The 275045-nt window shown below is 38.6% G+C and overlaps 2 protein-coding genes across 3 annotated transcripts; one reads left to right on the plus strand and one right to left on the minus strand.

Moving 5' to 3' along the window:
• The first annotated feature begins 69669 nt into the window (after positions 1 to 69669).
• On the plus strand, positions 69670 to 228328 carry SEMA3C (semaphorin 3C). Of its 2 annotated transcripts, XM_088134903.1 has the most exons (19): positions 69670 to 70011; positions 76553 to 76694; positions 150972 to 151132; positions 158719 to 158781; positions 166692 to 166811; positions 169876 to 169966; positions 181376 to 181495; positions 183060 to 183202; positions 187445 to 187559; positions 189328 to 189397; positions 191894 to 192038; positions 198012 to 198234; positions 208031 to 208119; positions 213494 to 213535; positions 214764 to 214921; positions 215356 to 215388; positions 217992 to 218059; positions 220453 to 220583; positions 222404 to 228328. In XM_088134903.1, the coding sequence occupies exons 2-19, from the start codon at positions 76592 to 76594 to the stop codon at positions 222815 to 222817; spliced, it is 2289 nt and encodes a 762-aa protein (XP_087991029.1). In that variant the 5' UTR covers positions 69670 to 70011; positions 76553 to 76591; the 3' UTR covers positions 222818 to 228328. The 2 variants fall into 2 exon arrangements, with proteins under 2 accessions (XP_087991029.1, XP_087991030.1); XM_088134904.1 differs by lacking the exon at positions 215356 to 215388 and having other exon boundaries at positions 69672 to 70011.
• A 17990-nt stretch (positions 228329 to 246318) lies between these two features.
• Positions 246319 to 268924, minus strand: LOC103055452 (platelet glycoprotein 4-like). Its single transcript, XM_015888436.3, has 12 exons — positions 268731 to 268924; positions 261825 to 261985; positions 260972 to 261116; positions 260113 to 260289; positions 255529 to 255620; positions 254220 to 254266; positions 253177 to 253246; positions 252333 to 252520; positions 251735 to 251853; positions 250421 to 250494; positions 247495 to 247549; positions 246319 to 246504 (listed from the first exon to the last, which is right to left on the minus strand). The coding sequence occupies exons 1-12, from the start codon at positions 268848 to 268850 to the stop codon at positions 246340 to 246342; spliced, it is 1413 nt and encodes a 470-aa protein (XP_015743922.2). The 5' UTR covers positions 268851 to 268924; the 3' UTR covers positions 246319 to 246339.
• Positions 268925 to 275045: the final 6121 nt, after the last annotated feature.

The following is a 275045-nucleotide window of genomic DNA, read 5'->3' on the forward strand; positions in this document are numbered from 1 at the left end:
GTAGAAGCCTTCAATAATGCAATATGTCATAAACTGAAGTTCTCCAAGAAGAGTAGAAACAATTCCATTGGATCAAGGACATCAAACACTTTGAAAAGGACTTCAGTTAGGACCAACCCAGATTTCAAAATCAGAGAAGCACCTGATGTATGACTTGAGGGCATAAAGATGGTCCTAAGCAATCTGGTTTGACTGACCTTGTGGATTTTAAAGTCCTTGTATAAACACGTGTTCAAGGATTAAGGGAGATTCTATTGAATTCCCACCAGTGTAAGTTTCACACACAAGTGAGTATTGTGATTGCAATAAATTTCAATAACAGTGCGTGGTTACCTGACCCCCACCATGTTAACTATCAGGATATGCAAAACAGTGAAGTCTTACTTCCTTACTTCCTTACTTCCTTATCTTGCATTTCCTCCAGGAGCACAAGCAGTGTACATAACACTCCCTTCTCAAGTTTTTCCCTACAACAAACACAACCCTTGTTGAAGTAGGTTGACTGAGATGAAGTGATAGGCACAAAAATAATCTAGTGATCTTCCTTGGATGAAGGGACTTGAACCTAAGTCTTTCCAGTCCTAGTCTCACATCTTATCCACTAGATGATAGTGACGCTCTACCTTGTGTGCCTTAGGTACTAGAAAGGTGAAATATAAAGTGAAAAGAAAAGAAAAGAACAGGGCGGTCAATCTCAATTCATATACTGCCATGATTTTAAAAGCAAATTCTAAAAGCATGATGGTTTCCATGTCCGCTCAAAAATTGGTTGTCCTGATTTCACTCAGTCATATTGTCAGGTAAATTTGCATAACCTGGAGCTTAAATATGGGTGAGCATTTGTGATGATCTCTATTAGTTTATTTTACAGACAAAATGGCAAATAGATCATGACGTTCAGATAAAACAGGCCATGAAAAAACAAGACTAATGTTTAAAAAAGCTACTTCAACCCTCTCTTCATATCGTAGTATTTTTACAAATACACATATATTTGCTTTCTCTACTTAATAAATTAAACCTATGTTTCATTCTTAAGGTATTTGGCATTCATCTGCTCTTGCGTACTGTGTTTCTTTCTTAATTTTCATTTGTTGTTTGCTTTGTTTTCAATATTATATTATCCTTCTTTTATTGCCCTAGAAAAGGCTATAGTTGGTACGCCAGAATTACAGATGCTTCAAGTGTCTCACTACGCTAGAGACAATCCCTATTTTATTTGCAATCCAGCAACTACTTCATACCATATTGTCATCATCATCATCATCATCATCATCATCATCATCATCATCATAATCTGATTCCAAATTTATCATTTATATTAGTCAGACCCTACCCCATAAAACAGCATAACTAATTATAATATGGCAATATTATACTGAAACATTACTTGCTTCTGTGTTCTTTTCCAATAAGAAATAACAGGCTGTCTTTCATGTAAGAGTAAGGTTGTAATACTAAGCATGCTCATTAAGGAATAGATTCTACCAAACACAGCAGGGCATACTTTTGATACTACTTGCATAGATTGTGTGTTCAGAGACCTTTAAGAGATCCAGAAAGCTGGAGAACTTTACAGACCTGGGCCACCGTAGCTGGCAACACTTGGTTGATTATGGCTGGTCAGAACTGGTTTGTACTTGGATTGGGAACTACCAGGAAAGAGCAGGGCTGTGGGCAAGAGTTCAAAGTAAATCATCTTCTTCTTCTTCTTCTTCTTCTTCTTCTTCTTCTTCTTCTTCTTCTTCTTCTTCTTCTTCTTCTTCTTCTTCTTCTTCTTCTTCTTCTTCTTCTCCTTCTCCTTCTCCTTCTCCTTCTCCTTCTCCTTCTCCTTCTCCTTCTCCTTCTCCTTCTCCTTCTCCTTCTCCTTCTCCTTCTCCTTCTCCTTCTCCTTCTCCTTCCATCCAGAAAAAGGCATGGGCAAATCACTTCTCTACTGTTGGCAAGAAAACAGACCTTTCCATGTAGCCATCAGGAATATAGACCTCTTCATGTAGCCACCAGAAGACAAGCTTTCTTGAGGGAGCCTTTATTCTACCTTTGCAGATCCTTTTATATTTATTTGCTGCAGCAGATAGCAGGTGGCACTGTAACATTATAATATTATTATTTCATTTTTTAAAAATATGTTAAACTCATCAGAGGTCTGGTATTCCTACTGTATCTATATCTAAGGGCCATACAAGTAGAAAAAGACTCTGTATGAGTCTTCCTGTTCTAGTTCACCCCTTCAAGCTTAAATAATAACATCAAAGTAATATAGAATTGGAATTGAATTTCTATATTAACAGAGATGCATCAAAACATTTTCCTTGCTCATTTTCACATCATCCTCTGAAGCAGGGAGCAACAATCTTGTTGTGCTAGCATGTACATGTGTAATCCTGAAAACAGGCCTTGAATATGCTCAACAAAGGGCTATGAAAGGGCTGTTTGCAAAATGGAAGCCATGAAGAGTGAGCCAGACATAAAACACTGGTTTCCAATAGGTAAATTGATACGCTGCTTTTAACCACTGCGTCAAAATGCTATCACTCCAGCTCCCCCCCCTCCCCCCCATTACTGGCCACATGAACCTCCTTCCACACAAAGTTCTGGGGCATTTCTAATCTTTATTTTTATTATATAAGAGTGCCTATGGTGTTTATGGGGGGTAAGGCAATCATATAGGGGATGCAAAAATACAAATGACCATTAGGATGCATTAAAAAAAAAAGATAAGAAACCCCCACAGCTATTTGCTATACTCTGTTGGAAGCTATACAAAAATGTTGAAGATATCTAGAAGTGATTGAAAAATTAAAAATGGAATATTACATAAGTACCAACTTATAGTTTTTATATAGCTATTCCCCATTGTTTCATTTAAATTACAGGATTTATAAATTCACATCCACCTACAAATATTATGCAAATGGGTATCCTCTTTAATAAGGATGGGTTTTCTGTTTTGTTGTCACATAAAAGTAACAGCCTTCTGCCATTTTGTCTGCATTTTGCATTAATCGTCCCCAATTTTTTCCTGTCAAAGTTTCCAATTATTTTTGGGAAGGTGCAAATGAATTCTGTTTATACATTTCTACTCAACAGATAGGAAGCATGCTATGGTGCACCCTAAGTAAAGAATTCTGGGTATTAGAAATACTTCTAACTTAAAAATTTGGAATAAAGAATTTTGTCAAGGAAGGGCTTTGATAAGAAATCTAAAGAGGGTTGAGGAAATATAGCATCTTAGTACTTCCTGCAAATATAATTGGATTGACAAAATCTTCCCTAGAAATATAAAGAGTTTGAAATTCATTCACCTTATCTCCTTCCTTTCAACAATTCAGCTAATCTCTTTTGCTGCCAATCCATTTTCAATCTTATTATCACGGAACTGTGGATAAAGTTTTTATATAAAGATTGAACAAAATCTGGCAGACTTCTCATAACCTCTAATTTCACTGACTGGTGGGGTCTTCCAGAAAAAATGCAGGCAATTAAAGCTGCAGACACGAATGATGCGTAGTTTATATACAACAGCGACATATATTAATACACACAGATTGATTGCAATTAACGTGGTAAAAAGCCCAGCTGATACAAAACAGTTCATTTGTTTAAAAGAAAGGGAGAGACAGAGGGGGGAAAAGGGAAGTAATGAAAGTAAAACAGAACCTTTCATAGGGAAATAGGAAAGGACCACATGTAATCCATAGTTATGTACTAAAAGAGCCAGCAAAATCAACAGCGTATCTAATGGCATAAGGTAATAAGAGTAATTAAGGGGGTTTAATTTTATTCATTTTATTTTGCTTTGTATACAGAAAAAAGACAAAAACAGAAAAAAGGGGGAGTTGGATAAAGAAGACAATATAACATACAGTATATAAAAAACAACTTAGTATTTAAACACAGCTTTAAATCTTGGCCACACAAAAGCAATACTGATTAGTTTTTCCATTACATCAGCAAAGAGCCATTTCACAAGCAGAAAGAGAACACATTGCATCAATCCAGCACTGTAAATCTAAGATGGCGCTGTCTTTCCAATATATAAGAATAATCTTTTTTTGCAATGCTCTATGCTCAAATGAATCCATAGTACTTCATCTAAAGATACATTCAAAATGTTTGGTATATAATGAAAAATCATGTTCACATCTTTCAATCGTATTTCTCTTCCCACAACAAATGGTAGGGCAAGATTTCATCATGTACATGAATCCCCTCCATCATTTTATACGTCCAACATAAGCGCTTTTTAAATGTTCTCTTACATATCCAATAAACGTAAAAAAAAACATTTTCCTGAATCAATCTCATTTTAAGATCAAAAGAAACATTTTTAAGATTCTTTAAGACCATTAACTATTCGTTGGTTAATATGAACTATTCCAACTTTTTCTTCCAGATTTCTTGTAAGTAACTATTATCCATTTTGGCAATGCTCTTTAACTGTGCATAAAAGTACTGTTGGACTTCGAAGAAGTAGGAAAGAAAGACTGCTGTTGCTGTTAAACTGTGGTGTTGGAGAAGACTCCTGAGAATACCATGAATAGCTAAGAAAACCAATAGATCTTCATACAAATCAATTTAGAGTTCTCCCTCAAGGCACAAATGACCAGGTTCAAATTATATCTTGGACACATTATGTGAAGACCCAGCTCCCCTGAGAATTCCATAATGCTGAGAAAAGTGGAAGGAAACAGAAGAAGAGGACGACTGGCAGCTAGGTGGATGAACTCATCTACAGCAGCAATGGGTGCACCATTGGAAGATCTGAAGGCTCAGGTTGGTGAGAGATTGTCCTGAAGAAGTTCTATCTACTGATTATGTGCTAACAAGTCACTTGACTCTTAGTTGCTAAATGTAGCACCAACTTGATAGCACATAAGTGATGTATGAAAAATACTTTAAATAAGAATAATCCAGAACATTTCAGTGCTGGTAGTAATTCAGCACTGAATAATTGGGTGGGGCATGTTGCTTGAGGCCAAATGAGGCAGGAAGTCAGGCTCTGTGAATCAGTCCAAAGGCTCAGTATGGAGAGTAACTCCGGAGATTTATGATTTTTGTATACCACTCAAATCTTTGTAAATTCTGAGCAGTATGCAACAACAGTTAGGACATAAACATAATAAAGAAGAAAAAAACTAAGTGGATGTTCTTCCTTAGGATTGTACCCCCCCCCCCAAATAGAATCCTTTTGGAGCTACACTAATGTTGGGGTCAGATGCATTTCCAGGGGAAGGAGATCCACAGAGAAGGGGGCTATCAATGAAAAGTCTTGATATCTGGCCCACCTGGCCCCATGACATCCGTTCTTCAGATTGGAATATGACTCTACAGGCCTTTCTAGATGTTCAGATTGAAGTAGCAGAATCATTCTTTGTAAGGCTGCCCTTACGTGCCATGCCACTGACAACTAGTGTACCAACCTCACAACAGGAGTGATTCTCTTGTATTCATGCCTCTATGGTTTTGATGATAGAAGTGTCACAGGCTTCCAGTAGAATCCTTTTCACAAGAGTCCTCTATGTAATTCAGAATTCAGTCATGGTATCCATTCTCCAACTTCCAGTATTGCATGAGTTCCTCATCCTGGCCCCTGAGGCTCAATAAACTGTGTATGGATCCTGCAATAGGAACTCATCTCAATGTATGGCTGGGTAAATGTCTGATCCCTGATTGTATCCTAGGTACAAATCTGACTATGTAGGTTTCCTCGCCACTGAGCTCCATGCATTCAGCTCAGGAACATGAGGTATTCAGTACATGCCCTTTTAAACACGTAGTATCCATTTCTATGAGTCATGTAGAAAAAGGCTTTGATATATATAGCACCTCATTGGGTCTGGTATCTCATTCTGGCTCAATTCCTGATCAGTCAAAGAATGGACCAAGTTCTTCTCTATCTACCCATGTCCTTTATATTCTTACCTGATTAGATTGGCAACCTGTTGTTTGCTTGTCATCCTAGTCCTCCATGCTTGATTTCTACTTGCCTCCAAACTCTCAGGTGTGCTCAGAAGAACCATTTACTTTGAAGATATGATTTTGCTTGTTGGACTCTTCAAATTACTTGTATAATTTATGGGCAAGCAATAGTCTTAAAGGAATGATGTATTTTAAAATATGTATCTCATTTGTATCTAGATAATTATAGTATTTTTATCTGGATCATTGGCTTCCCATTCATAAATCTCCTTAACATTTGAAATAGTTACAAGTCATATATCCCATTTGTTGGGACACTTCCATATATCACTATAATCTACAATTTGAAAATGTCAGCCAGTAATAGGAAGTAAAGTAAAATCTCAACCCTACCTACTGTGTTTCTAAAGCAGTTGGATAAAGTACTTTGAAAGTTTTATTTCAGCATGTTAAATATGATACCAGACACCATGGTGTCTGCTAAGAAGCCGCTAAGAAAAGTTACATGCTTCTTTCCCTCCCACTAGAGCTTCTATTGCAAGTCTACCTAAAGGAAGAGACAACTGTTTCCTGAACTATCTCACCATCAGAGGATTTCTCCATGACAAATTAAATAATTGCCCAATTAAGACAGAATCACTGTGGTAGCAAGTTGCTATCTTCTTAGATGTCTTTAGTCCATGATTCAAGATATGGGGAACTGTCAAGAGGCAAACCCCTAAATTACTTCCAACTCAGTACCATAGTATAATCTTTAAAAAGCTAATCAGAGTCATTATTTTGAAACCACTAAGAAATTCTTTCCCATGGATGTTCACTTTAGGGGCCATAATCCTGAAATTTATTTGGCATGGGAATTTGATGGATTAATGCTGAATGGAGATCATTCATACTGGTTTAAGCCATATTCAAATATGCATACTGCTGACATAAAAACTTTCCAAAATATAGGTCTGAACCACAAGATGCATTCATACCCCATATGGAAATGTGGCTTCTAAGGTCTGTGTTCCATAATGTCTGAAACCAGTTCTTAAAATCCCAAAGAGCCAACAATCTAATTGCAACTATATTGAGGTGAAATGGATTCTACTGTGATCAATGGAGCTATATCATTACAAAACCAGAATACCAAGTAAAAAATAGTTTTACTTTTCCATTGTACAATTACCAGCAAAAATTTCAAAAAGCATAAAAATAAGGTATCTCCTCCCATAGAAGGATATTAATAAAAATGCAGATCATTTGCTCTTCATGGACACAGTGGAAGCTATCAAGATGTTTTGAAAAGTAGATTCCAGAATTCTTTGCTTTTGCCCATAATGATTAGAATTAGGAGCTAAAATTCAGAATCCTTACTCTTCTAGACTGCAAACTTTTCCTAGCCTTTTATTTGCAAAGCATTTACTTCATCTGCAAGGGAAGAGATTGTGGGATAAGTAGCTGGTAGGATTAGAAACATAGAATTTACAAAAAGAGTGAAGTGAATTGTTTGATTTCTTTCACCAGTTGAGAAGGGTGGTTCTCCCATTCATTCGACAGGATAAAAGTAAGCACAGAGCTACAGCCAAGATTAATCTTCTTCTGACATCTAAGAATATGAATGTACATCTCTATCAAGATCACTTTTATTTATTTATTTTTCAAACTTTTCCAGCGTTAATACCATTCTGCCCTGTTTTGCAATGGTTTGTAATTTCGTTTGATAGTGTACCTTGCAAATTCCCATATGAACTTTTGTGTAGATTGTTCTTAAGTTATTCATTTTAACTCCAGATTTCTGGATATATGCATTGATTTATATGTGCTGATTTATATGTAAGATTTCTAAAAGGCTACAATTGAGTGACTCTCAACTGTGGATAAAGATCATTATGAAATAGACCATCATAAAATACCTGCAATATAGATAATGTAGCTCTACCATTATTTTAACAAAATTAAAATAATACATTAGAGCAGTATAAACATACTTGGTGTTCCCTCAATAAATCAAATTAAAGCATTCTCTGTAAAAGCTCTGCTTTAATTTGTTTGTGGAATGACAATAATACAGGGATAATCTAGCTTCTCATGGAAAGTTGTTCCATAATACAGGGTCATTGATGAGAAACTGACATGAAACATGAGAATATTCTAACAGAAACATCTCCTCTGACCTTGGAACCAGGTACTCTCAGCTTCCACCTGCATTCTTTAGAATTCTTTTCCTCTTGGGTGCTAGAAGAGCAGTTAAGTTCTGGTCATTCTCTCTAGGATAGGAGGAAAGTTGGGATATGATGAGCACATGACTTTGTATATTTTCTGTTCATTATTCCTGAAGTTGTTAATTTTGTTTATATTGTGGATGGATTTTAAATTTTTTGAAAGGGTTGCTTTTTATTTGATTGTGAACTGGATTGCTAACCACCCAGAGTCTCCAGGTACAGGCAGCATAAAAATGAAATAAAGTAATAAAATACGTTAATATACTTTCTTGCATGTCATTTCCCCTAGTAAACATATTGCGTTATTCATTTCTTGGGGACCTTCACTGCAAAATTTGGAAAAGTAAGGACAATTGAATGACAGATCACATGGCAGTTATGGAAATGCAGACTCAGTGAACTTATATTTAGATTTCTTCTCTCTCAACAAGTAGCTGTTATACTAAAAACATAGGGATACAATCTATGGACCAGTATCTTGTGTGTTCTCCACTGTCTTTGGGGTTTCATATGAGACCCCTTATATCCATCAGACCCTGTCACTGAATTGCAGCAGCATTGACTCCCTATCACACATCTCGTCCTCCTTCCCCATTGCTCTATCATTGGCCTCTCTGCCACATCTCCCCTTTTCCTAAAATCCACAGCTATTCCTTTTCCCCAGTCTGATGTCCCCACTGCCTTTCTCCATCCTCCTTCCAACGTTCTCTGTCTTCTCCCTCTATAGTATGACCCCAACCCTCCCAACATTAGGGCTACCATATCTGCACTAATCCACACCACCACTAAGAGGCAGATATTTGCAGCTCTGATAGGGCAGCCTTACCTGACATACCGTTCAAAAGTTGGTACAGCACTCAGCCCCACGAAAGACCATGTTGTACAAAAGGCACTGTGATTGTAGTAGTGTAGTCATATGCAGTACTCTACTAATGGAACATCTGTCAGAAAATAGGATTTGATTTCAAGGCATCTTCTCTTTGAAGATCTGGCCAGTCCAAGCCTAAGAAGAGCTGCTGGGCAGGTGCTGGCTTGCTCCTTATCTGCAACTGTCTATACCATTTCCCTTAAGGTAAGGTGTTAAAAATATTTAAAATCCATCTTTCACTTCCATATCAAAAATATCATATTTAAATATTTTGTAAAAGCATTGTTACTCTCTTTTTTTTTTGACAGTGATGCACTTCTGGGGAACATGATACACCCTACATATCATTTTCTCAAAGAGATGGTGGCAGTCATTGGGCTTAGGACGGACGGGTAGCTTCTTCTAAGGCCACGACTTGGACAGCCCTTCAATAAGTTTGTAAAAAGAACCAGGCAGGAAAAGAGAAACCACTTTCTCAGGCAGAAAAACTAGAGACAGGGCAGCATAAATTATTAAGGCTGTGCAGAAGATGACCTACTTCACTTCACTGGAATTTTGACTGAAATGTCCCTCTGAAGCTCCAGAAGTTCTATTCATTGGAAGAGAACAGCCACACTGCTTAACTTCAGTTGGTCGGATGGGCTTTTGCACAAGCTCCAATGGCCAAAGTGAGGTTGAATGAGGTGAATCAACTCTGCCTTGATGATTTAATGAAGAGGGGTGTTTCACCTCTCTTTCGAAGCAGAGTGACCAATCTGCTCAGCACCATCTGATACAAGAAACAGATGATAACAATGTTCAGTCTCTTAGAAGAGTTTTTCAGGAGCCAGCCTGTTTCAAAAATCAAAGGCGGTTGCAAAAACATGTAACCGTCCACTGCTTGCACCACTATCCAAAATAGTATCAAAGAAATAAATAAACTAATACCCCCCCGCCAAATTTAATCCTATCACCACCAGTTCTTCCGAGGCAAGTGACTTCATTTCTCTCAAATGTCTCTACAGCCAGTTGTTTGCCTGTGCGAAAGCATTTCATTCCATCTGAATGAACTACATTAAAAAGTCCACTTAACGTATACGGTAATAGTGCTGCAAAGTAGGATTGGCTGTAGCTGGACATTCTTCATTTATTATCACATTTCACTGATTCCCTAAAGATTCTGAAAGTTAGCTTGCAGCTCCATTCTGAACCTCTCAGAGGTATGTTGTAATGATTAGAAAATCTGTTCTAGAAAGTGCATCTAAACAAGGGCAGCTCCTCCTTTTTTCCCCCAAGTGGAATGTTTTATTGCTATATACATCTGGTCTGAGATAATCAAACCTGGAAGTAATTCTTTTATGCCTTATTAACCCAACCCAGTAAATTTAGAATGGGTCTGGCCAAATATTTTTTTAAAAAGGAGCTTTATTTATTGGAGTGGCCCACTGATGAACTATGCTCTTTAGAGGCAAGAGAATTAAGAATCAGACTAAGCTTTGAAATTCAGTAATGAGCCTTAGGCCCAAATGAAACAATCCAGATTTAATTGACACTGAAGATTCTAGACTCAAAGAGGGCACAATGTGATCTGAGTTTGCAGTTCAAGATTTAAAGGCAATCTGGCTGCAAACTTTGGTTATAAATATAAATATGGATATATGGGAGAAAATGTGGGAAACTGGTGTTAAATTTACATTGTTATCATAATTTAAGAGAGAACTTTTATAAAATGAAAGCACCAGGTGAACCTACAAAAGCAAGAGGAGAGCAATATATTTTATGGTGACCTCCAGTACATCTGATGAAATGAGATGCAGCTTATAAAAGGTTATGACTTTTAATAAAATGTGTTAGTCTGAAAAAGTGCTACCACACTCATTCTGATTTTCAGGAGCAAGGTATTCCACAATTTGGGGACTATTACAGAGAAGGATTGACTGTGGGCTCATTTTCCCCAATCTCTCCCAGGGAAAGATGCTAATCAGCTCCTCTCTAAAAGTTTACTTGGATGGGCAGAATCATGTTGCAGAAGGCAGCCCCTAAAATACTTTGAGGTCGAACCATTTAGGGCTTTACAATTGAAAATCAGTATCTCAAATTAGACTCAAAACCCCACAAGTAGCCAAAGCAATGACCACAAAATGGATATGATGTTAACAGTAGCAGGTCTCATCTACTCTAACCCTAGTTTCCATGTCACCTTCAAAAGCAAGCATTACAGTAGCCTAACTCTGAGATGTTGACTGTCCAAGGCCCTTGAATTTAAAACTTTCTGGAAAGGCTGAAATCTAGGATAGCCTTGACCAGACCATCCCAAAAGATGAAAGCCACAGCTCTGATTCATTCCCTTAGTTCAAGCTGCCTTGAAGCACCTGCTGTTCTTTCTTCTGGAATTTTACAGTCAGAAGCAAACTGTTCTGAAGATGCATTCTGTGCTAATGATTTCATGCGAGCTAACAGCTGAGCAACGTGACCTGAAAACCTGCATTTGTTGAGTGCTAAGCAGCATTTTCTCTGGAGGTCCAATAAACTGAGCAGATCCAAGATTTCTCTGGCCTTATCCTTTTCCATGGGCTGAGTGCCAGGAAAGAAACTTGGTCTGCTTCTAGTACATAAGGTTGTACATTGGTCTGATTTCCATCTTCTCCCCGACTCATGTGTACAGTAAGCTCACACAAACTCCCCCTTAAGGCGGGGGGGGGGGGAGAAACCCTTTAAATCTGCCTCCCCCGCCTTCTTGTTAACATTGTATTTTGTTTATGCTTAGTTCAATGGATGGTAATGGCAGGAAACCCATTAGCTTAAGTAAATAATCCCTTTTAATTTGGATATATGCAGACTACACAGGAAGATCATATACTAACAGAGCTGAAACAAGCAGACACATTTTGCAAATGTTCCTGGTCTCCTGAAAAACATTGCCTTCTGTTCTGTGATTTTTCAACCCACTCCCCCCTTTTAAAAAGGGAGGCAATGAAATTATTTACATAGGAGCTGAAGCAGTTCACCACCACCAGGGTGGCTATTCTCTCAACCCTGATTAGATTTGGATCAGGATGAGAAGTTGGTCATGAAACCAGGGTTGTTTATCCTTCAGGAGAGGAAGGAGACTGAGACACAGAATGGAAAGCAGAGTGTGAGTGATGACCTGCCTCAACCACTGATGTCATGTTAGAATGGAAAAAGCTAACTTCTCTTTGGGGTCTTCAGGACTGGTTTGGGAAGACACAGTAGGCATCTTGCACAATAGTAGTGGTGTCCTTCTGCCAGTCTTGTGCTTTCTCAAGCTTTTGTGCGATGATGATGATGACAATGATGATGATGATTTCTATTTATGTAATGCTCTTTCTCTTAAGAGTTCATAACAATGTATACAACTTGACTGTAGAGCACTTTAAAATATCTTCCTCCCTCTCTCTTCCATTTAAGCACACACAGGAATGTTTACACACACACACACACACACACACACACACATACAAATACAGGTTGGAGGAGGTTTCAAATAGGATGGATGGATGGACGGACGGATATACAGACAGGCAGATGGACAGATAGATATCAACCAGGAAAAATAGAATACAGTCAGCAGCAATTCAAGGTGCACTTTACTGTTAGGACAATATTCCTCACAAATGTCGAAGGCCACAGAAATGTGTCTAAAAATCAGTAAGTGGTCATCCACACACTTTCCTCCAGAGGAAATTCCATCTTCATGATGCCTCACTGAAAAGGCCTATCCTGTAGGCCATTCATAGAGGTGAAGTTTCAAGCAGAGTATCTCCAGCCAATGTTGACACGTGGGTCAATGGGGCATTCTTTTCCTTTTGGGCATATGAAAGAGAGAGAGAGAGAGAGAGCAAGAGAGATACTTATGCATGGATTTTGTCCCAAATAATTTAAGGTGACTGAGAAGATCTTAAATTAAAACACGCTCTTCAAACATAAACCTGCTTGAAAGCTGCAAGTCAAATCCCTGGTTTTGGGCAATAATACAAGAGGTAAATGTGTGTCAGCACAGATAAGACTGAACATAAAACAACTTTTCTTAGAAGACCAAAAATAACCCCAGCATGTAGTAGACTTAGATACAATCTCTCTAAATCACTAGCTGTCTCTTTCTTGCTTTCATGTTATCTGTACAATAATAATAAAAAAAGATCCCATGCAATTTTTTTTAATCCATCTCCTTTGATCCTTCATGCTATAAGTAAGAGAGAAAAAAGAACACCTTAAATCAATGAGACATAGCATGATTAACTAGTTAACTATTTATGGTAGTTGTGCTTCCTGATATATAAAACCTCATCATCTTTCATCTTGTCTAGAAAAGCCCGCTGAATCATATCTACTTTAGGTGCATACGCACTTTTGGAATAATTTATTGTTTGCTTTCCATACAGATATGAATGTTTTAGTACATTATGAATATCTACACGCTTAGGAGTATTGTTTAAGCAAAGGATATGGCCTGGTTTTTAAAAAGACCTTTTTCTAATTTTATAAACAAATGTTATATTCATCTATGCAGTTGTTTCTGTCCCTTCTTTCCTGAGGTGACATAATTAATCCTAGAAATCTTCATACAACTTCTGTTCTATCTAGACTGGGAACGTATGTGGACCAGATTTGGAACAAACTGGGATCTTAAGCCAATTTAACATTTCCACTCCCTCTTTTTTTTTTCTTTTTTCTTTTGGTCATCTCTTTTTTGATTGTAAGAATTCTTAAAATTATAACTTTCCCTTTATGGAAACATGGGGTAGAATAGATAAATAAGTTTTTATTAACACTCAAGACAATCTGCAGGGCAGACAAAGGGGGAAGTGACATCACTGGTGTCATGCTGACTCATACATTACTTGTGCCACACTATAGCTGACACTAATGACATTAATTCCTATCATTTGCACAGTGATGTAATGATGCATATGACATCTTTGTGGCTTGTACTAGATGACTATACTAATCTGATGTTCACCAGCTCTGCAGGAGAATGACTTCTGTGATCCTCCCTGATTTCCGGATACTTACTTGTTCCAAACCAGTAACCACAATTTTTTTAATTACAGCATAAAATAAAGTCATTGTTTGTTGAAAATTCCCTGCTTGGTCAAAGGTTGTTTAAGACGTGCAAGAAAAAAGGCTCGTTCGTATTTTAGCTTGATTATTTATTTATTTGCTCAATTGTTCAGGCTTCTGTGCATTCCAGTCAGAAGACTGAGCAACTCGAAAGTCTTAGAGGTAATATTTTGTTTTTCTGTTTTTAATACAGTTCAGCCTGAAAATTAAAGTGATTGATTTTGTTGGGACTTTGCAGTAGAAGACTGAAAAGTAACTTTAGGTCCCTGTTCTGATGACGTACTAAACTGGATCAATGGGAGTGGATTAATGTTTCTTCTTTGAGGTTAGTCCACACCCCCTCCCCAAGCCATATATACTCCAAAGAGACCCAGTTTTCTATAGGATTAAACTAACTTCACCAGGACACCTCTAGGCACTCCATCTCTGTCTCTATGGTTGCTTCATTTTCACTAAGGGGAGGGCCCAACCTTTCCGCAAGCTTGTCCAAACCTGAGCCAACCCTGATCATGTTATTGTGAGAAAACAATTTAAAAGGCAGGAAGTAAAGAGAAGTAATTAGTTACTAGCCTGCTTTACAGGGGGATTTTAAAAATGGCTGCCAAATGAAGGATTGTGTCATTCAAAATTGGAAGGCCAGGTAGCCCCAAATGAATCAGTAAGGACCTTCCATCTGTGGGAAGGCTAACTTTTTAACTATAGAGTCACTCAAACTTTAATCTGCATGGTGCAGATGCTGGAGCAACCAATGCCTGAGGCCACCTGTCCTGGTCTTCCCTGGTCATCCAATCCTTATCTGCTGTTGTATTTCTTCCATACTCTCTTCCTGACCACACTCTGAGTGGATCCCAAGAGTGAGTTCTTGGAATGGAGTTGGAGTAGACGTCTGCTGGACCATGCAGGTTCTCACCATAACCATATTAACCCTCATGCTTTGCTCAGAGGTCCCACTCAGACAGAAGCTTTTGGGCAGACAAGAGTGTAAGAGGAAGGCTGTCTACCTTATCATGCATAAGAGGTAGCAAGTATGATAGGGATAGTTCAGGTTTGGTTTATATGTCATGTTTACTTTATATGCCATTTCTTTCCAGAAATTAATGGTAGTTTATCCAATACTCTCTCTCTTCCCACCTTTCCTTATAACAACCCTGTAGGGTAATTTGGGCCAAGTGTAAGTGTAATTTATCCAAAATCATTCTGTTTGCTTCCCCAGCTCAGGCTGGACTTGAACCTGGGGTTCCTAGCCTTGGTTCGTCACTTCAAATACTGTACCACAGACGGACTGGGATCTAACCTTAGACCCATCCCTCTGAATGTGGCTGAATCAGCCACTTCATCCTGCTTAAACAACATGGCTGGCCTTGGCAAGTCTCTCTACGTACTTGAATGACTGCATTTTGTTTGACATAATCAGATAATCTGAACAATGTTGAACAGCACTTCAGGCCCAAAGGCTATAATCCTAAGTGCATTTGCTTCAAACTCAATCAACAATATAAGTAAATATGCACAGGATTGAAGTGAGTATCGCATTTGGAAGGTTTATGTTACCATACAAAAATCCCAGTTTCTTTTCACTGGTGATGAATAATTCAGATATCTTACTTGTCATTGCATTAGAATGAAATGGACAACTTCACTCCAGTCACCAGTTCAAAATCAACATTAATTTTCAAGAAAATTAAATGATGTCAGCTTGTATTTGTAACATACATGCATGATTTTTTTTTAACCCCTTGACCTCATTTAAAATATATCTAAAATATAATTTATTGACAATTGTTTGCTGTGCAGGAAAGCTAATCTCATTACACAAAGTGTTTATGGACTGCAGCCATATCTTACTATTTCAAAGGCACTGTAAAAGCATTTGCTAAGTGAAATATTGCACAGCCAGCAGTAAAATTAGCCAGATCCAAAAGCAGAATAATTTTATCCACTGTCCACAAAATCTTAAAATTACAAAATAGCCAGTTAATGCTACAGAGAGCAATCCATGGTAGATCATCTTGAATCCCGGATATAGTTAAGCAAAAAATATCAGTAATTCAGGCATTTGAAAAATTATATTCATTTTTTTACTTTTCTGTACAGGTTGAGATTCTGAGCTTAAAGTCATGCTAATTCAATGCATCAATTGTACACCATTGATTATAATTAATATCATTATATTAATTATATGGAAACTAATGGAGTCAGTCCTATGCACACTTACTTGCAGGTAATTAATTCAATCTATAATTGGTAAAAAGGATTTCCTGAGAAGTAAAGAAATTTGGTATTAAAATTACTGGGGGAAATATTAACAATTAACAATCTTAGATGTGCTGATGATCCTACATTGATGACTGGAAGTAAGGAAAACTTAAGGAAATTCTTACTCTTGGTAAAGGAAAGGAGTGCAAAAGTCAATATTAAATTCATATTGCCAGCCCAATGCTACTTTGGAGAAAGGCTCTGACAAATTCAGACAAATATTAAAGCATGGAGTCATTGTTCTGACTACAAAGATGTGATATGATTTTTGAAATAAAGCTATAAGTTTTTATGAAAAAAAAGCATTCTGAAAATTGCATTTAAATGCACATTTTCTCATGCAATCTTTAAGAAAAAAATGCAGAACACACATGATACTGGGCCAGCAATGGACTGACACATCACATCGTATTGCATCTCACCAGTATTTTCATTTCTTTGAAATGGAACCAAGAAATGTACAAGGCTGGCAAAAGGCTATCAGTAATATTAAAAGAGTACAAATTTATAGTGCAGGTAAGCTACATCGTAAGTTTCTACTTCGTGTTCTGCCACATGTCAGAAATCTGTTTGACCTTTTTTTGCATTCTGGAGCTTTTTCAGTCACACCACAACTTTAGCTGAACTGGCTGTAAGAGTTTCATTCATTTAAATTTTGCCCAGCTACACCAGCTGAAGTGGGGAGACAGAGAAGTGGGAACAAATTGTTGTTATTTGTCAGGAAGCAGATGACTGAATAAATCTCAATTTGTCTCCAAACAGATCCTCTTGGAGATTTTTTTCCCCCTTTGATCAGCATACATTTCCCAGGTCCAAACCCTCCCTCTCTTGAGGGTGGAGGGGCTGCAGAAGAAAAGAAAAATCAAATGCAGCCTCCACATATAATAAGAGCCACCTACATTTAGTATGTATCTTCTTAGGCATAAGCTTTGTTAAATTCAATGGGGTGTTCTTTTCAGTAAGTGCCCACAGGAACACAGTCTGAATGACTTAGCCTAGTTGAGATATTTAGCATAGAACATGTTCTAGAACTTGTCACCATCAGAAATGTACTTAGCAATGATGGTGGTAGCCAGGGCCAGACTTTGAACTTTCTCTCCCAGGTCTCCATTCAAGCAGCTGCCTTGCAGGTATTCAGCCCTATATTCCAGTCAGTTTTTTTCAATGTTCTCCTAATTGTTTCTTATGTACTAGATTTGTTTTTCTGTTCTGAAGATTTGGGCTGTTTTCTTTTATTTGGAGAGCCAGTTTGGTGTAGTGGTTAATGTATCAGGCTAGAAACCAGGAGTTCTAGTCCCACCTTAGGCACAAAGCCAACTGGGTGATCTTGGGCCAGTCACTCTTTCTCAGCCTTAGGAAGGAGGCAATGGCAAAAGACTTCCTAAAGGTTGCCAAGAAAACTGCAGAGATTTGTCCAGGCAGTTGCCAGGAGTCAAGACTGACTCAAAGGCACACACACTCACATTTTATTTGATGGAGGGAAAATGTTTTGGAAATTGCATAGGTGAGGTCATGAATATACCTTGGTTAGGAGCAGTCATGGACTAGGTGTTTTCCTTTCCAAACATCTTTGATGTCTTCTGTACTGTTCCAAGCCTTCAACTGCTTGCTTAGATCAGGAAGTATGAACAATGAAGCAACTACTACCACTTTGCCATAGTCAATACACTCTAAAACATGACCAAAAGAAATGTTTAAGTTGCCCAGGAACAAAGTAAATAAAAAATAGATAGACCTCTTTTTCAGGAGAGGGGGCAGAAAGAGAAACATTCAAGAAATCAGAAGATTTTAGAGTAGTATTAGATTTCATCTAGTGTTATTTTTTTCCTGCTTAGATATGGGTTCATGCTATGCAGTACTATGACATAGTTCTCGTATCTTGAAAATGATTGGCTTTTATCATGATGAATGTTGCTTTGGAAGGCTTTTATCAGAAACAACAATAATATTGTCCAAATTTACAGGGCCGTTACAAGAATGGCTGAGATAATATGTATGAAACTCTTTGGGTATATTGCACAACCACTAGGATTAGAAATGATAGATTAAAAATAAAAAATAAAAATAGCCCAGGCATTATTGGACTAAACTTATCTTTCCAGTCCCACATGGAAGTGGGATCAAGTCATCAAAATAGGGTGTTACCCTTTGCTTTCCTTCTGCCATCAGAAAAATAAAATTCTAGAGAGGTTCTGAATAAACTGGCTCTGTTTTAGGAACCTCCGGCCTTCTGTTCAACTTTTTTTTAAAACTCACATAGGATATGGAAAACAGAGGGAGAAAGTGGGAAGGGAACAATCTTTCCCCAATTCTGTAGTTCCCCAAGCCAGTTGTGGAACTGTGCATTCATTGGTTATTTATTTATTGACATATTTATTGTTTTATTTAAAAATATGGTGACTGTCCCTTTGGGTGACCATTAAAGGTTCCTGCTTCCTCATCTGCTACTGGTTCACCATGGTAAGTGTTTATCCCAGGGTAGCATCAGAGTACATGAGTTGTGTCATATGAATATGGCTTCTTTAAATGTTGAAGACACTCTATATGATATGCTGGTGTGGTGAGCTACTTTGGTATAGATATCTGGAACATCAGATTGGTCTCATTTCTGACTAATTTCACTTTCATTTTCATCTCATTCCATTCCAATTCTGAAATAAACTGAAATTTTCTTTTACAATAACAATCCTTTCAAAAAGTTGTTTAGATAATACTTTAAATATGGCCTTTTGGGGGGTTATATTTCCTTTTTTAATAATGTGTATAAACTATCAACAATTGGATAGATAATAGTTAAGTAAATAATGATCCTGATATTAATTCAGTATATGCTGATTGGCAATTTCCTATGAAAACTTGCAAAGACCAATTTTTTAATGAGCTCCCACCCAAAATGGGAATACATTTGTCCCATTCCAAAATAGGAAGTTAGGGAAAATACCTTCATGCAAATACAGGTAGTCAACTTATGACCATTCATTTAATGACCATTTGAAGTTACAACTGAACTGAAAAAAGTTACTTACAACAAGTCCTCACACTTACAATTGTCTCAGCATCCCTGTGGACACATGATCAAAATTTGGGTGCTTGGCAATCAGCATGTCTGTACGATGGTTGCAGCATTCCAAGGTCACATGATCACCATTTGTGACCTTCCCAGGGGGCTTCCAACAAGCAAAGTCAATGAGGGAAGTCAGATTCATTTAACAACCATGTGATTTGTTTAACAACCATGGTAATTCACTTCAAAACCATGACAAAAAAGGTCATAAAATTGTGTGTGACTCACTTAACGATCACATCACTTAGTGATGGGAGTTCCCATCCCAATTGTGGCCATAAGTCAAGGACTACCTGTAAATGTTTCTTCTTACATCATGACATCTGATGTAAGGGAAGCGAGCTATGAACAGGCATGCATGTCTACAAACTGCAAACATACATTGAAGTCTGCTGAAATATTCTTACATGGCCAGGTACATTCATCCTCTATTATTTGAGGAGTTGTCTATCACAATTTTTATCAAGGTTTTAATCACCTGCAAGGAGCCCAACCATATCAAATTATATCAGAGGTTTAATCTATATTAAATAAACACCAAAGTAGCCCAATCTGCTGATGCATATGGAACATGTGTTCTAAATCTCTCTTCTAAGCTTGTTCTATCATTGCTTTATTAATTAATGCATTGACTAATATTTCCAGAGCCAAGAGTCTTGATGTACTGGTGATGTAGTGTATTGATGAGTTTCCAAGTAGGTGGATCAAATCTCATGCTTTCTGTTTTCATAAGCCAGAACAATATATAGACAGAGCCTAATTTAATTACACTGCAGATTGCCATTCTGTTGAAGAAAATCACAAGTAAATTTGTTGCCAAGCTTGAAAATGCATGCCAGAAGAGCTCAAAATCTGTGACAAGATAGTCTATCTGTCCACTTATTATGAGACTAAAAAGGATTCATAAGTGGAGAGGAGAAACTCCAGTCTTTTGAAGCTAAAGGCGGTACTTCAACTTGCTCTTCACTAAATTATTATCTCTTTCAACCTCTGCTGGACTTCTTATGAAATCAATCTCCTGTCATCAAAACATAGATGGGATTCTTCCTGTCCCTTCTAGTTAGTTTTATTAAAACTGTTGACTTTCTATGACATCCCTCACATAACCTTTGTCATATGATTTCAATTCCCTATCAGAGAAACTTAGTTACCATCGTTGGGAGAATGGATACAGTCTGTCTCCAAAATGTTATGTGTCAGCTGGTTTGATCCCTCTAGATATATGCATTTAAGGTGAAAGAGAACACCTGGATTCTCATTGCATGGTACGTCTAGTATTTTTTTATGCCAATTTGACATAAGATCAGGTCTTTTCTCATTCCATAACTAAAGTGCTTGAAGTGTACTTAATTTTGGAGTATTCATGGATGAAACTGTATTCTTTCCAGAGACTCACAAATTAATTTCATTTTCCATCATATTCCACATCTGGAGTTAATGGATTATGGGTATTATATTAGTGGGATCAATGGTGATATGCACTTACACTGACACACTGAATAGTCATCCGTAAGAATGATCATAAATGTCTTAAATAACTGAGTTTTGTTTGAGCCAATGCAGCTTTTTAGCCGTAACCTTTAGTAAAAATTTCTGGAACATATTTGTTCAATTTGATCAGCTAGCCAAACTTTCATCAATTAGCTTTCTGTTTACTAGAAGCAGCAAAAACAGCATAGAACTAATTATCATTGTGGTAAAGACCCAAATAAGAGTCAGGGCATTTTCTATCAATGCTTCTTCTCAGTAACTGCTTACATGATAAGCTCTTTGAGCGGTTTATACAAGTCATTATTTATAGGCATGGGAAATGAGGCAAATGATAAAAGAAGTGTAGTAATGCCACAGTGCAAGCCCCCCCCCCTTTGTACATGCATCACGAAATCACCTCCATGTATTTAAGGAACAGAACTTACATCCAGATATTGTAGCTCTCATTCCACTCTGATAAAACCGTTGGATTTCTTTTTTAATTTAGCTCTGGCCTTGAGACAGATGTGAGAGAGAATTGCTTAGCCCTGGGAAAATAGGAGGTATGAGACATAGATTTAGAACAGCCCACTTTTGACCTTGTTGTCCTTAAAAAGGGGCAGTGAAGATTTTGGGACAGATTTTCATGTCACCAGATGTCCAGGAACTAGAACACCTAGTATGGTCCTTGGTGACCTGGGCGACGACCGATCCAGTATGGGTTTCTGTAAATTATGTCTCACCATATAGTTTATGGGAGAGACACGCTTTGTATGACTCCTCTGATGAGACCTGTTCAGTATGGTTGAACCTCTGGCATAGCTCTCATCCTCCTTGAAGCACAGAAGCCCCACAAGCACGTCAAGATAGTGCCTCACTGGGGGCAAGGTAGTGCCTCACTGTGGGATAACATATAGTCTTAAGAACAATAATAATAACTACAACTACCTAAATTAAAACAGAAAAAGTGAGAAAGAAAGAAAGAAAGAAAGAAAGAAAGAAAGAAAGAAAGAAAGAAAGAAAGAAAGAAAGAAAGAAAGAAAGAAAGAAAAGAAAGAAAGAAAGAAAGAAAGAAAGAAAGAAAGAAAGAAAGAAAGAAAGAAAGAAAGAAAGAAAAAGAGAGAGAGAGAAAGAAAGAGAAAGAAAGAAAGAAAAAAAGAAAAAGAAAAAAAGAAAAAGAAAGAAAGAAAGAAAGAAAGAAAGAAAGAAAGAAAGAAAGAAAGAAAGAAAGAAAGAAAGAAAGAAGGAAAGAAAGAAAGAACATAAAAAGCTAAAAGTGCAGTAAGGAAAATAGAGGAAAATAGAAAAAGTAAGAGCAAGATATAAAGGAAAATATAAAGACATGAAAAAATGAACTTGTGATTTACGGTTTGGATGATTAGACAGGACAGATTATAGAAAGAAGAGAGTCATGAGGTAACTTTAGAGACAGAGGTCAACATATAACTGCGGTGAAGAATATTGGAAGCCACTTCTTTATGGGACAGGTTTTCAAGATTCTGTTACTTTACGCTACAATTCAGTAGCATTTCTGGAATCCCTGCCATGTCTGGTTCTTGACTTGGCCTGCCTTGAAGGACTGACATCAGTCTTGAAAGCATGTGCAAAGCCTTCACTGCTTGCTTTTAAGGACAACAAGGTCAAGGTGGGCTGTTCTGAGTCTCTTTCTCATACTTTCTGCTTTCTCAAGACTGAGCAGACATTTCATCTCTCCCACCTCTTTCTCCAAGCCAGAGCTAAATCCCTTTACAGTTTTAGAGAAAGAGGGGGATGCAGGGTGGGGGGAGGACCTGGGTAAGCAAATGAATTTAGGAATATGTTTGGGTGGAAAGAGTAATGCTTGGGTAGAAGCAAAGAGAGGAAATGAGCAACAAGGTTCAACGCTGTTGAATATACCGACAGGCGCAATCTGGAGCACAGACTAACAGGTTTGACCTCTTCAGTTTCTCCTTTCTCAGTTGGAGGGAGGCCTGGCAGCAACTGTGTGATGAAAAAGCATGAGAAATCAGAGTTAACTCTGCCAAGCAGAGCAATTACGATAGCTCCAACAGTCTCTGCAACAGTTGTGGGGTGACTGTTGATTTTCTGGTCAGAACAGCATTGGTGGGAATAGAAAGATCACATCTGCTTTTTAGCACCTAAGTCTTCTTGGAGAGGCAGTCCCTGGAAGGTCTGTCATATTGAGAAATAAACAAATACACCTGTAGTGTCATTTGGAGCCTTTGGGGTGTCTATATTTGCCAGTTTGGAAGAAGTGAAGATTGCTTACCTTTGTTCTCCACTCAAGAGGTTGGGAAAAGCAGAAATGCAGTAAATTCATAGGTGGTTTAGGATCCTAAAATATTGCTGTCATACAGTCCCCTGTGTGTTTCTCCAACTCAATAGTGATTAATTTCAAAGTTCTGAGGATAACACTATGAGGGAGGCATATCAAATCTGTCACAATCCACTCCTCCCTTTGAAGTTCTGATCTGGGGGTTGGGGTAGGGACAGGATATTGGTGAGCAAAAGAAAACCAAGTACCACACATCATATTAAGCCAGGTTTTCCACACTTGCAGAATATGGTCAGATAGACATTCCCCAGGTGGATACTTTCTAGATATATGGGCTGGAATTCTAAAAATTCCCCAGCCAGAGTGGCCATTGTTGAAAATCTTGGGGGTTGACTTGGACAACCTGAGTGTTTAGATGGGGAAAGTTGAAAAAAATCTCTTAAAGATAGCTAGATTGAAGGGACATAGAAGCCACTGTAATGCCTGAATAAATAAATAAAGAAATAAGTAAGTAACAAAGTAAAGATTCCATAGAGTTCAGTTCAGCTTCTGGTGTTTACTTGGATACATTCATGCCGTTTTCTTTGCCACAGTCTAATAGTGATTTACAGTGGTCTTATTATGAAACATTTGTTTTTGACTTCGCAGTCCAGTCTACAGCCCTTGAGTTGTTGTTGTTTTTTTTATCATCTCCCATCCAAATACTAACTAAGTCTGATCATGCTTAGCTTTGTTGGGATCAGGCAAAGTTGGCTGCCATCTGAGATGAGCTGAAGTACAAAACTTACAGAAATTAAAAATCCAAAGATAATTATACTTCAAACTACTTGATAGGTTAGGAAGTGTGGCTTAGTTCATTTTGGATCAGAATCTGTGAAGATAAATTTCCTGAGATAGACAATAACAATCTCATGCATAAAAAAACATCTCATGGCTACTGGGTCCTTCAAGAAGGAAAATTGCTTGAGTTTTCCTTACAGGATTCTTGTGACCTTGCTCAAGCTATAGGTTACAGCATTAGTTTTAAGACTTTGGACTGGAAGGTATGATAAAATTAAGGAGAGGGAAGCTGTGTGCTTTCAGTTAACTTTACTTGAAACTGTTAGTGCAATGGATTTACGTTGAGAAGCTGTTCCTTGTAATTCATGTTCATGTCAGAATTCCAAGGATGGCAAGATACTAACTTCAGTACATTTTGTTGGCAAATCTTACCTATCTAGCTAGGTAGCAAATCTTACTTGCTTTCTAAAGTACATCATGCCCATTATCATATTATTGTCTACTGCATATTATATAGATAAGAGAGGGAACCTATGACTTTCCAAATATTGCTGAACTAGCAATGCAAGACCACTTCTTTGGCCTGGGGTCTGCTGGGAATTGTAGTTCAGGAAGACCCAAAGGGCCACTGGTATATCACCTGTAGTGCAGCACCACTGGTAGGTGTTTTTTGACCAGGTTTGTTTTGAACAAACAATGCTTTTTGGTCAATGTGTTCTAATTAATTGCAAAAGGAGTCACTTTAGCACCAGATTTTTAATTTGACCAATGTGTCCAATGGTTGCTTCTCTGATTTTCATGCACATCTGTTTCTTTAACTCAGAACTGGACATTCTGTTCTTCTATTGTTATTGTGACCTGACAGTATCCCTGAAGATTGCTCTATGTAACATTAGGTTTAATTTTAATCAAGAATTTGCCCGCCACCTTTTCCCGGAGAGTTCTTTCAAAACAGCTAACAATATAACAAACATAAAGGCCATAACTAATGATCAAAAAATATTTACAGTGAGGAAAAGTAGCTATAAACATAAAGTAAACAACAACAACAACAAAAAACCCAGTAACATTATTTGGTAAATATACACAGCTGCTTCAACTGGAAGAGGGATGGTAATTTCTAAGGAAAGGTAAAGATGGCTTCAGGTTGAGTGTGGATCCAGGCAACTTCATATGCAGGTCCATGTAGGTTTCTTGCCAAAAACACAGAAGTGGTTTACTACTGCCTCCTTATAGGATGTTCTTCTTTTACTTCCCAATCTGTTCTTTTGCCCCAGGACATCCTGGGAGTTCCCCATCCAATATTAACCAGTTCTGAGCCTTGTTTGCTTGTTTGCTTGTTTTAAGATCAGCCAACTAAGACGTGTGAGCAAGTAGTCTCTCCATGTTCTTTCCCATATTTGATAACAGAAAGCATTTCTTCGGATTGCTCCAAGGCCAAGATAAATTCTCTCAGAGTTTGCCAACCATTTGTCAGAGCTGAATTCACCATTAGCAGCAGAGATTGTATAGTCCACAGCTTTTTTCTTCTTCTTTTCCATGCTGTTTTGATGGCCACTGCAAATGTATTGGCAGAAAAGCCTTCAGTTTGCCCATCTTCCATTGCCCTCATCCCTAGGGAACAAGTTTTGGTGGCACCAGCTAGCAAAAAGTTAAAATTTGGGGAATATTCTGCAAAGTGGTGGTCTTTGCAAAATAAATGTCAGAAACTTTCTCAGATAGATTTCTGTGAACATTAGCTCAGTTCTAATTCTTACACTAGCTTAATTTTCTTCAGGGGTCTGTATCCTAAGAAACATTGCACATAACACCTAAAATAAATAATGATCTGCTCAGCACATTCTCAGTTTATTTCCTAAACCATACTTCAGAATAAAACAATATTTTAAATCTAAACCATTGCACTGAAACTGGTAAACAACTAACTCTGCTTGATGTTATATTTCTTGGTGGAGTTATGCCAGAACACACACCAATTTCCTCAATTAGTACATATAAATCAGAGGAAACTCTTTGATCAGGTTAAAAAAAGAGTCTTGCACATTTCTGCAATATATCTTGTTTAATTAAATGAAACCATAGTCTGCCACATTTTGTATGGTTTTATAATCCTTCATTCCCAGCTCACAGCAAGTTTAATTATTTCAGTATTTTTCTTCCGCAACATTCTCAGGGTGTTTTGAAATGATTCTCACAAACAGTGGTTCATTCAGGTTTGTAAGGTCTCCTTAAGCTACTGTACTTTTTCACAGGTGTAAAGGTGACTTCTATTTTAGGGGCATATTGCTATGAAAGCGTAATCACATCTTTCTTTCAATCCTCCAGTTCAGATGTTTCCATCCCACGTTCACTAAACACAGTAGGATTCGTAATCAGACCTTTTCTTCTCCTAATTGTGTCGGAAAAGCTGCTGGACAAGCAGCATGATTGTGTGTGGCAGGAAGCCTAGTTCTACAATTGATCACTTCCCAGGAGTAGGAATAGAAGGGAATAGTAGCTCTCATGGAAGTGTTCATGTATACATAAAAGCTCTCAGTTGCAGGACATCACGCTGTCATCATGGAAACGGTTGTTTCCTTAGAGTAAGTTTCCCCTCTTTAATTATCATAACAATAACTCTACAAGTAGATTGAGCTGAGAGATGGTGACTGACTCACATAGTAAACTCAGTGGCATTATGAAGAGTTGAACCTAGGTTTCTGCTCTTTCTACCTAATCCCTTCACCCCTATGTTGAGCACTGTGTCAATCGTTGTGGCATACCATAGTTCCCTTTGTGCTGAAAGATAAGAAAAAAGGTTTCGATCTTATAACACCTACAGCAATCCTTTAATGAACCCAAATATTGTTCTCATCCTCAAAAACATGGGGAAGGAAGGAAGGAAGGAAGGAAGGAAGGAAGGAAGGAAGGAAGGAAGGAAGGAAGGAAGGAAGGAAGGAAGGAAGGAAGGAAGGGCTTTAAACATATTTTGGCTCAAAGCGTAAGCTCATGACTAAGAAGAGATTTGAACTGAGGATACAACAGCACGTTCCAATGCCAACTCAACCAAAGTTCCACTGCTTTCTCTCCATTGATGTACAACCACTGTCCCCATGATTACATTTGTGCCCCCAAGGCTTTGGGAGCAGCCCCCAGAACCCCTGCCATATTTATTATATTTATTGAGCTCCTTGATGTGTCAGGATACCAGGCAGTGCACAGAAGGGGAAGATTATTAAGTAAATGGGGGAGAAATCAAAGTGTATGAAACTGATTTAACTTGAATTTGTTTCAATTCAAATTATTTTTCTGTCTTCACCATCCATGCCCAAGAAATGGTCCCTAGCACATCAGTAAAAGATGGTCAACCTGCAGCTCCAAAGGGCTCTGGAGGAAGCGGATGGTTTGGATCCATGGGAGTCAGATTTCAGGCTGGGATATGGCACCAAGAAGGCACTGATCATGCTTGTTGATGACCTTTGTTGGACCCAGGACGGGATTAGTGTTTCCACCGTTGCCCTCCTTGATCTCTCAGCAGTTTCTGAAACCAACAATCATAGTATCATTCCGGACCAGTTGAAGGGGCTGGGAGTGGAAGGCACTGTTCTTCAGTGGTTCTCCTTTTTCCTCCAAAGCTAGTTCCAGTCAGTGGGGGTGGGGGGAGAGGTCCTTGCTTTGAGGAGTGCCACAGGGTTCAGTTGTTTCCTGACTTCTATTTAACATCTACATGAAACCCTAGGTCAGATCATCTGTGATTATGGGGCTAAGTATCATCAATAAGTTGATGATACTTAGTTGCACATCTCAGCCTCAGGCTGGCTAAGTGATGTTGGCAGGGTGCTTTCTCAGTGCCTAGAGGTTATGAGTGTCTGAATGCAGAAGAACCAGCTTCAACCCTGTTAAGAGTGGCTTGGATTTTAGGGCCCTCTGAATCTAGGGATTTTCCATCCTTAATTCTGAAGGGGATTGCACACCCCCAGGTAAAGTTGTTGTGCAATCTGACGGTTCTCCTGGACTCACAGTTCCTGTTTAAAGACAGGAAAGATTTGCACAAATAACCTTGTGCACCCATCCTAGAATAAGGAGGCACTGCTTGCATTCACTCACACCTTATTCACCTCCAGATTGGATTATTGCAACACGGTCCAGAAGGGGTTGCCCTTGAAGACCGTTCAGAAGCTTCAAACACATTCTGGTCCAGAATGCAGAAGCCGTGTAACACTGCTGCTATATGAGCTACACTAGTTTCCAGTAGGCTTCTGGGTGCAATTCAAGGTGCTGCCTCTTACCTTTCAGTTTCTACATAGTATGGGACCAGGTTACACGTGGGATTGCCTCTTCCCAGTGGTGTTCACCCATCACATCAGGTCTGGCACAATGGACATGCTTTACATACTGTTGGTGAAACAGTGTCACCTGGTAGAGCTCAAGAGGTGTGCTGTTTCTGTCATGTCATCTGCCTTATGGATCAGCTTCCCACCCAGGATAGAGAGGTTCAATTCTATTGGCCTTTCAAATGAAGACCCAGCTTTCCCCCTTGGAACTGTAGCTGGGATAGTAGTTTTGGGGGCTCTGCTTTGTGAATGTGATTAGTGGTTTTGGGAAGGACTGATATCAATCTCAAGTTTCTCTCTGTCGATCTTATACTAAACAAAATCAAGGCAGGGTTGTTTTGTTTTGTTTCTTCTCACATTTGCTTCAGTCTCTAGAGTGTGTAATTGCTTCTAGAAGTGTCTCCTTAACGGCTTATTCATAGCCTGCCCAAGTTCAGATCTAAATTCCTTTACAGGGGAAACAGACTGATAGGCACGAGAATGATTGGGCCTCACAACAGTAATCAACACCTAAACAGTAAGTCTCATACAATTCATTAGATTTGCATTTCACTAGGACTGTACAGGAAATGGGAAATGTGTTTTATTTTAATCCAGAACAAATGCATTACATCCTGGAAGTTCTGCCAAACCATTCCAGATGGGCCACAGTTCAGCTCAAACAAACCCCAAAGTTTGTTGTTCTGGGCTTTAGCCAAAATAAAACCCATAAGGAAGCTGAAATTATTTTATAGGGTGGGTAGAGTGAGACTGGTGGGTGTCATTCCCACTCTCCCCTCCTCTTTGCAGCAGTTCCTAGCACATCTCAATGCCTTGCTTGTCCCCATCTTCCCAAAAGCTTTGCTTCTTGCCCTTCCCTGCCTCCCTCATCCACCACCAGCCTATCATATCCCAAACAGCCTGTCTGCTGTTATCATATCCCAAACAGACTGATCTCCTACCATCAACTCTTAACAGCCAGCCACTCCCCCCCAAAAGCTCTTCTTCCAGAACAACTATGTCTCAATCTGTATCCAAAACAAAACAGCCAATTTTCCTTCTCATCTGAACCAAACCCAACCTTGGACATGAACCATCGGAAACTAGCAGTTTCATGCCTCAAATGGTTTGTGCACCAATGGTTTTGCATATCCATACACTTTAGCAAGCCTACATGGGAGTGGATTTCTTCTTTGGATTTCTCCCCTTGTCATGGTCTGCTGGAAATAGTTGCCTGGTCTCATGTTAACATGTAGTTTGCACAGTCTCCTGAGAGAAGAAGGTCATTGTAACATGGGCCTGGGAAAGTGAAATGATTATAGGCTGAATTAATTAAAGCATTTTCTCAAGGAGCATAATAGTTGTGTCTCTTTCTTTTTGCTGTCTTTAATATCTTTGCCTTTTATAAATTGCTAGTTTTGATGTATTCCTGGTAGAAATAGAGTGTTTATCAACTTTTTATCAGACTGAACACCTTTGCTTTCTAGGCATATTATTCTATCAGTGCATAAGTTTGCGACAAACACTAGACCAGTGTTTTTCAGACTTGGCAACTTTAAGATGTGTGGACTTCAACTCCCAGAATTCCCCAGCTGGTTGCCAAGTCTGAAAAACACTGCACTAGACTGACACTATTTCAGTTCCTCTTATTTATTCTTTCTGAAAGAAAAGCCTGTCCCCCAGCATGACCTTCCAGTTGTGATTTATGAACATTTTAAACAATCTGTTTAAATTTTGCTATGAATGGTTTCATTGACTGCTTTTTGGAATACGATCAGGGCATTTCACATGGTACAGGATGGAGAAATGACAATAGATTCTCTGTGTCTCGTATTGGTATGATGTAAAGACTCCAAAACTCTACAGCCTATTTCTTTTGTACTGTTGGAAACCAGCTGGGGTAGTTAACATGATACACTTCTGATACAATAATTAAAAGTCTATTATTTGGGGGCGGGGGAAGCAAGGACAGAACAGTGTGTCTTTTCTCTGGCTTCTTGTGAAACAAACACAGGTTTGGGGGAAATGTCTTTGTGCTGGGCTGTAGGAAAGAAACACTTCTGGGTAATAAAATACCGATTAAACATTACTGTTAAGTTGTAACAAAACTAGCAGTGTGGAAATGGTTCTGCCCCATCCACCTCTATAAAGTTATTACATTTCAGATTCAAATTGTTTTCAGGCTACTAAGGAATTTAAATGAGCATCTGCAAGGTTGTACTGAAATAAAAGAGAATGGAGAGTTTCAAGCATCGACATTCAGATGGAGAGATTTATTACCTGTCTGACCTTGGCAACAGAGGGCAGAGACTGAACTTTCATTACTAATTAAAACATTTGTACCTCCACTTAGTAGCCTAAATCACAATCACCTTTTTAGTTTTACTGCTGTTGTTGTTTAGATATCCATCAAGAGTTCGATGATTAGAAATAATACTGGATATTAGAAAGAAAATGAAAGTTATGTTGTAAACTTAGAGTAAGAGTTTAGTGTAAATTGATACTGATATCTGTTGTGAGGAAAATCAAAAGTCATTCTTTTTTGTACTTTTTCTTTCCCTTCCTTCCTTCCTTCCTTCCTTCCTTCCTTCCTTCCTTCCTTCCTTCCTTCCTTCCCTTTTGATTTTGTTTCTTTTCTTTTTCATTCTTTCTTTCCTTTCCCATTCTTTATCTTCAATATTAGTTTTTGTAAGTTTTTATTGTTCTTATATTAAAATCTAATAAAGTTATTTTTTAAAAAAAGAGTTTGGCTGAACAGGGTTTGAGTATTTTTTAAATGTTGTCTTTGGACCACAGATTCAAAAAGCAAATTGGTTAATTGCTAATTGATGTCACTTTCACATTACATTTACATTCATCCTGTCCTTTTTCTGCAGGGTGCCATGAATTACTTCTTTAAAAAATCTGTACAATTAAAGTTAAAAAAAAAAAGTTGCTTTTTTAAAAAAAAAAATTTAAACACATACTGCTAACTGAGAATTGAATTGAGGATTATATCAGAAATCAAAAGGACAAAAACTGATGAATAGTTCTAAATTCTAAGCCCTGCTTTATTCTGTCTTTGTAACAATGTAGTTTCTTAACTTCTAAATCTTAGCTTTTGGCTTTCTATCAGTTTGTTCAAAAATTCACGCACATTTTAGGGTGCATTTTCACTAACCACCATATTTATACACAGTTTTACCTAATGGATCTGTTTTGTGAGCAACTTTCTTTAACATATGCATTTGATCACATTTTGAATGGAAAAATGGCCTCACCAAATTCAGAGGTGTGAATGATAAAACACAATGAAGCTTCACATTCATTCCAAGGCTCAAAATTAAACAGAACCACCAACAAGGATTATAGATTCATCCTCTGCACAGATCCAGGAATGGCTTTTCCCTCCTTCTGTCCTTGCTTTGAAAAGTAGGCTGAGGTTTCGGCCCATAAAAAGATGTGATTTGTTTCTCAGCAAAGTGTTTATTGGAAACAAAAAAGCTAAATGGTTAAGCCCAAAGTGGGCATCTATTGATCAGTTGTTCACAGAGAACAATATTTGGTTTGGATTCAGGAGGCTAATAAAGTCAATGGGAGCTGAAATCAATACACTAAGTCTGAAACTGATCTCTTGAGTATTGGGGAATGCTTTCTGGCTGGAGAGAAAGTGATGGCATTGCTTAAAGAGGCACCATTTTCTTGCATGACCTCTCTGTTGTACATTTACCTTTCCTCTCCTTGAAGGCTTGATTGCCTTCCCTTTCAGCCTCCTCTTTCCTCACTGTGACTCTCTGATATTGATCTGTTTTATCACCAAGCCAGCAGGAAAGGCCAGGTGTCAAATTCAAATAACTAATCTTGGAATTATGTTGGGAAATCTCTGTAGTATTTCCCCCTTTTTCTTTTTTAAACCTCTTGTTACAGCACAGGAGAGTGGAGGGTAATTTCTAAAATGAAACTTTATATATTTATCTGAAGTTTTTTTTCTTGCATTGAAGCTTTGGCTTTCTTAGCCTATATGTATAAGTATAGGTCAAATGAAGCAACATTGTCCAAACCCACATAGTACTGGCAGAATAAACCTCAGAATGCTGGTTCTGGAACCAGCAGATAGTAAGACACAAGGGTAAGCTATGAAGACGCATCTCCTGTTCCAAATTAACAACACACATTGTAACTTACACTTGTGTTGCGGGTTCTTAAAAGTTCTTTGTGACAAGGCTGGGGATACATCTATGCCTAGAGGTGTCTGCAAGGTACGGTAAAAAAAAAAAAAAAAAAAAAAAGTCAAGATGATCACCATGATGATGTGATCAAAGTCCCACCCATTTTTATCTGCATTGCATTAAAGATGGGTGGAGCTTCAATCACATCATTGTGGCCGCCATCTTGCCTTTTTTTAACCATAACCTGCAGACACCCCTGTCTGCAAGTGAGGAAAGAGAGGAGAAAAAAAACCCCCCAAAGTTCTGAACTGATACCTTAACTCTGATTTACAAATGACTGAAGGAGAGGGATGCAGTTATGCCAGGACAGGGTAACAAGCTGATGAAACATTTCAGAAATATTCACTAAACAGTTTAAGGGTGAAAACAGCTGTCAAAGCAGGCAATTGGGAGGCTTGAAATATAGGTTAAAACAATGTTTCTCCCTCCACCCATGCTGGCTGGGGAATTCTGGAAGTTGAAGTCCACACAACTTAAAGGTGAAATACACTGGGTTAGAAAGAGAGAAAAACATAGAATTTAGAGCTATGTTTCTATAGAGGAGGAAATCTGTACCTGAATGTAGGGAAAATAGAAAAGACAGAGGGGGTTTAAAGTGTTCTCCTCCTGAATCTGCATAGAAAATGGTGATATAGGACTCAGTAGGATGATGTTTGGTGTGTGGAAGGGATGTTTCTGCCTAGCGGTGTCAGAGAAAGAAGAAAAGCAGAAGCAACAGAGACCCAGAGAGAGAGAGACCACATTTTATGCAGCAATGGGATTTATTTCCTTGTTTCACAACCATCTTCTGCATGTCTAGTTTCTTTTGGATTTGCTAGGGTTTTCTTGGCCACACCTGTGGATTCCTGTGCTATTGGCCAAACAGTTTTACAGAAAAGTCACCATATGGTATCATTCCTCATTTACCAAATAGTATAAGTCACTCCTTCCTGGGTATGAATAGAGGTTTTCTTTTTGAATAGATTCTTCCTGGTGGAATTCTCCTTGGTGGAAATAGACTTTGTTTTGTCTTTGGCTTTAATTCATGAGCTGTCTCCTTTGAATGGGTGCACTCTAACTTACATGACTTGTGGTCTGCTTAGTAGTGGAGCCTATGAGCAACTCTCCTTTTCCCCAAATGCCTAAGGCTGTCTGAATGTTCTTTTTGAAAGGACATTCTTCTTTGACCTGAGTTTCCAAATACATACATCTACGTATGTGTGCACATCAGGAATTGTTGATACAAGAATAACAAATCCATAAATTGAACTGAACCCTGAATTGGATTTGGTAAACCCATGCTTTGCTTAATCTTGAGCAAGTGAATTCACAAAGACACATATTTTCATACCAAATTTATACTACTGTCAGAAGGAAGGCCCATTAATTCTGGTCCACTTCAAAGCTTGGGGCCAACAATGGATACGGTGCTGCAAAGGATTCCTTGTTAGGCTTAGAAATGCCCAAGTTGCCAGCTTTGTAAGCAGTGCATCTCCTTATCCCAATTTATAACATATATTCAAAGATCTGGAATTCCCATGTAGGTTTCAGACCCATCCATTTCCCTGATGGAAATCTGGAAATGGATAGCAGGTTTCCCCTACTACCTCCAAACACAACTTTCTACCATCTCTGCTGAGCCTATTTTATATGTCTTTCATTAATTGTATTGAAGGAAAGTTCCTTTAAACATGATTTTCTACAGGCGTGTTTACTCAGAAGCCTTATCAGAATAGGTTACATTTTATTTGTTTGCTTGTTTTTTTGGGTGACTTTACTGATTTTCTTCCATTGCATTGCACTTACTGCAATAACTTTGAAATAGGAAATCCAGATATTTCCTTTGAGATCTCTGAATATGGTTTAACAGATGGAAAACTTGGCTATAGAAGTCCTACATTCCCCTTCCGCTATAGTTGAACTCTATAGCTTTTGATATATATATAAGTACGTGTGTGTGTGTGTGTGTGTGTATGTATGTATGTATGTGTATATATATATATATATATGAAATTGCTTTTGAGATGCCTAGTTCAGGTCCTCAATTCTTTGTCTATAAAATAATTGCTTCCACAGACTTCCAGCCACAGTGAGCAATTTAAGCCATTGAGGAGACTTCAGTAGGGTTCTTGGTCACAACAGAATGCTCACTACTCTTGGAGAAGAGTTCATTATTTGGAAGGGGAGAATAAAATAAGACTGCTCATTGTAGATATATGTTTCAGATCCCATCAGGTTATAAAAGCAGAGCCTTAGAAATTCCAGTCATTTGGGATGGGATGTTTAATTTGAGTTACCATTATTATTATGCTATTTACTTCCCTATCTTGCATTTCATTGGATTAGCAGACCCAGAAAACTCACATCATAATGTTGCCGGGTCATATGGCAAAATCTTCCTGCCTTTCTATTGTTCTTTGTTCACTTTCTTTTAACTGTGCCAGCCTCATTGTACTAGGCTGATCGCTTGCTTGTTAATACTGAATAGGACGGTGAAAAATGCAAGCGACATACTTAAGCTCATTGATCCTAGTCCTTTAAGCTGGCAAATCTGAGGGTAAAACTAAGGTTGTGATAACTTGTGCATTTGAACAAGCAGCTTACAACCTTTATCAGAGGCATTATGACCACCACCCTCATGTGTTGGAAGTCCATGTGCCTGCAAATATGACAAAGGGATACCCATAGAATGACAGGCAGTTTACTGTGGCCTCCACAACCAAGGTTCACTGGAACCTTTACCTGATTTTCCCAGTTGCACCTGAAGGAAACAGGAAGCGAATAAGCAACAGCAATTATAGCAAAAAAGGAAAAGAAGTCCAACGTGGTACCTTGTCTACATCCTTTGAAAACCCAGAATTGTCAATGATGGGAGAGAATGGGGGAGGGGTGAGGATCATATTATTCATTTTGTTACCAAATTATTCTGGTAACACTTATCGGTACATTAGGTATTTTTCAATTTTGCTAGCTGATGTTCGAGGAAGGAGAATTCGTCCCCTTCCCCTTCCCCTTTCCCTCCTGCTCCTCCTTCTTCCTGCTTCTGTGTTTAGGTATCAAAGTACAAATAACTACAGATTGAGATTTTTAAAAAGAAAAAATGAAAACAATGATGTATTAAAATATTAGAGCTGGAAGGAGTTGTTAAATCAAAGTGTGCTTCCTCAAATAATTGTGATTTTTGGGCTTTTACTGTAGAGAATCCATTTTTCAGTGACAGTGCGACATTTGTTTGGAAAAGCAAAATTATACTGTTATACATCTCAAACTGTGTGATTTTAGTCCAATGTCTGAATTATGTCAGTACTTGGAAAGGTTCAAAATTAAAATTAAAGCTCATAGGCGTCCAACGTGCATCATTTTTTTTTTCTAACATGGTTTTATCCTTTGCCCAGTTAGGTGTTGGGATCTAGACAACCTTGGCTGATCTAAAAAACTAAATAGTGATAGTCTTGGTTAATTCTTGGGTAGAAGACTCTCTTGGAAGTCTAGTGCTGCAGACTAGATTGAAAACCTGTAGAAAAAACAAAGCGAGTAACAAACCACTTCTGTAATGCTAGCAAGAAAACTGCATGGAATCATTTATGCTTGTCATTAGGACTCCTGGTCAACATGAAGTTGACTTGACTTCTTTAGTCCTGTGAAAATCATGAGCTCAGTAACTATTAATTTAGGGAAGAATAGGAGCAGTTTTGAACAGATTTTCCATTTTCAAAGGATTTTTTTTTTCCTTTAAAAAGAGGAGTGTAAGTAACATGAGTATTGCATAACTCATGTTATGCAATAAAATGAATTTTAAAACCATATGTCTCTTTATATAGTGGCAAGAATTATTTCAACTGGTTCATGAAGTGTTATAATTGCATGGATATGATTCTTGAGCTATATAATATACTGGAGATGGCTGAATTCAAACTTTGCAAACTGATCAACAGTTCCTGGACTAAGGTATGAATTGGAATCTGTACTGCAGTCATATGCTGTACATGTCTACCCACAGGAGTTATGCAGTTCAATGGGTTTATGGGATTGAAGATATTGTGTATAAAATTAGCCTTCCTCACTGGAATTTCCCAAATTGTTTCATGCAGCCCTTAGCCCAAAGACCGTAGCAAGCTATGCTTTATACATTTGTATTTTGAAATGCATCCTAAGACAGTGTATTTGCATTATGTCCTCAATTCTATGGTTTCAAGGAGACTTGACTGTTGATATTTTCACCAAATTTAAGCCATGTTGGTCTCCTGCAGAACTTGGAAATGCCTTGTGACAACACTTCAGCTGTCTCTGATGCTTTCATTCAGGACTGGAGAATTTGTGGATCTCTAGATATGGATGAATTACACTTCCAGCATCGCTAGATAATGTAGCCAGCACTGAAGGATGCTAAAGGATAAAGCTCAGCAATGTTTGGGAAGGGAAGGAACAGTGTTTTCAATGTTGCTTTAATTACTGTTCAGTAAAAGATGACTTATATGAACAACCAGCTGCATTGTTGAATTGCTCTTATCTTTTCGATGTTTGTTTTGTTGTTCTTACAAAGTCTGGCAAGAAATCTCTCTTTAGGAACTAAAAGTTGCACTTAGGAGGTAGCAGGAAAGACTCAAGGACAAGAGATATAAAAAGCTCTAGTTATGAAGATCCTCTACAGCAAAAAATCAAGGAATCATGATCTGTATTTGTAATAGAGGGTTTCAATTTGTGTCTTTTTCCTGCTGTTATATGGTAACAGACTTCTTGCAACTCCTTTATCAGCCTTAAATGTAAGGGGTACCTGTAGCATATTTCCATAGCAGGTGTTTCTAGTCTCAAGCTCTTGGCTTCTGATCTTGCTGGCTTCAGCCATCATGCAGCCTTCCTGTCACTTATATGCATTATTTGCTGAAATCAGAGTAAATTATATCCATAATATTCCCCTTGTCCACTAAAGTAATTATTTTGTTAACAAAGGGGGCAAATTTTGCTTCACATGACCTATTTTTGAAAAAGCCATGCTAACTCTTAGTAGTTGGATATTGTCTTCAAGACATCCTTTCAGTTAGGCTCACTGGTTGATAATTATTTGGATCGGCTTGCAGGCTACTGGTTCTACTTTTTTCACAAACAGTACATTTCATCTCATTTTAGGCAAGACTGTAAATAATCTGCTGCTATGGATAATTGGTGGATTTTATCTTTACTGAGTGATCTTGTGGTCAGTTTTCTATAGCAAATTCATAGTGGACTATTTCATGGAAATTCAGAAGTTCCATCCCAATTTAATGACTGAGATACTGCTCAGAAATAAATTTGTGTTCATTTTTTAAAGTTTGGCTACCATATGAACTGTTGCTCACTATAGAATAATTAATGCGTGAAAGGGTACAGAACCTCAGTTTCCTCAAAGGTCAGTTGAGGAGGACAGACCATAACTAGGATAATGATTTTTATTTATCACAGACTATGACAACATCTAATACAGTCATGTACTTAAAATGTATGGGAAGATGAAGGAAGAACTATTTGAAGTAGAGAGAAAACGACTATGGAATCAATCTCTTTTAACCTAATTCCATCTTTAAGATTTGTCATCTTATCTAACTACAGTATGGTTCGTATTAAGCATTAGCTTAATATGAGTTGCTTACAGTGAAATTTTAGAAATAGACTTGGCAGTAGCATAGTCTTTGGGTTATATAGCAGCTAAATAGGGAACATAGTTTTGAAGAGGAGACATCAGTCACAATGAACAGGATCCCCCTGTCCTCAATCTAATGGATTGTGAATCCCATTGCACAGCTAGGAAACAACAAATCAAAACCGGAGTATCAGTGTCCACCAGATGTAGTTTAGCTTTTACTAATCTCAACCAACTCAGTGGACCAAAGTAATGGAAGCAATAACACTTACCGTTATAAGTCTGTATGGTAGATGGATGCACAGTTACAAATCTATTTATTTAGACAACATCTACGTAAGGTCATAGTATTTAAAGGAAATGACTTAATATTATTATGTTATGATATACTACATTTCCTGCCCACTCCAATAGCAGTCACTGACGTGATCTGAGACAGGGAAATATAGGTTGTTGCAACATCACAACAGGATTTGCAATAATAAGTACAAAGAAAGAAGAGGAAGCTAGGCACACAGCTGTTGTTGCCCATAGCAACCAATTTGTAGTTCAGATTCAGAGAGCTTTTATTCAGTAAAGGGCCAAGCAGACTGTTGGGACCAAATGAATAAAGTTGGGTATGTCTTTTTTCTAGGATATCTGTGTCTTAGATATCTAAACTACCTTTTCAAACTAGGTTTTTTTCTCATAATTCTTTGGAAGGCATGAGATGAAATGAACTTTCGCGATGATGAAAGGGTTGCCCAAAGGGCAAATAAACTGGGCACAAGTATTATCAGATGTTTTGTGATGTTTATTATCAGCAACACACAATGAATGTGTCTGTGTACCTCTGCTTGCTCTACCTGTCTTACAAAATTGGAGTTTTAGAAACCAATCAACACATCCCTAATACATATAACATTCAGAAGCTTTAAAAGCTTCTCTCTGTATTTTTTTCACCTGGATGTTTCTATTTCTGATTTTATTTTTTAAAAGTACTAATAATGACCCAATTTTGTGTCCTCATTGCCTGAATTTTAAATAACAAATTAATTTCAAACTTTTTAATAAATGTATATACTCATCATGCTCTTCCTTTTGGGGGCAAGCTATGTTATGCAAGGGTTAAAAAAGGAGTAGAAAATAGTGACTCAAACAAAGTCAAGATATTGGATAAGAGAAGGAAATATAATTCAATCTAGTTCATACCAAAATCAGCCTTTCTAGCCTTGCAAACAATCCTTGTTTTCACCCCGTCCATACACTGACTCATAAATAGCTCTTTGCTCTTTAAACTTCCCACCTAGCTCTTTTTGAGGATCTCATTAACTTTCTTAATATTCTTCCTCTTGACTTTTGTAACATGATACTATTACCAGATTATGAAATCCTACTTTTATACGCATCTGCAACTTACATGACATGAATTCATACTTTCTGACCTACATTTTAGCCTTTTCTCTAATGAAACCTACCCGTTCCCTTCCTTGCACGTATTCATCAACTCCACTCCGTGAGATCAGACTATCTTCATTCAGATCTATTACACCCTTCCCTTTTTTTCTTAGTTACACAAGCTTGTCTTTCATTTGTTTCATCAAGTAACTCATACTCTTTACTTCTTTACATTTCAAGTTAAACTGTTCCATATACGTATATGGTAGTCCTTCAGGTTCAAAGAAGAGACACTGTTGTGCAGTTCATATGTGGACATGGAGGTGGCTCTGTAGTCCCAGTCTGGAAGCACAGAGTCTAGCACAATGGGGGCATTGGAATTCAATTGTTATAGTAACTGTGGGTGTTATTCTGTGATGCTGCTCACAGTTTTCTATCAGTTTTTGGCAGCACCTGTCTTGAAAGCCGGTGGAAGCTTCATAGCACAGGGCTCACCAACAGGTTATGTCAGCAGCCACAGCTTCTAGTTCTCTTGGCTGGATGTCACAGTAGCATAGAGTTTCTTTCACAGCGTCTTTGTATGCTTGTGTGGTTGACCTCTACCCAGACTCCAGTATACTACAGAGCAACTGGCAAGGCATATGGTGGTCATCCATTCTGATGACGTGTCCCACCCACCACATCTGGGCTCTGATAATTAGGGACTCAATATTGGTGGACTCTGCATGATCCAAAACCTCCAGGTTGGAGACATGGACTTCATGGTCATTATTGGATGAGCCTATAGATGTTTACCTCTGCTGACCATCACCACTTTGTTTAATCAAGGCTTTCACATAGCACTTTTTAGTGATTAGGGAAGATGCAGACTAATTACTAAATTAATCATACTTGTGCTAAGTGCAGCATTACTTCTAATGCCAGTTTGGCCACTATGTCACAAGTGCACCCAGTGCCCAGTTTTCCCTGAGCATGCTCATACTATTCTGTGCCAGCTAGGATCCATAATCTAGAGACTACTTTGCAAGCCAGCATGTTATCATCTACATCCTATCAGTTAAGAAATACTGTATATCAGTGTCCTGACACAGGACACCAGTTCAATGTCAGAATTTACTCTTCCATGCCATTAAACGGACAGTTTCCAAATCTTAGTATTTTTGTGGCAGAAAAATAGTATTGCAACTTTTGTTGCTTTTAAAGTAAATTTTAAAGTTGCTTTTAATATATTTTTTTTAAAAAATAGAAGATAATGGAGATTGGAACCTCAAAATATGCGCATGGTCTGGTAATGGGGGTGAGTCTTTTCAATGGTTGTATTGAATGGGATATATGGTTGCATTCACCTGCTGACTGTGGTTATGTTTTGATTCACCTTATCTTTTAATGGTAGCTTTTATTATGGCTGTATGTTTGTTGAGTTTATTTACATTTTTATTGTGTTTTATTGCTGTTGTTTTTAATTGTTGTGAGTTGCCCAGAGTCACATATGTGAGAAGGGCAGCTATACAAATCTAATAAATAAACAAATAGTCCTTTCATATGTTTTTTTGCCCACCACATACAGCATTTCTAAAAACTCCCTTCAGTTGTCAAAACCCTCCCTTTCCAAAATTCTTTTCCGTATTAAATAATTAATTACATTGTTTCAGCAATTTTCAGGAAAACCTTTTAGTAATTAAATGCATGTGATCATAACTAGTTAACCACTCTAGTGCCACTGGGGACTCATACATATTTTTTACAGCCTTTGACTTGAAAACAGATTTTTAATATTTTTAATGTTGTTCTGAATCTATAACCAAAGCATTAATGAAGCAGATTCTCATCAAGATGTAATGTTGCCTGTGTGACACAATTTTCTCTGAAGGGTTAAAAAGAGTTTGATTGTCCATGCCTCCCTCCACAGAAAATGCAGTACAAATTGATTTTCTACCCCTCATTTTTGTTATGACTTCTCTGGTTGAACACTGAATAAAGCGTGAAATTGTCTTTCTCCTTAAAAGGCCAGTTTTATATCTCATGTACTGTTGCTGTCTTTTGGATCATCTTTTAGTATTCTCAGCATCACGTAAGTCACTTTAATGCAACTTGGGGGTTGAAAATGCTTAGTTTTACATTGACTCTAGTTATTCACAAGCTGTACTTACAGAACCCTGTTGTCAGATCAGAAGGACTCATTTAATGTTTCTTGAATTAAAACATTGAGATGAATTCAAGTCTTGCATTATTTTGAGAAATCAAATGTCAAAAAGGCACATTGAACAAATTCAAATTTATTCCAAATAAATCCCATTTTACTGTCCAGGGCAATCCTCCAGGCCATAATTTTTAATAGGTTATGTTTTAAACAATACATTAAAAAAATCTGGATTTGTTTTCATTTCCACATTTCATAAGATACAGAGCTTTTGAGAGTGAGGAAGAGCACTCGGGGGCACCTTTTCTGACTAACAAATGCATGCATGGTTACACTAATATAAGATTTAAATGAAGCAGGAGGAAGGAAGGAGATGACAGTTGTACAGATTGCAGGTTACAGGTAAGACAGATTGCTAGTACCTTATTCATGTATTTAGATTTATATGGTTGCCCTTCTCGCCACAGTGATTCTGGGTGGTGAACAAAGTGTAAATGAAAACCACATATTAACCCTAAAATGTACAATGCTAACATATAATTCAAAACAAACTGGGAGCTGGGAGTGAAAAGCAGTATAATACAATATTAACCCACCTGAGCTTAGCAACTTTGCAACTCCCACGCCTGGGCAAACATTTCAATGATTTCTGGAAGGCCAGCAGTATTGGGGCTAATCTGATCTCAGTGGTAAGGTGTTCCAGAGGGCAGGTGCTGTGACAGAAAAGGCACACTTCCTTGGTCCTGCAAGATGACATTCTTTAATGGATGGAATCCCAAGCATGACTATCCTACCAGACTTGATAGGTTGGGTAAAGAGCCCTGGAGAGAGGTGGAAGTTCAGTTATAACGTGCTAAAAATCCATTGCTTTCTTGAGACCTTTTGAGATAGCCTGAAACCTTTTGATGTATATGAATTCAACCATTTCTCGCTCAGTTGTATTGTTAAAAGCCTCTTCCCCCCCTCCCTAAATGTTACTCTTTGAACATCTTCAACGGAGTGTCCTGGAAGCATGAAATGCTGTGATATTATTTTGTCTTTGGTTTGAGTCCTGGGGTCAAACTTGTGCCCAGTAATTCTTGGGTGAAAAAGTCTGTGCAATGTTTAAATTCTACATCATTTGAGCCACCCCATGTATCTGATGAAGTGAGCTGTAGCTCACAAAAGCTTATTTTATTTATTTATTTATTTATTTATTTATTTATTTATTTATTTATATTTCACATTTAGATACCGCCCATCTCACGAAAAAGTGACTCTGGGCGGTTCACAATAAAACAACAATAAATATTAATTAAAATACAATAAAAACAATATAAAATACAGTAAAAATATCCTTTTCAGTCCCACCAAGCTAAAATAAAAATATGTATTTTCCTGATTTACCAGTTCCTGGATGATTGCTTACCTTCTGTTGGATTAGAAAAGTACTACCAGAGTCCTGATCTTTGGTTATATCATGCAAAGTCTTGTGTCCTTTATTTGATCTCTGACTAAGGTCACTGAAGTCCTCACCAGCTCTTGGATGATAAACAAAAACTCCCAATATGAAAGGTAATGAATATTTCCAAGCCCTCCAAATTTCCTCTTTGTCTCAAACATTTTCCAGCTGGAAAATCTGGAACGGATGTATTCTGACACTTCTTTGACCAGAACATAATAATTGATCCAGTCTTACAAGTATTTTTTTTTAATCCAAATTGGCAGCCATGCCGTGAAATAATGTCATAAATGCTTCTTTAGAATGTATGAATGAGAACATTGGATACTTTAAATGAAACCAGACAATTTCTTAAATAAAGTTGGGTCCTGCCACTTTGACACACAAACATGTACATACACCTCCACTCCCATCTCTCTCTCTCTCTCACACACACACACACACACACATAGACAATTTAAGGTTATTATTCCATTATTCCATGCCCACTTAAGAATGAATCCCATATATTGACTTGGACATGATTCCGGTGTTCTCTGTTGCTTCGATTGTATTTGAATTCTATTGACGTATCTACAATAGCCCCTGTGTCCCCCCCTCCCCCAAGCTAGCAATTGCTCATGGAGGAACTTGTTATTGCTTGTTATGTCTGAGATCATCCAGGCAGTTTTTGCTTCTTGCTTTTGGTTAACATTTCAGTCAACCCAATTTATTTTGTATTTATCATAGATATAATTATAATAAGCTCCAGACCTCTGAATTGGCAGCAGTTTTCTAAACAACACAAACAAAAGACAACACGCTCATGGGCTGTGCAGTGAGTCTGCCATTATTTAAAGCTGGCTGCTCTTTTAAAGTGTTGTGGGTTTCTCTTTAAAATTAAGGCACTCAGAAAATACTTTTTAGCAAGCGTGGTGTGCCTCACTCAAGGCAATCTTCATTTCTTATTAGGTGACCTTAAATACTTTTAAAGCATCTTTCTGCTCCATGCACAGATCATCCAATGAAACTGACTAGAACATTTTTTAGAAGACCTATGTCTGAAACACCAACACAGAAGCAATTGAAAAAAAACAAAAAACAAGCAGAGTCAATGTTGCAACATTTGGATGAGAACTTTGATACTTGGAGGATGACCATGATCAGATCAGGTTTAATGTACTCATGTTACTTATGACTTATTTATTTAAATTCAGAAGCTGCCCAACTCTAATCATTCTGGGAGGCTTACATTTTAAAAGGAAGGATGACAAAATAGAGAAAAGAAACTATGCATGTCCCAAAAAAATATACACAACACACCAAAAAAATAACCAGCAGGGACTCAACAACTACCATGCTCCAGGGTCTGGGAAGACAGGTTTTCAAGGGCCTTCAGAATATCATCAGGGTGGGAGCCATATGGATCTCTGGGGGGAAGTTATTCCAGACAGCAGGAACCATGGCACAAAAAGACTAAATGCCCTCAAAGAAAGATGTTAGCCCAACCTCTTTTGAGGACATCACCATGTTCTCTGTAGCCTTCAGAAGTATGTGCAGGTGTTTGCCTGTGTGTGTGTGTGTATGTGCGTGGATGGATGGATGGATGGATGGATGGATGGATGGACAGACACAGTGCAGAACATTGCTGGCCCAGTCTGCTAAATGATTGCTCACCCTGGCATTCAAGGTTTTGAACCACATGAAGTCTACAGAGAACTGGCATTATAGTGATTAGGGTTTTGAACCAGGGCTGAGGAGACCTAGGTTTAAATCTACTCTTTAACCATGGAAGGGCACTGGCCAATTATAAACCGGTTACTCTCACTCAGCCCAACCTGCCTCACAGGGTTGGTGTTTGGAGGACAGAACGTAGGGAGATCTTCAGATAAATGGCCTTGAGTGCCTAGAGAAAGGGAAGGATATAAATCTAACAAATAATAAAATTAATATGGGCATGTTTTTAAAATGTCCACACCTTAGTCCCTTCTCTTATACCCTAGTTGTAAATAAAGGTGATGTTTTGTTTTGCATATAGTGCATGCAATTTAGACGAAATCATTCTGTAAGCATTTTCAGTGATCATTTTGTTTCAGGGTCAGAAACAATATGTACTTGTCCGTCAAATGTATATCTTGCCTTTTCTCCAGTTGTCTCATAGCACCTTTCTTCAGTTTCCATAGCAAACGTTGCCTCAAATCAGGGTTTACTCTAGTTTTGGTCCAGCACTTGAATACCTACAACATATTCTAAAAACAACCAAACTTTATTATGCCCAAAGATCAGCATTAAAAAGACAATGGAAAATGTTTTATAGAAGTATAAAGCTATATTATGAAAGGCATGGAATGATACAATGTGGAGGAAATAAGCATAGAGAACCCATGATAAGCAATCCAGGTCTAAGTAAGAAAAAAATTAAAACATGGTTAACATTTGTATTTTTGCAAAAATTTCCTGTATAAATAAATTAAAAAATAATGCAAAAGACAAGTAAAAATAAACAGTAATACACAAAACAAGTAGGTATAAAAGGAGCAATATGCATTACTATGGCAGCACGTTTGTGATATTTTCCAGTAATATTTTGCAATGATCTTATTATAGTACAATCCATTCATCAGTAAATCAGTGACTATTGATAAATATAAACTATAAGGTAGATTTTTTCCCCTTTTTTTCTTAGTTTGTATTTTTACTTTGTTTGGGGTTGTCTCTTTTCTAATTTTTTAAACTAATTTTTTTAAGTTTAAAGATCGCTTTGTTAATTGTGCATGCATAAAATTTCAGAAAAATAAATCAATCTGCTACTTGTCCCCCTCTCCCCCCCCAAAAAAAAAAAAGTATAAAGGGAGTTGTCAAAGGCAGAAAGAAACAAACACATAACCAAATGAGGAGAAAAACTGTTTGGCTAATTCATGTGGGCACCGGCATCTTCTTAATTTTACTTGCTCCACACAGAATTTTGCCACATTTTAATTTATGGTAGGCATGAGAAAATAGATGCAGAGGACAAAAATCTTCCAGCAAGGTGCAATATAGATGCTGTACATATGGCTCTGTTTGTTCTGTTTTGTTTTGTTCCAAACATAAGAAAAGTATGTAGCTATTACTTAACTTCTCAATCAACCCACCAAAGGATTTCAAGCTGAAAAGGCCAGACTCCAACAGAAACACCCTTGACAGTCACTTGAACTCAAAGAGTTTATGTCTGAGTAGACAGACAGAGTCTAGTTGCATAGCCAAGAGTGTTTTCTATAACTTTTTTTCCTTTGATTTCAGAAGGAAATACGTTTGCAACTGGAGTTACATCACAGTTGCCAAGCTCCTGTCTAAATAAAGAACCAGTTACAATTTGGGAGTCATCGTAGGGATACACAAATATTGTAAACGCAGTTTAGACAAGATTGATTAAAAGCCATGGTACGGATGGCAAGACCTTTTGGCCTGGCTGGAATAGGCTGGCCGTATTGATTCTTTTGCAAATATGCAGGTTTGACAATCATGGCCAGTACCATTAGAAGTTTTGTTCCTCATTGGTGGTTTGGAGGGCCTTTCCAGCATCTGAATCAGCATGTGGGTTGTAGGAGTACGCTGTGTAAAAATGTCAAGAACGCTGGGTGAAAGAAAAGGTTTTGTAATACATTTACAACTGTGACTAACACACTTAAATTCCTCCTTTCTGTGTCTCTTGGCAAGAATGCTTTGGAATTGAATGGAATCCCCGAGTTGGTTGTATTCGTTATACAACAGTTGCAAAAACAGTTGTCTTCATTCTAGCCTTTGATCTTGGCAGGGGGCAGAGAGTGTAAAAGCCTTTCAGATGGGATATTAAAGATGCATAACCCATTTGCTGTGCATGGTTACGAAAGCCTCTTGAATCGCTCTGCCCTGGTGAAGGAAATTTTTAATGTCTTTGGCCCATGCTCCTGACGAAGTACACCTTTCATCTTCTCGCTACAGCTGGTTGCATTTCTCTACACCTCATTTTCGAAACTCGGTCCTAGGAAGTAGTAGTTGCATCTGAGTTGTTTAAAGAGAAATTTAAAATGCATAAGGATGTATTTTAAACATTTGCAAGGGTCTCAAGGGAAGTCAGACACACAGAGAGAACGCCTTCTGATCTAATGCTAAACTAGAGTGCAACGAAGCTCATGGAAGTTTTTTTTTTTAAAGTGACTTTGATTAGGTTAATGTTGATTTTGTACTCGTCATACTCCAGTCCATCTCAGTCTTTGTTTTATATGCCTGGCATTTTGAATCTTGGAACCAGAGGACTAGCAAACCATCACAGCATCTCCACTGGCTGCAGAAATGGAATGGAGATCTCAAATATTCTCCTTATGACTGAGGCACCATCCCCTCATTTGTCAGCATTCCCCACAAACGTGTCTAGTTCTCTTGATTAACTCATTTCTTCCCACAACTCCCAAACCATAAAAGAAGAACATCCTGCTATGGATGTCCCCACCCATTTCAGTACAAAAATATTTTCTGATAAATGAGCAAAAAACAGGGCTTAGCCATAACTTGGTTCTCTTCAGAGATGGATTGGAGACTTCCTATAAAATGTTTTGAACTCTTGGAGGAAAAGTAGGATTAAATCTATCAAATAAATCATCAAATAAACTTGGGCATTTTTCAAAAAGGTCTGTACCTTAGTCACTTCTTTAACCACTGGAATTTTTCTTGTTCTTTTTTCCATACACAATTTCAATCAAATCACACTATGAGCATTTTCAATGATCATTTTATTTCACAATCAGAACAGAAACAATATTAATTTGTCAGATTTACATTATGACTTTCTTCCAGGTTCCCCTTCACTTCTCCCTTCAGTTATCATGGCTGAATCTGGGTCTATCCTAGCCTTGGCCCAACATCTTAATCAATACTCTTTATTCTAAGAAAAACATCAGATACATTTGATGGAGGGAAAAGATGTAGAGATTCCTTAACTTCTAGATCAATACACTGAAGGGTCTCCATCTGAAAAGACTAGAATCCAACAGATGTTCATTTCATGTTCAGCTCTACTGAACTCAAAGAACTTATGTCTATATGGTATAAAAGAGGGAGGCTGCCTTTTGTAGAAACAGTGGCTAATGTTCTGGGAGGGAGGCTACTGGGACAAACTATGTGGTACAGCTAGCTGAAAACAACCTTTAAAGGAGTGTGTTGCTCCCATGATCCTTCAAACAAGGTATTCCTTCAAAGCTGCTTCATGTTAGCAGCGCCTCCCACTTTTAACAAATGAAGCAAAGGTTCAGTACATTCAATAGCTCTTGGAAACATCAGAAAACAATGTCAGGCAAATGTAAGATCTTCCAGCTACCAGCCATCTAGAAGAGTCCTCATAAGTGATGCAAAGAGCCTCTGTCACTGCAAAGCACCTCTAGAAGACAAAACACATTGCCTTGTTTAGGCCTAGCCAGGGTGTCTGATTGTTACGCTTGTTCTTTTCAAAGCAATGGACCTGCAGTGAGTTAGACCAAGTGGAGGTAACTTCTGCATACAACCCCACCATTCTTTTCATGGCTCACAGAACCCTCTCTGACCATACTGCCAAACAGGGCTAAGCAGTATTTCAGATTCAACCTCCAAACTGTGCATGGGAATCCAAACACAGAATCTTCCTGCAAAACTATAAAGCAGCTGCGTTTCCCCCCCTGGATTGCACAGTCACTCTCCCCAGTCCAGAAGAAAATGGTTAATCCCAGCTTCTTTCACATAGAGGACATGACCTGGCCATTGTTGTATTATAACCTCCAAGCTTTGCCCACTCACCTACCCCCCAAAACTTAAACTGAGTCCTTCTATATCCCAAGGAACCCTGGGCTGCAAGGTGGAGCTTGCCAGTAAGAAGATCACAATCAGCAGCATGTACAGTGTGGGACGGAAGGAATCTTTTAACCGGATTCAATTTTTATTTGCCTTTTCTTCCTTTCCATCTCTGTGGCCAACTGAATGAGAACAGCATGATTCGTGGTTCAACGGGACCTCCAGCTTCACAGTTTCAGAAAGATAAACAAGCCCTGAATTAACACTCAACTATTATTTTAGCTTTACAGCCAATTAAGGCTAGCAGAGAGAGGACCTTCTGCACATCTTTGGACTGCCATTGCATTTCACCCAAAATAAAATACAAAGAAAATGTACAGTTATTATAGCAGATGGAGTAGACAGAGCTTAGACAATGTACAAAGGCTGGCTTACATTAAAATCCTCATGTCCTGTGATTCATCACAGCTTTCTGATAAATGTATATCTATTTTGAATCCAACAGATGCAGTGGAGAACTAGAGGACATGTGAAATCAGTACTTTTGTTTTTAGTTTTTTTTCCCCACCTTTATTATTTTTATAAATAACTCAAGGCAGCGAACATACCTAATACTCCTTCCTCCTCTTATTTTCCTCACAACAACAACCCTGTGAGGTGAGTTGGGCTGACAGAGAGGGACTGGCCCAAAGTCACTGGCCTGACTTTACAAGTCCTTGTGACCTGACTCCTTACTAATTAAAAGAAACATGTCCTGAATGCATCTGTTAATAAAAGTCCACACACAAAAATGTGCAGTGAAAATTTAGGAGTGAAAATTCACACAAAGGTTCCTGAAACCTTTTCCCCTGAATCTGGAAACACTGGAAGACAATGACATGAAGAATGTAGAAAATATAGCGATATGATCTATAATGAGTCATGGTTTGTCTGTTTTTACATGAATTGTCATGAGCTGCAACCCTGAAATATATTGGCCTTCTTTTATTTTGGTTGGCTGCACAGTCAGCCAGATGTTTAGACTGGATTTGGCATTTTTATCCACCTAGTGAATCCTTCCCAAGGACAGAGATAAGTAGATGTTGTCTGATGGTGTTGTTGTTGCTGTTATGTTTGGGAGCTTGTGAATTACATGGGTAGAATCAGTTATGATACAAAGTGTCACATCAGAATTGTCATGATAGAGACACCTTGATCTCAAGGTCCTATGTCTCCTTGATGCCTTGAAAGGAGTAAAGTTGAAGGATTCAGTTCCTTTAAATAAGAAAACACCAACATCTTTCAAGGGGAGCAAAATGGGAGCATGCAAGTTCTCACACTGTATTACAACATTATAATATTTTTGTCAGTTCCCACAGCCATAAACAGGGGCTGTTTAGCCATAATGGTTTCCCATGTGCTGAGCTGGCATTGTGCATTAAGACATAATGTGCTGTTTTTGACTTGGAGCATTGTGTGACCCAACTACAGTAGTTGGTAAACCATGGATTCCCGGGCTCAGTGTACTAGTTAGTGTACTAGTTTATTGTGTCTTACTCAACAAGCATGGATAAACAAACCATGGTTTAGCATAAATGGCTAAACCTACCCACAGATTCTGTCCAGCTCTTCTTTTACCCTCCCACAGTTGGAGATATAGTGGTAACCATAAGCAGCTGTGACTGTGAACGTCAGCTACATCTGAATGTATGAATGAACTATGGTTTGCAGAAAGTATAGTTTCCCATATCAGTTGAAATGAGAAATGCTGGTTTTGCAGTAGGGGAATATAACCTTTCCCTAGCTTCCTTGTGTGGACAAGGATTTATGGTTGGTCAGAACAGGCAAACCATAATTCAGACTGTATTTTGATCCATAATGTTTCTGTGTTTCTTCCTGTAGCCTAGATGGCTTATTCATGAAAGCTGAAAAGAAATTTCTGGTTTTAATAACAACATCCCCAGTTGACACAGTTAATTGTTCTTTTGTTGAAGTCCCTTGACATTTGTCACCAATGTCCCAGTTACAGAATGACAGGAGGAAAAATAAAAAAAGCAGTTTTCTGTGATTAATAGTTCAAACTCAAAGTGCCATCCAGTTGAAATCACATTTAACTCCCATTGATTTCAGCCACAAACAATTAGCAGTACTCTACTCGGGTCCTTTTACTGAGGCCAAAGATATATAGAAGAACATAGAATGCATTCAGTTTTGCTACCTGTTTCATAAACATAGTTTAAGCAGCAGTAATAACAGCCAGAAACTTTGATTTATAACAGAGATTGGCAATTGTGGTCCTCCAAATGTTGCCGATGGGAAGTGCCAGCAGCCCAGGCCACTGATGATGGGAATTGTAGTCTAGTTATATATGGAACAGCCCAGGTTCCTATCCTTGATCTGTTGAGATGAAATAAACACCAAGACTCTTAAATGAAAACTGTTCCTTCTTTCTTTCCTTGGATATTTTCATTTCCTTTATGCCTTCTGTTGGTTTTCTTGATAATCAGGAACTCAGTCTATAAAAGAGATCCTACTCACTTAGACATTTATTTTCTAGTAATGAAAGCACAGATGTCTAAAATCTCTTCATCTGAAACAAGAACCAGAATCTCAGCCCTGCCTTGACCCTTCTGGTCTATTTAATCTAGCATCTGTTGTCAGTGCTCCAGCTACCGATGACAGAAAATTACAATTTTCTTTTCTTTTGCAAACATTTGTTACCTCTCACGTCAGGCCAGTTGTTCAAGATCAAGAAGAAATGGGTTTTATGGCATGAGACGTTGAACTCTCTGAAACAAGGATTGGCTAATAGCTGTAGCTCCTTTTGAGGACATGGGGTGGTAGGAAGTGCTTAACAACATTGACTGAGAGAACACAATGAATGGAAATGTAGTAGTTCCTAGCATGGATGCTATAGGAAGTGTGCTGTGACTTTGGTGAAAAAAAAATGGAGAAATTGCACTAAAGGTATAAGACTTAATTCTATCTGCCATCTGCTATATTTAACAATGAATAAGAAGTTAATTTGTACATGTAAACGTAGCATGTTGTGAAGTGTTTTGTGAGTCTGTTTGACCTTGGTTGGGATATTATATTACTACAGAATAATAATAATAATAATAATAATAATAATAATAATAATAATAATAATAATAAAAAAAAGAATAGAAACAATGAGAGGGAGATCCCCTCTTTTTTGTCCTTCATACAGTGAGTGAATCCTATGAATCAAATCTTTATTACAGTCGCAGGCCAGCATAAGGAAAGTGGGGTACAGTCATTAAAAAAGCATAGAGGATACATCAAGAATAAAAATAAAAATATAAATCTACAAAAAAATATAAAAAGCTAGAAAATACAAAAGGTATTTGAATTTAAAACTAACAGTATATATAAATTATAAGAAACTAAAAGGATATAAAGGAAGGGTTAGGGGGATTAGATGGGTGTAGGGGAGCATTAAAGGTTAGTATGTGGAAGACTGTATCTATCAAGTTACAAAGCATTCTAATATGGGGAACTTAATTCATTAAATCTAGTTTATAGCACAGGTCATCATCCAATGAATACAATGAGTGATGTTTCGTTTATGAAATAATAGATCCTCCTTGATCTAATTTGGAAATAATGCTCACATTCATTTTCACCCATGGAATGGGGTTACCCCAACTAACCTGATCTCTGACATTATGGCTGCCACCTTACCCTTGCCCCAGCAATTGTTTTCAATGTGAACATTTGCAGGAAATAAACCTTTAAAGATACAGCACACTTCACAAAGATCCTCACCCAGAATCAAACACAGATTGCTCAAGGACTAGGTTGTCTTCATGATTTTTTTCCCTTGCATTCAAGACAGCATGTGTGAAAACAGCCTCTCTATATAATACCACTTAATGTAAGGAACAGCAATCCACTGGCTCCCCAGTGAAATCTCCCCAATCCAATGTTATGATCCCAGGATCATGTACTTGTCTTCCAACCCCAAATCAGCAATACAAATACAAATACAAAAATACTTTAATGACCAAGTATAAAATATATACAAGGAATTTGTCTTCAGTGACGAACAGCAAGATCAACGGTGCGTTTGGATAGCAATGTTTGGAAGTGTGACTGATTTTCGTAAGGCTAGACTTGAGAAACCTACTTTTGATTCTCTTGGGCTCCTAGCCCCACAGGGGATGGCGTTTTCAGTCTGGTCTGCATCAGAAAGGCTGTGGCTTCATTTCATGCCCTGGGCTGCCCTTGAAGACTGAAAAACCTAGCTTCAGAGACAGAAAGGTGACCCACCCTTGACTGAATGTGTGATCATAGAGATTAAGAGGCAGAGGGTGGCATATGGGTTTGTGGCCAGGCTGGCTGCTGTTGAGCTGGCATGAGCCAGCAGAGAAAAGGGGTGGGTGGGATGGGGAGAAAGGGCTAAGATATAGCCTTGTGCTGTCACAAGGGCAGGTGAACTGCCCTGGCTGCTAGCTGGCCAGGACTGTTGTGGGGCAAATAGACACAGTGTTGAGGACTAAAGACATGCAGGAAACCCACTTCAGTTACTGGGGGAAATGCTGCTGGTTTGAGCTGAAAGAGAGTGAAAACACAGAGAGAGACATTGCCTTGTTTCAGCCTGTGCTGCTTGAAGGCTCTGGAGTAAGTGCTCTTGGAGAGGCTCTGTGGGAAGTTGGTGGCTGGAGAGAGACTTCACTGTGACTGTGCTGGGCCACGGGAGTGAGTAGCTGCAGTTTCTGGCCCCAGAGGGAGAAGAGGTCATTTGGAGGGTTGGGGTTTCCCCCCCCCCCACTAATTCCTGTAAATATACCTGTACATAGTAAAGGAAACTAAAAAAGTCTCTGTCTCTGTGAAGCATCACACACACACACACACACACACACACACACAGGGAGAGAGAGAGACAGAGAGACAGACGTATAAAAGAACCCTCAGTCATGCTGTGACACAGAGTACACAGGAAAACTTGCCAATTCTGTCAGCATGTGAGCATGAATTCTGAACACAGTTTGACAGCTCTTTCAATATATGAAAAAATTACTATACAGGGTGGCATTTACTAAGTGGCATGCCCATTTATTGGAATGTAGGCAATTAACCCACGAATCTCCTAAAAGGCAGATTAGGCAGATCGCTTCAAGATTCTAATTACGGGATTCTGTATTTTGTTGTACTGTTTCTCACTGGAAAAAAAATCAGGCTGGAATGTCCTCCATTTTTGTTCCACAAAATGGTTAGTTCAAAATATAATACATATAAGCACTGGAAGACTGTTAAAAGGACTGATCTCATGATGACTCAATCAAAACAGGGAGACGGTATAAAAGGGAGTGTCACTTAAATCCATCTCCAACAATCGCAATGATGCTGAATATGTCAGATAAAAGTGAGAGTTCTAGTTTTCAAACATTTGCATGTGCATGTTCTATGGGTGGACCATACATTTAGGCTTACTTGGTGTCTACACTTAGAAGACTAGCTGTCCATGCCACAGATATTTATTCAGATGATTACATCAAATCAGATCAGATCAGATCTGCTCCATTTTGACAAAGAAAGTTCTGCCAAAGGTTAAGTAGGTCTCTATTAAATTATCAACTTGTCCCTGCCTTCCTTTGATTTTACTAGTTGCCTTAATTTCCTTCTTAACTATTTGTTTTGTTGGTTTACTTGTTTGGTATTCTTTCACTAATTCTCCATGTCATTGCATTTATTTAAATTGCTTTTTAATATGAAGAACAGTTCGGAAATTGCATAGATAATTTAAATCTGAATTATTTGCTGAATCTTCTTCAAACTGGGCTCGACTGGTGATTGGATGGAAATGTCCATCGTTTTCTTGGTGGTGATTCTAAAGTGGTTTGATGTGTTCTTCTGAGTAGCTTTTTGTGAAAGCAACTATCTGGTCTTGGCTGATTTCAGAAGTTAATGAAGGTCAGTGTTAATTACGACATTAGATGGGAGACATCAGCAAACCCCAGGATTGTATGCTGGACTAGAATGTTGGGGAAAAAAATGATATTTCTACTAGAAAATTCCATGGATTCACCAGGAGTTGAGTCAAAAGCAGTGTTACCTTTTAATTTATCCCCGAATAAAGAAGTTACAGAAAGACATCTTCATCCTTCTTTTTCAGTGGGGCCTGTACAGGGAATACACTGCTATCTTATACATAATTTTGTGGAATCATTTACTCATCCTATTAAAATAATTTTGTGGAATCATTTACTCATCCTATTAAAATTATTTCCCCTGAGGTGAAATGAAGTGTCATACGAGTTGAAATCCAGATGCAATTCTAATGCCAAATCTTGACAATGTCTTCATCAGCTCAAGGCTTCCAGCAAGATGTTCAGTGCAGGTAACATATAAATGACTCCACAGTCTTGCTTGATTGCCCATTAAAGATAGATGAATTGTCCATCATTTCCCTCATTCTTCCAGTTTTGTTTCCCATATAAGCTTGGGACTTTTTTCAATTTGCGCAAGAAAAATCTTCTGATATATGCATTCATCTATATTATTTTATCAAATAGTACACTAACTCTTTCTTCTGCAGTTTGATGTACACTTTTCCCTTGGATTTCTCTCTGTATTTTTTTCTTCAGTTGGAATACAATCCCATCCAGTTGAGAGCTATATGGATTTGGTTGATGCATGCATTTAAATGGCAAAATGCTAACCAAGCAAATTTCTTCCCCTTTTAACAACCTAGATTAACATCTTGGGTAGATCATGGGTATGGCTCTATTTAAACAACTGAGAAAATATTTACAGACATTATCATGGGTATTTCTGTCCAGCAGGAATATTGGTGTTTGTCTTAAGCTTTTTCTCAGGCATAATTTTCTGGCAAGTTCAGGAGCTACTCCTCCATAGCTAAACATTTCACAAGGTGAAAGAAAAGATAACAGGTGAAATTAAATACTGCTTTCAAAAGTCTTGGCCTCTTAATCTACCCTTAGTTTAATACTTTCAAGTATTTGATAAGTAAGGCTGTTTTTATTATTCTGTCCTGCAAGCATGATGCAGTACTTATTAGTCTTACGTCACACTTACTCTTGATTGATAGGCAAATCCAACTTCTACGCATTCATTAATCTTCCATGTTATCAGTTAGGGTAAGACAATGGGTAACTTTTTGGGACTCAGGAGTCTTACATAATCTTTATTATAACACAAGACGAACAAACAAAAAGATCACAGATTTGATTGATGTTCTTTGGAAATTTGAGTTCCAGACAGGAAGCTAGGAATTATCCCAGTAATCTTGTAAGATATAACATGTGTCCAGCAAAGTGGTTTTTTTTTTTTTTTTTTTTGCAAATCAGCAGTTGATATAACTGAAATAGTTAGTTCTTGTAATAAATTGTTTGATCAGTTATTCTGCCTATTGTGCCTATAGCTATAGTGACGGCTTTGCAAGATCCTTTCCATATTTTAATAATTAGATCTCTACAATTTATATTTGTTTCTGATTGCTATCTCCAGGTATTGCCATATCAACAAAAATTACTCTTTTTAATTATTGTTCTCTTTAGTGTGTTCTAGACAGTAATCAATTGGAATGTGATAAGCCCATACAATTTTAACTTGATCATTTTCAACACCTGTCTCAATTTTGTGATCAGACCACATTTGGGAAACTTGGGAAGCATAGTTTTTACACAGATGACAATGGATGACAGTGGCTATTCTGCCATGGCATTGTTTATAGTCATCCTGAGCAATTTTACTGCATGCATTAATTATGTGATCCATGATTTCATTTTTTCTTAATCAAGTCTGCATTTGCTGCTGCTTGACACATGGTGATTCCTCTTCCTCCTTATTTACAGCCTCCAAGGATAATAGGAGAGGTGGTGGCGGCACAGTGATAGGGAGGGAGGGAGGGAGAAAGCAATATTTTTACCCCCTTAGCCCTTTTGGTGTGTGGGGGAGCATATGGATTGGAAAGTTAAGGAAAATACATGGGCTCTACACATGTATTTTCCTTGCTTTTTCCCCCCCAGAAAAACACACAGTTGGAGAAAATGGATTTTGACTTTCTGTTGTTGAAATCTGGCAGTGATCTTGAAGGAAGGGGGAATTCAGAATCTCCCAAAATGGGGGCTGGGGAGCACATCAATGACACAGGTAGCCCTCATCCCTTGAATAAGATATATGTAAATTGCATATTTGTAATATTTATTTGAAGGCTTTGCTCCTTGATTAAAGTCCTGTAATCAGCACCCATCTGGCTGACACTATTTGCACCTGGAAGAAAAGCAGGACTGAGGCTGGCTAGTTCTTGGATGGGAGACCAGTAAGGAATACTGGGAAGTTAAAAGACCCTAGAAAAGGCAGGAGCAAGCCACTTTGACCAAGACATCTGCATGGTTGTATCCATGTAGTCATGCAGGGTTGAGCTTCAGTCAAGGGCCTCTTGATTAATCTGCCCTGACCCAAATTGCTAGTATGTTGTTTACTGATTATTTCACATTTTTCCTTGGCATGTTCTGTGAGTTTAACAGGTCCTTGACCCACAGAAATCATGTTCAAATAGTTTATCCAGTTTGCCTTGTAACGTTCCCTTCCCTCTCCTTTGGCCCCCATTTCTACTGAAAAGCTACACACATCTATGTCTATCTTAAGAAGGAAACTGTTGGCATTTCTTATTACTGTTTTTTTTTTTTTATGGTCAACTTTCATTGACTATTAGGAGTAACATGGGGAAGGGGAGGGAAAAGGATAAGGTTCCAAGATCTTCTGGAACCTGGTGAATGGATTGTTGGTGAATCATTACTTGCTACTATAATGTTCTTTGCAGTCTCTGTGTCATTTTGGAAATTGTTCAAAAAGTCTCAAACACATTACACTCGCCAACATGGGATGTTGAAAAAGATAATAAAGAAGAAGAAGAAACATTCTTAAAAGCTCTGTTTTGGTTTTGTTTTAATTTTCCTGAGCAAATGTAACTTGGGATTCAGTGGAGTTAGATGTGGAGGAAAGCAGTACTAAGTGGGTGGTCGGGCAGGGCTTGGGAAGAAGGCTATAATTTACTTTTGACCCTGAGATTGTAATGGACTGTCCATCATGCCTTTATAACTTTCCAGGAACTTTCCCTGATTTCAACCATGCTCCCTCCAAGGAGTGTGTGGGATCCTGACTGTACAGTGCTGTATTCACAGCTTTTTAAGATGCTCATAGGCCCAGGGTTAGTACAACGTTCATCTAAATCTCTGCCTCCACCCCACTGCATTGTCTTCTCACTGCACCTTCTGGTATTATCCTTGACATAGGACCTCTTCCTTTTCTATCAATGAAATCAATTGCTCCTAAATGTGAAAACCTTTGATTTGCTCTTCTCCATAAGAAGGAAGGGAAGTTCTGTATAAAGACAGTAGGAGATTTGAGAAGTGGTGGGGTTTGGAGGTGGTTGGTTGTGGAATATCGGTTAGTGGGAGTCACTATAGGGAGAAAGAGTGCATATTAAAGCTTGTGGAAGAAGAACAAGGTTAACTAATGTAGTAACCAGCCATCATGCTTGTGTTCTTTTCTTTTTCATTCTAGGTTTTAGTCTTATTAAAATTTTAATCTGTAAACAGTGTTGAAATTGTTTAATCCAATTAAACCACCCAAAAATTCCAGGTCTAGGAAGTAAGTCTCTTCATCCAGAGAATGAAAGAGCTGCACATGTTTAACCTTGAGAAATCAGAAGATGGGCGTAATAGCACTCTTGAAATAGCTGAAAGAGTGTCACATAGAATAAATGTAAGACCTGTTCTCCTTATTCCAGAGTACAGGACCCAGAATAATGGATTAAAGTTTCAGGAAGGGCGATTCCAACTGAACATTAGACAAAACATCCTAATAGTGAGAGTGGTTTGACGGTGGAACCAGTTACCTGGGGAGGTGGTTGGCTACCTCTGCTTGGGGTTTTCTGTCAAATGCGTCAAAGGCATCAGTAGAGATGCTTGAATTTGGATTCCTGCACTGAGCAGGAGGTTGGAATGCATGGCCTCCTTCCAATTCTATGATTCTAGACTAGGTAAGGAAGCTTTAAAAAATCATGAAAGAAGACAGTGGCAAACAACTTCCATAGTGTGAGAAGAAACTCCTCCTCCCCACCACACAGTCTTCCCACCACGATCAAAGCAAAAGGGGAGAAACTACAATTAGAATGGGCCAAATACATAGATTAAAATGCAGCAAGAGACGCCAAGCTAATAACATTCCTTCCTAGCTGAGGTTTAACAGGAGATCTCTTTGATCAAATAAGGAGGGATCCTTTCTCCTAGGAGATCACCATTTCAATCAACAAATTCTGAATAAATGGAAAACCATAACTCAGCAGGACACCTAATTACAGAGGGCTCCTTCTAGGAATGCCGGCTAAGTGGATTTTGTCGGAATTCCTGAAGGGTGCACTTTTGTGTGCTTTCTAGGAACAATAGCAAGGTTTAAAGGGATTAAAGGGGGAGGCTCACTGTGGCCACATCCGACAACTGTCTCTGTCTGTTGTACTCTCGGAAGTAAACTTCATCACTGTTTCAAGCAACTGCCTGGGCGTTTTTATTCCTGACTCGGAAACTTCATAAAATTTCTTTCCAGCAATAGCATTTCCAAGAAAACTACAAGGAGGTATCTATGGAGTCACCAGAAGACAGCTCAATTCAGAAGATTCTTCACCTTTGATGTTCCTTGTTTATATCTCATTATTATTCTTTATTATTTTATTAGTTTTATATGTTGGTTATGACCTTTAAAGCCCTGCATGGCATGGGCCCAGGTTACCTGAGGAATCGTCTCATCCCCATTACATTTGCCTGTCCCACCTGGTCCGGCAGGAAGGGTATGTTTCAGACCCTGTTGCTTGGAGAGTTTTGACTGGCAGGGTCCAGGAGGAGAGCCTTTTCTGCCATGGTTCCCACCCTCTGGAATATCTTGCCCCCGGAGGTGAGATTGGCCCCCATTCTGTTGCCTTCTGAAAGGGCATTAGGGCCTGGCTCTGCCAACTTGCATGGGGACCCAACAGGGGTTCACAGCATAGGGATGGCTCGTAGCCTGAGAATGCTCTCTCTACTGTTCTAGTTTGCATTGCAGTTTTAACTTTTTAGCTTAATTTTAACTTTCTGTAGTTCCTAACTTATATATATTTTTTCTAGGATTTTCTAGTTTTTTTATGTGTAACTCCGCCTAGAGTCACTTGTATAGTGAGATGGGTGGCATATATAAATTTTAAAAATAAATAAATAAAATAAATATCCCATCTGTCTTCTCTATTCAGTTTTGCTCCCCACAGCAAGGATCCTGTAGGACAGACTGGGCTAACAGACAGCAACAGGCCCAAAGCCAAAAGTGGCTTGTCATGGCTAAGGATGGATCTTGGTTTTCCTGAAACTAGACCCATATCTTAACCACTACTCCACTTTGGGTCAGACATGTTCGTCCTCCTTTTGATGAATATATCTTACTGTCCAGCTTTTTACTATCTTTTTAGAAAGTAGCACTTTTGACATTTATCGTATTTCCAAGTTGACTTACTAGTATTCCTGATCAGATGTAACTGCATGAATCCTTCCCATAACCACATATCCAAAGTCAGCAGTTTTGGATGCCAAAACAGCAGCCCCAAGATTACATTTATTTTATTATTACATTTTAAATTGGGAGGTTGAGATGACTCAGAAGCTATTATGATAAGGAGATTACAGATTACGGATTGATATTTCCTTCTGCGACATTGGGAATTCATTCACATATATGCTCCCCACTTACAGTAGAATTGGCTTCCAGCCCAAAGGATGTCTGCCAACACAGTTCCCAGTATCCAAATCAATTTTTGAAGCCTGACTTTCTGTTAAGCATTAAGGATGATAAAGAAACTGAACCAGGAAAACAGAATTCCATGAGCCAGGCAGAGGAGTACATTTGAAGAAAATGAACAATAGCAAGGCTTACTGATAATATGGAACAATCTTAGCTTTATCTTTTAGAAGGAACAGATTGTTACTCCAAAGTTTGCCAATGTAAAGAAGGAAGTTAGCATTTCTGAAGAAGAAAAGTAAAGGGGGAGGGAGAAGGGGGGACAACAAATGTGTATTTTGACATCCTTCCAGGAAAATCAACATTTTCTGCATGTTGCAAATAGAATATAGCTAATTATTCAGACATTAAAAAAAGAAGAAGAAGAATAAACACCCACTTTAATGTTTCTGAGCTTTTCTATGAATAGGTCTTGATTTTAACCCTTTCATATTTTAATGTGAGCCTCTTTCTTCCTATTTATAGTGCTGGTCATGAAAGTAATTGCTTTGGACGGTTGTTTCAAATATCACACAAACATCATTTTGGATACCATTTGCTGACATTTCTTCTTCTTAACTTGGGGTTCACCAAGGGGTTTGGCCTAGGTGTGACCTCCTTCATTTTGCCTGTAACTTCCAGACACTCAGGAGCTTCACTGCAGGTAAAAATGATATTTTTGTTATGTAGACTGGGGATGAATCTTCTTCCCTCTGGCATAATCTGTAGGAAAACTGGTTGTGAATCAAAGGGGTAGCTCAGCCAACGAATAGGCAGGGTTAGAAATAAGAATTGACATGATCAGCCATTCACTTTCTCTTTCCCCACTCTTCTTTTTATAACATATTTCCATGTTATTCTCGTCTTTTTTTCTCTCCCATACAATAAACTAAAATAGATTCCTTTTTCCCAATATGATTTGCCAATACGAATAATTAAAAATGAAGCCAATGTTTGCATCTGCAGACTTTAGCATAATCTCTAGAAACTGTTGACTTTTTGATATCATACTATATTTGGCTGACTACTAGAATGTTATTTTAATTTAGCTGTAATTAATAAACTTATATTACAATTTGTGGGATAGTTTATAACCTATTCCATCATTCACTTGCTAAATTGTCTATTTGGCTTGTAACATAAAACCTCCTGGACCTCCTTTCAGTTGCTTTTCAAAAAAGACTTGATGTTCTATCCTGCCACCAGCCTCTTCACCCTGGTCCTAAGATATGGTAATTTGATTTTAAGTATCCTTTGATCACCACCTTGGGAAAAAAAAAATTAAAAGCATGCTATCCTACAGGTTTATTTTCAGAGAATTGTAGTCTACTAGAGTCAAGAAAGTGAAATTAGAAGTCAGAAGAAGTGGTGCAGAGGCTAATTGGAAAAGGGTGTTACATTCTTGCCCTTTAAGCGCTAATCAAGATTTATAAATGTCACCATGTGAGTTTCTCCTGAAGGCTAGTTCTCATAGAATTATAGGATGTAAGGATTAGAGATGGCCTGAGATATCATCTAACCCTGTTGGCTACTTAACTGATGGGTAGAGATCTAAGTATTCCCTGACAAATAGGGAATAGACTAAAACAGTTTTCTCAGCCTTTGCAGCTCAACATGTGTGGACTTCAGTTCCCAGAATTCTCAGCAATGCCTTGAACAGAAGAACATTACAATCAATTTTGGGGTCTTCTCAGTCAAATTCTAATCTGCATTTTTTCCCCCTCCTCTTTTTCTCCTAAGGCGGTCTATAAAAGTATGCTCTACAATAATTCCACAATGAATTCCAGTAATAATCTATTTTGGTGTTCCTTTTCCACCGAGCAGTCATCTTTCCCCCATCAGAATACACACACAAAACACCCCCCCCTAAAAATTATGTACTGCTTAAAATGATATGTCATCAGTTATAGCTACAGTAAAAGAAAGAGTTTACGCCAGGGAATTTTCATTTGCAAGACTACATTAAGGAAATGTATGTCAAAACAGGAAAGCAGAGTAATTTTCACTTTAAAAAATGTTCGTGGGCAATTTATATTAATATAACAGTATATTATTAAGGAAAAACGCACAAATGCCTATGTTATAAGCTGCTGCAAACCTAAATCGTTATAGAATTTTTAAAATTTTAATTTATTTTATTTTAATGTATCCAATCTTGCTCTCCCAAAAAATAAAGCAAACAAACAACCCCCCCAAAACCCTATGCTTTACTCATGCATAGTAAATGGACAGGGATTTTCTTGATTCACATACCTGAACCTCTCCGTTCTTTATTCAGTTTGAAGAGAACAGTAACAATAGCCCCTACCCTTCTGGCTTTCTGGAAAGGACCAAAGACTTGGCTTTGCCAGCTTGTGTGGAACAAGAAGAGTTTTAATCAATCCTGGGGGTGGCTGGCACCCTAATGAGGCCCCCCGAGCTACTCGCCGGTTACCAACAATTCTTGGAATGTATTGATTATTTGTTTAAAACTATTTTACATGGCATTTTTAATTAATTTTATCTTCTCTGTAAACCGCCCAGAGTCACTTTTTAATGAGATGGGTGGTAACAAATTTGACATATAAATAAATAAAATAAAATAAAATAAAATAAAATAAAATAAAATAAAATAAAATAAAATAAAATAATAAATAAATGCTTGTAGAAACTCGGAGGACTACCATGAAGAATGACTTCTGAGTGGTCCTTAATGAGCTGCTCTTGAGTTGAGAATGGCCAAAAAAAAGTACTTTAGACAGCGAGGTTAAAATATAATTGTACTTATAACTGCTGTGAAGAATATTGGAAGCCACTTAATTTGTATCTTTTCCCTTTCTTTTCTATTGTTCTTTTTCTTTTCCTTTCTTGCACTTCTAGCTTTCTCTTTGATTTCTTTTTTTCTTTTTTCTTCCTTTCTAGATCTTAGTTTGTCATCTTCCTTTTTAAAAGTTTTAATTAAAATTTTATATCCATATATATCCATAGGCTACAAATGTAGATAAAGTGAAAGCACGCTGCTATCAAAAAGTGATGGCATTTAATTGTGTAGATACTTCAGCTGTTATTGAGCGTGCAGTAGAACATGAGCTATTTTCATCTATAAAGTAAATTAAGAAGTTCAGTAATTGGTTCTGAATTCTGCTATGCTGACTTATCTTTTTTTTCCCCACTAGATTTGTACGCTGCTCATTTCTAAAGGCTCTGGGTGGCTAACAGTCAGAAACATCATAACTCCCCCCTCCCCCCATTAAACAGAAATGAACCCACTGAAAAAAATAATGGAAATCTGAAGACCATCCAAGGGATTTAAGGAAGAAGTTACGGATCTGCCAATGCATTGCTGCTGACTGCTCTCCTGAAATACAGAGACTGGATTTCTGAAGGGGGGGGTAGTTGCAATGCAAGGGGGCTGTGATCGAAAATGCCTGTTTCTAAGGTCTTATTAGATGCTGTTCTTGGATAGATGGGACCTGGAGGGAGGCGGCCTTGAGAGGCAGATTATAGGAGATGTCCACAGACAACTAGATTTGGAGCCATGTAGCATCTTAAAGGTGACCATCAATGCCATGAATCACACCCAGAAGCCAACTGGCAGCTAATGCAGCTCCTGAAAAATAGAGCTACCCAAACATAGCAGGAGATGCCTGTCGCTGCCCAGGCCATCCTTTTCGTACCATGTGTAGCTTTGCCTTTTGCAAAGGCAAAAGTAGCCCCAGGTAGAGTCTGTTACAGTGTGTTACAGTAAACCAAACAGGAGGGGACTTGGGCATGAGTGACTGATCAAAGCACTACCTGTCAGCCCCACTAGGTAGACCAGACCAGGAAAACAACTCTACAGGAAGGCTGAAACTGCTTTTATTGAAACTGGCTATAACATCATCATGCATGTCTGATCGTGCTGGACCTCCTCCTCCTTTTTATAGTGCAGTAAATTAGGGAAGCATCTATCTGAGCAGCTTATGAATGTTCTGGACTTAAAAAATGTTTCATCCCCTTTGGCCTAGGCAACAGTTCCTGCCTATCTCCATCAAGGTCATCTCCCTTATTCTCTACAGTACCTGTGTAAAGTGCTCCTGACCAAAGCTGCCACCTCCACAAGCAAAACCTGTAAGTCCAGGAGGACTCTAACTTGTGAACCACCTCTGAATGGGGGAATACAATTCTGTTCAGAGCCAAAGATGGTGCTACTCTGGAATTATTTGGCCCACAGGCCCCAAAGCCACTCCATCTTGGAGGGATTCAGTTGAAGTCTGTTCTTTTCCATCCTGACCCTGACAGCCTCCAGGTACTTCTACCATATTATCTGTTTAGCATGACGTGGATAGATGACCTCTTCATGTATTAAGGAGGAGTGAAGAGAATAGAGAGCCCTGGGTAACTCTTTAGAATAGAGATCTCTAGGCAAATTTCTCATCTTCCCCCACCCCCATTGCAACTGACCACTGAGGAAAGAAACCACTGAAGAATGGTGTGCCCCACTCCAATCCTTCAGAGCCAATCCGAAAAAAGATCATAGATGAGGTTATTAAAAGCTGCTGAGAGGTCCAGGAGGACCATTCCACCCGATCTTGGACTCTCCACAGATCCTTCATAAATGTGACCAATGCATTTTCTGTGTTGAACCCTGATTGGTCCAGATCTTGTTTCTTCTAGGGTTTTCTGAGATTGCTGCATCTACCACCTTTCCCAAAAAGGAGAGATTAGAAACTGGTCTAAAGTTGCCTCAAATAGTTGCATCAAGTGATGGTTTCTTGAGCAGGAGTGCACCATATTCTTTTTCAGAGAAGAAACAACTGTCACCCAAAGAAGGATTGGCAACTTAACCAATCACAAGGGGCAGGGATCAGCTGAGAAATGGGGAGCTGACACTAAAGATAACCCTGTTTCCTCAGGACCCAGACTAAACTAATCTCAGATGACTTCACGAGATGAAGCCCTGATCATCTCCACTGACATTGGACATCTAGTGTAAAATCTTCAATCTCAGAATCCCATTACATTTCCCCCCATTTCACTCTTCTCACCAACCTGATTCTTGCTATGTATTAAGAGAAGACATCACACATTTGAAATACTGTAATTTGATACTCAATTTAATATTAACACGTAACTGTCACAATGCAATTACAAGAAAACAGAGGGCCTTCACTTGTGTAAATATGAATATAAAATTATATTATTGTTGTTTCTTGTGCAGTTGAGACTTTCCAGGAACCTAGGAAGGAAGACATACTTTCAGAGATAAAAGAGATGTCCCCATAGGATGGTGAACCTATATGGTTAAACTTCTTATACCAGCTCACAATCAAGAACACAGGTTCTCACACAGATTCTGAATGGGTGGGCTTATTGTAAGGAAAAAACAATGGTTCACTTACAGAATCTTGGAAACTGGATATGTGTACCTTGGCTCTCATTTATCAGGGAATAATTAGGGCAAGAGTTCTCCTATTGCCTTCTTCCTAACTACTGGTTTAATGAGGAAGAAGATAATTGCTTCTTTGATTGCTCATCTGTTCTTGTTTGGCAATATTTGGGAAACATCTATTTTCATTTAGAAACTATCAATTTTCTTTCCCAGGTGCATCTTCTTATGGGATAGGGTGGGAACATAATTAAAGTGTATAAAACCATGTATGGCATGGAGAAAGTAGACAAGGATTAGCTTGATTCCCTCTCGAAATGCAAAAACCAGGGGCTATTTAATAAACTGATTGGAAGGAGATTTCAAACAAACAAAGAAAATACTTCTTCACACAATGCAGAGGTGATCTGTGGAATTTATTACTACAAGGCACAGTGATGGCCAGTTACCTGGAATGGTTTTAAAAGGAAATTGGACAAATTCATGAATGACAGATCTATCAAGACCTATTGGTCTAGAACATTGGTCAATGTTCCCTGCAGGTTGCAGGCAGAACACCTCCAAATTCTAGTTGCAGGGTACCAACGATGGGAAAGGGATGTCTTCATCTCCTCTTGTAAACATACGAAGGGCTGAACATCTGTACACTTATATAAGCGCAAACTGTAAGAGCAACAGTCTCAAGACTTCAGTTTGTAAACACAAGGAGGCATACAAACACTTTGTCTTAAGCTGTTAGACATCCTCTTGAGACATTGCTCCCATATTTCAATTATTTGGAAAGGTGTAAGGACATAGCATCTCTATTCTAAGGACTGAAATAAAGCTCAGAAATATGAAACAGATCTCTGATTTTGCCAAACTTAAAAAAAAATAAAATCTGTTGCTGGAGGGGTTAAAGCTCTCTAAACGAAAGAGAAAAAAAAAATTGCTTCCAAGTCACATTTGTTCTAGAGATGCAAGGCAAAACATGCAGTTCTCTTTACTGTAAAAAGCTTAGCTCAGTGTTGTCCAAACTTGACCACTTTAAGATGAGTGGACTTCAACTCCCAGAATTCCCCAGCCAGCATGGCTGGCTGGGGAATTCTAGGAGTTGAAGTCCACTCATCTTAAAGTGGCCAAGTTTGGACAACATTGGCTTAGATAGATCGACATGGTTAATTTAAAGTTTATCATCTAAATATTGCAACACCAACCTGTGGCTTGCATCCACAAATATTTATTACATTCACATATCGGTCCACATTCAGTCACGCTTTCAGATGGACTTAGATGTTCCGTAGGGAAATGTTGAGTCACTATACAGCATATCTGCATATGTGAACTGCCCAGATGGCAGTTGCTTGCTTCTAGCAATCAGTCCTAGGTATTTCACACTGACCAAAATAGTAGCCCAGTTATGATGCGTGCCTGGTTAGTCACATGCTGCTCTTCTGGGAAGCAGCAAGACTTCAGTGCAAATGAAAGAACGGCTGGAGTCCCTATTTAAGCAGCATGTAACATTGCAATTAAACGTCAAACTGAGGCTCCTGTGAGATAATTGGCTAACCTCAGAAATAAGCATTTGTGGAAATTTGTCAGGACAATAGAGAGAAATCAGTTTTATTCTGATCCCCATTTTGAAAGAAGTATCAGCATAAATTATACGCCTGACCAATTTGAAAAACCTACATGGAGTGGGAGATTTAAGTCTTTAAGTCTCTTTCTACTGATCTGGGAGCATTGCGGGGGGGGGCAGAAAAGTCAAGATGGGGGTTGCAACTATGTGACTCAAGCTTAATCCCTCTTGTACATGCACTGACAGCATATACATGTACAATCATGGGGTCACAGCTGGCATTTTAACTTTTTTTGACCCCCAGGACATTGTTGGTTACGGCTCCCTTTTCTGCCATGTTATCACACTGTCTCTCAGTGAATGAATGAATGGTCTTAATTGTACACAATATATATTTCTACATTTAAAATGATAAATCCCAAATAAAAATACAGCGCAAAGTTTCTATCAAATGACAGTAAATAAAATATAAAATATATGCTTATAGCGGTAGAATAATATACAGAAAAAACAGGAACTAAAATACCCATGTCCAATTCAGTAAGTTATTATGCTACTTTATATTAACTCACTACTAAGCATAATGTTAAGATCCCCAAAAGCTGGTTGACTCCTTTGATAAAATATTATACCTGTAAAATACCTTAATATAATACTTCAACACTAAAATAGTGCTTTAATATACTTTTAAATTAAAACACGCACATATTTAAAACTGATTGAGCTATTGATTTTAATTATCAATAATTATAAAAGTCACCTTATTGAAATTTTTATTAAGTATCTACAGGGACATTTCTATTAGTAAAAGTCCTCAGAATTGTTTAAACACTCAATTTTTTTTGGCAGATTATGAATCCTAGAATCCCAGCAAGAATAAACATCTTTACAGATAACAAGTCACATTTTACCACTAGCCCAAACAAGTTTTAAGATTCACTGTCTTAAGATAAGCAAATCTTCCATTCCTGTACCTTCTTTTCACTATGCAGTGACACCTACTGATCTGTAATATATTGCAGACTTGTTCTTCTACTGCTTGAAACTCGTTTTTTTTTTTTTTTTTAACAGCGCTCATGGAGTTCACAAATAATTAGAAGATCTACGTGGTTTTGAATTAGAATGATAGTATTAAAACTTCTCCTTTTGACCTGCAACAAAGAGGAGAATAAAACTTTTGGATAAGGGAGGGGGCAACGTGGAACTTACTTCTTTAAGGAAAGCCAGATGCTGACATAGTATAACTGGAAACCTGATGTGTTTCATGAAGACTTAGTGCAGTACAACTGAACAGAATGAGAAACTTTAGAGACAATAAATGGATTTGACTCCTTGCCTTTTCTTTTCTGCAGTACAGTTCTTTAACAGGAGTCAGGTCTCAATGGAATTGAACCCAGGACCTGTTTCTATAGCATGAGAACAGCCACAAAATAAAACTCAAGTCAGCCAAGAGTAGAGTGCTCTAAACATGTACAAAGTGCATTCCTCCACTGCTGTGTAACTGTAACTAGTTGTCACCTGCCTGCCTGAAATTAGAAATTATGACACTGAGATTAATAAAGTCACATCTGGAGAGGTTGTGAAGGTGTCATTTGTTCAGAAAAATAATGAAAATACAAATCTCATTGCGCTACTGGCCAGCAAGACCAATGGCAAACACAGCCATTGTGGCTTGTGAGACAAACCACCGCTTAACCCAGCACAGGAACCCAATGGTGTAGTGGTGAAGATGTTGAACTAGCACCAGGAAATCCAGCTTCAAGTCGATCCTCAGCCCTGGAAACTTACTGAGGAGATGCTGGGCCAGGAATTCACTCTCTCTCAGCCCGACCCCGTAGCGCGGGGACAAAATGAAGGGGGATCCCTCGCAAGCCGCCTGGTGCTCCACCAGGAAAGGCGGGCTATAACTTCTAAGGCATCTATAGCGAAAGAATTACGCGAGCAGCGAACGCTCCCTCCGTCTTACGGACTCGCGACAGTCGCCAGATGGTACGGCCGGAAGGGCAGCGGTGGGCGCAGGTGAGCAAGTTTTGGTGCAAGAAGAGAGGACCAGAGGGAAGCCTTCGCCTCATTCGGGACCAGCTCTTTCCTTGCGTCCCTCCGGGCTCCGACTTTCCCTCACCTGCCTTTGGCTGCCAGCTTGCCCGGCTCCTTCCTTCCTTCCTTCCTTCGGCCTCGTCCATCCATCCGTCCCTCCCTCCGTCCCTTCTCGGAGGTGTGGCCTCCCCGGTTATTTACGAGCGCGCCCGCCCTCCCATTCGCTCCGCTAAGGATGTCTTCGGGGCTCCGGCGGAGCCGCTGCAGGAACGAAGGCGGACCCGGGGAGGGCTCGGAGACGCCGGAGCGAGTGTAATTGGAGCCCGCCCGCCTGCCCGGAGTACTTTCCATTCCGGCTTCCCTCGTCTAGTCGCTCCACAAGGCGAAGGAGGCTCCCGGTGGCACCTGAAAAGCGCCGGCTGCAAAGATTGGATTCTCGCCCCCCTCCTCGCCCGCCCTGGGAATCTGCCACCTACCTAAAAGTGATTTCAAGCGCTGGGATTTTTTTCTTCTTGAAGTTGCTTCTCTCCCCAAAGGAGGTGGTTGCGTTTGGCGCTTTGTTGCTGAATCCGTCAGCGGCGTGGTGAGTACCATCCAGAGTTCCTTTTCTCACGAGTCGATACATCCAAAGAGGGGTCGCATTTTAACCCCTTATTGCCGAGGAATAAATGCGCCCCCCAACCCCGCCACTGAATTGATTCCCCCTCTTGAAATTGAGTCTTTTCTTCCTCCTCCTCCTCGCAGAATATCGCTCACTACACCTGCTGTGGGCTTCCCTTTTCAGCTGGTTAAAATAAAGAAAGAAAGAAAAATTAAAGAAAAAAATTCCCAACTTTTCAACAGCGTCTCTTTGCTAACGCACGTTGGCCGATTTCGGCGGCGGGGGGATCTGATCTCCTCTCCGCCAGCGATGGAGCTCCCGGGCGCTTTGAAACTGGGTCCTCCGCGCCCCGCTTCCAGGCCGGTGGGGGTCATGTTCTGTCCAGACATCCGAGCGTATTTTTCTGCCTAGGTTTTGAGGGGACGGGGCAGGTCTGAGTTTGAAGACACCCGCGAAAACGATGCTTGGAGAACGAAAGCAGGACGGTTTGCTGGGTGGAAAAGGGGGGGGGAGCGTTATTGCAAAATGCCTATTTCCTTTTTCTAATCCACGTGGCGTTTAGTAGGGCTTAAAAATAATAACACGGGCTTGCACGTGGTGTCTGATCAGGTACGTATCTTCTTGGGGGTATGTCCCACAAATCTCAGGTTTTGAAGGGTGGAGGGTTCCTCCCCCCCCCCACCCCCACCCCCACCCCCAACCCCAACCCCAACCCCAACCTGTAGATTGCTTCCTCAAAAAGCGAATAGATGCTTTGAGTTTCCCCAGGTAACTCTGTCCTCAGTTTCTCAAAAGTAAGACCTTTTGCTTTCAATTAGCACAGGTGAAAGGGTGTTTGGGGTCGGGGTTGGGGGCACCTGTTCACTTGTTTTGTTGTGGAAAAGGACCAAATGAAATTTGATTGGCAGGGGCCAGGCAGCAAAACAGTGTCAGTCTAAAAGTCAGCCCAAATAATTAAAAAAAAAGTTTTATTCATTTTAAGTTTAGTTTAAGTTGGTATAAATGGGGAAATGCCAGAAGGCATTGTATGGGCTGTGGCTCTTACTTCTTTCCGAATAAACTCCATTGCAAAACTTTGGTTATTTCTCTTCCTATGGTATTGAAAGAATGCATTCCAAAGTGGTGGAATACTAATTCTACTGATTGGCTACTTGGGTCGAACAAAAGCATTTCGTTGAGCGTTAATGGCATTTCTTCTCTTGCAAAAAGGATTGTGGAGAAGGAATCCCTATTAGCTGGGTAGGAGTTGGATAAACCAGAAGTAGTGAAGGGCTGAATTGAAGAGATCACCCCGCCCCCAAAGAAAATAAATCTTAAAAGTGCAAAGTGTCATTATTTCCAAGTTTTTTTGTGCCATGAATCTGTACTTGTGGAAATTAATGTGAACATTTTCTACCTAAAACATTTGCTTTATTTATTCCAACTCTAGTGTGTGGGAAGTTAACAAGATGTTGAGTGGGGTTTCATACAACCCACCCATAAATTCATTGGGTCATAGGTTGTAAGCCATTCTTTTGTTTAAACAATGGTTATGTGAAATAACTGATTTATATAGAAGCCATGGTAAACCATGGTTTACAAACCCCAGTGGAGATCATATTTAGCCATAATCAGAAGAGTCCATGGTGCAGTGTCCAAAACCATCTAGAGAAGGTAACACAAAATCCTCACATTAATGACTGAAATTCTCCATACTCCTGTGGGCACTGAATATCTCTGGCTACATAAAATTAGAAATGGCTATGATCAACTAATTTCTTCATGCGACTTTTTGTTGTTGTTGATGCAGCCTGGATTTCTTTTTTGAATGAAACGTCATGTGTGACTCTTAGTTGACCAAAATTGACCATGAGGTTGTGAACCTTTCACCTCAAATGTTTCCTCCCAAACTTATTTCTTGCTGTTAAGTAATCTGTGAAAATCGCTGTCAAAATTATTGGTCTTGTTACAGTATTAGCTGCAGGCATCATAATCAGGTTGTTGACTATCTGTAGCTAACATCCACAGGGGGAGCAAGGTGGCAAGTGATATTTTGGGAGTTGTGATATCATTATGCGACTTACATAATTCACATCATTTGTGAGATGGGATGACATCATTATGGCTATCAGGTGGGAAATTATTTGTAAGATGGAGTTAGTATTTTCCAAGAAGGTGTTAGGTCTATTCAAGGGTGAGAAAACATGCATGTATGCAGGGGGGAAAATAATTCCTTGGTGGACCCTAGTAGAATGTAATTGAATGCAATATGGAGGTTGTATAAAGTACATGTAATAGGAAGATTGTAGGAGGATAAAATCTTTGGCTTTGCTTTTGCTACTGTAGGAAGTATAATATTTGGCAGAGATAGAAGTGGAGATCATACTATATAACAAAAAGTACGAACCTTTGAGGACCAACTATTTATTTTGGAACTATAAGTTTCCACACATCTTTGCTCACATGGATATGTGAAATTGCACTAATTTCCTGTTTGAATAGCAATTCAGTATTCATACCTTCTGTGGAGGTATGGGATGTGTGCAATATGCCCAACTAGGAACTTTTAATACCAATTATGGAACAACAGTACTTTAGTCTGAAAGCCAAAATTAGCTCCTCCTATTAATTCAGATTAAAGTTTTTATTATACCCTAAATGTTAACCAAAAAACCAAACAAACAAACATTGATTTGTATCCCATTCTCATCATGATCTCCCTGGCCCATGAGACCATTCACTTTAACAAGAGTGGCCAAGGGAGATCCAGTGGAGGTGGAAATTTGGCTGGACATCAGGTGTTGGAATTGCACCAGGGAAAAAGTGAGGTGATACCTGCATGCCTCTACACAAAGCAGAAACTTGTATTTCAGTGGCAAGGAGTTTGCTGCATGAATGATTGAATGGATAGAGTTTGAATAATAATTGGAGAAAGGGAAATACAACATCAGATTAAATATATTAACTAGTTTCAGGAAAGGGAAAAGAGGAGGAGAAGAGAAAGAGAACTAACTTCTAATTAAAATCAACCAGAATTCCACGAACAACATTTGTTTGAGTTTCTAATGATTTATGATAGCCATCTATAACTTTATAGATGTGTTGCAATCGTTTGGCTGAAGATTCCAGTATTTCTAGTGTCATTACATTGGAAGGCACTAGACTGTAGAAGGCAGGTTTATGGAGAACATGGTTAATGTCTGATTTAGATCTCTGCCTCTGTAGGGATGAAGTGAAGGCAATTTATGTATCAGGATACTTCATAGTCCCAACAGAACTCTTTTTATTCTTACCTGTTCTACATTGAACAGGGCAACTCTGTAAGGCTGTGCCAAATATTCATATGCAACCTGTTTAACTTAAGTGCAGAAAAAGGTTGTTTGTGAACATATGCATGTTGAGTTTGTTTTTTAGCTGTTATTGATCAGGGTAGTTGCTTCTGAGCTACGTGATCTTAGGTTGTTGGGAGTTATCAATCTAGTTTCAAGAGTATGGTTGGATCCTGTTCATATATTGTCATCACAAAGCTGAATTTGGTGTTTGGAAGATGTTTCTTGCCCTTCTCTTCATACAGAAACACAATGGGCAGCTCTGAAATCTGTGCTTTGTGATGCCAATATAGAACTAAATTCAATCTGACTTCTGAGACTTCATAACATTTGGAAGAAGGCACTTTTCAAAGGGATTGGAGTTTGTGAAAAAGAAACTCCTTTCATAACAGCCTTAAATGTTTCTCCTTCAGGAAGTCTTTTTAGCATTATCCTGATAGGGAAACAAGGAGAATTATACTTGACATTAATTTCACCACTTTGGAAGGGACATTCAGCTGAGAATACAAGAGTTAATGATTGATCATTGAATCCAGATAGTTTGATGCAAAAGTGCAAAGTGAACACAACACCTTTTTATATTCGTTTTCCCCTACATTCATTTACTGTTACATAATCTACTCACTTCCAGATGATATGATTCAACCTGCTTTCAGAAGCAACTGAAACTGAATTCTGTGGAATTCCTTGTGATCTCTGTACCCTTTTCCCAACTCCAGTGAATTCCTGTAAAATAGGTGAACTACATCTAGTTTACATCTCCTTCTTGTATAGTTATACGAGAACCCCAATCAACTTGTCCTCATCATATTTTCAGTTACAGCATTACAAAATCACTGTGGAGGTTATCTAATATACACTTAAATCTCTAAGACAATCTTCCTTATTTTAGTATCATCCAGATATGTTGGACACTAAATTTCTATAATCTTCCATGAGCTTGGCAGGAATGATGGGAGTCGTAAACCAGTACAAAGAAGGTACGGAGCTGGCCAAGGATGTCCTAAATATTAAGTTGGTGTGTTCTAGAACAATCACGCAAAGACTGGTTTAGCTACTTCTGCAATGGCTGCCATATCAACAATTCAGAAAATTCTTGGTTTACGTGGCTTATTTGAATGTTTTTGTCATGCTGGGATCACAGTTGACAGTAGGAGAAATTTGAAGAGGCCAACAAGTTATTGGCATATTAATGGCTGAAATTATTTCCTCATAGCATGCCCAATTTACATTTTAGTGACTTCTATGTGTTTGCTGCTTCACTTCTAGTTCACCTTTAAAACCACTAACAAAAGAGTAAACATTTGGGAATAAGTAATTTACCACTATACATTCCTGGTCATATTTTATTTACATCAACATCATTTATGGCTATTTAATTGTTGCATAAAAGTCAGAGTTATATTTTATTTAATGAGAATGAATAATAGTCCTCCCCTCCCCCCAAACTTCTAGCTGTTTTGAAGTACCTCTTCAATTTATAGTTGAACATGAAATGCCTTAAAAACAGACATTTCCCTTTGGACATGTTTAACTTTGGTCATATTTAAGAAGTAGGGCTATACCTTTCGTTAAACTAAATATTTTGGTGTATCTTTTGGTAATGTAGTTGACTGGCCCCTGAACGCTAATAAATGCATATGTTCATGTAAAGGTATGGAAAAGTGTAATGTGTAATAGCATCTGAAGGGAGTTTGCACATTGGCTAAACAACAATCAGCTGAAGAATGTGAATGTGTACTGAAGAATGTGAATTGTTCATAAACATTTCATACATTTTTCAAATAATATACATAATCTCCATAAACATTTCAGATACTGCCCAAATTTAGATGGTTCCACTTAAAGGAGGTTGTTTTGGGCTCCAACCAAAATAATTTCTACTTCAGTCCCATTGAAATAAAATGGTTCTGCATGTAAATGTTTTCAGAACAGTCAAGATCTCTTGTATTCACTAGGTAACGTATGTACTACCCAATTATCTTCATTGTCTTTTGTAATTTGTCAACTTTTTAAAGGATCTTTGGGTTATATGGCCCATTTTCCTTTTATCTATTGTCCTTTTCTGCCTCATCTTCCTGTATTTGTTTCATAGTATAGAATCATTGCAGTTCATTAATACTCACCACTGAATTCATATTCCATAGTCACAAGATCAATAAAAAGGTTTCATTTTTCCTCCCTTCTAACATTCCTAAGGCATTCATAACCTAAGACTTGTCACTTTCCTTTGATCAGTGGTTCTGCTATGCTTTTGCCATTGATCTGGTAAGGCTGTTGCAGGCTGAGAATATTTGGTGTTTAGCTAAATGATGGTCTTGCCAAAGCCACAATGGATGCCTGATTACTCCAGACGCAAGCTCATTGCAAACAATCCTATGTAGGGCCTGATTAGTGTTTATACTGTTCAGATCTGGAACCGGGGAATTTCATCTCTATTTACATTAGTAACACATCCATTGGTTTCATAGGAGGGCTTTCAAAGACTGTGCCAAGATTTGGAGGTTTTGGCAAGGCACCACCAGTGGGGAAGCCCTATGACCTATAAGCAGTGACATGTAGAGGGAGAACATTTTTATGCTGCCTCCAACTTCATAGATTCCTTCATTCCAGCCTTCCCCAACTTGGTTGCTATTCAGAGATGTGGACTTCAGCTTCCAGAATTCTCAGCAGTCCAAGAATTCTGCTTGGAGAATTCTGGGAGCTGAAGTCCAGTCAACCTAGGAGATTTCTAGACTGCTTTACAACCATTGTCTTCCTGTTTTGCCTCTTCAGAGCTGCCACACATCCTTTCTCTCCAAATGTTTTCCATTCTAAATTTTATTCAAGGATAAGCCTAAAGTGGCAGTCATGGTTACTCTGACCTGCATAGGCCCTTTTTACATTTTGGAAAGAGTACAGTAAAGGCAGAGGTCTAAAAATATCAAGACGTTTTCATTCATGAAACCTTATAGCTTGCCCTTGCTTTGTTCTGCCTTGACATTTAACATAATAATTTTTCCAGCAGGTGGGAATCATCCTTAGTGGAATAAATTGAAGTTAATCCTTACGGTGGGCTTTTTTGAACTGTTTCAGGTTTTTTTTTTTTTTTACTGCTTGCCCTGGCAGATTTTGAAGAATGATGCAAACCATCAGTTCTGATCAAACTGTTCTGTGCTGTCACATTGACCCTGCATGTTGTGAAATGTGTAAAATTTCTCTCTTTTCCCTTTCAGGTTTCCTCTCTTGGATATTAAGCTTTGCATCCTAAGATAATGACTTTTCAAAGACTCCAGGTGTTGATTGGAGTGTTTATTTGCTCTTGCTGTGTAAAAGGATCCTCCCAGCCTCAGGCCAGGGTGTTCTTAACATTCAATGGTAAGAAAGCAGTTGTAGATCTCTTCTCTTCTCTTCTCTTCTCTTCTCTTCTCTTCTCTTCTCTTCTCTTCTCTTCTCTTCTCTTCTCTTCTCTTCTCTTCTCTTCTCTTCAAGCAGTAAATAAAATACAGATTTATCAACCTAATTTCCCTTCCTTTCAATGCATATACATTAATATGGGTGTTGGGTCTGCTCCTACCAATGTTTATAAAATGTACTTCCTGAGGTTTAAAGGAGTAGTGTTTTGACTCTTGGCCCTTTTAATGCCCTTGACTTCTTGCATGTGATCACTGTAGACATCACTGTATTCATGTGAATGTTTTTGTAAGGTATGCAGAGCTGTATTTCAAGTGGTTTCCTGGGCTGCTTCTGACGTGCTGAACTTCTCAGCTGGAATTACGTTTTTGCAGATGACAGAGCCATCAGGGCAATTATGTCCTCCAGAGGCAGAGGACAACATTATCAGTTCCTTTTCATTTTAAAGAGCCATAGACTTCAGTTTCTGCAGCTGGCAAATACAATTAGCCACAATCATTCTTTACTTCCAATATAGGTACACTATCATATTACCCTCCACCCCATCTTCTTGTTGTAACAGTTTTTGATCAGTTCAGGAACAATACCTTACATTATGATACCTAAGTCTCCTCCAAGCCCATAGCTTAAAATGCCAGGAAGGAGAAGGGGAGAGAGAAGCTACCTTTCCATTCAAATCCGACTTTATCGTTTGCAGCCTTTGATGGGACATGTCTGAGAAATCTTCCTTCAGCTTAAAACAAGTCTTAGGGTACTCATGGATTGCTGAATGCATATTTTTCTTGCCTGAAACATCCACTGTTCTTACACTTATTGTATATTGTTAAGAATCCTACAAACAGCTTCACTAACAGGAAAAACCAAATGAAACCCAAACCAGCTTTTTTTTTTAAAAAAAAAGCTGATAAAGCATAAAAAATCCAGCCAGCAGAATTGGGGGGGGGGGGGCAGGTGGTGAAGAGCTGTAGTAAAAGATAAAATCAAAGAAGTGAGGAAGCAGTAGGGGAAAAGCTTATGGTACTCCAGCCATTGTACCTGCTACTCAAGCTTTGTAGTTGTCCCCCTCCTGCTACTTTCCAGGGATGTGAATCACCATTCTTCTTAACAAGAAGGAGCAAGGGAAGACAGGGGAAATACTAATGATATCTGCTTATTTGCTATATATGGTCATTTTTAAAAATTGTTTTGGTCATATACTCATTTCATTAAAGAAGGGGACTAGTGACCAGGCATTGGCCTCACAGAGTAAACTAGATAGGAATCACAACTAGATGAGCTAATTCTACTTTTTTGTAAAGCTACATTGACAGAATCTTGCAAGTCTGCAAGTACAATCCTACCCCCCACCATCTCCTTCACAGTGCAAGAAACTAGGGAGGGTCCCTTATCAGCCTCTTGCCCCACCCATTATGCAGCGGTGGGCTATGCTGTCTCTTATCTGACTGTTCCCTTGGCAGTGTCTCTTGGCCCAGTCTCCCAAGGTCTTTCCCATGTACCATTATACCAGGCAGCACTGTTTCTCTGTTGGAATACCCTCCTTTTACAACATAGATATGCTTCATTCCTTCTAATTTCCCAAAAGCTATCATAGATAGAACTTTTCCAAAGAGCATTGTCACCAACTTTGACTTATTAATCAAAGACGTATACATCTTGGATTTGTTTCCTTTTGAAACATTGCAGTGATTTAATTGTTGGTAGTATTTTATTGGGTTTTGTTATGATTTGATTTATTTCTCATTATCACTGTCATTGTAATTTATCCTCACGTTGTAACTGTGATTAGTTATTGTTTGTTCAAATGTATTGATATTTACTGCAGATGTTTCAACTGTTACAGATGTTTTTGTCAGTCATGCTGTGAGCTCTGAGTCAGTATAGAAGTAGAATAAATAAATGCAATAAATGGTTCACTACATGGGCATATCAGAACCATAAAAGTCTAGAAATGGAAGATAACCAATTTAAGTCATTACTTCCAGCCACCTGTTCAGTGCAAGGATCCATCTTAAGGCATCTCAGTTTCCACAGTGACATTGCTCTTGTTATTAGGGATTATCTTTATTTCCCTTTACATGCAATCAGAATCTGCTTTCCTGTAAATTACATCCATTATTCTGATGCTTTTTGTTCTGGTAGAAGAGAGAACTAATCTTGACCAACTTCTCCATGGCACTGAGCCAGGGGTTGATTGATTGACTGATATTTATCCATTTCCTTTCAATTCTGCCCTTCCTCTGGATTCTGGAAAGTCAAGGCAGAGGAAGGGCAGAATTTCTCTGAGTTCAATTCCCCTCCTCACCTTTATTCTCATAAAAACCCTCTGAGATAGATTGAGGTGGAGAGCTAGCACGTGCCATCTAGTGAGACTCTGAAGTGAATGGAGATTTGAAGCTGAGTCTCCCCAGTCCTCCTACTCTGCCACATTAGCTTTGATTGGCAGTGACTACCCAATATTTTGAATTACATGTTTTATGCAGTGCTTTGTCCACAACAGCTTATGACTCAGTACCAGCTTCCCTGTTATAGAAAACCTGGAGTGGAGGATGGAAAATGACTTGCTTTAGGTTCACTTGATGTACGGAGAAGAAAACAATTTTCTCTAGATTGCATGGGTAATTTCCTCAGTGTCTGCTTTGGTTCAGGCAAGTGCTCTGCATTTCAGCATGTCTTACCAGGTACCCTGCAAATGTGTGCACAGGTGGCATCAGTGTGTGCATGGTCCACTTTTCTTTTGCCACCCTTTTACATGAAGTATCAGTGTTAGGAAGTCTGGTACATTCGAAGAGCAAATTCCTACCTTTGGACTAAGAATACAGGATTCTGATTTTCCAGACAGAAAGATGTATCTGCCTTGAAAAAGCCAAACTAAGTGGGAATGCAAATTCTTTGCTTGGGGAAGAGGTCCCAGGTGGTTTCTAGGCTTGATAATCCAGGTTATCCAGGTCTAAGTGTGATGAGATAGCAGTTAAAAGTTCTTTAGTTTTTGAAATCTGATAAAGCACTAGCAGTCAAGAAGACTGCTGAGAGTGAGTGGGCTACAGTTTAAGCTAGCATAAAGCCCTGTCTGTCCGTAAAATTTATCTTGGATATTTCCAGACTGAGGTTCCAGTCCAGCAAGAAATCACAGTGATTCTCTTTGCTGGTTCCTTGGGTAAGCAATCCCTTTGGATTTGTTGTGGTTCTTTTGGGAGCAGTGGATAACAATGACCTCTCTGTCATGGGGTTTTCCACTAGGAGGTGAGGTTTCCCTTTCATTTGCTAAATCTGAACTCCCTTGAATTCCTTCCATAACTCTGTGTCCCAGAATGCAGAGGAGCTCCTGCCATGCCAACATTAGAAGTTGTTCGGGGAAAGAGAAACAATATTCCACAAAAGCATTTGGTAACATTTCTTGGAAGATATCATTAGGCTTGACTTTGGAGGAAGAGGCAGAACAAAGCTTGCCAGCACCAGGACACTGGTTGGCTGACAGTTTCCTGAATATTATCATGTTTGGCTTCATCATATCCCAATGTTTGCAAACATCACTATGACTAGAACAGCTCAAAGCAAAGATTCCTTCAAGTCAAGCTCAGCTCTAGATGATTGATTGGGCATTTCTCTGTAATATTCTTGGCAAACGATATGGAAGTGGTTTCCTGTTGCTTCCTTCCAGTTTCTCTCCCTCCCCTCCAATTTCCCAGTCTCCTATCAAAGTGCTAAGTAGTCCCAACCCTGCTTAGTTTTGGGGGGGATCAGCCAAGGGCTTCTTGATGCTGCTACCTGCTGTGCAGTTTCAATTTAAATTGCAATGGGGTGGATGTGTTGCAGGGATATCCACAAGGTATGGTAAAAAAGTCAAGCTAGTGGTCATGATGGAAGATTTGCCCGTTTTATGTGTATCACATTGTGACTTTTTTTTATCATGCCCTGTGGACATCCCTGATGTGTGACGGGCTGAAAATTTATGCTTTAGAAAGTGAGTTGATTTTAAGTGCCCAAGCCAACTTTGGTGTGGGACAATAAAAGATATGCATGCATATTAGGGCCTGGTTTTGTGGTGTCTGGATCTATTTATGCACATTGCTGTATCTACTGAATAGTCTCCAAATCTTCCCGCTCCCTTTTGTCATCTCTACGCTTTTATAATAATTTGGGTCTATCACTGCTAACCATCAGCGTCTTTTCTTTGTAGAAGATCTTGGATAGCCTGTGGGCTTTATGCCATGAGGCAGTCATTGGAACTGTCAGTTTTCAGTTATCATGTAAGTGCTGGTACCACTTGAGTTTCAGTGAAAATAACGTGTGAGGTCAGCCAATAGTGTTCCCATTTGAATTTCATTCCACGCTTGCATTTTTTTTTCTAGGGCATGTTAGGAATTAGCTCTGATTACCAAATTCAGGCAGATCTTTCAAAGTGCCCACTGCCAAGAGCAGCCTGTATGGCTGATGATCCAAACCACTTGTTAAGTGGAATAAGAGTGTGTGTGTCATGCTGAGTTCGTAAAGAGAAAGGGAGGGAAAAAACCATTGAAAGGTAATATAAAAAGAAATACAAGAGAACCAAGGGAATAACACATTCTGTCAGTCAAACCATTCAGCCTTTTTTCCATTTTAATTATGGATTGTTTGCTTTCCAGCTGCTACTGTCACCCGAGTGTCTAGAAGGTTATTTTCTTCATTATCCATTGATTTTCAAAATTACTCCAGCTGACTTTTAAAGAAGATATTTATGTGTTGCTGGCGGAGATACAGACGGAGCACGTATTGGCCTGCTTGCTTTATTTGTTTCCAAAATACACAGACAATCTTTCTCTTGAAATCCACATTCCATAGATAATTTATCAATAAGTAAAGCCAATACTGCACTCCTATACCTTTACTGGGGTATAAAGGCCAGCACTGAAGATGTAACCTAGGCAGATGGTGAACCATCTGCAAATGAAAACCAGCCTCAGAGAACACTCCGGTCCTGAGGTACAAATATTTTCTACCATCTCAACTCTGTTTTATTGTATCAACAGAACTGGGCATTTTATTTTTGTGCCATCCTAAACAGTTGACTACTTAGACTTCACTTAGCTGTCTAGCCAGCTCTGTTTAACTCAACTGTCCCAGAAACTTCCCTCAATGGTTATGAACCAATCTTGATTTATGGGTATAAGTGCATCATTATACCAACTGAGGTCAGACCCTGGAGAGAGTTACTTGATCTTTGCACTCTTCTTGCCCTCAATTTTGTGAGACATAAAAGGCTAGAAATTTCCAGTTAGTCCAGTATTCCCTTTGGTCTGGAGAAGTCTGGATACTCACTGTATTTTAAGCAGCTCTGTGCTGAGCTTTGTGCCTCTGTGGTGTGATAATAAAGCAGGAAAACACTGTTACAACTGATCTTTGAAGTTCAACCAAAGCTTTTAACTTTTTCTTGTTCTATAATGATATAAGAGAAGAATTCTGCTTTTCCGCCTCCCCACCCCCCCAAGAAATAGAAATATAGTATTAAAAAAAGAGGTCTGAATGGTATTTATTTGTTTAAACAAAACATATGTCCAAGATTTTTAAAAGGAGCAATGGTGTCGGGAGGTTCAGGAGAAAAAGTGAGAAGTGGTTGAGGTAGGAAAATCTATCCCTTGCTAGATTGTGGGAATAGGTGTCCAGCACATCTGGGAGAGCACTGTCTTGGTAAACTCTGTCTTAACTGCTCCACATTCACAGATTGCTGTGACCATGTTCAAAGATTTCCTTTGAACATTATTTGAGCTTTGCCCGTGAAAATGCCAATGGAAGAGCAATTTTCTTTACATTTTTAAGAAGAAATATGAGCTGCTTTGAACTACTTCAAGGAAATGCTTTTAACCGTCCTTTGAAAGACTCTTTGAAGCAAACGTGGTCCATCCTTCTGGAATGCGGAAGTGGCAAACAGCCATTCCAAAAATCATAATGTAGAATTTTCAAGTGTGTTGAACAGATGACAGAACATTGAGGCTTCACTGTTTCCTAGCATACTCTAATAAGCACACGTATACAGTAAAATATCTTCTTAAAAATCTTCCCTCTCCTTTTAATGAAAATGTGAGAGAACTAACATTCAGTTATGCTAGAATAAAAGAGTTTAATGAATAACATTAATCATGTGCAGAGAAAACACGCCTATTCTGACTGACCCTATGTACATAACCTTCTATTTCAACTCCAGATACATATTTTATGCTGCTATTGTTTCATTCCAATACAGGGAAGTACCAAATGAGGCAACTGGTTGAGAAGTAGGAGTGGACTTAAGATCTCTTCCATAAAATGAACTAGTTTATTCATCACATTTAAATGTCTGCCTTTCCAAGGAATGCAGTAAGCTGTAGGAAGTGGGGCACTCTAAATGTTTAAGAATCAGCTCTCCTGGATTCATTGCTGCTACCATACTATGCCACTAGCTGTGGAACAGCTGATTGGAGCACTAGGCATCAAGGCTCGCCTTTGCTGTCCATCAGCTTGCAAAATCCCCCCCTCCCCCAAATTAATAATTAGCTCTCACAAGCCAGGGTGAGCTGGCTCCAACATGCCACTGGCTTTAAGTGTCCTCATAACAATCCTGTGAGAAAGGTCACATGGAGAATGACTCTAACTGCATTGAATGAGTTTTACAAGCATATGGAGATTTTAATTTGAGTTTCCCTGTTCCAGGTTCATGGGGATTCCCTAATAAAGGATCTTACAGAATCTCTGCAAGGAATTATATATGTTTATCTTGATTTTGGATACTGTGCATTCATATGGAGAGTTAGTAACTATGTGGTTTTTTGTCATTTGATATTGGGTGATAAAAGGATCCTGGGCTCATTCACTATTGGGGCATAACAAGAATTCAGATTCAGCTTTTCATAGAATCATATAATTGTAGGGTTAGAAGGAACCCCGGGATCTTCTAGGCCAACTCCCTTCTGAGGACAGGCATCTTCAGACCATCACAGACGAATGGCTGTCCAACCTTTGCTGGAAAACTCCAGAGGTGGAGCACCCATGATGTCAGGAGGCAGTCTGTTCCACTGTTTAATAGCAATCACAGTCAGGAAATTCCTCCTTATTTCAAGTTTGGATCTCTCTCTGCAAAGTTTCTGCCACCGGTTCTTGTCCTACTCTTGGGCACTATGGAAAATAAATCCCCACACGCTTCCCTGTCCAGCCCTTTGTTATCTGGAAGTGATGATTTTGCTTAATGCAGACAAATTTTCAAGCAGTTAGTAAGTTTATAGACCACCATGTTTCATTATATTACTGAAAAATCCACAAAGCTTGTAGTTGGCTTTGATCAGTTTTCCTGGAATGGTGGAAAAAAGAAAAAAGAATACAACTTAGCATGTTATCATGTTATACTGGCTGCCTGGAAGTAGTTGTAGATGGATTTAATGTTCTAGAGATCTTTAGTAACAATGGAATCCAGAAACTTTGTTTCACTGCTGCCATTGCAGTATTGTCCTTTCAGGAAGGAGCTAATGCCAATCTTGTTGAAGGAGCCATTCTCAAGTCTCCTACATCCATCTCCTACGTTGATAGTTTTCCTCAGACATAGACTAATTTCAGAATAAGTTAATGATTGCCCAAGCAAACCTCACTCTTTACAGGATTCAGTAAAATGTTCAGGCTTCAGCTCCCACCCCTCCATCTATATTGTACTTCAGATCTCCCCCCAATAATTTTTTAAATGCTGAACGTGCTAATTTTCACAAGAGTTCACTTGTGTGTATTCTCACCTGAAACATTTTAATGTCAAGTGCAAAAATACTAGAACATCAAAAGAGGATGCAACATCACAAGATTTCAATCTTTTTTGCTATTTTATTTTTTTTATGTTTTGCTTACTAATATCTAAGGGTTAGGGGTTTGTGGCCAAGGGTTCTGCACTGTCAGCCCTTTATAGGTATAAATATTTTATATAGAACAAATTTTCTGCCCTGGTGAGGAATGGTACATTCTGAGAACCTGTTCATGAAACTTTCCATTTAGTTGAGTTCATCTGTCAGTCTATCACATCTAATCCTGATTGGTTTTGGCCAATGCAAACTGAAGATTAAGATGAAGTGAAAGCAGGCAGTTGTGTGAGATGGATTAATCATATGTCCCAAGCTCTAACATACACACTATTATCTTATTAGTCCAAGTCTCTCTGCAGGATTGAACCTGCTTCAGTGTTAAAACTTTCTTAAGATCGGAAACGTAATAATTGAAGTCATCTTACTGGCGTTATGAGCTGCACTGCAATAGATTTTCTCAAGGAGATTTTAGTCTGAAAAGATGTTTCACATTCATATGAATATTTTGTTCTCAGTTTTGCAGAAGAAAGGCTTAAAGATTACCGAGTGAAATCCAAAGGTATACAAATATTTGATATAAATTTCACCCCTGGAATAAGTAAGCAGAGGATAGAATCCAACCTTTTAAAACTGCAACTAATTCAAAGTAAAGTCCGTGGAATTTTAAAGGGACTTAAAGCTTCCTGGATTGCACCCAAGTACTTTTTATATCCAGTCATCCTATTAACTTCATTAAAAGCAATTAAAAAGCAGGGAAGTCCCCTTGAAGAATTAAAGCACTTTTTTTTTTTTAAAGTGACAACCTTTTAAGAAAGATTTAATATGGCCCACATGAATCATTCTTTTTTTTAACTTACCCTTGAGAGGGTTTCTTTTATCTCCTGAGCAACAGTAATACAGCTTGTTTCCAAACAATCCCTCATTGTAATGCTAATGTTGCTCTCCAGCTCATAAAACATTCATTTATTATATGGGATGCTTTGTGTTAATGACAGTTCAATCGCCAGCTTTACTTTATTGAGAAACTTAAGGAGACATTTGTGATTGTCAAACTTCGTTTTTAAGTTACTTCAAAGAAGATCAGAATGATTTTGAAGTGTAAAGGTAGTCTGTTTTAATTTAATAATCTGCCTTTTTGGGGCACATAGAAAAGATGTTCAATACATAAGAAGTTTCCAAGAGGTATCTCTGTATTCTTATTGGTCTTTTATTGGTTACTTTTTCATTTACAAAAATATTGCCCTTCAGAATGTAGTTGGGACTTTTCTCATTGAAAGTTGGGTCACTTTCTCTCACTCAGTTTAATCAGCTGAAAAAATTTAAACTAAAGATGTAACAGCATATCTCCCCTCTGCTTGCTTCCTTGCTTCTGCTAGAACATCTGGATCCTTAAAAAAAATGTTCCTTAAACATTTTAGGCCCAATAAAATGATTTTTTCCGCCAATACATTGAATTAATTTGCAGTTCTGTAACTGCGTCCTGTGAAATGATGTTGCCTAAAAGCAGCTAGCAATGGGACTGACTTTATTAATGCATAAGAAAAAGTGAGCTAATTTATAGAATGTCCAAAAATATATATGAAAGAATATTGGCTTGGAGTTTCACTGTGAACAGAATCTGGTGTATGGAAGAAATATTTCCTAGCATCTTTTTTCTGCTGAAATTAGGCAACTTTCTGGAGCACAACTTGATATATTATAGGGTGAGGAGAAATCAGCAGAAAGTTGGGATAATTTCTTCTTATATAGTTGGAAGTAGTTTTGGCTCGTGCTAATCTTCAGTTGTTCAAATTAGGATTCATTGTATATGGAATGGAGCAGGAGACTATAAAAGACTTCTTAAAGTATTAAAACTAGGAAACCTAATGTGTGAGCAGTGGCAAGTTCATACTGAGTTCTGCTCTCCAGTTTCCTCCTCTGATCTTTCTCTTCCCTTGATAACTGCACAAACAGTGTGAATATTGCTAGTGAATATTACTAGCCTTTGCATCTTCAACTATATCTATAGTATGATGGAGTTCCACTGTATATGATAGTGCTATGCCAAAATACTTTTGTTTTCCCAGCCAGGGAAAAATGCTTTCTTTTAGTGATACTTTTGGACAATGTGTTACAGGATTCTAGTCCTTGCATTAACTGGAGATAATTAAGACAGGGGTAAGTGCCAATATGTTCATTGTATCCATGAATCTTGGATGGTCTAAAGCTTCCCACAACTCAGTGTAAGTCACAATGGAAAATTTAATTGGTCACATGGTCAGCCAGAAAAAGGATGGGAAGAAAACTCAAAATCATCACCACCAAAACAAATGTGGAAGTCCACCAAGAAGGAAGCAGAAGAAGGGATAACTCTTGCAGAAGAAATTTGAGGGAAGATGGGACTACTTACACTTGAACACTTGTTAAATTATCAGCTTTAATGAGGCCTGAATAGGACTACAATTCATATACAAGAAACTCAGTGGAAGGAACCTTTATCATCCCACTTTCTGGTTACACATTTAGTGTGGTGGTAACCGTGAGCTAGGTGACGCTTCGAGGCTTAACCTCTTCCCCAGTACTTCTTAATGGTTCCTTCTATAACTCTTCTTTCCTAATGAAAATCATATATTTCTAAGTGCATCCCTGAATACTATAATTCAGGAAGCAAATTATCCAATTGATTCATACAACTGATCTGTGAGCGTATTAGAATCCATTTGTGGTTACTCATTCTAGGCTTTAAAAAGTTGCAACGGGTTTCTTTCTTTCCCAGGCTGATTCTGGGCAAGCTTTGAAAGTGAGGTTACATACAGAATTTAAAATTGTGGTTTAGGGCACTCACACATGAAGTTAAGTTATGAAAGCTTGGCAGTTTTATCTGGAGAGTTTATAGTTGTTGTAGCTCTCCAAATTTCCCAGAAAAATCTAGTGTGAAGAAAGAAGCATCTGGGCTATTTTCCACAATTCTTTATTTACCTTCCCAAGGTGCCAGATCTTGCAAGAGAAAAACATAACGTTGGTTCTGACATCAGTAAATGGTTCATTCTCTTTCCCTTCTCAACTAGAAAGGAAAGGTTAAAAGCACCCCTGATATCCAGTGAACTACTCTGTGTAGTATGAATTACACTGACAATGAATGGCTGATAGCTGGTCCCTTTTATATGACATTTTGCGCACAGAAACTAACATGTTGGAAGTGACTGGAGCCTGTTTTGAGATCTTTTTGGGGATCCATTGCAAATACATGGAAGGATAACTACAAAAAAATGTAATCCTTATTAAACGTAATCATTTTAACCAGTAGGTTAGAAATAAGGACTGGAGCCCAGACCAAGCAGGACTTTTGAATTGACATCTTCACTAGCTTAGCAATTAATGCAATGTGCTTTTGATACTCATTATTAATGCACCACTATGACTAATGCCCATTGTGGCTGATACTGGACAAAGTGCAAGGTAGCCAGCTGTAAAGGATCAACACAGATAGGCATTCTCTGGCTGTGAATAGATGCTCATCCCTGCACAAAAAATACCATTTCTTGACCTCCCTGTCCATTGTTGAAATTTTGAACTCAGTGGGATTTATTCCACAATAGATTTTCATAGGATTCTCATGCGTATCTAGGGCTGAAGTGGAAAAAAGGTGATTGAAAGACCAAAAGGCATAGATATTTGCTGCTGGGAACAGCAGAGGCAGAGGAAATCAATAATGTTGCCTGGAGCATCCATTACGGATCATTGTCTTGGTAATTTAAAAACTGGGCTATCCCTTAACTAACTATTGGGAAAATTCTACACATAAATAGAGATGTAATCTTCCTGTGCCGTGGTCTGATATTTTCAGTTTTGGATTTTGGTCCCAACAAAAAGATGTAAAATATATTTTTGCAAGAAAAAGTTGGTCCATCACACGTGCATCTCTGATGCAGAGCTCCAGAAACACCGATGGGAATTTCTTTGGAGGGTTGACATTTCACAGATGAAAATGTCAAAACTTCACAGCAGGCAACTAGTCCTTGAGAGCACCACAGCCCCAATTGCTTCCCCCCACCCCACAAATAGACTTTGGCCAGGGACCCAGGAGTTACACCTGGGTCTCTCTTTATAGAGAGTTGTATTGTGGATCTTAATTTGTTTTATTTATATGCAGTATGAGTATTCATTCCTGGTGGGCGGCGGCTGCTGCTGCTGTTGTTGTTGTTATTATTATTATTATTATTTCCAAAAATTCTAGGAATTAGAGCATTAAAGAAAAGAGGTATATGCAGGAATAGGCATAGAAATAGAGACAGAAAACATCATTGTGGAAATAATGTTCACATGGCATGTCTGGGGGATGAGAAGATGTGGAAGACTGGCTAGATATATCTTCCTTCGACCATTTCAAAGGGAGCACCAGTGATAGTGCCCCACTCTGCAATCTTGTAATCAACCACTGTGGTTTCTGTAGGGAGGAGAGGCAGCCCCAATGAGCCCAAAATCAGCAGAAAAAATGATAAAACCTCAAATATAGCCTCAAAAGAGTACTCTGAAATAGAGTATATATTGAGGGGTCTGCAGTGTTCAGCACATTGCCTTCAGATTCCAGAAGACCTTGAATCTGTAGAAATGTTCTGGGCATATAACTGTTTACCGCAAGTGAATGTCTTCCTTTTAATCATCACTGTGAGACTGTACCTCATATTTTGGGGTTTTGTACTCCGAATTGCAGGGCAGAAGGGAAAGAGTTTGAGTTTGATAATCGAGCAACTATCACCTGGTTGGATGTAAAGCCCTGTCCCTGAGAGAGGAGGATGAGGGATAAGTTTGGTCACACAACTTCACTAGGTTATGCCTAGACCAGTGTTAAGGGTGTGTGTGTGTGAATGGAGAAAGAGAGTGAAAGAGCTATGCTGGTTAGATGTTGTGGTGGTGAAAAGGTAATCAACAAGATTTATGTGTAAATGGCATGGTCTTCATGGAACTCTGTTTGATTTCATTCTTGCTTCCAGCCAGTACAAAAAGAGATCATTCATTTGTCACATTGTTATTTCATTTGAACGCAGTCATCTAAGATGGAGCGTGCTTCAATTTCTTTGACCCCCTTTGATCATAAAGCATGGAAGATGATGCAGATTATGTAATGGTTTTCTCTGAAATAGGATACGTGCATTCTTTATTGTAAGCTATGTCGACCCTTTGGACATCGTCAAATCCTTCTTGCTTCATGTTTTAAAGAATGAACCTAGAACTATGAGATAAAGTTCATCAGTGCTCTAACCTGCAAGGTCCTCTTGTAACTCGAGGAAGACAGATGAGAATTTTCTGTAAGGGCTGAAATATCTTAGATGAAAGGGAGCCAAGGAGTTGTAGAACTGTGCTGCACGCAACTAGACCTTGATAAGACCATGTCCCAAATTGCTCACCCAAAATAGATTTTGGCCATGGCCACAGGGCTTCATAGCTTCTTCTGTGTCTTTAATTTACATTTAATTTACATAAAAGTTATTCAGAGCTTTCATAGAAAAGGGAAGGGGAAGCTCCAGAGCCAAAAAGAAAATTTTAAACTTGCCACTGTGCTTTTGTGTTAGTGGTGCTGAGCCCATATTGTTATCTGAGATTTGCCAACTGTGCTCAGAACTCCTACCTTTCTAAGTGTTTGGCACCAAGATGCTCTAGACTTCTTGAAGTCCTTTTCTTCAGGTTTTATTCATCAGTCTCCTCTGGTGTCCCCCACATATTCTGGAGTTCAGTTCCCATAATTCCTGAATTGTTGTGTTGTGTTGTGTTGGCTAGGAATAATGAGAGTTAAAGTCCATTACAGCTAGATGACATCTAGCTGGGAAGTTGGTTGTATATATAGACAAGCTCTTGTATTCCTAGAGACAGTGGTAGAAGAACATGTAAGAGAAATGTTGGTTAGATAAGTGTCGTTAGGAGATGCTATTCTAATTTGCCAGCGCACATCATGTGGGGGGTTGTGAGCTGTTATTATTGGCCTTTTCCTCAATAACAATAGCTCATCTCCTTATCACCAGGAAAGAGAGTGCCATTTTCACACTTTGCCTCTGGTCTGCAATGCGCATGTACTAAGTTAACCATCACAGTGTTGTATACCCTGTTCCTTGACATCTATGGTAATTGTGGCTCCTTCATGCTGTGGATTCAATGCTTTTATAATCTGACTTTACTAAAAGAATAATAGTGAAAACCCTTCCCTTTCTTCATGTTGATTAAGTGATATCCTTGGGCTCCTTTTCTCTCTGCATGTCTCTTTACAACTCTAAGCAATGTTTACTATGGTAGCGGCTTTCACAAGTAGCAGAGTAAGATGATTGAGGATGATTCCATTTGGCGAATATTTTCCTTCTTTGAACATCTGTATAAATCTGGCTGCTGTTCAGCTCTAAAGCACAGCTGAAATGAACTGGGGTTGTTGCCTGCTTGTTTAATCCATGCTGTAAGATTGAAAGAGCTGGAAGAATTTATCTAGGTATAAAAATCCAATGGCCTTTTCTGCTAGTTAGAGCAACTCTGATCTTCTATGGCTGTAATGGAAACACCTTGCTCCAAGTCTTTGCTGGTTGCAGTGAGGGAGCATATGATTTCCATCATGCTGATGGTCAATTTGTTGCTGCCAAGAACCTAGGCAAAATGTACTTGCAAACCACAATCCAGAGATTTTTTTTTCAGTTAGCTCATAAACTCAGCCATACTTTCAGCTTGAGTTTCAACATGCACTATACTGCAAACAAATTTTAATAGCACTTTAGAGTTCGAAGAGGCCATTTAGACTATTGAGTCCACCTCCTCCCACCAAAAAAAAAAAAACGGTTTTCAAAGAGTTGTTTATGACAGGGTATGGAGTCCACCATTCCAAAGGAAATGGATGAGGAACATCTAGTAAAGGTAGACCTTTGAGTCCAGCTGGACTTATGTGACTTTATGAACACATCCATGTAATATTCTTGACAACTAAATGGAAGCAGCTTGCCATCTGTGGCTTTCTTTTAGCTTCCCAGTCCAGTCTATACCCCTATTATACTATTCTCCCATCCAAGGATTAACCAGCAATGACCCTGCTTAATTTTTCAGTTTCACCCAAGGTTGAATACATGTTCCTATGTGGTTGGGCAACAAATCCTTTGGGGATGTGCAACTTATTTCAATTACGGTCTATATCATCCTGAATCTGTTATATAACATGCACATTGAGAATATAACTCCGTGGTTTAGCAAGCAATGCTTGCAAATCTGGTTGTTTCTCATACATTTGGAAAGTACAAGGTTGAAGAAGTGTAGATAGCAAGGAAGATGACATTGACATAAGTATGGAAGAACTGTTACCTAGGCAAAAGGGGTTGAAACATATTTTAAGTCCAGCGCAAAGAGATAACATTTGGAAGCACCTTAAACAGAGAGGTCCCTAACTCCCTGGAGTATAATGTGGAGACTTATATATTCAGAACCATAACAGGGAAAAAAATAATTGTCTAACTGGGGAAATAAGCTTCTTATTTTTATTAGAAACAAGAAAGCTTAATTAATTTTCCTCATCTGAATTTCTGCCTAGATTGGAAGTTTTGTTTGGTGAACAAAACATTTTCAGTCCTTCGTTCTGCACTTCAGAAGAATCCCACCAATGTCCAGTTTAGCCCTATTTTCAGATTGCATTTTTTTCTCCTTTAGATGTTACCAATGATATGGCCACAAGTTCATATGCAATGCAATATGCATTCTGAGATTATTTTTTCCATAACTTGGTAGTGTTGTTCGAGCAATATTACCACCACTTAAAATGGATTTTGCTCGTAGTGAAATCAGCACAGAAGCAGATGTGACTGCCTATATTACACAATGATGGGATTATTTGCTAACAGATTTTATTAAACATTAGAGTCATTCGTGCAATCAATCCACTAAAATAAACAGATTTGTTTTCTTCTGGGGAGGAGATAATCTATAGGCATTAATAGGATGTGAAAAACAATGACAGGGAAAGGTTTGTCAGGAAAAAACAATTACATGTAGGCTACTGTTTTCATCTCATGTTGTGTCTAGAAAAAAATGTGGCTAGATAGGGCAATTTTCTCAGTGTGGATGTTGCGCAGAGAGTGTGGGAAAGGTTATGAGGTTAGCAAATTAATTGCTGTTTTAATAGAAATGTTACAGGTAAGGATGGCCCTTCATGTCTTCAGCATACCTATCCTTCACTGCACAAAGATATTGCATCATTTGACAAGGAGATTTGTCTTGGCGCATGTGAACAAAATTGCTCCTGGATTGACAGAGTTAGTATTTTGCTATTAGGTGGTGTTATTCACTGAGTATGACCATGACTCTCTTGGAATTGTGTTTGTTTTAGGGTTTTTAATAGATCTGCAGCTTCAAATGACTGGTTTTTTTCTTTTCTGACCAGGCAAGAGTCGGGGTGGGTGGGAGAACCCGTTGCCAACTTGCTGTAGTCAATCCAGGGGTCAACCTTTAGATATGTGCGAATGCTCTTGCTGGCATCACTGCCCAAAGATGGAAAGCGTTACTGGAAAGCAGATGTCAAGCTGATGGGGAACAATGTACGCACTGTCACTGCGTAAAATGGCATTTGCAATTTTATTACCATGAGCCAATGAAGCTGTTGTGAAGCAAGAGCTGGCATTCCTTCAAAAAGTCACTTATCACAGGCCTGATAAGGAGCTAGTTGGCATGAAAAGCTTGATGTTGGATTTAATTTTTTTCCACCCCAGTGGGTTAATTATGAACACAACAGGAATGTTTTAAATTGATTCTGCTGTAAACCCACTTCCTGCCACTAGCATGACTACATTAGCTGAGATTCCAGCACACTATTTCTTGAATATATTGTAGGAGAAGCTGCAGATCACTAAAACGTATGCCTTTTAATAATATTTATGAGTCAGAAAAGGAGCTACCAGTCCCCTCCAGATTGTTACAGTCCAGCTGTAACCTACAGCTAAGACAAAATCCATTAGATTCATAGTAGGATTTTGTTTTTATTCTTTTTATTTGAGGGAAGGTATTTGGATCTAATGAATGAAATCATGTTTGGGCATTGCCTGGACAAAAAAACAAAAACAAAACAAAAAACAGCTATAGTATATAAAACCCATCTTTAAAATACTCCTTTTTTTTAAAAAAAAGGACCAGAACCATACCTTAGATTGTGGATCCCAATATGCAATCTGAGCTTCATCAAATATCATTTTAGGAAAAAAAAAATAGAAAGCTAGAGAATATTAACATTATGGCTTGCTGTACTGTAGTAGGGGTTTTGCTAGGATGAGTAAAGAAGTGTATAAATATCCAAATAATTTAACTCAGAACAGGGTAACCAGCTGTGAAATATATGATGGGTTGTGATCCTCTATTGAGCACAGGCGCTATATAAGGACAAGGTCTGTTACCAAGTTAGTTTTAGATCGGCTTTAGCCAATCCTGTGACATGAGTAAGAAAACATCTATACGTATTCATTCTCTTGCACAGCCTTATCTGGAAGTCAATTAATCAGTAGTATTATTATGGTTGGTTGCGCAGTCAGCCAGATGTTTATACTAGATTTGGCATTTTTATCCACCTATAAAGTCTTTCCCAAGGACCTGGGAGAGAGATGTTGTTGTTTGATGGTGTTAAAGGTATCGTCGCAGGATGTAAGCTGTTCCAAGTCAAGCTGCCTTTTACAATTGACTGATGGCAATTTTGTCGATGCCAATAGTGTTCAAGTGGTGCTCCAGAAGTTTTGGGATTGCACCCAAGGCACCTATTACTGTTGGTACTATCCTTGCTCTCTTTTGCCACAGTCGTTCTATTTCTATTTGCAGGTCTTTGTATTTTATTATTTTCTCCAGTTCTTTCTCTTCTGTTTTGCTGTCTCCAGGTATTGCAATGTCCACTATCCAGACTTCTTTGCTTTTCTTAACAATTATTAAGTCTGGGGTGTTGTGTGGCAGGTGCTTGTCTGCTTGAATTCTAAAGTCCCAGAGCACTTCAGCTTCTTCACTGATGATGATGATGATGATGATTCAGAACTTAAAGTGAATGGAGAGAATTACTTAGCCTTTTAAAGTTAATGTGTTATAATGCACAAGTTTGCCTATTACATAGTATTTGTTCTCCAAGCAATTTTACTGCAGTGATTTGTAATCTCTAATATGTTATGCTGGGCTCTTGGTCAGAGTTAATCAATGAGAACTTCATTGCTTCATTGACCGAAGTTTGTTTAAATCTCATTTTTCAATTTGCTGTTAGGGAATGAACAAATCACATTTTGGTTCCTCTCAGCTTTTCTTCTTTCTGTTGGTCTCTCCTATTTCTATTACCTTTTTTTCCTTTAAAAATATCATGCAAAAGTAATGCATTTTTCCTACTGTTCTTCCTAATATATGGACTGAAGTTTACGCTTTTCTTTATTGCCATGCATTCTGGCATGTTTGCCTCAATACATACGCTTTTGGGTGTACTTTTTCTTAATATTTACACCTTGTGCACCTGCATTTCAACTGCATTGAAAAAATTAGAGATCAGATCATCACCCTAATCACCATTCAGTGGGGTCAGCAGTGGGGTGTCAAGCCAACTCATGTTGTCATGACACAGGTCTGTATGTAAGTTATGACATCACATGCACGTCCAAAATGTGTGGGCCTTGCACCACGCTGATGCTTTGCTGCTTTTTGTCATGTTGATAAAAGCAGTGAGAACCTACAGAGAGCCATGCCATTATTGCAAGACCAATTCACTTCAAACATGCCTCCGTACCACCATGCCACTTGCTGGCATTTCTCTCACTCCAAGTTGCATACCAGATTGGCCCAGGACTCTGCTGTGAAGTACATCCAACTCATGGAATCTCACTTGGCCTTCCAGAAGCTGGTTATCTTGTTCAGGAGTTGCTCCACACCGCCCAGCCACTTAACTCACAAGCAAACTACAAAATCTTCCATCTCTGCAGTTAACTGACTGGGAGTGGCTGCCTAGAGATCAGATGGATTATTTGATGCTCCTTCCTTCATCTGGAGGAAGCTTTGCATCCAGTGTTGGCTTCCCGGCGCCAACCTCCACTGTGATGCTGTCTCCACTCCCCCAAAGATGACTAAACCACCATTAATTCTCACCAGCAGACTTTTTGCATTAAACAGAAAAGAAATGAAATCATGATATATAGTTTTGATGGCTCGAAAAAATAGTCAGTGATAAAAAAAGTTAAAGTTATGTTGTAACCGTAGAGCAAGAGTTGAATTTAAATTTATACCTATAACTGCCGTAAAAGAAAATTGCAAGTCACGTCTTTATATTTTTTTTTCTTTTTTGGACTTTTAGCTTTGTTCCTTCTCTCTTTGCTTTTTTCCCTTTCCTTTATCTCAAATATTAGTTTCTGTTAGTTTTTATCTTTCTGGTTTAAAATTCTAATAAAATTATTATTTTTAAAAAAGGAATTCATGGTTGCTAATTGTCAGGACACCTGCATCTATTTCCTTTCTTACTGGATGTATTTTGTGCTAAATTTGTTTTCATTTTGTGTTGTGTTAAAAAGCCGGGCATTTTCCCTCTAAGTTTTAGTCCTTTTTTATGTGTGAGTCTGATGATTGCTATAAGACATTACAACCCAAAACTCTTAACTTCCTCATAGCAAAAAAAAAAAAATTAAATGCAGCAATAAACATACCATCCAAGCATCAGTATTTTATTATGTTCAATAACTGACTTAATTTAACTGACTCTTCTGCCTACCTACCTACCTACCTACCTACTTCCAGCCAGCCAGCCCACCAGCCCAGCCTATGACTGTAGGACTGAAACTTATATTACAGTATAGGTTCCTGGGTTCTCCAACTAATGGCTGGAGGAAAACAAAACAAAGCCAGATTATTGTGGGACATTGCAACAAACAAATCAGTATAAAATGTCCCTAGCTTGGGACAAAGATCTAATCATGTAAGTTTTTCTTCTAACCTTTGAAATGCCTCTTCTTAGATTTTTTTGTGCAGCGAAGCTGTAATCAACCACAGCTACGTGGTGGAGTTTACAAGATGATAATCACTTGCCAAAATAAAATAAATAAAATAAAATAAATGCAACCCACGTCACTCGTATTTGTAAGTATAGAATTTAAAATGGCCATAAATGTCGATATTAAATATGACATAGTTAAAGTCTTTTGTGGCCTATTTATACTGATATATTTCTCCCTCCACTCCTCTGTTTTGTGACTGATCACCTAAAGAAGCACAGGAATTTTGTTGTTTTTTCTCTAGTCTTACCATGTGTGAATGTAGACAGCCTTCTGCTTCGAGCCTTACCTAAGGACCAGCTTGTTTTATTTGAAGAGCTGGCACCTCTGTTTGGAATAAATCAGGCAGTGTTTGCTGTGGTTTCTATGACAGTATTTTGGCTTCTTTGGAATCAATCTGGAAATCCTGAGGTATAATTGAGTTTCCAATAGGGTTTCTCTTAAACTATTAAGGAGAGATGTTCTTGTGCTGGAGAAAGGATTTCTCTTTCCATCAGGAAATCCAAATCTTGGCTCAGTGCAAGCTGTCAAGAGCCAGACCCATTTATAGCAGTGCTGGGCTATTGCCGTGAAAGGAAGAAAATGCTCTTTGTATGGCCAATCCTTTTCCAAAGGCCATTACATCTGGACAAAGATTGCTTTCTAAGATGTTGGGTGCAATGAATGATGAGAAGCGGGACAAAAATCAGACTGCTGTTGGTGATAACTTTTGTATTGAAATAACCATGTCTGGGGCATTTCTGTGATCTTATTCATAAAAACATGAATGCTCTGCAGACATTTTAAGGGAATAAATGGCATTGAAAGATACATTATTTTTCAGGGTCCAGTGTAGCTCTTTTGTGCCCTTACAGCCTCATGTTGTTGACTTCTGTGAACATCAAAACATGCTCCTCAATTAGCTTAGCTCACATTTAGCAATAAACATTTGAATTTCAATGAGCGAGTTAGACTCATGCCTTCTGGCTCTATCTGATTTGAATGTATTTCCACTTCAATCAGTGGCACTTAACAATGTGTGATTGTTTGAGGAGGAAGCACACGTGCTTAACATGTGTTTCTGATATGGATGGGGAGTGATTGCTGATGGGAGAAGGAAACTAACAGTAAAAGATCATAACTTCATTGGAAAAGCAAGGCATAGATGCCCCAGCTAAAAATGGGGTGGGTGGAGTTGTAATAGTTCTTCCACATGAACTGCTAAGAGGCAGCAATATTAATATAACCAGACACAGAATTGCATGACCAGGCTGCTCCAGCATGAGTAGGCCCTAAGGGCAGAAATACACAATTTCATCTCTACTCAACCCCAGCCCACCAGAAAGGCAACTTCTGCCTATCTTTCTATGCAGCAAAATTAGAAATTAGACTGATGAATATGTGTTGCTGGATTTTGTTTTCTGTTCTCCTTTATTTCACTGGTGGACTTGATGAAAAAGTGAAAGCCCGCTGCCTACCTGCCTTCCCCCAACCCCCAGGTGAAATCGACAAGGTTTCTGCCAGTTTCCCCTTTTAGCCCAAGTAGCTGGAAGAAGGATAAAATTATGTTTTCTATGACTGTGTTTTTAACTGGCCTGCTAGTGGCCACAGCAGATGGGAAGGTGTGTGATGTATGTCAAGTATGATGAGGAGTCAATGTGGGCGGGGGGAGTCATACAGAAGTTCTGGCAATGGAAAGGACATGTTCTCAAAGATTTACCCACAGAAAGGAAAGTTGTTGGTGTTTGTTTTCCCAGCACAGGTGGGATATGTAAAGAAACAGGGGAACCATGGTAAGGGTAGTCCATATGGAATACCAGACAATCACCGTTGCCAAAATGGAGGAAGGGATTGAAATCCAGAAAGGGGTTTTTTAAGCCGGTTTCCAATCAGTTTATGAACGGTAGTCAAGTAGCTTGAGAGTGCGGTGCAGGAAAGCTGAGTCTCATAGATATCAGTAAAGTATGGGTCAGACTTCACTTAATGGTGCTATGCCAGTCCCTAATGGGGAGGGGCACATATGAAAGCTTTATCCATATTTATAATCTGTAATTCTGAGAAGTGTGGTTTACCTTTGAAGCTGAAAGCAGAAGCCATGCTTCAAGGTCTTCTCTAGGCTTGTGTATGTCCTCTGTCCTCCATCTCTGGTAAGAAGATCCTCCTGGGCAACTCCACATTTTTTTCCCACCACCGTCAGTTTCCACGTGCACACTGGCTCCTTTGCTGAATGTCCCTCAAAATTGATGCTGGCCCTGAATTTTAATTTCACCTCTAACTCTGATTGAGGGAGACAAGGACATGTTTTAACATAGACCCCTGGAAAGACAATCAAACTGACAAGGTGAAGAAGGGTGAAAAGAAGCTAAAACTAAAATTAAGCAAAAACTGAGATAAAACTGTTGGGGCAGGATTCCTTTTTCTAAGAACGTTCTCCCTCCAGGATTTATTGCATAGGACTATTTGCAGCAAAGAGTTATTCATTTCTAGTTGATCTTACTTAATCCTGAGAATGGGGATTTAAATTCCAGAGTCACTGAATTATATCAGCATGATAGAAAGCTCCTAGCAGGTGTTACCTAATCTAATAAATACTGAAGGATCTGGTTTATGTGTAACTGAGGGAGAGAGAGGGAAAAGAAGAGAAACTCCAGATAGGAAGACTAATACTTTAGAGAGAACTACAGAGAAGTCATTTTAATCAGATGAGAAGATGAAATAATAAATAGAATGGAAAACTTGAAGGCTTAAGCAAGGTCACTGACTCTATTGTCAACATTTGTTGATTCTCCTAGTCCAGCCCTTAAAGTTGTATAACAAATCAAAAGTATGCACTAATCGGAGTAGAATAGAGCTGTCTCTTTTCTCAGCTGCCATGTTGCCCTAAGCCTTATGCCTTCTTTAGTGGCCCAGAAAGTAGAAAAATAAAGTTGGAAAAAAAAATACTATAAGCAAGTAACAAATTCAGTCCAATTATGTTTGAAATGGGGCCAAAAAGAAAGAAAAAAGAAAAGAAAAAAAGTTGTTTTCAAAGTTGTATTAAAAAGGAGTTGGAAAAATTGGACCAGACTCATTTGAGAGAGAGAGAGATTGTAAATTTTTATTTTCACTAATGGAAAGAAATAGGTTGACTATAGGTCTGTTTGAAAGGTAATGGGATAAGTTCCCATTTCCACTTTGAGCCCTGATCCCATTGTATCATAACTGGCTGATTTGATTTGGATTAAACTATATACTTAGCATCTGTAATGGAATATAGTCCCTTCCCCCCCAAATGGGAACTATCATGAAATTAAAATATACTTATTAATGTCAAACTAGATTTCGCTTTTGCATTGGTTTCTTCTGAACATGAATTTTTTCTCAAAGCAAGAAACTCTTTATTAGTCTACTCTTCATTTTGGGGAAAATGTTGTCTTAAATATAGAAACACCTCTCTTTCAGATAAATACAATAAGCTTCCATTAGCTTCTGTCATTTTATAATTCTCCATTTACCTAAGCTTTGCATTTATATTTTGGAACATAAGAGGACATTATTTTAATGCCCCCAAAGGATTTTGTGGATCCAGAGACAATGACATGATTGTCACTGGATTCCATATCTTTGAATTAAGAGCCAACCAGATGATTCATCCAATAACAGGTGGCAGCCCCTGGCTGAACTTGTTTAGACTCCAAAGCTAAACAGGGTCAGGCTCAGTTTGCACTTTGATGAGAGACCACCAGGGAATTCCACGGCTATAGCCTAGACCAATGTTTCTCAACCTTGGCAACTTTAAGATGCATGGACTTCAACTCCCAGAATTCCCCAGCCAGCCTGGCTGAACACATATTGATATGTAATCGTATTAAGCCTTACCAGAAACGTCTTCCTAGTTGAATTCTAATCGTTAAAAAATAATAGTAATTTCAGGGCCTGATCAACTGAATTGTAATTTATACTAATGCATCATCTTCAAACACTGGTCATTTTTAGCCATGTTTAACAGAACCTGTGCTGAGATGGGGCACTCATAAACCATAGCTGGTCCAGAATGTGGCTTCACAAGTAGCTATGGGTATGTCCATGTGACACCTTTACTTTGCGAGCTGAAGTGGTTTGCATTTGGTTTCCAGGTGCAATGCTACTGTAGGCGGTAGTCATCTATAAGGCCCTTCATAGCTCAGGGCCTGGTTATTTATATAAGACCACCTTTTTCCAATTGTCTCTGTCTCTCCTGTAAGATCTGATGGGGAGGACATGCTTGAAATCCCTTTACAAACAAAGGCATCTTGTGGGATTCTGGAGGCCTGTTGCTGCTCCTGCCCTCTGGAATACCATTCCCCCGAAGTTCATTTGGGCTTGACCTTGCTGTCCTTTAGAAAAGATTTAAAAACTTGGCTTTTCAAGCAGGCCATAGACAGGGGCAAGTTTTGACTCAATTTACTGATGATGGATGGAATTCTCCTATTTGTATATTTCCCCTGTGCGCTTGTCTTTCTGCATTTGGTTGGGTATTCTTAAGTTTTTAACTCTGTATGCCATCTGGGGTCTTGATTTAGCAGCCTTATAAATCAAATAAAATAAAATAAAATAAAATAAAATAAAATAAAATAAAATAAAATAGTAGTAGTAGTAGTAGTAGTAGAAAGCAAATTTCCAGTGCAATATAATTGATGCAGTATAATAGAAATAACCATTTACCCTTTGTATTATGCAACATGTTATCATAGTAGATGTTTCAACAATTGTTCAGTTATTGCCTGGGAGAGTAACTGTGCTTCTCCCTCTAGTAAGTCTTTTGCCTGAAATATTGACAAGTTTTTGCCCCTTCATATACTGACTATGTGATGTAGGTGGGTAGTTTCTTCTATTCCATCTATTTGGTACCAACTTGCAAAACTTGCCTTGTTCTGTAATACCACAATGTTCTAAATTTCTATTCCATCGACCACTGATCACTACTGAAGTGAAGATGATAATATACTTGTGGCAGAGAAGAAGAGTTAGAGAAATAACTCTCCTTTGTTTGGGGGAGTGAGATCTCCCTCTGCAGAACTAGTTTCGACAACATTACGTGACGCATCTTCTAGAATTAGTAAGGGCCATTGTGCATAATGAAAAATGAGGGCAAAGTCATTTAAAATGTACTTGCATAACAAAAGGTACTTGCACAGAAAAAGGAGCTGAGAAGTGCAAAGTTATCGGACTATATAGACCTATTTTTAGATATTGTACAAATTCCACTCCTTAAATTCTGCTGAGTGGATTGGCTGATGAAACTTTTTTGTGTGTGCGTGTCTAGAAAACTGGTGTTGAACTGTCTATGTGGATGCAATCTAGATGTCTAGAGCATAATTTCTTGATTCAGGATGTCCTTGGGAATGAAATAGAAGAGAAATAGAAGAAAGCATGAATAAACAGAAGGCAGATACAAAGCACCACTGTTTAAGTTATGCAGGACAGTTTTTGGAAGATTATCAACAGCTTCCTACCACAGTTAACTGACGTTGTGTCCTTGAAATGTGGTAGGGAAGAAACAGCTCCACAATAAAAGTCAAGCTTTTATTTAACCATCTGCCACATTTCCATAGAATAGGGCTGCATATGGTGCCTTTGGCTAGCTATTTTCCTCCTGTTGTACTGAAATGCTGCTTAGCTTCTTTTATGCAGATTTTTTTCTGCCACATTGTGGCCGTGGTGGTGGTGATGACGATGATGACTGAAGGAACATCACAATAAACCATCATAAAATTTGAAGCAAAGTAGGAAGAACAAATGGGTACAACTTAATGGATCATCCAGTAGAGCCATCCTGTAATTAAAGGATGAAGATAAGTGTTCCTTAATGCATTCATACATCTTGTGTCATCTTGCATATCGTGTTGGGCTCTTTCGCAAGTACCCAAGTATGACTTTTCACACCGTGTAATTTGTGCAGTGCATTAACATGTGTAACGTTTTGCATGAGAAATCATTGCTTGTTTTTTAAAAGATACCTGAAAAGCACAGCTGGTAAGTATCCCTTTGGGGAGCTCACAAGTGATGTGAGGTGTGTTGCGTTCTTAGTGATAGGAATGGGGGAAACAAAAATCAGCTGTAAACATTGCTCATTGTGCCTTCCAGGGAAAAAGATACTGTAATCCCCTCTGCTTTGATAGCTAATGTGTGAGTTATTTTGATTTGTGGAGCACAATAAAGTGTGATACAGGAAACAAAGTATTTATAGAATATAAGAAGACTTGTGTTGGGAAAGAAAGGTTGCTTGTCTGCTACTTTAGAAGGGGGAAAATTCTTTCGTGAACATTTCGTGCATGGCAATCCGAGCTGTGTGGTTTGCCAAGGTCACTGAGACTGGTGATGCGCTTGTAAACGTAAGCTTGAGATGGCAGCTTTTATGTATGCCTGTTTCCAAACATTTCAGACAGTTTAGACCCTGAGGGAAGCTCTTTAAAATTAACTTTCTCATCTTGTGGCTTCATGAGTCTGTCCATATATGGAAAGCATAGAAAGTTAGTCTGGGTTCATATTAAAGAAGTCTGATTTTTCATCATGATTTTCATGGTTCAGCCATCATGCCAAGACATTTCTCCAAGATTTGATTAAGGTCTTAGAACTTAATATCCTGTTCTTCCCTCTCCTCTCCATTAACCTGGCATTTATGAAGAATTGGTTGGAATATGGGTGACCGTCACTCATGTTTCCACTTGGAGCTTGACCCACATTGTGTATTCAATTGGTGCAAAATGTAGTGGCCTGTGTGCCTGTGGGATACTCTTGTTAACCGTTGCTATGGGACCTACATTAGTAGAGTTTCTATTATAATGCAATAATTAATTTTTCTTAACTGCTTTTGGGACTCAACCTTCATCGCTTCTCCATCTAACTGAAGTGTTACATGTGGGCTACAATTTGCCATCCTAACAGTGTGGACTATGGATTATACAGCCTCTACTATCTGTCTGTCTATATCTATCTGTCTATCTATCTATCTATCTATCTATCTATCTATCTATCTATCTATCTATCTATCATTAAATTTATATGCCACCTATTACCACTGTTGTAGCCTCATTGCGTGCTATGGAGGAGTTGTGCCAGAAGTTTGGTTGTGAACAATTTAAGTGCAGCTGGTATACAACAATCCCCTTTTTTACTAACAAGTCAGATACATGAGAATCCACAGGGGAGAACTGAGAGGGCAGACAACACATTCATTAAAATGCTGCAGCTTATGAACTTGCATCTGACATCCTGACCCGCATGCCTTGTTGCTGGGGTGTCATCATGTGGAATTGTTGTGATTTGTTGCTGCTGCTGCTAAAAATGGCTCACTTGTTCTTCCTGGGCAGCCTGTAGAAATGAACTTTATGAACACCAGAGTAATGAAAAATTATTCATAAGTAATTGAAACATATCATTTGTTCAAAATTCTTCCAGTCAGCAATCCAAATTTGAGTTCTGGATCACTTTGCAAAACTCATGATCTTAGTCTTATAGTTCAGGGATAAATGTTGTTCCTTGAAGAAAGGTAAATCCAAACTCTGCATTTTATTCCTGTACTGTATGTGTTTGTGATAAAATCACCACATTATCTGCATGAAAGAGCAATGCAGTATATTTATTTGCAATGGGAGGGGACTAAATTCTGTTTCAGTCAGATTCTTAACCATTACATTAAAAAAGCAATTAAAGACCAACAGGGCTTAAATCCTTGTTTTAAGCCTTGACTGGGGGATATTGAGTCAGATAGTAGGCCAGCTATGTTGCATTTTTAAGATTACTACTCTCATACAGCCTATAAACAAGAATAAACAAATGGTGGTCTTATATTCTTACATATAATTTATACAGCTTTAATATAACTACAACAAAAGGAAAAAAATAAGGGAAGGGGAAAATAGAAATAAAATAACCATTGGTATGGGTAAAAAAAAAAATGATCCACATTTTGAAAGACAGATTCAACCTTGACCACAAGAAATCATACTGTTCAGTCTTTCCATTGCATCAATGAAGAACTAGTTTAAAGTCTGATTCACCTTTTCCAGTAATGTTCATCAAGCCAACCTGTGGTGTCGGGTGTACATGTATATTTCCAAGAGCACATAATGTTCTTTTTAGCAACAGTCTAACCATGATAGTTCCATTGTTGTTCAGAAATAGATAAATCCCAAATTTGGGGAATATAATTTAATAATTTATCAATACCTCCATTTATTTATTCATATTACTTATTACTGGATTTATTTTTTTTATAATATATTAGATTTTTTTTTTTTTGGCCATGACTCTGCCATGCCATGACTCTGGGGCTGCAAGAAGCCCCTGAACTGCAGCGCAGCGCAAAGCCGCAGCCACCCTGGATACCTGCAGCTGCCCTATTTTGGCCCAGCAGTGTGGCACAAAGCCCCTGCTATGGCCACCTTTGCTGCCCTGCACTCATCCTTGTTAATAAGTCTTGGAGACTGTCTTTTACCACCAAGCCAGCTGATTGTTCTCAATCTCTAATAAACAATAGATGTCGCAGAGCATTTGCTCTGCCAGGTTCAATGCACCCCCTTCAGCAGTTATTGATGGTAAATATCAAAAAATTCCCTTCCGCAAACGACTTTGCTCCTGTGATTCCCACGCCACAGAGGATGTTGAGCATGTCTTGTACTGAAATTTCTGTTTCAACCTGCATGAAATATTAATCCAGCCAGTCATAAAGCAATTGCCAGGGAGAGATGACCAATGGCAAATCTCCTATCTTTTAGCAGACCATAAAAGCACTCTCACCCATAATGTTGCCAAATCCTGCTTGCTGTTACAAGAGTGAGGCAACAAATATTGTCCAGCAAAACTGCATTTCCTTGATACCTTTAACATTCTTTCCCCTCCCCTTTATGTCTGTGTACACACACACACACACACTGGTAAAAGACCGTAATAAAGGTTTACCTACCTACCCATCAAATATATTTTTTTACAACCAGAGATCATTGACTTCAACCTTTGAAATTTGTAAGCCTCTGTCTTCTGCCCCAAATATCTTGTAAAATATCATTTGTTTTTCTAGAATCCATTAATTGTTGATAAAACTGTATCATTGGTTTAGCCTCTAAAGCAACTTTATGTAAGATATTAAAAATTATAGGACTTTTTGAGACAGTCCACACACCTAGGTGCTAATTGAGGACATAACCAATGTTTTCACTGAATATATCACCATTCAGCTGTTTCAGACTGATTATGTTCTTTTTGTAAGCTCTCAAAAGTTTTAAAGGTATCATTAGCAATGAACTAATCTATCTGAATAAATCCTTTTATGGCCCAAGGAAACCATTTTTATTTTCCTTTTAAAATTATGATTATTCCAAAAAAATCAATTTCTCATGGGTCATAAAGTTGCTTCTCATGGGTCAAATTTCTTTCCCAATAACATCCAAATATGTCTAACTATCTTTAATGATGGAAATACAATAAAATTGTGCCTATAATTAGAATGAAATGTTGGCCAGGATTTTAAAGATTCAAAAGAATAACTCTTTAATAGTGCCCATGGTGGTACACATTAAATCTCATTTTTTATTCCAATAGAAATAATAAGTTAATAAAGATGCTCAATGGTACAATTGAAGATCAGGAAAATTAGCCTTGTGTCCATATGTTGTAACTTTGAGAAACAGAACCCTGGGATCTGTTCTTTCCATAGTAATGTAATCATTAACTTGTTCATTTGTCTAAATATCCAGGTGGAATTAACATAGACATACCTCCTTAAAAACAATGAATAGTGAAGTTATATTCTTTTTCATAACGTTTAGTCTTCCCCATAGACTCATGGGTATTTTCAACTCTCTATTAATATCACTATTATTCTCTGTTATCCAGTTTAAGTATTCACACCTACTACCAAATACATTTTATTGGCATAATAGTCCTCAAATATTTGAGAGAGGCCAAGCTGAAAACAAAACTCATGTTTACATGTTTTCATGGAAGCCTTATTGACCAAAGATTAGATTTATTCTAATCTGAGAAGTTTAATGCATTGTTGTACAACTACCATAAAATTAAGTTAAGAACTTGGATAATCATTAATATGGCTCCCAAAATCAAGAGCATTTAATTACTGCCACTTTTATACCCTGAATAGCACTAGATTGTCCAACTGGACAATTCAAAGGTTCCAAATGCCAATTAAATATAAGAGGAGGTGGTTTGGTGGATGAATAATCCTATTATTATTATTTAACTTGGGCAAATGGCCCAAAACAATAAAGTGCCATCCAAGTCACACAAGTGAAAAGGAATCCATTTTTTTCCATGACATATTCCAAACATTTAATCTGTATATAGTGTAGGGGTTTTTTTCTGCCCTCAGTGAGGCCACAGCAGCATTTTCAAGATTCTCAGACTGAACTGATAAATATCTACCGATAGTCTAATAGTAGCAGAAGTTTTGTCTTCTTTATAAAGCCAGATTGTACAGACTACATTATTAATGATAGTACATTCTGCAACTTCTGAAGTCAAGATTTTTGCATTCTCATTTGACAAGGATATTGGGCAATAACTCTCACAATTTATAAAGGCCATACCTGGTTTCAAGATAACTGTCATGTAACCTCATAAAACAATAAAGAAAAGAACCCTTTTTCAAAAAGTTTGTTCATCTCTAACAAAATAGTTTTCTTTCTTTATTTTTTTTAATACTGTTTTATAAGAGCCTATTTGGGCCAGGCACCTCCCCAAATTTAACAGAATCAGTTATATGTCTCTTCCAATGTTAAAGGTGTGGCTAAATCTCTCAAATGAGCTTGAGAAATCTTTGGATGATTTATTCTATTTTTCTCCCTAACTTTCAATCTGTTCTACTTGTGTCTCCACATTAGAATGATAAAAACATGGAGAGAAGCCCAAAAAGTTTAACGTTATTTGTATTTGAGACTTAGGTATTATAAAGTGGAGTCTTTTATTTTTTGTTATGTTGTTTCAAATGTTTCAGCTGAGAAGCCAATGATCCCAGAAAGTGTGTTGAATACACTTTAATGAGTATTGCATATCAGAAGTTCACAGTTGTTCAAATGCCATTTTAGCAGATTGAAAGTCATGATAGAACTCCAGAATATGTTTTATTGCATACATACTCAGCATGCCTTTCCTTTCCAGATGACTATAGTAAGATTTTTTTCTTCTTCTTCCATTAAAATATGCGATGGTCCTGCATAGAATATAAGCTTCAAACACCCCCTGCCCCCAAGCAATTGTCTATTTGAGAGACAGAGAGAGAGAGAGAGAGAGAGAGAGAGAGAGAGAGAAGTAACCTCAACATCATTTTTGTTATGGATCACAAACTGTGGATCATTTAATAATGACATATTAAAATACCGCCTTATTCATAGCTGAGTCTGTCCCACCATTTTCCTCTTGAAACATGGTATGATACATTTTTGAAATAAATGAATGAATACACCAGATCTCTTAACACAATTCCCTGTTCTTTCATGCTCTTCTGCTAAAATACTCTGACTCTATGTTGACTTGCCCTATTAATGTCTTGTGTAGACCTTACTTATTTAACGAACTAATTTTGGGGTAATGAGCAAGTAGGTCTTTTCTTCCCTTCTTAAAAACTGGAATAATTATTGCTGTACCCCATTATCTGAGAGCCAGTTTGCTGTAGTGGTTAAGGCACCATGCTAGACACCAGGAGACTTTGAGTTCTAGGCACAAAGCTAGCTGGTTAACCTTGGCTCAACCCTAGGAAGAAGGCAGTAGCAAAACACTTCCAAAAATATTGCCAAGAAACTGCAGGGACTAGTCCAGGAAGTCACCAGGAATCAACACTGACTTGAAACTGCTTAAAATAACAACAACAACAACAACAACTAGGACATATGGCTGTCTCTGGGATGACAATAATGAAGCCAAGATTGGAACCCACCAATCACTCTAGGAGGATTAGGTTAACCCCAGGTGCATTTTCCATTTTTAATTGCTCAATTTAATAATTTCTGATCCTGAAATGAGATACCAAAAGGTGAGGAATCCAAAATCTCTCTCTGAAGAGAACATAGAACTGGATTCCTCTTGTGAACTTGTGAAAACTTCCCTCCTGCTCCACTACCAGGATATGACTTTCCAATTGAGAATACTTTTTGCATTTAATTAAGGGAAAAAAATCAATCAATCAATCAATCAGGTGGAGCATAGAACCTGGTGGGCATTAAGAAAATTGTAGACACTGTATAACTACTAAGGAGCATAGCTGGAGACACTTGATCTTTTCTCATTCTTCAAAACCTGGCATACATAGTCACTGAATAAGAATTAAGTTCCACTACATCATGGAAACATGACAAGACTGCCTCAATAACTACAGCATAATTTTTGGCCTAATAAGGAATTTGTCAAAGAGAATAAAAGGAACCCTGACATTTGACTTCTGTCACAAAGCCTTGGATGAACAACTAATGTATATTCTGTAGATTTCCAATAAATGCTTCTTTCAGTCAACGTTAATAGAAGTGGAAGCAGATCTCTGTTGAGTAATCAAAACTAGGCCACTATTCTCAACTGGCAAAATTCCCCTCTAGTGAAGCCAGCCAAGCATTTTTGCCCTCTGCTCTTTTAAAGCTGCCTTTCACTACCTACTATGGAGACAGACGAAAGGATGGAACAAAAAACTTGGATGAGCTCACTAACTTCTGATTAGAAGGTTCTCTGTGACTTTTGGCCCTGTTTGCAGGTTATCAAAAGGGGACTGTGGAGACTCTCAGATTCTAGTGAAATTGGCCCTTTTTCACACCATTGTCAGTGAGAATATCTTTCTTTTCCATCTCACCTTTCTAGAGGCTCAGGGCAGTTTCCACTCCCAACATTCGAGCCAACTAAAAAAGACACATAAAATAGGCATAATTTTTGAGCATGCAAAACCATTTTAGGAACTATCATTTCCTTCTCTCCGGTACTAATGGGCAGTCAAAACAAACAAGACTTCTGCCAAGCCTTTCTAAAAAAAAAAGTACTAAAAGAGTGGTTACCCAGATTCTGGGGAATTTTCACATTCTTGAAAGTATACTGAGAGGATTTTAATCAGAAGATCATCAAAGCAAGCAAAGCTCTTTAAAACAAAGCCATGTGTCCAAGGATACCCATGGGAAGCATCTCAAACTCAGAAAAATGGTGATCAGAGCATCATGATGAAAGCCCCACCCCTTTTCCTACATGTTCTGTCATCATACGCATGTTCAAAAGGGTCAGGACTTGCATCGCAATGCCCGGTCTGCCATCTTGCCAATTTTACTACTTCCTGAGCAGACACATCGAACTTGTCCAGTATGGCTAATTAGCACCAGGCCTCAAATCTGAATTTAGGTGACATCTTCGGTTTTTGGAAAATGAAATTATGCATGTGATATGCATTTACATCACATTCCCCACAGCTGGCTGCCATCTAACTGGCTTTTTCAGGAAGGGAATCAGATGATGGGAGATAGGTAGAATGTAGAAAATATAGGAGAAAAAGGTTTCTTACTTGCAGAAAGTAGGATCATCTACTGAAACTAAAAGCATGGAGATTCAGGTCTGGTATAGGGAATGACTTCTTACTGCCAAGTATTGTTAAATTGCGGTATTTGCTTCAGATGTATTACTATCAGAAATACAGTATTTATATGCCTTTAAAAAGAGTGAGGGAAATTTATAGATGATAAGGTTGTCAGCAGCTTCTAGGCTTGATGGCTATAGACTCCTTCATACCTCAAATATTAGGTATAATATCAACAATAGAAGAAAACGATCACTTTCCTTGTGAAGTTTCCAGATGCATCTGATTGTGTAACGCTGTGACACAGAACACTGCATTAGATGGGATTCTTCGTAGCTTTGTGGTGTGATTGTTTTCTTTCTCTAGAAGTCCCACGGTGATGCCCTTGCAGCCGTATGGACCCAGTGTGACCACACTGTGTTCCAATGAAGCTGATATTAATGGTATTCTAAGAAGCTGCAATGGGTTTTTAATTTCATTGATAACCAGGAAGTAATTGTGTTCCTAGGGCTGAAAATGGAGAGAAACCTGAAAAGAGACCTTCCCGACAACTGCTTTTCTTGTGTCAGCTCTGGACAGGCAAGGGAAATTTGGGTTGTGACCTTTAGCCCAGATCTGCTTAAGCGGCCAAGAGACTTGGCAGAGGAATGAACTTCTTCAGTTTTCTGAGCTCGCTGACATTTACAGGTGGCAAGAGAGCTGCAAGATGATACTGGACGGTTGGATTACAGACATATTATTTTTGGAACGCTGTGAACCTTATAATGAAAGATGGGCCAAATGAGTTTGGGAAAGTTCAAAAGTTCTTCTGCTCTTCACAGTTTTAGAGTAAGGTTATTCTGGGTAACCAAGATTAGAAGCTTCTGTGTATGATTGCTCATCAGCTTTATGGTGAAGCAGACTTGCCTGGGAGAGAGGATATGTTTCACATCTATTTTTGCACCTCACATTTGGAGCTGTTTGGTGAACAGTCCCTTCAGAATGAATGAGAATATTGGCAAGACAAAAGAGCTTCCTGAATATATTTTTAAAACACTCCAGTTATTTCTGCTTACTTACACATCTAGATGCAAGGGGGCCACTATATGTTAAAAAGATGTCAAAAGAAACCCTGGTATACATATCTTATGCCTAAATGCACTTCTATATTTGTAGAAATATGACAGCTATCATAATGAGGAAGACTATGATGGAACACTCGTTTAATTGCTTAACATGCTATATCAGGGTTCCTCAACCTCAGCAACTTTAAGATGGGCGGACTTCAACTCCCAGAATTCCCCAGCCAGCCATGCTGGCTGGGGAATTCTGGGAGTTGAGGTCCACCCATCTTAAAGTTGCTGAGGTTGAAGAACCCTGTGCTATATGTAGGAAATTTCAAAAACCCTCCTCTCCTTCCTTTTATACTAGACCGGAACTGGGCAAAGCTTGAAATAAAGGATTGTCAAAGGCTTTCTGAGAGATGATAGGCCTAAACAGGACATCCACTGAAACTAAAGCCATGGAGATTCAGGTCTGGTATAGGGAATGAGTTCTTGCTACCAAGTATTGTTAACTTACAGTATTTGTTTCATATAGATTACTATCAGAAATACTTATATGCCTTTAAAAAGAACCGGGGAAATTTATAGATGATAAGGTTGTCAACAGCTTCTAGGCTTGATGGCTTGTGGTCTTCTCAAAGGTGATAGAGAGGAAAAAAAGTCTTGTAACACCTTGTTGTATAGGTCTTAGCACACAAAATAAAACATTTAAAAAGAGAATATTTTAACTTCACAGTTATTTTTGAAACAAGGTGTCTTAAGTGCCTGGGTGCTGGTGTGGGCGTGGGTGTCTTTAAAAGGATTAAGTGAATGTGTCATGCGGTGTGATCTGATCATTGCTGGAAAAGAAGAGTATGCAATATCCATTCATTAAAATAATAATAACAATGGGGATGATAATAGTAATAATGCACCAAGTGAGACCAGAACAATAATGACACTTGGCATCAGAGGGATCATATAAAACAGGCGGTTCATGGGACAGGTACCAATCTTTTTTTCATCGGCCTTTTGCACTCTTGTAAAGGCAGGTTGCTCATCAGAAACCAAAAAGTCCTGAAAAAGGATCCTTGGGTGGTTAGTAATTCTTAATATGTGGCATATTTCCCTGCAAGGTGCCAAGTGCCCTGACTTGCATTTTGTCTAGGACAGCCTCTCCCCTGATCTTAGGACTTCCCAAAGGCACAAACAGCAATGCAAAAAGACTCCATGAGATCCTACTAATGGTAGGAAATTTAACTCTGGATTATTTAGTTCTTACAGAAGCATTGCAAGCCTACTCTTCTGCCATTGCTTGATCCATACAGATGCAGCCTTTGCTATGTTCAGGGTACAGTATGTATGTATCTATGCATCTATTGATATGATATGATATATGATAATGATATGATATTTCAGCATTGACCAATATTTATTTCTTCAGTGAGATGTTCAATAACTGCAGACAGTGTTCTTCATGCTTGAAGATATAGACAAGATTGGTGTGATTCTCACAAGGCCTAAAAGTCTAAGGCTGCCATATTTGAACTGCAAAAACCTGGGCAACCCCTAGATGGCAGTAGATTTTCAACATCTTTTTGCTGCCATTGTTGGTCACTCTGATCTTCTAGACTAAAGCTAGTTCGTATTCCACAAGATTTGAGTGCATACCTGAGAATGTTGGCCACAATCCTTCGCAGCTTCCAAGGTGCCGGGGCATATGTTAAAGCCATGCTAGAAAGTTTGATGCCTGCCATGCTTGAGGTATCCGGAGTCCCCCAAGGGGAAGTTGTTGATTTTTGGCTCCTTTGTAGAGTCATACCCACCCTTTCTGCCCTAATTACTTTATATCACACAGTTACAGGAATGTGTCAGTCAGAGACAGCTGAGCATGGCAGTTTCGATGACCCCACTCTATCTGCCTAGGAGTGGGCCTTTCCTTTTGTCTTCTTGCGTGTTGACAAGTGTGGACGGGTAAGAGCACTGCCTAAATCCATGGCTACTGTAGTTGGCAACAACTGTATCCCCTTTGCACAATGAGGCTGTTGAAAGAAACTGGCTTCTTTAGAAGCACAACTATAAAGTTTGTGGCTGGGTTAACAGCTGTACCTTAGCTCAGGCTGAATAGCTTGTTTGGCATCAAGGAGGTCATCAGAGACTGGCTGCTGTTATTTAAGCAAGTTTATTTCAGCAAATCTAAAAGCTAGATTTAAAACAAAACAAGCCTCCGGAGTTTTAAAAAGAGTCAATTGTCTGGGGGGAAAAAAAAGTCCCAAGGTCACAGGTTGTGCAATGCTATTTCTGGATCTCTAATTCCAGTTGCGTTTTCTTTTTCTTCCACTCATTAAAAGATTCCATATTAATTGAAACCACAATATAGGCGGCTAGGGAACTTATGGGTGAATATCACCAAAATCAGTTTCCAAAGAAGATGCAATGATAAGTACGTATGTTTTACTCTCTTTCTCTCTCTCCTTTACTCTTTCTGCTCAAAACAACCCCATAATGTAGATTAAGCTGCTGAGTCAAGTTTACAGAACTAATTTGATACTGCAGACCCTTTGCTCATGGTGGGGGGGGGGGGAGAGAAGGCTAATACACTCTAGGGTAATATTTTATTCACAAAATGTGATATTAGAATAATACACACACGTGTCACACTGTGTGAATAAAAAAAATACCCTGGAGTGTGTTAGCCGACACTATACGAAGGCACCCAAATTGTCTTAAATAGATTTTCAGTTGCACAGATAACTTTGATTGGAATATTTGGCGGCAAGGGAGGTTCTGAGATCCCATGAAAGCTTCATGGCTTCAGGAACGGAGCTGTCATATTTAAAATCACCAGCTGTTCAGTATTCTTTTTGAGTCTAGCGGCCCTCCAATATTTAATTTGTCTATCTTCTCATTGTTTCGTCTACTGCAGAAAACAAAAGAAATTCTTAGACTGGCTTTTCCCTTTAGACAGTTAAGATCCAATAATAAAAGCAGTAAAAACCCTAATGCTTGCTCCAAGTATCCTTTATGCTTCTCTACTATTCAGGCACTTCTTTTTTAAAATAATGTGTCAAATGTTGGTCCTGGGAATGTGCATTTTCCCAGTGACCGTATCCATTTTTCAATGCAATAGTAATCAGTACTCTTAGACATTTAGTAAACCTTTACCCATATAAATGAGTAAAGTATATTCCCAGTAATTCCCATTTACTGTGAAAGCATGCACAATGTATAGATTATGATTAAGGAGATCAAGGTCAAAGCCTACATTCAGCTATGGCTGAGTTTGGGTAAGTTGCTGTCTTATAACTCATCCTGGGATACCTACGTACACCATCTTAGCACCCTGGAAGAAAGGCAGGATATAAATGTACAACAAATAAATATGAATCTAATATAAGGGATTTTCCCCCCTCTTTCCCTCAGGACTAGAGTTACATTGGGTGTGCGTCTTTGTTTAGTAGACTGATGCTTGGATAAACAAGTTTTAGATAATTACTGCACAGTTGACTATTTAATAAAGCTGGGCGACACTTCATATCGGATTTCTAGCAAGTGCTTCAGACCACGGGGGAGTGCAAATGTGGCATCTGCGCGCAACAGCCTTAAAAGAGGTACATCTTTTCTGGGGTGGTGCAGCTGTCCTTCGCAGCTGTTGTGCAATCCTGGAAAAGATGGAGCTGCTTTAAGGTGTCACAATCAGGTGCCACGTGCTCCAAAGCCCATTTTGGAGATCAGATCTGAAGCACTGCCCAGCCTTGTTTATAACTAGCAAATATACAGTAAAGTAGCAAAGGCTTGCAACTTTGTGGTGATGTGGGACTTCGATGGGGGGTTTGGCCATTTCTACAGTTTCTTTGCTTCTTGAAATAAAGAATGCTGGAAAATCCATTTTGGTTTCTAGTGTGGTAAAAGAACCCTTCTCATGGCAACACTGTAGGTTATTCCATATGTCATACCCAAACCATATATCAATATATAGAGTAGCCTCTCAGAGTCTTTGGGAATGAAGCAACAGATAAACCAACAATAAATTAATATATTTTAAGAGCTGAACACAACAAAATGGAATGCTCAGGTGCACTGGAAAAAATGTATTTTCCACACATTGAATATACTGTGGGGCAAAAAAGTATTTAGTCAGCCACCAATTGTGCAAGTTCTCCCACTTAAAAAGATGAGAGAGGCCTGTCATTTTCATCATAGGTATACCTCAACTATGAGAGACAAAATGAGAAAAAAAATCCAGAAAATCACATTGTCTGATTTTTAAAGAATTTATTTGCAAATCATGGTGGAAAATAAGTATTTGGTCACCTACAAACAAGCAAGATGTCTGGCTTTCACAGACCTGTAACTACTTCTTTAAGAGGCTCCTCTGTCCTCCACTCGTTACCTGTAGTAATGGCATCTGTTTGACCTTGTTATCACTATAAAAGACACCTGTCCACAACCTCAAACAGTCACACTCCAAACTCCACTATGGCCAAGACCAAAGAGCTGTTGAAGGACACCAGAGACAAAATTGTAGACCTGCACCAGGCTGGGAAGACTGAATCTGCAATAGGCAAGCAGCTTGGTATGAAGAAATCAACTGTGGGGGCAATAATTAGAAAATGGAAGACATACAAGACCACTGATAATCTCCCTCGATCTGGGGCTCCATGCAAGATCTCACCCCATGGGGTCAAAATGATCACAAGAACGGTGAGCAAAAATCCCAGAACCACACGGGGAGACCTAGTGAATGACCTGCAGAGAGCTGGGACCAAAGTAACAAAGGCTACCATCAGTAACACACTACGCCGCCAGGGACTCAAATCCTGCAGTGCCAGACGTATCCCCCTGCTTAAGCCAGTACATGTCTGGGCCTGTCTGAAGTTTGCTAGAGAGCATTTGGATGATCCAGAAGAGGATTGGGAGAATGTCATATGGTCAGATGAAACCAAAGTAGAACGTTTTGGTCTAAACTCAACTCGTCGTGTTTGGAGGAGAGAGAATGCTGAGTTGCATCCAAAGAACACCATACCTACTGTGAAGCATGGGGGTGGAAACATCATGCTTTGGGGCTGTTTTTCTGCAAAGGGACCAGGACGACTGATCCGTGTAAAGGAAAGAATGAATGGGGCCATGTATCGTGAGATTTTGAGTGAACACCTCCTTCCATCAGCAAGGGCATTGGAGATGAAATGTGGCTGGGTCTTTCAGCATGACAATGATCCCAAACACACCGCCCGGGCAACGAAGGAGTGGCTTCGTAAGAAGCATTTCAAGGTCCTGGAGTGGCCTAGCCAGTCTCCAGATCTCAACCCCATGGAAAACCTTTGGAGGGAGTTGAAAGTCCGTGTTGCCCAGCGACAGCCCCAAAACATCACTGCTCTAGAGGAGATCTGCATGGAGGAATGGGCCAAAATACCAGCAACAGTGTGTGAAAACCTTGTGAAGACTTACAGAAAATGTTTGACCTCTGTCATTGCCAACAAAGGATATATAACAAAGTATTGAGATGAACTTTTGATATTGACCAAATACTTATTTTCCACCATGATTTGCAAATAAATTCTTTAAAAATCAGACAATGTGATTTTCTGGATTTTTTCCCCCATTTTGTCTCTCATAGTTGAGGTATACCTATGATGAAAATTACAGGCCTCTCTCATCTTTTTAAGTGGGAGAACTTGCACAATTGGTGGCTGACTAAATACTTCTTTGCCCCACTGTATCTGCTTCCTTCTGCTGCTAAAAGCAAAGGTAAGCTAAAATGGAGATAGGCTGAAGTGTAGGTTTTCTAAAACAGTTTCTCTATTTTAGAAATGACAGCAGGTGGTGCAGAAGGACCATGACCTCTTCATTATACCTGCAGGTAGTTTGGTATGATTTGAGACATTTTGTCCCGTGGTATTTTCTCATAGGGGTTTTTTGATACCATGTTGACTTAGCTTTGTAACACTATCCCACAGTCACATCTGAGTAGAAGTTGTAAAACTAATTTTTTATATCAAAAAAGTGCAGCACAGTCTTGTTCTTTGATACAAACACTAAACATTTTGAAACGTACAGGCCATTGTTGAACTAGAAACTACAGATGTTCATCACTCAGCTAAATGTCTCGGTGCTCACGTGGCTGTTTACAATTTCCCCATCACTTTTGTAGAAAAACTAAGAGATAACTTGTGCCTCTTCCTTCCTGCCAATAGATGTTTCCTTCATTAAAATGAAGTTGGGTGCCCAGGAAGGCTAAATCGTGAAGTTCCTGCAGTCACAAGAAAACTTTGGATTAGAGTGACACTCCTCATTATTGTAGTAATGATTTTCCACAATTAAACATATTCAAGAAGATTTTCCCTCACCATGCATGCAGTTGAAGACAGCAGGATACAATAGGACACATAACAGAAAGGGATTGACAAACCTTTCAGAAAGTTTGTTTAATGATGGTTCCGTAAAGGAATATTGAGGAATATGGAAGTATCCACCTGCCCTGAGCACTTTCTTCATCCTTTTCTGTCTTCAACTTGCTTCCGCCAGCAGATTTAGCAAACAGACATATGTTCTGGGCCTTGAGGGAAGTGACTCCAGCTTGGAAATCAATATGTCATAATCGCCTGAAGGTAAGAGATGCTTACAGCAGCAGGTTTTTGGTGCTAATAGCACAAGAGGCTGCAGCTCATTTAGTTAAAAGGAGCTGGTGCCTTAAAGAGAGGCCACAAAAAGAGAGCTGCTCCTAAGGAGAATCGGAGGTGAAGAACTCCCACCTGGGTGGCTTTTGACCAGCCTGGCCACTCTTTGAATGCTGAGACCTATTTATTTTAAATGGCCAATTCCTTGGGGTGGTAACCCCATCCAGATGGATGATTTGTTCCTTGGAAAAACAGGCTGTCCTCTCTGGCTTTGCTAGAGACAATGTTCTGTTAAGTATCCAGTTCCAATGGCCTTTTTCTTCCTTTCAGTCTCTTTCTCACACATGATGGTGTCAGAGAAGCACTTGGGACCCATATGCTCAGTCTTGGTTTTGTTGTTTCATTTATTTATTAAGACAGATGGAGATTTTGTGGAGGAAGGCCAAAAAGGTTCAATAACCCATTTGTGAACAGGGTGAGGTTGTTGTGGCATATAGCCGAAATAATGCTTTGCATTTCCGAAATTTCAAGTTGTTCCTTAAAAGTTGTGGTGTAATTATACTATTAAGATCCTTGTTCCATAAGACACCTGCCAGTCAGATTTAGTAGTGCATTGAATGGATCAATGCTATGACTCCCGATCTATTATATCATTTAATATAATACACCTAAAGTTGGTTGGTTAGTTGGTTGGTTGGTTTTCAAAAAGTAGTTTTGAAAAGCTAAAACAAAGCTACAGTTATTACAGTGATACAAATGCAGGAGAAACAGGCAGCCAGCAGCATTCATAGCAAACCATGTTTATATCAAAATGACAACATGAGTGTAAAGATATCATCATGCAAATGCTCTCATTACATCTTTGCATTCCATTTTAACTCAAATACTTAAGCTGTGGCTTTTGGCATGGTGACATCACACATGTGGTCACTTGACACCCATGTACCCTGCATGCCACTCATTTTTAAAAGAATGAGTCTGTGTGTGCATGAATGAATGAATGACATCGTCCCTCTTAAGCCTATGTCCTAGTAATAACACTGTGAACGCTTGGTAGAAATGATTTATTTAAAAATGATTTATTAAAAAAAAATTATATGCCACCATTCATACTGCAGTATCAGAGCAGTATAACAAACATTTTTAATTAAAAAAATGACATACAGTAAACCCTAGACATTACAGCAATAAAAGGGAGGGAGGGAATAATTAAATCAGGATCCCTCATTCTGGCACTGTCCGGCATTAACAACAATCACTCTAATAATCCATTGCCAAAGAGGATCAGGTTGGAAAAGTATATATCAAGCAATTTAACATTATAAAAGGTGATTCTGCTCAGGAATAGACGTGTCCTAAGAATAAATGGCATTTGTTCTGGGATTTTGCCCCATTATCAGGCTGGAATGAATGGTGTTATAATTAATCACAGTATTGCTGTTAAATTAATAAAACCAGCTATTGAAGCATATGTTTCTTGAGTTAGTTATGTAGTTAGAGATCACCAAGGGAGATTGGTTCTTGGTGACTCTGTGGATGAAAACTCACATCTTTGGCCCATCTCTGGAAGCAACTTGGATCTCTAGTAAACGGAGATTCTTTTTAAATAATCAAGTCAACATAGCTGTTGGGTTTTCCAGAAACATTCCTTTCCAGAAATATTGTCTGGGAAGAATGGTGCAGTAGACTGAAAGCAAAATTCTGCTAGCCTACCTAGTATTTAATAGTGATATTTCTTTCATTATTGAATTTATTTCCAGCCATTTACTCTTAGGGCAAAAGTAGCAGAAATGGAGGAGTCTCCCCACCCCCCTTTTTAATTTTTTGTTAAAATTCCCCAAACAATAACATTCAGTAGGGTATGCTGAAGGAAGGGGGACTGTCCCAAAGACACCCAATGAACTCTGTGTTTAAATAGGTATTTGACTTTTCTTCAACTCTTTAACTTGCACTCCGTTGGCTTAATTATGAAAGGCTAAACTAGCACTTGAGCAATTCATCTTTCCCCAGCAGGAACAATTAAATAGGAACATTTCATTATTTATTTCCTAGGGTTGGTATTTTACAAGTAAGACACCATAAAAATATGGTTTTTGTAATATGCAAGCTAGCACTTGGGTGTTGTACCCAGTTTCTCACATCTTAGAAACTTTATACATTATGACAATGCTGTTGTGATAGTACTGTATTATATTTCTGAAAAGATGAAATCTCTCTTCACTGCTCCCTCCTACCCCGCCAATAAATGAAATACTTTTTTCACGAAATTATGCTTCAAAGCACTGGAATGGCTCTTTATTTCTGTTCTTTGCCAAACCAGAAGCTTGAGTTTTTGTCCTTGACAAGAGACAGACTGGGAATTTAAATAGCTTTTCTAAATTACTCAGCCCTAATCCTATGTCCCTGAATGCTAAGAGTAAATTGACAGTGAAACACCTACTGCTGACAAATACATTCAAGAAATCTCTCCACATTCCCAAGACTTCATTACTAAAAAAATTGGCCTAATTTTGCTTCTTCCCCAACTTTGAGGCATCTTAATATGGCATCTTATTTGATGTTCTGGAAATGATGGGCTGGTTCTAATAAAAGAATTTCCCAGATCGGGATGTTGGATTTTTATTTTTTTTTTCCTTCATGAAATGGTTGAAGTTTCATTTCTGCCTTTAGGCAGCAGAGCAGTTATGGGTTAAATATATTTCTGCTCTTTGAAATGCCTAGTGCAGATGCTGTGAAGACAGAATCTGCTTCCCTTTAAACCTCCATCTGAATCAAGAGAATGAACATATTTTGGCACTGAATTATTTGGAGAGCTTGATCATTTCTCTGGTATAACATGGAGATATTTCTAGATTATCTTAACAAATGGATATTGGATTCAGTGGCTTAAAAACACACACACCCACATTACCAAAATAACTAACCCATGTTCCTCATTATTATTACTATTTGGGGGTGTCCACAGAGTAAAGTAAAAAAAAAAAAAGTCCCAATGGTGGCCGTGATGTTGCAATTGAAGTTCTGCGTGCTTTTGATGTGCATCACATACCATTATTATTGTTATCATTATCACTATTATTATTATTTTCAAGTTTCACCATTTTAATGCATAGGAACTGTATCATGTTTTCTGGCCTGACATAGTTTATCTTCAGACGAGAGAAGGGATAACTAATCCTGTAGTAATCTATATAGATTAATATGGGGGGGGGGAGGATAAAGATGGTGAAGGGCGAGCAACTCTGATCTTAAGCGCTTTAATTTTTAACAATTTTATTTCTTTTATCCCTCTTGTTTTATTCTGTCTTTATTTTTAATTATTATTTTAATCTATAGCTCAACCTTTATATTCTTACATCATCCATTTTTTCTTTTATTCTGCATTTTTTTAATTTGGGAAAAAGTCACATTTATTTTGTAGCACCTTTCCGTAACCTAAGTAATTTTTGTGTGCAATTTTGAGCCTCAAAATGCAGGTTTTATAGGCTGTGTCCATGGAAGTGATCAAGGTAGTACTAACTAGTCTGTTCTCTTAAAAATGCAGAGAATGTTGTCCACATCCATGACATTTTATCATTCAGTGGCCTATGCAATCCTATTCTGCGATCTCTTTTAGGACTTAAGAGAACTAAAGATTATTTTGGCATAGCCTTCTGGGGTAATTCCTATTTCTGTTTCGGTAGTTCTGTTTGTTTATTTCCCAAGTCTTTAAACAGTTTGTTTTACCAATTATATTTATCCCTGACATGCTATGTTTGAACCTTTTTTAAAAAGGAAGGGGGAATCCTGCAGCATCTGGTTCACAAATTTGCAACACACATCAAAAAGGATGCTGTAAGCCAACCAGAAAACTTCCTTTTGTAAGAAGCAAAGGACTGCCTTTTTTAATTCCTGCAACATATGTTCAAGGTTGACATCAAAAATTTAAGCTACCTTCGATCAGGTTCTTCTACTATAGTCTCAGACTACATGTGCATGTACAGCAATCTTCCAAACTAAGATGAGATCAATGTGACCTTTGTTAGAGCTTATTTCTGAAAACTTTTTGAGAGTTAGGGGATTCAGTAACTCTTCCCAGCATCTTAACTAATTCTCCCCCTCAACTCCCGATCTCCTGTCCAGTGTTAAATACAGTCAGCATTATATCTGTACCAATCAGACTATTAACACTGTAACCTGTTCAGGCATAGTTCTCTAGACTGTGTGGAAATGGAGTTGAGGATTCACACTTTTTGGAGTAATGCCAAAAGAGCAGAGTATCTGGCCTCATCTATTGGCTAAACAAATGAGACTTTCTTGAAAGACCATCATGGGAAGGAGGAAACCAAACCAATACCCAGGAATTTCTATTCTTGATATATGAGTAGCATCTTGGGAAATATTAGGAAATCATCATCATAATCATTATTGTCTGTGAACAGGGCACAGGTCTGTATGAACAGATCCTATTCTCCACGTTCCTATTCTTGTTGAATCAAATTGAGCCTGAAGGAAGGATTTTTGGGATTTTCCCCCAAGATAAGTACAGTTCACCCCTATTCTGACTTGTTTAAAACAACAATGGTCCATTCACATAGCCATTTGCAAGTAACAGTCATTCCAAGATCCAAACTGTATTTACTGTATGTATGAGATTTATATGGCTGCTCATCTTACAAAGCAATTCTGGGTGGCTAACTGGATTAAAAAGAAAAATCAGTATCAGAAGAACTAGGGTGAGTCATAAAAGCACATTAAAATCAGAAACAGAAAAACAAGACAGCCAAGGAACAAACTCTCACAGCTCATGAGCTCAACTATTTCATGACCCACGTGCTTGAGCCAAGAAGGCTGCAGGGTTGGGATCAGGTGGAATGGTTTTCTGAAGGGCAGGCACTACAAAAATTCTGGTATTCCTGCCCACACTCAGGCAATTATCTCACAGCCCACCCTTCCTCACAGTAGTAACAAGGTTATCGTTAAGATAAAGTAAGATTGCACATACCCTTTCAGCTTCTGCAGGAGAGGGTAGGACACATAGAGTGGTGTCTTTGGGGTGGGGTGTCAAAATATACAAGATAGTTGTGGCAGGGCAGTCAAAGCCCCACCTCTTTTGTATGTGCATCACACACATGTATGCCTAAAGGGGTGGGACTTTGATCACATTGCTGTGCCCCCCTTGCCTGTTGACTTCCCCCATTCACACACATTTCAGCAGATTGCATTTAGAAGCTTCCTGGTAATTGGGCATGCTCATTTAGGAGGTTCCTACATTGGGAGAGTTTTGTAAAAAATGTTTGCTAAATGTACTTTGAATTTCCCTTCAAATTATAGTATTGAGATGCAAAAATTGGGGTGGTTCTACCCACTCCCTATAAAACATTGGGTAAAGGATGAGGTAGGAGAACCCTCTTCGCATATTATTTCTGTCCCTAAGTAGAGCCGGTTCATACCATTCTCATCCAAATCTCAGTGTGCAGAGATCAAATGATACATGCAAATGGATGAAATCTGAATTATTACTTGCTTCTGCAGATGATGATCCTGGTATTAGCCTGGCCAGAGGTATCTGATTGGATAATATGCACAACTGGGTGTTGGACTAGAGAACCTTTTTCTGTTCCGTATGATGTTTGTTGGGGACAGCCCAATATATGAACTGATTCTAATTAAACAAATTGCATTTGGAATTGCATACAATATAAAGATTTAGGAAACAGTATTGGAATTCCCTTTGGACCACTGGGGTAATGATGTAGAGACAGCACACAGATTCCATAGTTTTGTCTCCTTTCCTTGTCTGAAAAACTTTCTTTGCACATGTGTGACATGCTTTTTGTTGGTTAACTGATATTCTCAGGGCTTCTGTCACTTCCTCCCTCTCTTATTTCAGGTCTCTTCTTTCTCTAGCTGTACAGTTCAGATACTTACCTGATTCCTTCCTTAATAAAGGAAAGTATGGTGCATGGTCCTAGCTACAAATAGACTTAAGAAACTCGGTTTTTTCTGTCATCATGTTACTCCCTAAATGAAGCATGTCTTTGTATTTCTTTCATCCAAGAATCAAGCTCAACAATACTTTCAAATGTTACAGTATACTCCAAATTTAAGAGTTTCCTTAATACTCCATCTGTTTTCTCAGTTATATTATCTGCTATCCAGTAAGTTGGTAGATCTATAATGGCCAACTTATACCTAATGCAGTTTTCTCAATCTCAACAACATCTTATAACCAGAATTATTAGTGTCTTCTAATGGATGGACAAGTGAGCTCACCATTAGCCTTGCACTCTGAGAGTCCTTTTCAAATTACCAGAAGGAATGAATAATAATGATTGTGGGCACGTGGTTCTAGAAGCAAATGTATAGTATGTATGTGCATACTATGTTATGTCATTTATCTAAGCGTGTGTGCATGTGAGTATCCAACATTAACTGGAAGCACTTTTCAAAATGCCTATACATCTTGATTTCCAGTCATGACTCACAGCGTATGTTCTCTCCCTAACACAGTTCACATTTTCCTTTAATTGCGGTGAATTCAATTTCCCCTACTGAGGAATATATACTGTATATTGTATATTCATTACAGGCTGTAGTTTCTTTTGGGGTTTTCGGTGTTCCTAACAAATCACAATGAGCCAGGAACTCTAAGTAAAGCCAAAAAAATGTGAGCCAAACAATAAACATTATAGTATAATCATGGGTGGATTCTGATTATACATATGGAAAGCATACATAACTTGAAATTTAGGTTCCCTAATTGATTAGAAGTTTTTTACCTCTTGAGGAAGAACTGCTTTGCTCTATCCAAACAAGTATAATTTAATCCAATACAGTTTCTATTAGTGACGTCTCAATAATTTATCACTATCTATTTATCATGTAAACATCTGAGTGACTCCAGTAGCTAGCAGCATACTGAGTTAAATAAAATAATAATAAATGTAATCTAAGCTACACTAAGATCCTGTGGGATTTCCAGATCCAGATGGACAGGCAGATACTGGCCAATCAACCAGACATTGTGGTAGTAGACAAGGACCAGAAGGCAGTGGTGGTGATAGATGTAGTGGTACCAAGTGACAGCAGCGTCAGGAACATGGAGTATGAGAAGCTGGAGAAGTACCAGGGCCTGAAGGAGGAACTAGAGGGGATGTGGAAAGTCAAGGCCAAAGTGGTCCCAGTGGTGGTAGGAGCATTCGGGGCTGTGCCTCCTAAGCTGGGAGAGTGGCTCCAACAGATCCCAGGAACAACCTCAGAGCTCTCTGTCCAGAAGATTGCAGTGCTAGGAACAGTGAAGATCCTGAGCAGAACCCTTAAACTCCCAGGCCTCTGGTAGAGGACCTGAGATTGAGGAAGACACAGACCACACATAGGGGTCAGAGGGGAATTTTTTTATTTATAAAGTATCTTCTAGCTTTTCATATTTTTAAAGGCTGTGATGTATTTTCTATGCTTTTTAATTGACTGTACTTCACCCTCCTTATGCTGGTCTATGACTGTAATAAAGTTTTGATTTGATTTGATTTGATTTGATTTGATTTGATTTGAAGATGTTGGAGTTGAACATATAATAGTGTATATACAGTAAAGCACAAGCTATTAAGCTACTGGTTATGATTTGTAAACAATGGCGCATATATAGAAGACAGCAGTGGTGATAGATGCAGTGGTGCTAAGTGACAGCAACATCAGGAAGGAGGAGCATGAGAAGCTGGAGAAGTACCAGGGCCTGAAGGAGGAACTAGAGAAGATGTGGAAAGTCAAAACCAAAGTGGTCCCAGGGGTGGTAGGAGCACTCGGGGCTGTGACTCCTAAGCTGGGAGAGGGGCTCCAGCAGATCCCAGGAGCAACATCAGAGCTCTCTGTCCAGAAGAGGGCCATGCTAGGAACAGCTCAGATCCTGCACAGAACCCTCAGACTCCCAGTCCTCTGGTAGAGGACCCGAGATTGAGGAAGACACAGACCACCCAGAGGGGTGAGAGGGGATTTTATATATGTACATATAATCTCCAACCATTCCTTCAAGGAGACACGGGGCTGACATACTATTTTTCCACTCATTTCATCCTTATAGCAACCCTGCCAGGAAATAGGCTGAATTTTAATGATTGAGTTAAGATTTGAACCTGGTGTTTCTCGGGCTCAGATCTGACATTCAAACCACTACAGAGCTTGTTAAGGAAGACAGGTTTATGGAGAATGTGGAGCTCCATGCTCAGAAGCACTTAGTGTAGCAATTGAGGATGGTGACAAACAAGTGTGGAAAGTTGTCCTCTTCCAGATATATTTTAATTAGTTGCTTTTAGAAACAGAATGCTGATCTGCAGTATTTCACAGATCTGGAATCTTTTTTCTAAATATGTTTGGGGTAGCAGCATATCCAGAGTTATTTTATGAATTGTTCATTATGAAATTAAAAGTGCAGTGGGAATATTGTTATCAGAAATATTCCACATAGGAAGAGCAAGTTTCTGTGTCTGCTTTTCAATGCAGCTGGAGGTTTAAATTGTCCCTTCTTGCAAGGGGGAAAAATTCCCCTCTGTCAATGGAATTTTCTTCTAGCCTTGCTTGGAAATTGTGTAATTTTATACTGTCATCGTGTTGGGAGGTAAAAACATCCATCTTGTTTTTTATGACAATTCACTTAAACAATACCAAACACATTACAACAAGCTAAATATTTAAAGATCTGCTTTAGTCCTGATGTGACCCAGCTCAATAATTTGAATGTTTCTAGATTACCATCGTAGCAGAATGAACAGGTCACATATTTCTGCTTTTCATATTTCAGTAGGCCACTGAATTCAGTCGGTATATTTCTCAACTGAAGAATGTGAAGTCTTTCTCTGGTGAAAAAAAAAAATGAAGCCTACATAGTTGTTAAAGGTCAGATATAATCCTCTTGATTGTAACCCTATTTATACCAATAAATAAATACATTTTATATCATTTTGGTTTACAAATGTATCACTTCTATCCCACACCCAACATTTAAATATACACTATTCTTCATAGCAACCCCTCTAAGTACAATTAACATAAACCAAACATTGCAATATTTTGTTTTGTTTTCTCTTAATGATATAAACAAGTCTTGCACCATTTTATATGAAGAACTGACTATATTGCCAAATAGCTTACATTTAATTCTTCTGATGCCTATCCAATGTTTTAAGCCACCATCCAAGATTATTCTCATCAGTTGGGACCAATGAGAAGTTCAGCAAACCATATGGAGACCCTGAGGGGAATGAATCATCAATATGGATGAGCAATTGTTTAATGGTCAAGAGCCACATGGGACTTAATGTAGTTCTGGGATCAAAAGTTGCCTATCCCGTGTTATAGGAAAACTATTTCTGCAGGCCTGCAAATATAGGCTGGGGGGCTTACTTTTTGATGTCACCTTAAATTTGAGGAGAGTTTTATGACCCCAATTATTTCATAAACTAGGATTGTAAACCGAACCAAATTACACTTCCTTTTTATCTCCTTTTCATACATCCTGAAACGACCATCTCCCATTTACTGAAATATTGGTGCTCCAGAGGTAGCAAGGAAAAAAGGGAACATTTTATTCATTATCCCTTGGGGTCTGGGCATGGACAACTTTCCATTCATGGCTACTACTACTGTAGTATTACTGTACAATAAATAATAGAGGAGAGAAGAGAATTAAGGGATGTATAAGAGGATTTTAATGAGAGGTCATGGGATGTCATGTGGAAGATTAGAAGTGTTGAGTTCAGATTGACTAAAAAATGAGTGGGATTATATCTTGGGGAAGGAGAGTAGGAATAGTTCAGTCTGTTTCTGAACCAGTCTGTTGTGAACCAGGGAATTCACTCGACACTTCATATTCTCCTTGATCTTCTCATTCGTACGCTACTAGAAAGCTTTTGCCATTTCAGCAATTTGCCAGAAATTGATTTGCTACTCAAAAGATAAAATGAACAAAAGAATTGCACATTTAATGTGCAGTTAGAGTATCCTGCAACTTTTATTCAGGTCTAGATTAGCCGAAAATTAGTTATATGGCAGATGCCACTTTAAAAGTTTCTTAATAGAATATGGGCTTGCTTAAAAGGGATAAAGAAATCTAAATGTATTCGCTGATTTTTTTTTTCCTTCAGAAAAACCATTTATTTTTGGATAGTCCCCCCAGATAAGAATAAAGATTGTTCAAGAAGAGCACGGTATATTGACTTTTTTAATAATGTTTTAGTATTATTAACAATCAACCTAGTCATAATTTTCCTTTAGGATTCCTCTGATAATGAACATTTCCTTTTCTTTGTATTTAAAATGTTATTATAAATGGTCCAAAGGCAGTGAAGGACAAAATTCTTTTTGCAGAGAAAATTGTAACAGAAACAAATTTTCACAGGCCTGCATAGTTAAGCCACGATGAGCTACGCTTCCTCTCTCTTTCTTCACATGATATCAAACCGCTAATGTGTCTCCCTTGCAGATTTCTCTTTTGCTTCCTTCTGTCATTGGCACCATGCAACCCAGCAGACAGCTGACATGTCCTGCTGCAGTCTGTAAACTATAGATCGAGAGCGTAGGGCCTGCTCCAAAAGCCACATAGCAGATAAAATAACAAGTGGAAAAACCAGTGCAATACATATTTGAAGCTTATATGGTAAGACAGCAAAATCTTCAGTGGCATGAACTCAAGTTATTGGTAGCAAAGGAGATCTGTCTACTGAAGCTGAGGCCTTGTGGTTTCCTTCGCATGCTGCTGGTTTGGATCAGAATCAGCTATGTTTTCCCCAGCTGACGTGAACAGCCTCAAGTCAGGGAACTTTTTCTTCCAATTCTGATGGAAGAGGGAACAGGCGTGGCTGTTGGCTGCTTGTTGTTGGCTGTTGCTTCAGGGAGAGCTTTTGATGCAGTGCAGGCTTCATAAGGAGAGGCAGGCTGGGAGTTGGTCTCCCTTTCATTGCAGGGAGTGAAGGGAGAAAGAACTGCCCTCTCTCTGTTAAAAAGGAGAGATGCTGATTTGGGAGAGGGGAAGGGAGGGAGGGAAGGAAGGAAGGAAGGAAGGAAGGAAGGAAGGAAGGAAGGAAGGAAGGAAGGAAGGAAGGAAGGAAGGAAGGAAGGAAGGAAGGAAGGAAGATGGTGGGTAGATAAGTGGATGGATGGTTAGAGAGATGGGATGGATAGACAGATAGGCAGGCAGACTGTGATGGAATGGAATTATGAAGGCCAGACTCAGGGAGAAAAACATTTTCTTTCATCTCCTGAGGCGTGAGGGAAAGATAAGAGGATGAGACTGGCACCTCCCTAAGGAATTCAAAATGTTGTGGCTGGCATTACTTGGGAGCTGGGTTTTCAGTCTGGGAAGATTCTTGCTAGAGGTTGTAGCTAATAAACATTGCTGGACTGAATTTACATGGTCTCTTGGAGTTCCTTGGGCTAGGCCTGACACAGACAGACAGACAGATAGATAGTTGGAGGGTAGGTGGGTGGATGGATGGATGGATGGATGGATAGGTTAGATGATGGGTGGGTAGGTTGGATGAATAGGCAGACAGGCAGGCAGACAGACAGAGTTCGGAGGCCTGTGTGAGGCAGTCCAATTCAAACCAGTTCCTCAACTGGAAAAATCAAATTGCTGATCTTGAACTGAAGCCAGCTCGATTTGATGTCTTCTTTACTCTGAAGCTCCTTTTAGCATATTCTAGCACTTCATTTTATTTTATTTTATTTATTTTATTTATTTAATTTGTCCCCGCCCATCTCCCCACAATGGGGGACTCTGGGCAGCTTACAACATAGTAAAAAACATGAATACAGTTAAAAGTTAGGGTTAGGGTTAGGGTTAGGGAGCTGAAGTGTCTTTTTTGAAACTCTGGTCCTATAAATATAGATAGATTTAAGTATTGTTTTGAATTTTTAAACACAAGCAGCAGGATGTTTGGCAGTATGTCTGGGCTTATTCTTGCTGCAGTCCAAGAAAAAACATTAATTTGAATTTTTGTTAGGATTGGATTATTATTTTTCCTACATTAATGTGTGTCATCTTTTTCTTTTTTAAAAAGGGGATCTGCCCAAAACATATTTTTTTAAAAAAATAAAAAAATGAATGTAGCCTCCCCCCCCCCCCGCATATATATGCAATTGGATGGATTTTTTGTATACTTTTGTATTATAACTTTATCTCATTTAAGTGAGATGAACAAAAGGATCATGTTTTGCTTGTTAATTTGGGAAGTGAAAATCCAATCAGTTAACCATAACGTATTCTTTTTAGCTCCTGAAAACTGCAGGTTTAGTTCCAGGCAGAGCTCTCTAATTTAAAACTAAGGCTTAAGCTATCTTCCCCAACCTGATACTCCCAGGTGTGTTGGCTTAAAACTCTTAAATTACTAGCCTAGGTCCTGAGCATGAGGAATTCTGGTCATTGATGCTTTCTCATTTGGACTCCACCAGACTGGGAAAAGTCTGTTTTATGGCATCATTGGTGTTCATTCACATCTCAACCAAGTGTAAGAGACCACTTTAGATCTGTTGCATTTTAACTGAAAAATCATACATTTTCAGTGATGAACATTAGCATTGCCTAATTTGTTGAGATAAAAATGATGTGTGGAAGGCACTTTTTAAAAAAATTACAAAATTTATTGTAAAGCAAGCAAGACTCCTTATATGATGAGTAAGATGGGTTATATACCACTGCTTGCGTGATAAAAGATATTAGGAGCAAAGCCAAAATACAGAGCCATGCTATTCCCGTTCTCATTCTCTGTTTTATTTGAAACATTCCTTTTTGCTCAGATATCTCTCTATGGAATTTTCACAATAGACCAACATGGATGAGAACTTGATAACTGGAATTTTAGCAAATTCAGATTTTCTGGCACTCACTGATGATAGGCTGAATCATGATAACAAAGTCCTTTCTTCATTCTAGAAAGAAATTGGATCTTCGTTCTAGAAAGAAATTGAGTCACCAGTAGGTGGTGATATCTCTTTCGTAGCTGTTTAGATATGTCTGGGTATCAGTACTGTCATAAATTAGAAATCGTGCTGTCCTGGACACTCTTGTAAGCATTTGGCATCCTGTGATGATGTTATGATATTTAAAAGATAAAAGAATATATTTAGTAGTCCTTACATCTCTTTCTTTGTCTATATGCTTCTTTGCCTTTTCTTTTCAAAAGGTAAGAAACAGACCAGATCTGAGATCTAAACTTAAGGTCTTTGGAGCTCATGTAAAGTTAAAGACTTCCTCAAATCAAGCTTAGCTCCTAGTGATGCCCATGTAGTTTTTTTGGTAACAGTATGAAGTGATTTGCCACTGCCTTCTTCCAATATTTTTTCTTCTCCCAATTTCTCATGCTAGCCAATCCCCCCTGGAATTTCCTGGTAGTGTCCCAACCAAGTACTAACTCTGTCTAATTCTGTGTAGCCTTTTTGAGATCAACCAAAGTGAACTAGGAGCTGTTCCCTACCGGGGAACTTTCATTAGACCTTGTTTAATGATCAGGTTCCTCTGTGTGCACCATGCATTAATAGCAAAACATCAGGGTTTGAACTGGGCTGCCCACAAAGGCAGTCAATTGAGATTTTTATAACTTGTATTACATGTTTTTCAGTCACTAGCACCACGAGAAAGCTGTGCCTGGTTTTAGCAGTAAACCAATTAGTGTCAAGTAATTAGACTTGAGGATTGAAAAGCTAACATAATTCTAATTCTACGCTGGAATGCAGAAATCATCACCATTCAGATTTCTCCAGATACATACCACGCATTTGCAATGTTCAGACTATTTCCAGAATATAGTAGTTTCCTACAGACATGTATCTACTTCCAGATATTAAATTTCTTGGGAAATAAATAAATTGCCCTAATTTTGCTTGTGGTCATATATTTATTAGGAGTACAGAGTTTATACATTTACTTTCAAATCATACATTTGAAAGTAAATGTGTGTGTGGGGGGGGGGGGATTCATCCAGTTAACATTTCTGTATATCAAATATATTACCTTCTAAGAAACAGCATTGATGTAGTAGAAAGCCTCATTGATTCTGTAAATCAAATTAATTCTAGCATTCTTGTTAATTTGCACACAACGAAGGAAAAGTCTGTTCTAATCAGAATCTTAGTTCTTTATTTCTGAGAAGCTGTAAGTATTATTTGCCAAAATACTATTTTGATGGAAAGATGTTTACTTTGATCCAGATTTGGGGAACACATCAAAGCTTTTCTTTTGAAAAGCAGTTTAAACCACGTTAGAAATGTGGGTTTCTCTTAACATGTAGTCTTAATATGCTAGCTCTAAAAGATCTTTAAATCAGAATAGATCTTCAGTAGTTTACATAGAATTTACTGTAACTTTTGATCTTATTTTATGATTTATAATGTGTTTTCTGTTGTAGCTGATACTTATATATTGTTTTGATTTTAATAGCCACTAGCATTCAAAACTATAATGTATTCAATTACTTAAAACTAATTAGTGAAATATTGAACATTTAATTTCATGACGCTTGTAAATTCTCTATTTACTTCCTGTTTAATTTTTCTTCATTTCTTTGGGGTTTTTTTCCTTTTTTTCTTTTGTGGGTCCATCTTTTTTTTTCTGTTTTCAAAAAAATGCTTAATAAAAAATAAAGGAAGTGAAATTAAATAATAATAATACAATGCATTTAAAAAAAAATCAAAAGAAAAGAAAAAGGAACAGTGCTTAAGAGTAACCACCCCAGCCTTTCATAAGATCAGTTTCTCAGTTCAATTTTCAAGAAGTTTTTGTTATTCTTAGGAAAGGAGAAAGGAACTTAATCTTCATCATTAACTCTCAAAGCACTGAAGTACTGTAAGACCCAAACAGATATTTTAATTGGTTCAGCATTTCCCTTTGTTATGCACTCTGCTTATTAGCATCTCACCAATTAATCAATGTTAAGTGTGAATACCAATCTATGGTTTAGAATTCACTGTTAGCAGATACCGAACTGTTAATGATTTGCTACCCTCTAAAGTGCTCAACAAAGCTAGATAATTTTGGTTGTAAGATATTGGCTGAATATTAGTTATAGGTAGCTGGCATTTAAAGATTGGGTAATGAGAAATGTGAAATTTATTTTATGGAAATTCTATCTAGGGAATAAAATGCCTTTCAATTATTAGTTAGTGTCAGCCATAGAGGTAAGAGATGGTTTCGTTAACTTCATGTTTTGATGATGAGAGCGTACAAAAATTTACAGGAAAGTAAACTTTAATTTAAAAATTGTTTATTTATTTAAAAATGATTTATGTGCCTGGGCTCAGATGCTCCTCTAGTCTAAAACTAGCCCAATTATCCATTCCTCCTAAATAAAAACACTACATTTGCCGGACTAAAGAATGAAATCTTTATGAATGAACCTTGGAAGAGGCTGATTCAGGTTTATGTTGGATCACTTTGGAGGACCCCTGCTTCAGTTTGACCATCTGTATCTGTATTTTTCCTGAGTCCTGTTATTTACCTCATTATTTTGTGCTGAAGACACCAGTGTACTCGGTGTCAATCACCTGCCTTTAATTAACTTGATAGGGAAGAATTTGTTCTTTTAGATTAAAGGATATCTTCATGTGTCTGAGCCACTGCATTACATGAAAAAATAAGCTATACACTGCATGAAGGGTGGTGAATCTCAATATGTAATAGCTAGAACTGCACAAAACATTAGAAAGCAATGCTTCACAAATTGTGTTAGTGTGAACAAAGTACTGCTCTTTCTAATGTCAGAGATGCCAGGTTCTTTACAAGGTTTGAAGAGCCAGGGATATTCATAGCAATTTTTCTAAGGCACCGCGAAAAGGGCAGAATTGATGGTCAAGATCTTTACCTAGGAAAATGCCTTGGCCATGCATTGTTTTCCTGCAAAAACAAACAAGATTGTGTAGTGTTTTCTCATGAAAAACACCATGGCCACCATTCTGCACATGCCTATTTTATTTCTGCAAAGTAATTGTGCCTCAGGCCTGCCTCCCTCCCTTTCCCCAGAACAAGGTTAAATGGAAAGTTTTAGGTAGGCTGGTAGGAGTTTCCTTCTGGACAGTGATTCCTGATCAGCACTTTTGGTATGCCAGGCAGCAATTAGTAGCAATTAACACAGGTTTTGTTCTAATTTTCTATCACAAGAACTTCAGGGTCATCTTCAGCTAGCAGGTTCCATGGCTTGATAAACCTCTGGCACAGGTGACTCCAGGTGTCTTTGCCTTCAGCTACCTCTTCATGCATGCACAATCCCTTCACTTCACTGGTGGTCCCAGTGAAAAGGTTGTGTACATCCACACAGTCACGCAAACACCTGGGCACAGCTTTCAAGGAAGTCCTGTGGTGTCTCCAAAGGATGCATTTGGAGAGATGTTTTGCACTAAAGCATTTTGTGAAATGCTTCTTCTGAATGCTTTCCACAGCTCTAGGACAAGTACCAGTAGGTAACTTCTTTGAAATGCATCTCTAATAGGCTGAAACGGGGATTGTTCCTTAAAATATGAGTATTGTCTTCTACTTAAAGGATTGGGAATATGATACATCTTGAAATAAGGAGAAATGGGACTTGGGAAAAATGTTTAGCATCTTACAGCGAAGGTGAGAGAAGAAGAAGAAAACTCCAGAGAAGCAGATGGAAAAATTAACACTTGCCTAATGAAGAAATAAACTGATTCAGAACTCGGTAACACCATATGGTAGGTTGATGCTTTGTAAGCATAAGGTTGCATATCTGTGAAAGTTAAGTGGTGTGAGAGCAGTATTTTCTAGCTGGTATTTTCACCTTCTGTCACTGGAATAATTATTTTCACTATCCCAGTGTCAAAATGGTAATTTGCATTTTGTATTGTATCTGTGATCAAGAGTTGGAAATTAGGGACCTGTCTTTTGAGTGATGCTGCCTTTGGAAATGATTTATTTATTCATATAAAGCCATTTTGAAAAATCACGTTCTTCTGTAAAAAGACTCTTGGATCAACTCATTAAAAAGCAGAACAGTCCCTATCACCGGGCTTTTAGTGTAAAAGATACTGCACCAAAAGAAAATAGAGTCAAGAGAGAGAAAGGAATGTGAACTAGTGGCCAGCAAATGAATTTTAATTTAATTGGTTGAATTTCTGAGGCCGCCCAATTCAAAATGACCCTGGGTGGCATGCAGTATTAAAACCAGATAAATAATAATAATTATCAAAAGTTGAAGTGACATAGAAGATGTAGCATACCCTCACATGGTAAGAGTGCTGTTGAGGACCCCACCATCAGTAAACCCAAGGCTTTTTAAGGGTTTAAGGGCTTTTTAAAGCAAGATAAAACAGGAGGCCACAGAAATTCCAGAGGGCATGCCATTCCAGAGGGTAGGAAGAGTGACAGAGAAGACACACTTCCTGGATCCAATCGGATGACCTTGTTTTACTGATGGGAAAAATAATCAATTCATCCTCTCCACAGAGTATGGAAGCCCTCTTACCAGGTTTTGCTCTTAGCTGGATTTGTTGGCTTATCCTTCTGGCTAGTGGCTTTCAAAATGTATGCTTTCAAAGAAATGCAAACATCTTAGTTACTTTGCAGCTTGAAGGCCTCCTTTTGTGGGAGCTCTGGACTTGTTTGGCCGAATAGTCCTGGTGCTATTGGTCCCCTGATTTCTGGGCCGGCCATAGTCCATGCTGTGATTTACCTTCTTTTTTAGATGACTGTAATCTGTGCTCTGGGGAGCTGATCTTGAAGAATATTCTCAAGGTATAGCAGATGGAAAATGAGGCTTTCTCTTGTCCTGTATTAAAGGATTTTTCCTTTTGGTTCACATCCGTGCAGGTGAATAGGGTTAATTGCTTTAATATCTGGGCTTTGATTTAAGGATCATTTAGGACAGTCCTATTTGGATTTAATTTACGAAATAAGAAAATGAAGCAATTTATTCAGGGACTTTAATGTTTCAGGGATGCCGAGATGCTGGTCACCCTTGATGGTGTTACCTAGGCTTTTTGATCCCCTATGGTATCTAGCTGGTTATTTCTTTATGGCAACACCCAACACCGTGTATTGCTAAGCACCATCAACACAATTACTCAGAACACAATTTCTAAATAACAATTGTCATAACCAGTGATATTCATATGCTTTTCTGCCTTTTGTCTGGCTAATCTTGCCATTAGAAATGGGGTTAGAAATCTAACCTCATTTCAGCTTAGAAATTTCCCATGCCTATAAAATGTCCTTTTGTTTAGTAAGTCTATATACAATTGATAATTGCCCCCGCAGCATACACACACCCTGAATATCATTGATATTCCAGAAGTCTTAGTTCACATGGGTTATGTTATATGCTCAGTTCCTTCTACTTTTTTTTAATAATCATTCATTCCTGGCAATTTACTAAGTACATTCTGTTAACTGGAAAACAAACGGCCATTGTTAACAGACTGATAAGCCATATCTAATTTGGAACTGTACTGAAGTTATTGAAATAGCTCTCGGTGGTATTTAAACTGTGATAGACAGGCATGAACAATGGCAAATACTTTTACAATATGGATTTTATGGATGGATTGAATTTGTACAGTGCAAAATGTGTTTGAACAAGAAACCGGTTTCCACTAGCAACATTTCACCATTTTTTTAAAGGTGTAGAACTACTTCCACAAACATATTCACATATGTCAGAGACTTCAACTCAGTGACTCAGTTTTGCTATTCATGGTGGAGCCGTTGATGACATTATTTGGCATAATCGAAGAGGCAGTGTGAGGAGGTTCTATAGCTAACTGAATGTTGAATAAATTTTGCTTGTACCAACAAGCAAACAGAAGTGTTGATTGTACAGCTACTCTCCAAAAAGACTTGACAAACCTAAATTTCAATCAACTATACATCAGGTAGTGCAAACATTTATTCTAGTTGGATAAGATTAAAAATCTCTTTAAAAGTTTTTTTTAAAAAAAACTACTTGTGTATGAAGATGATGGCTTCCAACTTATTCCATGTACATTAGTGGTCCACAAACGAATTTCAGATGGTGCAGGTTCCTATTGGCAAAAGTGTGTATGACTTTTTTTTTTTTGGTCAAAGCAAAATTGAATGCCATCTGTAATTCAGGCAAGCGGTTGACATTCTTGATTGAAAGTGTGGTCTAATTTTGGAGTCCATTTTTTGGGTTATGAGAAAGGCCTCCGAAGTTTTTGATTGCTGTATAATGGTCTACATAAAGGAAAAGACTGGAAGCCATCCTACTGGGAGAACATTACATTTAACTTCAGAGGAAGGGAAGAAAGTGTGTATGTATGTATTTAAAACATTAGTAGAGCTACCCATCTTAAAACAAACTCTGTGTGGCTTATAACCCAGAGAAAACTACATATACGTAATAAAAACTGAAAACAATAAAACCAATGACCCAAAAAACAGAAAAACCGAGCACCACAGCCACACTTCCCTGACACAGCCCACACATTCTCTCCCACTTCAACCTCACCCTGTCCCATGCTTGGGGGAAGAGCCAGATCTTTAGTGCTCTCTTGAAGGTTAAAAGTGTTCTGTTGCATCAAATGGGCATTAGGCAAAGTTGCTTATGGTAGTAGAGGGTGTGATTTCAAAGACCACGGCTCTGTTTCAGCTCTCATATTGGGAATAACTAAACGGGCAGGATATTAGTGTATTGGGAAAGAGAAAGGCAGTGCAAAGGATGGGTTAAATCAGTGTTGTCCAAACTTGGCCACTTTAAGATGAGTGGACTTCAACTCCCAGAATTCCCCAGCCAGCCATGCTGGCTGGGGAATTCTGGGAGTTAAAGTCCACTCATCTTAAAGTGGCCAAGTTTGGACAACACTGGGTTAAATACTCTCTCCCCATGCATATATTCTAAATTTTAAAACAGATCCTTTGTGATTATTGGGTCACTTAAAACTCGGATCTCATGGTCACACTCATGGCAGTTCCATGTAATCTCAGTGTGTGTGTGTATAAGTATGTATATATGTATATATTTCTTCCTAGCATTTTCCTGCAGGTGCAGGGTCTACTTTTCTGGGTCAACCGAATGTTGATCCATTGGTTGCAACAGGAACTGACTGACCGGCTTGTCACCCAAGCCTGTTATGGGATGAGAGAGGGACTGGCCCAAAGTCACCCAGCCGGCTTTATCCTTAAGGTGGGACTAGAACTCACAGTCTCCTGGTTTCTAGCCTGGAGCCTTAACCACTAGGGCAGACTGGCTGTCCTATACATGTATGTATAAAATTAAAAGCATACAGAAGCTCAGAAGAAGGGAAAGAGGGATGCATCAAGAAAGAAAACTTCAACAGTGCAAGCTGTGGAACAACACCCTTTTTAAAAAAAAAAAAAAAAAAATGTCTGAGAAAAGTTTAGAGGCGTTGACAGAGCCTAAACTGCAGATGCATTAGATCAGGTGTTCAATATTTAAAGACATGATTCTTGGTACTTGAGTGATCTCAAATATCCATTTTAATGTATTTAAAAGCACCCTTGATTTTTTTTTTTTTTTTTTTAAGTGGCTGGTTTCCTTTGGCAAGAAACGATTTTATTACTGCCTTTCTGCAAAGCAAAAAAACATTCAAACCATTAAGGCAGCACTAAAAGTGAAGGCAAAAGGACTTAAATGGATTCATAGCAGTTGGAAGGAATGTAGAGCTTCATACTTTGAGATGTGTGCTTTGACAAACGTGTACAGTATTAGCATAGCAATAAACCCTCGCAATAAATAGTGCATGATATGAAACCGTATCTAGGAAGGTTTCTTCTTCTGAGCCCATCATTGTTCAACTCAATTTATTCAGACAGTAATAAATAGGAACACGATATGCACACTTTGCTTTGATCGGCTTGCCTTGTGAGAAAAGATACATCAACAGGTTTTTTCCTCTCGTGTTCGGTGCAGCTGGACGACATTTTGCAGCATCTCTTCCCACCACTCAACTGTAGCCCTGTTTTATTACAGAGAAAAATTGAAGGAGTGGCAACCAGTCACTTAGGGAGAATGTCTGCTGGGTTTTATTATTATTTGTGAAATTTGTACGCAGCTGAATCATTCAGATTCCCAGCAGCTCCCAAGATAAAAATACCATAGAAATTCCACAGTCAAGAAAAACAATTATTGCAACATGTACTTGGTTAAAATAAACATGTGTGTGTGTTGGTGTGTGTGTTTCACTCCCAGCCCTAATAACACAAAATCCCCTAAACTATTCAACTATTGTTGAATCAAAATCAACAATAACAGTAATGATAACAGTAAAAAACCAATAATAATCATAATAATCATATAAAAATAATGATGATGGTGAACAATCACATCGCAAAACCCTTCTAGAAAAAGTTCAGCTTTCACTATCCTCTGGAAGGCCGTTACTGAGGAGAGGCAGGATAATTTCAAGCAGGGCTTAAAATTAAAATTTAGCGGCAACTATTCTGACATTCTCCTGCAGAGACTAACACAGGTACCCACTTGTCTTTTCAGTGGGGCCCTGGGTGGTATTTGCGCATTCCCCAAAGTTGTTAGGGCTGGATAAGGAAATGGTGTCAGGCCTTTGAGGCAGACCATGTCAAGAATTAGGCACAGCAGGATCTCGGAAATGTTCTTTATTATGCTAAGGTAGACTAACAGAACTTGAAAGCCTGTCCAATAAACAAGAATAAACAAACAAATAAAATAAAGAATAAAGAATAAACAAGCCTGTTTATTCTTGTAATAAACAAAACCAAGGTGGGGTTATTTTGAATTTCTTTCTCAGGATTGTGTACTCTCTTCTGCAAGTCTGCTCTTGCTCCTTCCTTCCCCGAGGTCAATTCTATATTGCTTTACAAATGGGTAGAGCTATGCTATGTGATTTAATTTAGATATAAATTAAAATTCAAAATAGTTGACATGCTTAATCATCAAGTATTTGACAGTCGTCCCTATCATACTAAACATTAACATTTGGTGGCAGGGTTTGCTATGGAGGCTTTATCCAAGACATTGGTAGGGGCAGTGTTTCAGCTAGCCTGGAAGTCTAATCATTGGAATGGTGATTGGTTACCTCTAAATTATTTTGGGGTTGGGGGTAGGAACAATGCATGAGATCCAGGGTGTTTTGCTTTTTTTTTGGCACCTTTGAGTGTTGACTCCTGGTGACTGCCTGGATTAGTCCCTGCAGTTTTCTTGGCAAGGTTTTTCAGAAGTGGTTTGCCCTTGCCCCCTTCCTAGGGCTGAGAGCGACTGGCCCAAGGTCACCCAGTTGGCTTTGTGCCTGAGGTGGGACTAGAACTCCTGGTTTCTAGTCTGATCCCCTAACCACTACACCAAATGTCAATTGGGCGGACTAAAAATTGTGAGACCAGTCTTCCTTTAGGTATGGAGCCAGCTGAGTGACCTTGGGGCACTTCTTCTCCCTCAACCCAACCTATCTCACAGTATGGTTGTGGAAAAAATATGAGGAGAAACTCTCTTTATGCCACCTTGAGTTGTACAACAAAAAAAATGGAAGGATATAATAAATAAAATATTAACTTTCAGAGTAAACTGATTAACTTTAGATAATAATCGAAGCAAATGTGGCCTGGCTAGTATTTAGATGGTGGACCACTAGGGAATTGCACAGCCTGTGGTCCAGACTGAGAAGTTGAAAGAAGGCAAGTGCCAAACCACTTTCGTACTGATGCCAAGAAAACACTGTGAGTGGACAGGTGCTTTAAGAAGGGATTGTGGAAGTGCAATATTTGTGTTCCTGCCATCAAATAATGTACCATAGATATGGAGCAAATGAAAGCTTGTTGCAGCCCTTGGGGGGGGGGAAGAAAAGGGATCAGAACTCTAAGAATTTAACCCTTTCCTTCTGCTGTGTTCTTGCTGGAAATCTGTCTTCTGAAAGGGCTATAGTTACTGAAAGAAGCAATCTCTTTGGAACCAATAGAAAATGCCACCCTGTTAAGTGTAAACGCACAGTTTCAGATGGGCTACCTGCTAGAAATGCTGGTCTGCATATCATGTTTCCCACGATTCTTGTTCTTTTTGTGTTTTATCTCAGCTGCCAAATTTTCATCCCCATCTTTTCCTGCAACCATTGAAGATTCTGGATGCTTTTTTTTTGGAGGGGGATGTTTTTGTTGCATTCGAGTCGGTGTTGACTCCTGGTGACTGCAGTTTTCTGGGCAAGGTTTTTCAGAAATGGTTTGCCCTTGCCTCCTTCTTAGGGCTGAGAGAGAATGACTGGCCCAAGGTCACCCAGTTGACTTTGTGCCTAAGGTGGGACTAGGAGGCATGCCCCCCCCCCGTTTCTAACCTGATGCCTTAACCACTACACCAAACTAGCTCTCTCAAGATGCGTTACATTTCATAAAAACAATAAAACCATACATTGAAACAGCATCTGCAAAGAACATTGTATCAGCCACATTATAACCCCCCCCCCCAACTGGTTTATATAGCACTTTGTGCTTTGAAGACGCTGGGGAAGATCACCATCTTAATGCCCTTCTTGAACATTATCAGGGAAATGGTAGACCTAACTCCAAGGAGCAAAGTATTCTAAAACAAGGAAGATACAACAAAGAAAGACTGTAATGGTAACCCTGAAGGGAAAGAATTCACAGTATGCCCTTTCAGTCTACATGCATGGATGGGTAAGTCCTACTCCAAGGAGGATATAATTTATAAGATTTAATTTTAAATCCCAAGGCAGTGTTGTGCTTAATCAACAAGTAATAGAAGAATAGAATCTTTTTTTCCTTCCCTCCTGGGCCAAAGTTCAGTTTTTCTACTGCCTCTGAACAAATATGGCAATATTAGTTTAAATTTGGCGTGGATGAATGCAGAAGACTTATTTATTTAAATTGCTCTCTGTTCAGATGAAATCTAAACAAAAAAGCACATAATTTTTCTCTCCAATCCAAACCAATAGTTGGCAAAACCAAAGTCTATATATTCTGTTTTTAAGCACTACCGAGAAGGAAATGTGTGGGGTTTGTGCTTCTTACATACAAGGGATAAAATAAAAATGCTGTGTAGGGCATCTTTCAGCAAAATCACAGGTGTAATGAACTTCCATAGGTCATCCCCAAGTGAGACAAAGTAGCATAATCTTTTGGTGCAGAACACAACATTGCTTTTGTTTTATTTAATTTTTTCAAAGTCTAAGAAAATGTTGATGAAATAGAGTTAACTTTAGTTTTATTTATGCTCGGAGACCTAGTCACATGAAATTCTCATGAAAAGAGCATGGGATTCCTATATTCGTTCCAATCATAAGGTGCACAAAGAGCCTGAATCTATCTCTCTGATCTTGCATTATACAATCATCTCTGGGGTTGTCTGCAGTCCTCCTGGTTTCCTACAATTAAATTAAATCCCCGAGGAAGACCTGATTACATCTTCCTCATTCATAGGTAGTTTTCAAATCAGGAACTATGAGCAGTCTAGAAGTTATCAAGAAGGTGATAGATAGATGGATGGATGGATGGATGGATGGATGGATGGATGGATGGATATTAGTATAAGACAAAAAAATCTACCACCAATAGCACTTTATGTGATCTTGCAACAATAATTGCAAAAAATGAAAAAGGGAGGTAGAAGAACTGGAGTGGGGAGAGAATCCTTTCATGGAGGAAGAAATAATTTGGATGAATTTCAGCACCATATTAAGACCAGTAAAAACTGATTGTAGGTTGGCTGCTCCACTTACATTCTTATGCTGCATTCCTGGTTCACGTTGTGCAAACCAGTTGGTGAACCCTGTATCATAGGCCAGATCATCATTCAGAATGCTGACTCTCAACTAACTTCAAAATGATTTTCAAAGTGCTTTGAAATGATTGTGTTCTCCCAGTGGTTCGGAGCATTTTGACTCATCTTTCAATAATTTTCTGTTCTCTTCATACTCTCAGCAGAGTTAGGGGAATAGTTCAGTAGCAATGAATTATCTCCCCAGAGCCCTGAAGCCAAGGATGGTGAAGAAACAACATATGAAACAACAAAGCTTAAAGCTAAGATTTTCAGTATTTTATGCTCAGAAAGAGCTCTCAATGATCTTCAGATTAATCATTTGTTTGTTTCTTACTTTGACCTATATGCCCCTCAGTTTCCAATGTCTCCAAGCTGCTTAGAAGTTATCAACACAATAAGGTTAAAGAGCAGAATCCATAACAACAAACTTGCAGTCAGCCTGATGTACCACATTCATCCTAAGTGCCCTAATGTCACAAATATTACTTGGAAAAAAAAAAGAAGGAAAAGTTACTTGTGTTGGCTGAATCAATTCCTAAGTCAAGCTTTTAAAAATCTGTTAATGTTGTCACAGAAATATTAGTGGAAAGGTGACTGAATTCTGAGAGTAACTTTCCTGGAACTTAATAGAAGCTACTTCTGAGTTGACTTCCATATGCTCTTCATTGGATCATGATTATAATATTGTCTGTGTGGATTTATTTGAGCTATATGTCTATTGTAAGTGGCTCCAAAAAACCTGGGTGGGACAGCAGCATAGAGATTGTAACAATATATAAAGGACTTTCATGCCTATTGAGATTCACTTCATGTTTTGTGTGTGTGTGTGTGCACACAATGTTTCTTCAGTGGACGTCTAAACTGTATAGTGCAAATGAAGCAAGTAGGCATCTGAAAATATGTGTCTCATACTGATAATATTGCCATGAAAAGCTCAAAATAATATATTCTTGATGATAAGCATAATTAATAACTATGTACTGCACTGTAGCATCACTGTTAAGCTATGAATAGCTTAATCCATGAAGATTAATGCTAAGGGAGAGAGTAGTTAATCAAGGGCAGAAAAATGTTTCCTGTCTCTACATGCTTTGAGAAAGCTGGAGTATCACAGAGAGACAAAAGGGACAATCGGTTAGAATTCTAAACTGTCTTTGGGGAATTAAAATTTATTCCTTTGTGATATGGCAGAAGCCATGAACATAACATATTTTTAATTGCACTTTGATGGAGTTCTATATTTTATGAGCTAAGAAGCTAACCGTTCAATTTCTTTGTTACAAATGGGAACCCGATCTATTAAAGATCACAATGTAATAAATTAATTGCTAATAGGGTGTAACTAGGTTTTAATCTATCCCGAACTGGCCCTTGAGACTGATAACCATGTTTTATTTTTTAAAAGATGTTTTCTTAACTAGATGAAGCAATGGAAATTGAACACTTTTCATTAGCACGTGTCTGGCAAGCTGAACCGAGAGTCAGTTTGCAGACCTCTCAAGAATATTCCCTGTGCCAAAGGGGAGTGGGTTCCACGTCATCCATTGTGTCTCATCATGAATGTCAGAGAGGTCACATAACAAGCTGGTGCAAGTTCAGATGAGAAGAGGCTAGAATGTCCATTCCCAAGACTGGAAGGAAACATTCCTGAAAGCCAGCAGGAAAGGGGGAAGTGAAAATGTTGGTTAAAAAGATTGTTTGTTTACTCATCTACTTATTTAATTTATGCCCCACCTTTCCTCCAGCAGCTTATCCTGTTGGATGGTTCTGTTAGTGCCTTTTTGAGTTCATATGGTGCTCTTACTATGGCATTTCAACCGTTTTTCTGATAATTGTGTGCTGCTGAGAGTCCATGAGAATGGAGGGACATAGAAATATTAGTGAATAAATAAATAGGGAATCTACATTGCATGTCTTCTTCCTATTTATTTTTCCACCACAACCACAATAATGAGAAGTTGGGCTGTTTAACCTTCAATATTGTTTCTGTCTTCTTGCTGATTTCATAGCAAGTCTGGAGCTGTTAGCTTACACTGATTTCATTCGCAGTATTTTCATAATACACATCTTTTGCAGATTGAAGCGATGTCACCATCACTTGGATAGTAGCTTAAGAAATGTCATGTGATAGTGAAATATACAGCATAGGAGTGGTTTAAACATGGCCACAGATCCCTTGATTGCTCAGCTTTATCAGCCCTCTATCCTTATTAATTCACAGTTGTAGGTGTGCTAATTCCATTGGAAAGTTTTGTTGAGATGACTGGAAAGGACTATCTGTAATTCTTGACCTAACAGGGCTCATTTGTAGAAGCAGTAATTCCGCAGATGTGAACTATGTGAAATGATCAGCTATACAAATATGATAAATAAATAGACAAATAAACTTGTACATAGAAGGTTGCTGCAGATGAATTAATCCTAAACAACAATGGCAAATTCATTTTCCTCCCTGACTATTTCATCTTCTATCTTATTGCTGAGATTTCATGTGAAACCTGTGAACGTTTTTTAACAGGCAGACAATCAGAACTGGATCCATGTCTTCCAAGGAGGCTGCTTTTTCATGTTTTTGTTTTGTTTTTTAGAGTTTTCCCTAACAAGGATGTATAAACAGGGTGTGAGAGGGTGTCAAAAGGAGCACTTTGAAAAGTAGGCCCAGCACATTAAATTTGATGCAATTTACTTATGGCTCCATGTTATTAAAATGATATCACCTGAGATACTGCTAATGTGATTGCCTCTCCTAATTGTCTTCCTTTGCCACAGTAAAACTGCAATTTGGGGTAATTGTGAAGGAGAAGGCTTTCTCTCTTAGTGACCTTCTGGAGAATGATATGTCTTCCCCTCCCAATAATTCTGTTCTAAAAGGACGTGTCTTCTCCTCTCATTGACCCCTTTCTGAAGAAGAACATGTCTTCTCCTTTCGCAGCAGTCCTACAATAAATTAGTGAGTGGATATCTATATCCCCTTCATGGATCACTGCCTTGTCGTGGTGAAGGGGCTTGCGTAACTCAGTGAAGCCATGAGCTATACCGTGCAGGGCCACCCAAGACGGACAGGTCATGACAGACAGTTCTGACAAAATGTGGTCCACTGGAGAAGGAAATGGCAACCCACTCCAGTATCCTTGCCAAGAAAACCCCATGGACAATGTTAAAAGGCTAAAAGATATGACGCCGGAAGATGAGCCCCTCAGGTCGGAAGGTGTCCAATATGCTACTGGGGAAGAGCGGAGGGCAATTCCAAGTAGCTCCAGAAAGAGTGAAGCAGCTGGGCCAAAGCCGAAAGGACGTTCAGCTGTGGATGTATCTGGAAGCGAAAAGAAGGTCCGATGCTGTAAAGAACAATATTGTATAGGTACCTGGAATGTAAGATCTATGAACCAAGGCAAGCTGGATGTGGTCAAACATGAGATGACAAGATTGAACATCGACATCTTGGGAATCAGCGAACTGAAATGGACGGGAATGGGTGAATTTAATTCGGGTGACCATTATATCTACTACTGTGGCCAAGAAACCCTTAGAAGAAATGGAGTTGCACTCATAGTCAGTAAGAGAGTTGGAAAGGCAGTAATGGGGTACAACCTCAAAAACGACAGAATGATCTCAGTGCGTATCCAAGGCAAACCATTCAATATCACAGTCATCCAAGTCTATGCCCCAACCACTGATGCTGAAGAAGCTGAAGTTGACCGCTTCTATGAAGACCTACAACACCTTCTAGAACTAGCACCAAAAAAAGATGTCCTTTTCATCATAGGGGATTGGAATGCTAAAGTAGGAAGTCAAGGAGTAATCGGAATAACAGGCAAATTTGGCCTTGGAGTACAAAATGAAGCAGGGCAAAGGCTAATAGAGTTCTGTCAAGAGAACAAGCTAGTCATAGCAAACACTCTTTTCCAACAACACAAGAGACGACTCTACACATGGACATCACCAGATGGTCAATACCGAAACCAGATTGATTATATACTTTGCAGCCAAAGATGGAGAAGCTCTATACAGACAGCAAAAACAAGACCAGGAGCTGACTGTGGCTCAGATCATGAGCTTCTTACTGCAAAATTTAGGCTTAAATTGAAGAATGTAGGGAAAACCACTAGACCACTCAGGTATGACTTAGATCATATTCCTTGTGAGTACACAGTGAAGGTGATGAATAGATTTAGAGGATTAGATTTGGTAGACAGAGTGCCTGAAGAACTATGGACGGAGGTCCGTAACATTGTACAGGAGGCAGCAACTAAAACCATCCCAAAGAAAAAGAAATGCAAGAAAGCAAAATGGCTGTCTGATGAGGCTTTACAAATAGCTGTGGAAAGAAGGAGTGAGAAAAGCAAGGGTGAAAGGGAAAGATATAAGCAACTGAATGCAGATTTCCAGAGAATAGCCAGGAGAGATAAGAAGGCCTTCTTAAATGAACAATGCAAAGAAATTGAGGAAAACAATAGAATGGGGAAGACTAGAGATCTCTTCAAGAAAATTGGAGATATGAAAGGAACGTTTAGTGCAAAGATGGGCATGATAAAGGACAAAAAAGGCAGGGACCTAACAGAAGCAGAAGAGATTAAGAAGAGGTGGCAAGAATACACAGAAGAACTATACAAGAAAGATCTTAATGTCCCTGATGTCCACGCTGGTGTGATCACTGACCTTGAGCCAGACATCCTAGAGAGTGAAGTCAAGTGGGCCTTAGGAAGCATTGCTAACAACAAAGCTAGTGGAGATGACAGGATTCCAGCTGAGTTATTTAAAATACTAAAAGATGATGGTGTTAAAGTGCTGCACTCAATATGCCAGCAAGTTTGGAAAACGCAACAGTGCCCACGGGATTGGAAAAGGTCAGTTTATGTTCCAATTCCAAAGAAGGGCAACGCCAAAGAATGCTCAAACTATCGCACAATTGCACTCATTTCACATGCTAGCAAGGTTATGCTCAAAATCCTACAAGCTAGGCTTCAGCAATACATGAACCGAGAACTCCCGGATGTACAAGCTGGGTTTCGAAGAGGCAGAGGAACTAGAGATCAAATTGCCAACATTCGCTGGATCATGGAGAAAGCACGAGAGTTCCAGAAAAATATCTACTTCTGCTTCATTGACTATGCAAAAGCCTTTGATTGTGTGGATCACAACAAACTGGCAAATTCTTAAAGAGATGGGAGTACCAGACCACCTTACCTGTCTCCTGAGAAATCTGTATGTGGGCCAAGAAGCAACAGTTAGAACCGGTCATGGAACAACCGATTGGTTCAAAATAGGGAAAGGTGTACGACAAGGCTGTATACTGTCACCCTGCTTATTTAACCTATATGCAGAGTACATCATGAGAAATGCCAGGCTGGAAAAATCACAAGCCGGAATTAAGATTGCAGGGAGAATCATCAACAACCTCAGATATGTGGACGATACCACCCTAATGGCAGAAAGTGAAGAAGAACTAAAGAGCCTCTTGATGAGGGTGAAAGAGGAGAGTGCAAAAGCTGGCTTGAAACTCAACATTAAAAAAACTAAGATCATGGATCTGGACCCATCAATTCCTGGCAAATAGAAGAGGTAGAAATGGAAGCAGTAACAGACTTCATTTATTTGGGCTCCAAGATCACCGCAGACGGAGACTGCAGCCATGAAATTAAAAGACGCTTGCTCCTTGGGAGGAAAGCTATGGCAAGCCTAGATAGCATATTAAAAAGCAGAAACGTCACCTTGCCGACAAAGATCCGCATAGTCAAAGCTATGGTTTTTCCAGTAGTAATGTATGGCTGTGAGAGCTGGACCATAAAAAAGGCCGAGCGCCGAAGAATTGATGCCTTTGAACTGTGGTGCTGGAGAAGACTCTTAAGAGTCCCCTGGACTGCTAGGAGGTCAAACCAGTCAATCTTAAAGGAAATCAACCCTGATTGCTCATTGGAAGGATCGATAATGAAGCTCAAGCTCAGATATTTTGGTCACGTAATGCGAAGAGAGATCTCTTTGGAGAAGACTCTGATGCTGGGAAAGATTGAAGGCAAAAGGAGAAGAGGACGGCAGAGGATGAGATGGTTAGATAGCATCACTGAAGCAATGAGCATGAAACTGAGCAAACTCAGGGAGGCAGTGAAGGACAGGAAGGCCTGGCGCAATATGGTTCATGGGGTCACGAAGAGTCGGACACGACTTAACGACTAAACAACAACAATATCTATATAAACCATAGCACCCAGAATCTACCTGCAAACACCGGGACCTTTTGGCCCTTTCTTAGAACTAAAGAAATGGATTAGATTTTGAAGGTGTGAATATTGTCCTTATCATGTTAATCACCCCAGGAAAGGAATGACTGCATTCATTTGCTGCTTTTTTTTTTAACAGAAAAACCAAAGGGAACTCTTATGGAATAAGGATCAGCAGCTATTTACTGAAAGATGAGAGCTTTGCTTTCATTGCTATGCAAAATTATGACTTGCAGAATGCTAAGAGGTTTAATGTTCTGGTGGCTTCTTTGACAAGCATACCTCACTGCTTTCCCTGGTACATTCCCAAATTTTTAAGGCACGGGATTCTGAATTGCTTTGAAGAAGGCCAATGTTTCAGACCTAGGTTCCATAAGAGAGAGAGAGAAAAAAAATCTGTATGACCGTTATTTATTATTTCTATGAAATGTATGAGTGATTGGAACTGAAAATCAGATACTTTGGCTTTGTAGTTATTTAAAATTCTTGTGGAAGAACAGACTGCTGATCCTTTGAGTGCGGAGTTAGGATAAGAATAGTAGCAAGTCAAAGCATAGGACTTATGTGTTTTCACACCAGTTAATGAAGACTAAAATATCCTGATTCAGTTGGTTTGCAAGAATAGGAAAGGCTTATTTATGCAACTCCCCACAAGGCTTAACACTTTATCAAGTGATGCTGAGACGTTATTTCTTGGTGGCAGTCTTGGAAGGACCGCAACCTTCCAAGATTGTATTTGCAAAATGCTGTTCCTGGCAAAAAAGGTGTTCAGAGCTCCGGATGAATCCCCCACCCATAACAGCAGACTATAGATAGACAAATATCAGATTTCAGTCCAGATCATTGCTGCCTGTCGGCACTCATAATTTCACATTAACCAGCACATACCAAAAAAAGCATTACAAAGAATATAAATATGTGTATGTTCATGGATTATCTGTCAATATAAATGTTTCAATTTATATTTCATCCATCAATATGTGCGTTCTAAACACTTTGTGTGTTTTGAATTGAAAACTGCAATGAGACATTTGGGAATGTGTTGGTAACTAAGACCCAATATGCACATTAATCTAGGGCAGGAGTGCAGAATGTATAGCCCTTCAGTTGTTGTTATTACACAACTTTTAGCAAACCCTATAAGCATTATCAGTGGTGAAAGATACTGGGAACTGTAGTTCAGTAGCACCAGCAATCATGGTGGAGGGGGCAGGGTGTCAGAAAAGGCAAGATGGTGGTTGTACAGCAGAGTGATCCAGGCCCCACTCCTTTCTATGTGCATGTCCAAAAGGAATGGGCTTCAGTCACACTGTCATGACTACAGTCTTGCCTCTTTTGACACCAGCTCCCCCAGGAAATGCCAGCGGAAGCCCTCCAGATTCCCTTTCTCTGATCTGTTAGAGACCCATCATGTCAGTTCATATTGGAATTCATAAAGGTCAAGATTGATGTACACATGGAAAGGAATTTAGACAGACCCTCACCTGTTTTGAAATTCAGCACCAGCGTATCAGTTGTGGGGGTGTGATAGTATATGCTTAACTTATCTACAGTAATAACTAGTGCTTATGATTTCCTTCTTGTCCTTCTCCTACAACCAGTGTCCATTAAAATCCCTGACATACAGAATTATTTCATTTTCGCTTCATTAGTCTCTCACTTTTTCATCAATATTATTCTGTTGATAACCCCAAGCTATAATTAGCTAGCCTTATGCTAAGTTAAATATGAGACTATGGTTCTGAAAGAACTAGAGGGGAAATGCTGTGGGGCAAAGAGTTGCTTAATGATTTTCCTTTCCTTTCCTTTCCTTTCCTTTCCTTTCCTTTCCTTTCCTTTCCTTTCCTTTCCTTTCCTTTCCTTTTTTGAGTCAAGCAATTTTCTAAGAAAATGCAGTTAAAATTGCAGAGTTGCAGAAATTAATTCAAATGGAAGAAAAAAGTATTTGTGACTTGATTGAAAAACAAAATAAATCTTAATTGATCTTAGCTAATTCAATTCTTAGAAACATTAAATGAAATATATTTCTGTGACTTTTTCAATATTGATTCTGGCCTGTCAAAACATGTGAAAATTTCATTGATTAGTTTGTTGTATCATATTTTTTAAAGGGTCAGTTGCAAATTACAGTTTCCATTAATATAACAGTGTTGTTTTGGATGACTGGATAAAACTATTTTGGATGCTTAATGGGTAAAGTGGTTTACTTAAGTGTAAAAGCAAGGCAGTCATTTTTGACAGAAATTATTTCATTTTTACTTAAAATTCTGATGGTCATGCTCAATCTTTTCACTTTTATTGGGATCATACTTCTTTTCTTCAGGATAACAGTCTTGGGTTTTTAGCTGTAACAAATACCTCTAATGAAACTCAGCACACATGGAAGGCAAATTAATTTCAGATTTCTCTTTCTTTTACAGAACTACAGGAAACCAAGACATCCCAATTTTACTCTCTTTCCCATCACCCCTTAGACTACAGGATATTAGTGATGGATGAAGATCAAGACCGGATCTATGTTGGCAGCAAAGATCACATTCTGTCTTTGAATATCAATAATATAAGCCAGGAGCCACTGAGCGTAAGTTCACAATGTGGGTTGGGAATGGAAGTTTTTCTACTTAAAAAGTATAGATGAATGAGGGAGTGGTAACAATATGTTACATTCTCCCCTTACCAGACTGTATGAATTTTCCATGTTTCATTGAGCAGTTGTTGCTTAAAATATTAGCAAGACAATATGTTCAATCAATATACCACTTTTACTGCCAGACAACAAATGTTTACCAGGCCAAAGCTTTCAAATTTACAAAAGGAGTTGAGAAATCACCTAAGGATCGGAGTTAAATGGAAAGCCAGTAGGGTGGGATTTGAGTGTCTAAACATCTTGGATCAAATGGTTGTCAGCTGGGGTGCAAAGTGTATACCCCTATGCAGGTTCAAAATCTTCTGGTATGAGAACTTTCCTTCCTCCCTCCCTCCCTCCCTCCCTGCCTGACGAAACTGACGAATTCTCCTGGTGTTTTCTAAGCCAGTTTCCTGTTGATTTTTATTCACCTGTGTAGGTTTTAGACCAAATGCCCACCAGAATTTCCCACATAGAAACAGAGATATTTTTGTGTGCTTAAGGCCCTCTTATTCCTGTCAGAGAACTCAATATTAGCATTGCTAAAGTTTTTGGCTTCGACATGTACTACATTTATTTAGCTTCTGAAGCAAAGCATATCAGTAAATGCTCTAATACAGTAGCATCTCTGACCCATTTCTTTGGGTAAAAAAAAAATTTTTTTTTAATGTTAACAGAATATTTAAACCCTCAGTAAATCTGCCTGCACTTATAGGTGAATTTCAGCTCAAACACATTCATCACCATTTGTGATCTGGCAAGTATGAGGCATTACAGAAACAAAGCTCCCGAACGTGTTCGCAGCTGAACAATATTTTAAAAAGGCATCCTTCAAATGCCTTTCAAAATAGAGCCTGTTCCTTGTAAAGTGAGACAGATGGAGCATATGGAACATCCATGCACATGGCTGACAATGTTTGGAAAGATTTTTTTTTTAAAATTACTTATTTTTATTGCAATGGAGGATTTCTTGGATGGGCAGGTGGGCCATGAGTTTGAAAGGATAAGGAGGTGGATTGTTGTTCCAGACTACCCGTTGCAGTTAACAAAAAGAAAAAGTTGGCACAAAATGTTGTTCATTGCTTGAATGCTTCTTCCTACCTCATGGATCTGGATGTCTATCATTTGTGGGGGTCAGTGAATCCATTTGACAGATATTGCTTTAAAATATACATTCACCTCCCCTTCATTCAGAGAATCCAACTTTTTCTTCTTCATGTTTTTTAATGAAAAGTAGGCATTTCTGCAGGTGTGCAGGTGTGTGCGATGTGAGTGTGTCTATGTGGTATGTTTATATATGTCTGCATGGTGTGTGGGGGGGTCCCTTTCTATCTATTTTAGTTGTGTCTAACTTGTGCTGCAATAAGTAACTCTTAGGTTAGTCATGGAGAGCTTGTCACTTTAATTTCTGTCAAGCCCACTAGGTAGACTAGACCAGGAAGCCAACTCCACAGCTACTTTTGACTAAAGTACAAAGACTAAAGCTACTTTTATGGAGATTGGCTATAAGAACAGAATCTTGCATGTCAAATTGTGCTGGACCTCCTCCTCCTCCTCCTTATAGTTCAGTGAATTAGGGTGGCGCCTCTCTGAGCAGCTTCCGAATGTAATCTCATTCTGGACTTAAAAATGCTTCGTCCCCTTTTGCATATCTCCATCAGTGTCATCTTCCTTACTCTCTACAGTTTCCATCCAGTGTTGGGTGCCTTGTGGGCAACCCATGCAATCCACTTTCCATGGAAATCAGTGAGACCACTACTTCCATTGATTTATGCTGGACTGGGTTGCACCCCTGGAGAAAGAACATGGCCTCTCAAAAGGATGGGCTTTAAAATATGCATTCCAGAGCCTCTGTGGACTTTTCAGGAAGGATTGGAGAAATCCTGTTCTGAAATCATGAAGAGCTGCTGCTGACAATATTGGACTAAGTAGACCCAATCCTTAACTCAGTACAAATCAGCTTCCCATCTTGTAACAAAAGGTATTCATTTGGCTTAGGTCACTGGCATGTTCTCAGCAGAAGATGGCAGCATTATTTACTTAATTAAACTCAGAATAGGAGTTCACATTTAGTATAGCTTTTTGAGATAGGCTGTGTTAAAATGATGCAGAAAGCAATGATGTATGAGATTGATTTGAGGGAGGCTTTTGTCAATGTGAGGAAAGGGCTCAGTTTCATTCCTTCAGTTTCATGGATTTCTGGAGTAACTTTCCCATTTCTCACCACCATAACTGAGGTGCGGTTCCCTCAGATTTCAGATCCTGCCCATCACATCTTTATTTCAATTGTAGCAAGATTCAGCAATCATTTACCCTGATGCCCCAGTCAATGGAAAATATTGCACAAGATAAATATCTAACCAAAAAAGAAGGGAGTGTTACAAGTCAAGCATGCAGATTTTTGAAGGGAGCACCCCTTTGCTGAAGCCTGACTATGCCATTTCAATCCAGATGTTAAAAGGGACTTGTTTGTGTGTGCTGTGCATGCATAGACTATTTCTGGCAGAGCGAAGGGCAGGTTGTATCAAGTCAGTTTGCTTTGATTTGACTTGAGTAGATGCAAAGCAACCTTATTTTTTCAAGTTGAGGCATGACCTTGAAATTGCTACAGGGATCCAGATGTAGGCAATGCCTCCAAGATGGATCAAGGCTTCTCATACAGGCATAGTTACAAGCTAGTTGTGGCACAATCCATTTGGATTGCCCCTTTCAATGAGTACCATACAACCCAAAAGGAGGGACACATATCCTACAAGTAAAAAGCAGATTGCAACCCTATAGATTCCTGTAAGATATTTTCTTCCTGCCTTCCATGTGTGGTGACACAAACATTTGTATCAACTTGTAACACAAATTAAGAGGATACAATTAGCCGTTCCATTTTTTCTTCCTTAGTTTGGTTTCTAGTGGAAGTTCTCCACACATAGCAAAAGGCGCTGATTTCTTGAACTGGTAGAAAAAAGACCTGTTGGATATTACCATATTTATCACAACTGACACTTTCAACATCCTAAGACCATAATCCAAAATGAGTGACACCTGATACTATGGTTATCAGTTGCACCAGACAGGGAGCTTGGAAATCAGATATCTTCAGAAGTCTCCAGAGATAGATGAAACTGAATACTTGAATAGGATAGGTATCCCTTTCTTTAAATGTTATACCAATAATTATAAGGTGTTTCCAGAGTCTTCTAAAGAGAAGAGTGATATTCCAATTGCATACTGTTTCACTTTTCTATTCAGTCAGTCTTCTGCATTAACATGAATTGCTCCAGGCAATAGCGTGGGAGCTGTAACAACCACACACCAATTCTTACCACATTTGCTAATCCCTGTTTAACATCTCATTCAAAGACATGTTTTCACACTGACAGTGCTTACGATTACAGAAAATTTGAGATGTATTTTATGTGGGATCCTCGAAGCAGAACAAATTTGCTGAAACTTCACAAAGTGAACCAGAAGGAGAACAATGTCTGTCTACCTTTTCCAGATTAGTAAATGAAAGTACAACTTATGGTAGCTTATTTCATCAGCAGACTGCTAGAAGCTGGAATCTGTCCAATAGCCATATAGAACTACGCTGTGTTCATTGTTCATAGCAACTGGAGTTTTATTGCTACTTTTTTTGCCTGGCTTCTAATCCTATTTCACTTTTCCTTGCTAGCCTGTATGAATCCCATTGAGAATTTGCTCTTTTTTGGAACCATGCTTTTTCTTAACTTTAATGGCTCGTGGTTCCTATCAAAGCCAAATTCCAAATTCATCCCAATAAGGCAGTTCAAGACTAAACTGATGATGATGACACTAAATATCAAAGAGTATCAGTCTTGCCCACTCCAAAAAAAATTTCTTTCATCAGTCGTAGGATTCTAAGTCAAATGTTTGCAATTGGCAAAAGGCAGATGATATTCACTGTAAAGTTAGGAAGCAAACTTTGCAAATTTACAACCTATCCATATAAAACTTTATTAGGAAACCTTAAACTGCATCATAAGCTGTGTTTAAAAGTTTCTACTTACATGTATGCTTTGATTCAGACTTGATGTAAGGACTCCTCAGTTGATATATAAGAAGCACATCAAAGTCTTCATTCCAATCAAGGCATATCGGACGTTCCAAGCCCTTTGGCTGCTATGTAAAATTTTAAGTGATTTTTTTCAAAGCATGATTCTCATAAAGTTCTCTTTAGCAAGATTGATTGAAATGAAAAGGATGGGATTACAAGAGTTCCAGCAACTGAACTATTTCTCATTAACCAGTATGTCCACACATATGGTGCAAATTTTTTTATTTTCTTTCAGAAAAGACAAGTTCAGACAAGTTTCTTCCCTGATAACAGGGAGACTTGCAGTTGGCTGTTTACATAATGGTCTCCTGAATCTTCATCTGTCTGGGAACTAACTCTTACACCAAGAAAGTTCAAGGCATCAGACTATTTCCCCCATGATAGGAGTAAAACTACAGACAATTTAAGTACATAGCTAGGATTCTGTAGCTTAAGGGTAACACTATGTTTTGCAATGGAATGTCCCAAGTTTGTCTTCTGGCAGCTATAGTTAAAAGGATCAAGGAACAAGTTGATGGGAATAATCTTGGCTTCACACACTGTAAGGACACTGCCAGTTGCAACAATTAGTAGTGGATTAGGTCAAGGTTGCATGGCTGTTCTGGGGCTGAGAGCCGTAGGTGTCCTTTGGGAGACATGCAAGAGACATAGTCAAAAAAATTGAACAGAAACAAGACAAAGAATTGGGAAAAGAGAGGAATGGCACTGAATTCATTTTGTTTCATATACATAATTGGATTTTATAATTTGACCCTTATTAAAAAATAACTTGATGCAACTTTGAAGGGGAACTGAGAGCTTCACCCAAAGCTTTTGGTGGGGACTCCTTTGGCCCAGTGCCCATTTGTTGTTTCTCATTTAACTAGGAGACCCTTGATACAAAGGAAGTTCATATAGCTTCAAGATGTGCTTCTGACCCTGCATTTTGGAAGTTTCTTTGATCAGCAATCACTCTAGGGTACCATATACAAATGCAACAACAAGAACAAAGGATTAATATACATGAAGCTCTGGTGCCCTTCTTAAAAAAAAGTGTATGACAGAAAATCCCTTTGAAAAATCTCATTTAATTATTAAGTCTCTAGCAACGTGTTGGGAAGTCCTATCACCACTTAGCTAGGAATCAGGCCCATTTCTGATAGACATACATTTCTGATAGGATTGCCCAGTTAGTATTTCTCAGCCTCAGTCAATGTGCACACATCAGGGTGTAGCATTAGAATGATGCATATCCATGTATTCTACAGGATTGGTGTAAGAATTCCTAAATTGATGAATGAGAAGAAAGTAAACCCATTAAAAGGATGATGAAAATGCCAATAATCACCCTTTAGAGTTTTGTTTATTATACTAAAGCCTACAAAGCTAGTGATGGCAGTGGAAGCTTTATCTAGTTCACAAGGGACACTGTTGCATTCCCAGTAGATGAAAATATGTTTTCTTATTACTTGCCTAAAATGAAAATGGCTGAAAATGAAATGTATATTATTCTAAATTTGGGTGTGGAATCTTCAGAGGCTGTAATGTTTGTCTAGAAATTACCCCTTGGGATAAAGTCTGTTAGAAGTTTAACAGAGCATATTTTCTTATGAGACACCCTGCATTTGAATTGTGGCATCCTGTGCCCCCCCCCCCAAAGTTTTTTTAACACCAGCCTTCTTTATAATATTTTGACTTTTTGCACCCTTGAGCTGGGCTTGTAAACACATGAACAGCGGGCTGAACAAATTGTGTGTGATTCCATCATTCTAATGAAAGCGACACCCTTCAGACATTCCTGGATGGAACATTGGCAGTCTGTTAGATAATTGCCACAGAAATTTTAATTTCCAGTAGTTAGTTATCTGAATTTCTATTGGCAACTTTTATTCAGTCAAATGCTCAAGGTGGCCAACAAAATATAGAAGCATTTTTTAAAAAAAAAAAAAACCACAATTTTAATACTATTAATATCTTACTTATGTCCCACATAATGTCTTCCTTAAGGAAGTCAAATGAGGTCCTTCATCCGGCTGTCGGTGGGCTATAATGAGATAGTTTTTCACTGGGTTTTAAAATTGTATTTTATTCCTCTCTAGATATTTTTAAATGATTTGCTCTGCTTAATTAATTAACACAATTAAATTTAACTGGGGGGCTGTTTTGCATAGAAAGGTTTAATGGATGAATATTTTAAAAAACACACACAACACAATTCTGTTTGGTATAAAAGGAGACACAAAGAAACTTTCAAGAGTTTATGGGTTATTATATCTGACAACAGTAAAGCCGTATGCCTGAAATCCTTGCTCTGTCTGTTTCCTGACCTGGCCTACCTCATAGGGCTGACAAGATGTGACAAAATCAAGCTGGACGTTGTCTTTTATATTTACCTATTTGCATAATTTATATCCCGTCCAGCTCCACAGACTGTGGGCAACTCACATAAAAACATCATGCATATCACCGATGTGAAAAATTGAAAATGTCAGCATAATTAAAATAGCGCAGCGTATCAGGCACTTCAGCCACCCCCCCACCCCCACCCCACCCAAAGCTGATAAAATAAAATCTTTGCCACCTTCCTAAACTCAAGGTGAGGGAGCCATCTGGACCTTGTGGAAGTTTCCAGAATGATAGGGCCATCCTCAAAATAGCCTACCTCTGAGCCCCCCATCCTTTAAGAAGGGGAACAAAGCATTGTATCTTGCTTCAAGGAGACTCAATTTGGAGTAGGCAATGCCATAGCTAACATGGACCCAAGGCTTCCCCAGGAGATGGAGCCAGAAAAGAACCTTTGTGGACCCTGTCCTGCAGAGAATGTTACAGTTTTGGCAAGGAATGATCAAGCGCAGTTTGCTGGCTAAATCTGCTTTCTCCTGCACAACTAACTCCAAGAGCACTCATGATCACAAGAACCATGTCAGAAACAACACGAGATCAAGTTTGTGCCTTCAAGCCAGTCTTGACTTCTGGCAATTGTCTGGACAAGCCCCTGCAGTTTCCTTGGCAAGAATTTTGGAAGGGGTTTGCTCTTGCTTTCTTCCTAGTGAAGGACTGGTCCAAGGTGGGACTAGAACTCACGGTCTCCTGGTGTCTAGCCTTTAAGCACAACACCAAACTGGCTCTCATAAAAGTCCAAAAACACCCTTAAACTGCTGGTTTGATTCTTTGGGCATGCAACTTACCCTGCATGGACATCTCTACTATACTGATGGTCAAACTGATATTACCTGCAGTGTCCTGAGCCAGGTTCTTTGGGGGTTAAGACTGGAGGAACAAAAGGCAGTGTTTAGCCCCTTAACTGGGTTTCTTCATAAGAAAAACTGCAGATAGAATTTCTCCAGCAAATTAGATGTACAAAAATATTGACTTTATGCATTTAGGCATGATGCAAAGGCATTATGATAATTCAAACTAATCACCCCCTGTGAGTTTATATTAAAGATTATGTAATCCATTAAAAAAAATTTTTTTTCTTTCCACACAGATTTTCTGGCCAGCATCAACCACCAAAGTTGATGAGTGCAAAATGGCTGGCAAAGATCCTACAGTAAGTCTTTTATTTTTCCTTTTAATTAAATATTTGGCTGCTTGCACCTTGGGTATAGCCAAGATCAGTAGGGAAAAAGCATATTTTTCTTTTCATGCTCTTTGAGCTGGGTCATCCTGTGAAATTTTGAAACAAACAAGATAGAGTCTAGATCTCACTACCCAGGTCTGGAAAGCTGAGCGTGTTGCTTATGTTCAGAACCAAGCTTTTAAAAAATAAATAAAAATAAAAGCAAATCCTTGTGTTGCTTTTATTGTTAGTGATGGATACCACCGGCAAGACCTGCTTTCAATATCTTTTAAAGAATATAAGGCAGGCTGAGCTAATGCTAATGTAAGTGCTTGGATAGGCTCCCAGACAGTATATGTTGCTTTTTGCATGGAAAAAAAAATTCTCCTGCATTCCAATAGCACTTACTGCCTGATCATAAAGATTAATAAAACAATGTTTTCAGCAGATGCCTGAAAAAGATTAAAACTTTCATAGAGCAGGTAAATGCGGTCTGAGTATTATTAGAGTTAAAGCATGGATTACATAGAAGAATCAACTGTTGAACCAATTACTTGTGGGGGGTGGGGGAAGCTCAAAGAAATTCTGAGTCAGACAGGTTGCATTTTTGTCGAGTTAAGAGATTAACATATTGTGTATCAGGCACCTCTTGAAAAGACCACTATAAGAAATTAAAAGAATAATAATTTTTACTGTATCGATTGGGAGCGTGCACTAGTCTGGCTGAAAATGTGGTGGTGAAAAATCAGACTGATATTGGGCAATTCTCTTTTTTAAAGAGCTGTGCTAAGCATTCACTGTCCCTTTTATTACAGTTTAGCTGTTAAGACATTCAAAAATGGTAACAAAGATCAGACTATTCTAGTCCTAAAAATTTCAAAGATATTTAATCTTGTTGGGATCTTGGAATATGCTAAATTGTAGTCAGCTGTGTTTTGCTTGACCATAGTTTACTAATAGATCATAATTCTGTGGGTTCTCACAACTTGTAAAGCCAGAATCCATGATTCACAAACTGCAGCGTCCAAGTTTCCCAGAATGCACTACACTGAAATAAAAAGATTATGGTATATTGTTTGAAGCAAGGTTATTCTCTGTCAGAATGGTTTTCAGTATGATTTTACTATGGATCATAAATTTCATATACTGTGCAGAGACTTTATTTGGTTGCAAGGTTTCTATTAGAAAATCACGCTCATTTGCAAAACTATAATCAAAACACAGAAATATATGTCTGTTATATCTAAATGGCAATGCATAAATGCACACACAATGGTCATTATATCAAATCTTTTTTCTGCTAATATTGGAAAAAGTTGTGCTAATTTTAATTGAATATGTAACAGTATTATGTTACACCAGGGATTATCAAACTTTGCAATACTGTGTCTCCCCTAAAAGGATTTTCTCATCTCCCATCCAAGAATAAAACCAATGATTTTGTTGGCCATAAGATTAGGCAAGAATCAATGGACCACTTACTTGGAATAATTACATTTTAATCTATATATCAAGTAAAAACAACATCTTACAATGTTATAAATTAAAACTCTTTCATTGGAAATAAGCAGAAAACCCACCCCTAGTAATATTTTAATGAGAAGGATAAGCTTGCTTGTCATTGTCTGACTCCTGAAATCTGGCTTTCAATTTAAACTGCAATTCTCATTCTGCAGTTCCCAGAGCCAGAGAGGCATGTTTCTTGTGTCAAATCAGCCTCTCTTAAACTGCTCTTAAAATGTTGCAGCTTGCTACACTCTGGTAGGTTGCAAGGAAGGGCTTTTGGTCCTCTCTCCTCCAGCACCACCACGCAGAGATAACAGTGACTAACAGGTGCTTGTAAGTCCCTTGTTCCACTCTTAATTTTTTCTCGACTCCTCTTCCTCTTAGCCTTTCCTCATTTCCATCCATCATAATTCATCCTTCAGAGTGAGGATCAGAGCTTTGCTCTGAGGTCTTCTCTTCTTCAGCCACAAGGCTCGAAAGGCTACTGTACTGGAATCAACAAACACACCACACCACAGAACCTTCAAACCTGATACAGATCATTGGGAACTGTCACACTGCCTTTCATTCAGCATACTTTTGCATAAAACTGAGAAATGGGCTTGGGAAGAACTTAACTGGGATCATTCATTGCTTGCCTTATGATCACAGCCCATACTGTGTTAACAGTATAAGAATTATTTTGGTCCTGGAGTTGTAATAAAAATGACATAATATCAAAATATATCAGGTACATTTTGCAAGTTCAACTTTTTTTTAATCAAATCAGAGGAAGAAAATATTGGCTCTTCAAAGCCTAATAGATTATATCATTATGGTGTCACCAGTAATGGACACAGATGCTTTCTGTTTAATTAAATCAGAATAATTTAAAAAATGCAGTGTCTCTTCCATTACCAGATGAGAATATAACACTAATACATTACAGATAGAATGGTTTCATATTAATCCTTATGATGTATGTGTGTGTGTGTGCGTGTATATTCATTGCATATTCATTCAGATTGACTGGTGTGCCAATATCAATAAATCCAGTCATTGTATATGTAAGAGCATTAGATGAGCTAATTTTATATAGGACTTAGACTGAGTATGCTTAACTGTGAATCAATCCCCTTGAGTTCAGAGACCCTCATTTCTGCTTATACACAAGTAGCAATGCATTGCATAGCTATCATGTTGTTATTCATAGTCATTCTCTCGTAAGCATCAGTGGGCCACAATTTTAGGCTCTTTTTTAATATGTACAGTAATTTATAAACTTATTCCAACCTGTTGTATGCTAAAGTCATCAGAGGTTGATATTTGCTCTAAATTTTACCTGAAATTTGTCAGAACTTCAGTTACATGGAAACAGTCCTAATGTGAACTTATCAGGAAATTCTTTACCATTTCAGTAGGTGCGGAATAAATATTCAGCCCTCCTAGTTTATGGAGAATATTTGTTCATCTTTAAAAGTGCTGAGATCTGGATGAGTTGGAGGAAGATTATTGCTGAATATTAGGAAAACTTTTAAGCGGTAAGAGGAGGTGTTTAGCAGCAGAATCGCTGGGTGAGGAACATGATGGTTGTGTTCATATAAAGACTGAGATGCCTTAAATGTTTTAATTTGCGTTTCTGCACCAAGCAGAGATTGGACTCTGAATGTGGTCAGAGCACACATTCATTCTGACATTTTTATTTGACAAGGGTGTTACTAAGTTGTCTTATGGATCTTATGACCCTTGGCTGATCTGCACCTCCAGGCAACCCAAGACAAGGCTGAAGACTGCTGGGAGTTGTAGCTCAGAAACATCTGGAGGGTGACAGGAACCCCACAGCTGTTATAAAGAATCTCAGGATTTTGCCAGTTAAATTTAACTACTCCAGTAAAACCTCAATTTAACATAATAAAAGATGTGGAAGGGGTATCTGTTAAAGTTGAATGTCTGTTAAATTGTGGGTTTACTCTAACCTTAACAACAATTTCAACCAAGAGTAAGGCAATGTTGATGCCCATTGCCCCTTCAGGATGGGAAGGGGATAACTAAAATACATCTTTTAAAAAAAATCCCTCTTCTCTTTCTTGACTCTTGCTATTGATTCAAGAGTCAGTGAAATCTTTGCCTTTTCTACATGTCTAGACAGCTTCCCCCAGCAATAGTGAAAGCTTACTTGTCACCGCAGCAGAAAGAAACATTTAACCAGTCATGTGGAAGATGTAAACATGTGATTTTTTCTCTTTCCTCTCCTGCCATTCTTTTGTTCATGTTGGACCCTTAGCAATGCCTGCTGGTGCATTTTGCACACAGATGTTTCTTTTCCAGATGTATGCTTATTGAGGACCCAGTTTGGCCTTTGTACACAGCACCCACTAATGGTCTTGGAGTTTATGTACATATAAAACCATCATTTATCACTGCATAATGTGCCTTCTGTTCCTTAAAACTATTCTTGTTTTACTACAACACCTGTTTACTTGATGTGCAGAAAGGAAGGGAAATTGGAGTGGTAGTTCTAGACACTTGGATAGATTCATCCAAATAAGAAGTTCTGCCAGCACAGACTTTCTTTATTTCTTTTATCACCACAGAATGCCAGGAGATTCCAGAGAAGAATTAGTTGTATAAATTGCTTGGACCACAAAAATTAAGCCTATAGATCTCCACTGGATTTAGCAATAAATCCCCAAAAGGTCCACCTGTTTTCTAATGAACATGTCAAGTGGGTGTGGGTGGAGAGGAATTTTCTAAAACTTTAATTGGATGGGGGAGAAAGTCTACTTTTTTTTTTTTTTTCCATGAGATACAACTTTTTGGCCTTGGTGACAAAAGGTATTTGCTCTATATATATTTTTGTAGACAAATCCCACAACATGTTCAAGCTAGATCAGGGTTGCTGGTAATGTCCCATTGGGATCACCTTCACCTTGTGCAGTTCCATTGCCATGAATTGCCATGGCAAATCGTAGCTTCTGCCCCACCTAAAAGATAATTCATGTCCAGCTGTCAACAGTATGAACTTGCCCAGAAAGACTGAACTGAAACTTCAGTTCTGTGCCTGTCTAATCTGGAAATGTGGAGTCCCTGGTACCCTCTCACCTTGCTTGTTTGCTTGCAGGCGTTTCATTACATGTTTCCAAACTAGGAAACATCACCATTCATTACTCAACACCAATATCATCATAATCTGGAAATCTCAGTAGCCAGTTACTCATTCTTGAGAGTGTCATACTTCTAGCTCTGCTTTGAACAAGTAGGCCTTATTTCTTCTAGAATATGAGTGTTCAACTTCCATCATTTAAAAGACTTCAGCAGGCTTCATGGGAATGACAAAGGGTCATGGCCCAAAAGTAGGTAGAACTAAGATTTATTGGGTGGGACAAGGTTTGGGATTTTAAGGAATGAAATGGCTGGTTTAAGTTTTTGGAAGACTTAAGGTTGCCCCAAATTCATTCTGTTAAAAAAAAGGGATACTAGCCAGCTGTGCTACACTTACGCTGCACTTCTTCCATTGCCATTGTAGGTTTGGGCTTCTTGATATAAATCTAACAAAGCTGCAGGCAGACATTCACTGAAATGAATGTATATATGGATTTTTTTAAAGAAAAGTTGAGCTCAAGTTCTGGTGACTCCTTCGAGATGTCTATGCTGTTTCATTGGCAATAATACGGAAGGATTTGCTATCGCCATCTTCTGCATCGTATGTTGATAGAACAATGCAAAAGAAGATTCTGTTGTGACTTCATACCAAAATTCATTCAGTGCAGTATTTTACTAATGCATTGAAAAGTATTTATCATAATTTTTCCAATGAAAAATGACTCTGCTCAAATTAGCCTGATTTGCATAGGGAAATTTGTATCATCAGTGATATGGGATAGGGAAATTTCTGTGGAGAACTAAAGCTCTAGAAAGTTTTTCTTCTCCCACAAAAAAAAAGAATCTTACTGCATAATTACAGTACACTGACTGTGTGTGTATTATATATATTATATATGAAAGATGAACAACCATCAGATACAAATAAGCAGAAGAACTGAAATATACAGTAAAATATACACACTTCAGTTTTGGGATTTGTTGTATAAAATCTTCTAAGTAAATGGAAACTCTGAGGAATTGAATACAATACAAAGTGACCTAGTGGATCAGTCAATGATCCTGTTGAAAGAAACCTACTCATCCATAGCTAAAGGAGGTATGTGAGAATATTGAGAATATTCTTCATTCTGGACAAAGCATGGTAAAATCATTCACAAAATAAGATTAAGTGTTGCTTTATAATCTGATACAGCATCTAAACCTGATAGTCATGTCATTTAAAGGGTGTAAATTAAGGATTAGTGATATATGCCTTACAGTAAACCTTCAATTTGTTAGATTTCAGTGGCTTTGGATACAGCAGACAAAATCTATTTGTGATTTTGTGAGCTCATAACCCCGTTTTATGCATACATAAAATTCCATATGACCATTAACAGACATTCAGGACATCTTTTGCTCCCATTAGTCTGTTAAATCAAGGATTTACTGTGATAACCTTTTGAAGGTCAGATTTAGAGCTTTGGGAAAGACCCCACCTGCTTTAGGTTGTTCACAAGCAGACCTAATGCTGTTGAGCTCATTGTTGAGGTGACATAAGTGTATCAATAAAGAGATTAACTCATCAGTCTTTTCCTAAAAAGGAATCCGTTATTAAAACTAGCTAGCTAACTACTCACAAAACACGATCATCACAGCCTACTAAGAGTGAGCAATTGGGTAACAAAGAAATGATGTGAGAAGTAAAAATAAGGCTCTTTCCACCCTAATTATATGCTTGAAGACACCAATCGTAGTGTCATTGTACATCGGAGGTTAATTCATCACTTCAATCAGGCACAAGGCATACGTTAATTCTGCAGCAAAATCAGATGGAAAATAACACCAAGGTAATAGTAACTTGGTTCCTTAATAAACATTTTTTCAGGCTGTCTCAGTTCTCTGAAATAGAGACCCATTGCCCTACTCAATCCTTCTCCAGCTGCTACCTCAGATGTCATACTGGTTTCCACTTAATTCTCAGTCTTTCATGAGCCGTGGAATTTTCTGTAGTCTCCCATCCACATATAACCTGGACAGAACCTGTTTTGCTTTTTTGCATCGGCCACAGTTGGCTAGAATTAGCCAACTGCGCTGTAACTGAGTATGTTGTGCCAGGTCAATTAGTTTATACTTGGGTATGTTGTATAAACCTAGAAAATGGATGGATGGATTCAATCAACCAAGTTGGCTGCCACTTGGTGTCATGTACAATATACTATAAACAAGGACAAAGATGTGGTTAGTTTTGGCCTGATTCTGTGCTGAGGGTGAGGGACCATATAAAGCAGTGTAATGGACCCCTATTATCAATTCTGCCTATGATTCCTTTGCTGTAGGTTGACATCATTTGCATTAGGTGTTCTAGAAAGGATCTCTCCTTAGTTATTCATACCACTTCATTGTACTAGCACAATAGGCTTAATCCTAAAATAGCAAAACACAATTACTGTGTTTGCAGAACATGGTATGGTGAGGAGTTATTATTATTATGGTTGGTTGCACAGTCAGCCAGATCTTTACACTGGATTTGGCATTTTTATCCACCTATTGAGTCCTTCCCAAGCACCTGGGATAGGCAGATGTTGTCTGATGGAGTTAAAGGTATCGTCGCAGGATGTAAGCTATACAAAGTAAAGCTGCCTTTTGCAACTGACTGATGGTGATTTTGTCAATATCGTTGATGTTCAAGTGGTACTCCAGATGTTTTGGGATTGCACCTAAGGTGCCTATTAGTATTGGTACTGTCTTTGCTTTCTTTTGCCAAAGTTGTTCTGCTTCTATTTGCAGGCCATGATGATGATGATGATGATGATGATGATGATTTAACATGATGATTTGGTCCCCACAATATGCTAAGTCAGTGCGTGAATCATCTTTGATGCTCCTCTTCTTTACATTGGATAGAATGTACTCCAATTTAGATCAAAGAGAGTGGATTGCCTTTTTTTCCTGCTAGTTCCAAAAATGTATTAATGTGTTACTTGAAAGGGCTGAAACTGGCCAAAAGTCAGTTGACTTGAAAGGGTGGGATGAGAAACCTGGGACTGAAACCCTGGAAGCAATATATACATGGACACACATCTGTGTAGGTCTTGAATCCTGTGTTCTGCAGTAGGCAGATCTTCTTCATATATGCAATGTCTTTCTTGTCTGTGATAAAAGCAACTTATCTAGCTGTATCAATTCTGTATCATAGAAGAGACTACAGGAATAGGAAGTTATCTCTACTCAAGGTTCTTCCATCCCATCACCCATGAGAAGTTAATGTGGGCTATTGTGATGTCACATTTACGTGCAGGTTTATTGTTCTTGTTTTTTTCCCCCTGCAGCATGGTTGTGGCAATTTTGTTCGGGTGATACAGACGTTCAACCGCACCCACCTATACGTTTGTGGGAGTGGGGCATTTAGCCCTGTATGTGCATACCTCAACAGAGGACGAAGATCGGAAGTAAGTCTGTTTTTGAATCATCTTACCTCTTGTTCAGTTCCTAGAGATGTTCCAAACTGCTGCAAACAAAAATTTTCCAGGCAAGGAGCCTACTTTCTAAAAAGTAAAGTATTCCCGAAACCTGTCTCTTCAGGAACTCTGATTTGCTTAAATTTAAGCACTATTTTTAATTTTGTGACAGCTTCTCTTTCAAGTACATGATGGTAGCCAAACAAGGATTGCACAATAAATGTGATCACATCCCATGCCATGGAACAACTGAGATAAGAAATGAGATTTTCCCTTGGGTCAGCCTGGTTGAGATAATAGTTTTGCCCAACAGATTTCTCTTACTCTGTGTGTCAATCTTGGGAGAATTGATATGTCAATATTGCAGAGGAATTCAGGTGAACACTGCCTGCTTAATGTTATCTTTAAAGTTACTTTCCAGTGTTTTGATTTCCATTTTTTTTTATTTACCACTAGAATGCCATCCAGCATAACTTGCTTTTCACAGTGTCAGTAAGAATGCACTCTTTCTTCTTCTTCCCCTTTAAATGTTTTCATCCATTCCTTATTTTGCAAAACTTGCCAAAGTAAGCGGAAGGGTTCTTTTTCCCCTGCTCATGACATTCATCAGGTTTTTCCTTCCACAGCTTGGAATAAATGGCTAGAAATGTGAGGAGATCCTTGGCCCATGTAAAAAAAGATTTTTCCAAATATTCTTCCAGAACCTCACATAGAGCCGGATGAAATGTTTAATTTCTCCGATGGGTTGACATAAACATGGCATGCATTAATTTATAATAACAGGCTAGACTTCAAGATAAGGCAGAGTTGTGGTGTCCTGAGACTGCAAACAAGTGATGCTTCAGCGGGGCTGTCTCATGCCTACAATCGATTGATCAAATAAACTGCTGCCTCAGACATCTGGAGTCTGCAAGACACTTGACTTTAAGCTTTAGCTTTTCATTGCTGTTATTGTAAAAGCCAACAATAGCCAACTGTCTCAGGTCTAAGGATTTAAAGTGTCCCTCTTCTTTGCAGCCGTGGCATCTATACATCGTAATTGGCCCAAGTGAATTTATTTTTAGCATTCCAGAGGCAAGATTGATGGGAAATTGTGCCAGCTTTTCTCATCTTACTTTATAACTCTATTTTTTCTCTTCAAAGGCAGGTTTTGTTGGGAAGAGGTTGGTGGGTGGGGATAGAGAGAAAGAATGAAAGAAAGAATTTTCTTTGCTTTTCTTAAAGACAAGATCTGGTGAGATCATAACACATAATTCTGTATGTCAGCTGGCATCAAACTGTTGAAAGCTAAGCTAAACCTGAATGTTTCTTCCTAATCGATATCACACAACGGCACTTTGGTGGCATTTCTATTATGGAATGCCCACTACAGACAATTCGAGCAGGTGCTAACACAGTCATTGCTCATTCAACACATGACATCTTTTATTCATTGGGGATGTAACAGCCCATTAGTGTGTGGTGTGCTTTTAATGGCCTCTTTTTTGTGGGTGGTTGTAAATTAACTTGTTTATTGATGTTGCCAGTGAAATGATCTTATCACCATTTTGTGCACATTTTTGAAGGCATGAATCATTTTGAGTGTTTTGATAGATTTTAGAACTAAGCTGAAGACAGACTTATAATTTAAAATAAGAATGTGTCATAATCCCTATCTGAGATGGAGAGATGGCTACTAAGTTAGATGGCTTTTTAAAGGATTTGGTCATTTGTGATCATAACAGATCTTTCATGTTCATAGACAGCATCTTTCTGCATAGCCATATAGTGACAACAGGTTAATTAACACTATTTCCTTTTTTTTCCTGCTCTTGAGCCTCCCAAAAGCTGTATTTCAAAAGATGCTGTTTCACTAATGGAAACAGGATTCTAGATTGTAGAGGGACCTTGTATCTAGTTCACGAAGAAATTTCTTGCACTGTGACTATAAAAAACACTTGTCCCAGGCAACCTTCCCACCCTGAATAATGATTTTTGTTACAATTTCCAACAGACCAAGCCAAGGAATGGTGAGAATTGGAGACCAAAAGTTTTGTAGGGACCTAGATTTGAAAGCTGTTCTAGGTGGGACACCTACAAAGAATATTAAAATGAGGAGCAAAAGTTTAAATTCATACTAATATGCCATGCAATCAAGGTGGAATATGTACTTTAAGATTACATCCTAGTCCGCCTATACAATTGTGGGTAGTTCATTAATTCACAGACTACAGAAGCAAGAATAAGTGCCATATATGCAACAGTGTTTTTTGCACTGAGAATATAAAGAGAAATAGTGGTAGGGAGAGTGTGAGAGAAATAGTGGTAGGAGGTAATATTCTCTAGCCTCTCCTTAATAGTGTTGGTTGATTACTTCGTGGTAGGATTTCACTTACCTCTCCATAAAGTAAGTGTGAAACTCTTGAAACTCTACTGAAACTCTCACATAACATAAATGCCCTTCAAAAACTGGTCATTTTATCATATGACCAAAATGTCTTAATTCAACTCTGAACAACATCATTACTAGGCACCATTATCACCGTCACCACAATATATTCTCATGATTTCCATTTTTTCTGCCACTTTTTGGTATGTGATCAATGTGACAAGAGGAGGAAGAAAAGGAAAATATAGTGAGCTCATGGTCTTGCTGGACAGCCTAGCCAAGGACTACTTGTTGCTGAAACTTCAAATCAGCTGTGATCTTAAAGAAACCAAAGTCCTCCTGTTGGGAATTTGGACATATGATCTACAGTTCTTATCACCGCATCACTAAACTGTGGTATACAAATCACTAATTATCTCGATAAGGGCCATTAAATCAAGTGAAATATTTCAGAAAAGATGTGAGTTGTGGAAATTAATGAAAATGCAGGATAATGAGGATAGCATTCTGAAGCACTGCTATACACCGTCATGAACTTGCTAGTCTTCTTGTTGCTTCTGCCAAATGAAAAATTACAGTTACTCATTTTAATGCTGGCCATCTTTTCATGGAGCGGTATTCAAATCAGGCCCATTAAAATTCGCATTCAGTCTTTGCAAGAACTTGCATGTTTTTTCTCTGTTACAGGAGCAAGTTTTCAAGATCGACTCCAAATGTGAATCGGGGAAGGGACGCTGCTCTTTCAACCCCAATGCAAACACTGTCTCTGTTATGATCAGTAAGTGAAAACAAGGCAGGGTTTAGAAGGCTTAAATCATTAGGTGCTGAGAGTGAAATGATGGGGTGATATAAACAAACTGAGCCACAGGGCAAGAGAAGTAACTGGAAAAATGTTGCTCGTCACTGATTGTTTATTTCTAGTGAAATTTTCTCCAGTTCAGGACGTTGGACGATAGGGTCATTCCAGTAACTAATTTCCATTATTTTAGGCTTAAGCCCATGTAAAGGGGAATGCCAAGTTCAGGAAGTATGCCAAAAATATTTTTAGGACTCTATGAAGGAGATAACATGTAGCCATGAGGAAGGAATTTTTGGTATAATTCATTATTTAGTTTCTCCCTTATTTCTTTATAAATTATTTTTATTCTTATAATTGTTTTATTGGCTTATGTGGGCACTGATCTCATTGCATGACGCTGGGCAACTAACAACAATTTGAAACAACAAAAATACAAATAAATAACAGTAACAATAATAAGGGGATGTGGTGGTGCAGCGGCTTAATGACACTGGAAGTTGCCGGCCAGAAATGGTCGACACTTCAGCGGTTCAAGCCCAGCTCTGTGCGGCAGAGTGAGCTCCTGTCTCATCCAACCCAGCAGCTCGAAAGCAACTGCGAGTAGATAAATGGGTCCTCTCACCCTGGTGGGAGGAAAAATGCTGGCGGCGCCTTGCAAAGGAGACAGGAGCAGTTGCCAGTAACGCGGAAGCTGCGCACGCCCAAAAAAGGCGCGAAGCAACGGAAACCCCGCCTCCTGCTCTCGCCAGCTGGGCTCTGCTCTAGGAAGGAGGCCATGCCAAATCACTTCTGAAACACCTTGCCATGAAAACTGCAGGGACTCGTCTAGGCAGTCGCCGCAGAATTGGTCACGATTGAGTGCGGATTTAAAAAAACCAACAACAATAACCAGTACAATATCATGCTGCTGAGGTCTAACTCAGAACCCGCCAAAACAAACAAACCATCATACAAACCAGGCTCAGCAAGCATCTTGGCCCAAGGCTTGTGGGAACAGCCAATTCTTTAAGGCTTTGCAGAAGGCCAACAGAGTTAGGGCTATCCAGATCACAGGAGAAATTTTAGAACAGGTGCCGCCACAGAGAAGGTATGTCTCCTTGGTCCCATTAGATAATAATCATAGAGGGAATATGGAGAAGAAAATTTCCCAATCTGGGAGGCCTCAAAACCCACACTACTTGGCTTTGCCAAGGTTGAACCAAAGTGTGCTCTTCCCCATCCAGACCCCCAAAGCCTCCAGACACTAGGAAAGAACCTTGGTGGAAAAACCTGATCAGCATGGGGCAAAGATGTACAATTGGAATACCAAAATCTGTGTCGAGATGAGCTCACCCAATGACAATGGAAAGCAGGGTCTAGGGCTGCACCCCCCAAAATACTGACTGGAACCAGCCCTGGGAAAAAGGAGAACCACATTAACACCATGCCTCTGAGCTGGCCCAGAAGGATATCACATCTAATGTTATTGAAAGCCACTGAGAGATCAAAAAAATCCAGAATGAATACACTATCCGTCATCAGAGTCCCATCAGAACAAACCAACAAGTGTGACCAATGTCATCTTGGTACTGTAAGCAGGCCTGAAATCCAGCTGGAAAAGGTCAGATAATCCATGTCTTTCAAGGCCCTCTGGAGCTCTACCTTCTCAACAACCTTCTCTAAAAAGGGAAGGTTGGAGACTGGATGAAAATTGTCCAGTTCCATTGAGTATTACATCTATTTTCCAGTATTAGCATTAATAAAATAATGTTTGATTTTATTTTAATTAGGTTTTTTTTAATGTTCTTTGGTTAGCTTTGAGAATATTTAATATGTTCCAAGAGTTTGTTTTCAGAATTTACTTGGATTGTAGCTAGTCTGGGAAGTTAAAAAAAAAAAAAATCAGAAAAGAGCATAGTTGGGTCCATGAAGTCACCTGGATATGAGTTTTCTTCAAATGAGACATTAATTTTTATTGCTGGGTACCTTACAAGGAAGTTTGTAATGCCAAGAAAGTCCACTGCAGTTATTCTTGACTTCAAAATTGGCCTAAACTGATAAGAAAAAAAGTTAATAAAAATCCTTGGAGGCAGCAATTTTTAATATATGGCCTTAATAATGCCTAATGTTTTATACTCTGTATCTTGATATGGCCTAATGGCTAAACAATAATAATAAACTAACTAAAACTTGGAGGCAGCAATCTGAAGTGATGTTAAAATGAGCCCGTGCATCATGTAAATACCATGATTATGTGCTTGTATACTGATGTATGACACAAGTATGTAAGTCACAACATTACAACATGAAGATGTCACCATGCACATTTCACCATTCGCCCACTATTGCCCTCTTCTGCAGATCCCTATGCTTGGAAGATTGCTTAAAAGCACAATAATGCAAAATTTATCTAAAGTGCAGGTGAGAAAAGCTAATACAGAGTCCCAAAAGAGACAAATGCAGTTGAAGAACCACATTGCAGTACAGTTGAAGAAAGGTTCGATACTCACAGAATGAGAAGAGTTGGAATTAGCCATTTAAACCATCTTGTCCAACCTCCTGTCCAACAGGAACCTATCTTTAATCTTTCCATTTTTCTCAAAGTCAAGGAGCCTATTAGATATATTGGCTCCTTCTTGAGATAAGGGATTTATCCCAGTCTCCTTATAATTTTGGTTGCCCTTTTCTTCACTTCTTCCAAGTGTCCTCCTCCTTGAGATGCAGTGATCAGAAACTTTTTGGGCTCAAAATTTGGACACATGTCCTCTGCGCACCTCCTTCTCCAAATTCACTTGAAACTGTTCTTAGCTGAATTTCATTTTTCGTTAATGTCTATACTAATACTACTGCTGATAGTAATAGTAATGATAACAATGAAATAGGGCCATTCAGTGCTGATGATAATGTTTGCTGCTCTGTTATAATGTTAGTTTTACAACAGATGATGTTATAGTACTGGAGATTCGACTCCAGTAGAAGCAAACACACCCAGGTTCAGGTTGATCAAGCTGACTTTGTTGATGAATCCCAGTATATTAAAAATAAACACATTTCTTTTCTTGTTTAAACTGAAGGTTGAACAGCTTATTTTTATGATATAGCTCTTTCACACCAGGCCAATAATAAAATTCCCCTGGGCATGGCTCCTCTATTAAACCCCAGCTCATATTAACATTCAGTCATCTGCACCAGAAGCTCACCCTTGCATGTCTTCTCAAGAGGCCATGAGAAAGAAAGTTGCTTTGAAATAAAAGGAAGCTTTGAAGACTAATGTCCCACCCTGTGGGTTGCATATCAGTTTGAATTTATTAGTGGTGTTCAGTCGATCTTCTTTGCCTTTCCCCGTTCAGAGTCAGCAAGAGGTCTTCAGGGCTGCCTGGCTGGAAACTCCTGTTCACATCTCTAAATTAATGCCATTTAACCAGCGTGTGGCCTTGCATGTGCCAGAAATTCTTTTTTTTCCTCCTCTTATAAATGTAAAGACTGATGCATTTTACACCATCTTTCGGATGAGGGAGTAGAGGGTGGGTTCTGTGATCCCAAAGCCAAGAATCGCAACTGAGTATTTAATCCCACCCTGACTAAACTCAGCATGACAATCTGCTTGTGTTTCTCTCCAAGGGGGAAAGGCATCATTATTCAGCTTTTTCTTGAACAAAGAAAAGGATACCATCAACCTTAGTAGGTTTTCTGTACTTTGTAGCAACTGAAAACAACATGGAAGTAGCTTAGCCCAGTGGTTTCAGTAGAGCAGGCCTTAGAGCTTTATTTCTTATGCTGCTGTCCCAGATCGACAGGCATTTGACAGCTGGAGCTGGGCTTGAGGGGGGCTTGTTTGTTTGACCTCTGCACTAGATTGCCAGATGAATGTTATTTTTAAAAATTTAAAGAAATAAAAAGGGGAAATCCTGCAGAGAAGCTACTTTCCGCTTTATAAAGTATTAAAAACTGGGGGCAGGATGGAAGTAATGGAAATATGGATTGAAACAATGCCCCCCAAATTGATGTGGAGGAGGACAAATTCTGCAAATGATGGCTGAATTCATCACACACAGTTACATTGCATATAGCTAAATTGAGTGGATTCTATGTCCGTACATCAGCACCGTCCAGTACAGATATGAAGTTGGCTCCCTGCAAATCAAACGTGGACAAACTGTGGATGCAGATCTCCTTCTTGTGCCCTCAACCCCCCCTTCTGTCCATAGAAGCTGGTGGACATGCCAGAGAGGATGGTGGAAATCCTAAAATAGTTTAACCAAGGCTAAAAACCTCTCTTTCCAGCCCTCAAACTTTTCAAGAGATGAATGGAAAATCCTGATCCCACCCACACACCTATAAGAGGGATCCCACAATCCCTTTGTAATCTGTAACCCTCCCAAAATTCTGAAATGGCACCCCCAGAAATGTATGTGCTCTCCACCTTATGTAGACAAGCTCTTCAGACATTTTTTTCTTTTATTCTGAGCTACAGTAGGTGCTGGGATCCCTGTGGGTTGTCTGATCTGTGAGATTGTGGTGGTCTTCTCTGGACTTTGTGGTGGTGGTTGTAGTTTGAATTGTATGGATTATTTTATTTTAAATTTTGTATAGTGTATGCCACCCAGCATCATAATGGGTTGGAAAGGTCATAAATAAAAATAAAAATGTGAAGTCCAATGGAGTCCATCCCTGTGTGAAGGTTCTTTGCTTTCCAAGGACTGGACACACCACAGCATAGCAAATCTGGACAAAATCCTTTACTGCAGCACACACCTTCCCCAACAATAGGCTATTGCTCTCCACCCATCTAGGACTTGCAAGGTGATGTTGCCATGCAAAAACGTATGTCTTTAATACTCAGTCCTTTAATACTTAGTTCAAGCAAAAGTCTATAAAATGTAGAAAGTCTGTAAAGTGGCATACAACCTTTTCCTTGTTCCAAATATTCTTGCACTAGCTGAGATGAGGTGCTGCTTTGGCGTGATTGTTCCTCTTCTAGTTGCTACCGAGCTCTCAGCAAAGCTCCAAGCAGGACTCCCACCAAGGTTTGCTGCTCACCACAAGCTGTGGTCCTCGCAGTTGAATGATAGTCCTCTTGCCTGTTTGTAATAGCTGCCAGTCTTCAGACAGTGCCATTTGCTTCTCACTTTTACTCTTACCACCCATACACCCTCTAAACGACTCCTCCTCCTCACTCTGTCTTAATGTTTGCTTTTCTAAGTGAAGAGCCTAGGTGGGGTGAGGCTGCCCCAGATGTCAGCAAGTCCTTGAAAATGCCAGGGTGTGGCTCATTATCACAGGCAGCTGGAAAGCTGTGAGTAGTCAGGGAAACAAGGGAAATGGGGGGAGAAGCGTTTCTGCTTGGCTGCAGTGTACCTTTCCCAAGCACAGACTGCAACCCCAACTTCACGCCTTGCTGTAAATCATGATCTACAAACTGGGAGCCACCTACCAGAAAAGGACATCTCTATCTCTTATGCTCTGAACATCTCAGCTCTTTCCTTGTCTGTATTTAGTCTAGTTTAAAGTAATGTGTCCCGTGATACTAGCCATGGTGGACATTGACCAGTCCTTTCACAAACATGGATTAGAAACCCACCTCAAGCCACTGTTCTAAATACCAGCAACTTGTCCCTCACCATCACCACCACTTTGGCAAGGAAAACAAATGATTTTAAGCTGTTTTCCCCTTTTCCCCTCAGCAACTGAGGTCAGGATTTTACAAAAACAGCCAGATATGTACTGGATTTTTTTTTTTTTTAAATGCCAAAGACTGGTGACTTGACTTAGTATGATAAATTGTTTTGGGCAATTTAGCAATGAAGCTAAAAGGAAGTGGGGCTGACAGATATTATTGGGACCTGATAAGACAAGCAGACTCTAGGAATGTTTAACATAACTAATAAAGCTGGTATGTAATGGGATTAAGAGCACAGGCTGTTTCCAGGTCTAATTGTTTTTAAAAAGGAGGCATAGACATGAGAATTTAGTGAGAACACACACTTCTAAAAGCAGTTGCTGAAGAAGCAAATGATGAAGAATTACAGAGCAGTTTATCCATGGAAAAGTTAATAAAATGCATAGAGCTTGTGTGTAATGATTTATTTTGAGTGTTCTTAATCCGCCTTACTTTTTTTAGTTACCCTACAGCGACTTTGTAAGTCATTAGTGTTATTCTGAAATTGTAGGTGGAGGCCCATTACCCTTTCTAGGTTTTCTGAAACCTAGAAAACCGTAGTATTTCCCTTCTATGGATTGAATTCTCTTTTTCTTTCCTATAACCAGGAGCATCTACATTAAATCCACTTACTATAATTGCTAACACAGGCATCCAGAAGAAGCAGTAATTACTTTACAGGTGTCCTGACATCATTGTGCAAATGGCATGAATTATGCAATTATGTAAATTGCATAATTTTGAATCATTTCAGTTATGTTGTGATGCACCTGAAACCATCTCCTCCCCTATAGATGCCAGTGATCACTGGTCAAGGTTCCTCATTGTCCCATTCAGCAGATCAAATACTAAATAATGAAAACCTTAAGAAAATAGAGCCTTCCTTACTGTTGCTCTGCTTTTTTAAAATGTAATTTTATTACCTTATACAAGACAGTCCATTTTCAAACAAATGTATACGAAATAAAAATGAACTCACTGCTGAAAGAAAAAAGAAGAAAAAACATAACAAATAAAAGCATATAAAAAAGGCCTTCAATTATAAATATCTTCCAAGTTCACCTGATTTTATAAATCTTTGAAAAACTAAACTAAACTTTCAGTATTTCCCCCAGCCTGTTCAATATATTTTTTTTTCCCCAGAAGGACAGATAACGTAACATTTTCTGATTGACAGAACATGTAATTTTCTCAAAAGTTGCTAGATCACACATCTCCATCTTGGATCCCACACATCTCTAAAATCCAATCCTTTATATCTGGAGTTAAAGTATTTTTTTCCATCTCCTAAGAATTATTCTTTTTGTATTGTTGTTGATTTAAGATTGATGGGCTGTGCAGCTCTTTGAATCCACGGGGGAAGAGGTGTTATGGAACATGTCTGGATGTGTACACAGTTCAGATAGTCCTTGTTTAGTGGCAATTGGGACTGGCAACTTGGTCACTAAGGTAGGCGGTTGCTAAGTGAAACCGCAGCTGTGCTTATGATCGTATTTCAGCTTTCCTTTGCTTTACAGACCTGTGAAGGTGGTAAATGCAAGGATTGGTTATAAAGTTACTTTTTAATCACAATCAGAACTGCAAACAGTCACTGTGTGAGGCAGTTGCTAAACAAGCACTACCTGTACTCACCTGCGGTTCTTTAACCAAATTTGTGTTCTCCTGGGATTATGCTGCTATTGGAGAGAGCAACTGTGTGAATCTGGGGAAGGAAGCAGAAAGAACTATGGAGCTGCAGATAAGCACCATCAGAGCACCACCATTTTTTTGAAGTAGAATTCCTTTTGCCTTTGTATCCTGTACAGTGCACAGGACAGCAATGTTTGTATGCATTATGCTAGTCTCACTTTATTACTGCCTTCCCAGCCTCTTTCCATCTCATCTTGTGAATCAGGGATCACAGGGTCTGTAGAAGAATTATTGAAGTGATGCAGAAGCTCCTCCATGTCAGTGGAGAACTGGAGATGGCTGGCCATGTTCCTTTAGATATAAAGAACATGCTGGTTTTCTGGGTTGACTTTCCATATCAAGAAGTAAATGCAAAGGTTTGGTTGTGTTCTTTTTCCAGAGTATCTGCTAGACATCTCAGTGACAGGCATGGTGGTTTTCCATTTACACCATGATGAATTGTGTCCTGTTTAATAGGCAGAATATTTACATACTCCAATAATTTTTACTTGGAATGGTATCCATTGGTGTCTGCAAGAAGGGGGTCAAATACTGAAACATATGTCGTGTGGTGGATTCCTTAAATACTTGCATGCAATATTGTGGTATAAGTAGGAAAGGACAGAGTTGTGTTATGATGTTGCAACATGCATTTCATAGTGACATTGTCATGATTGTGTACAGATGCCTACATATTACACTGTACTGTTTGTAGGACTTCCCTGTGTTACAGGACTGCTGCTCAGGAACACATTTCTGGAAACGTTTCTTTTGTGATAGTCCAAGGGCCTCAAAATTACAGTTGGATCACAAGTAGAACTTGAGTCAGCAGTGTGTCAGGGCTCCAAAAAAAAGGCAAATGTAATTTTAGACTTCTTTTATCAAGCAATGGTTTCCAAGTCAAGGTTTTTGCATTATTCTGTACTAATTATGCTTCATCTCTAGCCCTGCAGCAAATAAGTAGATCAAGTTACCAAGGAGGGCAAATGGAAACATGCTGTGGTATGAAATGGATTCTGTGCAGAAACCATAAAGAACTTCATATGTCTAAACGGGGAAAGTGAAAATCTAAGAGCAGGAAAGGCAAAGAATTCTTCTCTGCACTAGCAGACTAGATGGCTGCCCTTTTTTACCGTGTGTCATGATATAAGGGTGGGGCTTTGATTACATCATTTTGGTAGCCATCTTGACTTTTTTGACCCACCCCATGGACACCCCTGACAGATAAGTAGTCCTTTCAAATATCTCCTCCTTCCAGTTCCATTGGCTGTAAACAGGAAACTATCATTTTTAGCTTTAGTTCAGTTTCATTGCCTTCCATTGTATGAAATAATATGTCTTGTCCATGTTTATGCTTTTGTGTTTACAAGTCATTTTGAGAGCTTTGCTGGGAATAAGCAGTGATAAACCATCATTACAGGTGATTGTAATGCATGATTTGTCCTGAAGACGATTGTTCTTTTTTTGCCCAAGATTGGCCTATGACTTGAAAATCACACTTTGCAGAGAAACAAGGTTACTAGAGGTAGTCCTCACGTAGTGACTGCCTTGTTTAGTGACCATTTGAAGTTATAACAGTTTAAAAAATAGCTTTGTGACCTATCCTCTCATTTACGACTGTCACAGCATCCCACAGTCATATGATCACCTTTCAGGCACTTAGCAACCATCATGTGTTTATAACCATCGCTGGATACCATGGTCACATGATTGCCATTTGTGTGCTTTGCAACTGGCTGGCAACAAGTAGTGTTAAACAGAGAAGGCAAAAGTAAAATCATAATTCTTGGTCACATGATATTTCACTTAATGACCGAATGGGAAGTGAGGTTATAAGCCCATTGCGGTCACGTGATTTTCTGCTTAGCAACCATGGTGCTTAGCAATGGAGTTGCCAGTCCCAATTGTGGTCACTAAGTGAGGACTACCTGTAATGCACCAGATCACAGAAAGTTTAGAGCCAAGGTTAGCTTGGAGTCCAGATCTGAATTTCTGTTAAACTAAATCTTTAAGCCACTTACTTGCATTTGCCCTCAAACCCAACACTAATATCATTGTGATTTGACTCAACTGAGTTCAATGTAAGCTACAGATCTTTTCTACAACACCAAGCAGATTTTTCACCATTCCCATTGTGACGAGTTTCATCCTGTTCTTGTCAAAAGATTGAGGTTTGCTAAGCCTGACACTTAGATACAGTTGCACAACCAGTTGGCATCGTATTCCAAAACTTGACAGCCAAGTTTAATCCTCTGGTGAATGAATTAATATTTCCAACCAGGAGCAATCTGGAAGTGGCAGCCAAAAGATGCTGTTAGACAGTTGTTAACTCAGCCACTCCTTTACAGCAACTTCTAATTGAGAAACTAGTTTCGCAAATGTTTCTTGGGCTGCCTTACTAGCCAACGGGACATGGTTTGTTGGTTTGTTTGCTTGTTCACAATTCATGCCTCTGTACAGGCTACTATTTTGTGATCTCTTTCAGTACAAATAAATGTTGGTTCCATGATTCTGTTCTTACAAAGGAATGTTGTACGATTATTTCCTTCTAATGAAATCTGTTGACATCCCTTTGGGTTCTAACTTAAATCGCTCACATTTTCAACATCATACCATCAGTCATACCCCACAGCCCATCTAAACAATCCTAAACCAGAGTTCTCCATGGTCCTGAGTCAGCAACCTGAGTATCATATTCTTGACTGTACATGATACACAAGAAGAAACAAGAGCAAGGAGAAAAAGAGGCATGTTTTTTATTTGTTCCCAGAGACACAGTAACATTTGAAGCCCTGAATAAATGAAAGGCCATATTATGTCCACGATGGCCACTGAGATACCCATAAACAAGAAATAAATGTGATCAGTAATTTTTATTTTCTCACAATGGCTGGTTAGATTAGCATCTCACTTGTATTGTTCCCCTGCAGTTTGCAGTTGGAGGCATGCTTTTCCCAACTCAGAGATAGCATTGAATTTTAGGACTAAGATATCATGATTTGATCCGATCCCTCTTTGAAGACATCCAGGTGTATGGCCATCTCCACCTCTTGTGGTGGTGGCCACAAGCTAATACATAAGTTTTGCCTTGTTATCAGCAACAATAGGTTAAGTACCATCTTCTCCTTAAGATGCACTTAGCTTAGGGCAGCCATGTTTGATCTGGGTAATCAATTCTCGATGACTGCAGGGGGATCAAAAAAGTCAAGATGGTGACCACAATCATGCAAAGCATGTAAAAAAGGGGCAGGGTTTTGATTGCATGGCTGTGGCTGCCACCTTGATATTTTTGATCCCACCTTTCTGCAGACACTTTGAGTCATTGTTGACTCCTGTCGACTGCCTGGAGAAGTCCCTGCAGTTTTCTTGGCAAGGTTTCAGAAGTGGTTTGCCATTACCTGCTTTCTAGGGCTGAGAGAGAGTGACTGGCCCAAGGTCACCCAGCTGGTTTAATGCCTAAGGTAGGACTAGAACTCATGTTCTCCCAATTTCTAGCCTGATGCCTTAACCACTACACCAAACTGGCACCAAACATTTGTATTTGGAAAAATTAAATGGCCCTTGGCCCATTTTTAGGATTGAATTACAATTTCAGTCTAGTTCCATGGTCCCTGAGCATATTGGAAACTAAACCTGGGTGTGACTTTAATTTGCTTTTTCTACCACCAATGGAAACCTTTTGAGATGCTTCATTTAATGTTGTAGATAGTTTTCTAGCAGACACACACATATATTTTTATATTTCTCTTCTGGAAAACAAAATTTGCTTCTTGTTCTCACTGTTCCATTTTCTTGAGCAACTTTGACCACTAAATGATAAACTTCTTGAAGCATTTCTTCCACATTTGTGGTTAGGCTTTCCTGTTTAATTGTATGGTTACACAAAAGTTTCTATCCAAATGGCACATTCAGTTGCAAACTTGGCACTTTTTAAATTGTGATTCAGGGGATATCCCTCTCTCGTTTCAGCTGCTACAAATTTAGAAAATGGGCCGGTATCAAAGAAATAAGTTGCTAAAAAATCTGCCTCTCCCCACAGGATATGCTTTCACTTTTTCCTCTTGCTCCTTCACTTTCTGCAGACCAAGAATTATTTTCGGGCATGTATATTGATTTCATGGGGACTGACGCTGCCATTTTTCGCAGCTTAACCAGGCGGAATGCAGTGAGGACCGATCAACACAACTCTAAATGGCTAAGTGGTAAGAGGATCTATTTCACACTCTGTTGACTTTGCTCCCAAAGAAAGGATAAAAAGATTGACTTCCTGTGAAAGTCATTGGCTTGGGCAGAATATTTTATCAAGTACATCAGGAAAAAAACTGATGCTAGAAATTAATAGGCACCACAGTCCTGGCACAAGAGGTTGTTGGTTTATAGAGTTGCAAGCAAAGGACCTTGAGCCTTTGAATCTGCAGCACCGCAAAGTCTTGCTAGAATTACATCAAATTTTCCTTTGTATGAAGAGTTCAGAAAATATTTAAAACAAGAGAAGTCAGTTCAGGCAATGTGTGTGTGTGTGGAGAGAGAGAGAGAGAGAGTGTGTAAATAGAGAGAAAGAGAGACAGACAGGCAGAAGACACACAGACAGACAGACAGACGTGGGTGTCTGCAGGGTATGTTAAAAAAAAGTCAAGACGGCAGCCCAAACTATACCACTGCGACATGTTGTGCGTACAAAATGGGCAGAGCTTTGAAGGCACCATCATGGCTTCCATCTTGACTTTTTTTTACCATACCTTGCAGACACCATGGACCAATGATGTTCTGGTAAATGTTTAACAACCTATTGTGCTGGCTCCATTCCTCTTCCGTGCCATGCTACCAGCTGCCGAACAACTGATCAGCAAGCTAGTAGTAGTGGCTCAGCTCTGTTCTCAATTGGCTCACAAAATTCCAGAAAATTTAACAATTGGCTCTCACAAACTGATGCAAGCTAGCTGCAGCATGTCATTGCCCTGGGCCTAAATTTTTACTCTTCCCCCTACTATCATATCATTCTGGCTTAAATTGTGATTTCTGATTTAGAACTGGAATCTGCCTTAAAAGAGGAAGGGAGGGACGGAGGAAGGACATATGGAATGTTCCTGTTGAAGGTTTGGGCCAGCAAGTCATACCTTTTTCAAGGATCCTCCATTCCTTTTAAAGTTTTTCCTCCCCCCCCCCCAAAAAAGGCCGAACACTGAGCATTTTGTGGCTATAGGAAATGTTAAGTTCTCATTGGACTGTTTTCCCACACTCACCTTTCAGAGAGATATTAGAGCTGACTCTCAGGGTTAAAATCTAGAGAGCACTATGCTGTGGGGTTAGCAGCAAAAATCAGCACCAGTTTTTTATATCAGAACTCATTCAAGCTAACTTTGCTTACTTTAGTATCCTTATTTGTTTAAAAAAATATGAATTTTATAGTCAGGTGGTAGCCAGACAGAGACATGTCTGGATACAGATAAAACAATAAAAGGACTATCTGTAACTTGAAAACAGATTGTCCTTTTCTCCAACCACAAAAAGGAATGTGTCAAATGTGTTTAGCATCAGGGCAGGAGAAAGAAACTCCATTGTATAGACAATGCTATGATTTAAATGAGTTTAAAATCCACATCTGGCCATCTTCAGAGTATTTACACAAATGCATGGAGAACTTCTAAGTTCCATAATGGGAAAGAAGAGAAGGTCCTGGTTGATTGCAGAGGTCCGGTTTGTTAAGCTGTGGTCACAGCACTTAGAGTGATGTTCTCGTTGGTGTGCTTCTTTGTGTTATTTTAGAGCCCACATTTGTGGATGCCCATCTCATCCCAGATGGCACTGACCCTAATGATGCTAAGGTGTACTTCTTCTTCAAAGAGAAGCTGACGGACAACAGTGGCACAACCAAGCAGATCCACTCCATGATTGCCAGAATATGCCCCGTAAGCAAAGATGTGCTTTATATTAGAACAGCTAGAAATCTAAAGTTATGATGTAGTTCTGTTAAATGTGAGTTAAAATAGGGCTCAGGGACAGACCGAACAAGGGAAGCCATAAGTAGATTGTGCCTGATTATGCCAAATGTATCTGCAATGTAGTGTTGATCTGAGTAGCAATCATGTTTATGTGCCTTTTTGCAGCTAGCTCTGTGTATAGCAGTTCTGCTTTGGATCACAAGATATGATTGGAGGGAGTAGCAACACCATACAAAGATATTTGGAAACAGCAAGAAGTAGAGATATGTTTGCAGTTTCTTTGTAGAGCAATAGTGATACCCCTTTGTGGAATAATAGTTGCACTCAGTTTTCAACCATTTCTATCTTCTGGGCATGGACTTGGCCAGACACTATTATTATTCCAACTTGTAGGAAAGAGTTCTTCCTTATTTTTCCTATAGATGCATCATTAAAGTAATAATTTGTCTGTTTAACCTTAGCTTTAGGGACTCACTGGAAATACTATAAATGTAACAGTAAGATGCATTTATTCCATGTAGGAAACTTCAACATTCTACATAAGTGCTAGACGTTTTGGTCTATTATGTTTCCTTTTGACTGGAGACAGAAAACCACTGGGAGACCAGATCTACAATGCATAATGTAGTTCTGTATATACTGTATTGTGGCAGAAGAACCATCATACGTAGCATATTTTCCTTGAATATTTGAATCCCTTTTGTACATGAGATAGTTGAGGTGATGAGAATTGTAATGCAATGATGGTGACATTAATGCTACTATACTGCACTGTTATCGCTGATTTATTTTGGACTAGAAGAGTTCAAGCCAAGATGTCCATCTAATTTTTCATAGTCTATCACTCGTTCCAACTCTTCATTTGAAACTGGAAATCTCTGGATGCCAGTAACAATCACAACTCTTTTACTGGACCTGGGACTTTCTGTCTAAGTCAAGAATTAATATGTCAGATCTAGCCCAAGAACAACGAGGCAATCCAGCCCGGTATAGTTCCTTTATTAGCTTGCACCTAATAGACAGAATCTTGCCAGACTAAACCTATTCCAAAGCAACTAGTGGATATTCCCTGTGAGACTGTAGGGAGGGGCTAGTCTCATCCTCTTCATCTTCTCATGGTCTTGCTGTGGGCTGAGAAAGCGCTTCCTCTGGAATGCTCCCCCTCCCTCCTCGCACATGCCTTCCATTACATAATATTTGGTTTTCACCTCCAGGAGCAGAAGAACTTAAAAGTAGAAACCACATTACTAAAACCTGGTCCAATGCAGTAGTGGTAGAAACCATAAGCAGTGTCCTGCTAATGCAAAAATGCTGGAGATGGACATTTTATTATTTCATCCAGCTGCACAGTAATAATCATGTATTATTACTTATAAAAGGTCTTCCTGCTATATAATTAAAGGAAAACCAAATGTTTAAATATAAAAACCTTCACCACTCTAAATCTTGGCATCTCCTTTGCATATCAAGCACATGATCTAACATTCTGATGAGTTTGGTTTGCTCATTTGCATGGGATGAGCAACAGAACAGATCCTTTGTGCTTTTTAAAAATTTTGTTTTGTTTTTAAGTTGATTAATTTTTGTCAAAACATTGACTTGTGACCTAGACTAAAAAAACTGTTATTTTTTTATTATAAATTTTTGATAAAGTGCCCAGAGATGTTTTTCAGAAGATACTAAATATGATTAAGCCATTGTTGTTCTAATGGAGCCCGGATGATTTCTTAGAAGATTTGGGGCACATTTCTCCTTGAATCATCTATGCCAAAACTTGAAAAATAAGCTTCAAAAGATTATGAGCTGAATATGTGTGTTGTATTTCTGATGACATTATTAGAACTTGGCATCAATAATCTCTTTCAAAGAGTTGGCTGAAAACCAATATTACTTAATGTGCCTATTTCTGCACAGGAAAATGGGAGAGGTTTGAATTCAAATTTCACATTTCAGAACCACTATATGAACACAAATTTAATTATCACTTTGCAATTCAATTTGGCAGTACTGTAAATTAAAAAACAAAGATGGAGAAAAATACAGTAGCAACAAATCTAGGCAAAATTGCACATATTTGTGAAAATAGGTATAAAATGTATTTATATTAGAGAAAACTATTTGCAAAAGAGGTGATTGTTCAGAAGAATTAAAAAACACAAATGCATAAGCTTAGAGAAATCAGCTATAAAGTAACCATTTTAATACAATTTTGTTAAAGAAAACCCTCAAGGTACCCAGACTGGAACTTTATAGATTCCCCAAATGGAGAAAGAAAGAATTTGAAATCAACCTTTGTTAGCAGGATGTGAATTGCTTAATTTATTTCAGTTGATTGATTATTAAACAACAAAAATACAGATGTCTTTTCTACACTAGTGTCATATCAGTTTGCAGGTGGCAATTAGATATTTGAAATTTGCCCAAACAAAATCTTCTTCCTAATGTGTTATTTTCCTATGTACAGGGCATAAAGCTATGTACATTAATTTCCAGCCTATAATAAATCTGTACTCATCTAGATAGGGGGTAATCTTGGAAGGTTGTACCATATTTTTCTACTGCCTGTGTTATTTGACTTTAAAAAGTTTTCTTCAGCAAGGAATCTTGTACCTCGCTTCAATCTCTAATTTGTTTAATTGATCAGTAAGCAAATCTATGTTTCATAATTTAATTCCATATAAAGTATAGTGGGGATTATCTTGAAGTGAAGTAACATATATGTCCAAAACTTAAACAAATCAGAATGTGACATGATGCATCCAAAAAGGAAGAATAGACAGGGAAAAATAAATAATGGTGGACAAAAATCATGTACAATGCTAACTTCTCCAATAGAAACGGGCCTGATAATTCTCCCTGCCCTCCCTACCCCTGTATACGGACAATAAATCTGTGCTTGTAAAACAATTATGTATGTGGGGTGCCAGATTCTTTCATGTAAATACAACCTACCTTTCCACTGGAAATGCCAGTGAAGACATGCCAGGGACAGCCATGTCAGCCTTCCCAAATATGTGGTTGCTTTAGCATTTTGAGAGGTGTTTGTACATGCTAATGTACTTTGCAAAACACTTCATTTTTAAAAAATTAGTCCTAATCCCTGCCAGAAACCACACTTCCACCACCACCACCACCTTCCCACAAAAGAAAAAGAGTTGAAGGAAATATTTGTTTAAATTAACTCCCTCTAAAGCTTAATGACGCTGAAAGTTGCTGGCCAGAAATGGCTGACGCTTCGGTGGTTCGAGTCCAGCCTTCGCATTAAACAGGGTGAGCTCCCGTTTCCTCCCCAGTTCCTGTCAACCCAACAGTTCGAAAACTTACGTGAGTAGATAAATGGGGACTCTCACTCCGGTGGGAGGAAAAATGCTGGTGGCGCCTTGCAAAAAGGAGTTGGGAGCAGTTGCCGGTAAGCGCGAAAAACCGCGCACGCCCAGAAAAAAAAGGTCGCGAAGCAATGGAAACCCCGCCTCCTGCGCTCCCCAGCTGGGCTCTGCCCTAGGAAAGAGGCTCTGGCAAACCACTTCCGAAAAACAATTGCCTTGAAAACTGCAAGGACTCGTCCAAGCAGTCACTGCAGGGTCAGCAATGACTAAGCACAGACAAAATAAAAAAAATTAAAAAAATAAAGTACTCCATTAAAAATGATAATAAGAATAATTCCCACCTGCATTTTTTCCATTGCACAAAAACCACTCTTACTCGTAGAAGTATATGAACACATATACTTATTCCCCTCCCTCCTTCTAGCAGAAACGAAAAGAAGAAAACCAGAGTGGAGGTAAGGTAAGGAGAAAGGGTGACCCCAATGGGAAGAGAGGGAAGAGAGGGAAAATTTGGATTCAGATGAGCAGAGGGGGAAAGGTAACTGAGATCAAAGGGACAAGAAAGAGAGAGGTCAGTATAACGGAAGGGTTAAATTCACCAGGCAAGCAGCCTCTCCATCTTTAAACCAATGTTGAAACATCCACATTTTTCACAGCTCTGACTGTAGTATATTATTTCTTTTGCTTTTAACAGTTTTTAAAAAGTCCCTTCTATCCAGCAAATATAGCAGCAGAAGCATTTGGTCAACTTGATTAATCCCTGATCATGTAAGCTTAGGCGGAAAACAGTATGCATTTCTCTTTGGCCAAATACTTGCTGAAAAATGCTAAGAAACATCAGAATCATTCTTCCTTAATGTTTACATTCTTCTTCTTTTGGCAGAATGACATGGGTGGACAGCGTAGTCTTGTAAACAAATGGACAACTTATTTGAAAGCAAGACTTGTGTGTTCAGTCATGGATGATGATGGCACAGAGACCTACTTTGATGAATTAGGTATAAGGGGGGCATTTTCATAATTTTACTTCATACATGTGTTGTTCAATATATATTATTTGATATTTTATACATTTTTTTCATATATCTCAGAAAATGTGAGAAGAGGAGGATTAAAATGGGCTATTCCATTCTACAACGTTCAGAATCCCCAGACAAGAGAGAAGGCTGATTGTGTATGCTTAAATAATTATAGGTGTTTACACTGCACAGAAATGATTGGTCCTTTCCCAATAGGAAAATGACTCTTACTATATGCGTAGAGCAGAATTACATTCCTTTTAACAGAGTAAAACTTCCTTTCAGGGGTGCATGCATAGGCACAACAAAATATTGGTGACTTGGACAGTTGGCTGTATAGGTAAATAGAACAACGTCAAAGAAGATGTGGCTTCTGATGGGCTTCTGTGCAATTACATTATTTGTGTGCATCAGAAACTCAGTTTGCCAGAAGCAGAGGAATACTGGAAGCTGGCTTGCAATATGGAAAAGTCAGCCTTCAAGCTTGCAGCCGTTTGCCTGTTTAGTTTGATAATGCAGATGTCAGTATAGTAAAAAATATAACCTTTTCAGGAAATCCAGTTCCCCAGGCATTTTCTTACGCACCAGTGAAAATGCAATGTATGATGAGAAAGTTAGCTGGATCCATCTAAAGGTTTACAAGCAGTTCTGCTTCAAATCATTTATTTCTGGACTATCTTTTCTTGTCTCCATTATTTCTCTGTGGTATGAGCTGGCTAACTAGTTATATACCACCCTTAGGTTATAATAAAGCAAGAATCAGTGTCCCTAGTGGTGTATCACAAATGATCTCATTGTCTGCAATCGATGATGAGGTCACTGGTATTTTACTTTCTCCTGTCTCTCTCTGGGGAGGAGTCCAGTAACCTTGTCAGCTCCTCCCCAGCTTTTTTGTTCCTCTTAGCCTAGAATCACCAAAGATCATCCTATCTGAAATGGAGGCAGTCCGCAGATAGGATGATCTTTGGAGATTCTACTAAAGCCTTACACTTGGTGCACAACATGTGTCACCCACAGACACATGGCCACAGAACAGGGAAATGAGGGACTGAGAATGAGCTAAAAATGAAGAAATAGATTGTGAAAGAAGATTGATGCAGGTTCAACTTGAGAGGTATGGATGCAAATGCAGAATTATTGCCATTGAAAAACAGATATTGTGCAACTTATCATAATGATCACATGTCTAATCCAGTCTAACATCTGGGTCCTAACTGTTGATTGGAATTTCAAGGTTTGTTGTAGTAGTAGTAGTAGTAGTAGTAGTAGTACTAGCAGTAGTTTAGAATTCTTTAATTATAGACTGGATTGGACAGGGTAGATTTTCAAGTACTTTGAGATAAGGAATGTTCAGTGTAAATCTGAAGATATGGCTATTCTTGTTGGCTTATTAAACTGCTTAATTTAGTGTTCTGCAAGCCATATAAATGACATATCTAATTTAAGACAGGCTATTACAGTGCAATTTTGTTTCCATTTATTGGTTAAACTACCTTCCAATAGAACAAACACCTGTTCCTTATCAATCCTTATCCTTGAAGCTTTCATGATCTATTTTATAATATTATGTTGGCAAGCGTCTGACCTTTTCTTTAAGCCTCTGCTTACTTTTAGCTGCTTGCATTTCAGTGTATTCTAAAGATAAGTTTGTCTATGACACATTTAAAAAATAAAAGAAGACAAAGATCTGGAAACCACGAAATTGTATTTGTTGATTTATTTGGTAACTGTATTTTTCTCCCTACAGAGGATGTTTTTCTACTAGAAACAGATAACCCAAGAACAACACTTATATATGCCATTTTCACAACCTCCAGGTAATCCTACATATTTATGATAAGAAAAACTTTAAATTCAGATTTTCATGGGCATGGAAGACATATGGTGATGTGATTCCTATTAAGATGTATCTCTAGATATGTTTTGTATTCTAAGATGTTATCTTGGACAACTTCTAAAGAATGTTCTCATGAAGCCTTTTAAGTATAATATTAAAGGCAACTGTTTTCAATATTGCCAGAAATTAAATTATCATTTGGCAGTGATTATTTTATTATATAATAACATCTGCATCTCCTCATCAAAGGTGATGTTCCCATTTCCCAGAATCTATTTGTGGGTACAGATTTGTGTTTCTTGCAGTAATAGAAGAGAAATTTGTTTGGTTAGCATTAACGTTTACACTTCCTGGACTTTTGCACAAATGGGAATAAAGTTGTATACAAATGTCTTCATTTGTCCAAATTCTGTGATGCACTTAGCACCTAAACAAATCCATGCGAAGTGTCTGTATGTTAATGAACCGTGCACACAAAACCACATGATGTAAAGAAAAAAAATCACTTACAAAATGCGCATACCATATTAGAAACACTTTGCACAAACATGTGCTTTGAATCTCTGATGTGTATTTTTGCTTACAAAAATACTGGAATCCTTGTGAAAAGTTTTGCAAGAACATGTTTTAAAGGGGAAAAAAACACCTTGCATATTGAAAGGAGACACAGCAAAAGGAAAGTTATAAAGGAAGAAAAAAGACACATAAGAACGTAATTAATATTCATCATCCTGAATGCCTTAAGAATCTCTCTTAAACGTATATTGTATGTTTCCTCTGGCCTACATGAGCATGAAACTGAGCAAACTCAGGGAGGCAGTGAAGGACAGGAAGTGGATGATGTGAATTTTCACTTGGCATCCAAGCAGTCATTAAAAAAGCTTCACTGGAATAGCTGAGCCTCTCTCTTGGGTTCCATGAAGAGCCAGAAGGAAGTTTAACAGTAGAGATGGGGAGATATCATTTTTCTGACCATTTGATTTAATTTGGAAATCGGTTTGATTAATTCATGTAGTGGGGTAGGAAATGGGATACAACCATATAAGTTGGATAAACAAAGGCAACACAGTGTCCTGCAGATACTTTATCTGCCTCTACTCGGTTTATTCAGATTCAGTTTCTTTTGCCACAAACCCACAGATATATTTTAATACATGTTTAAAAAATAACTCTGAAGTTGATGTACAGTATAATTTGTAGTAGAGACTGTAATGGATTACATTTGGCAGCCATACCTTTGATTCCATCTCCAAACTTCAGGAAGATGTTACCACAAGGAATTATAATCAATTTAATGAAGTAACATATTCTGAATGAATTAACTTCATAGGCAAAACCAGACAAAAGACATATTATTTCAGATGCACATGCGTGTGTGCACACACACACGCACACAGACATTTTTCATATTGATTATTATTTGATGGAGATGAATAGTTAATTTTGATACAATAGGTTATGACACAGATACATTGTGATGTTGTGACAATACTGAGCATATTCAGCATACTGAGTAAGATCAAAATCACATGCTTTTTGAGAGACAGAAGGGCCAATGAGGTTGTAATCTTAATGTCAGGATAATTTCCAAATGTCAAAATAGACTGGATGTTTAAAAAATTAAACTGAGAGAACGCTAGCACAAGCTCTCTTCATAAATTTACAAAATAGATAAACAAAGCATGTAAAGAGAAGGATGGTGTGTTTTCTCCTTTAGATTAATTCTTCTTCCAGGCATGAGGTTAACTGTGTGTGGGAGTGATGAAATGTAATATTAGAACATTTAAAGGCTAGCAGCATCTGTAACAATTTGGGGATGCCAAATTAATGACATCTGTCACATCATGTCATTATGCAACTGGTAGTTAGATGATGACATAATGATATGTGATGCAAGTACGTAAATTATATCATTTGCTCAGATCGTCATCATGAAATTAGTCATATTGACATGATTACAAACCCCCCATCAATAAAAAGGAGTTGGTTACCTCCTCTGTCATAGCATTTCAATTGGCTCTTGTAATTTAACTAATTCACCAGGGCATAAGCAAGAAATATCCAGAAACATGATTGCGTTCCTGGAGAGGAAGGCTCATGAAGATGAGCTGATATCAAATCCTGAAAATTCCTGGGCATCTAGTTAGCAAGTCTGTGGAATCATCCCAAAGACAACGACCAGGAAGGAGCATACGTAAGGAAAGAGTGATCTATCTAGTTCACTGCGAGTGTGGACTGTCCAGTTCTTCAACAATTGACAAGTCACAATCTTCACTGAAAAGAAGGAGGAATTTATAGGAGGCCCTATGGTCTTGAAAGCCAAAATTAAGAGAATTAATTGATTGAATTGATTTACTGATTGAAAGCTTGCATGTTTTAAGCAGGCAATAATGATTTAGAGATGGTGTTAGCAAGACAAACAAGAAAAGAGAATGAATGCATCTTGTTGGTTTACTGTTTTCCTTTCTTTCCCTAGTTCTGTATTTAAAGGCTCAGCAGTCTGTGTGTATCACTTGTCCGATATCCAGCGAGTGTTCAATGGACCATTTGCACACAAGGAAGGGCCAAACCATCAGCTCATTCCCTATCAGGGAAGAATTCCTTATCCACGACCAGGGACTGTAAGTGTCCATAATCAAATTATCTTTTGATGTATTACCAAGCATTGTCTGAATGTGTGTGTGTGTATGGAATGTAGAAGAAACCACCTTCTGTTAGACAAAAAATATCACCACCGGTACCATTGGGGTCAAACTGCTGCTGCGTTACATGATTTACGCTTTACTGAATGCTTCCACGTACACAGAAAACAACCCTGCCTTGCACATGGGAAACAGATTGGCTGAGACATCACTGGGGCTGCCTGAAGTTTATGTTATACTAAGCACATATTCAGACATGGAAAGGATAATGACCTGTGGTTTACTAGTGGAATTTATAGAGGTTCATTCAGATTGAGTTCCACCATCTTTTAATCTAAAACCATATGTGCAAGTCCTTTAAAACCAGCAAGATTTGATTCTGACTGAATTGGCTTGCTGGAGTTGGATGAAATATGTCCCATCTTACATTTCTTGTTACTGTTCATCAAGGAACAAAGTGCATCCTGAAAGTCTCATGGGGCCTTCAAGCAAGCCTTTTTGTCCTACCCTACCCCACCCCACTTCTCCACAGAGTGGAAGGAACAAAAAGATTGTCCTTTTTCTTGCTTTTAGAAGGAGGGGGATTTAAGGGACAAAATATATGCCTTTTGCAGGTGTTAAGGTACATCTTTCATTCCTTAGCACACATGAAGTCTTTTCCATGAATAGGTTTGGTTTGGATTTGGGCCTGAACTTGCTGTGCAAAGCTTAATGTGTCCCTCACCTAATGGAAGTTGCACACTCTTGTAGATGGTGAAGATCACTGGACCAGTTCTCTAGCTCCCAAGTTAGGAGAAGACAATTATTTTCAGTGGTTTTTTCCTAATGGAATGGAACAATGACATTGTAGCTGTCCACCAAGGTCATCCAATTTATTTACCAATAACCTGCCTTCCTTTTTCTTAGTCCTAAGGGAACCTCCAGTAATAGTTTAGTGATGTCAGAGAGGAAAACTGCACATCCTTGTTAGCAGAGATCAGTTGATTAGCAATGAGAGCTTTGCTGAAGAACTTGTTACTGAAGCATAATGGTTGTTAATGGCACAAAGGATTAAAACAATTTGATTAGCTCAGGCAGATCTTATTCCTTCTTTTGGAGGGGAGGAACCTCAAGGATGAAACAGCATAAGATCCAAGTGAAATGTAACTCCCTTTTGTCTCAACCTTAGCAGTTCAGTTTCATATGAAGATAAATGAATGTATACACTGAGGGTTATAAGAGATAAAAGCTGAATAAAAGATAATGGTAATTCAGTTGCTTTGCTTGCATTCCAGAGATTAATTGTTTTTATAGACTTTTTGTAGGGTATAAATGTAGTGGATCATTTTACAAGGAAGTTTATGAGCCTGGGATTAGTCATATGTGCTTTTCTGGTCTTCCCATAGGTATTTGGTTGGCCACAAAAACTTTTGGTCTGAGCTAGCATGACTCCTTATGTTCTTAAACAACTTAATTTGCACATTAAGAGCAGAGCTTAGTCCAAAAAGAGACTTATACTGTCTTCCAAAACATGTGCATTTCATTGAAAAAAATGAGATTTATAAGATATATCTAACTGGATGGTTGGAACATTCTTAAGCACATCATTTAGTAGTGATTTTTTGAGGTAATACAGTGTGTATGAGTTAGGCAGATGTCATCACTGAATCCCTTAATTTTAGAAACTCTTTTAATACAATTTAGCCATGCACACATTAAGCAAAAGCCTGCTATGAAAGTACTTTGTAAGCATAATATAACAAAAGAAGTAAAAAAAAAACCCTATCAACACCAGCAATCCCCATCCTGCTTGAAGTTTTAATCTAATCCTGACCTTTCATACTTTTCTAAAAATGGTAGCCAAATGCACTTTAACAAATGGTAAGGAAGCTGCCTTCCCTTAAACCTCCCTGACACTTAAGCATTGTCCTTTATCTCCAAGAGAAAATTGTCCAGCAGCTTACCTAGGAAGTAATTCCAAACCGATTACCTCTGAGGTCCAAAGATTGACCAAGTATCAACCAAGTAACTAGGTTTTAGCCTACTGTGGAGCATGCAACTGGCGTCTTCATTCAGACCAGGACTTTGTACATTAGAAGGGAAGGTTGAATACATTCCACACCCACATCTTCCTTTCCATAATGTGCCCTGCTCTCCTGATGGGATTACCTTATGCCACAGATGGGACATCACATGCTTTCCCTCCAGTGAATACAAATAAGAGGGTCAACTGTACACTATGTAATAAATATGGGCTTGATCCTCATCATCTATTCTTGGGGGTCCCTTCTAAATGATGTTATAGAACATCTCACCTAGAAAGAGCCACTGTGGTGTAGTGGCTAAGAAAGTAAGCATGAACAAGGATTCCATTCACATCCAGAGACAAATGTGTACAATGTTACTAGCCCTATCTTACAGGATCGATGTGAAGGTTCCTGCAGAAATATATCTGAAAAGGTGTGAACACTAAATTGATATCATAAAACCACAAAGAGCTATGAGAAGTAGTAGGATATGTTATTATGTTACAGAAATGTTATGAGATGAAGATGATAGATAGATAGATAGATAGATAGATAGATAGATAGATAGATAGATAGATAGATAGATTTGCTATTCTTAGTAACTATTACTACCAATGCTACAATTATCACCATAGCAAGAAATCAGTCTCTTGGTAGAGAAAGAGAGAGTGTCTAGAAACCATGGAGACTAATTCCTCCATGCTCATGATACAATCAAAAATATATTTATTTGTTGCTCATGAATATATACTGTAGGTTTGAAACTGTACTTGGCAGGTAGAAGGAAGTTTGATGCTTTCCATTCTTCTCGTCCCTGGTATGCTAGACTTCTTAGTGAAAACCCATTTCCCTGCCATTGCAAACTAGCCCATGGAGAAACATTGCATTCATGAAAATCTAACATACAAAAATTCCTCTACTCCATTTTGAAATTGTGCAGTACGAGACAATTTGTGCTACATGGAATGTCGAACTATATAGCTTGGCTGTTCGATTCAGGGAATAAACCGTTTGACTAAAAGTGAACATCTTTGCATTTTTCTTTTGGCCCCATCTTCAGAATGGGACCGTATTTGGAAATCATTGTATTTGTTCAACTTTCTTATGAAAAATAAAAAATAGCAGTCATCTGAAACAAAAGCACTTGATGACGCCCAAAGCATACTAGGGGGAAAAAACATGGTTTTTAGTTACATCTGAGTTCTTGTGTTAGTTGGCTTTTCATTTCTTAACAAGCAAAAAAAGAAATCTATTTCACATTTATGTTTTCAACATTCCATTGCAAGTCCTTTGTAGTCAGTGAACACTTTGATCCAATTCCTTAAATGTAGATTTAGAGATTTCTTGGTTTAGAACTTCAGCCTTGATATAGACTAGAAGTAAGCATTTAATATTTTTCCATGAATATAGCCCAGTTATTTTTTTTTTTTTTTAAATGTCAGTATGGTATGTTTTTCTGTGGCCTCTACTTTTTTGGAAATAGAATTGTGGATTAGCTGGGCCTTGATCTTATTTGCTTACATTCTAAAGACAGCCATTTCAGCAACAGTTCAAATGAAATAGAGTAAGATTAAGTAATATTATATATTCACTTAGCAATGCTAAAGACCTGTAGGCTTTGGCATCAGTGCAGATATTTTTGCCATGGTCAACTGTGAGTTATAGAAAACCTTAATGATGTAATGTACTGGTACATGCTGGGTTGGAGACTGTGTCTTAAATCTCCTTTGTCACGTAGACTTTGACACAAATCATTATCTGGAGCTGTAGCATGTCATGGATAAATTATGAGCCTTACATCATCGCATCTGTAAGAGACTATCCCTGGGATTGAATGGCAAGGAAAGAAGAGTATGGTAGATATAGTCAGTTTTGAGCGGTTGAGTCCATTCATCTATTGCAAACAAGCCCCATCCCCCAAAAAAATCTTAGAAGGCAATGCCAACCCAATTCCATGTCCCTGTCAAGAAAAATATAATCACTGAGTCAAGCTTAAATCAAGAATACGTTACCTTTTTTTTTAATTCCCTGTGTATAGATGAATCATGTGTATGCAATGGTCCAGGTTTTCTGCTTTTCTAGCCATGTTTTAGAGAGGAAAGCCTGATAGCACAACTTTGGTGTTTATACTATTGCCCTGAGACAAGGTTGACAATTTCCCATGTTGAACTAGAACAGGACTGTGGGAATAATTAGACAGAAAACTGTTGAACTGTAATCCTAAAAGTTAAAATTTTGGGACCCGCCCTTGGAAAACTAAAATATTGGGTACCTGCTTGCGATAAGTACCATGCAGAGACATCCCCTCCTCACTGCTCTGAAAACTCAGAGACATTTCTTTTCTGCAGGAAAAGTTGAGGCCCAGGTTAGAAGTTCTCAGTATGCAGATGTTGTCCTAGGTTTAGGAGATGGAAGGTTAGCAACTAAAAGAGCCGAAGTTCCTTGGCTTGATACATCAACTTCATTTGCTTGGTGCTGCGACGACTCCCATGTCTCCAGTTTCACGAACCCTGAGGATATTTTTTTTCGTGGAAAAAATGGACTGTAAATCAGAAGTAGTTGATTTGGCTTGCTCTGTTGTTCCAGTTCAAGCCTTGGGACATCTGGCAAGTACAACCAAAGAACAGCTAAGATGCTGGCCTTAAATGTAGGAATCTAAAGCTCGGATCCTTACAGAGGTGAGAGAAAAAAAGACAAGATGCCTCATTTAAGGATAATCTTTCTTTCTTACTTTGCTTGCTTGCTTATTTTGGAAGTACCCAGATGCAGAAGTGGTTGGCGGTCACATGATTTTTTTGACCAAAATGTTCAACTGCATCAAGCCGATTTGGCTTTCACATTGCCTTTAATGGACATCTTAGTCTTTCTCTGTAAATGCACAATGTCTTACCATTATTTCCTTGTACATTAACTACAGGAAACTGTTAACGCGTGGTATTTATGTGATGGGTTTGATAAAAGCATGACGTGGCTTACATCTCAATCCAATAAGCTGCTATGAAAGGCAATTTATTTGTTAAGAGGTGCATCTGTGTAAGAGATTGATGGCTGTGCTATACCAACATTTGTTGCATTGCCCTTACAGAATAAGCAAATCTGAGGGTTTTCCATTAGTCTAATGACATAGTTTATTTCTTTTTAGAAGCAATCTCCATTCAAAGATATGTTGTCCCATAACCCTTCATTGTTACATTTCAGATAGGGATGTTCCAAGATCCAGCTGAGGGCAGACTTGGAGACAATGGAGCTATGACCAATGTTAAAAGGATTTCAGCCATCGAGATCTTATTTCCTATTTCAGCTAACTTTCAGTGTGGTATTCTGCCAGTATATAGCATGCACACTATTCTTATATCATCACAGTTATTCATACTTTTAAGGTTAGGGTGCTAGAAATAAAACTGGGAGAAGATGTGCAAGGTGATGACAAACCATTGCAATATGGAGCTAATTAAAAGTTGTAGGACCTTAATCGAGCTGCTGTGTCTTCTTGTGGATAGTTGGTAATTATCAGTGTGACTATATTGCTTTTGTACATCAGACACATCCAAGGAAACCAATGAGGCAATCTAATGCATATTTCCCTCCAGAAATACATCTACTTCAGCTGGCTGGATCAAGTTAGTGAAGACTGTATACATCCCAACCACAAATATATTCTTTATCGGGGATTCATAAATTCATATGGAATTGATAATGGCATAAGAAAGAGAATTTTACTAGTATAGCTCTTCAAGCATATCTTTAACAGTATTTCAATGAAATGAAAACTTGGATGAAGCATGCATAAATCAAACAGCAATCAGCTCTTGCCGATTTAGATGTTCCCACCTTATTCCAAGAAATAATGTGAAGTGATGCACACTTGTACAGTTGAGGAGAGATTATAAAGGTTGGGAATTGAAACATCTTTGGTGTAGTTGATGATTGTTGGTGCCTTTTGTAGTGTCCTGGAGGAGCCTTCACACCCAACATTCGGACAACCAAGGAGTTTCCAGATGATGTGGTCACCTTCATCAGGAATCATCCCTTGATGTTTAATTCCATCTATCCAGTCCATAAGAGGCCATTAATTGTTCGGACAGGCACGGACTACAAGTATACAAAGCTAGCAGTTGATCGTGTCAGTGCTGCAGATGGAAGATACCATGTTTTGTTTCTTGGAACAGGTAAGAAAATTTAGCATTATGCTTTTTAAATACAGTTTTACCATCTATGTTTTCTGCAACAGGACCAGAACAAAGCTTGGGTGCCATCAGCAATACAGTAGGCAATGGTGCTTTAAGACAGGGATTGTCCATCCCCACCTCAGAAGGTTTAGAAAGGCAGGCAATCAGGCAGGCAAGATGGATGGATGGATGGATGGATGGATGGATGGATGGATGGATGGATGGGAGGAGGGAGGGAGGGAGGGAGGGAGGGAGGGAGGAGACGAGTCACAAATCCATAAAACTTTAGCTTTAAGAAGAACCAATCTCCTACTCAGTGTAAAAACAACTCTACATACCAAACTGTGTTTTAATAAGAAAGATGTCTTGATCTTGCCCACTTGATCTGGATTACATTTTAAATAATTAATATTTGAGGGTACTGAGATTATTCTAAGCATTTGTGAAATGTCTTCCCATATCAAATTTATCCATGCGGTTTCCTTTTCAGCGATGTGGAAGAGGTTTGCCATTGACTTTTATCAAGATTTTTTCCTGACTTCCCAGTCTAGCCAACAGTCCTGGAATTCCTTGATATTATCCCGTCTAATTACCAACCGGGCTTCACCCCCCCATATCTTGTTTCCAGATGAAGTGAGCCAGATGCTATCCCAGACACTCATTTTTTAGAAACCATAAACCCCATAGAATACTTTTATTTTTCAGGAACAATTTTACTTGCAAGTACTTCACTATCCCCAGCAACTTAGAAATAAAGGTTCCCAATGTCAGTAAATATGATCTCTGTGAGGGTGTGCGTACCCATGTGCTTGAGTACTTACACAGTTGTTTAACATCAATTTAAAAGGAGAGAAGTAGCCAAGCGGTGGTGGATTAAGATTGGAGAAACGTGCTCTGTTTCATTGGTTCCAGTCAGCAATTCAGAAACTATAATTTAGACTATTTGAAATTTCCACTAACGTCTTCCAAGGCAGGCCTCCATATAACATAATGGACGGTGACTACTACAACACATACTCCATGGCGCTGCCTCCAAAGACGCTTTGGAAAGTGCAGTTGGTACAAGATACAGGAAGCTGGTTGGGGTCAGCCCTTCAAGATAGTCCAGAACAGGAAACCAGAACCAAGAATACTCACACTACCTTTATTGTAAGGTTACAGTAACAGAATCTTGCAAATCTGAAAACACTTTCCTGCTCTCCTTTCTTTATGTTCCAGAGAACTAAGGAAGGTCAATTCAGAGACACTTTCTCCACCCCATTCCTGCTTTGGAGTCAAATTTCTCTTACCAGGCCGTTGTCTAGGCTGCAGCTGTTCCTCCTATCTCTCAGGGTTATTCTCACAGCCCATTACAGTTTGTTCACCAACAGTTTCTACCAGGAACACATTATGCCTTTGCTACAGGCCCTGCATTGGTTGTCAATCAGTTTCCAGATACAATTCAAAGTGCTGGTTTCTACTCATAAGGCCCTCTATGGAACAGCACCTAGGGCTGCATTCTCTGCCAAGAATCAATCCAACCAACTGGGGAGTCCTGGAGAAATGGCTAATAGTATCCCAGGCTGAGGTGTGGCACTGAGGCTCAGAGCTGTACCGCTTTTAAGGAGCTGTAGCTGTCTTTTGGAACCACATTCCTGTTGAGATCAAACTTGCCCCTACTTTGACTTCATTTAGGAAGATGCACAACATTTCTGATGCCACCTTGATTTGAATATGCAGCTGAATTATAGCTTTTGTGCTATTGTGTGATATTTACGTTTATTTTAATAAGGTCTATCATTTATGTTTTAGTCACAATTTACAATGGAGTTTTTACTGTTACTTACTATTTACCCTGAATGTTTCATACACATATAACATTGGCAACTGCCCAGAAGTCTTACAGGATTTAGGTTGAATGAACAAACTGAGTGAATCAGTGGCTACAATACAAGATTGTTTTTATTCTCCCATATAAATGGAATGCACACCAATTTCTATCTTTCATTCATACCATTTGGTATTCAGCTGAGAGAGGTTAAGCATCCAGAGACTTTCTACATCCCTCTAGCCCAAGAATCAAGAATGTCTTTGCCACTGTTATTTGTTTATTTATTATTTTTAATCCCACCAATAGGAAACATTCAATGAAATATGGCATTCAATGTATGCAAGTATAACAAAATAGCAAAATCCACCTTACAACCCAGTTAATACAGGGGGGGAAAAAATAAGATACTTAGTGCTGAAAAGAAGTTAGTCAATATTGTATGATCCTGAAAAAGTGAAGCAGGTAACTAATTGAATGAGAAACGACTAGGAAATCCCAAGTTTGTAGAAATCCAATAGGAAAAGAATCCCAAAACTAGATAGTGGTAGACAACTTTCTTCTCGCTGCCAATAAAACAACATGGATCTGTCCACGTAGTCACCCGGGGTCAAGCTTTCAGCCATCATTCATATGGCATTACTCTTGTCACAATATCTGTAATCTACTTCCCAGAATGTCTCAGAGAATATGAGTACCTTCATGTGGTGCTGAAAAGATTACAGTAGAGGTACAAGGCAACTTTTCCCAAGGTGGACTTAGAAGAGACATGAACCCATAGAGAAGATATCACAGTTAAGGAAATCTTCTATCCTGTTGGCATCCAGTGAACTTCAATCAAAACATTGCAACGTTGCCTCGCCTTTTTATAGTAATGAACAGTACTCACAAAAACGTTTATTTCCATTCGCCAAATATGTTGCTTTTCTTCTCAGAGTAGGTTAAAATAGGGGGAAAACAAAAACAAGTGACAAGATTATGGATGGATAAGAATTTTATAAGCTTGGGCTGATTTACAATGTTTTTAAAATTATAAGAAAGCGTGCAGAAACTATATTAAGTATTCATTTATAAATGGTACATTTATTAGAATATTTATACAAGTTTGTAAGAAAAAAAGTTAGGAGAAAGTTATAAAAACAGATGGAGAATATAGAAATTGTCAAGCAATGATGTAATCAACATAAAATGTATAAACAAATCTTCCATGTTGGTGATCCACCATATTTCTCTTCAGTGATCCAGCAGAAAGTAATATACTTCCTTCTTCTTACTGGGTTTCCATCAAGCAATACTCTTTTCAGAGAAAACTCATCGCTAGGATAATAGATTGTCTTACGAATGAAAAGATTTATTCGAGGAAGCAATGACAAATATAAGCATCATGTAGTAATTCTTCACCCTGATCAGTAGTAATTTACTTCAAGGGGAGGAATGTTGGTGAAAGCCGAGCAGACGGGGTTTTCTTCTCCTCCACACAGAGGGCTTTAAAAGCTGTGTGAAAATCCCTGTGTATACAGGCAGATTTATGGTAATGAACTCAAGGCAACATCTCTTTTGCTTCTGACAGTCTACTCAACCTTAACTGCTACGTTGAAGGCTGGGCCATCACAGGTTGTTTTTTTTTTTTCTTCCTAGTAATTTTTTTCCCTTCTTGCTGGGAATATATTGAATCTGACTATTGTGAGCAGTGAGAATTTCATTTGGTTCAACTTTTAATACATCCCTTCTTGCCATTCTGTTTATAATGAAACTTGCAAATTTCATTCGAACGTCAAACTTGAGCTTCAAGGCAGAGCAGATATTGGAGTTTGGTATTGCCTTTTCACCTAACATTGTATACCGTAAACTGCAACACTCATCCATTTGCTATCTGACTTCTGCATCTGCAAATACTAGGGCAAATTAAAAAAAAAAAATCAAAGAATAGTTACCCCATTCCCTGTTTCATTGACCTGATTCCCCCTCCCAGAGGTGTCCACTCTATCAGAGTCTTTTATCAAAATGATGTAATTAGCATTGCACTGCTGTAATATAAGTCCCTTTTAACATTGTCCATGGGGTTTTCTTGGCAAGGATACTGGAGTGGGTTGCCATTTCCTTCTCCAGTAATGTATGGCTGTGAGAGCTGGACCATAAAGAAGGCTGAGCGCCGAAGAATTGATGCCTTTGAACTGTGGTGCTGGAGAAGACTCTTAAGAGTCCCCTGGACTGCTAGGAGGTCAACCCAGTCAATCTTAAAGGAAATCAATCCTGACTGCTCATTGGAAGGATCGATAATGAAGCTCAAGCTCAGATACTTTGGTCACCTAATGTGAAGAGAGGACTCTTTGGAAAAGACCCTGATGCTGGGAAAGATTGAAGGCAAAAGGAGAAGGGGACGGCAGAGGATGAGATGGTTAGATAGCAGCACCGAAGCAATGACCATGAAACTGAGCAAACTCAGGGAGGCAGTGAAGGACAGGAAGGCCTGGCGCAATATGGTTCATGGGGTCACGAAGAGTCAGACATGACTTAACAACTGAACAGCAACAACAACAATATAAGTCCCATCCCTTTCTTATATGTAGTGACATCATGGCACACAGTCAAAAGGAGCAGAGTTTGCATCACAATGTTGCAGTGTTGCTTTGGTCATAATTCTCTTTCCTTGATCCCACCCCACCCCCATGGATGACTATGATCCTTTCAGTGCTTATCCCCAAAAATTAGAAATAGGAAAAAAACTTGCCTGGCTCAGATTAGCAAGTTTGTATTAGAGAGGTTGTCGTGTGGTCAACTCATATGGAGAGCCAGTTCCAATTGTTTGTCAACTCCTGGAAACCGTAAGAATCTATCGCTCACATTCTGTTTCTCTCCTTGCAAATGGAGCATTATTCAGATGGTTCCAGTTGGGTAACCTGCTTTCTTTGGCTTGGCCTGTGTTGAAATGCCTCAGACGTCAATCACATAAATAACCAATGGATAACTTTTTTTTTTTTAATGCAAACTAAGTGCATAAGTTACCCAGATCAGTGTATCCCTCCCTTTTGTGGTCTCAAAGGGATTGCAAAGGATTTACTAAAGACATCCGTCAACAAAGAAAGTCGGAACAAAGATGACAAGTTAATTAAAACGTTTGTGACCATTTCCTTCTGGGGAGTGTAAAAACTGTATTGTGTAACATTGACAGGCTTGGTAATTGATGGTAGGGTCTGCAGCAGCCCTCTGGCAAATGGGGCTTGGCACAGTGGCAACATTTAAGCTTAAGATGAGCTTACTATGGGTGAATGCTGAGCTAAGCCAAAACTGCGCTAGTTACGTCTACCGCTGTCTATAATATCAATCATTCTACAAATTATGGGCTTTCCAAGCCAAGTTCAGAAAGTGCTCCTATTTCACTTCAGGACTGATCTACATACACATTCTGAGTAGGCTTCCTGGGGCTAAGGTAGATGCAGAATTCATTTTGCTTTGCTTTGCTTTGCTGTACAAATTTATCAGATTTCCACCAGCCAATTTGACAGCATAGGAGAACCAGAAGGCTTTAAAATTGCCTTTTCCTCAAATTCGAAATGCAATTTTTGCAGTATTAAAAAGGAAAACAGAGTTATAAACTGAGTGTAGCAGGTGACCGTGAACACGAAAATGCACTGTATTAAGCAGAATTATGGATAACGCACATGTTTGCTTAATGCTAGGAAATAATATGTTTTGCATATCTGTAATAGAAGCCAAGACAAAGTATTGTACTTTACAGCCGAGTTTGCACAATACTGGTTGTTGGGCTTATTTTATTTGTTTCTGCTTTTGCTTTATTTAGCAGAACAGACAATACACACACGCACACAAACACACACATACACGTATACATATAACATTTAAAAAGAGAAAAAGAAAATGCAATAGCTATAGTATAAATTATATGTATGGGTTTCTCGTGCATATATAGATGTATATCCATGAATTTTTACATAATGGTTTCAGTAAAAATGGCCGTATTTCATTGTAATCATCCATATATAACTTACATCTATAGGCAATTCATTCAAAAGTCACAAGTAACATCAGGTTTTAATCCACTGAGGAATTAGGGCCATAAATTTATCCTTCCCATGCGAGGAGCTAATCTCCTGGTAATAAACAGGCCACAGAGAATCCATTTCTGTTGTCCAGCTGTCAATTTCCATGTAGTTCAAAGGAATGTGGCATCTGAAAATATTTGCACAATATATTTAATCTGATTACTAAATTACCTCATTTTTCACACAAGACACTGAATCATAAACTAACAGCTCAGCATATAAAACATGCTGAGACTGGAAAAAAATAAATCCAAGCTAAAACTAACCACTGTTTTGTGTGCTATACAAACACAGCCATTCAATCTCTTGAGTAATTTGATGAGGCATGTTGTGGGAATGAACTCAGTGAGTCTCAAATTAAGGTGCACTGATTCCCTGGCTAAAAACCAGTCACCACACATGAGACCTTGGCAACTGTTCAGGTGTTATGCTTTCTCCTTATTCTGTTGTGTGAAGGAAACTTCCTGCCACTTTCTTCTCTTGTGCACCATTTCCGCTCACCACATATTGGTGGTGGTGAGTCTGAAGGGGAGAACCGGTGTCCACGGAAGTGGCCCCACACAATTTAGAGCTTGGTTGTTCAGGGTTGTGCATCATGTGTAGACATTATTCACATGAAGAAAGTGGCTTCATCCCCTTCAGATTTTTGGAGGATAGGAGGTACAAAGATGCTGGGAATGCAATGCTAAGCCTGAGGGATGAAGGACAGCTGAATTTATATGACGACTTGCTATCTGAAGAAGGTTAGTGTGTGATTCAAGTGAAGGAGTGAGGATAGTCCCAGAAGATCAAACAATTGCCCTGTGCCCCAGTAGATGAAGATGTGATAAAATTGCTCAGCCCATAAAATAAGCCATTTTACAATGAAGGCTCATCATTGGGTATTGTCTATGCTGAATGGACATCTTCACATCTTTTTTGCTGCTTTTGAAATGATTTCGTCTTAGTAGAAGCTTTCCAATTGGAAACAAAGCATGGAAATTGATAACCGGAAGCACACTTGACCGAGCAGAACAATGAGTTTTCATAAGGCAAGTAAAACTTAATAGGGCAGTTCCTTAAGGTGGTACAGACCATTTTTGGCACCCCCCAAAAGTTGTGCTCTTCCTTACAGGAATAAATATTTCTGATGATGTTATCTAATTGGCTAATGAAACATCTGCAAGCAAACAACGAAGCTCAGAGAGCACCAAGAACTCCACAGTTCAACCCCGAGCTACAGATATTCTCTTATGCGGGATAAATATTTCAACCAGAATGCAGAAAATGGGCTCATTTTTATGCTTTTCACCTTTTTTTGCTTTTTTCTGCTTGACCTCAAGGTCAAATACTCCCAATCAAAATGTTATGTTTACGCTAGATCTGAAATTGCAGCTGGTCCCATCTTTAAACCAAAAAGGGACCACCTCAAAGCAAAACTGCCATGAAGCTGCAATCTGGGCCAGCACTTCCTAACAATTGTGGTGATGGGTTTTTTTGTGATGTGGGCAGGAGGGGTTGCTCTGTCAGCCTTTATCCCATGTTTATTTGTTTATTTGTTTAAGGGAAAATGGCTTCATGGAAGTCTGTTTTGAAGTCTGACTTTTGAAGTTTACAGTACTAACTAGAACATTCTCTTTGGGATGATTTATATGAAAATGTACGGAAAGATTTAAACTTTTATCTTGAATTAGTCAGTGGAACATACTGTGTAGCAGCCAAACATCTGTGTGTTCTGTACTATCCAAGCTGTGAACCATGCTTGAATATAAACGGTCATATTTGAGTTCTGTAGAAGTAGGCCATACTTCTGTCAGTTGACGATGTGGGTCAATATTTAGTTTTCTCATCTCAGTCCTTCCTTGTCGGTACACAGCTTCCATACACCTATTTTTTGCTCCATTTCTCAGCCTCTTGGCTATTTTACTCTTCTAATGTCTTGTTTCCTGGCTTTTTTCCAAATCCTCATAAGAAAAATGGGACTTATAGTAATACTTTTAAAAATAAGCATGTATATCATGCTTTTGGGGGTTCAGAGTACATCGTATCTACTTCACCCCAATAACCTTTGCATGCTGGCCAAGGAATTTTGGGAGTTGATGTCCACACATCTTCAAGTTCCCAAGTTTGAAAAACACAGCTTTATACCAACTTACAGAGAAGTCTTAGTATTATTTTGCAGATGTGGGGCTTAAAATGGAAATATAATCACTGGTCTGAAGCTGCCTTTTCTGTTCATGGCAAAGTTGAATAGGTCCTTCCTATTTGCAGCTCAGTTTTTATTCCCCAATTGCTGCAGATTTCAGTTTGGAAGGGGAGGGTGTATCAGTTAATAAAGCAAATGGCATGTACTTATTAACACATTAGCTACAATTATTGCAATCATGAGAGAAAGAAGATCTTTGTGTGATTGTTCTTGCTTTTGGAATGATGTGCCCCCACAAAGATCCATTCTGCTCCCATCTTTTTGAGTTTATGGAAATAGTTGAAAACCTGGTGGAAGGGTTTGGTTTAGGGTTTTTGTTTTTGTTTTTGTTTTGTGCAGCATATGAAAAATAAGAAGTGGGTTTTCATCATTTCCTTTTCCAACCACCGCTCCTTAAGTTACGATGGAACTTTAAAATGTTCCAATAGAACTGTGATTGGTTTGGAGGAGGATTAACCAAACACACACACCAAGAGACATTTTAAAAGGAAAAAAAAATGGTTGATATATAATTCACACATTTGTTAAATTCTGAGAGAGTTTAAAGCACTTCCATGACTCTTAAAATTTTGTATCTGTCTTAACTATTTTATCGGTCATGATAATATTATTACTCTTCCCAATAAGATACTTTAAAATGTCGTGATGATAAATGTTCCTTCTAGCCAAGTATAATAAAAAGATACCCTTGATAAGAATTCTCCAAATCTCCCTTGGATTCAGTGGCCACATTAGCATAGTTCTGAAATATTCTAGCCTTTTTACCAGGACAATAATTGTGCAAAAATGAACAATTGTGGATCTATTTTTTTCCATAAATTGTAGCTGCCTCTGTAAGGGGAAGCTGATCTTGACATCTGAAAGGAAGCGTTCTTGAATGTCCAGCTCTGAGAGATTTCATGCGCGGCTTTCTGTGTATGTTTGAATGAATGCAGATAACTCGGTGTCTGAAAGTGTCAGAGAACAACTGTAGTACTGGAGCTTATTTCTTTAATTTGATTCTTTGGTAGACTGTTTATTTTCCCCCCATTATGTGTTTACATTTGCATATCTTGGGAATTGTTGCCACAATAAACAAGACTCATTTACTTGAAATGCAATGTGTAACAAGTTGCTATATAGACCCCAAAGAAAAGCCGTGATTAATATACGTGCAGAGAAGAGTTCAAAATCTGTAAGGTCGTTCAAGGTTTCTTCGGCTTCTTTTTACTCATTTGTTATTATATAAGAAGTGAAAGGAGAGCATTTCAGCAAAATAGGGAAACACCGTTGTACTGCAATAATTGCACATTACAGGAAAACATGGAGAGGTGGTGGTGTGCAAACAAGAGAGCTACGTAACCACTATATGAGTGTCTCAGGGATCCTTGATAAATGTGTTGAGCCAACAATTTTTTTTGCTTTTTTGCTTTTTTGATAGAACAATCTTTTTTCTGTTTCCATTGTCTCAGAACAACAGTAATACTTGATTTAAGATTGCTACCAAATTTGAACTAAGGAAATGTGCAGTGAATGTGCTTGGAAAAATGTATGTTGTCAAGAGAAACAATATTTGGAGTGCTTTCACAACTGGTCTACTGAAGACCTCTTTCTCTGTTTTTACAAGGCGCACCTCATTTCTCTGTTTTGTATATCCCACCAACATTTGCTCATCTTTGTATTGTATGCAGTGGAAATTCAGCTCTTATTTTCTGCTTTATAAAATGGTCTCAAATATGGTCCATTTCGTCTCTTTTACAGACCAGGGAACAGTGCAGAAGGTGGTGGTACTGCCCACTAACTCATCGGCTAGTGGAGAGCTCATCTTAGAAGAACTGGAAGTTTTTAAGGTTGGTCTTTCTCAAGATTATTCATTCCTTTTTTCCCCATCAAATTACTTCCATCTAACAAGGAAATAGATGAGTATCAGGGCAAACTACCATATATAAACAATCAGCAAAATTCACTTTCCTATGCACTAATGATGGTACCTTCCCTAGTAATGAAACATCTGCAGGGGGGAAAAAAAGAAGTTCACAGAATACCAAAAATTTAACAGTTCAACCCTGAGCTACCTATATATATTTTTTTTACTATTGGCACTTTCATCTAAATTAGCTTGACAAGAGGGAATATTTCTTTGGTAAAGAGTAAAATGAAAATCACTGCATTTTCTAGTTACAGTGAAACCTTGATATAGTAGACCAAATTTTTGCAGCAATTTATAGTCTGCTTACAGGAGACCAAATTTCTGTGGCAATTTATGCTATTTGCATCATGTCACGATGCAAATGACATGGTTTGTGCTAATTTACCTCATTTGCATCATAACATCACGCCAATGATGTACATTAACACAAATAATGTAATTTGCATAATCGTTTCATTAAATGATTCAAATCACCATGAAGACATTGAACAGACATTTAAGAACAGATGCCCACTCTCTCAGTGGGTCTGTTAAGATGAGGATTTATTGTATTAATATTGTGAAGCTGGATTTTTCTAAGTGAAGAAAAGCAGGATTTCAATATTTTTAAATGGCTTGTTTTTCTTATATTGTCAGCCTGGCTTAAAGAATGTTGATAGTTCTTTCCAGGTTAGAACAGCTGCCAGAAAATCTAACTTTTTGTTTTTGTTTTTCTGATATCATGATTACAATCTCTTGTGCTGGGATGTCAAATTTTGTGTGTGTGTGTGTGTGTGTGTGTTAGTTGATAAGGTTTCTGACGCTAAGCCTCAGATCTTAAAAAAATCAGCTTCCCTTTCTTTTTTCTCCATAACCCAAATGTTACTGGTACTGGAAAGCTATAGGCCTCAATCAGTCAGAGCTATAAAGAAGAGATTTAGGGAGAAAAACCATAGCATGACCCAATGTTATTGTGTAGATTAAGGTTACGTTATTCTCCCCTGAATGTATATACTTCTCTTTGTACACTTTCAACAAAGACAACATCATTTTATTGAACCATGACACTGATGGCTAAAAGAAGAGTCATGTTAGTCAAAAGTAGACATTCCTCATCTTCAAAGACCCAGTTCATGCACTTTTTCTGGGTATTTGGAGGTCCACAGAAGATGGAGAGGAACTATTAGTGGATCCAGAGACATTTATTGTTTGCCAACATTTGCATCCAAGTTATAATTTATACTAAGAAAAGCAGTTACATCTAAGCCAAGTCTGACTTTTGAACTCCTCTTTCCCATTCCCATGCTCATATTGGACTGGGACAGCTATAGGCTGAACTGCTTTGCAGAAAAAGAAAAAAAGAATCAGGAAACAACTCAGATTCTTTCTGAGCCAGGCTGAATTTGGCCTATCTTGCATTCCAGCTTTCCAGCTTATAAGATCCTTTGGGAGAATTGCCTTTTCCAAAATCCCAGTGCCCTGGCATACTCTTAGGGAGTAGAGAGAAGGGAAAGGGGAAAATACTTCCCTTTTTAATACAGCCTCATTTTCACAGGCAACAAAGGGAAGGTGGATTTAGGGTGTGGTGAGGGGAACCTGTAGCTTTTGAAGATGGGATAAGTGATGAAGACAGTGGAGAGGGTCTGAAAATTACACTATAGCTTGAATATAATTCAGCGTGTAGAAGAATTGGGGAGCTGGCGGGTTTTGCAATCCCTCAGAGTTTCTTTCCAGGCAAAAGTCTGGAAAATCCCTTCGACAATTTCTGTTAAGCATTCTGAAAGTTCTCCAGAGATGATGTGGAGAGCATTTCAGAGTTTTTGGCTGCCTGTTGCTTCCTTATCCTTATCTGCTCCCTGTTTCACAGCTCATTTTCCCTGTGTCTCCCCTTTTAAACTCACAATGAAAATTAAGACTTGCAAGCGTGATAGAAGATAAGGATAAATACCTGAGAGAGAAAATTAACTAGGGCTTGTCTGGTCCAAGTTCAGAGAATAAAGTCGCAGTGGGCTGTACCCTCTAAGGAGGCCTGCAGGGATGATATCACGTCATATCTGATTTGACATCTGTCACTAACTGCTGAGAAGGTATTCCTCACCTCCAATTGGACTGAGAAATCCTTAGCATGCTCTCTTTGCCATTTCTTACACACTGCATAGGAGAAAAAATATTTTCATGTGAATCAGATGTGAAGTGTACAGTATTAAGTCAAACCCATGTAAATGAATGCCACCTCTCCAGTCCAAATTGATTGTTGAGTCCCCTTACAGTACATCATTGGGTGTACTGTTATATGTTAATGTAGCAATGTAAGAAAAATGCTGCTGAATTAGACCAATATCCTACCTAATCTAGTTTCCTAATTCTAAATGAAAGACCAGGAGGGCAATAACCCAGACTTGTTGATGTTCCCCAGTGACACCATTTATGGTATCTATGATCTTAGAAGGATTTTTCTCTAGGATCTTCATGCCTGGAATTCCATGAAACCTTTATTCATAAACTTGGCTTTCTGAAAGTTCCCATAATTCAGCTTCATTGGATTAAATCTGGAGTGGGTACTGTAAATGCTGCAGGCACCTGTGTGCCCCCAAACTCCTCCCTTGATGCTTCCTATGTTTTGTGCCTCACCCAACTTTTCTTAAACATGTCCAGGTCCAGATAAAGCTACAGATACATACAGTAGGAAGCTGCAAAGCAAAGCATGAGATTCTAGCATTACTTTGGTCCCCCAAAGGGGTCATGCAGAGGGTTCTAAAGAAAGAGATTCAGGAGCATAATGAAACAAATGTAAGTTTCAATTTTTACTTCATTTTTTGAACTAAGAACTTTCCTCATACACTACCTTCACAAACACACACACGCCTCTTCCAGTTCAATGCCTAACAGATTTACATTCCATAAAAATTAGACAGGGACTTCGTAGTAGTACTTTGTAGTGAGTGATGATTCTGAAAGAGTGCAATTCTCATTCCCCTTTATGGCTTTTGAAAGGTTTGGCCAGTCCCAGCTTGATATTCAGCTCACACCTCCTGGCACATTTCCACTTGAATACCAATGTCTCATTCAATTCACATAGGGAATGTTCTCTGGTGAGAGCTATGACTTCTTAGAAAACTTTGTTCAGATATTTTTTCCATATGGTTCCAGAACAAACCCTTCTATCTCTATGCCTTGCTTTAAATGGTTCTCATATGCTTCATTGCTTATACATGTCCATTCACAAATACATACCACAAGGAACTAGGTGGCTACAAATCAATATGTACACAATAATTGCACAATAACACTGGTAATGATTTGGCCTTACTGAGGTCTTACTGATCAAAGAGCAACCTGTGAGGCTAATTCACCTTTTGGTAAATGGGTGTTTCTGACTGAGGAGGCTTATCAAGCCCCTGGCACTCACAGTCAAAAAAGATGGTTTAGAAAAACCTTACCAGCCAGATTTATTGAAAAAAATAAGCATCTGGTTACAGAATCTTGGAAACAACATTTGTAGTTCAGCATTCCATTTACCAATATGTCCATGTTCTTTCCAGGAAAAATCCATAAACATGTCCACCTGGCATTTTTTAGGAATAGGTACATCTTTTGTGGCCGCTTGCTTTCAAAATTCCAGATGTGCCCTTGCCCCAAAAGACTGACTACCCCAAGATCTTTGAATTATGAGCGAGAGAATGAGAATCCACGTTATTCATTCTATTCAAAAATATACTTTGGTCATATTTTTCCCCCACTGCTTGCTGGATGGGGGAGCTCTCAGTTGATCAGTCCAAATATAGTGCTTCCTCCTCAAGAGGGTTCTTTCTCTGTGAAGCGTTGTGCAGTAGTATTATCCTTGCCACAGCATATTTAATATTTTATATAAAATGATATAAATATAAAATGAAGAATCATCCCACTTAGAGATCTAAGCCTGGTAGAAACAGATCTCATGGCCCTTTTCCCACAACATGCTTCACTCTATCAGCTGCTAGCCCAGTCAAGTCTTTTTATTCATGACTGTGGCAGCACACAGTTATACTACAAGTTTATAAATGAATGAATGAATGAATGAATGAATGAATGAATGAATGAATGAATGGAACAGAATCCATGCTGACCTTCTCCAGGAGGTCCTTCATATCCCATGAGCCCGTGCACCAGGAGTATAGTAGCAAGTATACGCCTGGTTCAGGGGTTCATGGGATACCACTGGCTCAAAGACAGTGATGTCATTCAGCCTGGCATTGTGTTTATCCATTGGTCAGAAAGACATCTGTAGGCGTGGCTTAGTCTCTGCAACCTATTCAATTGAGAGGTGTATTTTGCATCACCAGACTCTGGCAGTGAGTTCTGTAATGGACAAAGATATATATTTGGGGGGGGGGCACTCTTCCAACTCTGTTTCATGGCAAACTAGGTGAGAAAAAGGGGTTGATGGGGTTCAGTGTTCCATAATTGTGCCTGGATGGAGTTAGAGTTGAACCCTATGCAGAAAAGTCAGCCATCCAAAGACTAAGTCGACTTTCTGCCTAAATTTAGGCTACTGCGCCTCATATCTTGTAGAGGGATACATTTCAGCTTGATTTGCACTTCATTTTCTTATGCGATTATTCCTGTTAATCTTTGAGCCCTGGAAAATGATATATCCTCCTCTTGGTTATCATATGAGTGTGTTTTACAAAGGGTATATTGTCTTGCTAGTTTAGTAGGACATCCTGTTAACACTTCACATTGCTCCTTTGTCCTCTTTCTGTTTCCAACTCTGGGCCAAAGAAGCAAAAGAGAGCTACAACTGGTTAGCTGGACGTGTCTTCTGAATAAGTTGAATGCAAACAAAAAGTCAAATGTGCCAACACTTCATTTGTAATGCTGACGGGTTGCCTTGATAATCCAAAGCAAAGCTATGAAATTGTGCTCAAGAAATATTTGATATTTCCCCCATCCTGTTTACATGCTAATTAAATATGAGCTGTGACCCAAAATGATACATGCTATCATTTTTCAAAACATAAATGCAAGGATTTATATTTGGAAAGAGGTGGTTTAACAGCACAGACTGACTATCTTCAGTCCTGAGATAGTACCCTTCATGTAGTAGACCCATAAGTGTCAGTGCCATAAGGTTCATGCGCCTGGTCAGAGTTTTATTAATGTTGGATATTATGCTGTCACAGGAAATGGTGAGGAGCAAGTTGCGAAGCTGGAAAAGACAGAAAGGTTATTATCAGAAGACTGGACTGTTACTTTATGGCCTGGAAACTGTTAAGACTAGATTAACCAAAGTAGAAGTTTTGGAATCTAAGCTATCATTTATTTTTCTTTTCCAGAATAATGCTCCAATAACCACAATGGCCATTTCATCTAAAAAGGTACTGAGAGGAAGAACCATCATTAAGCAATTATAGTTTGGGGTTTATAACTATTTAAATGCATTTGGTACAAATACTTAAGTTGTACACCTTGGGTTGAATCTTGAACCAGGTTACTGAACTTAAATCAAGTTGCCAAGACATGTCAAGCCTAACTTGTCCCACCGATATAACTTTGTTTTAATCAACTCAGTCAGGGTCTGACTTATTTTATAAACACTTTCTTGTTATTTTTTCCAAGATATCATAGTCAAACAATCAACCTATGAGGTGGATTAGGGTGAAAAGTAGGAATGTGTTTTATGCCAAAGATAAGATCTTTACTGAGAAGGGTTTTGAAAGGGTGTCACTCATGTTTATCTCCCCACTTTGTGTGTGTGTGTGCGCTATGCGCCAGTGCATCCTCATATATATACTCATAGAGCAGTGAGCACAGTATATATACTTAATATGCTTTTCATTTCTGTGTGAACTTCAAGTCACACACCAAATTATCTGGAACTGAAATCAAGGGAGTTAGAACTCTCCGTGCATATTTTTATTGGAAGTATGCAGATATCAGGAGGTAGGCATAACCTAGCTGATTCTGGCTGATCCTGAAAAAGCTAAAAACCTAAACAGGGTCAGATTTGGATGGGAGACAGGACTAAGAAGCTTTTAAAAATCCAGAAGACAATGGCAAATCACTTCTGTATTATTTTCAAGAAAGTGCACAGTTATCAGAAGTCAAGGCTGACTTGAAGGAGACTTGATTTAACATGCAGATGGGGACTTCAGAAGTACAAAGTGCACCCTTCGTTTCTCATATAACATGCAGATTTTGCCATACAAGACATGAAAAAAATATTGTAAACGTGAAAGATGGCATCTAGCATAATAATGATGCTTCCTGGCAGGGTGGGCAGAGGACTGGTGGGGATAAAATACCAAGGGGAAAAAAAACAATATATCATATTCTCTAGAAGGACTTCAGCTTTTTTCCTGACAGATTTAACTATTACCCTCAATGTTTTGAAAGTTTTAAGATTCTTCTTAAATATATTCTAAAAGGGAAGTGTAATGCAATAATAACCAAAGAGCTCCCTGCGTTCATTTTGGCATTGGTGACCCAGCTCTTGGCTTTGTAATCCTTTGAAGAGAGCAGGAGAAGATAGATGTTGCATCCAGGCTAGACATCTTCCTTCAATTCCAGAACCTGAAAGAAACCTATCCATTTCCTTTTGAACAGCAACAGTTGTACGTGAGCTCTGATGAAGGCATCACCCAGGTTTCCTTACACCGTTGCCACATCTATGGAACAGCCTGTGCTGATTGCTGCCTGGCCAGAGACCCTTACTGTGCCTGGGATGGCAATGCCTGCTCCAGGTTCTACCCAACGGGCAAAAGGTGAATAAGGATAGGCCACCTGATAAGGTTTGCAGAGAGAAATGCAACTGTGGTTTTAACATTGTGTTCATTTAGTGGGGATGGAATAGGACCACACAGAAGACTTTCATTGCTTCTTAATTTTTGACAGGGTCAGGCTGTCCATCTAGATGTTTCCCAAATTAAGAAGACAGTGTTGCCCCTTTGAAGTTTGCCAGTGTAGAAATTTGTGTTGCTTCCTATAGACCAAGGATCCCACTGTCCTTTCTTTGAAAGTTTTCAACTAGAAAATTTCATTCAATAATAAGGAACAGAATAATTTACTGACAGCAGGATTCTTTCTCCTGGAAAATCTTATAACTGTTGTGATACTTCCATTTGAATGCACATCCCACTTTGATTCCATTCTCTATTTTTTTTTAATATTTAATGTTTTATTTTTAATATTGCCCCAGGAAGATGATTTATCCAGGAGAAGAGCTGTTGAGGTGGGTTTTCTTCCTTCCTATTTCTAACACTATAGCAGAACATATGATTGATGTGTAGAAATTCCCAAGTTCAGGATCAGTCCCAAAATGGAGAAGAAAAACCTGTTGCCTACAACTTTGGAAAATCAGTACCTTTCAGTCTAGTTGGAAGAACTTGATTTAAGGCAGTTTTCCCTATTCCTGTGATTTCCATAATGAAGATGGTAACACAGAAGTAGCTCAGATTATACTTTCTAATGGCCAACTCTGGGCTAAGAGACCATGCTGGTACTTCTTTGCAGCAAACAGCCTCTATATTTCCTCCTTACATATTGTGTATTGAAAGAATCCTATATACAAAGGACTTAGCCCTTTGTAACCTGACTGAATGAACTCCCAAAATCTAAGATGAGATCTTTTCCCCTGTCTTGTAGTTGACATCTCCCACCATCTGACATCAGACTTAGAACTTTCTGCCCTAGATATGCAAGTCCTCTTATTCAAAAAAGGTAGAAATGTAAAGAATCATTCCACCCATATAGGGTAACCACCTGGGGTTTTGCAGATATGGCCCCATTGTGGTTTTTCCAATCCTAAACAAACCAAAAACCATGCAGGGGGAAAGTGAATGTTTTCTATTTTAAGTGAAAGGTTATTTCAAGTTTAAAAGGTTTATATTTTAGGGCTTTCATGTGTTGCTAACAGGCTGCATCTTGGAGTATATTCTTTTCACTCAGCCCAGATTATTTCTTAACTGCTACCTGTTTTGAAATGAGCACAAAGATGGTTTATGCCCAAATCCCTAACTACTGAGATGACAGCATTAATTAAGAGTATATTCTCTTTTTTTGCCAATAGTTAGAAGGGGCTGTAAGACCACAACTAAGGTAAGGTTCAGCACACAGCAGCACTGTCTAGAGAGATGTTAGAACCAAGACAGAGTATCACAATATTTCCCTGTGTTACTATTGTTACTGTAATTCCCTGTTGTTCTGGGATGCCGTGCTGTTCTGAAATAAGACAGTTCCTCAAAACAAGGGATATTTGGCTGATGCAAGTTTCAGAATTTGCATCCAAATGCCAAAATGTGACCCGAACATTTAGAAATGTCTGTGAATGTCTCGGTATCTTCACTGTGCTCACAGAAGAGTACGTCATGCTCTTGCAGTAATATGTGTGCTTGTTCTGGTGGGAAAAAAGTAAATGGGTAAATAATGAAGTCTGGGTTTTACATTTTTAAGAAATAAGTTCCTTTATCTCTTAAAAAAGAGTTTATGATTGAGAAAAATATCACTAACAAGCCAAGTCTCAAAGTCTAGACAGTAGTAGTAACTCCTTTGTACTGACTGCATTTTGCTCTGTCTCTTTTTTGTGCCCTATGGATGCTTCAAAGCTTTGTTCCCAAAACATGACTAGAGATGTTTGATCATGGCCTTGCTGCCAGAACCCATCTATGTGCTTGCCAAATATTATTAATGTCGCAGTTATTTACCAAATTTCCAAGCTTTTTAAAAATGGGTATTTCCATTGTTCATAGCACTTCTGAAAGAAGTAAAACATAACCATTTGTTCTTCTGTGTCTGTGATCTCTTTCAACTGTAATAGTAAGGACTTAAAAGAAATTGCCGTAGATAAGTGCTTTAACACAGGGTCAAATTCTTTTTATTAATGTATAACAATACTAAAAGGAGAATAAAGGTTCCTTCTAAAAGAAGAAGCCAGTCAGAGATCACAATAGAAAATCAAGATGTACTTGCTAAAAATCCATTTTGGTCTTCCTCCCCCCTCCAAAAAAAACAACAACAACACTGGGAATGATAATTTTGAAAAAAATATTGGGAATTCCAACCAAGATCTGCAGTCTTAATCTATAATTCCAATGCTGAGTTTTCTAAAATTGAAATAGGCATCTGTTCCTAGCCAGATTGATGCCCAAATCTGATACATGGTTGTGATGTCACAATGCAAGCTCTACTCTTTTGTATCTGTGTGCCATGACATCACATTCAGGTATGTAAGGGTTGGAGTTGTATCACCATATACATTTCAGCATTTGCCCTCTCTACAGACACCTATAAACATTCCATTTTAAATGGTATGACTTTCTGGATATTCATCCCACCAAAAGGAATCACACTTTCATGTTAAAGACTTACATTCTTTAAAATAATGGAAAGAAATGGTTTCCAATTGCCATTTAACACAGTGCTACAATTTAACACAGTGTGCAGCATAATACAGTGGATTATTTCTTGACTTAATTATCTTTAGATAAACCCAGTGAAGTCAATGTGACTAAGGCACGTCTAACTCCTTTAATTTCATTCAATCTGCTCTAAATATGACTAAATAGACCTAGTGCTATATGTAAAATATCACAATAATGAAGCATGAATACCTTTCTGAGTTATATGAATCCAGTTCAGTTCAGTTCAGTTCAATCTTTATGTAATGTAGAGTTCTAAGTATTAGTCATAGGAATAAATTGATCACCTTGCTTGGAAGTTTGTTTGTTTTTTTTTTTAAAAAGTCACAAGTATTTAGTATTTTTAAATCCTAATAAACACTTGGCTATTTAAAGGAATTTTGCAGTTACATATCTTTCCTTTCCCTTAATGTCATAGGCGGAGTCGAAGGCAAGATGTGAGACATGGAAACCCAATGACTCAGTGCCGAGGATTTAACCTAAAAGGTACTTTGAACTGAAAGATGGCTGGGTTATAAAAAGAGATGGTCATTCTTCTAAGTGAATCATACTGGCCATTTAATGTACTAGTAAAAATAGTATAGTACCCGTAAATGTGTAATATTTTTTTCCTTTCCTTTGTGTGCTGTGTTTTTGAGGAGGTATTTAAATTAATGGACAATGAGTGGTTTGTTCCAAAAACAGCTCTACCTACAATACTGGTCAACATGACACCACGAGTGAAGATATCTCCCTGACGTTTTGGAGTACGTCTACTTTAGTTTCCTGACTTCAATGCGTTGTGCATCAGGTCAATGGGTTTCCTGAATCATCATCAGCCATACAGTCCCAAATAAAGAGAACTTCAATGGGGACTTCAAGCAAGCTAGGTCGTTTTGCAGATACCTAAGTGGGCCCTAATTCAGTTTTCATGTCCTATTTCTTACACTGAAGGGGGGCTGACACATCTGAAGCTTTTCCAAAACAGAAGGTAGTTTTTGAAAACCAAAGCTATAAAGCAAGCTGAACATAGCAAAAACAAACAAAAAACCCCACACCCATATACAACAAATAAAAAGTTACTCAGTTTTTCTTTTTTTTCTTTCTTTCTTTTTTTTTTTAAGGCTTAGAACTTCTTTCTTCCCTCTTCCCTTAACTTGGAAACAGTAATTTGTCTCGGATTCCAAAACTTAAGGTTATATAAGGCTATTACATTTTGACTATAATGAGCAGCATTTCTAAAAATAGATGGACAGAGCCTACTAGGTTTCCACAAACATCCTTTCTCACAGACAACATAAATTGCTAAATTGTTTTTGGTTTCCAGAATACGTTTTTATGAAGGGAAAATCAATTTATGAATGTTTGACTGGCCATACTCAGGGTAAAATTTCATCTCTGCTCCTGAAACTTCAGACTGTTTTGAAGTTATTTCCATCTTTTTTTTTTTTTTAAAAAAGCAACATTATCATTTCAATTTGTCTTCCTTTAAGTATTTTCAACTAATCATGGGATGGTGAGTTGAGTGAAAAGTCTCTCAGCCAATCACAAATGAACATAGATCATTGTCTTTGCATTGCCCTTGACTGTTTTTGGTGGTGTCAGGCCCATCCTCATGCCTTATGCCAGTATTTCTCCTTTTGTACCCTAGAACAGGGTTCCTCAACCTCAGCAACTTTAAGATGGGTGAACTTCAACTCCCAGAATTCTGGGAGTTCAAATCCACCCATCTTAAAGTTGCTGAGGTTGAGGAGCCCTGCCCTAGAAGATTCTCTGCATATGCAGTTGTTAATGCGTTTTCTTCTTTTCAAAGCCACCACCTACAAAATAATTAAATATGGATAGATTTCTTTTTCCTGCTGCATCTGAAGATTTTGCAAAAACTGCCTCTTTAAAAAAAAAACACTATGGGATATCTGTGGCCAGTCATTGTTTCTCTCAGACACAGCCTATCTCATAGAGCTATTCTCATGAAGATAAAATAAAGATTAATCCCCATGTCAGCTGCCTTGAGCTCCTGGAAAAAAGACAGGATGACAATAGCAAACTGAGTATAAGCAATGCCATGACAGTGTTGTAAAAATCAGGTGTTGGAATTTATATTCAAAAAATGGTTTTCTTGTTAATTAGAAACTTGAAAAACCACACCCTGAAAGATCCCGCACCTGGAAAAGTCTTAGAAAATGAAGAGGTCAAGATCTTGTTGGACTTGAAAATACACATTGACAGACACCTGAAACACAACACACCAAACATTACTATTATTGCAAAAAAAGAAAGAAAGAGATGTGGGAATAGTCTAATTGGTATAAAACAAATGGAAAACTAATAATATTGGAACTGAAAGACTTTGGAGTTAAAAAGTGAACTATAATACCAATAGTAATTGGAGGTCTTGAAGCCATATCAAAAGGATTCACCAAATTTTTGGAAGTTTTAAATTTACTAGACTTGGCATCACTGACTTCATACAACACTATCTTTCTTGGAACTTCCTACATACTACAATGGTACTCCCATGATTCCTAAGCATTTGGATAGAACCCTAATAATCAGAAAAGACCCAGATTGTGGTACTTGTTGAATGAATTTGTTGAATGAATTTGTCGGATTCATGATGATGAATGATGATGATGATGATGATGATGATGATGATGATGATTGCTATTTATACCCAGTCTCCCAGATAGTTCTGAGTGGATCTAGGATAGTTAAAGATGCCATCATAGAAGGTACCCTGTTCCAAGTAATGCAACTTTTTGTAACTGATGAGTTTAAATTCTTTCCATTTCTATTATGGCAAGTGCTATTCCAATATTTTAGTGTGGCATCTAGTGTACCAAACATTATTGGCACAACTATGACTATCATGATGTTGAGGATTATGATTTACATTTTAGGTTACCGAAATGCAGCTGAGGTCATTCAGTATGGAGTCAAGAATAACACCACTTTCCTTGAGTGCACACCTAAATCTCCACAAGCTTCTATTAAATGGCTTTTGCAAAAGGACAATGACAGAAGGAAAGAGGTAAGTGACCTTACTGAAAGGAACTGAAGGATCAAAGGAGAAACAATGTGTGTTAACTAGAGCCCAATCACCAGGGCTGGGTCTACTGATCATAGAGCCACTGGGTTGTTGTTGTTTTTTTTCAAGTTACACAAAATAACAGAGTATTCCTTAACTCATCAAGAAGGCTCATAATCAAGATAGCAAAATCTTTTAGCTGCTTCAGTGTGTATGAGTGAACTAAGAACAAAATCTGATAGAGTGGAGGATCAGTTATAATCCACCAGTTTGTTTATGGACAAGGCCGTGGTGATGCCAAAAGGATAAAACATTAATTGTAACTCACAACATAAACTTTGCTTGGCAAAGTGTGCACATCACAATGTGCATTTATCACTTCCTCTCTGTGGATTCCCATTGTCAGTGCCCAGCAAAGCTCATTCTATGCTGTAGTGTGAATCAGTCCTGCTTGGTACATCAATCATGCTGGTTTTGAGCAGTAATTTTCAGGGTCAGATTTTCTACATTTTCTAGGATAGTTCAGGTCATACTCACAATACTTCTTAATTAATTTAAGTTAATTTAGGTCATTCTCTTAATTCCTCAGGATTTATTGTCAGCTTGTTTAATAAATCTGTCACAGCTGGCTGGTTTAATCAATTTAATTTAAAATCAAAATTAAAATGGATTGATAATGTGCCATCAAGTCGGTGTCGACTCTTAGCAACCATATAGATGGATTTTCTCCATGATGATCTGTCCCTAACCTGGTCATTCAAATAAATCTGAGGCCAATGATTATATCTTTCATTTATTTCACTTATATATCGGTAAGATGGGCAGGATCCAGTAGATATTCCGTGATAATAAAAACAGCCTAATCCAGCCAAAGATAAGCCCCAGTGATTTTGAATAGGAGAGACTTCAGAATAGGCTAACTTTGGCTGGATCTCATATTCTGGCAGCAGACAGCCAGTTTGGTGGAGTGGTGAAGGTACCAGGCTAGAAACCAGCAGACCGTGACTTCTAGTCCTGCCTTAGGCATGAAGCCAGCTGGGTGGCCTTGGGCCAGTCCCTCTCTCTCAGCACCAGTAAGAAGACAAGGACAAGCAACTTCTGAAAACGTTACCAAGAAAACTGCAAGGACTTATCCAAGCAGTCGCCAGGAGTCAAAATTGACTCAAAGGTGTGTGCATGCACATACATAAAGAACAAGCTAAGTCAGAGGAACAGGAGAGAAGGTGATATGGAAAGTTTTTTTTTTTTTTTTTTGTAGGAAGGAATTAATCTGAACTAAAAATACTCCCAGCAGCAAAATTTGTCCCGACTATAGTGTAATCACATTTTCCATTACTGTCTTATCCCAGACTCTCAAATTTCAGCTCTCGAATGTATGGTGTAATTGTTTACAGGGAGCTAGTCTTCTTTTAGTGAAATAAAATGGAACATTGTTTTTATTTACAAACTGTTACTCTGTGGGGGGGGGGGGAATCCTTTTATACTACTGATTATCAGCATTTGCATCTGAATTATAAAGAGCACATTCAGCCCACACATGTTGAAAGAAAAATTAAGTAAGCTACTTTAGTTAATTAAAAGTCCTTTTCCCCATTAAAGAGTATAGGTTAGATTAATAATTCATGTTAGCAATTGAATGTCAAATTAAATACTTCCTCACATTGTATAGTAGAAGGGCCATCTGATCATGAACACAAAAAAACCCAGTGTTTTCCAGAATACAATGGTTGATGAATGAAGAAAGCAAATGATCTATTAATAAGATTAAAACATTTTTTTCACAAGTTTCTTAAACTTTGAAATACCTTTTTAACTGTCCCTAGGTCAAACTCAATGAAAGAATCCTAGCAACTCAACAAGGGCTTTTAATTCGCTCAGTGCAGGAAGCTGACCGTGGACTTTACCACTGTATTGCAACAGAAAATGGCTTCAAGCAAACGATAGCCAAGGTTAACTTCAAGGTTTTGGATTCAGATACCATGGCCTTCATGACTGAAAAGTGGTCTCCGTGGACCTGGGCCAGTTCACTCCACGCTTTGCAGTTTCACCCAAAGGACCTGGCTGGATCCTTCAGTCACTCAGAACTGCAGATGATTAATCAATATTGCAAAGACACACGGCAACTTGGGCAGCAGGCTGAAGATCCCCCAAAGATGAGAGGGGACTATGGCAAACTAAAGGCCCTTCTCAACAGCCGGAAAAGCAGAAACCGCAGAAATCAGTTGCCTGGGTCTTAAGGGCTGCCCTCGGACGTCAAACTTCTTCTTTGTCACCACTGTCATCTTGTAACCTCGCTCAAGGGATTCCTTTTTATTTGGTGGTTTTGTTTCCCTGCTGAGAGTAGAGCGAAACAGTAATAAAGCACACTCTGTAAAAGTTCAGGACACATAAACCGTGTAAGCTAGAAACAGAATAACGAAGACCAATTCCAAAGAGATTTCAGTTGGGAAGCAACCTATTGACTCCACCTTGCTTTCACTCTCTAAGTCTGATGATGAGCCTTAACAGAGAGTATTGTGCCATGTTTCAATGTCAGCTTTGTTTTCTTAATACGGAAAACAGATGACGATGCACTGAATGTTCAGCTTGGAATAATGCAAGGTGGGAAGAAAGAGTGGTGAGGACGGAAAGTGAGTTGGAGTGGTCTTTATAGGCAGCTCTTCCACCTACATATATAATTCTGTGTGCATCTCTGTGTGATTCTCTCTGTTTACGGTACGTTACATTGGAAAACTAGCCCTTGTGGATACAAGAAAAGTCAATTTCCCATATTAATGCCACAAACTATTCAGCTTTCATTGTGTATTTCTAGAAAATGCAACCTAAAAGCAGACACATAGATACCTCCATAACTACTAGACCCAGAGGATCAAATGAAGGAGAAGAGTAGCATGAACAGAAATGCTTGCTGAAAGTTACAATAATTTATTTTATTACACATCTCACATGTAGTGCAATAGTACACACAGTGTACATAATACACATAGTTAATTATGTGTAGATAGATTTACATCAGTAATTTGATCTAGTTAGGAATGTGAAAATGTTTTAAACTGAACCTGAAAAAGGTTAATGAAATACCCACCTGCAACCCTCAGAGGTTTACAGCATAGCCTCCATAATGATGGGCAAGCTATCAATATAGATATCAATATATAAATGCATATGCACACACATACAGATGGCTATTGTATGTATTCATTGCATTGTCCAATATCTTGTGTAGAGATATAAGCTGTTCATGATATGTGTTCATAAAGTGTGAAGGCAACATAGACTTGTACCAAGGCCACCCTTAGTGGCACCAAAAATTAAGTCTTCTCCATTAGCTTCATTCCAACTTTCTTGCACTGAGAAGGTGGGTCAGAAAGGACACTCTTCATACATTCGTCTGAATATCTTTAGAATCGTTTGCATGATCAGGAATGTTGGGTTTCCAGTCATGGAAGATCCTAAGCAAAGTATCCAGTTTTCATGTTCCATGAGGGATGGTCAAGAGTGAAGTCCAAGGGGAAGAACTCACAGAAGTGCAGTTGGCACCTGTGCCACCAGTTCCCTCCAATTTGTGGTCCAGTGTTGATAGTGGGTTAATGATGAAAAATCTATACTTCAGCGCTATCCTTTTCTCATTTATTCTCATGTTAAATTTAATTAAATTCAGCATCAGCTTGTGACTTTTTTAAAGGCCACTCAACAATATGGCTTTCTTTACTAATACATGTCTTTGGTATGCAGCTTTACCTAATATGTGCACACATTCCTTATTTATATATTTTTGACTTTTTAACAGGAGAATTGCATTGCAAAACTCAAAGAAGTACAAATAATGATGGCAACTGCATAAGGCAGAATATTCATTTGAGAAATGTAAGTCAAGTAGGAATGTACAAAAGTGTGAGCCAAGCAAATTGATTCCTTGTCCCTAGTTTGGTCTGAAAGTTTCAGAATCAACTGGTTTTCCCCTGAGGCTTGCTTAAGAAGCAGCTATGCCAAACAACCTCTAATATCCCTTTGATCTTGTGTGAATCATGCCCTCTTCTAAGGGCATTTCATGCAAACTGAGAGGTAGTTAGCCAATCTGTTGTTGTTGACCCCCACCCTGGGTCAGTGTATTCTTTCTCCATGACATTTCTCAAACAGATGTTGAGCTTCCCACACAAATAACTCCCAGTTCTCATATATACTGTATAACAAATTTTGTAAATTAAATAACAAGCGTACCTAAAGACGAATGCTTTAATGCCCTTTTTAAAACACTTCACCAAATTTCTCTTAATATCACAGTTTTCAACTTCCACAAGGGTAAAATAAGCCTGTGTAAGCATAACTCCACTTTGCCTCCATTTTTCATCTTCCTTGCAATAACTTCAGTCTATGAGAGGTTTTGTTTCCTCTTTTCTAACCCTTCCAGTGATCATAAAGAAATGAATAAAGCTGCCAACCTCTAGTCTGTTCTCTGTCGCACTTCTCACTGACACTTAATGAAGTGTCTAGTCTTAGACGGGATCCCCACAAGTTCTTGGGGACAACACTCAAAACTAAGCGCACTGTAGAAATGTTCCTGAAAGCAAAATCAATATGGAGAGTGAGTTACATCATAGCATGATGCCATTTAATTGCAGGGCACAGCAGTAACGCTCTTCAAAGATACTCTTAGTAAACCTTTTTCACGCATTTCATTCAAAAGAGGAAGATTGATCTCCAAGTTGAATGCCCATTGTGTATGGGGTGTAATGGCCCACATGGAAGTAATTGCTCTCAAGCTTTTCTTGGCTGATCTTAGAATTGAAAGTCATACAAGCAGTGATTTAAAGATACTGATTTCTGATAAGTAAGTTTATTGCAAAATCTAGGGAAGCTGTTTGGGAGAAATTCCAACAACTGCAAGCTCTACCAAAACTGATCTCAAGATTAATTTCTGGTGGCCTCTTCCTCTGGATGGTTAAACAAGCTTGACACATTCTGCTTTTGGTCAAGAGGAAGAGCTTACCACCTGTCCCTTGTTACTGCAATACATTAGTCTGGTTTCAAGCTGTTTCTTTCTGATCTTGCCAGGACTAGCTCTCACAGCTACTTAATAGAAAATTGCTTTCAGTATAGCATACATTCAATCCACCATGAGAACACAAGAAGCCAATAATTAGGTATACTGGGATAGGGAGGAAAAGTATTGTGTTTAGCCCTTGTAATGACATTAGAACAGCCTTCCCCAGATGTGCTGGTTTCAACTCCTATAATTCCCCAACATTCATCATGATGCAAGAACCAAAATCCTAACACATCTAGTGGCTACATTTGAGTAATCACAAGTCACCACTGCCAGTGGAGTGCTACAGAATATTTTTCAAAATGCTGCATATCTGGTATTATGAGGCCACCATTAAGAAACCAGAATACTAATGTAACCTTCACAGAATAAAGCTACCTCCTGTATTCTTATTTGGGCTTCCCATATAGGTTATTTCTGAACATTGCAATTTCCAATTGGCATATCTATCATCTATCTATATCTATCTATTTATCTATCTATCTATCTATCTATCTATCTATCTATCTATCTATCTATCATCTCTCTATCTCAGAGTGCAATTAATACAGTATTAATAACAGCGATAAAAGTTGATTTTAGGATGAAGCACTACAGTTGATAAGAATTCCAGGCCACCGTTCCTTAAACAGCCAACTTTGATTACAGCTAAATTGACACTCATTAGATGTGAGAAATTATGATCATTAACATGCTGTATAAAAAATGCGATACTGGTCATATTTGCCAATTAGGTGACCAAATCAGTAGAGTTTTAAGTTTCAAAACTGTATTTTTTAAAAAATCTGTTTTATATAGTGATATGACTGTTTAAGGAATTAAGCTTAAACTTCTTTTGTCTCTGTAGCATGAACAGTTAAATATCTCCGTAACAATCTTTTGTTAATTTGTAGCAAATCATTAGCATGTATGAAATTCAGGGGTTCATCTAGGCATAGTCTTGATAGAGCAATGTAAATATATACTCCTGGTGATATGTCCAAAGCTTTAATTAAATAATCTTATATCGCCCTGAGCAGAAAAACAGAACTAAACTGAGGTCTATTTCAAGCACTAATGCAAATACTTTTTCCTATCACATTTAGTGCATAATTTACTGTGTACAGTGGGCCCAAGCCTAGTAATGTGCCTGTCCTTTTTTTTGGGGGGGGGGGGACTGCACACATGGGGTTGTTTGATGTACAATCCTGATGTCACCATTACACTTCTAAGCATGGAGAGATGCAAGCATCTCTTAGCTTTCTAATGTTTATATCATACACATACATGCTTGATACCATTTATAATCTCTAAAAATCCATTCATTTCTGACAAATGATTAAAAGCATTAAAAGAGCCCTACCAATTAAGACCAAAGGTGCTATTGTGAAGCCATTGTGCGTAATAGCCATGCCACCTCTGAGCCTGGAAATAGTACATAGCAATCATGACTAATAACTATCAACAGCCTTATGATTCATGAATTTGCCTAATATGGATATGTAGTATTTTGGATTACATCTGCAAAAAGTACTTCGGAGCACAGGGTGGGGAACTTAACACCTGTCTGCAGTTCTTTAAATAACCGTTTCATTCTTTGAAACTGCATGCTGTTGTCTAGACTCTAATTTTGAGGGTTTCTGCGTCATGGCAAACTGAGATTATGACTGGTTGAGTTATTTTTTGTCTTACCCTCATTCTTCTTCTGGTTTCCTTCTCTTTTCCACTTCTTTCCTATTTTTCCTATCCTTTCCTTTCTCTTTGCTTTCCTTCCTCTAAAGGATGGACTTGGCTCAGCCCCAGCCTTGAGCCTCCTAAAAATTTATACTCACAGTTGAGAAAAAAATCACTATAGTTAGACTCTGACCACTTCCTCAGTCAAACCATAAGGGAAAGAAATGTACTGAGGGTAGGCATTAGTTTTTTAGACCCTTTAAAACAAAAAATGCTGGAATTGGGAATTTTTAAAAAAATGCTAGAATTCTGGAACTGGGAATGGATCAGACTGATTGATACAAGGTGGATTCGACTAGTACTTCGTGAACTTGGATCCAGCCTGAGTTCACTGGGCAATCCTTATATAGCCCTTATACATGACAGTTCCATCAACCCAACCTTCTAAACGCAGTGTTCTCCATAGATATTGCCCTTCAATTCCATTAATTCCAACCAGCAGGCTCTCCAACTAGAATGATGGTCAACATCTGGAGAACATCATTTTGTAGAAACCTGACACAGAGTTTTGTTAAAATTCTGCCCATTTATCTTGATAACACAAACATTTATGTTTATAATATTGGTTGTTTGGTTTGTTTTTATTTAATATCTTCCTATTTTGAGGATACTGAATAATGTATATAATTCTTTTTTAAAAAAATTGAAGAAACATCTTCTAGACCTGAATTTGCCAAATGTAAAGATGCTCGATACTATTTTTTTGTTTGTTTTGTGACTGCTTTTGTCATTTGTAAAGTTGGATGAAATTTTCTTCAACAATGCATTCTTTGTGATTGTCGGTACTGTAGATACATGTATTTCATCTTTTAAAAATCCCTTCTCTTATGCCAGATATGAATGTGTATAGTTTTAGCATGATGAAGCCCATGAAGGTGAATATGTGGTAGATTTTGAATTAAAAATAATAATAAAAAAAATAATACAGTACTATTTAATTGGATACCCCAACTATTATTTGCCTGAAAAATAAAGGGTGTTGGAGCTATTTTCAGTTTTTGGTTAGTTTGTTGTTGTATGAAATGTCTGCTACATTCGATCTGTATTTGTCAACTGGTAGCATACTTAACATCAAGGTTAAAAGGTTTATATGCAGAGAAAATGTTCAAAGATGCTAGAGCCAAAGCTGGACTTTCACAGGTTATAAAAATATTAAAGAATAGGAGACATCTCAGTTTTCCATATGAATATACACAACATAAAACAGAATGTTTTAAAAACCTAGATAAAAACTCAGTGAATAAAAGTGGTGATGTGACTTTTGGTATAATATACATAGCCAGGTATGTATATACACAAAAGCTAGGGCTTTATGAAATCTCTGTAGCTTTCAGAGCATTTATGAAGCCAAACCCTGAATTAAATGGCACATATATTTCAGTTTAGAGCAATATAGCACATTCTTCCCAAATTGCTAATCTCTGTGCTACCCATAAACATTGTCTCTGCTGGCTAAAGTTGATAGAAGTAGTGATGGTGGGGAAAATAATTTCCTTAACTTTTCAATGCAAAATTTCCCAATTTTCCATTTTTGAATGAAATACAATCTCAAACATTGCAAAGAATATTTGTGAAGGAATGTTTGCACAAAGTGCATATATTCAGAAAATAAATGGGTAAAAAGGCATTATCTTTGGGAAATTATCTGTAAAGCCTTAGCATGCTAGATAAGACAGGAGGCAACAAGGTGCAGAGGGGTCATCAGGGCATTTTACAGGCTCTCCAATCCCATCTAGTTGCTCCATTATCAGAAAGAGGGTTTAAGTTTGAGTAACTTCATTTGGACAACACAGAATATTCTAAAGTTGTGGTGGAGTATTAATCCAAAGATTTGTGCCAGCATAACTTACCCTTACAAAATGGACTTTTCTGTCAGTACAAAACATAACATTGATACAGGATACAATCAGAAGGGGAGGGAAGGAGTCAAATCCATTTTGTCTCTGACTATGAGAACCTTGAAAAGATTCTGTGTGAGATATTGTACAATTCTGGGTGCAGTTTCAGTTCTGGTCACCACCTAAAAAGCTCTACATGGCACCAGACCAGATGATTTGTGGGACCACCTATCCCTAAAGACTTCTGCCATCCCATTCACTGTAATAAGGTGGGCATGCCTTAAGTGCCCTCCTTGAAAGTGTGCCACCTGATGGAACACAGACCACATGCTGTTTCACTAGCGGTTCCTACCCTTTGTAATGATTACACACACGATATTTGGTTGGCTCCAACCCTGCTGTCCTTTAGAAAGGCCTTAAAAACATAGCTATTTCCCTAAGTGATGGGGCCAGGATGAGTAAGTTCTCATCCAGAGAGAGTATGAATGTGAGCCAGATAGTCTATTATTGAGTGTGGTTTAATATGGTGGTTTCTTGCCAAAAATCACTTTCTTTGAGTTGGGCAGCCATACAGAAGTCCATGTACTTCTTGCTGTAAGGGGCTTGACGTGCATGGGACAAAACTGAGAACTAGTTTGGTGTGGTAGTAAAGGTATTAGACTAGATTGGGGAGACCCTGAGCCACAGAAGCCTGGTCATTCTAAAGCCCATCTCTCTTTTTCTCTCCCTCTATTTCTCAGGCCAGCCTACCCCAAGGATTGTTGTGGGGCCTAGAATGAAGAGAGATCTTCCATATAAATAATGTTGCGTTCCTAAAGGAAAAGTGGCATATAAATCTAACAAATGAAAAATAGCTAATAAAGCTCCAAATCTTGTATTATTCCAGGGTTGAGGAAGCCAAAAATTAAGTGGATCAGGGATTGAGGTAGGTGGATGGGTGGGGAAGGCTATATACCCTATAACCCTCTCATTATTGCCAGGGATTTAACTCAGAAACTAAACAGCCCCTAGTTATCTCCCATCAATGTCAGAAGGAAAAACCACAGGAATTACCTACTCTGGCTACCACAAGCTGTCATAGTTAAATGAGTGGCAAGCACTATGTAACAAATTCTCCTTTCCCCTCTTTCTGACTTACTCCAAAACCATTCATTGCATTAAAAGAAAACCTACATATACCTTAGAGTGCAATAATTTTGTAACGGTATGTGGGAATGACCCTGAGAGACAGAAAGGAGAGCCACAGATTGGACAACTGGCAGGTAAAAGGTATCTCAGCCCACAGAAGGAGAAAGGATGTAGGGAACATTTCAGAAGGGACCCTCCCTAGTTTTCCAGAGACTAAAAAGAGAGGAGAAATACATTCAGTCTTGCAAGATTCTGTTAATGTAACCTTATAATAAAGATAGAGCTAGTACTCCTGGTTGTGCTTCTTGTGTGGACTACCTTGCAGGGCTACAAGGTTAGAGGTAGTTCTAGTGAATAAAAAATGTATAGCCAGCTACTATAACTCAATGAAAGTGTGTGTGTAACAATTCCTTAGTATCTGGTTCAGGATGTTCTAAAATGTTCTGAAACGAAAATTAAGAGAATGCCTATACCACTGTTCCATTCAGATTATCCCTGTTTTAAATAAAACAGGTGATGTCTCCAGCCACCATAAATTAGGAATGTGTTTTATACCCAGAGGTATTTGGGAGATCTGGCTGTGTTTAGATATGAATGAATCAGCCAAAGCTTGATCTGTGTTTTACAGGTATTAGTCCATCAAATGCAGATTAAGTCAGTTCACTTTACAAATGCAGACCAATTTTTTTCTGCGTTCCTAGAACTAACAAGAACCAAATCAAAGTCCCCCCAACCCCTCTTCTCTGTAGACTTAATGGAAATCATATATATATACATACATATATATATATATATATATATATATATATATATATATACATACATACACACACACACACATATACATACACACAGTACATGCATAGACACACACACACAGACAATGCTTCTCCAGATGTTGCTCAGGAATATCCCGGCAATAAGAAAACAACTCATCTCCCTTTTTAACTTAACTTTAGGGTTCATTTCAATAGCTGACATTTTAGGACTGACCTGCAAAGTATTGGGGGGGGGGGGGATCTGCAAATGCCTGTCTTCTCCTGATGAAAACTACTAAGAAGGCAGCCCCATTTTTCACCTTGAACATTCAGAGCAAATCCAGCACCGTTCCAATCCAGGAGAACGGGTGGGTAAGTAAAGCTATAATAGCATCTGAATCATATATTACAGAGGCCCCAGCTCTTTTTGTGAAATAATTTCATGAAGAATGATAAATGTTAAAATAGCAAGGAAAGAAAACAACTGTAAAGCTAAACACTTTGGCTTCTTCATCTGCCATCTGTCTTCTATGTAGAATCCATCAATTTCCAAAGGGAATTCTCAGCCAATTCAAGATTTATGGAATAAATTAAAGTATATTCAGACTTACCTAATATGTGATTAAACCATGGAATTTAAGGGAGAGGGGAAGGTAACATTCCTATTTAATCCAGGCAAATATGCAACTAAAATAGGTGAACGAGTCGCTATATTTCACTGACTGATTGACAGCTACATATCACAGGAATTACCCTTGCTAAAGCTCACTGTGATTTAGAAAGTCAGAAGTATATTCACTCTTCAAACGTGCTTTCGTTGCCAGACTTCTATATAAACCAGAAGACGCCTTTAAGAGAACCCAGACCCAGCCTAGAAAGCCAAGGATATTGAAAGCAAAATTTCTGCTGGAGATTTGATTTCAGCAAAAGCCCTTGTTAGAAGATATGCTCCTGAGCATAAGCAGAGATGATGAATCATTTAGTTGCAGAACATCCCACTTAGAAAAAAATAATACAGTGGGCATAATAATGTTGTCTTGGATGGAGAATATGGATTTTGCATAGCTATCAGTGAATGATAACAAACAGACATGTATCAGGCTTGGCTGTCATACCTAAAGATGTGTGCTTGGACATTGCTTACCTATTTTTTTCAAGCTAGCTAGGTATTTCAGCCAAATAAAAATTCCCAAACTCAGAAGAGACTTAATTCTGGCAAGCTTTAATGCCCTTCCAACAGTTACATTTCAGGGCAATCCCATTCAAACAAAGACTACCTCTGCGTGAAGGAGTTCCTGACACATTGACCCACATTTTACTATATCGCCTTATATAAAGAGGCCCCACTGCAGATCGTAACTCTCCATCTAGTCAGATTTCCAGGTGACTCTATCCATTTTATCTACAGTTGTTACAGTTGTCTAAGCCATGTGATTTTATTTCTCTGAATGTGGGTCAGTTTTGTTTGCTTGTTATAGAAGAGGTCATAGTTTAACTACATCCGTTTTAGAAGGTTTACAGTTCCTAGCGCCCGGCGGCCAAGCCCGCGTCATGCTACTTTCCCCCGCCCTGGCTTTATTTTTTTTAATTCATTGGCAATTCATTAGGTAAAAAGCTAAGCCAAGCAAAAACCAAGGATGGGAAAACAATCCATGCACATACATCTAATAAGCGTTACGCTCGCGGGGAGGTTGAAGGGGAAACAGAATGATCAAAAAGTAAAATGAAAGGCGAAACAGCATTTTAAAAAAGGAAAGATTATAGGAAGAAGCTTTTGAGGAGCCCCCCCTTCCTCTTCCCCTCCCCTTCCTCTTCCCCTCCCCTTTTCCCCCCAGCTGCTGATGGCCAATTAAATACTTTTATAGGATGCTTTAGACATCCGCAATTGCATGGTAACTCATTTCTCTTTGAAAGACGGAATCAAGTAAAGACTTGGTTATCCACCCAAAAAGTACCTTCTAAACATGGTTCTTCTAGACAGTCTGGTTTGAAAAGAAATTGAATTTACGTTGAAAACTCCTGGGCATTAAAAACCATTGCTTACTCAGGTAGTAGTCGTAATGTAAGTTTCCAATGGTTATAATTTTCTCATTCTGCTTATTAGAAATACGTGGCCCAAAAGGGTTCCCATCTACCCCATCCTTTATCTCCCTGCCTATTTGTCTAATTTGTGGTACTGATCTCTCTCTTTCTTACACAGTTGGCATTCAAATAATATTTGTGCTATGTCCTCTATCCCTGGAGCACCACAAATATAAGGACATTTGTCTTAAGGGACTTGGTTAAACCTTCCATATTTAACCATTGTGTCCAGCTGCTCAAATTCTCACTCAAGCAAATACCTCCCTCTAAGATGTTTTGGGTATTTCTGTATTTAAATACTCAGCAATTTGGAAGGTAAGTTTACAGCAGTTCATCCATTTCAATGAGCTGACCTTACAGGGGGTAGCTATATATCTCTGAGCTTATATATCCAAAATATATATCTTTTTATATATCAGATATATCTTTCTGCAGCAGTCTTTTTAGTTTGTTTTCCAGAAACAGTTGGACAAGTCAATGATTGTAATAAAGTTTACTCATTTGAACATGCATTTTTTTTAATTTAAAAGTTGAGTGCTTAAGCAATAGAAAAGGTAGATAGAAGTGGGCTAGGAAATAGGGCAATAGATAGAAGTGGGCTAGGAAACCCCCACTTCTATCTAAACTACAATTTTAAAGATGGGAAGATGAGAGAGTGGGGGGGAACTGTAGGTATCCCTTTTCTCCCTTTAATGTGGAGATTCATTTAATTAACAATAATCCAGGTGAGAAACAGACACGGTGACAGTCTTTAGAGATCCTTTCTTCATCTCACTCTTGCCCCATGCCTTGGTAGTCAAATTGGCTCATGGGTACAAAGAATTGATACAATGACCAACCATTCAGCATTGCCCAAAATAGACTAGCACTATTTGAAGAGGCAGGAGTGTCTACAAGGAGGGACAAAAATCAAGGTGGCTGCAATGAGCATCAGAGAGGAGCAGGCCTTCCGTCACAAGTTTGCAGCCACTCTCTTGATTTTTTTGATGCCTCCTGGGAAGAGGCCAAATAGCCCAAACCAAACAATGCTTCAGCTTCAGCAAACATGAACCGTCATAATTATTTACAGAGGTGATGCGGGGAAAGTGACAACTTGCTTATACAGAACAAAAGTAAATGTGTTCCTTTAATCTCTGCCTTTTCCCTTCTGAGTTTCTCAGCATTAATATATTGATCTGTCTCTTGGAAAAGGGAGGTAATAAGGAATGGGAAAGGCTGAAAACAGAAAGTATTTTTCTTCTTTTGCATTTAATGCAGAAACCACACCACAATATGAGAATGTGCTCTTTGTATTACTTCTTCTAAAAGAAGGGACAAAGCACATGAGAACTTTTTTACATGCAGGAATCACTGTTCCAGCTGTAGTTGCTGCTGTAAATTAAGAACTTTTTTGTTCCAACTCTTCTGTACCATTCCCTTGGCGTTTGATTTGCAGGGGAAAACAGATGGAGCTAGTTAAATTATCCAGGGACCTAATTTACTGGGAATTCTCTCCCCCCACATCCCACTCTGAAGTTTTCTGTAGCATCAGAAGAAACTAACTCCATCATTGTGAGTTACTCGGTATTGTGCCATTTGGCCCTGGGTGTTGATAAAAGAAAAAGAATTAGTAGTAAGTATACTCAATGGTGTAGTAAGTATTCAATCAGAACAGGGTGTCTGCAGGGTATGGTCAAAAAGGTCAAGATAGCACCATGGCAGTGCATTCAAAGTTCTACCTCCTTTTTTATGTACATTGCACATAAGCAGGCAGAGCTTTGATCACACTTGCATGGCCTCCATCTTGATTTTTTTGATCATACCCTGCAGATACTCATGAACAGGAAAAGAATGAAAGACTCTACCTTGAGGAGAAAAGCTTTAGGACATTTTTATTATCATTCTTTTGGTTCTCAGAAATGTAATACTGAAATATTTTTTCTCATTCAGCAAGTATGAATCTATAACTCACATGATACACATAATATCTTGGTTCAGAGACCATTATCTCTGTTCACAAGTCTAGATAGACTGAGAGAGAGAAAGAGATGATAGACAGATGAGTAAAGTGGCTTATTAATACATTTCCAATGAAGCCACTTCTACCGTGTAATATGTTGTTCAAATAAATGATCCCCATACACAATATCAAAAAATGTTCTTAAGATCACATGGAATCTATTAGATTCTACATATCAGCAGTTGAATTTGCCTATCAAGGAAGTACAAAGCAACTTCACAAAATTGGCTTCCCCATTTGAAACCTGTGAAAACAAAAAACACATTTTCTTATGGACAAAGGGTTCCCCATCAGAATGGTTCAAAGCAAATAGTTTGATAACAGGAACTGGAGTTCAAAATATCTGCAAGGACTGTCTATACGAGACTATATCTACAAATATTCTCAGTAGATGCCTGTGAAACTGACAAACTGAATATACTATCTCTTTAGGGTATAATGGGAATTGTGCTCTTTTGTTGAGCATTAATGCTACAGATACCCCAGAATTACTTCAAAATCGTTGCTGTATTTTTTTCCTACTAAGATACAGTTGTGAGAAACCAAGATTAACAAGAGAGGAAGAGCTGATTCTCCACATGAAATTGACTCAGTGGACAATCAGATTTGCCTTACTTGATTTCTCTTCAGATACATGCCATTCTTAAGCTTCTTGCCAGTTACTCATACCCTTTTTGGACCAAGAGACCACTACCATCTGTTTTCCACCCACAGTCAGCTTCTCTATTAGCAGCTGCTCAGCCTTGGAAATGTTGTGGGTAGAGTTGACTGAACCCCATCATGCAGCTGTTGGCCTTGTGAAATGAACCATTGCCAACCATTTGGCTTGGCCACAAAAAAGAGTCAATAGTGAAGGACATGAAGGACTCAAGGCAATCACGTAGGCTGGTCTCAGGCATTGTATTTTGCCAGAAACTATGTTTAACAAACTATAGCAGCTGGGTTCTCACAACTCACTTATCCAAAACTAAACAAGCCACATTATGGTTTAGGCAATGCATTAATCACATAATACATTACTTGGGCCCTGCATTTCATGTGTGGTCTTTCATCACAATTGGAGCACCATAATCCAAGCCATCATTTATGACAACATTCCCCAAGGTGAAGGCCTCTACATGTGTTTGGACCACAGCGTCTATACTAACCAACATTGTTACGAATTACACAAGTTGCAGTCCAGCATGTTTGGAAGGTGCTTGTTAAAGGTAGGCTGACTTGTTAATAGCACATGATCCAAACTGTTCCTTTTCCACACAGTTAAAGCAGTTATGAAAAGTAATTGTGGTATGAAGTCTTAAATTGTTAGCCAAAGATGAATGCGTTAATGTATCTATGTTAGACATTTTACCATAAGACTGAAACAACTTAGCCCAGAGATACAGACAATGTATTTCTTGCCAGTGTACCAGAGGACTACTGAGACCTAACTCTTCTAAAGAGCCTTTGGAAAAGAAGTAGGTATTTGATTCCTGAAGGATGAGGACCAAAATGTGTTCAGTTACTGTGGCCTTTGTGGGTTGTAGGCCTGCTTACGTTCTGCCACATCACAGCCAATTAAGTTGTGACATGGCAGATCTCATGAAGTTGGGATGTTTTCCAGACCCTGGGATACTTCCATATCTGCAAATGTCTACAACAAGAAGTACATTTCACTTATATATTATCTATCATGTTAGGAAGTACTTCTAAGTACATTTCCCATCCATATATGTTTCTTAACCTCCTGAGTATAAGTTTAGGTTTTGGCCCTGATTTACAGAACACTGATGTGCTTTGAACTGATTCAAAGGCTATCTGATTCAACTTATGTCCCAAATCTAATGCTAGATTTGGAAATCTGAATCTTCCATCACTACTAGAAGCAAACCAGATGACTATAACAGTTTATCAATTTGACACAGAGCAATTATTTCCAAAAATAGGTGCACCTTCTTAACAAATGGTATTGGTTCTCTTCCCCCTCAATGTTCATTTCACTGCCAGTATTGTTGTTAGCTTGAACAGCTAATACAGGAAGAGACAATTCACCTTGCTGGTTTGTATTTTGCTGTCAACAAGACAACTTGCTCTTTCAGAAGGAATTAATCTGCCTGATAGTGTGGGTGGGTGGAGGAAGCAAATTGTGTACGTTGAACAGAAAAGACTTCCATGCAGCCAACTCTGAAGCCAGCCAGCAAAATTCTTGGATATTGTACAAGTCATGTCACAAGACTGATTTCAAACTATGATGCCAAGAGTTGTCAGAGTGTGTGTGTGCGCGTGCGCGCGTGAGCATATGGGCAAAAAAAGAAAAAAAAATACATTAATTAACCAAGCTGATCCTTGTTGACAATATATCTGTATAAGGTTGACACCTATCTCTTGCATTGTGTAGTTACTTGAAGGAGGAGGAGGAGGGATTTAACTATAGGAAATAAAGATGGACGTAACGTAAACAAAGCTTGGATGAGAGAGAGAATGGGTTCAAAGTGATAGGTGATCATTCTTTGGCAGTGTTCTCATCGTTGTTAGCTGAGATTCTACACTCGTGGTGGAGACTGGGCATTCCTGTGTCTACATAGCTCACCTCTATAGAATAACATTTCACTGAAAGAGTGATAGAAGAATCATAACTGACATATATGCCTACAGATTTATGCATATACATCTCGTGCTACACAGCGTGGTGGTGGAAAATCCATAGGGATCCCAGACTCTGCTAGTTGTACTTATTTAGGGCTTAACCTTATGGTTAGTTATCGTACTTATTTATGGTCTAACGTTTCAAAATAGTTACTGCGGGAACCAGCTATGCTTTTAATTCTTTTATATCTCCGTCTTATGTTTTGGCAGATACCTCCAGGGGAGAGGGCCCCGATCCCTGATCACATCTGTACTCAACTATTTTCAGCAATGCTAACCGTCATGCAGCAGAGAAGTAAATATGATTTAGGCAGATTTAAGCAAGTGAAGGCAGTGCTTAAAACAGTCTCTAGATGGCACTAAGGCCAAATACTGTACAACACTTCAGCTATTGCTTAGCAGGCGCTCTTGAAAATGGGAAGAAGGGGTTATTCCCAGTCTGGTCCATGCAAATGCCAAAGATCTTCAGATAACTATTTTATTTTTAATTTCCTTTTCCTTTCTCCATTTTTTCCCCCCCTCAAATTTAAAAAAATGCAGGAAAAATCAGTACTGGTTGTCTCATGAACTCTTCTGTAATAAACTTTGGGACACAACTTTAACGTACTTAAAAAAAAAAAATCTTATCTACAGTGTACGTCTTTGGATGTGATTTTCCCAAATGTATTATTTTTCTTGGAAGCACCGTTTCCTTAATTTCTGTTCACATTTGAATAGGGAAAATGGATGCTTACAGCTGTTGAGCTGTATCACAACCTCATCTTGGTAGATTTACCTTTTATTTAAAACATGTATAGATGATCTATTCCCTTGAGAGTTCTCGAGAGATACATCTTTTCATTCCTGTTGAAATTCAGGCTAAATTTTGTCCCTGAAAATGAGCAGATCCAAGATTCATAAACTGAGAGGGCAGTTTTAAAACAATCTAACAGATGTAATTTAGTATTTTGAAATAATTATACACACACAAAAACACTGCATTAAAACTCCCAAGGTAAAGATGAATTCCAATCAGCTCAACATCTTTAGGTGAAACTCTGTTTACTCAAAGAAGAGAAAAATGATGCACATTTATTTGCAATGTATCTGCTATCTTCAGTCTTCGTATTTTTAAATTTGGCAGATACAGATACAGATTTATGGCATTTATTTACTACCCTCATAGACTGGCCCCAAGAAGCCAACTGAGATCTTCCAACTCTCTTGGACTTCAGCCCCCATCCAACCTAATTTACATAGCAAAGGGCAAGAAATTACAACAGTTGCTGCATAAATTTATGGTGGGGATAAATAGACTTCACTTTTAAATGACATGACGAATCTTCACAGGATAGATCTTGTGGGGATTTTGATAACCCAATGTGGAAATTCCAAGAGGTACAATTGCATTTTACATTTTCACAGGAAGGTGTGGCAGGAGAAGCAAGCTTTATCTGATCTCAGCTGTCTAAACATACCACTGCTTTAGGGAAAATAGAGCAAATAGTGCTTGCAAGCCTATAAAAGAAAAAAGACGCCTTCACACATTTTTCTAGGTGAATTGTCAATGAGTTTGGTTTTTTTGTAAGATTTGTTACAAGAGGACTCCCTGAACTGCTTTCTGTTAATGCTATCTGGTTAGTTCTAAGCAGAACTTCCTGATAATTGTTTATGGAAAACAGATATGAACTCAAAATACCAGGTGTTAAACACAACAGAACCACATTTTTCTTTCCAAATGGTTTGCGGGTTTGTCCTTAGAAGAGAATGATTTCTACAGAGAAAATATATTAGTGCAGGTACTAATATATTGATGTATGAGCAGCAAGGAACAATGTTTTCCCCTTAGAAAACAAGGTATCCATCAACTGACAAAGCAATGATTCTGGATTAACTATCCCTAGGTTCAGAAACATCTCATGACCTTTCATACCTGGCCTTGACCTTCTCCAAACTCAGTAATGCTCAACCAGGTGCCCTGTTCAGACATTTGGCGAGGTAAAGTGATATAGATTTGGGGACAGTGAAGTCTCAAGCCCAGTCACATGTTAGCGATGCTTCAATTGGGAATTTTGTTAGCAAGGTCTTTAGGTTGAAAAAAGTCCACGTCAAGGAAATCAGTTTTAAATTGCCTTTAAAAGATTGTTTTGAATGATGTGCTAATGCAGCTGTGAACACAGTGGCTGCGCTTTTTTCCCCTCCTACTCCCCTACCCCCTGTTCAGTTGGCTTAACATACTCAGCAGCTGCTGTTTGCTAGGCAGCCGTTCTTAGGGGTTAAAAGTTTGTCCTGCCCATGCAAATGTGTTCATGTCTCAGGAATCAAATGACCACACCAGAACTAAAACAATATGCAAAGCATACAATTGGTTTTGGACTCCTACTATTCCAGATGCTAAAAGCTGGTTTTTAATTCATTCCTGGCTAGACAAAACTGTACACTGCTCTCAAAAGAGAGAGAGATGTTTTTCTGTTAGAAAATTGTTTGGAATCTTAGCAAATGTTACCAAGTCAACACATTTAAGCATCTCTTGGACATCTAGACCAAGGTTTTTCAAACTGGGTGGCACTTGATGGGGTTCCATGGGAAACTAGGGGCAAAATTGTTCAAATGTAGGCAACTTTCTGTCACTAGCGCTTTGCCTCTTGATCAAGGTTCTGATTTGTTTTTTTTTAACTTAACAGGTTTCATGGACTGAAAAAGTTTGAAAACTCCTTATCTAGATCATCCCTAGGTAAAGCAGAACCAAAATCTACTCTGTTCAACTATTGTCCTCAGTGAAGGTCATAGCAGTGTATTGAAAGCCACCTAGCCCTTGTACAATTCATCCTAAATGTACATTGTAAAGACATTCCCAGCTTCACAGGAGCTTTGACTGAATGAGGAATCTGGGGATTTAAGGGAGAAAAAAATGTTCTAATAAGCCATAATTTCCTCAATGGTTACTCACTATTTCATGGGTTAAGAAGATGGTACAAAGGAATCCTTGGAATATCAGAAAAATGTGGGAAATCTTAGTTACCAAAATCACGGTATATGGTAAGTTCATGGAAAAAAGACAGATTCAAAGCACTGAAAGTGAAGGGAACAATGAAGATACTTCGGGATTCAGATAGGTTTGAGGCAATGAACTGCTGAGAATGCTGGAGTTGCTTGCCTCCACCTACATTCTGTTTGCATATTGGCAATAAGGAATAAAACGTCAAGGTAATGCTCCAGATGAGAAGCCCAAACCACATAGGTCAACCCTGAAACTTTCCTCTTTTGAGAAGCAGGAATATGCAAAAACAATTTTAAGCTGGCCTTAAACTACAGTGATTTTATGTTTGGTTTTGAAAACTGCAAACATTCAGGCTTCATTTTCACCTATTTCTTGGGTGATTAATAATAATAATAATAATAACAACAACAATATGCCAAATCCAGTCTAAACAACTGGCTGACTGTGCAACCAACAATAATATATTAAATTTATATGCCACCTGACTCCCAGTGACTCTGTGTGGTTTAAGCACTCAAGGCCAATGAGGAAAAGCCATAATTAAAATCAACAGAATCCAGTTTAAAATATGTGAGCAGCAATGAAAAACACTGGCAATAGGGAATGTTTTGAGTTTTTTCAAAAATCTAGGCTCTAAACCCAACTCTCAAGGAAGCATATTCCAAAGTTAGCCAAACATTGTAGAGAATGGCCCTCTCCCAGTTGCTTCAGACACATACTTTTGACTCAGAAGACTTATTAAAGAGAGATTCTCCTTCCTCCCTTAATGCTCTAATGCATGTCAAGGTTAGCTGTCTCTTACTCAACTTCTAAGCCATTCAGGGCTTTCAGATAGTCCTTAGTGTGAGGCAGTGGACCTATTAACTGTCCTTTTCAAGGGTTGCTGTTGTTGTGGTCTATTAAGTCAACCCTAACTGTTGGTGACTGCAGGAACAAGCCCATGAAGTTCTTGACAGCATTTTTGGAAGTGGCACACTTCTTCTTAGGGCTGAGAAAGCGTGACTGGCCCAAAGTTGCCCACTGGCTTTTGTGCCTGAGACAGACAAGAACTCATGGTCTCCCAATTTCTAATCTTTAACCATTAACAGCAAACTGACTGTCCTTCAAGTGTCACCCCACAAAATAATGCCTCACATGGAGTGATGAAACCAAGTCTTAGATAAGCAAATACTGTCATGTGTCACCTAGGTGTGAACAACCTGCCCACCTAGCAATCTTAGAGGCAACTTCTTATGAGAACACTCACAAGGTGGACTTGTAACTTTCCTGGAGACTAAAATTCCCATCCAGAATAAATCCACTTTTGGGAACAATGTGCCAAGTAAAACCAAAGTAAATGGAAATTGAAGAGAGGCCAGTTTTCCTAGTGGTTAAATAGACAAGAAGATTGAAACACCAAAGGGTTTTTCCCCCCTAAATTTTCTAATTTGCCACTGAATCTGGTCAGTTCATAACAGTACAGTAAGTTTAAAGGTACTCTATGGAAAAGTTGTGTGGTGCAGTTTCAGCCCTGGAGAATTTTGTTTTTGGAGACATACTGCAGACCATAATCCTAAATGCTGCTGCTCACACCAGAGGAAGACATTATTTTCAACCACTTTTCCCCCAAATCTCTTTACCTCCATCCCATTTCTGAAGGACAGTGTCAATGTTGAGAAGTTTTTATCAAAAACAAAACAACCCATTCATCAGCACAACCAAGAGCAGCCTGCTAGCTTATTAATAGGACCTTCATAAAGATCTCCAATCTTAGGGAAGTTTGGAGTAAACAAATTTGAAACAAGTGCTGAACTGGTCTTTCAAAACCATCTATGTTTTCCACAGAGCAGACACATTCAGGCTCTACCTAGTGTCCAAAACTTTAAGGACCAGCTCCCCCCAAAGATTATCATGTTTTTTTTAAAAAAGAAAGCAGAATGAAGAAATCAGTCAGCTCCTCTTCCATCAGGCAGGGAAGAAGCTACTATTCCAGTGCTAAATTTCCTCTCCCCCCCCCCACCCCCTTGTAGTAAATGTATAAGTTTGCAGGCAGAGAATTCCTTATTTAGATAACCCAGGTAAAATGATCTAATGTAATGCTAACAAAAATTAGAGATCACACTCAGTTTGAAAGATCAGGAACCTTCAAACTTAGAAATCCAAATCAGCCAACAGAACTGCAAGCTGTTCCAGTTTCCAAGACAATTGTTTGCTTTTATTGCATCCACGTCAAGTGTGCAAAGTCAGCCTTCCAAGTGTAGCAATGAGTCAGTTGAAAAGCTAGCTTGGAAGAACATCATCATCAGCAGACATGTTGTCCCCAGACACAAGAACATTAAAATCTGTATTAATGCATACTACCACACCCCCAAAATAGCAGGCATGCATCTGTTCACAAATAGTGATGCCCTGAATTCTTATTAGCTGTTTTTATGCTGGCTGAAAACCAGGTGACACTGTTACATCACCTATTGACTTGAAACAATAAAAGTAAAATAATTAGCATTGATCCTCATTCCATTGGTATCGCATGCAACTCTGTAATACAATTACCCCCTATATGAAAACTAACATGGCTACTGGTGTCCCAACCAGTAGTTCACAATATTATGCTGACTTCTTTAAACTTCCTGGGAGAAACCATTTCTTCCCTTCACTTCTGCTGAGGCCCCGCACTGGGCATGAAAAAAACCTTCTGTCCGATGCCTTCAGAGAAATAGCTTTCTTCCAAAACTGACTAGTAAAAAGGTATGAAATTGGAACTAAAATGTATTTAGCCACCATTCAGTTCTATGGTGTAGGACCCCAGTCCCCAGCTCTGAAAAAAATGACCAATTTTCTTGAATCTGCACATTGGCATTGCTTTTTTTCCCCCAAATATCCCAAACTTATTTTAATAAGGCTAGTATAATATATAGATATAGATATATAGATATATATTACACTAACCGGAAGATATGATAAAGTACAACCCAAAGTATAGCAGTGCTAATAAAATCAGGAAAAAAAATAGAATAATGAATGAGTGACATTTGTTGAAACTAAAAGTATATCCATAAAATGTTAATATAGAACTAGCTGAATCCTTTAACATATTATTAAATCTAACCATAGAAACCATCTATTGCTCCATCTTCTCAGTTTTAGTATGTTATTTTGATACAATGATGTTTATATAACATGCTTAGATTCTTAATATTCTATTAGGTAAGTGCCTTAGAGTATTAAATGTAGATAAAAGAGAAGAAAAGAAAAAAGTGGATATTCTATTATTAATTACAATTTCGAATGTTAACGTTACAAGCATTAAAATTATTTAACTTTCCTTCAAAATTAAATATAATGAGTATGTAGTAAGATGAAAAAGTGAAGGAAGAGCGTACATAGAGGTATTTGTTTTACAATCATAGTTTCGGTCTCAAGGTAAATTACTTGTTATTAAAATCTCCATCGTGTGGTTACATAGTAAGGGCTACTGTAATTTTGATTTTTGCTTTCTGATAAAAAAAAATAATTGCCACTTTCATTGAAATGCAGCATTGCCATCTGCTGGCCCGAACCTAGAGTGCACATTCTCTCCATCAGCAGGGCAGAGAGCTAAACAAAAATATGAATTCAGTTCAGCGATAGAAAAATCCATGTCATTAAGGTTTGTTTCTTTTTTAAAAACTAAGATGAGCCTTTGAGAATCCAACTCTCAAGGTGCAGCCTTTGAAGCCACAGAGTGGTTGGGAAATCTAGACACCTGGTAGGGATGTGAACTGTAATTGTGTAAATTTGGTGGAGCAAGGCAGGATTTCTCTGTTCTTTCATATGTTGCCTTTTCATTTCCAATTCTGGTGTACTTTACAGGCCTTTTTTGAGGTGACGAACATAATCGTGTGTCAGATTAGATAACTCCTCCTTGAGCTTCATAGGGACCAAGTTTATATTGATTTATTAATTTCATAGCACACTTTTCATTTAGAAGCTCAAGGTGGCGTACATAGCACGCCTACCTCTTTTTTCACATAACTCTATGAAATAGGCTGGTTCAGAGAGTGTGACTGGCCCAAAGTCAGCCAGGCTTCCATGGCTGAGGGAGGACTAGAACTTGGATCTACCTGCTCCTGGTCCAACACTTTTATCACGTGTGTGTGTGTGTGTGTGTATGCCTTCAAGTCAATGTTGACTCCTGGCGACTGCCTGGATGAGTCCCTGCAGTTTTCTTGGCAAGATTTCAAAAGTGGTTTGCCATTGCCTGCTTCCTAGGGCTAAGAGAGAGGGACTGGTCCAAGGTCACCCAGGTGGCTTCATGCCTAAGGTAGGACTAGAACTCAAGGTCTCCTAGTTTCTAGCCTGGTGTTTTAACCACTCCACCACACCGGCTCTCTAAGTTCCCTGTTACAATCTTTGCTAGTGACAAACAACACAGTTTCCTGCTATTTCGAGGTGGGAAACACTAAGAAGCTTTGGATGTCCCCAAACTCACTCCCCAAAACTAACAACATCCATTTGTAACATAGAATCTATCTTGCAACTATATAGAATATCTACAAGTGACTACCATATTAATCTTCTAGATGCCTGTCTGATGATGCTGATAAGGACATTGTGGCTACTAAATATGTGAAATGGTACCATGTTGCATTTATTTAAAATCATTCTCACACTAACCTCATTATGTCAGCTACTGATTGCAGCTTCAGTCTTATGCATCAATTTATAGGAGGCTAGTTTTGATAACATGTGTGCACATCACATAAAAGCCAAACCTTGATTTGCTGTCCATGCAACAGGAAAGCATAGCAAATTAGAGCTCCTTGATTAATGCTTGGTGCATGTGTGGTGCAGGTTTAAATGAAAAGGTTCTTGTTTCTACTTTTGCTCCAGAGTAATGCCCACCTCACTTGAGGGCATCAATATCACCAATGTATGTTGGGGGGGGGGGAAGGGAAGAGGCAGTTTCAACAGCATGATAGAAGCTCTGATTCTTTTGAATATGTTTCAATACTGCATGCGTGACCACCATCTTGCTATTTTTGACCTGCCCCTTTGTGAACACTAAAGGTGGAGATTAAAGCATCGCTGGTGAATCTATTGATTGCTGTATGACCTGCATGTCTAATCTTGTTTAAAAAAAAATATCCAAAGGGCCTATTTGCAGTTCAAGGATATACCTTCCAATGGTTAGGCTCAGAAGTGAATTGCATTCAACATTCAGCTGAACAATCAAATAAGCTTTTCCAGCCTCGGTTCTCCAGATGTATGGAGTGAGAACTTGAGAGTTCACTTAAAAATGCACTCTGTTCAAAAGAAAATTGCTGAGAAATGGCCATTTCTGTCAGAGCACCTGCCCTCTGCAACAGGATCCTGACAGAGATTGGTATAGTTCCTACCTTGACAATGCTTAAGAAGTCCTTGAAAAGCTGGCTGGTTCCCCAGGCCTTGGGTGTTAAGCTCCCATAGGATTTCATCTGCTAGTTGGGATGTTTGCCTGGACATCCATTGTTCTTTTTTTGTTTTCTTGCATCATACTATTTTTAAAATCGTGGGCCACCTAGAACCTGGTGGAGCTGGGTGGACTTCTCAATTAATTAATTACTGACCTAAATTCCAAAACCTGCTTATTTATTTGGAACTCTTTCTTCTACATATGCAAAAAGCAATGAGGAATCCCAGGAACATTACAGAACCAATGGCAATTAGCAATATTTGAATGAGTCGGAGCAACTCGATCTTGCTGGTCACTTTTGATCGGAAAAGTTCTGCTTCTTCATCGCCGATAATAGCCGTCTGGAGAAGGAAAGACAAAGAGCTTGCAGGATCACGTCAGCAGAAAAATACAGGCCTGAATACTCAGCAACAGCGATGCTCTTCTCTAACCCCAAATAAGTATTTATGTATAGCTTTGCCTAAAATCGTGTACTGCAGCAGGAAAGAAAGCTATTGCAAATAACAAACTGATATTCTGTCACAAGCTGGAAAAGCAGCAGAGAGAAAAAGACCAACATAGCAAGGAACTGAGGTCTGGACAAGCCTTACATCTGGCTTAATAAAAAAAAATGCAAGGATCATGAATCCTGTTACTCCCCGTGTGTTTAATAATGTGCCTCTTCTGTCACATTAAAATTTACAGTTCAGTAGTTACTTTTACAATGCTTCTTTTTGGCAGGGAGGGGGAGAGGAGAAGCACTTCTACAGCCCTGGAGTTATAAGAAATGTGCCCCCTCCCCCAGTTCAATGGATAGCAATGAGAGGAAAACCTGTCAATGGGTTGCTAGAACGATCAAGTATTGTATCTTCAAATTCCACCCCTGCAGTTAATAGGATAGCACAGCGGCAAGAAGAAAGCAGAGCAACATCTCCCTGATGCCCAAAATGACTTCGTCCAGAGGGCATTCTAAACCTATATGCCATCCAAAATGATACCATTCAGGATTTTCTTGCTTCCTTCCATATCAATGGGGTTGAGAAATTTTAAGGGAGGGAAAGCCGCAAATGATTGGGAAAGGAGAGAACGAATGAGACCAGAAGGCGCTTCCTACTGGTTTCCTTCCAGAGGAAAGCAAGACCAGGTAAGGAGAGGACCTCTGGAATTTCTCACAGCTCAGAGAATTGGGATGAGCCTATTAGTCAATATATAATGCACAGGTGATCCCATAGAAGCAGGCCTTTCTGTGCATTCCCTTTATTTAGTTGGTTAAATCAATAGGGATACCAGATTCGTTTGAAGAGTCAAAGTAAAGGGAAGGAGAAAGACAATTCAAAAGGAAACCGACTAACCTCATTCAGCCACAGAACAGGAAAGACAAAGCTATCATTAACCTTTTTTAGTGGCCTGCAGGAAAAAAAATAAAAATAAAAACAAAAGCACAACATTAGAATAGCTCAGTTCTGTCCAACTATCTTCTGAGAATGCAAGAAATGGGTACCATGTTTTTGAGTTTTGTACTAGTTTTCTCAAAGCCTGATGGAAATTACCTTGTGGAGGAGTGCATGTTTCTACCTGGTTTTTCCTCCAAGCCCATCCTGATTAGAAATGTCAACATTAATTTAGATCATCTTTGAGCTAAAAGCTGGTGGCATCTTCAAAACATACAAAATACAGGAAGGATGGCTGACTTTTTGGTGGCTGAGCACAAATATTTTTGGAAGGGGAATGAGGTCAGCAAAGCAGATAAGGACTTATCTCAAATGTGGATAGCAATGACTCATGGAAGGGAGACTGGTTGATTTCTTGTTTTTTCCATTGCTCCATTCTCTGTTACACACAACAGATTTCACTCAAATCAAATCAAATCTTTATTACGGTCAAAGTCCAGCATAAGGAGGGTGGGATACAGATTTCACTTGTTTCCCATCTCAAAATAGAGGGATTTTTCAGAAGAGGCTTCACAGACTACAGAGAGAGAAAGAGAGAGAGAGAGGGAGGGAGGGAGGGAGGGAGGGAGGGAGGGAGGGAGGGAGATTTGAAGACCACGTCTTACTCTGGGGCTGAAAGTTTTCATCCTTACTGTTGATTGATTATGTGCTATCGCATCAGTACCAACTCTTAGCGGCCACGTGTTGTATTTTTTTATTAGAATATTTGAATACAATAAAAGTATAAAATATTAAAAGAAAAATAAGAAAAAGAAGTGAAAGAAAAAAAGAAAATATAGAATTATGACTTCCACCTTTTTTTCTATCAGGTAGTTGCCATCTTACTCTTTCCCCTCCCCTTAAACCCTTTTTAATCCCCAAATCCATAAATCATCAACTCAGTCTTTTCTTTTTTCAACAAAAAGTTCATATAAGTTTCCAGTCTTTCAAAAAAGTCTTTATCATTGACCAAACTGGCCAGCATTGCCTTTTCCACAAACTGCATCAATTTTGTAATCCAATCTTCTACTATGGGTAGTAGCCACATATTGTAGATAGATTTTCTCCAACCTGGTCCTTCAATGGTGCACCCATCACCATTGTAATCAAGCCCATCCATATTGCCGCTGGTTGTCCTCTCCTTTTTCCTTCCACCTTTCTCAGCGTTACAGAGTTCTCAAGGGAACTGGGCCTTTGCATATTGTACCCAAAATAGGGTAATTTGGTCATGTTTACTTGTACTTCTAGCGAGAACTCTGGATCGCTTTGACTCCTCTTCTCTTTTGGGCAATTTCCACTCTTCTGACATCCAGTTTGCTTTCTTCCATTTCTTGGTCTTTGGCAGTCTCTTTTCACATTCATTCTTAACTTCTTTGATTTTATTCCACAGTTCCTCTGGTTCCCTATCAGTCACATTCAAGACTTCAAAGAAATCCCTGTTGTTTTCCTTCTATGCTCAAGTTGATATCACTGGCTTTCTTCTTTCACTTTAGCTTGACCTGGAACTTGCACATAAGCAGTTCATGATCTGTTCCACAGTCAGCCTATGCCCATATCTTCACTGTTATAATTGAGCTCTTCCACTCCCTTGTACCAATAATATAGTCAATTTGATTTCTATGTACTCCATCAAGTAATGTCCATGTATATAACCATTGTTTTGATTGTTAGAAAAACATGTTAGCAATAAAAAATGGTTGAATTGTCATTGTCCTGCTAAATTTTGGTTTCCTAGGCCATTCAGTCCAACTACTTTTTTCTTCTTACTATTTCCAACTTTAACATTCCAGTTTCAGCAATCATTTTACTGGATATGTTCTACCCAGTTGTTGTTATTGTTAAAAGTTGCTGTTTTGGGTAAAAATACAGGGATGGTTTATATAATGGATATAGCAATATGCCATTGCCACTAAAGTCATCTTCCTATATTTCTGCTGCCCCATGCTGACCGTCATAACTTGGGTGAGCTTGCTGGGATTAGATTTCTACTTTCTTGGCACACACTCTCGGCATTCTTTACTCATCCCTTCTAGGCACAATCCCACCTGCCACGAGGAAGCAGGATGTGGAGGGACTCATGCAGGACCCTAACAATAATTCATTTAAACATAATGGTTGTTATTACACTACAGTAATGATATCTAAGCTTTCTTTAGATTACAGGACTAGTGAATTATTGTGGAAAATAAAAAGTAAGGGCAAAGTATAGGATGGAGCACAAGACAGAACATAACATTTTGGGGTCTATTTAATATGCTGGCAGTCAGTAACAGATTGGTTTATATGCAGTTTTCTTGGTCACAGTGCAAAAGTGATTGGCAATTGCCTTCTTCCAGGTTGGTTCTTTTTTCTTTTCTTTTCTTTTCTTTTCTTTTCTTTTCTTTTCTTTTCTTTTCTTTCAAACTATAGAGTCTAGCCTACAATCCTAGATTTCCTAAGGTCCAATCCAAGTTCACTAAATCTAGCTATGCATAACTTTTTTGCAGACTCAGCCAATGTCACTTAGACTGCAGCACTATATTCATCAAGAACGGGCAAAAGCATCTACTCAGAAATAAGGTGCAATTTCCACTTTATCCGTAAGATATTGATAGGAGTGGGGAATGTGTGCCCAAATCTAAGTCAGGCTGGATTTATAAAGCCAAGTCTGCAGTGTCTACAACATGCACATATAAACGGGATGGAGCTTCAATGAAGATGTCATGCCATTCATCTTGCAGATTTTGACCCCTCCCCAAGATGCTGTTGCCCATAAGCCAATTCTCCTGATAATCATAAACGCAGGTCAAGGAAACATTTGGCCAATGTTTCCCCAACAGAAAAAAAAAAAAAACCAGCCAAGACTTACGTGATTTTTGAATTCGGTCTCACATATAAATTAATCTGCAACCTTTTGGCAAAGTGCATGACAAATCCTGTGATCTAAAACAAAACAAATACAGTGAACATTGGGGGGAGGGGGCATAATCAAAGACTAGCAGCATTAAAGAGAAAAAGAAATGTATTCAGGTGCTAGATTTAAAGGTTTTTCACCAGCATTGGACAAGGTTGACTCTTGATACCCTCAATACTCTTGGTGCCCTTCAAACAGTCACTCATGCCCTTGTTATCTCCCAGATAGACTACTGCAATTCGCTCTACATGGGGCTACCCTTGAAGACTATCCGGAAGCTACAGCTGGTCCAGAATGCGGCTGCGTGGGCTATTTTTGGAGCCCCAAGAAGGGCCCACATAACACCGTTGCTCCGCGAGCTGCATTGGGTGCCAGTTTGCTTCCGGGTCCAATTCAAGGTGTTGGTTATTACCTTTAAAGCCCTACATGGCATGGGGCCAGATTACCTAAGGGACCGCCTCTCTCCTATGTCTTCAACCTGTCCCACCCGATCGCACAGAGGGGCCATGCTCCGGAGCTCCTCAGTAAAAGAACTCCATCTAGCGGGGTCCAGAAGGCGGGCCTTCTCTCCAGTAGCCCCCGCTCTTTGGAACATCCTGCCCCTGGAGATGCTATTGGCCCTCTCACTCCTGGCCTTCCAGAGGGCTTTGAAGACCTGGTTCTGCCAGTTGGCCTGGGGTGGGGAGAGAATATCTCAAGCAGGGAGATGGCTAGCCCTATAGTGGCCAGCTCTCCGCAGCCTGATTTTCCATCTTCTTGGATCTTCCTTTTTTAGTATTGTTTTAAATTTTGGATGTTTTACATGTTTTAGATATATTTATAGTTTTAATGTTTTTTGTAAGTCGCCCAGAGTCCCCTATTGTGGGGGAGGTGGGCGGGGGAGAATTCCAATAAATATTTTTTTAAAAAAACACAAGTTTTAACTACAATTTTATTTCAGTGACTTGCTTGCAATTACTTTAAACTGGATGAAATTCATCAAATTTGAGATGTATGTTTGCTTTCAATGTTAATGTTAACTTTTTAAATGTGCTTAGAATAAGGAGAGGAAAAAACCACACCAAACCCTCCTTAAAGTACAGGCTGACAGGCTCTTGAAATTCTTTATCCAATCTCTGGACAACAAACTAGGAGAAAGCTTTTCACTTTGGTGCAGGAACCCAAAAATTCACTCCAAGGGTCACATTCTATGACAGAGACAACCTGCATATGGATTTGATTCATATCAAATCCGTGATCGTGGAGCTGGTACCACGTGTAGACACTTACCGGTTCCACCTCCAGAAAGATTTTATGCTCTTCCACATTTGGCTTCATTCCTTCAATGTTTTTAAAAAGTTGTTTACTCCCATACAGGAAATGGGGCAACGTGATGTAGACTGGTTTACCTATAGAAATAAAAGGGAAATGAAGCCGGCTTACAATTCAGGTCATACAGTTCCATTCTGCTAGTGAAGCTGAATGGAAGAAAGGAGACGTTCTGTCTTTGGGACGACAGCAGACCTCTTGGTGAACGTATTCCCCAAGTAATTCCCCTAGTATGCTATGCAGATTGGACATGATCCAAATCAAAACTTCAAAAGAATTTGTAAAATTGCTCAGACCTTATTTTCTAATTGGTTCCATGGGTCCATTGTAGGTCCATTGTGTGATACCAATGACACAATTAAGTTCCGGAAGGGTTACAGTCTGGCTTTAGTACAGCGATGCACAATGCCCCCATGAATTGTACAAATCATTGAATACATAAAATTCCAATGTTAATTAAAGTTATTGAAATCAAATTGCTAGATCTCACTCTTCCCTGTCAATTACACTAACCCACACAGATTTATGGTACCGAACCCTCCCATTTTTCCTCTGTTACCTTCTTTGCAGGAGCTGATATCTATTATTCCACCTGTTGTACAGTTGTCACTTATCTCCTTGTCAGTGCAAAAGCATATATTATCAGGATTAACAGAGGGCGCAGCTGTAATTGCTTCAGGGACACTAAAGCGATAAAGCAGGATGTCTTTCACTGTCTGCTCACTATCAAATATTCCATAGGCTGACCTAGATATGAAAAGAAATATAAAGTAGCACTTTTGGAAGAATACATATCCATTATTCCTTTGTCCTAACCATCTGAGTCTAATCTGGAACTTGAGCACCAATGAAGGATCATACACCATGTTGAACAAGATCCCCTGATCTTGACGTCATCAATCACATTTCTCAAGCATGAGTTGATCATCTACACATCGCTGATCTCATTCCTTTATCAAAATGTGGGGATCCTCAATCAGATGAGCCTCCCCGTGACACTTTGGTGAGGTAGGATTGACTGGCATCTCACCAAGGCAGAAGCAGAGCCAATCATTATGTTTGGGATGTATGTTTAATATGTAAAAAGCCATATTAAAAACAAAGACGACTAACACCGTACTCTCAGAAAGCCTTGAAATCTAGGGTTTTGCATGGAACCCCAATTGGTTTCCAGTATAATGGGAACAGTATTGAAGTAGTTAAGGTCTCTGCATGTTAACACTTTGGGGGGTAAACTGGATTTTGAGTAACACATTTAATAGAGAAGCTGCCAATCTCTGTGGTAAAATTAAGCAGTCCCGCTTCATCTAACCCAAAAGTCCTGCTGGTTGAATGTTGCTGATATTCAAAATTCTGTTATTTCCATATCAAAGGAATGAAACCAGTTACTCAAGATCTTTTACCTGCAAATATCTGAGGAAAACATATACAGCTTATCATCCTTGCTGACAAAAGGGGGGAACGATGACCCATCTGTGAGTAAAAATCAGAACATCATGTGAATTGTGAGCCTCCCAGCTCATACCAAAAACTTGCATCTGAATTGAAAGGCTGCCTTAACAACTGAGGCTAGGTCTGACTGCGGCTCCTCTTCATCAAACTCAGCTCTTCAGTTCTACCTATTGGATTAACAGAGGCTAAGGCAGGCCTTCCATAAAAGATTTCGTCTTCTTCTTACGACATGCAGGTTACACTTTTCTGGAGTTTACACACCTAGGACTTCAAGGCAAAATTTTGACTTATCAGTGGTTTCAACCTGGAAGACCATTTATCGAGCAGTAGCCTTGGCATAGAAAGCTGCCCGAGGATTATGGAGTTTCTTCTAGCCTCAGTGCTGAACTTTGATGGAGCAAAAGACAGAAGCAGTGGGATTTTTTTTTTTTTTTAACGTGTGGAGGTAGGAAACATAACGTCTGTTGAAGCAATTCACTAATAGTGAGCAAGCCTACCATTGCTCGCATATGTGATATCTGTCTAAATGTTGGTCCTATCATACCAACTCATGGAATTTCTTGCTCTCCCCACCACCACAAAACCCCATTAAGTGTGCCAGGTATATCTGCTGCAAACCATGATGACAAAAAGTTGAAGACATGTACATAGTGATGTCATCACAAAAATCCCATCCATACATACTTGCACCCAATATCTGATACAAATCACAGCATTTGCCTCCCTTGTAGATTCCCCCTCATCCCCAGTGTTGCCCAACTCCACTGTAACTGAATTAGCTTAGTGATTTAGCCAGAGATTGTACAGATACATGAATAAACCCAGGACACTTCTCTTTCTCTTTCTCTTTCTCTTTCTCTTTCTCTTTCTCTTCTTTGGGATTTTTCCAGCTCAATTTCAGTTCCAACCTTGAATACTCTTAAGGCATGCCAAAATATGTTTGTGTGTTCTGCACAGAAATAGAAATTCAGTAATATTCCATTTGCACACTTACCAGTGCCATTCACCATACCACAATGACCTTCCCAATAATTAACGGTCCTTTAAAAAAAGAAAAATAATATGCAGCTCAGGTGACGTCAGGCAGTTTTCCTAGCTAAACAATTGTCTTCTGAATCTAAGGAAAGTGTGGAAACGAAACATATTCAGGGGCAGAGTAGATATTCTATTCTCCAGGTCTCTTGTAACCATATTCCCCAAAAGAAGGAATTGAAAAAGGTACGAGAATTTATGTTAGGATAGGAGGAGTGTTTATAAAGTAGTGTGCAAAGTAACAAACAGCATCCTCTTTTCCTAGGGTAGGTGTGAAAAAGAAATAGGGTAGTATTTATAAAAACCCATTGGAATCTCATTGGCTCTCATTGGCTCATTGGCGAGTCTCCACAAGACTCTCTCAGGTGGATCAAACAGGAAAAGAAGGTGTTGGTATTGGAAGAAGGCTCAAACCAGGTCACTTAACTCCAAAAACTAATATCCACAGGACATTCATGTTAGCCCCAAACACCCCTAGTCTCTTTTAGGCTAAATTAATTTCCCCCAGTTAGCTATTCTGCCCCTAGATGAGGTTCTAAAAAGGCTTTAGAAAAATTGGGCTGGAACTCCATCTCTTCCCACTTTTTCTTTCCTCCCTATACTCATGCAGGGAGGGGAGAGAAAATGAAAATGAAGGGATGAGTGTGGTAACAGTTCACCAACTCTGTCCAAAGGAGTGTCAACGCTGATTGCATCACTGTGGATTTTTAATTATTCCCCCTCCTTACAGCATTTGAAGGAAAGACATAGGAAGTTACAGCCTCCCAACCTGTCTCAGAAAATGGTTTCCTCCTGTCTTATCCATGAGGGTCAACCTTTATCTTCTCTGCACTCTTCCCTCTGCCCAAGAACTTAGACAAGCATATACAGTTATCTTGCAAGGGAGACCAAGTTGAGTAATAGCAACTTGCCCAAAGCCATCTACATTTGCTTTAGGATAAAACCAAAGATTTGAAAATAAATGGCAACAATTCAAACCCCAAGTCTAGTGATAACCACCACAGAATTCATTGGTCTTCAATACAATGTGAATACAACCAACACACCTTTCTATGACTGAATATTGTGCAGCTGCACTGGGGAATCTTATCTATATAGAAAGCAAGGGCTGTAAGAGTTCACAAAACAGAACTAAACTATAGTTAGCACGCATATATACACACACAGACACACACACACATACTAACACACATACTGTGTGTGTGTATGTGTGTACTTTAGCTAAATTTTGAAAATATATATATATCTATATCTTTCCAAATATAGTATACCTGTTGTATTGATAACTGTGGATAATTCCTGCCTTCTTTATATCATCTTTCCCAGTGTAAATTCTGTAAGGGCCATCATATGTTTCATTGTGCTTGAATGAGATAAAGAAAGAGAGAACAGAAACTTAATTTTTGATACAAACAGGCTTGATCATCAAGATGAGTTCTTCACTATTTAAAAGTCTGCTCTATAAAATCTAAGTTATGTCTAACATTCTTCATTGTTTTGTTTTTAATAGGCAACAGTCTTTTCTTTTCCTAAGACATGGAGATCTTTGGGTTTGAAACGTGGTTTTGCTAAAATTTCGAACATGGAAATAGTCACAGTTAAGGAAAAAAACAGATCTCAAGATGGTCTGAGACCAAGCATTCACTTTGTTTAAAGATAACCCAACCCAGGTTAAAATAAACCCTCAGTAACTTCAACATGGCAATATGGAAGTGACCATTATTTTAACTTCTGTTCTATGACAAGGATGCAAATAGTTTATGGACATTAATGGTACATCTTCCTCCTCCTATATGATTGTTCCATTTTTTTTCCTCCTGCCTTTGGACTAACTTTGTCATTTCTGGAATAATTAGAATTTCTAACCTTATATTCTGGATGTTGATCACGCAAAGTTTGCCACAGCTTTAAGTTCTTATCCCCCTTCCCATTTTTTCATGCACGTTGACAAAAACAATATTAAAATATCTCCCTTCCGGCTCATGATGCCATCACAGCCATAGCAGTATCAGGATGCATTTCCAACATAGGCATGTATATAATTATGGATTAGGATGAATTCAAAATGTATACAAAATGCCAAAACAATCAGTTGTACAAAAAAGGAACATTTCAAAACCAATCCTTCCACTTCCGAGACAATGCTAATTAATTCAGATGTCCAAGTTCTCAGGGGGAAAAGTGGGGGGAAAAAATTCTGAACACCCAAACTTGGTGAGACTGAACATAATTTGGGACCATGCCTGATAAAATGCCCACGCTAGAATACAGCACACACAGGGATGCTTGACGTGATTGTTCAGGTCAAGCGCACAGTTCTTTTCTTCATCAAGTTAGCCATCAAATGAAGAAATCCAGAGTTATAGCTCAATCTGCTAATACATTTCTACTATACAGATGCAGATAAATAACCCTTGGTTTCTGCTCTGAAGTGAGATAGTCAAATCACCTTTGAGTCCAGCTGGTGACTTATGTGGACCTATCTATGCATTTTGTCACCTTCTTTGGAATATTTTTTGCCTAAGTAGAGATTCCTGGGCGAAGTGAAAGCAGCTAACTATTGGAGTGCTCGGGCAAATTTTATTTTTATTTTATATTATCTAACTAAATTGTTGTTTAAGACCTTGCACACAGCTGCATACGACTACCCTTCAAACATAACTGGGTGAGAATTGTCTATAACCTACTGCCAAGAGAAGATAATAGCATGGGGAAGAGGAAGAAACAAGAAAGAATTAATTCCGGCATGCAGGCACTGACGAAACCATCCAAGCAACAAAAAATAGACTGCCTTATAGAACTTAAAAGGAGAGTGGCCGAAGATGAGAATGTAAGGAATGACAACACTAGTATTAGTGTTGCAGATAAGCCAAGCCGTGGGCATATTACAAATAGATACGATGTGCTGAACTGGGATTCAAAAGATGAAAGTGATTTGGACTACCCCACTCATAATAGTGGAGAATTGAACTCTGTGGGAATCTTAGACGTAACAGCCTCCTCCTCTAAAGCAGCTGTATGTTCAGTTGCAGCACACCCTACAAATGCTACAACAAAAAACTGGCAGGAAGAGGGTTCTAAAAATGGAAATGAGACCACAGAATTTGTGTCCAGGCAAAGCTCACCGATAGCGCGTACTGTATTTCTAATCTTTGACTCTCTAGGAGAAGTAAAACTGAAAGTGGACTTTTTGAAGGAGTCCGTTGATGTATTTATCCAGGCTTTTCATAACAAATTAACTCAGTTTACTGATGCAGGAAGTTTTGGACTCAGAAAGGCTCAATCCTTCGTAGCCCAAAATAAAGGGCCCACAGATGATCTGATTGAGGAAAGAGATCAAACCCTACAAAAATCTGCCTCTCAACGGCTGAGTCATGGAAGAGCCGAAAGTCAAAATCATAACAAACGGATGCTGCAAACAAATCAGATTTACCTGCAAATTACCCTTAACAGACTTAACAGCGGCTGGTGGGGTACAAAGAAAGCCATATGTTACTCCTTAAGTCAGCTATTATGATGCCATCATTATGCAATTGACTTACATTCAGGGGAGTGGCTTCCTAGTAAGATGGGCTGTAAGGGAATCTTGCTGACATTGAAGCAATCTGTAATCCCAAGCATGCTTTTCAAGATGAAACTCATGCTGTCCTCCTTTCTAATATTCCCAAGACGTGTATTCCGTGAAACACAGATCTCCCCACTTATTGAGTCATTACATCAAGGTGCTGTTAGCACTTTAAACGAGAAACAAGGAATGGACGCTACTGCAGCCAGCTGAATAGTTAGCAAAAATGGCATGGCCTTGGGAGAAGCTAACACAGATAAGCAACCACAGGCAGAAAGAGGGCAGGATACAACAGATCCCTTAGAGGCAGAAATAATTGACATCTTTGGAGCCATGCCAGGAAGCGAACAGGACGACTTACTGAAGAAATTAGAGGACTTTAAGCAAACTGTAACTACAGTGTATGAGACTGGGGCCCCTCTAATTGATCTTATCTCTGTGTCCCCTGCAGAAGGATGCAAAAGCAGTATAAATGAGAGCTTGCCTCCAACACGTCCCAGAGACAGTGAATTGTACAAACAATCAGTTTGTGTCACAGAAGATTTGATCATACCACCAGGAGAGGTAAACCTAGCCCCGCAGACCACAGATTCTGCAGCTCACCACCCACAGGATTTTATCACAGCCACATCAATGGATATGCAAATATCTGACTGTTCTTGTGTAACACCTGGCAGTGGGGAAGGGAGATGTACTCCACCCAGTGTGTCCCAGGCAGAACTCACAACAACATCCTTGTGTGGTCAAGCCAAATGACATTCAAATAATACTACTCCCTTGTTTGTTATCTCCTGGAATATTGCAGGGTGGAAGTCCAGGAGTAGAGATCCTTCATTTCTTGCATATATTTCTAGCTATGACATAGTTTTTTTCCAGGAAACATGGCATGCGGGTGATTTACTAGTAGATGGCTTTAAGACATCTGCACTGGAAGCTGTGCCTGGTGCAGGGCATGGGAGGCTTTGTGGGGGATTAGGTATTCTAACATCTACTTCATTGCAGGCCCAAGTAACTAACTTACAACCATTAGATCGCTATGCAATGGCTGTTTTCCTTCAATATAGTAGGAGCCAACTTCTTTTGGTTAATGTCTATATTCCACCCCTGCATATACGATCAGAGATTAAATAAGTTTGGGACAAAATAGATATTTATGTTGAAGATCTAAGGACTGTATTTCCTACAGCTCATTTGATATCGGCTGGCGATTTCAATGCTAGGATTGGTCAATGACTGAAATAAATATGATGATGATGAAGTAGATATTCCCAGTCGTTTTCCCCATCCAACTATTATCCAGGACTGACCCTGCTTAGCTTTCTAGATCAGCCACAATCAGATTGGTGCTATCTCCTGATGAAGGGAAACAAGATAAGGAAACTACTTTATACCCTTATCAAAATCCCATTTGTTGCGATGACCTTCGTTTCTAACATCTGATGGAGGAGATTGCTAACAGCAACACTCCTCTATGTAGAATAAAAGCCGGTTGAGTTTTGATAAGTCATCCTAATATTGTCGAGCAGAGTGCAAATCACAAACATTCCTGTTTGTGCAGAGCGCAGCAAAAACTCCAGGAAAAGTTACCCAGGAAATATATACACATCAGCATTGCAGCTATTCACAATGCAATGTCCATTACTTGTTTCCCAAAGAAATCCAGTCAGAAAATATATACTAACTGGTGTTTATTGATAAAAATGCAAAATTCCATAAAATGCAAATATCATACAAAATATAAAGAAAAACACATCTTCTCATGTAATGTAGCATCCAAGACTTATTAGCAACACACGCTTAACAAAATCTCTAGCTACAAACTCTCAGAGAAGAAGTACACTACTTGGTACTTTGTTACAACTACATAGTCCATAAAAATGATTACATGATGCTATACTGAGCTAAAGCTATACACACACACACACACTGAGACACACTGAGAGGCTGAACATTTTCCTCTCATTATATTATAGCTCCATGCCACCCCCACTGGGTAACTAGCAGACACACACCAATAGGTGGCAGTAAATAGCACAATACACAACACACAATAACAGGTGTTTCTCACACGATCTCTGTAGCCAAAATATTATTTGTTATTGTTGTAAAGATAATGGGATGACTCCTTTCCCATGAGAAAGAAGATCCTGACAAATATATGCCAAAGGCTATCCTAATTTTAATGTTTCGAACTTTCTGAATTTTAAGGATGCATTTATTATATCAGCATGCACCCGTTTCTTAGAAACATGCCACAAGTAGTTAATCTTCCCTTTGAATGCATACTTACGGGATAGAACACTCCGACAACTTTATCAATGCTTGGTATTTTAATTAGTTTCAAGAAAGGATCTTCATAGCCCCAAAGTATTTCTTTCACAGTTCTAGTTTGGAGGAATTTTGATTTTGAAGATTGCATGAGGAGATCCATTATTTGAACCATAGATGGAAACAAAGTAGGTGCAGCCTGCAGAAAATATAAATACATCTATAACTTAAACTTTTGATAGTGGGATGAAAACCAACAACAAACTTTTATAACAGGCTAGAATTAAATCTTATATGCGATCAAATCACAGAATATTTTAAAGTTTTGAACCTTAGCACATGCTGAAGAATTTGATTAAGATCAATGTAATGAGACATGCAGCACAATGAAATAATTAATATGTTTGCAGTGGATATGTATCTTCACCATCATAGCAGACACTTTCCTCATGATTCCTTCGGTAGAATACAGGAGATAAAATTAGTTTTAAAGCTTTGGGAAAAAAATAATTTCAGGTAAAAAGTCAGAAGATGATGAAGAGAACAATAACAATGAAAGACTAATATCAGATTTTCTGGTAGATGTGGAACTTTTAGTGGAAAGTTAAGATAGAGAAACGATACAGTAAAAATTAAAAATATATGGATTTCCAGGTTTTGCTGATCTACATCTCCCAGCATCCCTTAGTATTGACAAATTACCAGCAGTTGGTAATGCGGCATTTCTGGGGAGTCTATTCCATTCATCCACAACACTGAAGCAATGGATAACAGAGAACATCATTCCACAGGACTGACAATACCCAAACTCAATCTTTTACTGATTTATTATTACAATTTAATATTCAGATGATATAAATTTGATAGGAGGGCTTCCTTACCACAACAGCAAGGTTGACAATGGTGAAAGTGTCATTTTCTGACCCAACTGACATATCAGGTTGAAAGAGAGCAATATTTGGCAGGAGGTAAGACACTGTGGCATCTTCATGTTCAGTGATGTTTTCTTTGGGTAGATATCGCACCCTCGAAGAACAAGAGATTCCACTTCAGTTAAATCCAAAGTAACTAGAGCTGACAAACTACACACACACACACACACACCCCTACCTAGGAGCTTGAACGAAGCTTTCTATTGTTAATAGCCTGAGGATACAATTCAACCCCAGGCAAATAGTTTACATTGGGCCAAGACAGCCAGACTCATAGATAATATCCCCACAGAGATCAAGATAAAACAAAACTAGTTTGCAGAAGCTAGATGAATAAGCCCCACTGGTCATCCTGCTCTAGAGAGTAGTGCTCATGGACAACAATGGAGCATTCAAAATATGATTTGCATGTGGAGGTTTTGGAGTACAATCTAACAACTGGTAATTTGGTCCCCTACAGATGTTGGGAGTGAAACTATACTTCTATAATCCCCTGCTACTAAGCAGGCAACAGGTGAGTTAGTGCCTTGTGATGAAGTTATCCATTTCCCATGGCCCTTTGTAGCTTCTATTGGTGCAGGATGCTAATAATAACAACAACAACAACAACAACAACAACAACAACAATAAGGAGGAGGAGGAGGAGGAGGAGGAGGAGGAGGAGATTATCCTATTCTGGATTCTTGCACAGCATAAGGGGTTGGACTCAATCTCCTGTCCCAAATCAATGAAGTATCTCAGTTTGTTCTCTATTCCCTCTTCCAAGTCCCCAAGACATGATCATTCTCAGGTCTTGACCTACATGTAAGTGTACGGGCCCTTCTGCTGAAGTATTGGAGCTGAACCATTCTCCATCACATCCTCTGGGTTCTGTACATCAAAGAACCAAAACTGTCTGTAGACTGGACTCCCAGGAACGATCCAGTTCGAATAAATGGTTGTACCATTTTCAATGACTGTTTCCTGGAAAGGGGAATAACATTTTGAACATTAATTTTTTTTTCCTAAGTCTATCAGAATAGACATCTTTTCAGACATTATTTGCTCAGTGAGAGAGAGTGGCTCAGATAATGTTTCCTGGAAAACCCCATCTCTTTTTATTGATTGGTGAAATGACATCAGCTAGACTAGTCCCCAAACTATTCAGCTCATCAACCCTTTCATGAAGTTTCCAAGTGTTCGTCAACCCCAAACATTTATTATGTGAAAATTATTTAATAACTACACTTAAACTAATAGTACTATGAATAACAAGAACAACAACAATCAATAAAAGAGGTCAGTAACAACATAGAGCCGATAGAGACAACTCAAGGCTGCTCTCATTAGTGTCTGGTCATTCAACCTTGGGTGACACTGTCTTGCCACTAGCCACCTCACCTTCAGGACTAGGTGTGGAGCTCTACAGAGACCCCAAAAGATTATCTGACCCCAATTAACCTTCCATCATTTATCAACCACCAATTGATCCACAGCCATTTACTGACTCTTTGGATAGTCCCATCAACCCTTCAGGGTTGATATTGACCATTTTGGGGAACCCTGATCTAGGCTCTACTAATGATGCTGTAATCTTCTTTAAATTAATGTTACAGTTTAGCTAACTTGTCTCTTAGATTCTAATAAGGCTTTTGTATGAAGCATTTCACCTGGTCCTTGCCCATGGACTTTGCAACATTAGCATTAAAATTAAATATGCTGGTCATTATGGAAAAAGTCTATCTATGTGGTTGTTAAAAGACAACAACAACTTGATGGCATATAATCAATTGCTAATCAATGCTGAATAAAGTCTTTCTCCCTCCTACTTATAAACTTCATGACCCTAGATATTATAGCTCTAATCAATTATTGCATCATTAAACATTCTTGAATCAGGGATAGGAGACTTGTGACCTTTCAAATGTTGTTTTATCAGAGATTATGAGAGTTGAACTCCAGCCTTTATAACACTGATAGTTAGAGATGACTATCTGCAAGGCTATAATAATCAAAAGTAAATCATTTGACAAGATGATTTATAAATTGCTTGACTTGGGTCCTAGGCTGCTTTTGTCAAATAGTCAGCAAGAAGTTTAAAGAGCAGATATTCTCATTGCACAAAAGTGAAGATGCTTTTTAATTATTATTCAGAGAATAGTACAACTCAACAAGCTAAGAAGCTTATCATGTGTTTTTCATAACAAACAAAAACCAGTTTTTTTTACCCATGGCTTATTGAATAGTTGGCTAGAATTACACTTACACACTAAGGCATAAACCATAAACCATAGTTTATTAAATACTGGTACATAATTTCTTTCATTTATAAACCTCCATTCTGAGAACTCCAGTAGCAGTGATGAGAAGAATGAAAATTTTGCAGTGGTGTGCAGGAGTGAATGGTGAGAAAACTGTAAGGGGATGCAGCAGAGCTCAAACCATTAGTGTGGTGTTTCAAAGACAAAGTGAGAAGAATGTAGAAGTCCCAAGAAGAGAAGTTAGTAATCATACTAATTAAGAAACAAAATGAAGTGCAATACTCAGCAGGCAATCAAGCCGCAAATTTTGTATCTTTTCCAGACAATTCCAATATTGACTTCAGAGGCACCCTTTAAACAATGGCAACGTGACGTTTCTAAGTTTATATGGCAAGGGAAAAAAACCAAGAATAAAATATAAAGTTTTGCAAGATGTGAAAAAAAGAGGTGGTTTGGGTCTTCCTGATTTGAAATTGTACTATGTAGCTTGCTGTTTAGTATGGCTTAAAGAATGGATTACCTTGAGAAATGAAAAATAATTAAATTTGGAAGGTTATAATTTGAGATTTGGATGGCACGGATATTTGTGGTATGACAAAGTTAAAGTTAATGTGGACTTTAAAAACCACTATATTGTTGTTGTTGTTGTTGTTTAGTCGTTAAGTCGTGTCCGACTCTTCGTGACCCCATGAACCATATTGCGCCAGGCCTTCCTGTCCTTCACTGCCTCCCTGAGTTTGCTCAGTTTCATGCTCATTGCTTCAATGATGCTATCTAACCATAGAAGATCTTTATTAAAAGTTTGGACTAAATGCAGACCACTTTTATGCCCTAAGATGCTGATGTGGACTTCTATACAAGAAGCTTTTTATAGAACTGAAACAAGAGATAAAAATAAATGGATGAGATACAAAGACTTATTGGAAAAAGAACAAGGAGAATATAAAATCAAATCAAAAGAGCAATTGGTTTCAGAAGGACATACTTTTCAATAGCTTTCTTATATGCAATATAAAGAAAAATTCAAAATTGATAAAAAAGAATTTGGATTTGAACAGAATAAATCGGAATTTGAAATTCAACTATGTGAAACAGATGAACACTTAATAGCAAAAATGTATAATTATTGTTGAGAGAAGAAATGGTTGAAGAACAAGTTAAAGAATGCATGATGAAATGGGCAAAAAATATTGGACATAGTATACATATGCAGCAATGGGAAAAGATGTGGTCTAGAGGATTAAAATTTACTTTATGTTATAATTTGAAAGAAATTTTTTATAAAATGTTGTATCGATGTTATATGACACCCCAAAGATTATCAAAGATGTATGGGACAATTTCCAACGTTTGTTGGAAATGTAATCAGCAAAAAGGGTCGTTTTACCATATGTGGTGGACATGTAAAATTGCAAAGAAATTTTGGACTCAAATACAATCTTTGATGCAGAGCATACTGCAAATACAGATTACATTTAAACCAGAATTATTCCTGCTGGGGATAATGGACTTTCAAATTGGAAAGCATCTTATTAGAATTACTCAATACATGATTACCGCAGCAAGACTTTTGTATGCACAATTTTGGAAAACCGAGATACTACCAACAATACAAGAATGGTTGTTAAAATTGATGGAAATGGCAGAAAATGATAAACTGACTCGTTTATTAAAAGAAAATTCAAATAATTATTATCTTAAAGAATGGAAACCATTGATGGACTATTTGCAAAATGCAGGCTGGGCAAAGCTTACATGGGGATTTGAAGATTAGATTATAAATGTAATAGGATATGTTTTGACAAACAATTGTTCCTACTTAATGCATTAAAAACTAGCACTTATGACACTCTTATTATTCTTAAGACCAGAGATAGATTGGAAGCTATCCATTTTTCATGTCTTTTTTCTTTTTCTTTTACTTTATCTCACTTTTTCTTTTCCTTTTCTTTATAATCTGTATTTTCAATTTTCAGTTTCATTTCTAACTTTTAACTTTGTAATTTTAAAATCTCAATAAAATACTATTAAAAAAAAAATACTCAGCAAGCAATCAAGATGTTCCTACAGACCAAAGAAATCCTTTGAGGCACAGAGATATTTTGCTTATATACTGTTATTGGCCAAAACAGAGTGGGTGTCTTTGGCAGGGAACAGACCAGTAGATCACCTGATAGCAGGTCTGATGTCATCAGGGTCTCTCATTTCAGTGAACTCTTGAGTGCTGATAAAAACTGAAAAAAAAGTTTCATTATGATCTTTGTGAATGTCGAAGTCCTTCATCCACGGATGGCCAAAGCAGAATGGGCATGTCCTTTACAACACTGGACATAGCAATCTCAGAAAAAAAGCACAGATGAATAGACTTGAATAAAGGGGCTTCCACATTTTATTCCTGCAGACATGAACCCTGATCTCCATAACTCTTGATGGTTGTATGCAGGTGGAGAACTTCTGATCAAGAAATGTGATAGTTACTTGACAGACACAGTTTGAGGGCAATTAATATAATTCAGAAGTTCAAGATCAAGAAGTTGCATAACTTCTTATGGTGGAAAATCATGCTCGGCTGTCAACATTTACCAAACTCCGCATGGCATGCCTACCCTTTCTTTCTGGCAGCTTCAGAGAGGGAATTCTCTTTGAAAAATGACTTGCAAAGCAACAGGCCACAAAAGTGCCTGAATGATCTGTTGATCCTCTTATTGCAGAATCTGTTTGCCAGAAAACTGGACATCCCAAAGGTTCCATAGTTGCGGATGAAAAGCAGTCAAAGAAAACGTGAATGCCTCTTTCCCTCCTGTTCCCTTGACGCATGTCCAAGGATGATGCTGCTGGCCCCGGCCCCTGGCTGGGTTGCATTGCACAGGCCAATGCTAAAGCTGCACAACACCCACGTGCAGCATGGATGACCTAGCCAGCAGACTGCCCAGCCCAAAGAGAGGAGGAGGAGGAGGAGGAGGAGGAGGAGGAGGAGGAATTCTAGGTACGTGGAAGCTAAGCTGCTCTTACTGTCTTTTACTTTTAAAAGTTTTGGCTTCCTTGTTGCCTTGATGTGTTGGCTTATTAGTATTGCATTCCGTGCATGGATTTGGTCTCAGTCTGAATTTAAACTTTTAATTATTTTGTTTTTCAAAAACCTTGGTTGGCAGCTGGTCTCCATGTTGCTTTGGGTGTTATTCCTACACTCTATCCCTGCATGGTTTTTGAAGCACAAATGAATTGCACCTTCAAACTGAGCTCACTGTGAAGCTTTCCACTAACTTCTGTGAAGCCAGAACGTTGGCAAGCGAGTCAAAGGGTGTTCCCACCATTGTGATGAAGCTGAGGAAGCCACGGCAGTACACATTGATGCTTGCCATGCAGATCATATCCTGCACATGCTTCAAAACAAGTAACTGAAAAAGTGTGCCTCACTATCCTTGAAGGCTGAACCGGTAAACCATGCAATTTTGTAGCACAAGAGCTGGAGCTCACATTTAGAACTTCAGGCTATAGGTGTGGACTCAAGATGACTCACAATTTCCCCATGAAACGGGGGGGGGGGGATCAAGAAAGTGAAGAATAAGATCCTTCTCTTTCACTGAAATGAAGAAGCAAATCTATGTCTCAAATGGAGCTTCTTGTCAGGATTTCTACCAAACAGGCCAGCCCCAAAAAACCCTTTTTTACTCAGCCTTCAATAGCTAAGAGCATTTATCCTTTAAAGAGAGAGAGATAGAGAGACCAAATCTTGGCCCCTCCAATTTTCAGGATGGGTCTCCACTAGCTTTGCATTATTACCACACCCACCTCTCCCCTGCTTCCCAAATGTGGCTTCTGGTCACCCAAGGGTTGCCCATTCCTGTTTTAGAGTGTAATGGAGATTCTGCCATCTCTGCTGATTTTAAACAAATATATGGGCTTCATCTCAAGTCTAGTTACCTGAGAAGGATAGCCATTTAAGGCTTACTTTCTAATGTAGCCTGTGTCCCACAGTGAGACTCCATCACTTAAGTAGATAATATCCTTGTTTTAAGAAGTTATATTTTTATAGCCATCAATCCAATCCTCAAGGAATCTCTGATGCCAGGAAACTATAAAAACTGGGGTCTTCTCTCAGTAACCTGCAACTCAGAAAACCTAATGGGACTTCTTATTTTACAAGACAAGAGAACACTCAGCAAAAAATTGGAGAAGTTCATATAGTCAATTACTTCCTTCATGCCAGAGATGGGAAGCATATGAACAAGTGATTCACAAAATAAGTCAATGCTCCATTCAATTCAATATTGCCTATAATGACTATGGATCTCCAAGTGTCTTCAAAAGCCTTACTGACAGATGGTGGATACTGAATCTAGTACTTTCCATAAATAGGCTTTGGGGTTTACCACTGACTTGCAATGCATGGATGAACTCTTTTAAGTCAATGACATGCTCATGAATCCTGAGCCGTAGAAGATAACATTTCATCACAAGCAGGATCTACCATATGTTCCTTTGACACAAACATAGATCTGCCGTTCTTGAAACATGTAATGAGGCAATAAAGTCCATTGGAGTTGAGCAGCTAATAAATGTGCCCTTGTTGGTGAGCCAGCCTCTCCTCTGAGGTCCTTCCTAGATGGAAGTACTGTTGGCGCAAAGTCCTTCATGACCATCTCTCCCAGGTGGAGTCTGCCCATCCAGTGTGGTCCAGTTGGGAAAGGATGTCACAGGTACCCATTTCAAGAGATCAAGGAGGCAGGGGTACACAGGATGGCCTTCTCAGCAAAACCACCCTGACCTTGTTGCATTACACCGCCTGAAGTCAGAAAAGACCTTTTTTTGTCATTCAGGAACAGTGTAAATACTATCCTTTTTCACAAGGCCTTCAGAATGGAACGTCTTCAAAAGTGGACAGCAATGAATATAGATGTGGCATGTTAAATTTATATATATATTCTATTAATGAAAGCTGCCTAGGACTTTCTAGTGAGTAGGTTGTATTACTTGTTTTTGCATGGTAACAGGTATTTTAATAAATGCATTTTTTAAAAAGTAACATTCATTATAACAAGCTTTTGTATTTTATCATTTCAAATCAGCATAAACTCCTTTTCAGGTAAAGCAGCCTGGGATGGTGTACCAAAAGACCCAAAACTACAAAGGCAAAATAATTAAATGTTTTTTGAAAAACCCTAAATAAAAAATCAACAGTTAATTCAACAGGATAACATCCACCATCTAATAGCAACTTTGATAGTAAGTGGCTGCTTACCTACCTAAAACAAGAAAACAGTAAAGATCTATTTCTTTATAGAAATGGTTCTGCCTAGATTGAAGGTTCTTTGTCAGAACATCTCAACAGTGAGATTAAATCATAAAAACGGTTAGAGGCAATTGTGACAGGGTGCTAGTGGTAGTGATGGTTTACATCATAAGCAAATGTTGAGAAGAAAGTGATGAAAATATGGGGTAATACAGGAATTATAGGTGTCTCTTACCTTTTTTATTGTCTTCTCAACAAAGTGATTTCCAACTGGAATCAGAATACCGCCAAGGATGGCCAACACCGCCCCGATGATTGCAACAGTCAGCAAGCCACAGCTTCGATTACACCCCATGCTTCTTCACACAGTTGAAGGTTTTTGCAGCTGCTCCTTCTGCCTCCTTGACCTCTTACAGATCTCTTACTCTGATGCTTCCTCAATATATATATTGTGGAGACCTAAGCACGCTTTCAAAAGAGGTTGAAGTACAAAGTACAGCATAAACAATCCTGTGGAAGATCATTTATTGCTCCTAGAAACAAGCAGTTTTTAAAAAATGCAAGAACATCTAGAATAGCAAACATACAGAGCTGGCATAATTGAAGCCTGGCTAAAGGGAAATTGACAGAACTTTTTTTGTAGATTCAGAAATAAAAGATCAGTTAGTAATAACTTCAGACTGAATTATCTCTCTCTTCATGAAATAAGTCCATGTTTTGGTCAAGGAATATCAGATGGGAGGAAATTCATTGCAACCCGTAGCTTGAAAGGCTCAATTACACCCTTCATTTGGCCACTTCTAAACTAAACCCAAGTTTAGAGCCAAACATGTGAACCTCCAAAGTTCCTTCAAAGCTCCAGCCAAACATGTGAACCTCCCACTCTGATAAAAAGCATAGCTCTTCAAAGACTGAAGAAAATTCTCTTTACATGGTTTCAAATGTATATTTACAAATGCTTTTCATTGGCTTTTACTTGATTCTTCCTTAGAAGAAGCATATACCTGTATTGCCCTAGTGCAGTAGATTGCTGTTGGAGGGCAAATCCTATGCCATTGACTCTTCACCATCTCCTGATTGACTGGCCACAAGGGACCAGAAGAACATAGATAGAATCATAGACTTACAGGGTTGGAAAGGACCTTGGAGGTCTTCCAGTTGCAAGGTACTCTGTCTCCTCTTTAACTATCATTGTCTCCTGTTTATCTAAGAGATTGCTAACCAGAGGTCATTTTCTGTTGCATTCCCCCCCCCCCCACCCATGCACAAAGAGAACACATGTTCTTTAAGTCAGTGACTCAAAGTTTATTTTGGTCAAAGAAATAAACCAGTATAGAACAAAACAATTAACAAACTGAAACTAAAAGTAAAAGAGAAGAGCCAAATATAAAACACAAGCTAAAGGAATAACACGGAGCACTGTTATTGCTATTATTACCAGTCTGTGTCTCTACAACTTAGAAACAGAGTGTTATTTGTCTAAAACTAAGACATAGAGCTAAAATTCTAAGATAGAGGTAGGTTAAAATAAATGAAGGACATCTGTCTATATATACTTATTTAGTGTTGTTCAAAAGTTTGTCCCATTTTTACTGTATCGAGGGTTGGGGATTAGTCAGCGTGAATCTTATCTTGCTGGCAGCATAACAGAATTTGGCAACATCCAGAGAGATGGTGTCCCTTTGATCAGAATGCAGAATTTGTATGTAGAAAGTATTGGAGTGACATGGGCATTTTGCAAGGTGACGGGAAATAAAAGGGATTTTAGGAACTGTAGAAACACTCCAGTACAGTAAAATGTGGGCAATAGAGCCTATGGTGCCTGTATCTCATGGACAGAGTCAAGTATATGAAATTTCTTTATCTACTTTCCAAATGGCTGAAGGAAGAGCATTAAATCAAGCCAGGGTTAAAGTCCTTCTCAGTATCTTGGATACCGTAAAATGGTTTAAGTATCTTGCCGGTCTGAACATGTAAGATTGGCTTCTCAGGAAAACATTCCTGGGCAGTAGGCTTGTTATCTTTCTACATGCAGAAAGATAACAAGAAGTTCCTGCAGAAAAATAACATCAAACTTTCTGATGTAATTCATAAAAGAGGTGTCACTGCTTTTAATCTTTCACTCCAGGAGATGGCCATCAGTGGATGAGAAGCAGAAGAAAGTCACTGAGGTCTCTGTGGGTCTGCTTCTCCATGTTGTTCCTCTGAGAGGTTTGGAGGAGGTATTGTGGTGCCATCTTGGGATGTTCCAGAAGCAAAATAACTCAGAATCAAAGAATTTGGATCTTCACTGGTTATTTATTATCTTATTTTTTTCATTTGGTTAGGACTTCCTTTGGCTTCAGATTCTCTAATCCTTCTTTTCAAGGTTTGCATCTTTTTGCCAAAGATTCCAAAGTCCTCAGGACCTCAGGGGTGTGGATAAGATGGACAGCTTGGACCCTTTTCAGTTTCTGGGACAGGCAGATCATTCCCTTTTACCTTTTCATGTTGGTTTTCATCCTCTAAGTAGGGGTATTGTATTGAGGTGTTCAGTGTATCATAGGTTTTTGTTGCAGTCGTCTTGAGGGGGAAGGCAAAGTCAATTAATCGTGCAGCTATTGCACACGTTGATGCCAACATGTGCCCAAGATCTTCCAATCTCTTTAATATTTCCTCCTGCTCTTCAGCTAGGAGATCCCCAAAAGAGTGAGTAGGTTCTGTTTCCAATGGTTCAACTGTTGCCTTCTTTTTTTATAGTTATCTGGAATGGCTTCTCTATGAAGTTTACTTTCAAGGGCATTGCTGGTGTAGTGTCCACCCGTTTCTCTACAGCTGTATTTTTATTTTTCAGTGTTGGAAGACCAGGAGCATTTCGTTGAAGTAAATTGAAGAGTGGAATCATTATCTCTCCATGGGAAACTAATTTAGGAAATTTTAAGAAGATACTCAAAAAGGTGTCATGTTGGGGATTGTGGGGTGTTTGAAAGTCAGCAGAATTCTCTCGCTACCAGTTCTACTTGGCATCTACTTTACCTCTAATACATCAATCATGTATTGTTGGCAGTGAGGAGTTGACTCAGAGAAAAAAGAGCATCTTTGAATCCCATTGGTTTCCATTAAACCTGTTTTGGGTGATGTCTAAGGCACACTGATCCCAAGCCCAGGTAAATGGGGAGGACTGACAAAAGACTTGTTGACCTACCTTGTAAAAACCTCGCCAAGAAAAATTTATGGAAAGGCTCTCAAATGATTCAGATATGGTGCCCAATGGTAGGACCTCCAGGCCAGAAGGTACCCAACAGGCTACTGGGGAAGAGCAAGGACCTGTCAAGGCATTAATGATGCACCTAAGAAATCTAAAGTCTTATCCTTGGGCTTCTCTCCAGGTCTTCTACTCAGCATGGGATATGATCAGGCCAAAGCACTCATTAAACAGTGTTAGCAGATACAGAGGGCCAAATGGATCTAGCCAGGTCCCCATACTTTATTCCCAGTGAATCCAACAGGCATCCTGCCTCCCCTGTGACATACTTAACTAAACATGAAATATCTAACCACCAGAGGGCCTTTACTCTGGCACGATGCCATGCCCTCCCCTCAGGTGTCCTTGAAGGCCGATCCAAGACACGTCTTTTCCCATAGAGACAATGCCCGTGACTCTGGATGCACAGAAACCAGAGCATGTGCTTTTCCAGTGCCTGTATTACAGAGACATTTGCACTAGTCTCATCTCACCATGATTGTATCAATTTCCAGGGGGCACAGGACAATTCTACACCTCCCTGCTGCTTTCAGATACCAACCTTGCCACAACAAATGTTGACAGGTTCTGCACAGCAGTGATTAAAATTGGTCAGATGATGACCTGTGCTATAAATTAGTCTCAGTATCTAGTTCGTCATACTAGAGTGCTCTGTAATTTGATATAGTCTGCCATATACTAACCTTTATGCTCCTTTACATCTATCTAATGCTCCTACCCCTCCTTGTAGATTCCTTTTAAATATATACTTTGTTTTATATCTTTTAACTTTTTATAATAAGCATAATTATTTTTTAGACTCTGATGTATTTTCTATGCTTTTAATTGACTGTACCTCACCCTCCTTATGCTCGTCTTTGACCATAATAAAGATTTAACGCTATTTCAGATTCAGTTTTCTTCATCTCAATTCCAATGCTTCTTTCATCCATATTAAACCTCTCTTTCATTTGAATATAAGAAAACCATTGAAAAGAATGTCCTGTCACTGATTGTCCTCTTGTCCTCATCCTAATTACTTCTTTATCTTGTATTAGTAAGTCCTCCTATTTTAACTGTTCTCTATCGGCTGTGTCTCTTCTATAACAAGCTTACAGTGTGGATACCAGTAATGATATTTTTGGACACAGACTGGGTTTATATTTATTCCACGTTCTTAATAATGTGTTTCTTAGGTAATGATTCTTTAAATCTACATTTGCTTTCATTTTGTCATACCATGAGAAACCATGCCAGCCAAATCTCAGATTGTGACCTTCCAACATTCCCTTTTTTCTTAATAATATCCATTCCTTCATCCATATTAAACAACATGCAGCAAAGTACAGTTTGAGATTAGGTACTCCTATTCCTCCTCTTTTGTAATTTTACAGGGTATCCTGTAAAAAAGAAAATCCTGTTCTTTTGCAATTTTGTATTTTACAGGATATGTCCTGCTGTTTTAGACTAAACTCCCTCACTGGGAGGGATGCTGATGGAGTACAGGTGGTCCTTGGTTAATGACCACTTGTTCAGCAACCGTTCAAACTTATGACGGTGCTGAATGAATGGTACTTACCGCCGGTCCTCAAAATTACGATGGCACTGAACGAGTGGTACTTACAACTGGTCTTCAAAGTTCCAGCCATTGCAGCACTCTGTGGTCATGTGATTGCAATCTGGGCACTCAGCAACCAGCCTGGATTTCTGACGATCTTACCATCCTGTGGTCATGTGATCACGATTTGCAACTTTTCCTGCTAGCTTTCCAGAAGCAAATCAATGGGAAAACTGGCAGGAAGTTGGAACTTGTGGTCATGTGAGGTCCTTGCTTAATAACCAGGGACTGCCGTAGCTGCTGTCCCTAAGCATTGTGGTCATGTGATGTCATGCTTTATGACCATATCACTTAGCGATAGAAATTCCAGTCCCAGTTACATAGTTAAGTGAGCACTACTTGTAAAGTATTACAGAGTTGGTGGATTCTAGTCCTGTGATTTCCCTGGTTACACAAATATGTAACCTGTGCTTCCCTCTTACCCAGATTTTCTCTGCCAAGCAGAAGAGCATGAAAGCAAAAAACCCCTACAAACAAAAAAAGTGGTTTCCAGAATGCAATGATTGACGAATGAAGAAAGCAAATGATCTATTAATAAGATTAAATCATTTTTTTCACAAGTTTCTTAAACTTTGAAATACCTTTTTAACTGTCCCTAGGTCAAACTCAATGAAAGAATCCTAGCAACTCAACAAGGGCTTTTAATTCGCTCAGTGCGGGAAGCTGACCGTGGACTTTACCACTGTATTGCAACAGAAAATGGCTTCAAGCAAACGATAGCCAAAGTTAACTTCAAGGTTTTGGATTCAGATACCGTGTCCTTCATGATTGAAAAGTGGTCTCCGTGGACCTGGGACAGTTCACTCCATGCTTTGCAGTTTCACCCAAAGGACCTGGCTGGATCCTTCAGTCACTCAGAACTGCAGATGATTAATCAATATTGCAAAGACACACGGCAACTTGGGCAGCAGGCTGAAGATCCCCCAAAGATGAGAGGGGACTATGGCAAACTAAAGGCCCTTCTCAACAGCCGGAAAAGCAGAAACCGCAGAAATCAGTTGCCTGGGTCTTAAGGGCTGCCCTCGGACGTCAAACTTCTTCTTTGTCACCACTGTCATCTTGTAGCCTCGCTCAAGGGATTCATTTTTATTTGGTGGTTTTGTTTCTCTGCTGAGAGTAGAGCGAAACAGTAATAAAGCACATTCTGTAAAAGTTCAGGACACATAAACCGTGTAAGCTAGAAACAGAATAACGAAGACCAATTCCAAAGAGATTTCAGTTGGGAAGCAACCTATTGACTCCACCTTGCTTTCACTCTCTAAGTCTGATGATGAGCACAAAACAGAGAGTATTGTGCCATGTTTCAATGTCAGCTTTGTTTTCTTAATACGGAAAACAGATGACGATGCACTGAATGTTCAGCTTGGAATAATGCAAGGTGGGAAGAAAGAGTGGTGAGGACAGAGCTGGAGTTATAGGCACATACATACCCCCAAAACTAGACCCATAGTATCAAATGAAGGAGAAAAGCAGCATGAAAATAAATGTTTGCCATTAAGCTTCATAGGGCCCAGGTTTATACTGATTTATTAATTTCATAGCACATTTTTTATTTAGAAGCTCAAGGTGGCATGCATAGCACTCCTATCTCTTTTCTCACACAACTCTATGAAATAGGTTGGTGGAGAGAGTGTGCTGGCCCAGAGTCACCCAGGGAACATCTGTGGCTGAGGGAGGACTAGAAGCTAGATTGCCCTCTTATGGTTCTA

The sequence above is a fragment of the Python bivittatus genome, unplaced genomic scaffold, assembly GCF_059951505.1.
Source record: "Python bivittatus isolate LINGU-HERP-01145 unplaced genomic scaffold, Pbiv_v1 ctg000120_np1212, whole genome shotgun sequence".
NCBI lineage: Eukaryota > Metazoa > Chordata > Lepidosauria > Squamata > Pythonidae > Python > Python bivittatus.

What these genes read in the sequence shown, in the direction of transcription:
- SEMA3C (XM_088134903.1), top strand. Translation starts at nt 76,592, where the DNA reads ATGACTTTTCAAAGACTCCAGGTGTTGATTGGAGTGTTTATTTGCTCT. An exon ending in TGATTGCCAGAATATGCCCC is followed by an intron (nt 183,203 to 187,444) that starts GTAAGCAAAGAT and finishes TTCTTTTGGCAG; the next exon opens with AATGACATGGGTGGACAGCG. An exon ending in ACAATGACAGAAGGAAAGAG is followed by an intron (nt 220,584 to 222,403) that starts GTAAGTGACCTT and finishes AACTGTCCCTAG; the next exon opens with GTCAAACTCAATGAAAGAAT.
- LOC103055452 (XM_015888436.3), bottom strand. Translation starts at nt 268,850, where the DNA reads ATGGGGTGTAATCGAAGCTGTGGCTTGCTGACTGTTGCAATCATCGGG. An exon ending in TTGTCGGAGTGTTCTATCCC is followed by an intron (nt 255,621 to 260,112) that starts GTAAGTATGCAT and finishes ATCTCATTCAAG; the next exon opens with CACAATGAAACATATGATGG. An exon ending in AGACCGAATTCAAAAATCAC is followed by an intron (nt 247,550 to 250,420) that starts GTAAGTCTTGGC and finishes TTTTTCCTGCAG; the next exon opens with GCCACTAAAAAAGGTTAATG.